The sequence below is a fragment of the Diuraphis noxia genome, unplaced genomic scaffold (assembly GCF_037042655.1).
Source record: "Diuraphis noxia isolate RWA-SAM2 unplaced genomic scaffold, SU_Dnox_SAM2 contig0003, whole genome shotgun sequence".
NCBI lineage: Eukaryota > Metazoa > Arthropoda > Insecta > Hemiptera > Aphididae > Diuraphis > Diuraphis noxia.
The window spans coordinates 44,487,663-44,701,972 of NW_028301713.1; the positions used below are offsets into that span (position 1 = coordinate 44,487,663).

The 214,310-nt window shown below is 28.0% G+C and overlaps 12 protein-coding genes and 3 long non-coding RNA genes across 37 annotated transcripts in view; 8 read left to right on the top strand and 7 right to left on the bottom strand.

Annotated features, from left to right (window-relative positions):
* Window positions 1-4,245, top strand: part of LOC149057425 (uncharacterized) — a 13,073-nt gene extending 8,828 nt beyond the window's left edge. The window contains exons 2-3 of the mRNA XM_089223405.1: window positions 1,647-2,471; window positions 2,555-4,245. Of these exons, the coding sequence (XP_089079531.1) occupies window positions 1,647-2,471; window positions 2,555-4,245 (2,516 nt within the window). The remainder of the gene's footprint in view (window positions 1-1,646; window positions 2,472-2,554) is intronic.
* A 9,143-nt stretch (window positions 4,246-13,388) lies between these two features.
* Window positions 13,389-58,038, top strand: LOC149057426 (uncharacterized). Of its 4 annotated transcripts, XM_089223573.1 has the most exons (13): window positions 13,395-13,593; window positions 13,648-13,851; window positions 15,768-15,804; window positions 15,881-16,047; window positions 20,140-20,273; window positions 20,475-20,511; window positions 20,588-20,757; window positions 21,180-21,291; window positions 21,362-21,400; window positions 21,477-21,643; window positions 22,493-22,561; window positions 22,636-22,792; window positions 22,914-24,395. In XM_089223573.1, exons 5-13 carry the CDS (start codon window positions 20,208-20,210, stop codon window positions 22,994-22,996), a joined length of 900 nt encoding a protein of 299 aa, XP_089079699.1. In that variant the 5' UTR covers window positions 13,395-13,593; window positions 13,648-13,851; window positions 15,768-15,804; window positions 15,881-16,047; window positions 20,140-20,207; the 3' UTR covers window positions 22,997-24,395. The 4 variants fall into 4 exon arrangements, with proteins under 4 accessions (XP_089079700.1, XP_089079698.1, XP_089079697.1 ...); XM_089223572.1 differs by lacking the exon at window positions 13,648-13,851 and having other exon boundaries at window positions 13,391-13,593; window positions 22,636-22,752; XM_089223571.1 differs by lacking the exons at window positions 15,768-15,804; window positions 15,881-16,047; window positions 20,140-20,273; ... (6 more) ...; window positions 22,636-22,792; window positions 22,914-24,395 and adding exons at window positions 54,453-54,697; window positions 54,899-54,938; window positions 55,015-55,184; ... (4 more) ...; window positions 57,054-57,210; window positions 57,332-58,038 and having other exon boundaries at window positions 13,393-13,593.
* LOC149057427 (uncharacterized) lies at window positions 32,658-33,486 on the bottom strand. The gene is made up of 3 exons (XR_016190691.1): window positions 33,435-33,486; window positions 33,150-33,309; window positions 32,658-33,028 (listed from the first exon to the last, which is right to left on the bottom strand). It is a non-coding gene; the product is annotated as an uncharacterized LOC149057427 (long non-coding RNA).
* On the top strand, window positions 47,731-49,370 carry LOC149057428 (uncharacterized). The gene is made up of 2 exons (XR_016190940.1): window positions 47,731-47,905; window positions 49,198-49,370. It is a non-coding gene; the product is annotated as an uncharacterized LOC149057428 (long non-coding RNA).
* Window positions 58,039-75,859: 17,821 nt separating the features above from the next.
* On the bottom strand, window positions 75,860-80,611 carry LOC107166334 (tubulin monoglycylase TTLL3-like). Its single transcript, XM_015514940.2, has 3 exons — window positions 80,230-80,611; window positions 79,234-79,595; window positions 75,860-77,311 (listed from the first exon to the last, which is right to left on the bottom strand). Exons 1-3 carry the CDS (start codon window positions 80,609-80,611, stop codon window positions 75,860-75,862), a joined length of 2,196 nt encoding a protein of 731 aa, XP_015370426.2.
* A 6,718-nt stretch (window positions 80,612-87,329) lies between these two features.
* Window positions 87,330-91,829, bottom strand: hpo (serine/threonine-protein kinase hippo). Its single transcript, XM_015514945.2, has 12 exons — window positions 91,589-91,829; window positions 91,438-91,518; window positions 91,193-91,373; window positions 90,875-91,102; window positions 90,698-90,803; window positions 90,396-90,608; window positions 90,167-90,297; window positions 89,946-90,099; window positions 89,785-89,873; window positions 89,600-89,668; window positions 89,404-89,541; window positions 87,330-89,095 (listed from the first exon to the last, which is right to left on the bottom strand). Exons 1-12 carry the CDS (start codon window positions 91,663-91,665, stop codon window positions 88,937-88,939), a joined length of 1,626 nt encoding a protein of 541 aa, XP_015370431.1. The 5' UTR covers window positions 91,666-91,829; the 3' UTR covers window positions 87,330-88,936.
* A 70-nt stretch (window positions 91,830-91,899) lies between these two features.
* LOC107166347 (mitochondrial intermediate peptidase) lies at window positions 91,900-98,154 on the top strand. Of its 3 annotated transcripts, none has more exons than XM_089224445.1 (13): window positions 91,900-92,251; window positions 92,337-92,517; window positions 92,583-92,692; window positions 93,138-93,290; window positions 93,347-93,625; window positions 93,689-93,874; window positions 93,949-94,075; window positions 94,196-94,406; window positions 94,473-94,600; window positions 94,675-94,896; window positions 94,964-95,197; window positions 95,263-95,543; window positions 96,812-98,154. In XM_089224445.1, exons 2-13 carry the CDS (start codon window positions 92,389-92,391, stop codon window positions 96,981-96,983), a joined length of 2,232 nt encoding a protein of 743 aa, XP_089080571.1. In that variant the 5' UTR covers window positions 91,900-92,251; window positions 92,337-92,388; the 3' UTR covers window positions 96,984-98,154. The 3 variants fall into 3 exon arrangements, with proteins under 3 accessions (XP_089080571.1, XP_089080572.1, XP_015370457.1); XM_089224446.1 differs by lacking the exon at window positions 96,812-98,154 and adding an exon at window positions 95,874-96,200 and having other exon boundaries at window positions 91,901-92,251; window positions 95,263-95,524; XM_015514971.2 differs by lacking the exon at window positions 96,812-98,154 and adding an exon at window positions 95,912-96,200 and having other exon boundaries at window positions 91,901-92,251; window positions 95,263-95,524.
* LOC107166342 (tudor domain-containing protein 7 tapas) lies at window positions 97,841-132,488 on the bottom strand. Of its 10 annotated transcripts, XM_015514953.2 has the most exons (24): window positions 132,029-132,488; window positions 131,842-131,916; window positions 128,210-128,308; window positions 127,198-127,403; window positions 123,806-123,919; window positions 123,647-123,742; window positions 121,275-121,316; window positions 121,133-121,204; window positions 116,929-116,991; window positions 116,677-116,808; window positions 114,532-114,609; window positions 114,379-114,453; window positions 113,488-113,559; window positions 106,128-106,214; window positions 104,010-104,153; window positions 103,262-103,432; window positions 103,031-103,201; window positions 102,781-102,963; window positions 102,455-102,709; window positions 101,218-101,442; window positions 100,923-101,165; window positions 99,939-100,043; window positions 99,668-99,873; window positions 97,841-98,277 (listed from the first exon to the last, which is right to left on the bottom strand). In XM_015514953.2, the coding sequence occupies exons 3-24, from the start codon at window positions 128,292-128,294 to the stop codon at window positions 98,262-98,264; spliced, it is 2,841 nt and encodes a 946-aa protein (XP_015370439.2). In that variant the 5' UTR covers window positions 128,295-128,308; window positions 131,842-131,916; window positions 132,029-132,488; the 3' UTR covers window positions 97,841-98,261. The 10 variants fall into 10 exon arrangements, with proteins under 10 accessions (XP_015370439.2, XP_015370440.2, XP_089080564.1 ...); XM_015514954.2 differs by lacking the exon at window positions 131,842-131,916; XM_089224438.1 differs by having other exon boundaries at window positions 131,842-132,488.
* A 2,938-nt stretch (window positions 132,489-135,426) lies between these two features.
* On the top strand, window positions 135,427-136,851 carry mRpL3 (mitochondrial ribosomal protein L3). The gene has a single exon (XM_015514946.2). It carries the CDS (start codon window positions 135,551-135,553, stop codon window positions 136,751-136,753), a length of 1,203 nt encoding a protein of 400 aa, XP_015370432.1. The 5' UTR covers window positions 135,427-135,550; the 3' UTR covers window positions 136,754-136,851.
* A 135-nt stretch (window positions 136,852-136,986) lies between these two features.
* On the bottom strand, window positions 136,987-146,700 carry LOC107166336 (cellular tumor antigen p53-like). Of its 3 annotated transcripts, XM_015514943.2 has the most exons (8): window positions 146,374-146,700; window positions 142,391-142,461; window positions 141,230-141,365; window positions 140,234-140,389; window positions 139,952-140,150; window positions 137,913-138,132; window positions 137,575-137,833; window positions 136,987-137,512 (listed from the first exon to the last, which is right to left on the bottom strand). In XM_015514943.2, exons 1-8 carry the CDS (start codon window positions 146,374-146,376, stop codon window positions 137,363-137,365), a joined length of 1,194 nt encoding a protein of 397 aa, XP_015370429.1. In that variant the 5' UTR covers window positions 146,377-146,700; the 3' UTR covers window positions 136,987-137,362. The 3 variants fall into 3 exon arrangements, with proteins under 3 accessions (XP_015370429.1, XP_015370430.1, XP_089078036.1); XM_015514944.2 differs by lacking the exon at window positions 142,391-142,461; XM_089221910.1 differs by lacking the exons at window positions 142,391-142,461; window positions 146,374-146,700 and adding an exon at window positions 141,522-141,670.
* Window positions 146,701-146,946: 246 nt separating this feature from the next.
* On the top strand, window positions 146,947-154,215 carry LOC107166343 (116 kDa U5 small nuclear ribonucleoprotein component). The gene is made up of 13 exons (XM_015514962.2): window positions 146,947-147,228; window positions 147,290-147,516; window positions 147,581-147,864; window positions 147,928-148,052; window positions 148,119-148,243; window positions 148,576-149,122; window positions 149,183-149,543; window positions 149,607-149,786; window positions 149,855-150,032; window positions 150,124-150,295; window positions 150,820-150,931; window positions 151,152-151,450; window positions 153,846-154,215. Exons 1-13 carry the CDS (start codon window positions 147,115-147,117, stop codon window positions 154,047-154,049), a joined length of 2,928 nt encoding a protein of 975 aa, XP_015370448.1. The 5' UTR covers window positions 146,947-147,114; the 3' UTR covers window positions 154,050-154,215.
* Window positions 154,216-161,067: 6,852 nt separating this feature from the next.
* On the bottom strand, window positions 161,068-161,902 carry LOC149057429 (uncharacterized). The gene is made up of 2 exons (XR_016191104.1): window positions 161,578-161,902; window positions 161,068-161,479 (listed from the first exon to the last, which is right to left on the bottom strand). It is a non-coding gene; the product is annotated as an uncharacterized LOC149057429 (long non-coding RNA).
* Window positions 161,903-162,659: 757 nt separating this feature from the next.
* LOC107166339 (ecdysteroid-regulated 16 kDa protein-like) lies at window positions 162,660-170,536 on the top strand. Its single transcript, XM_015514947.2, has 4 exons — window positions 162,660-162,860; window positions 167,072-167,182; window positions 169,108-169,304; window positions 169,369-170,536. The coding sequence occupies exons 1-4, from the start codon at window positions 162,773-162,775 to the stop codon at window positions 169,456-169,458; spliced, it is 486 nt and encodes a 161-aa protein (XP_015370433.1). The 5' UTR covers window positions 162,660-162,772; the 3' UTR covers window positions 169,459-170,536.
* On the bottom strand, window positions 169,448-186,087 carry Atpalpha (sodium/potassium-transporting ATPase subunit alpha). Of its 7 annotated transcripts, none has more exons than XM_089224602.1 (18): window positions 185,770-186,081; window positions 180,814-180,894; window positions 180,598-180,741; window positions 179,260-179,463; window positions 179,003-179,116; window positions 178,739-178,852; window positions 176,339-176,591; window positions 176,046-176,267; window positions 175,620-175,977; window positions 175,417-175,549; window positions 174,750-175,339; window positions 174,545-174,687; window positions 174,203-174,459; window positions 171,741-171,829; window positions 171,402-171,576; window positions 171,206-171,336; window positions 171,041-171,142; window positions 169,448-170,977 (listed from the first exon to the last, which is right to left on the bottom strand). In XM_089224602.1, the coding sequence occupies exons 1-18, from the start codon at window positions 185,800-185,802 to the stop codon at window positions 170,857-170,859; spliced, it is 3,264 nt and encodes a 1,087-aa protein (XP_089080728.1). In that variant the 5' UTR covers window positions 185,803-186,081; the 3' UTR covers window positions 169,448-170,856. The 7 variants fall into 7 exon arrangements, 6 of the variants coding, with proteins under 6 accessions (XP_089080728.1, XP_089080727.1, XP_015370436.2 ...); XM_089224601.1 differs by lacking the exon at window positions 171,741-171,829 and adding an exon at window positions 172,084-172,178 and having other exon boundaries at window positions 185,770-186,080; XM_015514950.2 differs by lacking the exons at window positions 171,741-171,829; window positions 179,003-179,116 and adding an exon at window positions 172,084-172,178 and having other exon boundaries at window positions 185,770-186,079.
* A 380-nt stretch (window positions 186,088-186,467) lies between these two features.
* On the top strand, window positions 186,468-190,643 carry Art1 (arginine methyltransferase 1). Its single transcript, XM_015514952.2, has 6 exons — window positions 186,468-186,669; window positions 187,941-188,189; window positions 188,268-188,438; window positions 188,498-188,630; window positions 190,022-190,191; window positions 190,251-190,643. Exons 1-6 carry the CDS (start codon window positions 186,634-186,636, stop codon window positions 190,632-190,634), a joined length of 1,143 nt encoding a protein of 380 aa, XP_015370438.2. The 5' UTR covers window positions 186,468-186,633; the 3' UTR covers window positions 190,635-190,643.
* Window positions 190,644-214,310: the final 23,667 nt, after the last annotated feature.

Consider the following 214,310-nt stretch of genomic DNA (forward strand, 5'->3'; position numbering starts at 1 on the left):
TATGAATATGTATGTATGAACACACCAATTAAACATTCTTCTGTTTTGTTCTACTGTTCAGTATAAAATACAATTGAAAATTTTATGTTGTTAAAGTACCTAATAATATGTTGTTGAGGTATAACTGTATGGAACTATGTTTCTTTTGCATAGTTCACACACACACACACACACACACACACACACACACACACACACACACACACACACACACACACACACACACACACACACACACACACACACACACACACACACACACACACACACACACACACACACACACACACACACACACACACACACACACACACACACACGCACACACACACACACACACACACACACACACACACACACTCACACACACACACACACAATAAGTAGAGTTACAGTTATTTATAAGTTATAGCTCACTTTTATTTTAAATGTACCTTTAACAAATGAACAAAACACTTATACATTTCACAGTATATTAAAATGGACTTTCTTCCATATAAGTACACTGTAGGTGTACTCACATGATACTATAAGTATCTGATATAAATATTCTGCAAAACATAAATCTTACCCACTTAATGCATATAGTATAGACTATATAGTATAAAGTATAGGGATACTTTAGAACTAACTGTACATCGTATATGCTTAAGTTAACTTATTATTATGTATCACCATGAATTGCTATTTGTATTTGTATTGTATTTGTATTTGTTATATAACGTTTATTACTATATACGCCGTGAAAGTTGCTGATTTTATATGTAAGATAAAGCAAGTTATCAGTGGTCAAAAAAGTAGTTCTTCTGTTTTGTTTTACTGCTCAAAACAAAATACAATTGAATAATTTGACCGTATTGATATTGAACTATGTTTCTATTGCATAGTTCACACACGCACTCAATAAAAGGTAGAGTTACAGTTATTGTACTTTTAACAAATGAACACAACACTTATACATTTTCACAATATAGTTTATAATGGACTTTCTTTCATACAATTACATAGTACTCACATGATACAAATATTCACCTCAGATGGCTCAGACTTACCATATAATTTATAGTATCTACACTTACTTTTATAAATATGAATGTACAAACTAATCAACTCATCTTCTTATATCTGTATTTTAACCTAACCGTACCTCAATTGTATTGCACATAGACGCAATTAGAGTAAAAAAATTGGGAGGCCTTCAGCCCCTCACATATATTTTTCAATCACTGCCTTTTAGAAGTTATTTTCCACTCTCTATACCACCATAATATTATGATGTCATGTTACTTTTGAGGTTAAAATAATAGTAATGCAATAATAATAATAATAATGTACCATGTACAAATAATATTTAAAAACAACTGTTTCTGTTTGCTTTTAAAATGTTAAAATGTCACTTTTGGTTCGACTTTGTGTGATCTGTATAAACGTTGACGGTGTCGATGGCGTTTCCATGCGTGGGTATTTATCATGTACCTACACTATACACTCTTGATGATGTAGGTATTGTTTAGGTATGTTTAACGGAAAATGCGAAAAAGGTCATAAACTGGGAACCGGTTTTGCTGTGCACGAATCAATAATATATTCAGTAAAGGAGTTTAGAGATATAAATCCGAGAATTACAACTTTAACAATTAAAACAGACAATTTTGACATGGTATTAATCAACGCGCATGCTCCAACTGAGGATAAGAATGAAGAAGAAAAAGAGCTGTTTTATGCAACACTAGAAGATACGTTTAGCACGTCAAAAGGTGATATAAAATTAGTACTAGGTGATTTCAATGCAAAAATAGGAAGGGAAGAGTGCTACAAATCGACTATTGGAAACTACAGCCTACATTCCAGCACCAACGATAATGGTACTAAATTAATCGACTTCGCTTTAGGAAAGGGTTTGGTGGTCAAAAGTACTATGTTCCAACGAAAAAACATACATAAATATACATGGATCTCGCCGAATGGGAGACATAAAAACCAAATTGACCATGTCCTAATAAATAATAGATTCAAAAATAGTATCCTGAATATAAGAACTTTACGGGGAGCTGATATGGACTCGGACCACCTATTGGTTGGTATATGGATGAAAGTAAAAATTAAGAAGTATAAGAAAGGTAATCTAACAAACAAAGGACGTACCGATATAAATAAACTAAAGGACAAACAAATATGCAAAGAGTATGTAGAGTGCTTTCAGAATATTATTAAAAGTAAACAACTAGATATAGAAAGAAACTTAAATGTTCATAAAACATGGGAAAATGTAAAAGAAAGCATAAATAAAGCATCATCGAAAGTCTTGGGAAAAAAAGTATCGAAAACAAAACCATGGATCAATACGATTTGTGAAGAAGCTGTACAAAGAAGAAAATTAGCAAGACAAGAGTGGTTAATTGACACTAACAACGGAGTAACACTGAGAAGATTTAGAACTCGCCAAAAAGAAGCCAGCAAGATATTGAGATGTGAAAAGAGAAAATACGTTCAAAACATATTAGAAACAGCAGAACTCGATTATAAAACACACAGAACTAGGGATATGTATAAGCGAGTGACCTGAATGATCTCAGAGGTGGATACAAAAAGAAAGAAAGATTTCTAAGGGATGATGATGGCTCCCTGATAACTACAAATGAAGAGTTGGCAAAGAAATGGGCTAGCTACTTTGAAAACTTGCTAAACTGTGAAGAACCGAATGAAACCTTTAATTTTAATTTTAATCAGGAAATCCAAGAATCACAGGATTGTGAAGAACCGATCTTGGAAGAAATAAAATTACAGATAAACATGCTAAAGAATAACAAATCCCCCGGAGAGGATGACATTCAATCAGAGCTCTTAAAGGAAGGCGGAGAGGAAATGGTAATGTGGTTATGGAAGGTAATTCACGAAGTCTGGACAACTGAAAAAATGCCTAAAGAGTGGAAGACAGCGGTGATCTGTCCAATTCATAAAAAGGGAAGTAAACAAGAATTGCCTATTAACAAGAATAAAAACAAAAGCAGAACAAATTATTGGCAATTAGACCGGGGTTTCTATTATTACCTAGGTGGCTTCAGACCGGGAAGATCGACCACAGACCAGATATTTATTTTAAGACAAATATTTCAAAATATCTGGGAGTTCGATAGAGAAATACACGTTCTTTTCATAGATTTTAAGAAGGCGTATGATAGCATCCATAGAGAAAGCTTAATAAACATCTTGAGAGAATTCCATTTCCAGGACAAGCTTATAAAATTGGTTGGGATAAGCATTTTGGATACATTTGTCAAAGTTAAGGTTGGAAATACAAACTCAGGCCCAATTTTAGTTAAATCGGGATTAAGACAGGGAGACGCTATGTCACCAATCTTATTTAATATAGTAGTAGAGAAAGTCGTAAGAGAGATGAATATTACACCGCAAGAAGGAGTTAAATTCCAGGAATCGTCCATAGGACTTCTGGCTTATGCAGATGATCTGGTGATCATGGAGGATTCACAAGACGGACTAAAAGATTTATTAAACCGGCTGGAGAAAGCAGCACTGAAAGTTGGACTCCATATCAATGAGGACAAAACGGAATATATGGTAGTAGGAAGACGAGACACTATAAGATTATATCCAACTCTTAACATCAACAACCGAAATTTCAAAAGAACAAGACAATTTAAGTACCTAGGATCCATACTTTCAGAGAGAAATGAAATCGAAGTAGAAATAGGAACAAGAATTCAGTCAGGAAATAAATGCCTTTATGGTCTTGCGAAATTACTGGGATCAAGATCACTTTCAAGAGAGTTAAAATTACAATTATACATCACATTAATACGACCTGTTATTACTTATGGAGCTGAGGCGTGGCCATTAAGGAAAAGTGATGAAAGAAAACTCTTAGTTCTAGAAAGAAAAATACTGAGGAAGATCTTTGGACCAGTAAAGGACAGGCTTAGTGGGGAATGGAGAATAAGGAAGAATGATGAACTAGAGAAACTCTTTCATAAACCCAGTATACTCGAAACAATAAAGAACAAAAGATTGCTTTGGGCTGGGCATGCCTGGCGTAGTCAAAACCCACTCATACGTATGGTACTGGAGGAGAACCCTAATGGAAAAAGACCGCTGGGAAGACCACGTCGGAGATGGGAGGATGGAGTTAGGGATGATGTGAAAGCATTAGGTGGAGGAGAAGATTGGAGATTACAGGCATCGAATAGAGAAAACTGGAGGCAAGGATGTATGTCGGGATGGTCATAGTGGCCGAGTTTACCGAAGAAGAAGAAGAAGGTATGTGTGTAATTCACTTTATGTCATTGGCACGTCGGACATTTTTACGTTCATTCTTACCAACACAAGTAGTCCGTCGGTTTCATTTCATTGTTATTGGTAATTTTTAACATTTATCCTTTAATTTGTATTGTTTTAGTGCACTCGACAAAAATGACAGTGTGGCTGATTAATCATGATATTAAGATATTGTATATGATATTATATTTTACGTTTCATGTGGGTCGATTTTTGATTACCGACTCTCTAATACGAATTGATAGACGCTCGAACACGGTTTTCAAATAGTGCCGCCTTCGATGGGTTACCACAAAAACCTTTTATTATAAATCCACATATCGCGACGTCAATCGTATTACCTACTCATATCGTCTACCATTATGGTAGTGCAACATTACATGCGCTATGTACAAAATTCTAACCATACAGTCTCCGAAATCGGTATTCACTTGACGTGACTGACTTGCTAGACATTTAAATACGGCATTCGGCTTTACGCTTTTCGTTTCGACATTCATAACAGCACAAGACTGGACCGTATCGACTGATGAACTGGGATTTCAAATTTGCCGCTTTCGAAACGATACCTCCACGCCTCATCATAAATCGTTATCACCTGCTACGACTTTTTATTATTGTCCGGCGAGTACAGCAATGATTTTAATAATTCAAACGACTCTACGTCCACCATCGGTACCCACTTTTCACCGACCAAGGGGGTTTGGGGGTATATCACTATGGCATGTGTACAGGATTTTATAGTGTACTCATTTGGTGAGCAATGACGATAACAATTATTCTTAATTTATTCTCTGCCAAAACGCATCAGACATTGCAATGTATTCGCATTCGTCTGTCGGTTTCATTTCGTTTTTATTGGTACTTTTTAACATTTATCCTTTAATTTGTATTGTGACGGTGTGGCTGATTAATTGACTAATTATGGTATTGAGATATTGTATATGATACAGCATTAAACCTTACAGTTTTGAACGTTTCATGCGGGGCCCACTAAAAGGTCTACTTTTGATTACCAACTTCCTAACGAATGGATAGATGCTCGAACACGGTTTTCAAATACTGTCGCTTTCGATGGATTACCACCTCACCGGTGGGCCTCATCAAAAACCCTTTATCATTAATCTACATATCGCGACGTCAATCGTATTACCTACTCATATCGTCTAGCAGTATGGTAGGACGTAGTGCGACGTTACAGGCGCTACGTACATAATTCTAACGATATACTCTCCGAAATCGGTATTCACTTGACGTGACCGACTTGCTAGACATTTAAATACGGCATTCGGCTTTACGCTTTTCGTTTCGACATTCATAACAGCACAAGACTGGACCGTATCGACTGTTGAACTGGGATTTCAAATTTGCCGCTTTCGAAACGATACCTCCACGCCTCATCATAAATCGTTATCACCTGCTACGACTTTTGATTATTGATTGACCGGCGAGTACAGCAATGATTTTAATAATTCAAACGACTCTGTCTCCGCCATCGGTACCCACTTTTCACCGACCAAGGGGGTCTGGGGGTCTCCCCCAGCTAGCACGGAGGGCTAGTCTCTTATATAATAAAACGTGAATCCCTATATATATCGCTCTAAGCAACCCATGGAAGAATTACGTTTTTCTTCCATGGGTTTCTTAAGACCGGCCAATCGCGTTACTTCCTCGCGGCGGCGGCCGAGCTATCACGATTTTTCGGTTATCGTATCACTCATCAGTCACAGATATCGTGTTTTAGATTTTTCGAAACGTTTTACGCTTATTTTTTCCACTTTTTACTCGATTTTTCTGCTTTTACGCCCTTTTCCGTCGCCTTTTTTTTTACGTTTAATTCAAGCGCGTTTCTTTTAAAATCGAAAACGCGGCCGACTTTCGTTTTTATCGTTTTTTTTTTTCGTCTTTAAGACCGCCGACTGCTCTTTTTTCGCGTAGTATACTCATTTTCGAACCCGTAGACGTGCGGTACCTACCTATTGTACTGATAATAATAAATATTATACTGTTTTTGTTTGATTCAATAAATATTGTTTTAAATACGTTTAATTCTGTCTTTTGCCTGTTCGAAATCCTTATTTTAAGCTCATGTCGACGGTGTTTGAGTGTTCCTACTTTTTATAAATTATTACAAAAACGGCTACTCGGTTAGTAGCCAAATATTTAACACAGCACATAAAAGGTGCGACTACATGTGATATAATAATATGTAATATTTATTTACACTTTTGTTCGTCGACGGCTCAAAGAACGTAATCATATGATGCTACGGATAAGGTGTTTAATATTAATTGCTGTCGATAGGTGTAATGAGTAGTCTACGACGGTGGTTAATCGACAACCGTAGTATCTGTGTATATGTAATCTCTTTAGGGTTTTTATGTTTAAATTGATTAAATAACTACTCGGTTATACTATATTTAGAATATTTTGGTGGTAATGTTAATAATTTAGTAAAAGTGAGTATGTACTGCTACGGATGCATTATTAAATATCATTACTTATAGGCAATGTAGTTTTTATTCATTTGTGGTAATTAAATAGTTACTAAATTACACTTAGTAGTAATAATATGGACAGTTTTATTTATTAACGGCTGTATGAATGTCATTCATGGGACGGATAAAACATTAAATATTTTTGTTGATAAATAATTTAGGTTCTATGAGTAGTCTATACATTTGTGATAATCAAATACCTACCCAAATTTACCAGAAAAAGCATATTTTGGTAATTATATTAACGCTTTGGTTCATCGCCGGCTCTATTATTGTCAGCGTGTTATTCAATATTACTGTTTATAGGTAAGTTAGCTACTGTGAAAAACCTATTGTTTTTAAATATTTGATAGATTTAAATAACACTTTAGTTCATTGACGGTGTTAGTTATGAAAGTCTATATGTACTGAAACGGATACAGTATTAAATTATGCTTTTGATGGGTAAGGTAGATTCTGTAAGTAGGTTATCTATATTGGTTAGGTTAATTATTTAACCAAGCCCACAAATGTACATTAATGTAATATAATAGTATAGTCACAAAACATAGTGTTGACAACATGAAATGGTATTTTTATTAAATAGTATACATACATGCATATGTTAAATTTCCTTATTTTGACAAATTGTGTAAAAATCATTAGAATTAGAATAAATTAATAAGCAAATTTAGTTAAACCAACTTCAATAGTTTTATAATAAAATTATTCAAACATAGACTATCAAAATAAATAAAAAATAATATATTGATATTACACTACATTGAGAAGTAACGACTAATTGTAAATTATTTAACATTTACCTAGAACTTAATTATTTAGCTGTGTATATATATTTTTAAAATATACACAATGATTTTGTATATATTACAATATATGTTTTTATTTTATTTTACACCTAACAAAAAAGAAATTGCTGTGTATTCACATGACTTCTTGAATCTTGATTAATTTTGTTAATTACAATATGCAATAAAATAATGGTAGGTTTACTAAATATTATGACTAAGCAGTGAATAGAAACATAACTTAGTACAATATGAACAGAATCATAGATGGACAAATAGTATGAACACATCAATTAAAAACAAACATACCTACTATATTATAAGGTTAACTGACACATAATTCACACGTTTAAACGTTTTTAGTTTTAATATTTTAATCGCCGCTACATAAAAACGGTTTAAATGCTGAAGTTTTTCCATTAGCCAGTACCTCGGTAGTATGTCCCAGTAGGTTAGGCGTTAGGCATTTATTTTATTTATTGATATCGATAAAAGTGTTTTTAAAAAACTGTGGTCTCTGGATATCGCTTATTACCGTTAATCACTCCGCATCTTATATCTATGTGTACATCATATTATTAATTAATTATTATTAATAATAAAATTGTTAGTTGTAGGACTAGCTAAGTTATTACGGTGGCTCATTTAAATAACATAGCCACCTGAGATCTTTTGCATTTTTTTCGAATTTTATTTTATTATTTTTTGTTATATTATTACTTAGTTCTTTTTTTAGTGAAGGTTGCTCCACCATCACTGAACACCAATTAGAGCTATATGCCTTTAGGTATTTGGATATCCCATAACGACGACAAATGATAATTGATGGGTACCTAACCATTTACGATCTTTTACCGTCTTCCATAATAAACCGTTTTCAAGAAAAAAAAAACCATTTAATTAAGCTATGTGTGTGTATGCTGTATAGTATACAAAATAGTATATTATAATATAAAATAAGCCATTGGTTACACTAAATAAATTCCAATTCCTTAAAACATACAATATGTTGTCTTCAGTATTATTCAATAACCTATAGGCTACACAACTACCAGCAGTAATTTGTTCGAACTTATATGATGACTTATGAATTTTAATATAAGTTAGGTTCGATTATATAGGTATATAAAAAAAATTTACTATATAGGAACACCTTGAATAAAAACACATATATAAAAGGAATATCTTTTATATTACTCATTTCATCAATTCAAATGTAACAGAAACACAATAAAATAAATCATCATTGTATTAATACTTATTACTAATTTGTGACTAAACCATACTCAGTTAATCATAAGAATTTCTACACGGCATGCACACCATTTTATTTGTGATATTCATTAATCTCTTAATTCACTTAATACTTTATTATTATTCATCGTGAATTTCTAACTGATGTCACACACATGCATATACATATATATATAAATTCAAATTGATTAAAAAACTAATTTTTGTTATCTTAAAATATAGTAAGTTTCATACACAAATTATTATAATTTCAAAAGCACATACCTACTATGGTCAATGTAACTGATTTTCAATTTAATTGTATATGTCTAATATTATGATTGATTTCTATGTATTGCTGTCAATGCACAAATTGGTTAATTAATTAGAATCATTATTTATTTTTTTTAATATAACTAATGAGTATAAGAATTGCAACGTTAAGTACAGCGTTTAATTTATGTATTTTAATATTGTTCAAAATGTCTATCAAATCATCAATGATCATATTTATCATTATTATTATTGTTATTCTATTAGGTAGTAGGTACTACTTATTAAAACTAAAATTGTAAAAGATTGTGATTGACATATAATATTATATAATATATAATAGCAATAGGATACATTACATTTAATTGATGTTTTATAGGCTACACATATTATATGCATCTAACAACTATGTACTTAATTATCTATAAACAATAATAATGTTGTGATACACCAAACCAGGTGTCTATATAAATAATGTATAGCATTTATTATCAAGTTTATGGAACATTTTAATTTCACTAACTACGAACACGTCGTTCGCAACCAGACACCTACATACCTACCTGGTTGCCTTAACCTTTTTATTCACTTGAGATTCGGCTTTAACATTTTCTCCTACAATAATACAATATCAGACTATCGACGTTAGGAGGTATGCCCAGCACACGTATACATTTTTACCAGTTGATAACTGAAAGCTAGACACACAATATTGTACTTTACGTTATGCGTGTATTCTTTTTGCACGCACAAAAGAACCGGGCATGCGACGTTACATGCATCCAATCCGCCATACGCGTATGTTCTATCCCGCACAGATTTGCATACAGTGATGATTGATAGCTAGACATTCGATTACAATTATTTGAATTATTCGTATTTCCTTACTGTATATACATTCAAAAAAGAACTGGGCATGCAGCAGGACACGGTATTACACCAGATGCGGAAAGACCGCTAGACACTCAAAGTCACAGTTTTCGGTATGACTTAACTTTTTGAATTTCCGGTGAAACGATTTTCACTTGACCACCACGACTATATTCGTAACGTCGCTCTCTTTTCTCTCTCTTACCGCTATCACTTTTCGTGTTTTCGCGCGGATTTTATCATTATTATTAGGTATATAATATATATTGACCATAAACTTTATTTCCTTCCTTCACTTATACCTACGCACGTAACGGTGTCTGCAATCCATCGCAAGTGGATTGCCTACCGGATATTATAGGATTCGCACATCGTCTGCGATCCGACGCAATCGGATTGCCTACCAAGTGATTTGATTACTGATATAGCTAGACAATCAAATACAGCTATCGACTCTACAATTTTTAACAACCAAATGCAGCAGACAAACGTAACAAATTTTCAGTCGGTATAAATACAGTTTAGGTCCCACGCGATTTCCCCCCCCCCCCCAAATGTGTGTTTTAAAGCACTGAACACAAAAATCTTATTCCAAAATTCTCGATATACAACTAATCGCATTTCCTAATTGCTTATACAGTCAAAACAGAACAGGGCATGCGACAGGACACGGTATTAGTGTGTTACACCAGAAGAGGAAAGACCGCTAGACACTCAAAGTCACAGATTTCGGTTTGGCTTAATTTCTTTTTGAATTTCCGGTCACACGATTTCCGCTTGACCACCACGAAGGCGTCGGAGGCGGCTTCCACAATGCCCAGAATCGAGTTACACAGGCAGCTATTATACCATAAAACTTTACTATCTACACGACTATACACGTATAACATGATTTTTGAATGTCTATGAAATTCGCCTTGCACTGACAACCGAGTGACCGTACACGATCCATATTACTGTTGATGTAATATGGCTATAACATTTATACTAAAATACCTATTCATTAAATATTAATTCCACTTATCGTCGTGTCTGCATACTTGAATTGTATGTAGCACATTGTCCAACTTGAGTAGCTTACTTGAAAATTAATCGATGTTCATCTGTGTTGACTGACTTGCTAGACACTTCAAAATGAATTTCAAAATATTACTTTTTTTTTAACATACGAAAAAGCACCGGACATGTGACATGAGGCCGTATTATTCAATTGCCGACTTCCGTGGGCAATGTGAGAAATCTAGACACTCAAACTCGAAATTCAAACTTCCCGCCTTCGGAACGTGATCACCAACACCGAGTCTTATCAAAACTCCTTATCACATAGACAATTTTTGTTTTTCAACCAACAATTCATTTTTTTTGTTAAAAAATAAACTACGACATTATCGTTTCCAGCCAACACCAACCACTCACAGCGAGTCTCACGGACCCCCGAGTTTTAGGACAGCGATTTTCCGATGGCAGCTATATTATAATAAAAAAATACATAAACGATTTCATAGGCGTCCGCCGCCGATCTGCGCAATCGGTGCAGTGCCATAAAAATAACATTGCCGCCCGAATTGTTTGCATTTTTCCGATTTTTTTTTCGTAATTTTTCAAAGTCCATACGAATTTTCTTAAGGCCTTTTACTTTGTGAATTGTAATTTGTAGTACAGTAAATTAGTTTATCTATTATTATTTTGATACGATTTTGTTTATTAAATGATCCCACAAAATCTATGTGCACATATATTATAATATAAAAATTGCGTGTTATTTATAAAATTGACTGTCTATATGATTAAATGCTATTGGTTTATCAGATTAAATACGTTTATATGCGTTTTGTTATTCATATATTTTTCGTGAACAAAATAGATATATATCTACTACCAAAGTAGCGCAGTTTTATTTATTGCCGTGGAACAGAGGGTCTGCAATCCACCGCAGGTGGATTGCCTACCTGACAAGCTGCTGCACATATGTTAATCGATATTCACTTGAGGAGATTAACTTGCTAGACACTGAAACATTGATTTCAAATTGACGATTTTTTACATACGAAAAAGCATCGGACATGCGACGGGAGGCCGTATTATTCAATGGCCGATTTGCATAGGCCATAGGTGATGTGAGAATATATCTAGACACTCAAACTCGAAATTCAAACATTCCCGCCTTCGTAACGAGTTCGCCAAGTATTATCAGAAATCCTTATCTCCTCCTCAAATTTTTGTTTTTAAACAGGAACAATTTTTATATGTAAAACTACGACGACATTGTCGTCACTAGCCTCCACCGCCCACTTCAGCGAGTCTCACCTATCCCCCGAGTTTCAGGACAGCGAGTTTCCGACAGCAGCTAGTTCGTATATATTTTAGGATATTGGGTATTATTTGATATTAAGCACGGTGCTGCAATCTGTAATGTTACAATGACAGTTCACGGTTTCAAAAAACTCCACTAGATAGCACTGCAAGTCCTTTTGACAATTTTACATAATCATTAAGAGAAGGCAGTTCCCGACCAAGCTGCCTGACCTGTATATAAGACCATGACCGTGCATAATCGTGAAACGATAATCACTAATCAACTATGGAATCAGTGTGACCATCTAGTGATGATTTTTTCAAACAAACTAAAAAAAAAATTAAAATATACAATATTATAATATTTTACATACATAATATTTTTCAATATTTTATTGAAATATTTCAAGAAGGCTGAAAGCTTCAAGTTTTCAATATTTCAAAGTGAAAATTTCATGTGAAATATTTCATGCTCATAACCCTACAAACACTATATAAGACGAAAAATATCCAAAGATTCCAAAGAACTGTATTTACCGTACCTATATTTTATGATCTTCTATAACGGAAACTCTTTTATAGCAAAAAAAATCAGTTGTCACTAAGTAATTCCGTTATGAGGAATTGAGGAGGTTTTACTAACACAACCATCATTATTATTATAAAGTACCTTTTACAATCTATGCCAGGGGTCTCCAACCTACGGACCAGGGGATGGATCCGGCTCATAAACATGCGCAATATCAATATTTAGCTCCACATACTTATGTGAACAGACGTTTTAAAAATGAAATACGTCAAATTCAAGTACAGAACTAACTTAAGTGACGAATATTTACAAGTGACGCTACTAATTGGAACCACAAAGTTTGTTGCAAAATATCAAGATATTTAAAAAAACAAGCAGTTCCAAACGTCTCACTAAGTAACTTACTCGTATCATAATAAAATAAATTTTGAATAAATGATAAAATATAAAATAAAATAATTATATAAATAAACATACATTTTTCGAAATAAATCTTATCTATCTTATCTATTTCTGAATTTCATAACCTAACTGTTTGTCGAAAAATGTTGACCCACGTTGCAAAACGTATTTCAAATTTGGCCCACTGTAAAAAAAGGTTAGATAACCCTTATCTATGCGTTAAGTCAGTTATCTAAAAAAGAGTATTGGATTCTCAATATTACTTACCAAATTTTGTAAAATGAAGCCGCAATGAAAAAACCACAACGATACATATTTATTAAAAATCCTTTCTCAGCTTGATATAATTTATGTAAATATCAATATTACAGTCATTAATTTTTAATTGGATTGTGATAAATTATTGAACGTTGTAAGTATATATTTATATCTAAATAAAAAATACTTTAACTACCTCTACCTGCAGGTACTTGATTTAAAATAAAGATATTTTGAGAAAGGATTCAAAGTATTACGTCCAAGTAATTTTTTATAGTATGGAAAATATGTTATGTATAATTGTGTTGAGTAAGTGTCTGTATAAGTGTATTGTAAACATTAATAAACGATGAAAGCAGAAGAGGTAATTCTTATACGGAGTCTTATCTGCTGTCGGTTTAAACGGAAAAAAGTAAGTAAAAATCATAATATCTGAGTAATGTAAAACTTTAAAGAATATTTTTACGCTATTATGTACTTTACTAGAATGTCCATCGTTATATTGTAACTATATATGATTCTAATAAAAACTACTTTGATCTATCGTATTTTTAAAATACATGTAATACACTGTGGAATAATAAAATACAAATTCTTAAATAAATAGACTTATTTTAAATTAATTGGTTCACAGAAAATCTGTATTTTGTATCAATAATACTTTTAAATTTTATTCTACAGCAAAAATTTTTCTAGAACATTTGCATTAGAGAATACAAAAATAAAATTGAATTAATATTGTTGTAGGAAAATAATACAATAGATCATTTTTACATATTATATTTTGATTTTTTTAAGAGCTAAATAAAAAAATTTGTATTTATTTGTACATTCATTAATTAATTTGCTTCTTTCAAATATGATAATGTATTTAAGAGTATAAACATAAATTGTATATAATGGCTATTATTATGTTATCGAGTTAATTGTGTATTATCGACATAATGGTTGAGCTGTAATAGTCACACTGAATAAAAGCTAATAATAATAATAATAATAATAAATAGATCTCTATATTATAATTGCTATTAAAAATTAGATCAACAGTATTATTCAAGAAAATTAAAATGTATTATCTCGGGATTTTAATAACTTAAATAAGAAATTTAATTTGATTTCAGAATTTGGTAAATATCAATATTATCTGCAATATGTTCAGGGTTCTCAATTTTCAATAATTGCGATTAGGTTAGGTTAGGTTGTTTGGATGTTACAACTAATATTACATAAAAATGATACAAATATTTTTATATTCGAGTGGCAATCAAAACTTATTGTGACCAACTCAATACAATCGAAACTTACAACTGTACTGTAAAATTACTTCCTATATTTTAGATTCTGAACGGAGTGATGAATGTATTGATTTTACAATGATGTGTGTTTTTTTTTGTGTCTGTGTACAGCATAACTACTCGAAATGATGCTTCAATTTCAAACTTTGGATGTGGTTTACGATGGAAAAGATAATATCCTTGCATTATTGAGGTCAAAAGTAAACATTTTCCAACAGTTTTCAAAAAATTCGAGAAAAACAAAAAAGTGACAGAAAAACGGGAATTTTTACATAAAACTAGTTTTCGACCAAATCGATATTTTTATATGGATATAATTCAATAACTAATCACTGTAAATACTTGAAATTTTGACCAAATGTTTATGTTAGTATTATCTACATACAGTTTAATTTCCAAAATTTTTTTTATATAAACCACTGAAATTTTCGATTTTTATGAGAATTTTTTTTGAAGTGTCGGTAAAAAAATTTTTGGAAGACCAAAAAAACTTGAAAATTTAATATACCTACAAGGTTCCAAATAATAATGTTATTGTATAGTATTTATAATCAATGCTCATGCATTTAAACAACAACAAATTTTTGCTCGAGCAACGCTGATTAGGGAGGAAGGAAAATATTATTTTAATAAATACATAACTAGGAATAATCTATTATTTCATTCAATAGAAATCTTACATATTGTTAATTTCAATACATCCATTGGTTGTCAATAAAAGCTTTCTAAAAATGTCAAAAAGGTTTATATTTTCAGGCATTAAATTTGGCGCTATAAGTGCTGTTGAATTATTGTATCATTACATTACCAAGCGGAAGCTATTATCAAATGATAATCACGTTCAAATTGTACAGGTTATAAAAATATTTAGTTATTTGTGTCATATTTATTTTGATTTGTACAGTCTGTATAAATGGACACTTAGAGGGTTTGGTTGGCTAGATTATAGGTAAAAACTATGTGTAATGTAGTTGGTATATGAGATTACTTATTTTGTAGAAATAAATATTGACAGTATCTTTTCTATTAATAGGACGATGGCCCCAGCAATAATGTGGAATCCATAAAAAGTAATATTATAATACACATTATATTGATCTACCTACATTAGTAATTAACAATATTTTTAACTTAACGTTCGTTAAGGAAGCGGATCGGAAAATAAACTTGCAATTCCATTTCACCAGGATTTACCAAACCCGCGTATTCAAATCGAACAACCGACCAAAGCAACCAAAATGAAAATAGTTATGCCAATAGAATTATTGTCCATAGCGAAAGAGATTACAAGACCAGTGTCTCCATCATTCGTGGTAACAATTGATTTTAGATTATAGTAGAAAGTTTATACTTTATAATAGTAATTTTTGAATAATATCTAAAAATTTAAATTCTTGAGTATTTTAATAGCCGACCATTACACGATCTAATGTTGTTAGTTGTATTATTCTTAGTTTCTAATAATTAATTTAATGTAGGTAATTTACAGTAATTAATACGGTAATTAATAAATGACTATTATGGCAGAGAAACAATGATTTATAATAATATCATAATAGTACTCTATATTTATAAAAATGTTAGCTTATTGCTGTGTATAACATTTTAGACGAATTTATATATAAATATAATAATTTTGAATATGTAATAAATACGATAGGCACGTATAATGTTTTGTTTATCCCGTGAAATTACTCATGCAAACATATAAGACTGTTTCGTTCACTGTACAGCTCCCCACCCGTGGACGATGACTTCTAAAGCTATTTTTATAAATCTATATATATAGATATATATAAATGGATTTCTGTCTGATTGTCCTATTTCCATTTCTAAATGGCTTTAAGAGTTTTAATGTTTTTATTATTTTTACTAGAGTATCTTAAACTAAATTCACACATTAACAAAAAATAATAATTCGAATACGCTTCAGTATTTTATACATATATTATTATAATTAGGCTTCTTAAGAAATAATATGATTTTATTGTATTGGTTACAATTTTATAATATAGTAATGGAATGATCTACAATAGTTGGGCATAAACTAACTACAAAAAAAGTCATTCATTTTACCCTACTAAACATACGTGTTAGTTACGATCAAAGTTTTTTATTGAAAAAGTTCTCTAAATTCTTATAAGTTTCGCTGGGCACCACAGAAGTTTCAATTACAAAATCTCGATTTTCTCGTAATACGCATCGTCCTACAGTGATCCTGATTATTTGTTGATATTTCTGTAGAATTAATATTGCAACTATTATGGTAAATTTTGTGATGAAAGAATAACTTAACTATAGAAATTCATACTGTTCTATTAAAATCAGTGTATAAAGCTGAAGCGGTGGTTAGTGAGATTAGAGTTACACGATTTAATGCTGAAATTATATGATGAACCAAAAAGGAATAATTTATTATTTTACTATAAATTAAGTAAATATTTTAAGACGCGAATCGCGTCTCGATCATTCCTGCTATTTTATAAGTTTGGATATTTATATGTATGCGGGAACAATCTACATGACCCTTTGGGTACTGCAATAGTTGCGTATGGAATGAAGGTACAGTTAAAAGAAAATAACAAATTATATTATTAGACGAAATAGTTAAAATAACTTATTACTTTAACAATTTCTAAAATTCTCGTTGTTAATTTTATAATTTGATAAATAATAAAAATAAAATTTTAATTGTTTTATTGTTAATTGATTTATTGTTTAAATAAAATATTAAGTCAAAACAGTTCTTAAGATGTTGTGTAATATCTACTTCTGTGAATGAAATAGGTACATTAAGATATATATTTGTGGTGAAATGAATTGTATGTTGAGCAGGGGGCATAAAACCTTAAAAACGGTTCTGAAAATGGTATACGGGAAGGTGGTAGCAAAATGGGCCGTTGATTTGGTTAGTAAGTTAGTATTGCGGTCCAGGGAGAGTATCTTCTAAAAAAAATATATACCTATAGGGTTAGTTATATAAATATAAAATCTAGTTTACTTGAACGTTTTTAGAAACAATTTTGTTCTTTATATAATCTGAAGAAGTATTATTTTACATTACATCATTTTCTTAGAAAAATTAAATTGTTTACTATTTTTATCATTTTTTTTTTTTAAACGCTAAGTTTAAATTGTTTAAAAAAGTTTTTTATAAATATTCGAAATTATACTTAAAATTTACATAATAGTGGTTTTAGACAGAACATAATATTACAGCGGATACCCTTGTGTTACTCATAAAATCAATCAAATTATCAATTTGCTGGACACGCAATCAAAACAAATTCCAAATCCAATAATAAATAACACATCTACAAACGAAATCAAACTTAATTTCTAAAAAATCTGTTGATTTGGCAGATCTTTGATCTAGATACTTCTAAGAAACAAACCACAATAACATTACAAAATATAACTAAAAAATTTCAAACACTCCTTTTTTCAATTGCCATCAATACATAACGATAACACGATTCAGAATTGGAGACGGCTTCTAAGCACATTCCCCCATAACCAGTAAAAACCACAACCTGTGTATATGATACATACGACATACCACAATGTTCTTATAATTAAACACATGATAAAGGAATACCTATATATTCGACAGTTTGTAAGTATTGAACGAAATTATATTCATCAGTAAAATATAATGGCCATGTAAAAATGTTTTTTTTTAGGTTTTTACCTATTTTCAAATATAAATTGTTATTGTAATAACAATAGTAATAGTAATAATAATATATAAATGTTAAAAATGTAAACAAATATCAATGTAACGATTTAAGGGGAAAGCTAATCATTCAAATTGAAGCCAACATTTAAAAAATAAACAAATACAAATTCCGTCTGCCCTTTTCACCTGAAGCAACCATGCCACTTATAATATATTATTTCAATGCTACATCTTTCTTAAAATTAGTCCTTTAAATGTATATAATATGATTATAAGAAAAAATTTGGTATGGTATATGAATTTTAAGACGGAGGCATTCTTTAAACTAATTAAAGAAAAACTCTTATAATTATAAATACAAACATATTATATTGTATACACATTTTTAAATGTTATTTTGTATAAAGACTTAAAATTAACAGAAAGTAATATTTCTTGGAACATCGAAAATTCAAGAAATTGAGTGTTTTATTTTAAAAGTAACCATTTTGTATAATATGTATAAAGTAATATTATGTAAATATATTATTTTATTAGAAGAAATAAGATTGAAAACTTTTGAGGTTATTTGATGCCGTTCCATTCGAGCTAATTAAATTTTTTAAATACCTATACGCGGCCGCGTTTTCATAAAAATATTTTTCCGGTCGTAACAAAAGAGAGACACACACAAAGCGCGCGCATACGCAAATTATTATTACTATTACCATTATTATTGTTGTTGTCAGTGCATCATAAAACTATAAAAGTATTGAAGAGATTCTGCTATACACGATCGTTAAAGAAAAATGTTTACGCTCCCACGCCATAGAGTAACGCGTTGATTAAAAATATAAAAAATATAACCTAACCTAACCTAACGTTCTAAACAGACTATAAAGTTTACCTTCTAAAGAAAATGGTTTCCCCTCACAATTCTTGACACTCTTTATTCACATCTGACTTTCGATTCACTACAATAACAACGGAATTGTGCACCACACACCGTGCGGTAATAATATAAAATCGACGAAAAAAAAAATATAATAATATATTCAGTACCTAATGAGTTTTTTCGGACTCTCAAGTCCTAATTTTTAATAACTTCTATGTTTAAAGCTAATAAAAAAAAATTATTTTAGACATTAGGGAACATACAATTATAAATACACTGATAATAATAAGTCATAACAATCTTAACCTCGATAGGTGACCTTCAATGTATTTATTGAATGTTTAAGAAATAATATTTTAAGATTTAAGATGAAAATCACTAGATGCTTTTGGTTACGGCATACAGATTATGGAATATAATTGTCATAGCAGGAAGATAAATTATTGTATTTTAATCCCTGATTGCAGAAAGTGATCCACTTTGGATAGGTCCACTTTTCATATTAGTCCCAACAATTCTTGAACTATGAATCAATAAAAAAAAAATAATAATAATGTTCTAGTACATTATTTATAATAAATGCTCATGCATTTAAACAAAAACGAATTTTTGTCCGGGCAACGCTGATTGGAGACAAATATTGTTATAATAAATACATAACAACGAATGACCTATTATTTGATTCAATTGAAACGTTAATATTATTGTTCATTTCAATACATTCGTTTACTTTGAAAATAGCATTAAAAAAAATGTCTAGAAGAATTATCTGTGCAAGTATTGCATTTGGCGCTATTAGTGCGGTAGGATTTTTGTATAATTATATAACCAAGCAGAAGAAATTGTTAAAAGATGGTGATTTCACAAACTCAAGCATTCAAATCGAACAACCGACCAAGCCAACCGACGTGGAAATAGTTATGACATCAGAATCGACCATAGTGGAAGAGATTACAAGACCAGTGTCCCCATCTCCATTATTCGTGGTAACAATTGATTTTAGTTTATAATTGAAAGTTTATACTTTATAGTACTTTTTGAATAGTATCTAAAAATTAAAATTCTTGACTATCTTAATAGCCGGCGATTACATGATTTAATTATTGGTGGTTGCATTATTCTTATTTTCAATATGAGATTACTTATTTTGTAAAACTAACTATTGACAGTAACTTTTCTATTAATAGGACGATGGTGTAACCAACAATGTGGAATATATAAAAAGTAATATTATAATACATATTATATCGACCTACCTATAATATTAATTAACAATATTTTTAACATAACGTTCGTTTAGGAAGCGAATCGGAAAATACACCTGCAATTCCATTTCACCAGGATTTACTAAACTCAAGCATTCAAATAGATCAACCGACCAAGCCAACCGACGTGGAAATAGTTATGACATCAGAATCGACCATAGTGGAAGAGATTACAAGACCAGTGTCTCCATCTCCATTATTCGTGGTAACAATTGATTTTAGTTTATAATTGAAAGTTTATACTTTATAGTACTTTTTGAATAGTATCTAAAAATTAAAATTCTTGACTATCTTAATAGCCGGCCATTACATAATTTGATGTTGGTATTTGTGTTATTCTTATTTTCAATTAATTAATTTACTGTATATAATAGCATGGCGTATGTTATCGACTTATCGTAGACCATGTTTGTGGCGGGAAACGGGTAGAACGTATTAAACAAGGGTGATTAAATCTGATATATAAATATTATATAATATGATTCGTTATTCGCTAATTTTAAGATAGCTTCATACGTAGGTAAATATATTGTTTAAAGTAAAAACTATAATGTGTAATGTAGTAGGTATATATGAGATTACTTATCTTATACAACTAAATATTGATAGAACTTTTTGTATTAATAGGATGATAGGGGAATGGTCGAATCTTATAACACAAAGTCCGGAAGAAGAATTAAAATTATAGATAAAAACTCAAATAATATCATAAGAAAACAAAGTCTGAATTTTGTAGAAGGTTAGTTTTTCATATTCGTAAAATATATTGAGTATTGATTATATTTTAACCAAACATAATTTCATATTAGATAAAAAATTATCCTGGAATAAAGCGGAATTCAAAAAAAGTAATATTATAATACATATTATATCGACCTACCTACAATAGTAATTAACAATATTTTTAACGTAACGTTCGTTTAGGAAGCGGATCAGAAAATAATCTTGAAATTCCCTTTTACGAGGATTTACCGAACTCGCGTATTCAAATCGAACAACCGACCAAAGCAACCAAAATGAAAATAGTTATGCCAATAGAATTATTGTCCATAGCGAAAGAGATTACAAGACCAGTGTCTCCATCATTCGTGGTAACAATTGATTTTAGATTATAATAGAAAGTTTATACTTTATAGTACTTTTTGAATGATATCTAAAAATTTGAATTCTTGAGTATTTTAATAGCCGACCATTACACGATCTAATGTTGTTAGTTGTATTATTCTTAGTTTCTAATAATTAATTTAATGTAGGTAATTTACGGTAATTAATAAATGGCTGTTATGGCAGAGAAACAATGATTTATAATAATATCATAATAGTACTCTATTTTTATAAAAATGTTAGCTTATTTCTGTGTGTAACATTTTAGATGAATTAATATATAAACATACTAATTTTGAATAAGCAATAAATACGATAGGTACGTATAATCTTTTGTTTATCCCGTGAAATTACTCATTCAAACATACAGGACTGTTTCGTTCACTGTACAGCTCCCCATCCGTGGACGATGACTTCTAAAGCTATTTTTATAAACCTATATATATATATATATATATATAAATGGTTTTCTGTCTGCTTGTCCTATTTTCATTTCTAAATGGCTGAATTAATTGCTATGAAAAAAATTTGGTACAGAGATATATTAGATTAAATTAAATATCTTTCAATCGATTATTTGATTTGTCCATACTGTTCTCGATAAAATGAATTAAATTACATAATGTTTAACTAAATTTAATATCGTTGTATGTATGAATATTACTTAGTATATATTAACCGTTATCTTTCAATATATATATATATATATGTATATAAAAGTACACTGCTATCAAAACCACATGAAATGAATAAGAGTTAGGATTTTAAAAAAAATCTTGTGTAAATTATCAAATTTATTGCACATATCATTATAAATGGTATGTAATCTGTTTTAGGACATTCCAGACGAGATGATGTCAATTACGAGTAAATCAAGCAAGCGACCAAGAATGTCGATACCGAAGGTAATAAGAATATACTTTGTTGTTAGGAATATAATATAATAGTAAATATTATAACTTGAGCTCTTTTATTTTAGAATGTGATATACTTTGCTGACAAAAGAAAGAGCTATCCAGTGCTTCTTGTTGAAGAGATATTCCCCGATTTTAACTTTATTGAAACCCTACACGAAAATTCTCCACCAGTGTTCAAGGTGAAATGTGTGATAGATGGATATACTTTTTGTGCATACAGTAATATTTTTGAATTATACCATTACCACCAACAAATATTAGTTGGATGAATTTTAGTATTGATATTTAAAATTATTCAATAATCATCAGTTAACATTGCCTTTAATTTTTAATTTTGTAGACAGATCAAAAAGAGCAGCCAACAGGATGGTTGCCAAGTTTATACTCAATTATTTTTTTGATGAAGAAGATCATTTTTATTAAGAGCCATAGTACAATAATACATGTACAATTCAAATTTAATTAGGTAAAGTAGATACTCTGGTGTATGATATTTAATTCATGTAGCTGCTTTTATTTTATTGTTAATTACAATTAACAATAAAATAAAAGTAGTTACATCAATTTATGTCATACACCACAGTATAATATCTTACCTAACTAAATTTAATTGCACATGTTATACAGGATGATTTGTGAGGCGTAAACACTCACTATTAATAAAAATATTTACTTTTTTCGAATTTTTTTTTTCAAAATTTTAGATCCATGCTGTTCTAAAACTATATACATTTTCAATAGTTTTTGCCCTTATATTTATTAGGTAAACCACTATCAACTTTTGATTTTTAAATGGCAACCTATATTAAAAATATTATAAATTAATAAGGCTATTTTTTTAATGAATTTCACGTTTAAATTTTAATTTTTCGTAAATCCGTTGACGAGATATTAGTCTCCCAAATTTTGGTGGTTTCCGTCTCTCAACCGCGGCCGCAGTTGAGATTTTTTTACTCTAGCGTAAAAAATAATACATTTTTCAAATATATTCAGTAAGTACGATGGTTAAGCCTGAGTTGTGCCCCAAAATAAGTAAACATATTTACACAGGACAAACACCACCCCAAAACCATCCAATTTTTGGAGACTATATCTCGTCAACGGATTAACGAAAAGTGAAAATTTAAACGTGAGTATTCATTAAAATAATAGCCTTATTAATTTATGATATTTTTAACATAAGTTGCCATTTAAAAATAAAAAGTTGATAGTTGATTTACCTGATAAATATAAGGGTGAAAAATATTAAAAATTTATATAGTTTTAGAACAGCATGTTCATAAAATTTTGAAAAAAAAAATTGAAAAAAGTAAATAGTTTTTATAAATAATGAATGTTTTACACCTCATGAATCACCTTGTATATGCAGTTTAATAGTCTATAATTTCATAAAAAAAAGTACCCATTGTTATTCAAGTTTTACACTTTCTAAAATCGAGGATTGTAATGACCACCATGAACTGATGTTTGTGCCAATATATAATTATGCAAGAAAACTATTATTCAAAAAATGACTGTCTCGTTCGCGCATGGGAAATCGAACGGCCTGAAATTGTTTATTTATGGGAATGAGATCGGTATGAGATACGCGATGAAACTATCGAAGAAAATTATGTCTAAGGCGTCACAAATTTCTGATGAAAAAAATTGTTTTTTTGATCCGATAAGATGGAAAACGCCGCTAAACTTCCAAATTATCAGCCAGTTTAAATTACACAGAATGAGATGTTATGTTTAGGAAATCATCATATTATGCTATAAATGTTGTTTTAAAACGATGTGTAAATACTGTTAATATATACTATTACTTAATATTATTGCACTTTTTGTTCTAATGTTTTATTGAACTAATTGTATGTACTTGTTTGATTCACAATAAGATAAAAAGAATTTGTTTATCAAAATTATGTTCAATAAGTAATAATTATTGTTTTATAACAAAATAGTTTATTAGCGGAGTGGTTGCTTTTAATACTTCGCCAAGGTAGAACTATGGATGAAATCTGATAGTACGCAGGTGAGGTTTAGGGAACTGAAAAGTATGATAAATGTAAGGCAGCAAATTTTGGACACGCGGAAAAACTTTATTGTTGGGTGAAAATTTTATTTTTGGATAATGGTGAATTTTTATTTGGCCTTTGGGTAATTTTTTCAAGGTATATGCAAAAGAGCCAACATTTGAAAAAAGACGTGATCTTGTTCGTTTATTCGTTTATATAGAAATAATTTATTGATAATAATAATAATAATATAGTATTTTTATACCATAGTATTTTTTGAGTACACAAGCGGAATGAAAATCAAACAAATCTGAGATGACAATAATATTATGTTATAGATATGATCGGTCGGTCTGATAGCATAACTTCGTCTTCCGACAATCGATGTGGAAAGAATATTATTGGGTGAAAAAAATACGCCACAAATCAAACGCCATTCCCCGAGGACGCGGAAAATTTAATGCTTTATTTATTTATTTTGATAATAATGTCTTTTATGAATCCTAATAAATTTCACAATAAACCGACCAAATGTTATTATATTTCTTAAACAGTTTTTGGATCGGTACAGTGTGTTACCTACTGAAATCATTTTTTTTTTGTCTAATAACTAGAGAACTGTGTTCTACAAGTTTTACACAATCCAACGAATTATTTATATATTGTTGTGTTATAAACGCGTGCGATGGAAACAGCTATATCTAGACCGGGAAAAATGATGGCATGGAAAACAATCGACTTGTTTGCTTTAAATTTCTATGAATACATTGGGACACCACCATGTCTATTGTATAAGCTCAAATTTCGCTACTATGGTTAGCGATACAGTTACATTGTTGATATAAAAAAAATTTTTGTTGGCAATGCTTCTTCGGTAACTGTCACTTAAGTTACATACTGCACCTCTTTAAAGTTATCAACTTACTTCCAACCATTGTGCATTTATTATAACTTTTGTGTCGTATTTTTATATCATCCAAGTTTAAAAAAAAAAATGAAATATTTTTTTCATTATTTCATTAATATTTACCATGGTTCACAGAGCAACAAGTATATTTAGAATATAACGTAGTAAAAAATCGATATTGCAATTTTCAAGGCAATATAATTTATATTACAATATATCTATTATATAGCTTATATAGTACTTATACTTACTATTTTGTTAAAAATTTTTTTTGGTACTTACCTACTGTATATTCATGAAATGGATTTTGTAATATATATAAATTGGTTTTTAAGGATATAATTTGTATAAGGAACATCATTGTACCTACACTATACGTACGATTTTTAGAAAATGTTTGAAATTGTTTATGAGATTTAATATTTAATATATTAAGGATTATATACTAAAGATAGTTTATCAATGATACGTATTCTAGTTTGCTGTTTATAATTTTTTACTTCCGTAGAACAAAACCATAGCCTGTTAAACTGTACAAAATAAGGAGTTTCAAAGCATTCTTTCGTAATGCTCCAATAAAAGGTCATATATTAATGATTGAAAAAATGAAGCGAGACTCACTCCACCCAAATCCACAGTAATATATCACATGCACGTTTGAAAGTGTGGTATCGTTTAGCCCCTAGTGATTTAGTGTTAGTAGATTAAAATCAGTGGTTAGATTTACTGTCTATAAATTATATCAATATATCACACCTATTATGAAAGTATAGTTTTACTCTAAAAAATTCATATATTGCCATTTGTATATAATTTATGAAATATTTATAACACAAAAAAATAACTATAAATATTTTAATGATTATGTATATTAGTATTATATTTTTAACCTTATTCACTTCAATTAGTTCTACTTATGGAATCAATTACATTGTCTAGTTTAATAAATGTAAATGCCAGCTCTATCATTCATTGTACTTATATATTAATATTCATGAAATATAATATATTATGTAGGTACCTATTATTAATAAAACATTTTTTTTTTTTTTTTTTAAATAAGTTTTTCATTGCTTTTTAATTAATTTTCTTCGATAACCGTTATTGAATTTGAGATTTCTTAACAAGCTTAACGAATACATATGTTTTTTTTGTTATTTGTTTGATAGTTTTAAACATTTGTTTGACCTTGCTACAGGACATATTTAATTGTTTTTACCAGGTGGCTCAAAAATGATCCATCAAACTCTAAGGCGTAAACAATAATTGTAATGGTTGTTTTTCTGTTTCCATAATTCAAAATGATTTTTTAAATTTGTATGATAGTATTCAAGATTTTCTGAAGGTGTTATTACATATTATATACATACCACATATACACTTTATCTTTTATATTTTTGTATAGATACTCAAAAATTCAAAAATTAATAATTGGAATTAATTAAATACTAGAGAACAATTAGAGATTTCCATATTTATTTAATCATTTAATTGTGATACATTAAACATAATATTGCTTAGTGTTACCTTTACTTTTATATAAATTTTAGTTCTTGCCTCTTATATAAAAATGTAGCTACTCATTTTTATATGTGGTCATAAAAAAAAAAAAAAATTTTTCGAAACTATTATTACTATTGCTTCAAGCTGGAATCTCTAGAAATTCCTTGATAATTTCTCGCATGGCATATGAATATATGACATTTTATGTCTCGCAGTGCCACCCCTTGAACTTAATTTATTTTTAAATTTAAAAGACCTTTAGCATCGCGAGCCATTGGGTGCATAAATACATTTATTTTAAATATAATTACATATTACATTGTGTAAATTTTACACAGGATTTTCATATTTTAGGTTGAAGTGGGCGACAGTGATGCATTTGATGATGTTGGATGTTGACTGAGAATTATTATATAGTATTTTAGTTATTGTACCGAGAAGATTTCTAGTTACAATACTATATTCTGTAGTATAATAATCAATGGAATATAAAATAAATGCGCTTAGTTCAACACAATAATTATTATGTACCTTTATTGCCTATATATAGCGCCGTGTTACAAATTATGGACGAAAAAACCATAAACGAACAATAATTTGTTATTATAATTATTAGTAAACAGTTGTTGAAACCAAATAAAATCTGTAATTATTATTTTATGCCTAAATAAATAATATTATGCATTTAAGATGTGTTGGCATAATTTTATCTTAAAAATCATCCTCCATAAGATTAAGTTGCTGGTTTTGCTGAGGGTAAAATTTTCATGTCATTATTTGAGAATTAAGCATAACAACAATATTTGATATGGTTCATATTTTTTATAATAATTCAAATATCAAGCAGATATTTGTTTAAATAATTTGCTGAATCTTCATAATAATATCTATGGACATTTTTTCTAATTGTTTCACTTTAATATGTAATTGTTATTACTAAACGTAAATTGAATAATATACTTTTTGTTTTATATAATATAAATTTTTAAAACTAATAAAAATAATTAGAAAATGTACTTATAAATGTTTTCTATGCTTAAATAGATTAATACTAACTAGGTACCATTTTCTATTAATCATCCTAAAAGTTTATCAACTTTATCTACTTAAAAATACTAGTAAGACCGAGTACACCAGTATTGGTAAAACTTTTCTTATTATTATGTAACACCTTTCAAAAAAAAAAAAATAAAAAAAATGTATGTTATACCAATGGCCAAGTTGCCGAGGGTTATTTCTTTTATAAAAAAAAAAGTATTGGCAAATTTGCATTAATATTAAATATAATGATATTAATAGGGATAAATATAATACATAATTATTCATTTGAAATAAAATTATAAATATTAGTTTAATAAGAACATAAGAGAAAAAATAACAACCTGTACTGTTCGTAATTATTGTACCGTTCTATATCATCATAATATTATTAAGTTATTATCATATTATTTTGTATAATTGTATTATTATATTTGTACTATCGTATTTATTGGAACCGGTCCGCGCACATAGGAGACCAGCGACGAATCTCCGTAACAGTTAGTATCCACCGCGTACACCGACCGCAACATTGTCTATGCCGTTACCGAAAACTGTCGTGTTTATTTGTTCTGTGTAAATTATGTTCGTAGTATTATTGCTAAATTATTATTATGTATGTTGTGTTGTTTAAATCTTTTTTCAAATAGTAATCAACCCTTCATACAAAGAAAACTGAGCTATTTATTTTTGTGTTTATGTACAATTCTCAATTACATTCTTACCGACCACAAAACCGAAACCACCTACATTTAAACATAAGGAACATGACGTACAGTTAAAAGTATTTCAATAATATACAAGAAAACGTATAGGTTATAAATATTATGTATAAAACAAGTCAAAGTGTTTTAATTTAATATCTTAATCTCTGCCAATACAATATAAAAGATAATTATATCCATAAAAAGTAGCCATAAAAGGGGCTGAGGGTGAGTTGAGGCCCTATCTTTCGTTTCCGGTGTTGGAGACCCGTGAATTCCGGCCCGATAATATTTTAGGTATAGGTTAGTTGCGGCCCGACAATATTTTAGCGATAGGTGAGTTGCAGCCCAAGTAATTATCATTACATATTTTATACCTTACTTATAAATATGTATTATATACCTATTACCTATGTACCGTATAAACGAATAACGATAAACGAAATGTTCAATACGTATGGGAAGTTATATTTTTGTATACAATATGATAAAGATAATATAGATCGTTTTATCGTATTATCTGCCATAGGTATATGACTTACATTATGAACGCCTTGATTTTTTTTGGACATTATTATCATAATATATTACGCCAATTATACTTTTATTTATTTTTATTATTTATTATTTAATATAATGTCATAATATTAATTTATTATATTATATTCTATAATTTTATGAATACTTTTATTTTATTTACGACCAATATTAATATAAGTAGGTACGACAATTTATACTAGAAAATACCTACATAATATTGACATATTGTGATGTTTATATACTATATATAGACATATAGACATATAGTATATAATATATATATATATATATGTGTAATAATTGTAATATATACATTATTGTATGGTCGCAATTCGTACGTACCTTTCATAAACCCGGGCCGCTTTCATACCGATATGTGAAGGATTTCAAATAATGGAACAGAAATCTAATATCGATATAATTAGTGTGGTATATAATGTTTTAAGACACACCTCATTATTAAATTCTTTCGTATTACCAATAAAGAAACGAAGAATTTTAAGTGTTTTCGAGCCCATAAAATGTTCAATATGAGAAGAAAATAATAAATTCGACTGGAATATCACTCCAAGATCTCGAAATATATTCATTTTAATAAGTTCTATTACCTATCTAATATCTAATTGTTATTATTTAATTTATTAATAGTACGAGACAAACACATTTTAAAATATTCAGTTGTTTTTAACTTTAGTTCATTAGAAAGGCGCCATTAACTAAGTCTATCGTTATCACATTGAACTAATCTAGAGTCATTCATAAAAATACATTTGTATAAATCTTTAGATTATCCTAAAATCATTCATAATCACAACATTTAAATCAACTGCTTACATCAATTAAAAAATATGGCAAACAACAACGGAGATAATTGGCCACACTGATAAAAAGATTTAGACAGAAAAGGTATACTCAACAAAAAATCACTGATTTTTACTTGTCAAGTTCCGTCAACTAAATGGGTCATAATTTAACAATACATGATGAAGATAATGTGTTACATACTGAGGCATTTGGTAAATATATTAAATACAAACACGCCACTCTCACCGACGTGACTTATGCACTACAATTGGTTGCTTATGTCTTTTTCTAGCCGATCTGAACCGGTTGTGTACGATCATCAATAAGTTGATTAAGTATTGGAGAAATAATATTTTAATTCTTTCTGGATGGATGAAAGTATATCTGTATTTAAATATTAAAAATGATAATGGAATAACAGAAATTTGTTATAAGCAATTTGGCAAAGTTTCATCTAAATTCACGCAAAATCGTACATCAAAATCATGTTATTTTTTAGGCACTATGCGCAATCGTATACCCATAAAGATACAGTACATAAAATGGTGCTCCATATCCTTACTGATAACAAAATTGAATAATGAACTAATTTACTAATTACCTACCAACAATAATGATTATTTTTCTAGTCATACCATAGTATGTACACAATATAATAATTTTACGATAGTTACTTTAACGATATAATGTACATTATAGTTCAGCACATACTTCTGTAAAAATAATAAATGCGTAGTGTGTGTGATTTAAACTATAAATGGTTTTTTGGACGGAAAAAAAACGAGAATTATTGATTTTTAATGTTAAGTATAAAATTACATGATTGTCGTAGACACGCAGTCAGAATGATATGATATTATCTACAGAAATATGTTGTTAGGACACGATTCAACTGCCGGTATAATTGTTTTAGTTGATGGATGTTCAAGAACTAAATAAACATTGCACAGCAATCGTCAAGTATGTGTTTCTTGCACAGTTGACATTTTACGTGAATGTTCATTTTCCGTTAGAAATGCAAAAAATCTCGAGAAATTAACACGTGGGTAGAAATAACAATTATTATTATAAATTTTGATAGTAACAGCACCATTGTCCATTGATGAGAATATTAAAAGGCTATCAAATGACCCAATTTTGGGTACCTAGTTAATTAAATCTCGACATTTTTTAGTCAACGTTTAGCCGGTTACAGTCAGCGTTTCTGCTTATGATGATATGACGCGTAATAAGATAAAATATAAGCACCAAAGTATTAAGTACAATAATCTTAATGCTCCCATTATATGCAAAATATAATCTCTGAGTAAGCTTAGACAGAGCTTATAAACTGGACGGTATACAATATTGTTATTATTAAATGCCTTGACCCGTGCTGGACCGTGGTATAATCAACGTTAAGTTTGTGTATGTTAGGTCACAATAGAACAATATGTGGTATATTTTAAGTCTATTCTGACTGCCATGCATAAAACACGAGGTATATGATGAACTTCAATTGTGTTTCGAAGAATCGTGAATGAAAACATTATTAATATAATATTCAATAGCTAAGAAATAAATTAATATATAACTTCGCTTTTGACTGGTATAAAATATCTGTACGAGTACGATGATAATAATTATGTGATGAAAGACAGCTTGCACATCGTATTACAATGTTTAACTCTTTCTGCAAGATAATAAGCCACATAATATAACGTTTTCCCTTGGCTTTCCACATTAAAAAAACACAAGTTACGATAGTTTTTTAGATTAATATATGTCATGTTGTGTTTGATCATAAAATCATGCTTAGTTTAAAAAGAATGTATCAATCATAGAAATCTAATACACATAATATTCAAAATAATTAGTAAGTTTCTTTCGTTTTTTTCGCAGATTTATTTTTGAATGAAAACAAAACACATAATATAAACTGCGTCGATTTGTCGCCCGAGGGACTGGTGAATTGAGTGTAAGTGAAATCAAAATCAATGTCGCCGAGCCGGTGCCTGCAGTTGGTACAGGTGTATATCCAATAAAACTTAAGCCGAGACACGCGAACTTCGTGCGGGTTTAAATACCAATAACTGTTCGGAATATTATTTTCTTTTTCAATTATGTTTTATATTATTATAGTCGTATTGGTTTTATATCCTATCACTAAACGCTTACTCGTTCTTACAACAACCATTAACATAGCTATTGGAAAATGCTTTCAATCGTTTTTTTCCTACTCAAAGAAATAATAATAACAATAGTAGTGCATGATAATAATAGGCGTAATATTAATGGGTTAGTTTAAGCGTGTATGCAATATTATCCACCTTTGTATATTGCAGCAATTTAATATAATTTCATCGTTTCGAAAGTGTAATTTTTCAAAAAAGTGAACAAATATAAGATGTTTACTAATATACGAGTATTGTAACTAATAATACTCAATAATCTATATGGGTTTTCAGTTGATTCTTCCATCTGAAATTAGAAACATCAATGCAATGGAATATAATAGTTATTTAATCGATACTGGAAAAATATTTTAAAATAATAACACAACGACTTGATACAAAACATTTATTTTTTAATAATATCACAACCTCGATTTTTATACACTGAAAAACTGGATTACCAACGGGTACTTTTTTTTAATGAATTTATAGACTATTAAACTGTATAAATAACATGTACAATTAAATTTAATTAGGTAAGATATTATACTGCAGTGTATGACATTAATTGACATAACTACTTTTATTTTATTGTTAGTTGTAATTAACAATAAAATAAAAGCAGCTACATGGATTCAATATCATACACTAGAGTAGATACCTTACCTAATTAAATTTGAATTGTACACGTATAAATATACAGCTTAATAGTCTATAATATTTTCATTACAAATCATCTTCTTCATCAAAATAATAATTAAGTATTAAAATGGCAACCTTCTTTTTGGCCGCTTTTTTTGATGGTTCTACAAAATTAAAAATTAAAGGCAATGTTAACTAATTATTATAGAACAATTTTAAATATCAATACTAAAATTCAACCAACCAATATTTGTTGGTGGTAATGATACAATACAAAAATATTACCGTATGCACAAAAAGAATGTCCATCTATCACACATTCAACCTTGTATTGTGGAGGATGATCTTTGTCCTCTAGAGTTGTAATAATATTTAAACAAGGAGATAACTCATTTAAAAGACGCACCGGATGATTCTTTCTTTTCTCATCAATGTTCTTCATTTTCTAAAATAAAGGAGCTCAAGTTATAATATTTACTATAATATTATATTTCTAACAACAAACAGGCAATTGATATTATGAATTAACATTTATATTCTTAATCTTATATAAAGTCTATTCTTATTTACCTTATTCGATATCGACATTCTTGGTCTCTTGCTCGGTATACTCGTAATTGATTTCATATCGTCTGGAATGTCCTAAAACAGATTAGGTACATACAATTTTGTATAGTATATTACATACAATATTGCAATAAATTTGATCATTTACACAAGAAGTTTTTTTTTTTTTTTTTAAATCCTAACTCCTATTATATATAGTTAGATAACGGCTAAAATATACTAAGTAAAAATCACACATACAATGATATTCAATTTAGTTAAGCATAATGTAATTTAATTAGTTTTATCGAGAACAGTATGGACGATTCAAATATTTGATTGAAAGATATTTAGGTCTATCGATATTTAATTTAATCTATATTCTGACCATAGTTCTAATATGTCTCTGTACCAAATTTCATAGCAATCAATTCAGCCATTTAGAAATGCATATAGAACAAGCAGACAGAAATCCATTTCTATAAAGATAGGTTTATAAATATAGCTTTAGAAGTCATCGTCCACGGATGGGGAGCTGGACAGTGAACGAAACAGTCCTGTATGTTTGCATGAGTAATTTCACGGGATAAACAAAACATTATACGTACCTATGGTAATTATTGCATATTCAAAATTATTATGTTTATATATTATTTCGTCTAAAATGTTACACACAGTAATAAGCTAGGTAACATTTTTATAAAAATAGTATACTATTATTATATTATTATAAAACATTGTTTCTCTGCCACAACAGCCATTTAAAAATTACCGTATCTACATTAAATTAATTATTAGAAAATAAGAATAATACAACTACCAACATTAAATCATGTAATGTACTATTCAAAAAGTACTATAGAGTATAAACTTTCTATTATAATCTAAAATCAATTGTTACCACGAATGTTGGAGATGGAGACACTGGTCTAGTAATCTCTTCCACTATGGTCGATTCTGATGGCATAACAATTTTCACGTCGGTTGGCTTGGTCGGTTGTTCGATTTGAATGCTTGATTTTAGTAAATCCTGGTGAAATGGAATTGCAGGTGTATTTTCCGATTCGCTTCCTAAACGAACGTTATGTTAAAAATATTGTTATATAATTAATATTATAGGTAGGTCGATATAATATGTATTATAATATTACTTTTTATATATTCCGCATCAGTATTGGTGACACCATCGTCCTATTAATAGAAAAGATACTGTCAATATTTAGTTCTACAAAATAAGTAATATCATATACCAACTGCTTTATACAGTTAACGATTAAATCATGTGATGTCCAGCTCTTAAGATAGTTATTAAGAATTTAAATTTTTAGATACTATTCAAAAATTACAATATAGAGTATAAACTTTCTATTATAATCTAAAATCAATTGTTACCACGAATGTTGGAGATGGAGACACCGGTCTTGTAATCTCTTCCACTATGGTCGATTCTGATGTCATAACTATTTCCACGTCGGTTGGCTTGGTCGGTTGACCGATTTGAATGATTGAGTTTGTTAAATCACCATCTTTTAACAATTTCTTCTGCTTGGTTATATAATTATACAAAAATCCTACTGCACTAATAGTTCCAAATGCAAGACTTGCACAGATAATTCTTCTTGACATTTTTTTTAAACGCTATTTTCAAAGTAAACGGAAGTATTGAAATGAACAATTTATCGTTTTAATTGAATCAAATAATCGGTCATTCGTTGTTATGTATTTATTATAATAATATATTTTGTCTCCAATCAGCGTTGCCCATCAGACAAACATTTTTTTTTGTTTAAATGCATAAGCATTTATTATAAATACTACACAGTATATTTTATAATCTATGATATAAGTATGAAATAATAACATTGCTATTATTAAAATTAATATTATTGACATTTATTAAAATATTTTGAAAATTTTATCAAGTATAGAAAGAGCCTATATTAATTTCAAGTATATTCGGTTATTTGTTTTAGAGTTACACCAAAACAATAAAATTGCTAAAAGAGAAATCTATTGAAAATCCAATTTTTTGAATATTTAAATTTAAAACGCTCATAAGAACTTAATTTTATTTTCGGTTGGATATTTTTTTTATGAGAAAGGTTTAAAAACTTGTAAGAAATCTTGTATTACTTTTTCAAATCTTAAGTTTTAAAAGAAAATTTTTTATGAATTTCTAGCTTAAAATAATTTGCGAATTTTTGTGATCTTTACGTATTTATATAAAAAATTGTGACCAAGTATTTATTTTTATTTTTCAACTAATATTTCAAAACTAAGTTAGGAGTCTTGTATTACAATTTCAAGCTTTTCTACCAAACAAATGAATTTTTATCGATTTTAATTCAAAAAAAACTAATAATAATCAAAAATTGCATATGCCAATAAATAGTTCAACTTAAGAAGAAAATCGCATTGTGGATCGAATACACTTATTTTATAACTTATAATTTAACTTATATTCGGTGAAAATTGCATGGATCTTTGGTCTTCAAATACACCCAAACGATTTTGTGGAAAACTGATTGTGCGTAAAAGTTCCCGTTTTTTCCTTAATTTCCTTAATTTTTAGTTTGTTTATCCCGATTATTTAGAAAAATATTGATAATTAATACTGTTGGACCTCCGAATACTAACTTGATTCGCTTTCTGATCTAACAAGATACTAAAGTCGAAAATTGAAGTATTTATACTGCTTTAATACGTGATGACAGACACAAAAAAAAACACACATCATTGTTTAATCAATACATTCCTCGCTCCACTCAGAATCCAAAGTTGCTTTGATAATAAAGCATACAAACGATATTACACCACAATAATTTATTTATGTTATCTAAACTGCTAGAGATAAATCTCGTAACAATCAATTGGTTAAGTCTGAACGAAATATTAAATTTCCTAAATTCAATACGAGCAACTAGTTATTCAAAAATGTCACTAAGGTGGTTTATCTTTTCAAATGTCAAATAATTTTCATTTCGCCAAGCTGTTATCAAACCATACATACCTACAAAATTTCTTCATTATCATTTCAATACTTTTAAATGTTATGAAGTTCTATCAATTAATTGATGCCACTTCACACAAGCTTCATTTTTGAAATGATGTAAATTGTATTAAATCAAATTTATTATGTTTTTTCTAATATATTTTTTTTTTATATAAATATTCACAATATCACTTGTAAATGTTGTAAAAAAAATAAGTTTACAGATTATACAATTAGATACAATTGGATATAGCGTAAAAATATAAAAAGTAGTTTCCCTCGAACACTTTAGAGTGGGTTTATATTAAGCATCATTTTCACATTTTATTTATACTAGTCTTACTTTTTTACAAGAATATTTTTTAATTTAACCTAACCTATCCGGAGTACCTGCCAACTCCCGATATTATTTATTTTTCTTGATTTATGTACGGGTATATATCCATTCATCTACCCTTTTGTCGACTGCTGTATTTTTTCACTCACTATTTTTTTGTCACGCGTTTATATTATTATAAATTTATAAAATATAGTTTACCACATAAGATTCTCTGTTCCAGTTCAGTACTACACGTATCATTGGAGCCTTTCATCACAAAATAATATTCTTATATTTTAATATTCTTATATATGACATTTCTGTTACCACGTGGTTAAAGTGTCGTTTTGAAACGCTATAAGATCGTCTATCGCACACGTTTTTGTCCTAAAACTTGAATAAAGTTAAATTTTGTTCCGTGTAATTGCACTATAGTATATACTATTATTATTATACTTAAGTTCATTCCGGACAATGTAATGCTCCAGCAGATAATAATAAAATAATATCCATTAACCAAACGATCCAGTATAATATACGTTGTCAGACGTCTTCGTGGGCAGTAAAATGGTTCTTTTTTCACGGCAGGGTATTGGCATTTTACATAATACGATATAATTATATTCTCCACGAGTGTTATTCTGTATACTTTTTTACACCAGATATATGTTTCTTGGAAAACCAAATGTTTCTACGACTAGCTATTATACACAATTGAAATTAAAATGTGTGTGGACTGTTACCATAAGTTGCGCATGACAAAATACTTTTTTTCACAAAGTTAAGAAATTTAGATTACGTATTTTCATCCCATCACTTCCAAAGTTGTGCATTTCAGGAAAAGAAACAGCACAAATCAACGGAGACGAAGCACTAACGAATGGAGTTAACTCTGTTTCAAATTCCAAAGTAGTGAGACATGGAGCTTTTCGTTCCGACAAGATGTGTGCTCTGTCACCTCCAGCACAAGACAATATTCTAATGCAAGACGCAATTGTCTGCCACGCAGTGGTTAAAGTGTCGTTTTGAAACGCTGTAAGATCGTCGGTTGCACACGCCGTCGTGCTTAAAGTCAATTAAAGTTGAACGTGTTCCATGCGATTTTATTAAAATAATTTTTTTTATACTATAATTAACTTCATTCTGGAGATAACGTCATGGTTTTGCAGGTAACAATAATAATATCCATTAACCAAACGGCTCTGCAGACGTAATCAGACTAGACTGTTTGTCGGACGGTAAAACGGTTTTATTTCACGGTCAATTTTTGGCATTTTATATAATACGATATAATTATATAGCCAGCGAGTGTGTTATTTCGTGTACGTGTTTTATCCCGCAGGCGAGTATCGTTAGCCAAAACGAACAAGAAAAGAATTTCACCGTCGGTGTAGTTTATTTTTCCGTTGAGGTTTTTTTTTGTTTTGGATCTATTTGTTAAGTGTTTCCTGCCATCGTACTCGTATAACTGGCGGCCAACTGCACGTATTAAGATGTATATATATATATTATATAATATATTATATACGGTGTAAAATCGTAGAGTATAAATTTTAAACAGAGGCAATCTCGGTAAAAATAGGCTAAGCTCATTTTGGAATGTGAGATCCAGACAACACATTACCTACCTATTATAATTTAATGTGTCTTACATGGTAATATCATAGATTATATAAAACCAGATGGTGCACTTCTTCGATTTACTGATAACACGAACCTACCTCAAATCAGTAGGGTCACAAAAGAGAAATAAATTAATGTACAACAACTTTTACCATAATTTTTAACTATCGTATCAAATAATATTTAATACATAATAATATAATATTATATGTACTTTGAGTGTCAATGGCTCAATGCTAATGGAATTCCAAAAATCATCTAAAATTTTGCGTAGCTTTAATTCAATATATGGATTAGTCTGTTATAATCTTCGGGCTTATGTTTATCAAACCTTTAACCTACTTGTATTTTTTAAAACTTTAAAACAGATAATCATGTTAAGCACACAAATACTTCCCCAACATTTTTTGAGAAGTGATTTTTAAATATTTAAAATACTTTTTAGTGCATATTATTCCAGAATACTAAATTTGTTTTATCTTTTTCGATATTTTTATTTACACTTCAAGAAATAGTGACTCTGTTAAATAATTTAAAAATATTTTACTCTGTACATCACAAAGACAAGGAGGAAATACATTATTTTTAAAATAAAAACAAATTTTGGTCTGTGGCAGGAGTGTTGATTTATTATAATGTTCTCCATAAGTTCATTACACAAAAGATAAATAAATAAAAAAAAAATATAGGTAGAGAAGATTAAAATCAGATTCCGTAAGAAGCCCGATTTTTAATTTTTTAATTTTTTAATTTTACGTCCGAAAAATAATTCGAAAAGCTAACTAAACGGGCATGGTTTAACATGAAATATTATACTAAATTTTACAGATATCAAAAATCGGGCATCTTACAGAATCAGATATGAAAAATATTTTCTTTATTATTAAATAAATATAAAATAATTGGTGCAAAAATAAATGATGAAGATTAAATAAAAAAGTTTAATAAATAAAAAAATTCACACTCAGCATACCGCGTATGTTGAGCAATGAGCAACAAAACAATAACGGTAATTCGGTACTATATATTTAAATGTATATTATATTACTATATTATATTACTATATATTTAAATATATATTATATTACTATATATTTAAATATATATTTATATAATCTGTGGTAAAACGGCTGAACAGTGTCAAAAAAGTCAGTCATGCGTAGTTAATAAACAATAATTTCTAATAAAGCCTTATTTTCCATATCCGTGGTGACACTGGTTTGAGGTAAGTTTTGATTTTTCGCATTTTTGAGAATTACATGGGCCGAATAGGGAGTGCACAATCTGGTTTTATATAATCTGTGGTAATATATTAATGTAGGATGCAGTTTTCTTTAATTATAAATTTGTTTTAAGAAATAAGTAGGTATAATATTTTATTGAATTAATAATAAAATAAACAAACAAAAAAAAAATTTCACATCAGTTTATAAAATTTGTATTACTATTTGAAAATGCCATCGGTATATTATATTTTATATAAAACTTAAAATTAAAAATAGTCTTTCAACAGATAAAATTTTCGGATTTCTTTTGATCATCGGAAAACCAAAATTATATTTCATAAAGTTAACTTGAATTGTCTGCATAGTTTAAAACTGTCGTCTCAAAAAAATAACGTAGAATAGATTATTACCTTAAAAAAAAAAGTTTTAAACATTAAACAAAATATATCATTGTTATTAGGTCACACCTTAAGTCTTATTTTTAATATAATTTGTAGTAAGATTGTACTACTTACTACATATTTTTTAAGAACTAGAAACCTTGAGCATGATTCCATTTTCACAATAATATCATATTAATAAAAATAAAAATAAATATAATTTAAGACATTCAAGTAACAAACTAACCAAAATTAACTAACAAAAAAGATAATTATTTTTCTTTGTCAATAATCGTATTCAAATTTATATTGTATATGTATATTATATACATAATTTTTTTTAACAGTAATTTTAAATTTATTTTGATACAAAATAATCCATGTGAATGTTGTTTATAAAACAGGCTCCTATACTGTCTAATATTCATAAAATATTATCATATTTAGGTTCGAAGAACTATAAGAGTAATGAATTACTAAAATAGATTTTTTATTTTAATTTCGTGCAACAACTAGAACTAGTTAATACATAATTAATGATTGAATATGTATCAAGGTACCGATTTATACTCTTCCACACAAATGGGATAGATGCTAGATACAGCGTATGTGAGATATTTTCATCAAAATATATTTATTTGTAATTTTTAATATTTAATATTACATTTATATTATATTATACTATTATATATTTATATTACAGTTACAGTGTGGCATGAAGATCTACTATACAAATTTTAAAAAATCCTACACCCAACATGCTAAATTATACTTAAATCATATCTCACAGATCGACACTTCCAGGTGTCATGGATGTAATGGTTCTTTAGAATCTAATGTAGCAGGAATTGTGGCAAGTGTTTCACAAGGTAAGTCCTCTTCCCAATTCTGTAAAATATTTATACATCCTACCAGCCAACCACGCCCAACATATGAGTAGCAGACTATACGGACGACAAAATCATAATATCATCCAGTAAAGATCCTATTATAGCCTCCAAAAACCTAGAAAACCATCTTTCATTAATGGGAGATTGGTATAAAAAGTGTCGTTTTAAAACAAACCAATCCAAATCAGTACATTTACGTCCACACTTAAATTAGCACCATGCCCAGAAGTAACGCTTTTTGGTACTCAGATCCCCTATCCCAAAATATTAAGTATCTCAGGCTAACTCTCGACCACCGTCTTACCTGGACGCTCCACATCATAGCCAAAACATCACATAAACTCTTGTTTACAAATGCTCAAATCCCTAACCGTCAACAGCAAACACTCAAAACTAAATATTAAATTACTCCTCTACATATATCTCCTAAAACCAATTTGGACAAACGCTACAGGGGCAATGCAAAAGCTTTCAATTTAAATAAAAAATAATGGTTTAAAAATAAAACACTAAGAAAAATTACCAATTCTCCACTATACGTATTAAATTACACCCTACATAAAAACCTACACTTGAAAACAATTCAGGAAGGGAAAAAAATTATTATAAACGATTCTATCTACGCCTTAACTATTATCCAAATGAACTTATAAAAAATTTAGCTGCATTAACCATCCCTGGTAACCTTCCTCGACACCTTAAGTAAAAATGGCGCAGGGACCTACTAAACCCTTAATCCAAATAATAATGATGATAATAATAAAAATAATAAGAATAATTGTGTGAAATAATATAATTAAAAAACGAAAATTAGTGTGTGGTTTCTTCATTAAATATTCCCAGATTTTCAACTCATACTCTTATTGTGCCGATTGTGTACAGATTGTGTAAATTACTAATAAAGAAAAAATAATATTACCGTTACGAATAAATCAATAAATATAGCGCACGCTCGCGCTCGCGTGTGTGTAACGTGTGTTTGTAACTTTGGATAACGCTTCAATTTTGTTTACCATATAATTAAAAGAAAAGTTTACGACATACTTTTATGATATGTATACATCGATAGTTTTTTTCAATATAACAACTTTGTGGCCCCCAGATTCTTCATAGTGTTTATAGTAATAAATATTAAAGTCGCAAATTAATATTAAATGTTCAATAAGTAAATGTTATTTTAGGCGTACCTATATTAGAGTGCATAAATTGAAAACCATGCATATGTGTACTTAATATTATAAGTAAGATGACACTTGTTATATTAGATTGTTTTGTTAGGTGGCTACTAGTTGCGTCCCGTGGTAAAAATTTCTTCCGAATTGCAGCCCAATTTTTTTTGGGATGCATAGGAATTGCGGCCCGAGTTTTTTTGAGTTACATATGAATTGCGTCCCGGAATTTAAAATTAAATTAATTGTATGTATGTAATTATATTTTATTATAATATAATATGCATGCATTTATGCATTGATTTTCATTCAAATATGCAAAAATATGCAAACAAAAATGAATGTTAAATACATTTATTTAGTTTAAAAATGACAAATATATATTATTCATTAAATGAGTAATATGGACAAAAAAATGTATTAAATATCTAATTGAAATAATTGATGTATAACGTATAATATAAATGAATATACGATGCACAAGTTTTTTTAGTACAACAATATCAATTATTTTTTTAAATTTTTATGAAAACGAAATTTATATCCATCGATTACAAATAAAACGCGATTTTTTCACTCAAAATTTCATTCGACGTTATAAATAAATTAAAACAGAAAAAGCGACGGAACGTTCTTAGCGGTAGTAAAGCGACGACTAAGGTGTACTAATTGGTATCTAGTATCTACATTATAGGTACTGTAATTATATTTTATCAGTCAAGATTAAATTATCTAGAATTAAAAAAACCCAGGCCGCAACTCGTCTGTACCCAAAATAAACTCGGGCCGAAATTCGGATTAGACCTTTTTTTCGTAGATATTTTCAGAACGCAACTAGTATGCAGCTGTCTTGTTTTCATACTTCTCAACACCCGGTTTCGTCGGACCATTAAATAGATAAATATTTTGGGTACTTGTGCGTTATCGTGCCTACCGCACGCCACATATGCGTTATCGGGGCTACCTCATATTATGGGCTATAGCGATTCTATTTCTAATTTTATTTAGGCTGGGTAACTTTTAGGACACTTATTTGTTAAATATTACATAATAACATTTCAACAAATCTTTTTAGTTTGTCTAAAAAATATGAAATAGAAAAAAATCATGTGTATTGTGAGTTTTCCTTTTTGAATTTATGTAAAGAGATATATTAATTACCTAAAAGTAGATAAACAATGTCACAATGATGCGTTTTATTTAATTTTGTCATTTTTCACGTTACTCGGTTAATTGTGATATGTATTTTATTTAGTGATGGAAGGCGAATCCCAGTTTTAATTTAATGAATTACTAAGGCATTATTTATATTTGTATAACTCGTATATTTAAGATAAAATGGGTAATTCTTTTATATCATATTACCTATATATATGCATTTAATTATGAGTATCTACATTTTGTAAAACATGATTAAATTTAATATCTATATCATAAAATTAAAAATATTTCTCCGTCAATAGCTACTATATTATATGTCATATAATTAATATCAGTTAAGTACCCAAAACATTTTATTCGGTTAGTAGGTAAAACCAAGTCAAATTGAAATAATCCTCCCGAACATCTGGTGTATTTATTTTCGAATATGATATACGTTGGATCAATTCTTATGAAATTATCTCTTTAATAAAGTTTATTAAAATATCGTTGCGTGTTTATTAGAATTGCGGTCATAAGAATCTGAAAAAAATATCGATCCTGAAGATTACCTGAAACAAAACACAAAAAATAAGTAATATTTGCGCTTGCATATGTGGTATACAAAAATATTGTAGCACTTCTTTTGTACAATATAGTATAGACGACTAATTTTTGATTTTATTTATGGTGGTAAAAGAAAAAAACAATGGATATCCGATTTCAACGTAATCGGTGATGTCCCAGAAAAAGTTTTGGTCTAAAATTACTTCAGGTAAACTTTCCGGACGTATTAAAATTAAACGTACCGTAACCATAGCTATATTTCTAACAGCTGGTTTATTCACTGTTTTTTGTTTTTGTGAATCTGATACAAAATAAAAAATTCTTGCGTATTGCTATAGTACGTGCGAATGATGTCAAAATTTTTTTTTAAATGATAGGAAAAATAAGGTTTATCAAGGTAACTTGTTAAGTTTGTAATGATAAAATAAAAAAATGAAATTTTCATCTGTTTTATTGATAATGATTTATTATTATTTTACATAGATAAGAACAATTGGTTATTATTATTATCAAAGAAACCTTAGGGTCCAAGCAAACGACCGGACATTTCCAGACCGGCGTCTGCAGTCTGGGTTTTAAAAATATATTTTAGATTATTGTAAACAGACAATGACGTTTTTCACCGGCTAGCCGTGGCTGGTCGGTTCACCCAGTTCCTGGCTTTGGAATATATTTTACTGCTCTAGGAGTAATATGGCGACTGAAAGGAAAAATCTGATCGATTGATTGGACTTTTAGTTTCGAGTAAACTTCAGCCGTGACGTTTTTTTGGTCGCAACAGCTGAGCCCATGGGTCCGACTTACGCTAACGAATCTAAAAAAATGTTACTTCAAAAATAATTTATACACTTTCCAAAAATATTTTATAAAAAAAATTATGATATGATAAATTATACTTAACAAAGTATACTAACATATTTGTATAACATGTATCAACTCCATTTTCAAAATAACTTATTGAAATCATTTTTCTGTAATCTAATTGATATAATATGTATATTTCAACATAATATACTCGTAAACTAAAAATCTTGTTGAGCATTTTGAAATACTTATCATGAACGATCGTTCAATTTAAGGCGCTTTACAGTGACAGCACAATTTTTAGAATTAATCGGTGATCTTACTTGTGATTCGTAGACTAAAAAGCCCCATTCAAGAAATAAATCGAATGATCATAATCTTATGATATGACTTAAGTGTAAGTCTTTCAAAGTATAGTGATGCCAGACTTTTTTTAGGTCACTATTATGCGGTGAATACTTATAGCTAGAATATAATATATAATGATTATTATTACAGCTACAGTAATATTATATAACGTATAAGTATAGTCATAATATGATTATGAAGGCACCAGTGAACAATTCTAAAGTCTGGTTTGAAATCGCAACTCTAACAATAGCGGTATACATAATATATTATACATTACCACGAGATTGCTATAAATACGTTTATGATGCAAGTATGTTTAGCATAAATGGTTGTGTATTATTTAATGTTTCAATTGTTAGGTACCAAGAAGTTCAATAAATAATAATAGATTGATGTCAAGTTGATATTTATAAGTTAAATTCGAAAAAAATTATATAAATCATACCTTATAGTTTACAACGACCGTGTTCATAGATTTGCTTTAAACATGGTGTACAGCAGTAATACTTACGCACTATATAATTTGTAAATAATTGTATTTTTGTAGTTCATGTTTAAATTTAAAAATAAATACAACTCTACTATCCATGTTAGATTTAAGTTATTTATGTTAATGTCAAATAGTTCAAATAATTCAAGTGTTCATGTTATCAAATCTATCATTTCATGGCACAGTGTAGTTTTTAGAGAAAATATTAGGTTAATCATTTAAAGAGCACGATTACTAAATAATAACAGCACATTTTATAAACATTGTAAATTTGTAAATGTCGTGTGTTGGATGCAACGTTGTGTAAAATAAACACATTTACTACGTACACAGCTTTATGGAAAATGAATAACATTTTTTTTTTATATATATAGTGGCTGTTAGATAAATTTAAAAGTTCAAAAGCGTTTGTTATTATTACCATAATTTGGTAATCAAAAATTGAAGATTCTTTAAAACTTCAATAAAACGTTAGAATAATAAAAAACCTAAAAAACAAGACTGAACTGCATGAATAAAATCGATTTATACCAAAAAACATTAAATAATACTTTCTGCGTAATTTCTATTAAGATAAAATTCTATATATATTTAAAAATAGAAACAAAAAAATATTAAATGTCTTTGTTTGATTTAAAAGTATAATAATATATTCAATGTTTATATATAATTTCTTTATAAAAATTGGCTATTTATTATAAACGCAACATTTTACGGTGGCATTATTGAGGATAGGAAAATATATTTTACGATAATTATGCAGATTTTGAAATGGTAGAATCAATTAGTTTGTTTTATTACATTTAACTGTTATGTTTCAACAAGTAAAAACAATTAAAGTATAATAATTGAAGAAAATATAAGTTTGACCCTTCAAGTTTTTATAATATTCATTGTTGAGATTAATTGCATAAAGAAAAAGTTAAGTATTTTCAACCTTTTATTAAATTTTTAGGTCTTAAAATCAGAGATTAACTGTCTGTTTTAAAACTTGAAATACTACTAGTTTTGGTAGTATGATCAGTATTTTCAATTATGTATAAATTGCTAGAATTTAAAAAAATCGTTAATTTTAGAACATTACAAAGAAATATGAACAAAACTATAAAATCATGGATTTGACATTTTTAGTTATCAAGAAATTATGAATACAAATACTTTTGTCAGAAAACTATACGGATAATGAGAAAATATCTATGACAACAACCCTTTTTTTAGGGGGTGTAGTGGTCGGGTGGACGTCGCCAGTTTGGCCGTATCCATTTTCCTCCAAAAATGAGATACCGTTTTCCTCCACTGACCATTTTCCTCCAATAAATAATGTAAATTAAAATAAATGTACTATGAAACACAAGAAGTATAAAGACATTCAACATAATAATATATGTATAGACACTAGTGACAAGTCGACGTACAGTTCGCTACTAAAAATATAGTCTTATTTATGCGAGTATATCGTATACATTCACGGTGTGTCTGTCTCAATCAATGTGTGTAATCATAATAAGAAGTGACAACTGATACACAATATAACAATATATAAGTATATTCGTATATGCCCATATGGAGTATGTTCGTATCTTTATTAGGCTTAATCGATAGCTGATATAGATAGCCGATACCAGAATGTAATCATTAACTGGTAAGCGCAAAATGTGATCCTAGCTTTACTCTATCTTTATAAAACGGAACATAATACTACAACAAAAATATTTGCTAAAATATGGGAGGAAAATAGACATAAATTTAGTCGAAAATAATGTGGAGGAAAATGGAAACTAACCTTTTTTTTGTGGAGGAAATGGTATCTCGTTTTTGGAAGAAAATGGAACCGCCCGCCGGTTTGAATCCCGGTCATGGGTGGCATCGCCTTCCAAGTAGCTCATGCTGTCTGAAAAGAGAGGTCACCACCCCCACCCGGGCATGACAGAAATCTGCGTTAATCTATTCGAAATTCTGCCAAAAACATCCACGAGTACCAAAACCAACAGCTCCTTCCTCGACAGTTCCACAGGCTAATAGCCCTTGTTGTCGAAGCCTCAACCCCCAATAAAAAAAATAAAAACAACTCTTTTATATTAATAATTGATAATCAGATGATTTTCCGGAATGTTTTGTGTCTAAATCTGAACTCAAATAGGTATACGAGTATTTTAGTCATCTAATTCTATGTACTAAGGAAAAGTCTAAAATAAAAAGATTAAAGGTGGTTTCACACTATGCGTTTTGGACGCAAGCGAACGCGCGTTTTTAAATCGCATGAACGCAGCACAAAAATAGATTGCCGCGAATGAATTAATGCTTTCACACTACGGGGAAAAACGTGAGGTCGATCGCATACGATCGGACTGGTTTAATTTTGTGCGTTCGAACGCACCCGCAATCTAAAATTGAATAATACTTTAAACCGACATCATTCACACTATGCGATTAAATGCATGCGTTTCTCTAGTCATATATATTTAAATATTTAAATTTTGACCATGTTTGACATGGAGAAATTCATTTTTGAAGTTCAAGCAGAAGAGGCGATCTGGAATAAAGGTAAGTAATGTTATTTTTAATATAATTACTTGTATACGTATCTGGTTAAGTACTATATCATGACAAATATAATAATATGAAACTCGATAAATCCTATATTACCTACTTAGAAGTTAGTTAAAATGGGCTCTTTTTATATGGTACTCCCTGCGTTCAAACTCTGCCCATGATATTGCTATGATTACACAAGTATGGTAAGTATCAAGCGTATTTTGTATTGTAATACATTCTTAGAATAACATATTATAACGTTTATATCAAAAAAATGTTTCATTGAAAGTAGGTAGGGAAGAGTGGGGCAGATTTGAATGAAATTTACATTAAATTTTTTAAATTTTTTGACAAATTTTATATTCGATAATTACAATCTGTAGTCTAGAATCTAGATGGTTGTGAATATTATTTGACTCATAACAACCTTATATATTAAATAACCAATTTAATTTATAACTATAAGGTTAAGTATATTTTTACTCAAAAGTACCCCATGGCCCATACTTGGGGTTAGGTTAGGTTGACTTTGAACGCGCAGGGGGTAGATTTGAATATGTGTCTTATACAGTTAAAGGGCCACATTTGAATGCTGAACATAAATAAATATTAAATTAAATTCAACTTTTTCTTTATTTTAGTAATAAATAATTAACTCAATATAATATAATAACGATTTTTTACAATTAAGTTTTGATGTTTCTTGTCAACTTTTTTTTTTTGTGAAAGCTAGATTTTTTGTGTTTTTTTATAGATAAATTTACATAATGTTGTGACATAAATCCAGTAAACAATCTATTTCAGCCATATGATAAACATTTCAAGAAGCAGGAACCTATATTACACCCTATATACTTACCCCATTAATGAAGATTAAAATCTACCCCATGCCAAAATAGCCAATAATAATTGTAATATAAATTTTAATAATTATAAATAAATATATGTACATTAAATATGTTACTAGGCAACAATATTTTGAAGGTATACTTAATTCTAAACTTATGATTTTGGAAATTATATTAGTGAATAGGAATTGAACTTGGTACTCATTAATAAATAATTAGGTATATTTAAGTACTTATCTATACCTAAATACTTCTTAGTAAATACATTTTTTTTAACATGTGGCCAAAAATTGTAATCGGATGTTCATGATTGAACAATTAAATAAATATTTATCTATATAATGTAATATAATTTAGGATTAGGTACCTTTCTGATTGGTATTAGGTTCATAGTAGGTAACATGTATGTACCTATCACCTATATTTTATAAGTTGTATTATATATTTTTATAGAAATACCACAACACCACAACAAAGACAGCTTACACGTCAGCTGGTGTAAAGTTGCTATAGCCTGCGTTGATCAATTCAATGAACTGGATGACAAAACCAAAAGCATTAAAAGTATGGAAATAATATTTCATAATTTATATTTGTTCACTTATTACTTTACAAGCTACTCTTAAATTAAAAATGTTATATTTATTTCAACTATAGGTACTACATAATAAGTAGGTAATAGTAATAAATAGTTTGAATTAAGGAATCACTTTATTTTGCCAGCTTAGTGCATTTTGTGGGCTATTCACATATTTAACAAAATATTCCCTAACATCCTTAGCATTTGAAGGAGCATTTCCAACGCCTCTTCTCTCTTCTATTTCTCCAATGTTGCAGTTTTCTAAATCTTGTTTGTCGTATCCATCTCTGCGCCGAACAAAGTTATGTAATATACATGCTGCTTTAGTAATTTGAACTGCAAAATCTGGAGAAGTCAAAATTGGTGTATGGAATACTCTCCATTTGTTTGAAAGAATCCCAAATGTACATTCAATGTAACGTCTAGCCCTGGACAGTCGGTAATTAAAAATCCTCCTCTCATTGGTCAAGCTTTTCCCTGAAAATGGTCTCAACAAATGTTTATTTAAAGCAAAAGCCTCGTCACCGACCACAATAAATGGTTGAGGCACACCATCTTCACATCTTTATCACCAGGCAAAGGAGCATCGGGGGGAAGTTAACTTTGTCAGCATAAAGATTTTTCCCGAACCGTGACTGTTTGAATATATTACAGTCACTCTCTTTGCCATACGATCCCACATCAATAATTCTGAAGCAATAGTTTGCATCACACAATCCAAGCAGAATTAATGAAAAGAAGTGTTTGTAGTTATAATAAAGACTTCCAGTTTTTTTAGGACATTGCAACCGTATGTGTTTACCATCGACTGCAGCAACTGTGTTTGGAAATTGAGTTTTTTCAAAAAGGGGTCACCCCCACCATTGTAAGCCTATGAGTGTATTAGTGTAATCAACATTTATATGTATTTATTTTAATATAATGATAAAATATGACATATATAATAATTAAAGTGACTTGTTTTTGTTATTTTTATAAAATTAATATTTGTAACTAATATAATTATAACTAATTCAATATTTTTCGAGTAAGATGTTATATGTTGACCTGTCTGGCTTCTGTTTTTTAGGTTAAAAAAAAGTAAGTACATATTATTAAAAAAATGATAGATAATCATTGTTCAAGTTGCGTGTAAGCATGCAAATATCATGTTAATTTTAACCACAGTAAATGGTTGAGGCACACCATCTTCACATCTTTATCACCAGGCAAAGGAGCATCGGGGGGGAAGTTAACTTTGTCAGCATAAAGATTTTTCCCGAACCGTGACTGTTTGAATATATTATAAATTAAAATTCGTGTTAGGTTCAAGTACCGCGATAAAATAAAAATAAAAAATGTATACATTAAAAAACTAAACACACTTATTGAGTAAGTACTCATATTATACTATATTTATAATATACAGATATGCGGCATATATATATTATAAAACTTTGTGGTGCCTGTGTTTTCATAATAACATAAGATACACGATATTTCAAAAGTACACTTCCACAACTATTATGATCTTAATCTTTTGACACGTGGATTTCATATTTGGGAACTAAAGATGGTCTCGTTGGTAAGCAATAAATAATACAAAACTTTTTCACTTACATCTGAAAAGTATCAACAAATCCTGGTGCATTCCAAATGCAAGAAAATTTAAATTATTTTGGTCATCCTAAGCAAATTATTTCTTACCCATCCCAATAGTATTGACCCAGACTCCCAAAGCTCTTAAACTCATCGAATGAAATTGCATATTTTATAACTTTTAAACTTATCAAAATTAAATATAAAATTCTAAAAAAAATAATGCATCCATATAACACACCATATTTTAAACCATTTTTATATTAGACTAAGGTATCAATCAAATCTCATAAAAATTTGTACATTTTACCATTCTGACCTTTACATTAAATTTATTTCAAAATATAATGATCTTTAAAATCTAACAAAGAAAACTCTATAATCTCCCATTTGAACTCCACTTATTAAAATATCTTGACTCAGACATTATTCCTCGAATTCCTGCCTAACCATCTTAAACCGCGTGTTGTTACAGAATTTAACAAATATAAATTAAGCTAATAAAATATACATCCCACACAAAAAGTGTTACTATTGTGTAACTAATTACGTCTGATTACCATACATGGTTATGTATTCACTATTCAAATATGTTGAATGTTTAATGTTTATAGTAAATTGTTTTCTTCTTTTTTTTTTCATATAGCATAATACAATAAAATTTTTAATAAACTTGAAAAAAATATGTATTTGATATAAGTACATGCTATATGCCATAACATTTTTAATAATAATTATTATTATTATAGCTTAGCAATTATTGTAAGAGGTCACGACACTATTTTCTTTTTATACTACGCCTTGAATTTCCTTGAAGAGGTTTTTAATAAAAGAATTTTGGTGGGATAGAAATCGCATGCGGAAGCGCAACTAAAAGAATTTAGCTTCTCCATTGATGGTTTTCATGGGAAAATCTTTATGTAAAATTAGGGTTGAGACATACGATGGGGCATTGGAGAGTCGTCGAAGAGCTAGGTTTTGAAATACTTGGATTTTATTGGTGTTGGATTTTTTTGCTGAGCCCCAGAGCTGTATGCCATAAGTCCAAATAGGTTTCAGGAGAGTTTTGTAAATTAGAAGTTTGACTATTAGATTGGTGTTAGTCTTAAAAACATAAACATAAACCTAAAAGTTTAAACAAAAAAAAATGTTAAAAAAGTTAACACTTTTCGAGATAATTAATGTACCCACTTAAATTGATCACTTAGTATAGCAAATAACATCATTATGCAAATGTATATAATAAATATTCGGCACTTTTGAGATGTAAAAACTTTTTCAATAATTTCCATATAATAGCCATCTGATGTCATTTTAATTAATTATTTCATGGTACCATAATAACGTTCTGTTGATATGATTTTCATGTATATGTCATGTGAGGAACGTGAACCGTCTGACGACCTTATCTGGCCCGTTGATTGTGCGTCGACTCGAGAATCGAGATTATTAGAGATTAATCTTAGCAGATTTGAGAAGAACCGAATTTTCGACAATAGAGGGCATGCCCATTATTGTTCGTATACCTATGTTTTGGACGGATTCGATACGCCTCCATAGTGAGGGACCAATGAAAGAGGCCCACGAGGGGCCAGCGTAAGTAAGAACGGGAGATACGAATAGTTTAAGAATTTTGAGTCTGATAGTAAGTGGGATGGGGCATGTACGGTTAAGTATGGGGTAGAGTATTCCGCGAGTGCGGGTAGCTTTTTTAATAATGTTTTGGACGTGTTGTCCGAAGTTGAGTTTGCGCCCTATTGTAACGCCGAGGTATTTGGCTTGTTTGGACCAGTTAATGGTGTGGTAATCAAGTAGTAGTGGTGGTATGTGAGAAGTATTAGATTGACCGAAAATAATGCCTACGGTTTTGGTTGGGTTAATTTTTATGCGCCAGCGGTAGAACCATCTGGAAGCTAGGTTTAGTTGATGTTGAAGTTGTATGGCCACACGTTTGGGATTTTTGTCGAAGGTGAAGAACATAGTATCAAGGTGACTGTGGTCGGAAAACGACCGGTATATAACCCTTGCACCGTACCGACTAGTAAACTATCGTGTGTGCCTCCGTGATGTTTGTGTTTCCCGTCGGTACGGATCTGTGTGCTGTTAACTGGGTTTTTCGGTTATAGTTATGGGGAGGGTCTCATAATATTAGTCCCGATCTTCCCTATCCATGACAGTATTTGTAGAGTTGTTAGCGTAGTTGAAGAAATTATATTTTGTAAAACAGCTCTGACTACTGTGATTTCTTGTATAGCGTGTTCTGATTGGTTGATATTGTGTAGTCCAGATAAGGACTGTTTTAGTGTATGATGTACTGTTACAACTTCATAATTTAAAGTTAAATACATTTAAAATAATTAAGGTGTAAAGTAAGTTTCGAGTACTCTTTGTTATTTAAAAGCCTACATTAATAGATGACGCATTATTGAATGTCAATTAAGTAATTCATTTATTATGATGTAAACAATATTTGTATTTAATAATAACTATGCATACAAATATTGATTCTAAACAGAATCAAAGCCCCTATTTCAAAACAATATTTATACACAATATTACTATTATTAGTTTATTAGATTCTGAGTGGTCCAAGGAAAGTATTAATTTTACAATGGCAATTATGTTTTTTTATTTTGTGACTATTATTACGTTTTGGGACAGTAAAAGTGCTTAAATTTTCGACTTCAGTATCTTGTTATATAAGAAAATTGTTTTAAACTGTTTACTGAACTATTTATTGGCATATGCTATTTTTGATTATTATTAGTTTTTTTTGAATTAAAATCGATAAAAATTCAATTGTTTGGTAGAAAAGCTTGAAATTGTAATACAAGACTCCTAACTTAGTTTTTACAATATCAGTTGAAAAATAAAAATAAATACATGGTCACAATTTTTTATATAAATACGTAAAGATCACAAAAATTCGCAAATTATTTTAAGCTAGAAATTCATAAAAAATTTTCTTTTGAAAGTTAAGATTTGAAAATGTAATACAAGATTTCTACAAGTTTTTAAACCTTTATCATAAAAAAAATATCCAACAGAAAATAAAATAAAGTTCTTATGAGCGTTTTAAATTTAAATATTCAAAAAATTGGATTTTCAATAGATTTCTCTTTTAGAAATTGTATTGTTTTGGTGTAACTCTAAAACAAATAACCGCATATACTTGAAATTAATATAGACTCTTTCCTCTTTCTATACTTGATAAAATTTTCAAGATATTTTAATAAGTATTGTGAGCTGTTTACTGAAATTTTAATTTTTCAATTTTTTTAGTTTTTTTTTTCTATTAATGTCAATAATATTAATTCTAATAATAGCAATGTTATTATTTCATACTTATATCATAGATTATAAAATAAACTGTATAGTATTTATAATAGATGCTTATGCATTTAAACAAAAACGAATATTTGTCCGGGCAACGCTGATTGGAGACAAAATATATTATTATAATAAATACATAACAACGAATGACCGATTATTTGATTCAATTGAAACGATAAATTGTTCATTTCAATACATCCGTTTACTTTGAAAATAGCATTAAAAAAAATGTCAAGAAGAATTATCTGTGCAAGTATTGCATTTGGCGCTATTAGTGCAGTAGGATTTTTGTATAATTATATAACCAAGCAGAAGAAATTGTTAAAAGATGGTGATTTAACAAACTCAAGCATTCAAATCGGTCAACCGACCAAGCCAACCGACGTGGAAATAGTTATGACATCAGAATCGACCATAGTGGAAGAGATTACAAGACCAGTGTCTCCATCTCCAACATTCGTGGTAACAATTGATTTTAGATTATAATAGAAAGATTATACTCTATATTGTAGTTTTTGAATAGTATCTAAAAATTTAAATTCTTAATAACTATCTTAAGAGCCGGAAATTACATGATTTAATCGTTAGCTGTATAAAGCAGTTGGTATATGAGATTACTTATTTTAAAAAACTAAATATTGACAGTATCTTTTCTATTAATAGGACGATGGTGTCACCAATACTGATGCGGAATATATAAAAAGTAATATTATAATACATATTATATCGACCTACCTATAATATTAATTAACAATATTTTTAACATAACGTTCGTTTAGGAAGCGAATCGGAAAATACACCTGCAATTTCATTTCACCAGGATTTACTAAACTCAAGCATTCAAATAGATCAACCGACCAAGCCAACCGACGTGGAAATAGTTATGACATCAGAATCGACCATAGTGGAAGAGATTACAAGACCAGTGTCTCCATCTCCATTATTCGTGGTAACAATTGATTTTAGTTTATAATTGAAAGTTTATACTTTATAGTACTTTTTGAATAGTATCTAAAAATTAAAATTCTTGACTATCTTAATAGCCGGCCATTACATAATTTGATGTTGGTATTTGTATTATTCTTATTTTCAATTAATTAATTTACTGTATATAATAGCATGGCGTATGTTATCGACTTATCGTAGACCATGTTTGTGGCGGGAAACGGGTAGAACGTATTAAACAAGGGTGATTAAATCTGATATATAAATATTATATAATATGATTCGTTATTCGCTAATTTTAAGATAGCTTCATACGTAGGTAAATATATTGTTTAAAGTAAAAACTATAATGTGTATTGTAGTAGGTATATATGAGATTACTTATCTTATACAACTAAATATTGATAGAACTTTTTGTATTAATAGGATGATAGGGGAATGGTCGAATCTTATAACACAAAGTCCGGAAGAAGAATTAAAATTATAGATAAAAACTCAAATAATATCATAAGAAAACAAAGTCTGAATTTTGTAGAAGGTTAGTTTTTCATATTCGTAAAATATATTGAGTATTGATTATATTTTAACCAAACATAATTTCATATTAGATAAAAAATTATCCTGGAATAAAGCGGAATTCAAAAAAAGTAATATTATAATACATATTATATCGACCTACCTACAATAGTAATTAACAATATTTTTAACGTAACGTTCGTTTAGGAAGCGGATCAGAAAATAATCTTGAAATTCCCTTTTACGAGGATTTACCGAACTCGCGTATTCAAATCGAACAACCGACCAAAGCAACCAAAATGAAAATAGTTATGCCAATAGAATTATTGTCCATAGCGAAAGAGATTACAAGACCAGTGTCTCCATCATTCGTGGTAACAATTGATTTTAGATTATAATAGAAAGTTTATACTTTATAGTACTTTTTGAATAATATCTAAAAATTTGAATTCTTGAGTATTTTAATAGCCGACCATTACACGATCTAATGTTGTTAGTTGTATTATTCTTAGTTTCTAATAATTAATTTAATGTAGGTAATTTACGGTAATTAATAAATGGCTGTTATGGCAGAGAAACAATGATTTATAATAATATCATAATAGTAGTCTATTTTTATAAAAATGTTAGCTTATTTCTGTGTGTAACATTTTAGATGAATTAATATATAAACATTCTAATTTTGAATAAGCAATAAATACGATAGGTACGTATAATCTTTTGTTTATCCCGTGAAATTACTCATGCAAACATACAGGACTGTTTCGTTCACTGTACAGCTCCCCATCCGTGGACGATGACTTCTAAAGCTATTTTTATAAACCTATATATATATAAATGGTTTTCTGTCTGCTTGTCCTATTTTCATTTCTAAATGGCTGAATTAATTGCTATGAAAAAAATTTGGTACAGAGATATATTAGATTAAATTAAATATCGATAGACCTAAATATCTTTCAATCGATTATTTGATTTGTCCATACTGTTCTCGATAAAATGAATTAAATTACATAATGTTTAACTAAATTTAATATCGTTGTATGTATGAATATTACTTAGTATATATTAACCGTTATCTTTCAATATATATATATGTATATAAAAGTACACTGCTATCAAAACCACATGAAATGAATAAGAGTTAGGATTTTAAAAAAAATCTTGTGTAAATTATCAAATTTATTGCACATATAATGGTATGTAATCTGTTTTAGGACATTCCAGACGAGATGATGTCAATTACGAGTAAATCAAGCAAGCGACCAAGAATGTCGATACCGAAGGTAATAAGAATATACTTTGTTGTTAGGAATATAATATAATAGTAAATATTATAACTTGAGCTCTTTTATTTTAGAATGTGATATACTTTGCTGACAAAAGAAAGAGCTATCCAGTGCTTCTTGTTGAAGAGATATTCCCCGATTTTAACTTTATTGAAACCCTACACGAAAATTCTCCACCAGTGTTCAAGGTGAAATGTGTGATAGATGGATATACTTTTTGTGCATACAGTAATATTTTTGAATTATACCATTACCACCAACAAATATTAGTTGGATGAATTTTAGTATTGATATTTAAAATTATTCAATAATCATCAGTTAACATTGCCTTTAATTTTTAATTTTGTAGACAGATCAAAAAGAGCAGCCAACAGGATGGTTGCCAAGTTTATACTCAATTATTTTTTTGATGAAGAAGATCATTTTTATTAAGAGCCATAGTACAATAATACATGTACAATTCAAATTTAATTAGGTAAAGTAGATACTCTGGTGTATGATATTTAATTCATGTAGCTGCTTTTATTTTATTGTTAATTACAATTAACAATAAAATAAAAGTAGTTACATCAATTTATGTCATACACCACAGTATAATATCTTACCTAACTAAATTTAATTGCACATGTTATACAGGATGATTTGTGAGGCGTAAACACTCACTATTAATAAAAATATTTACTTTTTTCGAATTTTTTTTTTCAAAATTTTAGATCCATGCTGTTCTAAAACTATATACATTTTCAATAGTTTTTGCCCTTATATTTATTAGGTAAACCACTATCAACTTTTGATTTTTAAATGGCAACCTATATTAAAAATATTATAAATTAATAAGGCTATTTTTTTAATGAATTTCACGTTTAAATTTTAATTTTTCGTAAATCCGTTGACGAGATATTAGTCTCCCAAATTTTGGTGGTTTCCGTCTCTCAACCGCGGCCGCAGTTGAGATTTTTTTACTCTAGCGTAAAAAATAATACATTTTTCAAATATATTCAGTAAGTACGATGGTTAAGCCTGAGTTGTGCCCCAAAATAAGTAAACATATTTACACAGGACAAAATGTTATTAAAAAATAATTGTACGAGTATCATTTACTATGTAATTATTTATGAGTCTCTTACTAAATTCTATTGCTATTAAGTATATTATATATATATTTATATATGGTTCGAACCAAAAGATAAACATAAAAATTATTGTGTTCAAATTTTATTATAGACAATTTTATAAGACCTCAAACACAAAAATTTATTTTTATGAGATTTGGAGTTTATTATATCTAGTATATTTTTTTTAGTGTATATATGTATGTATATTGTGCAAATGTGCGATAGGTACCAGGTACCTATAGATTTTTATTATATTTTTTTGTTATTCATTGTTTTTATTATGTATAGGTACATATGTGTGAATATGTAGGTATCACAATAATAGTAGGTTAAACAATCCTTGTTCATTAATGGTCTTGGACTCTTTTGATTTCGATTTATTGTTAATCAAATAATATAAGTATTACTACATTAATTTGATATTAGTTTTTGTACAATAAAAAAAAAGTTACAAGATTTTCAAATCGTGTAACTGTATTACACGGTTTAAGATAGGTAATTAATTAATTAAATTCTTAAATCGTGATGTAAAATTATAACACCTATTATTCTATTCCATTTTCTACTATTATCATACAACATTCATATCATTCACAATAATTATCACAGAACAATATTATCTAAGATAATTGATAGGACTATCATATATAGACTGTCACCTAAATTATCATTCTGTGCCTAAATATAGGTATTTATTATTTACTATATGCATGATATTATAATCATATTACCAGTCATGAATTTTCAAGGTATACCTTGGTGGCTTGGTCATTAGTCGTAATAAGAATATAAGATATAATTATGTGGTGATACGATTTAAATTTTTTAATATTATCTGTGAAATTGTGATTAAAATACATTTGTCACAATATATTTCCAGTTTATCATTTATTATTCTTAGGTAATTCGGTATGTCCAATTAGTCGATAAGTTAATAAATGATTAAGGTTCAAAGTACAATGGTAATCTTTAATTAATTGTTATTTATTTTGTTACCTTGGGTTTAACGATACAAAATTTATGACTAGCTTCTGGTCTTTACAATTATTGAAAACATTTTGAAAACCACCAATACTTTGAGAAGATGTATGTTACAAACAAATCAATGAAAAATAAAAATGTTAACGCGTAAATTCACAATAAAATTGGGATTATTAATTCATGGTATTTATATTATATGTTACCATTTTAGAATCATAATTTCATAGTGGTTTCATCAATAAATATAAGGGCAACAAAAATTAAAATATTATACGGTTTTAGAAAAACATAAACATGGAAGTTAAAAAAAAATATGCAAAACAGTTAATACTTTTCGAGATAATTAGTGTACTCACTTAAATGAATCACTCTATTTATAACTTATAGTAGGCAACTAAGTTTTGTATGGTAATCATTTCTAACAATAACTTTTGTTGACGATATTGTGATCATGCTATTTTTACATATTGTTAATTGAGTAAGTACTATAATATTTGAATATTGAAAATTACATATTTTTATACAAAAAAATTGAGTGAAACAATTGTTATTTGTTCCAAATAAATTTTTGACAAATTCTAATTTAATTATTCAAATTGAAAAATCAATATCACATAACAATATACAGCTGGGTATGTAAGTACTCAATATATATATATATGTATTATAAATTATAATATGCAGTTGAGCCTCGAAAACTTGAATTTGAAAAAAGATGAAAATTCGATTTGAGATATGTATTACTCGAGATAACTAATTCATTGAGTGTTGTAAGAATTTCTAGAAGAATATAAAAAAAAATCCGAGTTGTCAAATTGTTTGAGTTCTTTAGGTTCGAGTATTACGATTTACGATTCGACTGTATAATATAATAAATTTACACGCTTGCGTAAAAAGCTGTAATATCGAAACGTCCCGAAAAAACTAGATTTACTTAAATTTCAGCTTAATGGTTCAGTAAAAAAAACAAAAAGAAAAATATAAAATATCAGATAGATGGATGGATGATGTTCAATAAGTTCCCGGTCAATGATCGCGGTCAACATTTTCTTGAAACCTGCAAAAACACCAAACCATCAACTGAAATATATCACCACCGGACATTCGTTGGCGCCAAATTTTAAACGCAGGTATATTTTATGAAATCTCAACATTAGGAGTTGCTCATCACGGTGAATCCATCTTTCGAATGCTCTGATATTTGTATACGTCACCAAATACGGTAGTCTGATTTAGTTTTCGTCGTCTTTTAATATTCGGTAGCAATATTTTCGACGTTTTAAAACCCTCGATATTGATGGGGAGCACTTAGTTTCGTTTTAACTCGCCGTCTTCGTCATCGGTGTACGATGATAAAAAAAAAAAAAAAACACTACACAACACAACACGGTCGTACAAAAAGCGCATCAGAGAGTGTTAACCCTGGCCGCCGAAAGGCTTCTTATCTCGTCCAAAAATGCGCACTGCGAAAAAAAAAATAAAACATCAAAACCCAAACGGATTTTTAATAAGCCACCAACTATTTCTTCACAATATGTATAAATAATAATACGCAGCAGTGGAGTACTTTAAGATCACTAGTTTTCAATCACTGTCAGATCGATATATATATAATATATATATATATATTAATATGGTAGGTAGGTATATTATTATATCTCATTAATATAACCGCTGCACTAATATGTTGAGCGACCGCCGTGTAAACCACAAAGGGCGCAACCATTGCCATATTTACGGAGGATGAGAAACAAGTGGAGGGTTTTTAATACCTCTTACATATATTTATTTGATTTTGTATGATGAAACATTTAAAAAATATTTTAATTAAAATTATTCAAAATAATTTATATTAGATAGGTACCAATATTTGCAACGGTATTTTTTCATATAAGCCACGATTTTGGTAAGTAATATACTTCTGTAGTTGCTATCACGAACCTTGATCTATGTTGTTTCCAAAACATATTGGTGTTTATTTTTTTATTGATCATAAAGCTTCAACAACAAGGTTATTAACCTGCGGTAGGTTAACATTGTTATATAAAATTTAGTTATAGTTAGGAATTACATGATTATGTGTTAGTAGTTTTTAGTTTTAAATAATATTTACAATACAGTTGTAAGTAGTGAGATTTTGTTCAGTATTAGATTTTAGTGTCGATGCCAATGTATTTGAAAAAGCTATGTATTAAGTGAATATTATGGTCTCCTAGTGTTTCCTCCATCGATGAAAGTTGGTTGAGGATGTTTATTGCGTTGGCATTTCAGCGAGCAATCTAGGACTATGTGCGTTTAGTCGAGAGCGGTTCGTTGCATTGGCTACAGAGAGGATGCTCTTCATGTTTTATGATATGTATGTGGGTGAGGTTGGTATGGTCGATTCTTGTTGATGGTTTCGGAACATCTAGTGATATTAGGCTGAGAATTCCATTTGGTAATTTTCTTTTTAATATTGATGTTACATATATAGCTGTTAAACTGTCATATGTATTGGATTTTTGTTTGTTCATAACTGGTCGTAAGTTAAATAAAAAACAAAATGTTTAATGCAAATAACTAAAATCATATTTATCGTTCTTAACAATATTGTTAAAATGTTCTTAACTAAAGTAATATTCGAGATTGTCATAAATCGACATGATAGGAGTTGAAAAAATACACCTATAACGCTAACTTTTCCTTTAAATAATATAAAATATCTCAGGTAAACACAATTGCTTAGAATATATATTTATAATAGAATCACCAAGATTCATAAACACGTAGCTAAGAACTTTATCGATGTCATGCCTTCGTTATTTTTTGGACAGCATTAACCAATTATTTTGAACAGTAGAGTATGAAAAAAGTTAAGTTCTTAGACTAATTACTTTAATTGTATTTTTACTCATCACAAAAATAGTGACACTTATCGAATATTAAGTTCTTTCATATACGTCGTGAGTGAAATTTTTATAATTCTACTAAAAATATAGAGGGAAAAAAGACGCAAACAGTCTTTGCCATGTTATACGTTTATAAGACTCGGACAAAGCATGCGGTTGTGGCGTCTACTTAATGATAGTATCTAACTACAAACTTGAAATTTGTATTTTCGCAGGTGGATTGTCTATCTAATATAGAAATTGTATATTGTCCAACCGGATAAAACAACTGGATTTGGGATAGCACAAAAAGCATTCAATCCGTCGTAGGAGTAACATGTAAAAAAACCCCCTCACCAGGTACCACCCTGGGTGACGACGGTTAGGATATCTGGTAATATGTGTATGAGAGACAATATAAAACAAATATTTTACCTGTAATTTTAAAGTATGTTTATTAGTAAGTAATATATGGTGTGGCAGTTATAATGATATTAAATTATATTAATTTGTTTATGACTTATAAATAAATTACAAAAATAACGCCAACCCTAAGTAACGAAAAACCATACATTACACACAACTGTGTATAATAATTTTCTGGTAAATGAAGTTTCTCTATATTATTATAATATATTACAGGTCATCACATTACAATCTCATACACGCTTATGTTGATTAAAAGCGTTTGTAGCTATAAACTTTATATTATATTATTACATTATTAATAAATGCTTACATTGAATCTTTATACAGGGTGTGGCACATGATGGTGTCTCATTCCGTAATTTTAATATAAAATTTTGCCATAGCAATACGATGAAACCCTGTGTTTCACCTTGTATCATTATACATAGGTAATTTAGTATTATGGTGGCATAATAATGTCTCACACTTCACAGCCATAGGTCGCTGCAACACTACCGGAAGTAATAAGTTATATCCTAATCTTGTGTTTCGTACGCACACTGATTACATCTATTCGATTTTCTACTATATTATGTTCTAACCCGTCCTAGGTTGCAGTACCCTCACCTTTTCCCACATACAAATAGTTAGGTTGGTATATAGTTTTATTGTAGCAGTGTACGGTACAAACAATATATTATATATATATAAAGTGTAGCAGATGGACCTGGACAATTAAATAATTATTGTTCCAGTTAATATTTCATTTTATTTTTATTTTATTAGTATAATTATATAATTTATCGACTCGTGTGCTATTATAACATTTTTATTTTATCATTTAATAATGAAATTCAAAAATTCAAATCTAGTTTAATTTCAAAATATTCATATTATAAATTTGGTTTTTAGAAACCAATTGATTATAAAAACAGCTATCTAAGTTAAGTGGTTTATTTTTTATAACTTATTAAATTGTCAATTTTTTTGAGTAAGATTTATTAATTTGAAAGGTAATAGCTTAAAAAAAGTATTTAGATTGTAACTAATACTATTACCTATTTAATAATTCTCATGATATACTTAAGAATAAGTTTTAATTATTTTAAATAGTGAATACGTTTCAAATTCAAAATGTTATTAACGAATGGATGAATTTTACTTACGTAAAAAAATAAAGATATTAAAAAAATTTAAAAACTTTTTAAAAATTAAAAAATACAGTTTTACGATTTGTCTATTTTGAACTTATGTGTTAGCTAAGCGTTAAAGAATATTTCAAAAAGTGTTATTTCATGAAATTTACTTTTTACTCTAATAAAATTAACATAATGAGTTGTAGGATTTATAATTTAACTTAATATTTTATAAATTCTCGGTAGTTGTGTACAACTGTACTTTATTTTGTTACAACTACAATTTTACTCGTAGGTATCATTTTATCACGTGTTATTTACATTTTTCATAATGTTTTATTAATAATAACTAAAAATCAATTCCATGTTTTTAAAAAATACATGAAGTTAATATATTAATTTAATTATTATGATATTGTAAAAGAAAGTTAAATTCCATATAATTTAGATTTGGTATTTTTTATAATATACATATTTCTATGTATTTATTCTGAAATTACTTAATATTAATCATTTATTCAAATTTCCTTTTTTCCAAAATGCACCTACCAATATTGGAAAATAGTTTCAAACACAAAAAATATAATACATTATTCAATCAATATTTTTAATACTGAAATAATAATTGTGTATAATTAACCTATATAGTAGTGTTAAACTATACAATTTCATGCTATAGTGTTAATTTAATTTTACTTCAACTACTGTAGTTTGTATTGGATTATAAAATAAGAGATTTTGTACTTAAATGGTAGAGTACCTATTCCATTTTATTCATATTTATAATTTAGGTATTTATACGTGTGATAAAGCGTAGAATTTATCGAGTCGGTAATAAAATTGAAACAGTAAAATTTTAAATCTGTGAAACAAATTAAATAAAAATTGCATAAATAAATAAATTGGTATGATATGCCAAAATAATTTAAATTTATTCTGACAGCGGAGGTGAGTGGTATAAACCTAATTTATTTTATTCGAAGCAGCGAGCCAAAAAAACTATTAGGTTTATTAAATTTGTTCTTCGTAGATTTTATGTACGACACACGTTCGTGTACCAGTAGAGAATTCAGTATTTTTGTGATATTATGAAAATATATTGTTGCAATTTGCTCCGAAATATATTTTAATAATAATAATAAAAAAAAAAACAACTGCAAAATATTTTGGACACAAATGCGACAATTAAAATGTTTCGTTGTATTTGTACATTTACATTGCACATAATATTATTATTATTGTCTTAATCGAATTCGGGTTAAATTTTGAGTGAAAATTATTTTCGTGTTTATGAAATATAAGTATTGGACACAAAAAACAAAGAGTAAATTGTGCCCTAATAATCTCGAAATCACAGACGTTCACATAAGGTAAGCAGGGTATGCATATCTGTGTGATGGGGATAGACAATTTTTTTTGAGCACATAAAATCTCAAAACAACATATTTAGAAAGAAAAATAATAAAATTTGTGACTGTGATCAGGTTCATGTCTTATCTATCAGAAATGCGAAGATAATTTTTAAATTAAAATATCCTTTCTAATGAACAGACTTTTATCATAATATCTTTTTATGATTGAAAGTAAAATTGAAAAGCTTACCATTTTGTAGGTAATAAGAAACAGTTATATCAATTAAAATGGTTATTGTGAATATTTTTTAAGACGATAGTATTAGCGTTTATATTCTTGAATTGCACATCTGTTTAAAATTCAGCTAAGTAGCCAATGCATAACATGATACTACCTACCAAAATACTTACGCAAGCCTTTGTTCAAGAATATGCATTGCAACATAATATAAACTGTTTATCATTGTACTGTTTATTATAGTATTAGAGTTTTAAAATTCCGTGGAATTTATTTTAAAAATTAAAATTGTGTAATATACCTACCTTAAAGTGTATGGTCGTGAACTTACAGCGAAATAACATTCTTAAAGTTGGTTTATTGTATTAAATATTAATAAATAATAGCTACAATAGATCCCCGATATTTGTTAAGTGATGAATTAATCAAAAACATAATACCACTTGTATAAATAATTTGAAAGCTTATAACTATTTACTATTGTAAATTATAGTAATTCATAAATCTTGGTTGAATAGGTAGTCAAAATCTGTCTACAATATCGATAACTCGAATTTCAATTTAAAAAACGAATAGTGAATTAAACTTACGTATTTTTTGAGTTACAATTCTCAAATAGGTACCTACAATTTAAAAAATATTTTTAAGGGCAAGCCACAAATTCAAGTTGATGAGAATCGAGTTATTGAGACTCGACTGAAATATAGCATTGATATGGTAGACTTAAATATTTAAATATAATTGTACTATACTGCATATCATGGATTCTCAGACTTTTATGAACATTGTACTTTTTTTACGAATATATTATTTAGGATACTCCTTCTTAGTTACTAAGCTAATATATATATATAGCTAATTTTGTTAGCCAGACTCATATTACTTAAAAAATTTTAAGTGCTCTCGAGGGTACGCGTACCACAGTTTGAGAATCCCTGTTAGGTTAGGTTGCAATTGTTCAATTTTCCTTCATTTTCCTTAACGTGTTTAAACAAAGCTTGGATGAAAAACTTGGAAGTTACAAATTCCTATCTTGATACGAAACTGGGCATTATAATAAATTATATGTTATTCAACCAGTGTGCCCGACGATGTTATAATCTCTTCGATAGAGACTTTGCGTGCAAGGATTCGGGTCAAATAACGTCGAAAACCTACGGAACATCTGCTGTGGTTTTTTGAATACCGAATTGGGTTTGTTGACATTTGTTGTGTCCACTTCGGACCACCCTCTTAGGGGTTAGTTGTGGGAGAGGTGTGAAATCTATTTGGAGAAATCGTTTACTGTAAACACAGTTTATACGTTTACTTGTACACCTACGTAATTTATTTGCATATATATTTGAAAACAAAATAGATAGCCAGATAGGTACATACAATTTCCATTTCGTTTTTTCCATGACCGACACAATAATGCGGCTTTCTTAATGATTTAAGTTTGATTCGTAGACAAATATTACCTATTTATTAATTGAGTAATATTTTCTATGTAGTGGAAAAATAATATATATAAAAAAAAACTACATTCTGAATAATATTTTATTTTATAACGGTATAATAACGATACTCATTATATACCGATTTATTTATTCAAATGGTAATCAATTCCACGAAATTTCATAAAAACATACTCTTTAAAATAGATTTTATATTTTTTTCTCCAGAAAAAATTTTAAAATATTTCTATAGGAATATTTCATACTTACCCATCAGCTGACAGATGATTTTGATTTTATCAGAACATTCATCAATATTGTGAATTTATATAATGAATGAGTATTCATTAATCATTGTCTCGTCTTTGAATAATAATTAATGAACAACCTACATAGACTTATAACAGTATTAAAAGTAACTCGCATATAGTATTTATAAGATATCAGATATGACAAGATAATATATAATATTTATCTAAAATAGTGATTCTCAACCTGTTTTGTTTCATGTCACCTTTAGCATTTTGTAAGTAGTAAGTACCTATATTAAAAGTGTTTTAACAACCATTATTTATCGTAGGTAAATTTTCAGTCGACGGAATGTTGAAAAGGGCCTTTCATTAGTCGTTGTAATAGTCTCACTGTCACAGGCAAAACTGACACAACACGTACCTAACATTTTGTATGAACATTTGTAAATGCATTTGCATTACAAATATCGAGGGTATATCAATGGCGTTTCGAATATTTTTACCAACTACTCGTCGTCGTCAAATTTCTACTTAACTTATCCAAATAAAATGAGAAATACGATTTTTTTGGTCATGGGAGGAACTCCCAAATCCCTCCCCCCTTGCGCACAGGCCTGGGATACAGTGTTGGTTAAGTTATCTATTACTTTTTCTACTAGTTAAATTTTTAACTGAAATATTAAAACATAGAATAATATGAACAAAATTCTAATTTAATAAAAAAAAATATGCATAAATACTATTTTAAGACAATAACAATATTAAGATTAAAGTGAATTGTAATTAGATCCCATTTTTTAACCGATAGCTCTTTCAGAATTGACGGGATTGGTGTATTTATTTTTTAATGTAAACTGTTCTCACAAAAATAAAAAACACACATCATTGTAAAATCAATAAATTCTATGCTGGGTATCAACAAAGTACAAAATAAATGATTATATATTGAGTGAAATTAATAAAATTAAAATATATTGTGATATATTTTATAAAAAATGTTACGTATTCAGCTAAGTGTTGCAGAATTATAATTTCGACAATACCGACATACGCTATATGTTTATATCGTTCCACGATATAGCATTTGACTCCTTATTCTGAATTCTCCAAAACTCTTTTATTTGAAGTGCAAACTTTAACAGAAATTTCTTCTCGCACTAAAGGAATAATTTGTCAACCTTACTCGGTTTTTATGAATTGAAGCTGATTTTTTTTTCAATAATATAAATATATGTATACAGTATACCTACTATACTCGTATTATGTATATATTTCATTAAAATAATTAAAAAATATTGATTAACTAATTAACAGTAATTTTGATCAATCACGAGGGTGACTTCTTATACCAAAGTTTATCCACTATCAATTCCCAAGCTTCTAGATAATTATTTAGGAGATAACTATCCGAAGGATTATTACCAATAAACGGAAAGCAGCAGAACCAAAACTTTATCTGTCAAATTAATTTATCCAACAGTTACATATTTAGTAGTTAGACATACTACTGAAAACCTTAGTACTGCAGGGCCTTAGTATACAAAGATGATTGAGCTGTCCTTTAGACTTGCAAGGCCCAAGGCAACTACACGGTTTTAAGGCTAAAAAATGTAAATTAATACCAACAAAATAGAAAAATAATTACATGTTGACGTTGTTGTGCAATAACTAGAAGTTAAAATGTTGGTGATTTTGTGTATAAAAATACTCCATACACAATTATGATTTTACGGCATGTAAATCGGCATGTAATCGGTGCATATATGTTAACACAATCAGTTGTGGGCCACTGGACCAGTGGTTATATCTTATAACTACAAAATATTATCACCGACCGTTCCGATACACGAATGTATCAGAAGACCTGAAGAGGTGAAGTCGCACAGTCTTGAGAATGTCGATACTTATAGCCAGTGGCGTATTTTAGGGGGGTCTACTCCATGTCTTGACACCCCCCAACATTTAAAAAAAGTCCTAATATATTGGACATTAGTGTTGTCACTTATTTTATAGTATACTATTTTTATCAAATGTAAAACTTCTTGTCAATTCCTAACATATTAATTTGTTAAAAAATTAATTCAACGTCTTTTTACATTAGTAAATAATACTAAAAATTTTGTTTGTGAAGTTCAATAAATGTTGCCCCCCCCCCCCTGAGAAATCACCCAAAATACGCCACTGCTTGTAGCGAGCGCTATATGTGGCGACTGCAGAACACATAAGTGCTAATGACGAAAAAAAAAAAGTGGATCGAAGAAGTGGTACTGCGGAGTCGTCGGCAACCGAATTACTATCCCACCGATATACTATATAGTATATAAGGTTTTCACCTTTGCTACTGTCAGGGTGGACCTTATATTGGAGAACGCGAGTAGGCGACTTACCACATGTAATTACCAATACTACCGAATATCGTACGTAGTCTGTATGACGTATGTGATGAATGTATTGATTTATTACCATGATGTGTGTTTTTTTTTTGTGTCTATCATTACGTTTTGCCCGTTTTGGGGCAGTAAAAGTGCTTCGATTTTTGACTTCAGCCTACCTTATTCGATCAGAAAGTGAATCTATAGTTGGTACTTTGGGAGGTCAAAAGTAAAAAATTCTTAATACTTTTCTAAATAATCGAAGAAGAAAAAAACAAACTAAAAATTAAGGGAAAAACGTTAAATATTACGCACAATCAGTTTTCGACAAAATCGATTTTGGTTTTTGATGTAACTGTAAAACAAATGACCATAGATACATGAAATTTTCACCGAATGTTTATATAAGTATATTCTATCGACCATGCAATTTTCAAAAATTTTCGACTTAAGTTGAACTATACATAGGTATTTGAAATTTTCGATCATTATTAGTTTTTTTTAAATTAATATCGATAAAAATTTATTTGTTCGGTAGAAAAGCTTGAAAATGTAATACAATACTTCTAACACATTGTAACAATAGCAGTTAAAAAATATTAAAAATTCGTAGGCACGATTTTTTTTTATAAGCATTTAAAGTTCAAATTTTGACTATATACGTAAAAATTACGGCAATGTTCAAATTATCTTAGATAGAAATTCATAAAAGATTTTCTTTTTAATTCTAAGATTTGAAAATTTAATACAAGATTCCTTACAAGTTTGTCAATCTTTATCACAAATAAAAAGTCCACCGGAAATTCAAATTAAATTTTTATGAGCATTTGAAATTTAAATTTTTACAACATTGGATTTTCACCGGATTTCACATTTAGCGATTTTCTTATTTTGGTGTAACTCTAAAAGTCTAAAACAAATGACCGCAGATACTTGAAATTTTCACTGAATGTTTATATAGGTATTTTCTATAGTTGATACAATTTTCAAAATATTTAGATTTGTTTTGAGCTGTTTACTGACATTTTAATTTTTCAACTTTTTTAGTTTTTTTTTCTATAAATATCGATAAAAATTTATTTGTCCGGTAGAAAAGATTTAAAATTTTATATAAGGCTCCTAACATATTTTTATTATAGCAGGTGAAAAATAAATGAAAAATATAGTCACAATTTTTATATACAAGCATTCAAATTTTGAATTTTGACAATATACGTAAAAATCATGAAAATTTGTAAATTATTTTATGCTAGAAGTTCATAAAAAATTTTCTTTTTAAATCTGAAGCATTATTTCCACTAGTTATACTGTACAGACACACAAAAAAAAACACACACACATCATTGTCAAATCAATACATTCATCACTTCGTTCAGAATCTAAAAATTGTGACTGTATTTTTAATATTTTTTAACTACCATTCTATCCATCATAATACATTGGAAGCTTTGTATTACATTTTAAAGCTTTTTCGCCAAACGAATTAAATGTTATTAACATTTATAGAATAAAAAACGAAAAATATTCGAAATTTAATATGTCCATAAATAACTAAAAAATATGAGAGATATTTTCAAAATTTTATCAAGTATATAAAATGCCAATTTAAACATTCAGTAAAAAATTGCATTTGTATACGGTTATTTCAATTTTAGTGTTATAGGTACCTGCAATATCTAAAACCAATTTTCTCAAAAACTGATTTTACGTAAAAATTCTCGTTTTTCCTTAATTTAATTTTTTTGTTTTTCACGGTGCTCTTGAAAACTACTGAGAAAGTACTTTCTACATTTTAATGCTCTTAAAGGAACCAATATTTATAAAAGCGATTATGTAGGTATTAACATTTTGAAGTCAATGTGCAAAAATTGTGCAATGGCGCAATGCAATAAGTACCTATGTGGCTATGTATAAATATTATATATTGTATTATATTATATGTATAATTGTCTAATATGTATTAATTAATTAGTTATATTATGATATAGAATAATATATAGCGATGCTAATTGTTAATAATATGGCTTATTCAAAGTTAATAGAAAATAATTTTGCTAATAGGTATCCATGTAATTATTAATTTATGTCATATTATATGTATAACAATATAATAACAATTATATATACAGTAACAATTTTTTTTAAATATTCCACTAAGTTATGTGACTGGGCTACCACCGTATTATCTTAAATCGTGATTATTATTATTCATTATTTCATTAACTTTCATGATATTTTAATACCATACACTATGATTTAAGATATAGTATGGTAATATGATGATAGACGATGGTATGGTTGCCCGACGATCTAAGATGAGATACAATTTAAATCTTAATCCTTGTGCTACCACTATTCTTATGGACTATTTTAAAATTGTTGTCATAACATAATATCATAGAACAATAATATATGTAATTAACTATAAGTATCTTAGTTCGTGCTAATAAGTAATATTGATATCAATTATCGTAGTGGCGTAGCCATGGGAAGGGCTGAGGGGCCTGCAGCCCCCCTAAATGTTGAGAAAATGTAAAAGTGATTTTAATGGTCGTATCGTATACATCCGTAACTTTCATCCGAGTGTGGTTATTGAAAAAATGAATAAATTATGCATAAGTTGTAGAGCATTCAAGAATGCAGCATTTAAGAATGAGGCACTAGGTATGTTTTGTGCTGCAAGAAAAGTAAAATTGCCAGAATTACATCCACCACCCGAACCATTATCGACGTTGGTATCAGCTAGGCTACACGAGCATAGCGAAACATATTTTAGCGAAGACCCGCAAAGGCGCAAACACAGTTCATGTTTCCAAATGATATAGGCAACAAATATTGTGCGTAACAGCGTAACAATTACATGCCAACATTCAAAGTGCAAGTTCAAATCTATTATCGTGCTGGACCATTACTACCAATGCCAGATACGGAAAATAAATTTTTCCAAATTTATTACACGTGATTACACCGATGTACAAATCGAGCAACGTTGTCGATACAATACGGGCACTAAACGAGAAACTGTCCCTGCATTACAAACTTTATTCGATTTTGTCGAATATTTAAACGAAGTTGTCAAATTAATATCCAACTGAATTCTTAAAGTCACTTGATTTGCCAGGCATGCCACCACACGTTTTATCATTGAAATTTGGCGGGCCCATCATTCTTCTACGAAACATTAATCTATCACAACATTGCAATGATACTAGGCTTTCACTGAAAAAGTTGATGAACAACATCATCGAAGCTATAATTTTAAACGGAAAGTTTAAAGGTGAAGATGCAATGACGCCACGACCTGTGGCGTGCGCAGGAATTTGGTATGGGGGGAGATGTCTTAAAATTTATATTTTTTAATATTTATTCTTTAATATTATACAAAAAAAATTCAATTTAGGCGGAAATTCATCCTTCTAGCTTTTACACTAAATTCATCAATTATTTGATCTATAGATATAAGATAGTGGAATGTCTCGATGTTCATTAACGCCAATTCATTTCACCACGCGTGACTGCCCCGTCGTTTGACAGTGTCTCTGCTGGTATCACTTATCAGTTATCAATTATTTTATCACAACAAATATTTCCGATGATAAATTTTAAACAGGAACTTCCAAACTACACATTATTTTGATGAAATCTCTAATTCAAAACCCAGTTATCATGTTGAAGACTAAAAAAAAAAGGCCATGGGGGGATATATTCCCCATCATCCCCCCCTTCTGCGCACGCCGCTGGCCACGACTCCCAATGATTGTAACAGATATACCTTTCGAATTCAAACGTTTGCGGATTTCGGTGCTTCTCACCTATGCAATGACCATCACCATCAGTGGCGTATCTTTGTATTTAAGCATAGGGGTGTACCTAATTTTTCGGGCTCCTTATTTTTCAGTTGCTACTTGTTGATTAGGGTGATTAGGGGCTCAAAAGCCCCATTTATAGAACACATCTAAAGGGCCCTGGTGCAATGCACCTACTGCACCCCCTCTAAGTACGCTACTGATCACCATAGCACAAGAATAATGTGACGTGTGTGGACTAAATTTGGAAAATCCATATGTTCGAGCACGATGTATATTTGAAATTGACGCCTGACTGTACTTAGTCGCTTATTTATGTTGCTCACTTTGGTTTTCATTGGTTATTCTACTGGGCCGTCCTCACGACTGTAGTTGTTGTTTGGCCACCTATGCTCCGTCACCAGTGGAATTATTAACGTTTTCTTGGCTGGCCAGCTCTCTCCGTAAAAGACCCGTTCTTTTTTCGTAGTTTATATACAAACGCACTATCCACGTGTTTACCGTTATTAGTGTGCACAATACACACGTTTTTATATCCGATCGCATCAATCAATGCAATCACGATATTAGTTGATCAGGGGTTTTTCACCATCTCAGTTTGGTAGAACACGGCATATCAGCCACGAGCAACCTCACGGTAGCTCCGCTACCCCATCAGATCCGACAACCATAGCAGATCATCAAGGATCCGATAGCGGTGACGTCAAGCATCGGAGTGGTCAAAATTTGTATCCAAATTAGTCATAGATATTTCTTTCTATTATAAATATATAGTCTCCTTGTACTTGTATATATATTGTATTATTATTTTAGTGTTTATTCACTGGTGACTCAGTCCGGAGGAGTTAGGCTGCCGGCGTTAGCCCTAGCAGGAGGTTCGCGTAGCCAATACCATGCTTCTGTATATGAGATGCTCGCGTGTTGAAAAACCTTCTGATTCATTTATGTATGCACCAGAAAAAAGTACAGAAAATATTGTGTATCCAAATGCACTTCAATAAATACCATGCAAATAAATATAGCTGACCCGTACACTTCGTATCCCGTCAAAAATACTACCTCTCATATGGCTAAAACTGTGTGTAAAATTCGATTTCTGTGGGCTGTGATTATGCAGCAGTATATTTTTATACGTATAGAAACGGTTAAAATATATTGAGTGATAATTTTACAACGATATTCAGTTTAGTTTATCATTATGTAATTTTATTCGTTTTATTTAGATAAGTTTGACAATTCAAAAATTCAATTGAATGATATTTAGGCCTATCACTTTCTTTATCTTTTCACTATCTTCTAACCATAGGTCTAATATATCTTTGTATCAAATTTCGTCGCAATCAATCTAGCTGTTTAGGAATCTGTGACAAACAGATCAAGGTGATTTTTTATCGTGAACCAGGTAATATTTCAGGGAGTATTAGGAATTTTAAAATAATTTTTTTTTTAACTTTCTAGGTTTTACTATTTTACATTGTGTTACAATTTTGATAATTTTAACTTCCTCCCTTATTTGATAAAACACTATCAAAATTTGATTTTCAAATGGCAATACCTATTTTTGATACCGAAAATCTATAAATATACTGAAAAAAAGAATTTTAACGTTTACAGAATTTGAGTAATTCGCTTGCGACTTATTAATGCATAATTATTAGTTATATTTACTGGGCAATTTTACAAACCCAACATTAAAAATCAGAAGTCAATACGAAATTTTAGCTCAATTTAACAATACCCATAATGGTCTTAATTGATACAAATAAAATAGATAAACAATACTATTAGAAAAGAAAAGTGTCCCATCATCACACCCACTAACCGAGTGTCAGTGAACGACTAGCCAGCAGCAGCGTGGCTGTATCAGCTATAAAGTATAAAAATAATATTTTACAATTTACCATCATGGTTACACAATATAGCACTGGTTACTGATCCCTGGTTAGGTCTTATCACGTAATAGTAGATAAACGATAATAAATGGGGTCGTTCTAAATCATAGATTAATAATAATAATATCTCTATAAAAATGAATTTCAGTCTGTTTATCTTTTATGTTTCAAATTCCAATTGGTAGAGTGATTACTAATTGCGAAAAAAATTAATATAATTATCATTACAGTATTCATTCAAGCGTGGTAATTAGAAAAATGGATAATTTATGCATTTATTGTTGATCATTTAATTTTTTAGAGTGAAGCACCAGGCATTTGCTGTGCTGGCGGAAAAGTAAAATTTCTAGAATTACATACCATTCTTATTACTGAGCGGATTGCGACAAAATCAATTAATATAGAGATTTATTAGACCTATGGGAAGAATAGAGGTTAAGTTAAAAAGTGATAGGCCCAAATATCATTCAATCGAATGTTTGAATTTTCAGACATTTCTCGATAAAATGGATAAATTTACATAGTGATAAACTAAATTGAATATTATATATAATAGATTATTACTTAAACTGTTGTCTATTTATATGTATAAAAATAAACTGCTGGCATAAAAATCACAGGAAACTATTTAACACATAGTTTGAGCCATAAAAGAGGTAGGATTTTTAACGGGTTCAGCTAGTATAATATAATTTTCTATAAGATAGCAACTTTTAAATAACTATGTATAACGTATATAAAATATTAATTTTGGAGTGAATGATAGATCATTTTTGTACGTTTGGCGCTTATCTCATATAATAGCCCAGCTTAAATCGTGCTATAGACTTCGTGCGGCACTGCAGTATCGTATATATATTATATATATTATATATTATATATATATATTCTTCTGGGGAGTTAACTCAGGAATTTACTTGGCTTTAAAGTATTAGCAAATACTTTGTATAAAATATTTGTTATTAGTCTTGCGTGTAGAACCATTTTACGAAAATTACACAAAATATACGTGTTCCGTAATATTTAGTTCAGTGGGCGTAACGGATTATGTTTCTTATTCTTGCGATTTCGACCGATGATTGTCTTGCAAATATTTTGAATAGATGTGATTTTCGTCTTATGCTTGTCTAACAGCTTTAAACATTGACGGCTTTCGTATGGGTCGTTAAGATCTTGATTTTTGGCATTCAAATCCACATCATCCGCCCAAGAGGACATCTTCAGTTCATCCTGCATCACGTCTTCCGCGGTAATCTTCTCAACACACGTTTGGATATTATCGTCGTCCCACCAGTGATGTTGGGTACAGTCATCCACGAAGTCACCGTGTGACGTACGAATGACCGTGCGTGGACGGTGGGTTTTTTTGGCCGGTGACTTGGAAGTGGTGAAATGTTGCGAAGTGTACGATCCGGGGCCGGACGGCATCGGACAATCGTCCACCATTTTGAACATGCCAATCCTAGTAGCTGAACCACGGTCTTTATCAACCAGCATCATGCCCACGCCCCGTATTACGCTTCGAGCCACGCGATTAGCCGCAGGTGACATCCGGCCGCGATCTTTGGAATCGGCGGCCAGACAAGGGTCGTCTGACATGATGTCTATCATCCACGGCTTTAAGTCGTTGCCCAACACAAACGTACCACGGAACAGTTCCAAACAGTTTGGTCGTAGGTGGATAGAACCGGACGCCACGGCCGCTTTTATCGTTGACACCACGGATCGCTTGATCGCCCAGTATACCCCGTTGCTGTCTTCACCATTGTCGTTCATCAATTGCTGCTTTTGCTGTTGCTGCACCTTGTCCATTTTTATACCACGTCTCATCTTTGCCCCGAGCTGTTGTAGGCTGCAAATTAGCGCCGTCGATCGCACCATCCCGTGCAGCCTCCCCGACTTGAGTCGGTTGAAATGTCCGGACCTGTCGGAGTTCCGGTACAGTGAGAATTTTTGCGGGTATGGTTGCACGACGCACATCCGGTGCAACCACACCGTCAGCCTGCCGTCAAGCGTGGATAAAACGATCCACGTGTGCACGTCAGACTTGACGTTGTCACGGAGCAGTGGCGTCTCAATATACTTCTGCACGATGCAGTTGTTACCCACTCGAGCGCAACGATCCAGCACGTCTCCGATCTTGTTCAACATAACTGGCGGGTGACGTTGGCCAACCGCATCCTTGACTATCCAAATGTTCTCGTAGCCGTCCATCACCGTCTGTGGCCTTGCCGCCATTATCTGGTTTACGATCATTCTACTAGAATCCTCCAGATAGCACAGCGCAGCATCAACCTCATCACCCGTCCCCGACACAATAAACTTCTTCTGGTCGTGCACGATCATATAGTAGTGTTCGAAAAACGTTTCCCAGCCATCTCCCTTGCCCGGAAATATTGTCGCCCCTAGCGATCTACCGTTTGATAAGTATTGGTGGCATTTAATCGCGGCGAAGTGAAGTGCAGAAAGAGGAGCCTGTAATATTATATGAGATAAAAAATATAGCCATTGTCAAAACGTTTCAAACAAATCGGAGGTAAAAATTGATATGGAAAAAATATCATCACACCTCTATATTTATATAACATCTATATAACTATGAGAAAAATTCAGTTTTTGTACAAATGAATTCAATATATTATTACTATAAGTGCTTAATTAAAAACATTATAAACAATTTTTGAAATTACATAAATTATCTATTCATTTTTTTATTATTATATATTTTTTTTTATGCCAATTAAAAAAAAAAATTAAACACTATTCTTTAGCCTTCGTGATCTGCTTATAATGCTTATAACGTCTTTGTTAGTAATTAATTCCTGATGGTCTAGAATGAAATTTAATTTAATATTTTTGCCAAAATCAGTAACTAATTGGCAATTGCTGTAGTTTAAAGGCTGAAGACTGTTTTTCTTTCGGCATGTTGAATAATTATTAGAAATATAAAAATATTGTTGTTGGATTCTAAACAAATACACGCGCACAAACTTCACAATAACAACTGAAACAGTCTATTCACAGTTATTCATTCTCCAAATTCCAGGAAACTATAGATAAATAATCAAAAATATAAGACATTTCCTATTGTTAGCGCCAACACTGGCATTATTGGTTGTCGAGGTTGTCACCCTGCGCTCTAGGCCGGTAGGACTGGACCCGGAGCGACTGCGGAGACACGTGACTCGTGAGTAAAGAGTCAGTTGAGTTTTGTATAAGCGATCGGTAACGCCGTTTCGTTACCGTGACCTCCGACAACCGATACAACCGTTCTTGTTATTATTTGTTAGTAATCCAGTACTTTATGATTTGCATGTTCTTATTAATAATAACGTTTCATTTATTAATACCGTACTTGTGACTTCATTTATTTATCCTGACCCGAACTCTTATATATAAATTACACCGTTCAAATATTGTATAATATAGAGAGTTAACACTATTTTTAATTTTATATCATTTTATGTTGAAACTGAATTCTCAAACATTTTATATAAATATAATTTACGGGTGAATATCCAATTTCCAACTTCAAATGCTCGAAAAAAAATAATTTGACTTTTCAAAGCTTGTGAAGTGTAGGTAAATTTAAGAAGAATCTCGTATTAAATTTTTATGACTATATAAAAAGAAAAATTGTAGTGAATTTTTAGTTCAAAATAGTTTGCAAATTTTCATGATTTATACGAATTTTGTAGAAATTCGAAATTTAAATGCTCATGAAAAATTATAGTTGATATTTTTTTCCCTATCAGGAAAGATGCTGTTGAAATAAATTGAAGCATTTTTACTGTCCCAAAAAAACGATAAAAGACACAAAATAAAACATACATCATTATAAAATCAATACATATTCATCGCACCGTTCAGGATCTGAACCAAACGACTGGTTGATAAATATTTCTTATTACACGTGAAACGAAAATTTAATTTTAAATGCCAGTTGAAGCGATCGAAAAAGATCTATTCTGCCCAGCGGCATTTCAGCAGACAAAAGTGAAAATCCTGGAGTGTAGTGAGTGGAAAAGTGGAAGTACCCACCCACTATGCAGCGATCTTAGTGATCTTACTATCCAAATCAAACTAAAATATACATGTTGGATACTATATAGGTGGTATGTGGGTTACTCCCATATGCTATTTTAAATACTGTAATATGAAACAATCATGTGACAAAAATAATATGTGCGTCTAGTGCAGGGAGGACAGGCTTTGGCGAATTGGAGCTCACGCCAGCGGCTTATGCTGCAAACGTCACCCTTGATTGAAAATTATAATACTTTCTTCCCGTCTCTACTCCCTTCCCTACAATATATTACCTACTATATTTGAACTCGAAAATGAATGATCAAACCAACTTAGTACGGAACAAATAATTGTTTTCCAAGTACACTCACTTGGCCGTTTTTGGCACACATAGTTTGATGACCACCGTCTACGAATGCACGTAGTAACGACACGCAAGCGGTTAACGAGTAGTCTGCGATGAAGCTACTGTCCGTGTGTATCCCGTTGGCGCTTGCTGAGTATGCCCTTGGGTAGTAAACATCGAACTCAGATTTACCAGCCAAAGTTCGGCCACACAATTTCAATGCGGCATTTGCGTTCCTCGGGAATCGGTTGACTATGACGTTTGGGTTAAGCGTCTTCCAGTTGACGCCGCCGCTGTACTCGTCTATCCACACCAGACCGGATTCGTAACGTTGGACGACCGCCTTGATGCGCTCGGCGTTACGGTGTAATGATATTACTGTGGAATCTAAACATAGGGCGCAAATCGATTTATGTAAATATTAAAATGACAAATTGTACTTAAAAAATCAACCGTAACATCTTACATCAACACCGAATGAGGACTTACAATTATTATTGTACCTATCTATAAGCATCATCATATGAGTTATATTGACGTACTGTTTTAGTATAGGTACTTCTGTAATTTAAGAGAATATGGTTTCTATCTACACCGATCAGTAATTAGAAACTAGAGCAAAAATTAAAGACAAAATGAGCACACACATGTAAAATTTAGGAACGTTAAATTAAATTTAGTGGTAAAGCGTTAAAGACATCCATTTATTATTATCATTAAGCTAAAATCTTTTTTTCAAGAGTTGTTCTTTTAAGTTGTATGTATTTGTAATCTAAAAGTTAAAATACATATAGACCTATCTAACTATTATTATTATGCTTTCATTTGTCTTATTAGGAATTAGTATGATCCTGCAAGGCGTGGATTCACCCTTTTTAGTTTTTAATCTTGACTTAATTTAAGTTGCACAGATGTTTAACACACTTATGTGGGTAGGTAGTTATTATTAAAAATAAAATACATATATAAGATTAATCATAATAATTATTCAGTTCAATTGTCGGCAAGTACTTACCGTTACCGCCCCGTTGAAAACTGTCACCGTCGACTCTAATTTTGCCGATCCAGCCATTCTTGATCAACTTCGTTTGAATTTCGGACGGCATTTTGGCTACAGTGGTGAATATCTTTCTCTCGCATATCACTTGGTCTACTGTGCCCACCGAGTTTTTTGCGCTCCCTCGACGAAACTTGCAGCATGATGACTTAACGTTTAGGCATTTGGAATTTTTGGACACCGTGCTAACAAACTTCATGTTTGGGGAACCGTCAGGTCTGAACGAACCTTCCTTTCGTGTCCGTTTAGCAGGCCTGTTGCACGACGGAGACTTGCTACTTATGTTTCTGTTGGATAATATCTTGCTTCCGTTGTTTCTAAGTGCAATGCGATTGTTACGGGCCATCATTACTTGTAAAGGATACAATCTTAGGTTCTTAAGTATGTGTTTGTGATAAAATTTAAAGTGTGAATAAATACGTAGGATTAATTTCATAAATTAGCATGGTTTTAGTTAACCATAAATATAAATAAACACGGTGCTTTGCGTAGTGATGGAAACGATGTTATGTAATATCATACATGTTTTATTAATTACTGGTAACTACGGAATTTAATAACATATAATATTGATGATGTGTAGAATTTTGACTGTTGATAAAATTATTTGATATAGGTATCTGGTATATTATGATTATTTTAACTAACTGAGTAACTGACGTTTCCTTGGAAAAAATTGAAAGGCCAGCCATAGCTATGGTCAGTTAAATTCTTATATACAGTGGGGGTGAAAGAATCTTAGTATCAGGCCGGACGAGGCCAACATTTTTAGAGGGGTGGCCATATGTTTACTTGATGTATTTAAAAATAAAAGTGATGCCATTCTTTGCTCAATATTTTCATATCTAATATATAAAAATGTCGTGTCACAGCGTTAGTTATTGAACTCCTCCGAATCGACTTGACGGATTTTCATCAAATTGTCCGTGTATATTTGGTAGGTCTGAGCTCTGAGAATGCATTTTAGGTTAATTTAAAAATGGAATTAATCACCCCGGGAGGTGCTCAAACAGGAATTTTGATATTTAAGATAGCAGTTTTTGTTCATAAATGATTGCAATGAGTTTTAAAAATAATAATAATTATTATTATTGGTTACCGTTGGTTAAAAATGGTTTCTATTAATTAAAGGAGAAATAATTAGTACAAATTAGTATTTTAAAGTAGGTAGGCTGAGTTGTACTAATAGCCGGTTATTTACGGATTTCCTACCAGGGTGGCTGAATTGCACTTCCTGCGGCGAGTTCATTCAAAAGGATTTGAACAATCACAAATTTATTAAGGGTTGTCATATTTTAAGCGCAAAGTGCACGGGGGTCAGCTAGATTTACGATGGAGATTAAAAATTAATGGTTGCTTTGATTTATTGGATTTGAGAATAATATTTATTTGTTACTTTTTTTTTAATTTGAATATATTATATTTGTTTGTATCATTAAAAATTTAAAAATGCCAGCAAGACGTCAGAAAGTCAATTTTTGTCGTAGAACAAATGCAGCTACAAGCATGAGAAATAGAAGAGGGCAAAGAACAGACGAACAAATCCAATCCGATAATACGAATTTCTGTGATAGTAAGCGCAATTGCGTGAATAGTGATATATTCACACAATACTTAAACCCCGAGTGACTATATGAAGACCAATTTTGGCAGCATAAAATGTGGATGTCAACGATTTGAATTTCAAGATAATATAACAGTTGTTGCCAGGGGACTTGGTGTCATACAAATTTATCGATACAGTTTGCGAAATCAATGAAACTGTAAATTATTCAGCAGAGTTTTTTGAACCCATCAAGGCTGTGGCACGCGATTAGTCATTAGATAAACTAATAAAAGTTCTGTAGTTATGTTGTAATTTAAAAGTATTAAATTTATTTCAACCGTCCAAACACCTACAATGGCGCTATCGGTAGAGGAGTAAGGTAAGTGCTAATTTTAATAAAAGTAATTTACGTAAATTAAAGTAAATTAGCAAATATCAGGATAAAGAACTTATTATAGGTATCCTAAGCATGTAAATTTCTTATAGTTTAATTTTATTTATTTTTTAATTAAAATAGTAAAGATTTACCTAAAATAATGTGTAAAACTTTAGTTATGTTTGCGAAATTTCTGCGTAATTCATACAGAGCTAAACGTGGTTCACGCTTTTCATGGGTTGGAATGTACAAATGTACAGCTTTGTCAGCGATGTCCCGATTTATGTTGATATTGGATCTAACGTAATTAGGTAAATAATAGAATTGAGAAATTTAATAATCATAATAACTGGTAAATGTATTGGGGAGTTAAGTATTGTCAAGATTGACCGAGAGTTATTGAAGCATGGCATTGTGATAGAGAGGGGGGCAAGGTTGACAAAACTCTTAACAATACTTAAGGAGTATATTTAAACCCATCAGGAGCATACGGAATCAGGTTACAGGATCATTACGATTTGAAGTAATTCATAGTTGACAAGTTATCAGTTCATGAGGCAAATGTCCACACTGTGCCACACTTCATTTTGCCACTTGGCTTTCTCTGATCTTGACCGACAGTCGACGGATACGGTTTGGCATGCCAGTTGGCAAAACTTTGACAAATTACACGTGCCAACAAAAAGTCCACATCACCCTTGGCAATACCATTTGGCAAAGCCATATAGCATAGTGTGGACGCGCCTTTAGATGGACTGAAAAAGTGGGCAGCGACGGTAAATAAACAACGGCTGACTATCACTATCCATAACAAGAACGTGGAACGCTTGGAACGAGTTAGCCAATAAAAATCGTAGGTCAACCGAATGAGCATATTGCATATGACTAGTTAATATTATCTCCAACTCACCACCAGTCATATATCCGGTGCAAATTAAAATTTCTCGGACGAAAGTCAAAATCATCCAATAAAAACTAAGGGATAAGTTTCGAGAGCCAATGAGCTAACATACGAAACAGATCATCCGGAGAAAACTCGCGAAATCAGAGTTTATCCAGAGTTTCCGATAACCAGGTTCGGAGTGTCCGGTGAAATATCCAGAGTTTTCAGCGATCTGTGCGAAGTATGTGTGTGTGGTGTGTCCTATAGAAGTCATGGAAAAGCGTTACTACGGAGTAGTTTTTCCAGTGTAAAACGTGTGCATTTCCCTGACAACCTGTTTATTCCTAAAATTGAGTTGAACATGGCCTGTGCGTTGATCATAGACATAATAATATTATTTATTATTATGTCTATGGCGTTGATATACCAGAATTTGTTGGTAAAAGTGAGGAAGACATGGTGCGGTTTTGGTTCCAGGCCGAGGCAAAAATAGAAGAAATTGGTATTTACAAGGCTAGACAGGTAACGTTTTAGGCGTTTTAGCCCCTCAACTAAAGCCGTAGGCAGGAAAAGAGTTCAAATCTGAACTATAGGTCTAACAGAAAAAGCGATGGTGATGACGGTGATTGTAGACTCAAGTGTGATGGATTTAGAATTAATGTACATATCCAGCGACTAAAATCGTTCAACGAATTACAAGCGCTTAGCTACATTTCGATAATGGTGGCAAGGTCTTATAGTATGATATAAGGTGGAAATAAGCGCCAGAAACCAGATCCATCTCAAAGATTCAAACCCTCACAGCCTCACCTGGTATTGTACTGACATCTCTTTGATCAGACTTCAACAAAACACGGACATTTTGGATTACTATTTATTATGGCAAAGCATTTGTTCTCATGTAGACTACAAGTAGACAATTACTATAAAATCGTTTTGACTATAATTTAAATTATATACTCTGTAAAGAGTAGTTGCGGTGATGTAATAACGATAAATATTAAAAAACAACTAAATCCTATCATAGAAGAGATGGTCGTATTATTAGCTGGCAATTTTAGAAAGATTTCCTGTAATAATTTAAGATACATTAAAAGATTAAAAAAATATATGGTTAGCCTTATGGCAGCATATGTTAAACAATTTATCTCAACAACAAATTTGTTTTTACAACTGTATAACAGAATCGGGACAATATGTACCTAGATGTTCTTCTGTAAATCGAAGATGATTGTATTGCTACAAATGCTAATGGTATTATAATATTAAATCATGAATTCTGTATTGTTTTTAGTTCAGAAGAAATGGTGAGTAAAGTTTATCCTGAAGAGCAAATATCGATGGGAATTAATAAATGGTTGTGCAAGTCCAATTTTAATTTTGTGTATCCACAATTCCACACTATACTTAAATTTATATAGAAACTTGTTTTTTTTTTATATAAACATCCGAAGTTCAGATTCCAACAAAATATTAGATATTTAAACAAAGAATAACCATGTTGGTTATTTTATTACTACTACTCGTAAGCGCTATAGGCCGTAGTGACCCTTGGCTTCCAAAACAATTCCTCCACTCATCCCTATTTCCACATGACCCAACCATCTGATCCTGCCTGACTTTATAAATTTTACATGATTTCGCCTTCTAAAATCCGCTCTTTTTCATTGTTATTGTTGCTCTGTATCGTATCATCTTCCCTTTTCATTCACTGTTCCATATATTTTTCTTTCGAATATCTTTAACCTGTTCGAATCTACTTTTGACAATGTCCAGGTTTCAGCTCTATAGCAGACTACAGGTAGAATAAGTTTTTTATATAACTTCATCTTAGTAGTTTTCAACAGCAGTTTTGATTTGAGGAGTTTGTTATTCGCAAAGTATGCTAGGTTTACAGCCATAATTCTTCTTTTAATCTCTTCCAACATGTTATTACTGTAATTAATAAGGGAGGATCCAAGATACACGAATTCTTTTACACCCTCAAAATGTAATTGACCGATTGTTATGTTCTGGATCCTGCGACGCGTCTCCATTATGGATAGTCTCATGTACTTTGTCTTCTCTTTATTAATTTTTAAACCCGTCGTTTGTCCTTTATAATCAATATCATGGAAAACTTCTCGTATGGCATTTTCATTTCTTGCCATTATTAATAGATCATCTGCATAGGCGCAGATTTGCCATGAATTGTTCATAATACTTCCTGTTTTAATTGTATCTTTTACAGCCTCATGTAAAACAATATTGAACAGTGTTGATGATAAGGCGTCACCTTGTCTAACTCCTGAATCTATGTTAAATGAGTCACTCATTGATTCTCCTATCTTGAATTTTGCCGTTACATTTTCCAGGGTCAAAGTTATAATTTTTACTATTTCATAAGGAACACCATTTTTCGCTAGTGCTATGTACATTGCTGATCTATTTAGGCTATCAAAAGCTTGTTTATAGTCGACAAATAGTAAGTGTACATCAGTATTTAATTCTAAACATTTTTCCACTACCTGTCTTACTATAAAAATTTGATCAGTAGTTCCTTTTCCGCTGCGGAAGCTACACTGATACTCGTTCAATATTTCTTCAGAGTATATTTCTAACCTTTTTAGGAGTATAACTGATAATATTTTGTATGGGACACTCAGCAGCATAATCCCTCTGTAGTTTGCACATTTTGCCATATTTCCTTTCTTGAAGATAGGGCATATAATTCCGTTACTCCAATTTCTTGACATCTCTCCATTTTCCCATATTATACAGCATATAAGTTCAAATATAGCATATTTGAATTTCCTGCTGCTATTTTTAATCAGTTCGATTGTTATTTCGTCCTCGCCTGGAGCTCTGTTAGTTTTTAGTTTGGCAATAGCTGCATCAAATTTATCTCTTGTTAGTTTTTCAATCTGAGGTTGAGGGCCATATGGTATCTCTTTTATTTCATTTGTAAAAACATCTTTATTTAATAATTCATTAAAATGTTCTTTCCACCTTTCTATTATTTCTTGTTCTTTGTCTATTATTGATCCGTCTTTTCTTTTATACATCATACATGTTTATCCTTGGCTGGAATCCTTTTCGAATCCAGTTGATATTTTTATAGAACTGTCTGCTATTTTCCATATTGTTCATTTCCTCTATTTTCTCTACACGTTCTTTCATCGTTTTCCTTTTCTTTGTGCAACGTACGGCTTTTACTTCTTTTCTTAGATTTCTTTATGCTTCATAGTTTATTTTATAATTATTTCAAAATAAAGATTTTAGTCAAAATACTAGGTTCCTCAAAATAAGTTGTGTAAAAAATTGCTTGAGTAAGAGGGTAAAACAGAGACAACACGTGCAGGAATAATGACTTCTTAGTTATAATAATATGAAGAAACAAATGTAGAACTAAGAAATAACAAAATATATACTGTCTGATCAGTTTCGAAAATTTGTTTGAGTTAGTATGATATATTAGATAAACGATTTAAATTCGATAATATTTTTACTTTATTTTTTATCTACAATTGTAATTATTTTGTTAATATTGTTATGCAATAGCATTTATTACAGGTGGTATTTTTCTATACATAAATAATGATAATAGTCATTAGAATAGCATAACTCATAAGACTAAATCAAAACTTAACAGATAGTAAAATTGTTAAGATATTACTTAGTTAATTAAAACTAATAATAAATAATAAAACTGAACAGGTAATTAAAATAAGTATTAAAAATAAAAACACAGCAAATTATTATAATACACAAGTCAGCACATGAAAATTGAATGCATATGTTATTGTTAATATAAAATAATATGATTAATCAAAATCATATTTGATTGATACAATGCTACAGTTAAGAGGTGTACAACTATAACGATACAGTAAACATAATTTTTAACTAAAAAATAAATGTCTCTCTCTCAAAAAAAAAATATATATATAGGTAACATATTGTACATATAATAAAATATTTTTTGGTAAATACTAAATATATATTTAAATGGAAAATTTTGAGCAATATATGCAATAATGACAAGTTTTGAGTTTTATATCAGAAAAATATGTATTTTCAATTCTAACATTAATATTTATTAAACTATTTATAAGTCATAAATGGAGAATAGTACACATTATTAAGTAACCCACATTTTTAAAATTAGTTAAAGTATAATTAATTGATTACACAATTCTAGTGATAAAAATATATGTTTGATGAAATATTGTATTAAATATTATTTGTGTTTGTATATAATAAATAAACGATAGTCATAATTACTAAATGTCAACTGAAAAATTTGTTTTAATTAACTCAAGCTAAAAATCACATTGTTACATATCAAAAATACAAGTGTAATGCATATCACATATACCTAAATAAATAATTATTTTCCCCTAAAGAATATGTATTATTAATCTAAAATTTAACAAAATAGAAAACCAAGATTTTATTTCATTAAACTCAAATATGAAAAAAAAAAAAAATGTTTAGTCAACTTGAAAGCATATTAACATAAAATAACAAAAAAAAAAAAACACATTAAATATTACTTTAAGATTTTAATTCTTTTTTGACCAGAAACTTTTTGTTTTTATTAAAATATAATTGAAACCCACTAATTAATTATTTATTTTTTGGAATTACATAAATATTTTATAGATTAGAAGATTTCGATTTCCAGTCAGTCTTTTTTTTTATTATTATTAGAACATTACAGCAAAAGTTAATTACTTATATCATTCGATAATTAAAATTTAAAGAAACGGACTGAAAATGCAAATTATTTAAAAAACAAAAACAAAATATAAGTAATAACCAGTCTTTAAATCTCGATTATGGTTACAACTTTTGCACCCTGTCCTGTCTACATTTTTAACATTTTAGTATGATTTGTGTATTGCTTTGATTTAATATAAAATTGTAATTAAAATATACTTAATTATATTTGATTGGTGCAGTCATTTTTATTTAGCCTAAAAATTCCAAAATTATATTAACATATATTGTTTAGATGTTATATGATTAAAAAAAAAAAAATCAAAAATGTACAACCTAATTTGAATTGAATGATTTTGAATACAACTATAGCAAATCATAAAATCATATTTTATTCATACTAAGATTTTATTCTTCCAATACTATTATAGATAAAATGTATTGTATTTTTTGATTTATAGAAAATACAACTACTTATTTAAAAGCCTCAAAATATAAGGTATTATAATATATCAGTATTAAATAAATATATATAATTTCACCATTGAGATAGAACATAATTAAATGACAAAGTCTATTATTATTTCTTAAAAAATACATGAAGTTAATTAAAAAACAAGAGAAAAATTAAGGAAGACAAAAAATTATATGAAATATTTAAATTATATAAAAAATATTTATATTAAATCCTATCCTGGCTAATTGCTAAATGATCAATGCATGTAATAATTCTATATTTTTCAAATAATTTTTTTATACTTTGTTTGATTAATATCAATGAAAAAAAAAATATGATTGTGTGAAAATATTCTAAAATATTTAATATAAACATGGGATAGTTGTTTAGAAATTATTGATTTCTATGCTTGTTATAAGTTTTTGATTATTAGGTGATTAAAAAAATTTTCCTATAATAATACTTAAAACAGAATAAATGACTTAGATATTTGTTAAGGCTATAATAACAATAATTTATCAGTTATATCATGTTTGAAAAATGTTTGGGAAGTTAGGCTCATAAATATTACCTGCCTGTTACTGACAGAAATATATATCATATATATATAGCACCTTAATTGGGGAAAATCTTGAATTAGCCATCAATTTGTTTGTAACTATACATAATGTTAAAACTGAAATAATTGTACACATTATGTTGAATTTTTCAAAAGTTTTGTTGTCGTTTACGCTTCTGATCCATAGCATCTAGTATTGGTTGGCGTTTTGTCTGATAGCGGCGTCGTAGCTCATCAATTTCATGTTCCATTTCAGAATCCAAATTGGACATCCGTTGTTGCAAGTCATCAAAGCTTAAAAACTTCAACTATATAATACAAATTAAAAATTTTATATTATATATCTTAGAATGAAAATAAGTTTAATGAGTTAAGAACAGTAATTCAATACCTAAAATTCTAAAATAATTTTAAAAGTTAAATAATATATGACTTTTTAATGACATTTAATATAAATGAGGATAGATACTATTTCATTGTCTCTTATGATGCTTTGTAATTACAGTTAGTTAGCTATGATCTTTAACTAGAAGAATGAAAATTAATTGAATTTATGAGTTAAATAGAATTAATAAAATAAGGTCTACATTATTATTAATATTTCAATAAAACTTACAAAATCAAAGTCTCCATCAACAATTGGTGTGTAGTATCGATTTTGATGAAGAGCTGTTGGTTGATTACCATCAGGTTTACAATTTATTTGAGGCATAGGAAATTGATGTTGAGTTATAGTTTTTTCAGATTCATCAATCTATAAAAAAATTTATATTTAATATATTCTAAAGAAGTTAATTTATAATATACATTACTTGAGAAACATCTTGAGCAGAGCCTGATCTCTCACCAAACAATTTGTTTCCCACATCAAAATTATCATTCTAAATTAATAATAGTAAAAATATACTATAAATAACTGTTAAGATTCTATTGAGTATAAAATAAGAGTTGTATGACTATTTAATATAAGCTAAAAATAGTAGTTATCAATAATTACTTTTGATTTTTCTGCAATTTTTTTATCAAAATGATCTAAGAATAAGGGTCTATACTTTTTACCCGATTCTTCAGGTCCTGTATCATGCCCTAGAATATCAAATATATTACACAAAAAAGAATCAACTCATTTCAATCATATAAACTGTTTGATGCACATACTTTTCATTGTGGAATCATCTTCTCCATCACTATTAATTACCATAGTTCTCAATTCTTCAACTAAAGAATTACTTTTTAAACTTGTCCCTTTTGTTTTATCTGGCACAAGGGTACTGTCATCTACTATCATTGTACGACTATCAATATCATCTTCCTAAACAGAAAATAATTTAAACGATATACCCACTTAATGAAAATATTTAATCATCCAAGTAAATTACTTTAGAGTTTTGATCTTTGGATTCAGCTGATTTTATTAAACATGATGTATTAGAACGAAGAGTTTGATTTTCTCGAATTTCTCTTGCTTCAGCAATCATCTGACTTAAAATTTCTGGTGGCTTTGGGTTACCTAATTTAAGCAAGAAATCATCAAAAATAAAGGACTTTGTTAATTGAAAAATTACAATTTTTTAAAAATTAGTTAGTAAAAACATATTATTTTCATACCAATAAATTCATGATCTAACATTTTTGTGGCTGTTGCTCGTTCTTCCGGGTTTTTAATTAAACATTGACTAACAAAATCAATAAATTCTGGTGACCACTTATCTGGTTCTCGAAACGAAGGGGGTGGCTTAGTCGGTATCATAAATATGGCGCGCATTGGATGTATATCACCGTATGGAGGTTTGCCTTCAGCCATTTCCAATGCAGTTATTCCTAATATATAATATAACTCATTATCAGTGAAATGCAAAATTATTTTTCATTCAAATATCCAATTTAATATGAACTAATGATTATTATACCTAAGCTCCACATATCAGCAACACAATCGTACCCTATTTCTTGTATTACTTCAGGTGCCATCCAAAATGGAGTACCTATTACAGTATTTCTTTTGGCCATTGTATCCTAATAAATAATTATAATAATATATAAACTATTTATAGTTTCATGCCTATACACATTTAAAAAGGACTTACAGTCAGTTGTCCTGCAACCCCAAAATCAGCTAGCTTAGCATGTCCTTCAGAGTTTAACAATATATTTCCAGCTTTAATATCCCTGTGTATTTTTCTTCTTAAATGTAAATACTCTAATCCTTTAAGTGTGTCTGACAATATAGTTGCTATTTCGTCTTCTGACAGTGTCTTTTTCCTTAATCGCATTATGTCAGATACTGAACCAGCACCACAATATTCCATAACAATCTTTAAAAAACAGTAAATATTTCAGAAAATATATTATACTTATATAATATGAAATAAATAATAATAATAATAGAGAAAATAAATGATTACCCATAAATCAGTATTCTTAAAATATGAACCATAGTATTTAACTACATAAGGACTATCGCATTGTTGCATAATGGATATTTCTTTTATAATTTCCTGAAGATCGGTGTCCACTGGCACTTGCTTAATAGCAAGTACTTGACCAGACTCTTTGTGCAGTGCTTTAAATACACTTCCATAGGACCTATGAACAAACAGAAGTAAAGAGGTTGTCTTAAATTATTTTCAAAAATCATCATAAACATTACCCTTCTCCGAGTTTACAAATTATGTCAAAAACTTCTTCTGGTTGTCTAGTTAAGCTTTCTTCAGACAATTTTTTCAACTCACTATAATAAAAATGAAAATCATGTATTGGATAACCAATGAGAAATCAATGGTTGATATTTCAACATTTACCTTTTTGAAGACATCATCTTGTCAGGAGTCTTGTAATTAACATGGCAGAAATTGAATACAGATTTAGAGTTCGACATGTAATAATCTGTTTTGCTATTTACAAACAATAAAATACATAAATATTATTATATATATTTATATATATATTACTACATAAATCAAACAAAAAGAAGACAAAATTAATAAAAAATAAAATGTTGGTACAAAAATGATTAAAAATGATGGTAGTAACGAAAGGCATTTCCGTTATCATTGAAATGTATGATTATAAAATATAATTTCTTGTTATCTCGTATCAATTATATGGAATTAGGCATTTAGGCGGTATTGGAGGCTACGAAGTTGTTGATTCAGGCATCAAGCAATGATGACATGATGTACCTACTTATGGTGAGAAAATATATTATAGTTTAAGTTGTAGATATATACTCCAGGTTGGACACCTATAAGTTAGAGTAACCATGAAGTTAAAAAAAGTAACTCTGACTTGACATGAATGGCCCTAAATGTATTTAAATTAAGATCCATAAGACCATAAGTAATCGAGTACCTGATGGCTGAATTCAATGTTTTTCGTTTTTCGAATACAGTTTACGTTGACGTCAATGATATTTTACACTAGACCATCACTGCTGAAGTACTACCAACACTAAACAACGCCTGGTATAATATTTTGTTTTTGCACCAAATGACAAAATACACATAAAACAGGATGCATTACACATTATGTCTATCATATATTTTTTAGCTATTGAATCTGAATAGTAAATTAACGATTTACATAATATAAGTTACAAGTTATGATTCTACGAAAGACTATTCATGATGTGCGGAATGCGAAGAAGTATAGCGTTGCCTTTGCCAAACCATTATCTGAACTTTTCAATCAACCAAAGCCAAAGTTCAAATATTATGTCAAAAACCAAACTGTAAGACATAATATACATTAACTTTTTATCTTGACTAATTATATGTTTGAAATTTTATTGTTTAGGGGCTTTTTGGTGTACCGGAATTGATTTCATATGAAGGGTTTTATGCATTCAAGGAACGTACAAAAATAGATTGTGATAATTTAATTAATGAAATATGCAATTCTGATCGGTAATACTTATTTTTGCATACTATTGAATAAATTCTGTATTAAGTTTATAGTAATACAATTATGGACAAGTTGATAACTTATAAAAGAATGGTATGTCACTTGTATTTAAAGGTACTTTTTTAATCTTGAAAACAAGCTCAAATAAATTTATGATCTACTTAGTTACAAACTTTTAATACAGTGTTAAGTTAATCCTTAAAATGTAGAAACAAACATTATTTTAAATTAATATATATTCATTTTTATTCTGAGTACTTATTATATTCTACTGACTTTATATGATTTATCAATTAATTATATAAATTGTATATATTTTTTTAAGTATCTTGTATATGTTTATGGTATTTTAATTAGCAACTTAAAATGCTGACTCCAATTTTGTATATAACAAATGAAATATTTTATCACATTATAGAAATGTAATTAAACTGTGTCTTATAATAGCAAGAGAAATCTGGTGACAATTTTTGACCAACTTTCCAATAGTCTTTGTTGTCTTGCTGATATGGCTGAATTCATTCGTACAGCACATCCAGACAAATTGTTTGTTACTGCTGCTGAAGATTGCTGTATTTCCATGAATACTATTGTAGAAAAGTAAATACTATATTTAAGTTGTGAATTAGGTATAATATACAATATTTATCTTTTAGATTAAATACCAACAAAGATTTATATACAAATTTAAAACAAGTAGTCCAACATGGTGATAAACAACCTATGACTGAAGAGGATCAACATGTTGCTGAATTATTTTTGTTCGATTTTGAATTGAATGGCATACACTTAGAAGAAAAAAAACGACAATATGTTGTTGATTTGAATAATTTTATTTTGGTTACTGGACAACAATTCATGATTGCTGCAGAAAAGCCTAGAATTGTAGATCCAACTGGATTGCCTGATGTCGTTTCTAAAGTTTTATCTAAAGAGTATATAACTGTAAACCTATAAGTATGTTAAACTAATTGGCTAATTATTGTATCAACGATTAGATTTAGCTCAGGAGGAAAATTCATAGTCGGACATCCTAATTCTCATTCTGAAGATCCAATTTTGAGAGAAGCTGCCTTCAAGGTTTACAATGGTCCAAATAGTGAATCGGAAAAATTATTGGATAATCTTTTAGAAAGCCGTCATAAATTGGCATTGACTTGTGGTTTTCCATCTTATGCTCATAGGTGAGAATTGATAAGTTATGTATAAGTATCAATGACTGATGTTTATAAACATATGTTTTTATATTTTTTTTAAGAGCTCTAAAAAACAGCATAGCAGAAAACCCTTATTTTGTAATGGAATTTTTGAATATCTTAAATACAGAGCTGAGGATTCGGTCTGTTTTTGATTACAAGACTATGAAAAGAGCCAATAACAATGATGTAATTATCTCCTGCCTCCGAATTTCTTTAATAAATAATTTTTACAATAAAATTTGTCAGTTTCTAAACTAGCGCATTGCTGTATCTATTAACTATAAATAATTCTTTTAATTTTTGTAGATTGTGTCACCATGGGATGTACAATATTTGACCAACAAGATTAAACAGAATCATCTTAAATATGCAATGATTGATTATGCATCATATTTTTCTTTAGGCGATTGTATGGAAGGATTGAATATGATTTTTAATAGTTTGTACGATATAAATTTATTATTTGAAGATATAGTGCCCGGTGAAGGGTGGGCTGAACAAGTGTACAAGTTGGCTGGTAAAAATATAATAACAATTTCTTTACTAAAATTCTTTAACCTAATATTAATATTTTGTTGTTTAGTCATGCACCACACAGAAGGCTTACTTGGATACATTTACTGTGACTTTTTTGAAAGAACAGGAAAACTTCACAATGATTCACATTATGTTGTTAGAGGAGGACGACAATTGCCGGATAATTCTTATCAAGTAAATATTGCCCATAAACTATGAAATGAATATATTATTCCAAAACAAGATGCTTAAAATGGTTATTTTATCAGACCCCAATTGTAGTAGTTATGTTAAATGTGGTATGGCGTGAAAATCATGGTTCAGTACTATTGCACCCGGGTTCTGTTGAAAATCTTTTTCATGAATTTGGACACGCAATACACTCTATGTTAGGCCGAACGCGTTATCAACATGTCAATGGTACACGTTGTGCAACAGATTTGGCAGAATTTCCATCAGTTTTGATGGAATATTATGCTACACAACCACAAGTAAACTAATAATAATATAATCAAACATAATGTATTTTGTGCTCTTAACATAATATATTCTAAACAGGTCATCAAACATTATGCCAAGCATTTTAAAACTAGACAACCTATGCCAGAGGACATGTTGAACAAATTATGTGCATCTAAATATTTATTTGCTGCTTCAGAAATGCAGTTACAACTATTTTACTCAGTACTAGACCAATATTACCATACACAAGCACCAAAACCATTAAATACAACTGACTTACTTGCTAAATTACAAGTAGAATATTATGGACTGCCATATGTTAAAGACACAGTAAGACACGTGAATTAATAAAACTAATTTGACTATTTATTTACAAATGTGCAAATATTATGTAGGCATGGCAATTACGTTTTTCTCATTTTGTTGGTTATGGCGCAAAATATTATTCGTATTTGGTATCCAAGGCATTAGCAGCATACACATGGCATGCATTTTTGAGCAATGATCCACTAAATAGAACTCAAGGTGAAAGGTTACGTAAAGAATGCTTAAAATATGGTGGTGGTAAACCGGCAAGAAAATTAGTCTCCGATTATCTCAGAACACCAGTAACACCAGAACTCTTGGCATCATCTCTAATACAAGATATTGATCAAGGCAATGAACTCTTTAAAATGTACAAATAAATAATAAAACCTTAATTTTCCATTAATAATTTTTTAAATACTTGGATTATCAGATTTTGATATTTTTCTTTATTGTAAAATTAAAAAAAAATCTATTGTTATGAAAAAAAAGAATATTGAATTAAATTTATGAAACAAGCTGACAAGCAAGTTAAATCTAAAAATCTTTGCTAAAAGTTAATAAAATAAATTAGAGAAAAATGATTCAAGTTTTTCTGTCACATACGTCAATATACCAATTATCTGTCATCTATAAATATATATATAGTGTTTTATAAAAAACGCAATTTTTGAAATCCTAACTAATTTGTTATTGTTAGGCATTATAACATGGCGAGTGTGTTATTGTAACTTTTAGGAAACGTTGTACAATCCTAAAAGATCATGTAACGATTACCGCATCAGCAATATTGAGGGTGTTCAGTAAATTCAAAGAGCCATGATCAATTTCGAACATCAATATACTCTTAGACGCAAACGAGCCCAAAGTTCAATTTTTCGATGTTGCGCTGTTATTAACGACTTTAGAGAAGGTCATATGCACGATATCACATTTCACATGTAAACCTCAACTAATAGTGAAACAATATGTATTATTAATAGTATATTTCTGATAAAATAAAATTGATTTATAGCAAAACCAAAAACTGCGTTCTTTATGAAACACCCTATATATAAATTAATTTCTGTCTGTCTGTCCTTTATGCATTCCTAAACAGCTGGATAGATAACGATGATATTTTGGTACACAGACATATTAGACCTATGGGCAGAAGATAGGCTAAGTTAAAAAGTGATAGGCTCAACCCCGGAGGGCCCAAACAGGCATTTTGAGATTTAGGATGGACATTTTGGTTTATTTATAATTAGTTGCTATTAGTGCGAAAAAAATTATTACTGAATTTCTTATTATTTGTTTCCATGGCACATGTGTCTATGGCATTACAAGTTTTTATTGATATTTTGCATTTTTTAATCAAATTGCCAACAAATTTCTGTAAAATCACAGAAATAATGAATAATGAGTTAATTATAACAAAGTAGTTTTGCCAAATCTACCATAAAGTTTAAGAAATCCTAAGTGGCTCAGAGCATGGGCTATACTGACAGCCGAAAACTGATGGAAATACAATCAATATATTACCATTCTAAATGAAATTCCAAACGACATGACAATGTACCAGTCCATCAATATCATAATGAATTAAGACAAATTAGTCAAATATCAAATTGAATTTTTATAAATTTGATTTGACAGGCATGCCACCGCATGTTCTAACATTGAAATTTGGCGTGCTCATCATTTTTCTACAAAACATCAATCCACTATGACCCTGCAACAGTACCAAGCTTTCCATGAAAAAGTTGATGAATATTATGCGTTGGAAAACCTTTCAATTTATTTGTGTACGTACCAGAAGAAAGAATAGAATAAGTTGTGTACCTAAATGCACTTCAATAAAATATCATTCAATTGATTACTTGAACTGTCAGACTTTTCTCAATAAAACAAAAATTTATATAATAATAAACTAAATTAAATATTGTTGTAAGATTATTACCCAGTATATCTTAAGTTATCAATCTATATGTAAAATATACTACTAGCATAATCACAGGTAACAGGTTTGAGACATATTAGAGGTAGTATTTTTAACGGGCTATGAAGTGCACGGGTTCAGCTTGTATTTTATGTGAATTAGGCTTAAGTAACAATACATAAATATAGGGGCGGCATTTCGACTTTCTGAAACTTATGCTAACAAAAAGGAAGGTCAATATAATATAAACTAGTTATAACAAAAAAAATTTGTTCTCGTCACGCTTAACAATTTTATCCTTTATATCAATATTGTACACTTACAGCCATATTCCATTATCTTATTATTTAATATTACGTAATATATTATTCAACAGTTTAATTTTGGACATGTTTTATTGTTGTGGCATAGTGATTAGTAGCAATCACTTATTTGTTCGGCATTTCTATAAATAGGTTAGGAATCCAACGTAACAAAATTAACCTACTATTCCAATGCTTGAGACTAATCATATATGAAAAAAGAATTATCTTTGTACGGTGCAGAAAAATTATTTTTAGGCCAAAATGCATCTTGATAAATTTTAGGTATACATTAGCATATCTTGCAATATCCCAAATTACACCCTTCCTTAAACGTTAAGAAAAACATTGAAATGCGTAAACAAAATATATTAGTTCTATCATACTCTCCCAGGTCAGTGACTTACTGAAATAGAACATAACAGTAATAAATAAATAAATAAATAAATAAATAAGTCAGTTTTAATTATAAAAGTGTCTTATTCCTAAAAATATAAAAAACTGATTCATAAAAATTAAATTCAAAGTTATAATATTGTTTTTCAATTAGTACAAATTATTTTTATAATATGACTTAACAGTTGGATAGTTGAAAGCCACTACATGTAATTGATATAAATAATTTTTAAGTGCACATACAAATGAAACAAATATTACTTTGTTTAAAATTTTTTAACTGTCACTTAACACATATGATTTAAATAATAATAATAATAATAATAATAATAATAATTAAAAAAAAAAAATGATGAGTACTTTCTCAAAATAACGTTTGTATAAAACTAATGTAACAACATCAGATCAAACTAACACATTTAGATTTAAATAATAACAATTAATCAAATGTCCTTTAAGGAGTGCCAATTCATTGTTTCTTCAAGCTGAAAATAAACAAAATTATGGAATTATAAATTATGTAGTAATTAAAATAAAAAAATATTGATGTTTAAGTTGATATGAAATTCCAAAATCGAAAAACTCATTCAGACAATTTACAACATTATAAACATCAATGTTTTTTTTTTGTTTACTTATTTCTAGTTATAATCTATAATCATGACCAAAGCTCGAATTTTTTAGCGGTACAAATAGCTGAAATATGCGCTATAAAATGAGTTATAAATGAAAGTAGAAAAAATGAAAATTTATTCCGTTCACAATTTAAAGAAAAGGAGTCACTAATTTACCATTTGATATAATGTACCAGTTGCCAGATTCTTATAATAGAATATGAAAAAAATGTGGGTATTTACTATTTTTATTATGAATTTAAATAACATACAGTTAAAATAGTTGACAAACTTTTTATTTTTCATATCATATAATATGATATAAACTAGATTCAAGAAAATACAAAATAAAACTTTATATTATGTAAATTAATAAAAAACAACTAAAATCCTTAAAATATTACAAATATGCAAAAAAAAAACAGTATACAATTTTATATTTAAGCCCCTGGACCTGGTGCAAAAAAACAATTTTATAGCTCAATCGCCTACTTTAATCTGAATCCTACAACAATTAATAAATGCTAGAAGATTTGCTTCTGATTATAACTTATAAGTAATTAGTTTGAAATAATTAAACAAATGATTATGTAGAATCTAGATTAAATTAATCAAAGCACCGTTTACTGGGTATTCAGATTAGAGGAATGAAAAAGCTTGTTATGAACTACTGCTAAATTGGAAATGTGTAATAAGGTTTTTGTGTAAGATATTATGATTTGATATGTAGATGGGAGCATCTGTAACTCGCTTGAGGGTATCGGATTAAAATTTTTGGAAATTATTAATATTCTAGTTACTGTGGTGCCTTGAATTTGTATAGTAATGGTCCATAATTGTTTGAGAAGGAGCTAATAAATAAGTAGTTAATTTTTTAGTTGACAATTAGTGTGACTCCAAAATTATAAACTTAGTTTAAGTAAGAAAGTTTTGTGGATGCATTTCATCAAAATTGTCTAACACAATATAGATTTATCTTTTAATAGTAAGATTGTTTTTGAAAAATATGTTAGAACAATTTATTATTATTTTAGAGTATTAATATACACAACATTAATCTGTCTCGTCATCTGGGTAGTAAAATTAATACTAAACATAAATTCTAAGGTAAACAGTCCATATCAAAAAAAAGCTCGGAAAAGGGGTAGGTAAATTAGGTATTTAACTAAAAATGAACTAAAGAAAAATATCTCAATCTGGTAAAAAATGTATTGCCCATGATATGGATACTTTAAAAAAATGAACATATAGTTAATTTTACCTTTGATATAATGGTATGTTAATGCAGTATGGTATATTAGGTGAATCTGGATCGGTTTTGTAAAGTTGAACACATGGCACATCGTCATTGGGTGCATTGACTGTATTCACTAAGACTGTATCATTCCCAATAATTGAAAATAACTTGTTGGCAATATCTGGAGTCATAGTATTTGGAGGTAAAAAGTTCATTGATACTTTAATAGCCTGAAAAATTAAACAAAAATAATTTTAATAAGAAATAAATAATAATTCTAGATATTTTTAAATACCTGAGGTGCAATCTTGGTCAAAAGCGGATCATACAACTCTAAATTAGCCAATTTAGTAATTTCACATTGTGCAATATTGCCATAGTCTATATAAATTATCTTGACCTGAAATAATAATATAACATATTACTTAGTAAAAATAAACAACTTTTGTTCCTAAAAAAAACAAAAATAAGGCATATTTAATCACGTTATTACTTTTTTATTTTGTAAAATGACATATTTAAAGTGGGCACCAATGTCATTAGATCATAAAATATTGTTGAAAATTATTTTAAAAAGTCATATCTCTCATTATTTTACACTGGCATTCAATTTTTACAACATTGATATATTGTTAAAACAAATAACACAAGAGTTATTTAAGGGTCTTTATAATTCTTATTTTTTAAGTGTAATTGTGAAATATTAAGCAATGCTAATAGTCAACAATTTATTAATAATATTTCAATACCAAAATAAAATATGAAATTTTCATAGGGTGTTCATATACATAATTATAGCAAAACTTAGTAACACACAATGTTGTCAAGTCAATAGGGGGTTCTGCCTTTCAAAAATACTACAGTTTTGAAACTTGAAAAAAAGTTGTCATAGGGCCCTGCCTGATTAACCAAAAAAAAAATGCGCCATCCATTTAAGGTCCGCAACCATCCGCAATCTTGGATTTTAGGTGAAATTTTCCAATTTATTACAATATATCTAAGTTAATAACTTGTAAAAAAGTGAAACATTTCACCAAAAATCCAAGATGGCAGATAGTTGAGGCCCTCGGAGGGATGGTGCACTTTTTTGTTGATCAATCAGGGCTCCCCAAGACAAATTTTTCGCCAAGATTCGTAACTTTAGAAGTTTTTGCAAGGCAATGCCTTCTTGGGAGCCATATGACTAGACTAATGAGGAAAATCATCCAGTGAAGAACAAAATGCAAATATTTCATCAGCTTTTTTAAATAAAGTATATTTTTATCATAATAGTACTAACTTCAGAGTCATTAATTATATCAAGAACTTGAACACGGCTCCATATATTATCTGCTTCATACTTTGTTATGTACACTTTGTCTTTTATAATATCTTCCTTACTCTTCAAAAAAAATTCTGGGTCTAAAATTTCATCATTTGGCAAAATTTCTTCAAGTGACGTAACAATGTCAATGTTTAATTGTAAATATAAATGACCAGACTCAACAATAGATGATACATTTCCATCCACAATAGCTTGATCCTGCACAATAATGTCTTAGTATAAAATAATGGACAATAATGATATAATTTACCTCAAATAATGGAAGCTTAGTAGAAGTTTTTTCTAAAAATCTTTGAATAATCATGTCATTTACATTAACTCTTCCTTTTTCATATAAAGTGACTCTAGCACATCCTTCTTCTAAAGAATCTGGTACAACAAAGAATGTTTTATTCAAAATCATTTCATCCAATAATTCTTTTAAACCATCAAATGTCCCAAAATTTTCTAGTCTGGTTAAAATACATTCAATTGCCTAAAATTACAAAACAAAGTATATGTTTATTAAAAGTTGCTAGTTTTGAAGAGGATGTCAGTGCACTATTTGTTTTATCTCTTTGGCACATACCAACATAGACAAAACACATTTACACAGAATCGTTTTTTTTTTTAAGTTATCAATAATATTACTCACTATCTTTTTTTTTAATGGGTGATTTTACTCTAACATTACTTAAAAACATAGAAAAAATTATTCTGCGAGTGGGTTAGAGAGAGAACAAATAGTGCACTACAAATTGATGCTACTAGAATTCAATTTTTAATTTTAAAAAAAGTAGCAACATTGGAATAGTAGGCAATACAACTATTAAAATATCATTATCTAGTGAACAGTGAACAAAAAAAAAAAAAAATGATTGTGATACAATTATAAAGAAATATAATATAACATAATATAAGATATTAGGGTTTTTTTTTTTAATCTTACAGAAACATATTCCATTGGGTGGTTATTTTTAAATAGGTCTTTTAAATATGAAGCAGGGTACAGTTGGTTTGGAACACATGTGTGCATAGCAAGGTTTTTGGCATTAAGAACCTGGATGGTCACTCATCAAGGAACTAGTGGAAGCAGGCAGTGCATACACTTAACCACAATGCGTGAATGTAATAAACACGCCACCACACCAAGCCACATCATATTTTTGATAAATTTAAACTATGATAAAAGTTGATAACAATACATTGTTGTATTTTTTAGATCTCTTTTACTAAAACACAAGGGGTAGCTAGTAAATAGGTAATTAAAGGCTTATATATAACTCCTGTATTTATTATAAATCAGATAGCAACTCTATGTCATTAATAAACATGGAAAATTATACACAACATTTAATTGTTATGAAGAAATGTTTTCATGAAAACAAAGAAGCTTAGTTTAAAATGATAGTAACTTTTTGTCAAAGTTGTGATAGTACTAAAATAAATAAAATTATTGTAAAATTATAATAGTAACCTGTATCAGTTTTTTTAAACATAGATTTTACCTGAGTTTTAGGTTTCATAAAAATTGGTTCTAAGTAACAAATCTGGTCTTTGGCAATATTCAATTGCTCGCCAGTGTCTATCATGAAACATGTAACAGTACCATCTTCATTATTAGCGAAAGATATTTGTACTCTATGCCAAGATGAATTGTAAAGCACAGCATAAAATTCACCTTCAATCACTTGATCAGGGATACTTAAGCCTGCTGTGTTCATAGTGTCATTAAATTTTGCTTGCATTTGAATAAAGTTTTCCTACATACATAAAACGTTTAAATTTAATATAATTATATTTACATTATTAATAAGACGATTAAAATACTTACATCTGCACTCTGACCAACCAAACGAATCCAAACATTAGTTGAACCATAATTAGCAGAAACGAGAACAGATTTTTCAGAGTAGTCCTCAAATAATAATGGAGTACCCGGAACAAAGTTTTGTTCTTCTGCAAAATCTTTATTTGTATATTCATGACCATTTTGTTGATTATTTTCAGTTTCATTCTATATAGTAAACAAACAATGATAGTTGATAATTTTTTTTTCATTTATTGTACAGACAAATAATTACAAGATATATAACGAGTTTATTAGCGGCTGCAAATTTATCAAATGTAAAATAACTAAAAACTCCTAAAAGCTGATCCCAATTATTAGGCAAGTTTTCATGAAATTCCTCTCTATACATACGTTCCAAGAGATCACCCATAACACCAGTAATTTCATATCCTTGTTTTAAAAGCTAAAATACAATACATATAAGGTATTAATGATTTAAGATTAGCAAAATGTATTGTAATACCTTTTTAACGCAAGATGCCATAGTATTAATATCATTAGTAATTGGATAAATGACACTTTCCCCATATTGTTTTTTTAAAGTAGTTAGAGCGTGTTTTGCAGCAACTTTTTGTGCATAATCATCCGTATTACAATCTACTGGGAATGAACTACCAACACTTTTTTCATTTACCTAAAAAATTTATATAAAATATTTTAAAGTAATAATTCACACACACACACACACACACACGCACGCACGCACGCACGCACGCACACACGCACACACGCACACACACACACACACACAAACTGGTTCTGCAAAAAACATCAAAATAAATTGGGAAAACATCTAGTTAAGAGCACATGTGCTTTAATTTTATTTTTTATTAAATTCTTTGACATATTAAAAATGATGGATCAAAAGTAAATTTATAATTATAATATAAATAACATATAAAAAAATGATTTCACAAATTTCATACATGATACATTAAATTTTAAACTTAATTTACTTTTATTTTTATAACAATATTTTAAGGTAAACATTGAAAGTTAATATGGTTATTTCTAATACTATGTTATACAATATGTATACATTTTTTTACTGCCCATACTTATTTTGAACACAGAATAGAATATTTTGAACCATTAAAGTTAACAAATATCTGATGGTAGTCTTTATCAAAATCTATGATTTAAAAATAAAAATTGAAAAGTTGCACATGAGCTTTAGCTAGATTTCCATATACTAACAGCTGAACACTTACCTTAATAGTACAAATGTGTGTTAGTTTAAGTATTTTCCCAGATTTTTCTTTTTTCACCATAAACTCATAATATGGTTCTGATAAGTTTAAATTTTTTAAATATGTTTCTAATTCGTTAATATAGTCCTTGTCTTCTTCAAACACCTAATAATTAATAATTAATTTTAAAATTTACTTTTGTCTCTCTCACTACTTAAAATAAGTAATTACTTAACGTATAAACACGGATAAACAAATAAAATGAATGATATGGTTAAAAATATAGCCAGATAAGAGTTCTATGCTCTGTTTTAAGTATTAAAAAAAAAAACATTTTTATAATTTTCATACCACATAATAAATCATAATCATCATAACCCAGATCTATGAAAATACAAAATAAAACGTTATATTATGTAAATTAGCAAAAAATAGCACCAAAACTTGAAAATAGCACTAAAAACCTAAAATACTTCAAATTTCATAAAATTTCATATTTGGAGTTCCTGGTGCATAAAACAAATTTATAACTCACTCTGCTATTTTTATCTCTATCCTATAATAATTAGCAAATGCTATGAAATCCGAGCCCTGGTTATCAATGTCAGCTTCCACAACGACCTAAAAATTGCTACTATCAAACAAACAGCTGTCAAATTCCATATTTGTCTCCACTTCAAAACGGCCAACCACCCCATCGCTCAACTTCACTTCAACCATCTACCAGAAAACCCGCCAAGACTCCTCAAACACAACTGGCCAAGAGACCTACTCAAAATATGATACATACTTTTTTAGAAAATTATTTAAGCTCAGGTGCTTCTAATATGAAGCCCCTTCATGTCTTTCATTGTCATTTTCATCATTATGCTAAACATTTTACTTATTGTGCCCCTAGCACAAATTGTAAATATTCACTTAAATAAACGATATTTTTTATTTAAAAAAGAAAAGTTTTTGTTGCTTTAACTTTGTGTCTTGAAAATAAGGGCAATGATAATTTAAATAAATTATTAATATTAATCGATCAAAATTTAATAATTTTTAAATGTGTCATGCTATACTAATGATATATTATAGATTCATTATATTGTATTCCTTTCATTTTCTTGTAAAACAGCATTTATTGAGACAGATACCAACAAACTCAATAGAAAACTTATAGTGTAACATATAATTTGACATTTACATTTAAAATTTTTGACTTATCAACTAAAATTAGTTCAATGCTCAAAACCTCAAGCATTTGGATACTTTTTAGCTTAGAAAACTGCATATTAAAAATATTATGTTTCATGATACATACAACCAAAATATAAAAATGTATGTAACATATTTTACTGAATTTGTATGATTTTGTGTATTTCAAGATTTTAAACGTACCTATTTATGCATAATATTATGTTTAATGTTTATAAATCAACAACAAACTAATTTTTAATAATTTTTTTTTTTTCATGTTTAATCTCATATAAATACATATTTTATAAAACTTGCTTGCATATTAGTTTTTTTAATGTATACATAATATACACAAATTTTATTTTTTAGTGTATACAATTCTGAACTCTGATTATTTTATCATTTCATAAAAACAATTACTTATAATATTAATATACTTATTTTAAACTTAATTTTATTATTATGATTTAATATTATTAAAATTTAAATTAAACATGAGAAGTCATTAGTATCTAATACAAGTATATGTTAAAAAATAGTTACACCTATAATCGATGGTACCAATTGTATATTTGTAAATAATGAGTATACTTCCACAAAAATTATCGAATAATTTTTTTTTTGTGTTTGGCGCAATATAGAGTTGGACTCTCTTGTTAAAGAACATAAATATTAAAATTAAAATTATATGGCATATTATTCTAAATATTTAGTGACAATAATGTGTTTATGTTAGATAATATTAATATAACTACCTAGGTACCTAGTTTTAACTAAAATGTTGATATAATGTAACTGTGGTTAAATTAACTATTCATAAAATGTTAATCTTTCACAATTTGTGATCATTCACATACAGATTTAGGTATCACAAATTAGTAATTTTTTTCACAAGTTATCAACTCTCGAACATTTCTATTAATAAAATAAATAATTATGTACAATTAAATAATGTACCTCATTTTTAAAGTCTTCAACTTCATTACTTAAATCTTTAGCTGCAGCACATGGTTTTTCTGTATTCGACTTACTTTCAACATCAACCTATTAAATAACATTATACATTGATTATTAATACTTGAAATTATAAATTTAATATGTCATGAATATTTAGACCATACTAATTTGCGAAAATCATTTAACAAAGATTCAAAAGTTTTACACGACTCTTGAATAGTTTTTAAAACATCAGTAGAACTAACAATAAACATTTCATAATTCATGATAATTGAAATTAATGTTGGTAAATAAAAAAAGTTAGGATTTTTGGAGAACAAACTAAAAATATATACGTCAAAGAATAAGTTTTTATTATGAAGAAAAATTGAAAATCAGATAATCACAATTTTAAAAATATAATGGAAGTGGCTTTTTTGCGTTCTAGGCTGTGATTGGTCTAAATATTGATAAACATAATATATTATCATTACTAAATATCAATATACCTAATTCAAATGTAAATTTAATTACATAAAAATATTTACAAATCATGTAAATCAGTTACTCATTTAGTGATATTATATCATATAATTGGTAATCACTAATCAGTAAGTATAATTCACATGATACATATTATTTTGTATAGAGTTATAATAGTCATAAACTCGTAATTATAGATATCGATCATACAATTCTTTACAGATATTGCAAAACCATATTTTTTTTCCTTGTAAGTTAATTAAAATCCAAATATAACTAGTTAATTTAAATTAACTTTTTAACTTGTTAATGTCCAGCCTTGGATATTATTGATGTTAATTGTAATAATAACAAAACCTTATTGTATCTCTGAAATATATTATATATATATATATATATATATATATATATATATATTTGTGGATCACCAATATTTTAATTACGTCTATTGTCCAAAATTATCCTTATCTGGATTTGCCAGGAGGCGATGGTAAATAATTGTAAATTACTGCATTAGTCATTAGTGTAATTATATCCGAAGTCTGGACTGCGTCTGCATTTTACCGCCAAATACCAATACAAACCGTTGTATTACAGTGTGTATCGTATGCTTTAACATTTAATATTATAATAAATAATAATTGATAATATATTGGATAGTAAAAGTCAATATATTATACTACAGCAGTGGCAGTAAAACCATAGATAATAAAAGAATTATCTATGGGTAAAACAAAGTCAGAAACAATTTACCACTACCACAAACAAAATAATTGTACTGCCATCGCTGCAGTGTATATCCACCTTTATTATCCAATACATTGTTATCAATTATTGTTTATTATAATATTAATTCTACTGACATATTTTATTATTTTATACTTTAATAGTGTAAGGGGCTTTACTTTCAACAATTTATAAATAATTGATAATTTTATATAAATATGTAAATATGTACCTACATTAATTAATATTTAAAAATTAAGATCAATGATTAAATCACATTATCCACATTTCCAAAAATATTAATATCATTTAGTCTACCATATTAAACGTTAATTATTCAGAATGCCAGATTGATGTATTTTAATAATTAAAAATAAAGCAAGCAAATATACAAACTATTATAAAATCTCAAATAACAACAATTAAAAACATATATATTCATATTTCAGACCACATTTGAATATAATATTAAGTTAACTGTGCCGTCTATCACGTGCCCACTGGTTTAAATTTTTAATTATTAACTAACAAGTATTTATTCTAGGTATATTTGAAGTCACGTGGACGTGGTTGATCACATTTCCAATTTTTTCGGTGTTGAGAAAAGGTACTTTAATTTTAACCACGGTTTAGTTGGCAATTATCAGTTACCATCAAATGAAATATACATACAATGAATCACAGTGTTACTTCACTTACTTCTTACTATTTTACTGCCAAACTAGATACATTTCTGATAAAAGTGGTAAATAATAAATTTAAGACAATTCAAAAATCACCAAGACACCAAAACCCTTACGAAATTCACAAAAATGACTGTACTTCCTAATTCCCTATTATAATCTAATTTATTCTACTACGTACTGCTAACTATTTTTAGCAATTATTTGATCAAGAATTGTTAAGATAATTTTTTAGTGAATTTTGGATATTATTGCGGTTAAAATGTATTTAAGAACCTATTTTATAGTTCTTAGGGACTTCAAATCCGTGCCATAATTATTACTTATTACTCGTTTGAAACATTTTTTATTTAGGTATTATAATATAGGTACTAGGTAGATACCAAACCTAAAACTGTCTAATAATTTTAATTATAAGATTAATATAATATAAAACGGTTCCCCCTAAAGATATTCCTTGTACGCCAGCTTTTAAAAATATTCCCGTTATAAATATCCCAATTAAAAATATCCTTTATACAAAATATCCCTAGTAATATTATCCCTTGATTTATATTTGTATAAAGGGTGTCCCTCGAGGATTTACTCATTGCAATATATCACGAAATAATGAAGATATCAAAATTCTAGTTTTATAATAAAATTTACAGGGATAAGAACTACAATTATTTAATTTTTAAATTTATTTTAATGTTTTTGTAAAAATATTAAAAAATTTTTTTTTTATTATTTAATTATTTCCAAAATAATTAAATATAGCCATTTTGCGGAGTTTATCTATCTGAAAATATTAATATTTTTTCTAGTTTTGAAGAAATAAAATATGATTATATAATTTATAACTATTAGGAACACGCCAAGTATTCGGCCGGCCGAATGGGAAAGCACGCGGCGCAGCGAATTACGTGTTTGATAACATTACGGTGTTAAATAATTCACAATTTTTCTCAAAACAAAAAAAAAAATTAAAAATCAGGAAATTAATGAAAATAAAATTTTGAAACGTCAATATTTTCAGAAAAATAAACTCTACAAAATTGCTATGGTCAAAATTTTAGAAATAATTAAATTTAAAAAAGCGGCTAAGTCGTGGATGTCGCTCTGCTGTACACTGTAGGTTACAAGTGAGTTACTGTAATGGATGGAATTAAATTTGAATCCAATGATATTATATCATTGTATACGAAAAACGATTCTGAGCGGAGACGGTTTATCTGTCTAGGATATATTATAGATTATAAAAAATGTTCAAAATATCTTAATTCGATTTTTTGTGATTTTTACGTATTTTGTCAAAATTCAAACTTTGAATGCTTATAAAAAAATCGTGACTATGTATTTCTTTTATTTTTCAACTGCTATTGTAACAATATGTTAGAAGCCTTGCATTAAATGTTCAAGCTTTTCTACCCAACAAATAAATTTTTATCGATATTAATTTAAGAAAAACTAATAATGATCAAAAATTGCATATGCCTTTAAAATTTATAAAATAGTTCAACTTAAGTCCGAAAGTGGATAGAATATTCGGTAAAAATTTCATGTATCTATGGTCATTTGTTTTAAAGTTGTATCAAAAAACCAAAATCGATTTTGTCGAAAACTGATTGTGCGTAAAATTTACCGTTTTCCCTTAATTTTTAGTTTGCTTTTCCGATTATTTAGAAAAATATAGGGAATTTTTTAATTTTGACCCCCCAAAGTACCAACTAGATTCACTTTCTAATCGAACGAGGCACTGAAGTCGAAAATCGAAGTACTTTCACTATCCAAAAACGTGATGACACACACAAAAAAAATCATGGTAAAATCAATACATTCCTCGCTCCACTCAGAATCTATAATATATTTTTAACTTTTTTACTAAAATATTTTTTTATTTTTTTTTTTTATTTAATAAGAAAATATACAACTATACAATTAAGCACAACAAGTAATAGTGATGATGAGGATTACATAACATGAAATGGCACGATGTAGGAGGGCTCCCAATGGAGCTACCTACTTGGGTATTTTATTAATTAATTGTTTGAGTAAGAGTTTGTCATTTAACTAGTAGAGTATCAATGAGTTTAGTGAGTAGTGCGATAAGGGGGCTTATCAGGGATTGGAATTGGACTAGGAAATTTGTTAATTGGGTTGTAACGGAATCGGTATTTGGATTTACACAGGGTTCCGTGAGATTTTGTTTTTTTTTTTTAGGGTGGGAGTGGGCATTGGGGAGGTTTAGTTTTGTGGTAGACTGGGAGGTGCTCCATTGCCCATTGGGGTTGACAAAGTGGGGGAAAGTTATTATCTTGAATGATGTTGGTTTTGATTGAAGTTGCGGAGATGTCTTGGGTTTCGGTTGGCCTGTTGGTTTTGATTGAAGATCGTCCTTTCTGGAGCAGTTTGAATTTGGGACAGCCTTTGTATGATGCTGGGTGATCCCCAGAGCAGAGGGCACATGTTGCTGGAGTATTTAAGTCCTTTTGGCATTCGGAGGAGAGGTGGATATCACCACATTTTACTCATCTGGGTGTGTGATGGCAATAAGTTCTGGTATGTCCATAATTTTGGCATCTTAGACATTGAACTGGGTTTTTTTTTTGGATGGGGTGCTTCGATTTTGATTTTGGTATAGCAAATTGAATCGACTTTGTAGATGTTGTGGTTTGATGGAGAAGGTTCCAGATCCACAAAAAATAATGGGAGGGGGTTTTTGGTTTTGTATTGAAGACAGTTTGTAATTGAACGAGTGATGAAACCGAGAGAATGGAGCTCTTCTTTGATGTAGTCTGTTGGTGTGGTATGACGGAGGTGGCGGATTACTACTCGGAAAGCTTTTTCTTCGCTCGTTTGGTAGGTGTGGAAGTTCATATTATTATTTTCGAGAAATTTGATTATTTGTCTATATGCGTTAATTGAGTACGTCATTAATTTTAAACCGGATGATGAGCTCTTAGTGTTAAACCCGTCGGGGTCAGTGAACGGTTTAATTTTCTTGCAGAAATCGAAGAAATCGATATCGCCTTTTATGTATATAGGTGGTATTTTGGGTTGATCGGTTGAGATTTCTTGGGATAGCATTTCGACTTCATTTGAATTTTCATATGAATCTTCGTTGGTGGCGAGGGCTGAGAACCGATTTTTGCTTGAAAAAGAGTTGGTTTTTTGAATTTTTGGATTGGGGGAAGTTGGAGTGGTAGGTGATCTAATCGGTACCGTTTGCCAATTATTTGAGTTGACATTGCTTTTAACAATTTTAATTGGGTGTATTGGTGAGTTTGTGTTATTTTTGGTATTTTTAATAAGACTGTGAGATAGTGAAGATTTCACTGGTGGATTCATTATAAAACTATTAGATTGGTAATTAAATTAAATTGGTGGGCAGATTGAGTAAATTAAAATATTCATATTACTTGGATAACAACAGTGTAGATTAGTTAGGTTAGCTTAATTACAAAGATAAGGCAGGTCGTTACGGCACTGTACGTCTACTCACGAGGAGTGCACACGTAAAACTGGCCAAAATATTAAAATTAATTAAAATATAATATTATTTTTGTTCCTATCCCAAGGAATCTTATTACAAAACCAGAATTTCGATATCACCATTATTTCGGGAGATATCGCAATATGTAAATCTTCACGCGACACCCTATATTTTTTTAAAATAATTTTATAAATTTGAATTGTTTTTGGCAGTATATTATATTTCAATTTACCGTATTACCTTAAGGTTAGCATTATTTTTTAAATGAAACATACAAAAGAAATGATTCTTAACTATATGAACGTGTTCCTTACTGTACTTAAATATTTAAAAGGTATTTTATGTTGTGTGTCATTTATTTTGTATGTATATTTTATTTAAAAAATAAAGTTGATTTTAAGATAATACGGTAAGTATACATTGTCAAAAACAAAAACAATTTAATTAAAATGTATAAAATTATTTAAAAAAATATATAACAATACAAATATGAATTAAGGGATAATATTACTGGGGATATTTTGTATATAGGATATTTTTAATTGGGATATTTATAACGGGAATATTTTCAACGTAGGATATTTGTAATAGGAGACATTTTGAACGAGGGATATTTAGAGAGTGCACTAACAAAAAACATATTATGAATATTTACCTAATTCGATGAAAATTGTACTCGTAAACACGTACGGATATAAGTATAGAATGATGATTATGTTGAAACCGCAGGTGTTCATCGCCACATCACGAAAAAATTATTCCCGTAATTAGCATTAATAGGCAAAACTTAAAATTAATTCAAATATTTTTATGTTATTGTGTACAGTAAAATGTATAATTAAGTTCAATATTTAAGTTCCTACAAGGCTACAGGCCATAAACAATATTTTGAGATTATAACGAAATAACTATTGAATAAAACTTTTTAAGATATAGGTATTGGGAATTTTCAATTTTAATTTTTTTTTTTTTTGTTAAATTTGGATTTAATGTATTACCATATTATTTACCTACAATGAAAACAAATCAGATGGTCTGTCTATATAATAACTATTGGTATAATAAAATGAATTTAAAACATTGACAATTTGTTTTTTATTCAGGTATTATTAATGACATTGTAATACAAATGTATGAAGTCTAAACAAATTAAATGTTTGTTTGTCTTTGAGTCATACATAGACTGACATAGACATCTCATAAATAAGTGTTGCAGACACAATATTTTTATCATAGGATTATTTTTTCACGGGTTGTTTTTATGGGGATTTTTCAACCAACCCCCACCTAAAAATTTAGTCCCTAAATCAAAAATTAATTTAATATGAATTAAGTAAAATTTATAAATTTGACATCAATTGCCAAGTTGTTATGACTCATAGCAGTGGCGTAGATACGAGGGTGGGGGTGTAAGGGGTTTCCATCCCCCCAACCCCCCCAAAAAAAATTTTTATATTGGTATTTTATCTTCCATGATACTGATTATTTTTTAAGTTTTTTTTGCATTTTTCATTTTTCGGTGATGGAATTAATACCAATTTGAAACAAAATAAAAATGATGTTTAGTTTAACTAATAACTTGTAATTTGTGTCATAAATATATTTTAACCCCCCCCCCCCCCCCCAGAAAAATCGTATCTATGCCGCTGACTCATAGTGTGGACTGTGAATGTGATCTATGATTATACTATGATCCTTAATTATTAATATAAAAGTTCTTTTAAATGTGTTCTGTGGATATTGATAAGTGATAAGGTAAAACCTCGGCAGGTTTCACAAATTTCACAAATTGGTTTCTGGTAAAAAAAAAAAACCACTATAATACCAACATCTATTATTTAAATAAAAGTAATTTAATTTTAAGGAAGATCAAAAACTATGATTTTAGCAAAACATTTGTCTTTAAGATCATAAACAATATACAAGCACTAAAGAAATAAAACTATTATTATAACAATGATATAATTTGATTTAATCACTAACATTTTATAAAGTTGAAAATTAAAATACTAACCTTAATTTGTTCTTCACATTTTTTAGGATATTTTTCAAGTCTACTTTGAGCAGTGGATATTTTCATAGGCGGCTGTAAATTATAATGAAAACTATTAAATTTATATTATAGTTTAATATTTTGTTTGACTATCAATATTTTAATTTTTGATTACAAACTTATGTTATACCAAAAGTTTTAGCATATTTTATAAAGCAAATAAATCTGATAGAACAAAACAAATAAGATGAAGGTTGGAAGAGCATTAAAGTAATTTAAAATATATTGAAACTAGTGGCGTATTTAGGAGAGGTTGAGGTTGACCCTCCCCTCCCTCCAAAATGTATGGTTGGTACTAATAATTGGCATAACTAATTAGAATTTAAGAGAGTGTTGAATATTAATTTTTTTTGTAATATATAATACAGATTAATATCTGTACCCAAATTTTAATAGAAAGAATATATTTAATATATTAAATAGTTATTTGTAATTGAATCCTAAAATGTAACTTAAGTTTTAACTGTCAGTTATGTTATATGAGTATTAAGTTTTGAGCATTATATGATGAGATGGATAGGAATTCTAAAAACCACCCTTCAATTAACAGATACCACGTGTTTGTGAACACCATGCAATTTGGTTTAATAGCTATAAAGATATATATATTTTTATTTAACAGATATAATATGTAAAAATATTTAACAATATTCTCACTGAAACTTAAATAATTGTACAAATTTTTTATTTATTTTTGTTGTGTGACAAATTAATATCAATTAATAAACAAAAAGTATTAAAAAAAAAAAAAAACATTTTGATTGTTATTGTTGTTACTTTAACATTATTGCAATGAATAGAAGAGTGTTAGTAAAATATTATAAATGAATAAAAATAAAAGTATAAATTTACCATGTTTTGTATTGATGAAAATTTCTGAATAGATTTATGTTGCTGTGATAATTTCTTATATTCACTATCATTCTCCTGGATAAAAAAAAAATAATATTAACTCTACATTTTTTTTTACAGAAGCTTGATAACATAGTTAGGTTTTCTAATTACCTGGATATAAAAATGTGTTTTGGGAGTTGTATCTTTGTTATTTATATTGTCTGCATCACCAATTTGGAGTTTGTCCAGCTGAAATACAAATATTATGGTAGTATGTGAAAAAAAGTACTTTGACAGTTGTATAACTATTTTTTTCAGTAATATTTTATTAATTATGTCAACATACTATCTTCATAATGTCATGATGAAAATATTATATGAACTATTATAACCATTATAATGGTAGTGTCAAAATACACTAATGTATTATAAACCAGTATTTATTATTAATAAACTATTAATGGCTATTAAACACTTATATAAATTATCATTATTATACAATAATAACAGACAAATAAATAATATATAGTATATACATAAATAAAATCCAAACAATAATAAGTGTATATTTTGTTATTGTTGCATTAAGAAAAATTAAAACTCCATTATATATGATGTGATGAACATTTCATAAAAATTCTTAGTTTAATAATTACTAAATATTATGAATAAATTATATTATATTATGTATAACTATTATTAAGAGGACGCTACACCCCCATGTGTTGTCTTTGTCTTACAAATGTGTAACATTGCAAAAACTGTTTCGCACGGGAAAGAATCGAGAAGGCTACAGCTATAACTAAGAAACGAAATTTTCACCACATAATAAGGAGAACATTTACTGTGCAACGTTGTTTTCAATTTTTCGATATTACAAATAGAAAAAGTTCTTATTGTTTCAAAATTCATTATTTTTGTGTTTTTCAAAATCAAATAACTTTTTTTTCAGTTCTAATATCAAATAAATAAAAAACAATGTTGCACAGTCGAAATTCCATTTTATCTGTGGTAGGATTTCGTTTTTTTGTTAAGACTGTAGCCTTCTTGGTTCTTTCCCGCGCGAAACAGTTTTTGCAATGTTACATACTTGTAAGACCTCCGTCACAAACACATCCGTGGTGTAGCGTCCTCTTAAGGAATATAATTATAACCATTTCATAATCCATTTAATAACTCAAAAATTACCCATTTAAATTTTGAATTGTATACATGAATATTTTCAGAAAATAACTACTAAATGATTTAAAAATAAAAATAGTGGCTTCCATTGAAATTCTAGAAGTTAGTAAATACCCTACAATGATACTCGTAAAATAGTACAAACATATCCAAAAATACGCTTCCTAAGGAGGTATAACACCAAAAATCAGAATTTAAATAAATACATGAATTAAGGTAAAAACAATGGAAGTATACTTGACAAATTAATCTGCAAAATATATTATCCAATATGATAATTTATGACCCTAATAGTATTTTAGAAATTATTTATTACACTGGCTGTGGTGTAAAATCATATTAATGACTGGAATTGCAGATCCCAAAAATATTATAACTTTATAAGGTCAGAATCTAAAATTAATTTTTTGTACAAAACAATACCTCAAAACTACAATATTATTATTACAGCTTTGTAGAAAAAAAATTGAAATAAATGAAACGATGTCAATATATTTAGATACTGCTTAGATTTCTAATGTTTTTTTATAAGTATTCTTCAATAATACTAATCAAAAATATTTTTTCAACATTAGTGGATATTCAAAACACTAGCTACTAACTCATTCATTCTTATATGTTATAAAGATAAGAGATGAAATACATTGTAAAACAGTACCACATTAATTTGTTTGGTAATCCAAAGATAAAGAAAACCTTAATTTACAATCAAAATTTAATAAATATAACAAAAACTAACAAATTTAAGCTCATTAATCAATTCTCTTATCGCCCTACTCTCAACAGTACTAAATACTCTCATTGCCAAAGGCAATATTTCCCCATAATTACATTTGTCCGAATTCCCGATTAAACCTATACATTAATTCACATATATCATAGTAAGATAAGCAAATAGCTAATATTTATATAAATATATTAAATATCAGAATATTATTGTAATCTTAAAATCACCATTGTTAACATTATCCTTAGTGTACATTAAAAATATTTTAATTTTAATTATCATGTTATAATGTTAAAACTACTATGTAACCTGCAAAATATCCGTAGATTTAGATAGCCTATTCTAGGAATGTCTTATGTTAAAAAAAAAAAAAAAAAACAAAACAAAATTAAAAATGTGAAACTTACTGATGTATTCTTAGGCTTGTAACTAGCAGAGCTTGAGCTATATGTTGATTCTAAGCTACTGCAACTGCTAGTAATTGGAATTTGTTCTAATTTATTATAAGATTTGGCATTTTCATTCAATGAATTTGCTTCCTAATTTAAAAATCAATTAACCATAAATTAATTATTGTAACATGTATATGTAGAAAATGTTAACAATGTTATTCACAAAAATGTTCACTTAGTGCTTTAATATATTTCATGTTTACTTACATTTGAAATTGGAACTGATTTAACCTCATTTTTTCTATTATCATTGGGTAGATTATTCATTGTCTATAAAAATAAAAATATAGCTTTGTATACACTAACAAAAACTGATTGTATTAAATATTTAATTTATTGAATTTGTAATATATATAATTGAAATACCTATTTAGAATTAAAGTTATTAGAAATTTTAAAAATATGATAACAGATACAATTGAAAAGATATCATACACCATTGTTAAATTGTACAAATATAAATGAAAATTATCAATTATTATTATTAAAATCCTTGAAAATCTATAGATTTATTATCTAACCAATATATTTCTAGCCTTAAATCAATTATAGGAAGGGGGATAAATAAATGAGAAATGATTTTTAAATAACATTAAAAAATATTGATACTTGTAAAATTTGATTAAATGGTTCTCAAAACTTGTATTTGCCATTTGAACTAAACAAATATAACATTTGATTAGGGAAGAAAAAGATACAAATTAACCCAAAGTGTTTAATAAAATGATATGAAAAGGTTAATTATTTAGATAAGAGAACACTTATTAATCTGAAATAGAATACTATTTTCATTTTTTAATAAAATTTGTACAATAGAAAGAGGTATCAACTAGATATTTTCAGAGTTAGGCCAAGATATATCAAAAATATCCGCTATTCAAAAAAAAATTTGGTTTTTTTTTGTTCATTTTGTAATAATTGAACTCCAAGAATAACACAATACCACTTACACAAATGGAAGAATGGAAAATTGTACCAATTTATCCTTAGATATTATCTGTACATTTTTAAGGACTGTTGGCTTTGATATGTAGTTTTGCCTATACATATCTATAATAGGCAATAAGGTAATAAGTCATCATAGTCACTCAGTGGCGCAACTAGGATCTATTTTCGGGAGGGGTTATACATATAAAAAAATAAATTAGCAAAAAAAAAAGTCTTCACTTAATGAAGTGAAGACACTTTGAAATATTTGACTTTTAAACACATTTCGGGAGGGGTCACAACCCCCAAACCCCACCCCTGGTTGCGCCACTGTAGTCACTGAATCATCCATACAATATATTTATCAAATAAGATAAAATATAAATAGTTACATTTATTTTGATAATATGTCTTTAACTTGCAACTGGACATATTATAAAGGTGATTCACCAAGCACACTTCACACTCTATTTTTCTTTAAAAATATCTACAGTAATTCAAAATTTGATTTTTAAAATTTTTAACTATACAATATAAAGACCACATTTTAAAGTGCTTCAAGGTTTTTCATATTGTTCAATTCATGTCCTGTGGCAATACAAACTTCTGTTTTTCATACAATATAAAATTTATTGACAAATAATAAAGAAATTATGGCATAACATAATATGAGAATTTATAGAATATAGGTATCTCAAAAATCGCCTAGCACAAGTAACATATCCTTCATATATACTATGAATTAGCTTACACTACTCTCACACTCTAAAAAAAAAGTACATTACACAAAATCAAATCAAATAATAATAATACTCTCTCAATAATTATATAACAATAACAACAATCGCAAATAATAAACACCTAGCTTACACACAATATTTATTATTCTAGATTAAGAGGATGTATTGTCTCCATCTTACAAGTGCAGAACACAGCAATTTTTACATTCAGCAGAGTACATGTAGGTCTGTTAGTTTAATATTTAGAGCAAATTGACCTCTAATACAATTTAAAGGTAAGATTATTATCGAGACAACCTCATAGGCTTTTTATAATATTTTAATTTTAAAGCGAATTATGAATATTTTAAAATAATGAATAGTTTTTACACCTTAAAATGCTCATAACTCACTTTAAATTAAAATATTATAAAAGTCAATGAATTGTCTTAATAATAATCTTACATATAAATTTTATTAGAGGTCAATTAACTTTAAATTTTAAACTAACAGATCTACATGTGTTCTGCTGAGTGTAAAAATTGCTACGTTTTGCACTTGTAAGACAGAGACAACACATGCAGGCATCACATCCTCTTAAAGACAAATTCTTGTAAACACCATTGTTATAAAGTATTGACATTACTTACAATAACAACCAATCAACTAATTAAACTAAGTCTGCAAAACATTACAATATAATTATAGTACTAAAGTGCATTTATATAAACAAAGAAATCATTTCACACACAATACACAAATAAAAAGAGTAAAAAAAAGGCTTGTAGAAAAGTTTTAAAAGATGGCATAATTTCATTTAAAATCTTATTGCAAAAATGTGTGAATAACATAATTCCGAAAAATGTAATAGATCACTAAATTAGATGTGTTAAATTTGAATGCAATGACAGGTATCATTGTATACGAAAAATGATTCAGAACGGAGATGTCTAGGATGTATTATATATATATTTAAATTATAAAATATATTTTTTTTTTGATACAAGTAATTAATTTTTAAGTATGATTTCAGACATGTTTTTTTTTTACAGTTCTTAGAAGAATAAGTTATTGAGAACATTGTGTTGGGTTTTTTAACCTTAGATATAAATCACATCATAATTCCATGAAAATTTTCGAGATTTTGACATATTTCCTAGACATTTGAACTCTAAATACTAATAAACAAAAATTGTGACTAACAATTTTTGTTTTTTTTTTACTATGATAAATAAAACTTATAGTAAACCTTGTAATAAATTTAAACAATTTTTTGAATAGCCAAATTTTTTTTTATAGACATTTCAAAACAAAAAAAACTTAGAAAAATCAAAAATTTCAACTGTCTATAAATAGCTTTAAAAAAGTCAAAATATTTTGAAAATTTAATCGTAAATAGATAACGCTAATATAAACATTTGGTGAAAATTTCAAGTATTGACAATAATTTTTGGGTTATAGTAAAATAAAAATATAGGTTTTGTCGAGATCATGTTTTACACATTTTTGTTTTTTCGTTACTTTTTTTAAAGTTTTTCCTTACGCTTTTGAAAACTACTCGTTTTTTACTTTTGACCACTCAAAGTACCAACTAGATGAATTTTTCCTTTTCAAAAAGAGGCTGCTGAAGTCAAAAAGTTAAAGCATTATTTCTACTTCAAAACGTGCTGACAGACCCAAAAGTATATAAAGATAACTAAAATCAGTTTTTTTTATTTCTTTAAAGTTTCTCTGAAGTTTTACCAGTCTTAAAAATACTATCAAGAAAATCATAAAATTACCAACAAAACTTAATTCCTAAAAAGAGGTATTCTGCAAAATTTCAATTAGATAAACTGTAACTATTTTCACTGACTTATATTATTATATTTCAAATTATATATAGGTGTAAATTATAAGTATGTAAGTTTTAGCTGAACACTTGTACCACTGGCTTTAGACTAGATGTAGTGATAATGTAAATATCAACAACAACAACAAATAACTTTTATTTGTATAACTTATAAATACTTCTGTCGAAGCAAAAACGCTGTAAATCACCATAGAAAGATTTTGAGAAAAACGTGTTTTTGTATAGATTAGATAGTATGACTTACGGTGTTATAGTTTTTTGGTTCAGAGGCGTTCTCAGGATTTTTCAATGGAGGGGGATGAAAGAAATTGTTATATAAGTCGTAAGGGTTACCAAAAATAGACAAAATATATATCACTAATATGTAAGAAAATAAAGAGCCTTGGGGGGGACCTATCCCCCCCTGTGAGAAAGCCCATGATTTTATTATTTCTTATATTATAAATTTTGTTTTTATGTATTTTGTAACTTGCAGCATTTTTGCTTGTGATGTCAGAATACTAACATGATATCATCAATTATTTAGATGCTAATAACATGATAGAATCAAATGTTCAAAATAATAAGGAATAATAACTTTAATGTGGCCTGGTGTCTAAACTCAGTTGTGTACTTATGTACATACCCAGGATTTTTAACAACAAAAATTCTTGCCACACATACAATACTTATTCCGAACCAACTAACCCCCTACAAACCAACAACTAATGTCCATAGTTGATGAGCTTAGGATCAATAAAAAATAAAAAGTAATATTTAATTTTTGTTTTTGTTTTTAGTTGTTATCTATGGTAAAAATTAATATTAATTTAGCCCCAAAAAAAAAAATAAATACATTATATGTATCTTTTTTATTAGTTGGGTGATATATTTTCCCAGATTAGATATTATCATTATGATTAATATGTCTTACTTTTGTGTCTGGCAAATAGTTTTCATTATAGTTCTTAGTATTATTACTATAGTTATTTAAAGGAAACTGAGGCTAAAAATAGATAAATAACATTATAAATGTAAATATTTAATTACTAAGAAAAGTAATTGATTTCATTTACCTTTTTGTAATTATTCTGATCAAATGTTTTTGGCTCTAAGTTCTAAAAAAAATGAAATGTATCACTTTATAGATAAAAAAATAGTATCTAATATTTAATTTTGGGAAAAACATTTGCATAAAATAATATGTAATAATTAAAATAAAATAAATAGACACCTAAAAAATGTAAATTTAATATACATTACTCAATAGTATTGATTGAGCCAATGCATTTACAATAATATTATAAAATCTAATAATAATAAAATCCTAAAATAACACATTGTAATGGAGTATCCAATTAAAATATTACATACTCTATGTGAAATCTAAGCGTCTATAATTAATACTTTAATTTTAATTTTTTCTATTTAATTGAAAAATAAATTATTAAAACCAGATCTATATTACAAAAAAAAAAAACCCATTATTATGTAGGTATTTTATAAATTTGTAAATATTTATATTTTATATATAGGGTATCACAATGATCTGACAGTTGGAATAACTTTTGTTGTATTCAATATTTAAAATATTTTTTCTGTAAAACTCATACACAATTTAGTATAATTTTTTTATTTTTTAATACTGAAAATATCTAAAAATATCTGATTATAGGAACAATTTTAATGGTAAAAGATTTATCTAAGTCAAGTAGTTTATTTTTATTTAATTCAACATTTTTTTTGGTTAAATTAATTTGGAACATAATGAATTTTTAAAAAATACGTTTTTTGAGAATTTGCTAATAATATGAGTATATTTCTTAAATTATTTACTTATCATATAACATTAACAATTTTTGTCATACGTTTAATTACTATATTTTTTTATTTTGTCAGATCTTTCTGAGACACCTGTATATATAGTTATAATAATGCTAATAGTTTATTATTAGAAAGAAATTTAAGTTTATACATCTACACACATTTAACTATAGTATCTACTTATCTACAATTACAATATACTGTAAATGTTTGGTGATAATAAATTTATATTTAATATTTATTGCACAATAATATTTATGACAGTAAAACATATTATTTCACTTTAAAAATAAAGTTAGATATAGATTGCCTGTTAAAAAAATATTTTAGATAATAATGTATGATGTTCATACATTAAAGTTTGAAGGGTTTTTTTTATTTAAAATGTTTTATATGTAAGAAAGACTAACATACTTTAAAATGGAGGTCTTACTACACAGTGACACAACTAAGGGCTAAAATGTTGGAGGGGGAGAGGCTGTAGCTTTGTCTGATATTAGATTGAAAGTAACTAAAGGTGGCAATACCTCCTCCCCGCCAATCTCCTAAATATATTCACTGTTAGTATATTTTAGTACAGTTAATATACTATAAATTTATGTGTAATAATTAGGGCTCGGATTTAAATGCCCTAAAAATATCAAAAAAAATGCCCTTTCAAAAAAATGCATTTATGACCTAAAAACTCTAAAACTATCAAAAATGACGTTTCAAAAAATGCATTATTTATTAAATAAATTCATATTTAATTATTATTAAAAAATGAGGAACAAATAAAATTCTAATAAAAATTATAAATTATAAATTATATTACAATGCAATATAATTACATCGTACCTTCGATGTAATACGCAACACGACTGAAAGTGTCCGACAATCGGTCACGCGCACCACCGATATAATATTATCGCTCGATAAGAAAATAATCCGATAAAAGTTTATATGTGTGCAATAATAACGGCTAATTGGATGGTGTGACATAAAGGTTGTAAAAACCGGAAAACCTGATGTTAAATTAGTTCAAATAGTTCAAAATGAAAATAATTTTTATTACGTAGAACTATATTACTATTTAGTACTTATATTTCAATGAGGTCAATTTTTTTAGTCATAATACGACAAATAGGTCAAAAATGTACTAAAAAATTAAAAAATGCATTAAAACCGTCAAAAAATGCCCAAAAAAATTATTGTGGTTGGATTGCAAAGCACTTGAAACATATTGGTAGCTTGGAAAGCATCGCGTAAGATATCCCAAAAAAAGATGCAAATGCATTGAAATCCGAGCCCTAGTAATAATAGTACCAATGTACTGACATAAATTGTTTCCTTAAAGACCAATATAGGCATACCAGCTAATGATATTTATCATATGCAATATAAATTAATAATTATAAACTTAAGATAAAAATTAAATTATTAAATTTGTATTCAAAAAATAAATAAGAATTACCTACAGTTAAATTTTAAAAGGTTTATAATATTTTATTAGGAAACAATTAAATTATTTATTTAAGGGTGCTAGAACAAGTTTTGAGGGCTAAGTCTCCCATCCAATCTCCTTAATTGTGATTATGCTTGTTACTTTTATTACTATTAAATAATATATTAAATGTATACATACATTGAATCTATGTTTGTTATTACTATATGATGACTGTGTTTTATTATGACCGTTGGTGTTGTTAGGAACAGAAGTACTTTGATAATTGTTTCTTGGCTAAAAATGAAAAAAAAAGCATTTTAAATATGTTTGATTTTATTAAATTAATATCAAACTTACAGGTCTATAACTCAAACCATTATTTACTGGTCTAGAATAATTATTAGGTCTGTTAGAACCATTATAGGTATTTGAAGAAACAAATTTTCTTGGACCATTTTTAAAACCTGTAAACTAAAAAATGTATATATTTATGATTTATTTTTTATGGTTAAGTAAAAATTTCCAAAAATCTTAGTATGTAATTTAAGATATATAAATAAAACAACATGTGCATTGGTTAATTGTGTTGATGAAATTTAAAAATAATATTTTATAGTTTAGTTTTTGATAGAATAATAATTGACATTGAACATATTTATCTATTTTTGTTTAGCCATGTTAAGAAAAATCATACCTAGAGGGGATAATACACCACGTATGGTGTACATTTTTTTCATGAGTTTTTAATACAATAAAGGATGTTGTATAGAGGCTGCCAAAATAATGTGAAAACAATTCAGTCGGTGGTAAGAAAAGGTTGATTTTAATAGATTTGATCATTGCTAGGATATATACTCTATACAAGATAAAAACATAACTTGGCTGCTGACTACTGCTGATAGATGTGGCTTTTGTTCTTAAGCACTGGCCATGCATGCTAACTTGATAAGATAAGTATCAGACATTACATCTGATTACCACCAACAAAAAATGGTCCCCGCTAAAGTCTGTTTTATCTTGAGAAGAGTATAGACAACATATACTCTGTTTAAAATGAGATCGGACCTCGGTGGCCGAGTTGTGCGCATGGGCGTGGCTTATTTCTGCGGCTCGGCCTGACACATGATCTATGGTGGGGGAGGAGCCTGACCGTCCGCGAACGAAAACTGGTCGCCGCCGAGGTCCGATCTCATTTGGAACAGAGTATAGTTAAATGGAATTCAATGTATACAAAAAAGATTCTGAATAGATAGAAATATATGTGTCTTAAATAGTTAATATTGTAATATAATTGCTATTTGTAATCATTGGTAGGTTGATTTTTTTTTTCCAAAAAACATGCATTTGCATACCTATCATAATAAAATTATAAGTGATTATTTAATTACAATATCAACTACCTATAAGAAACCTTATACCTACTAATTTTTTAAGGTATTTAAACTAATAATTCCTTATTTTATTGGCATTTAAAGAAAAGAATAACTAAAATAAATCAAAGATTAACCAATTATATTAATAATAGTATTAAAATTTAAAAAAATGTTCCTATTTTTTAAGTGTAATGTTTTTATGAATGGTAAACGAAAAAAGGAAAGACTATTACGCACACTGACAACAGTTTCAAAATCGATTATGATCGGGGAAACCAGCTTATTTATATTTTTTCTAATATATTTATTATTATTATTTTTTATACACAAAACAAACAATAGGAACATGTGTGTTGTGAAGGTTTTATTTTGTAACCAATTTAAAAAAGTTTCACTTTATCCGTGTGAAATTACAAACATAAACTTTTTTTATTTTTTCCTAAATTTTGTTGAAAATATTTTGAGAATTTTCAATCTTGCTCTTTCAAAGTAGATTAGATCCAATTTGTTACCAGAAATCTTCATTAATGTTGATAATCAAATCATTTTTAAAACTAGAAAAAATGTCTCCAGACACAAAAATAACTTATCAATGTAAAATCAATGCATCTATTATACGTACGCTCAGAATCTAAAATATATCCATTAAACATAAAGGTATATCATTTATAAATAGTATAAAGTAGGTAGCTTTCTGTGTAATATAAACAAAGATCTTAAAAAGAACAAGCAATATTGTTGCAATATGTTTTGTCACTCCCGATGTTACACATTGTCAAGGGTAATAAGGGTATCTAACATAACGTTATTCAGCTAGTAGTTGAAATAGGTGGTGTTAACATAGAATCTATGTCATAGATCTTCAGACTTTAATCGCAAATGCCAATCGGCCCAAAAAGTGTTTCAGGTTCTTCTGTTGCACACATACAGATGCTTATAGATGTTAAGGGAGACTTTTGTTATTATAAAGAGTTTGAGATTATTGAGTGGCAATAAATAGATTGTGACACTATCTGAGGGAATTTTTAGACAAATGTTGTTTTCAATTGATTGGAAGAATTATTTCTAGTTGGTTTTACTTGTATTAGAAATGGGATATTTTGTTTAAAAGACAATTTGATTGTTTGGAGAAAAAAAAATAGGTGTATGATAAAAAAAAGTTTAAATTAATTTACTTTATTTAGTTGATGTGGATAGATAGCATATGAATGAAAAAAATCAAGAATATTCTTCATGAAATGAAAAACCTTAACTTAATCATATACTTACTATTGTTTAATTGTTATAAAAAATACACAGTTAAATTGTGTATACCTACTTATCTGAAGAGTCAAAAAGCAAGAATCTCTTAAGATCAACACATTTTTCCTAGATATTATGTAATAACTTAGATCCCTCCATATATTTAAAATTATTTTTAACAATTTCTTTTATTTAGTACCCTCAGTGGCGGCGCCAGGGGTGGGCCCCGGCCCACCTTAAGAAGTCTCGGGCCCACCTTAAAAATTAAATTTAATTATACTAGAATACTAAAAAATATCTCATGAATAAATCAAAATATGAAAATATAAAGTCATAATAAACAACGTGAAAACATTTTGAATGGGTTGAAAACTATGCACTAGGCTTTCAAGCCTCATAACTAACGTATATTTTCCAGCGGCTGAATACGAAAATAATAAGTTATACTTACTAGTTATTATTAAATATTAATCAATGTTATAAATAATTTTGTTGAAAATTCCATGAACAACGGGATTAGATTATTAACCAACTATGATAAAGAAAATACAAGGAAAAGCATTCTATTTTTATATACTTTTGATGAATATACTTTTACATGAATATATATTTTGTTAGGAAATAAATACTATTAATACATGTTTACAAATCATTGTTTTAGTAAGTTAACACGATGAAGTGTAAAAAAAATTGAAAAATTGGAAGTTGACCCTCCCCCTCCCCCTTCTGCACAATTGCCTGTCATCACTATTGTTTATATATACAGGGTGATTTTTTTATCGAAGAACACTCATTATTTAAAAAAGTATGAGTGTATGAGTATGAGTGTTCTTCGATAAAAAAATCACCCTGTATATATCAAGTCAACAATTTGGCCCCCCCTAAAAAATTTGGGCCCCAGCCTGGCCCACCTGGTATTAAAATTCTGGTGCCGCCACTGAGTACCCTTTTACCATTCAACTTTTAACTGTAAAACTTTATAAATAAAAAAAAATGTGTGAAATATTACATAATATTATATATAACTATTTTTACTTGATGAAGGTAGTATGTATAACTAAATACAATTCATTAGATCTTTAGTATAAATAATAAGTTGATAATACAAATTTATTTATTTAAATAAGTACTTACTGGTTTTTTTTTGGGGGGTTTTGATTTCTGTTTTTTGATAAGCTCAGTCAAATGTTGTGTTTTACTAGTAACTACAGCTTGTACAACAGCATTCCCACCATAATTTTTAATTGTAAACTTTCCAGAAGATTGTAATAAGGTTTCTAATGATGAAAATCCCAACTGCCTGAATGGAATTCTTTCACCAGTTACTTTAAAATATTCATCTGCACAGAAAATTGAAAAGGTCATTTTAGTCTTTTTTAAATTTTAGTTAACCAAAGAAAAATTAATTAAATGCATTAATATTAATTATGTTCTTAATTACACCTAAAAAAATCAATGTATCTTATGTTACATGAAACAATCAAAGATAGATGAATTTTTTTTATTGTTTTAATGGTTATGTGTCATAATTAGAGTTTGATATTGATAATTGATAATACAATTTGCTGAAAAATATAGACAGGTAATAATTTAACTTAATACTTACTTGATACCAGTATTAAAATTTGAAGGATCTTTTAGGGTGATGAATTTAACACATAAACCAAAAATATTTGGCTGTATCCCCACCTTGTTAGCAATTCTCTCACTACCCCTAAATACAATCATATGTCTTTTGACTTACGACCCAAAAACCAACACAGAGTGAGCCCAGAGGTGAGGCTAGGCATAACTGACGAGTGAAACATAGATGAACTTGTACTCGAATTAACTTGTACTGCCTCAGCAAGAGTGTAGGGTTGGAATAAAACTATTAGAGTGAATTTACTTAAGATTGATAATTTTATTTAAGAGGATGTCAGCATACTATTTGTTATCTCCATCTGACCCACACACAACATAAAATTGATTCTGATTGATATAAAATTGCTATGTTGTAAATTTATCCTTGGGTACTTATATTCTAAATTATTATCTAATTGTAATGTGAGAATCTGTCACTCGCCCCACATTCTGACCTTATAACCATAAAAATCAATTCTACAAAAATTTAAATCTAAGAAGGAAAAACATTTCAACAACTTACTTTCTATTTGACTTAATTGTATTCCACCTTTGGTAGATATTAGACAAGCTTTTAGGTTGATTATGATTGAATCCAAGTCATCCATTTTTCTGATTTGTTCTGAGAAAAAAATATATATTATAGTATATAAATTATAAAATGAGGCTATGGATCAAAATAAACTGATTAAAGGGGCGAAATAGTACACAATTACTGAGTCATAACAACCAAGATTTAAAGTTATTTCAAGATAGTATATTACATTCTATTATTATAATTAAATCACAAGTTAAAATTTGTTTGTATAGGTACATATTGTTCATAAGTAATGTATGTATAACACATTAATAAACCATCTATTATTTTTTTTTTTCAATGTAGGGTAGTACATTTGTTTCCACAAAATTTGATTTTGATCTTGTGATATGGAGAGCTTCATCATATTTGACATTAGTTGTTTAAAATTTTTCATGAGATTTTTCCTTATCTTGAAATTTATTACTGTCATAAAACTTAAGTGATATAGGCTATGAATTGTGTGATTATTAAGAATCCCAGAAAAAAATTCGGTACTTGTTTGTTATCGCCCCGCCAGTACACCGTATAAAATTTATTGCCCCGCCACTCTTGTTTGTTATCGCCCCTCCAGTACATCGCATACAATTTATCGCTATTGCTAATCGTTTGTGATATATTTTAGAAAATGAGAAAACTAAATTTTATCATTTTTATGATAATTTTCGATTAGTTCGTTACAATAATTTGCAACAAGTGGGATTCAAACATAATACTGTAAACCACACGTATAATTTTGTCGATCCGGACACAGGGGCTCACACCCAACATATTGAGAGGTTGTGGGGTTTTGCTAAATGGGGCAATAAAAATCGTCGTGGGACTAACAGAAATTTTCTAGAATCATATTTGGCAGAGTTTATGTGGAGAACACGTCTCGGAAAACAATACGCATTTGAAACTATCCTCAAAGATATTTCCGAATTCTGGCCTCCATTATAACTATATATTCATAATATATTTTCTACATTTTTCTACATATTTTATATTTTATACATTTTTGAATTTAAATTTTATACTATACATTTATATATTTAACACTATTAAAATAAAATAACATAATATTATACATTGAAATATTTTTTTTTATTTATGGAGGGGCGATAACAAACAAGAGTGGCGGGGCGATAAATTTTATACGGTGTACTGGCGGGGCGATAACAAACAAGTACCAAAAATTCCCTGACCCTAGGAAAAAATCCCCAAATTACATTATTACTTACATGAATATGATTTATATAAATATGTTTTACAAATAAATATATTTTATAATATTATACTTTTCAATCAAAAAAATAATATATGTAGCAGCCAGCAGGTACTCTGAAATAATAAATTACATTTTCTACAATATTTTGACGATAATGTATAAGATTTAAGAACTTCAAATGTTTAACATAAATATAAATATAAGCTTCAATTCAATAACTAACTGTGTTTATTATTACTATCAAAATATTTTTTATATTATTTTTTTAACAGTTAATCTACTGTGAGTGTACATGTATTATTAATTATTATTATCCACCTATATTTTATATCTTATTGACTCTATCATTCAAAATATTTATTTAAATATAATATATTAAGAATTTATTTTAAATTATATATAATATTATATAATATATTAATTTTTGAAAGATAATTATAATGTATAATATACCTATTTATAATTCAATATTAAAATAATTTTTATGTGGTTATGAGTAATACCTATTGCATAGGCGCACATAGGGTGTAAATTTAGGGGGTGCTGAAATAATTTATAGTACACAGACCCGTGGGGAGCGAAGCCCCCCACTACACCACCCTAATACTATAATAATTGCATTGCAATAATTATAAATTTTATTAAAAATAAAAATAAATATTTTGTAATTATATTACAAGTCATAATAACATGTAATCATTAATTATTAATGTTAGACAAGATTTAATTTTCTGTTTGATATAGCAAATGTTTGCAATATAATTTCCCCCTCTATTTTATTGGTAAGATCACTCTCAATGCTAAGCGTAGATAGCTTGGTAAATCTTTCTATCTTTCTTGGCCCATATTGGTGCGTAACCAGTTTTTCAATCTACGCATAGCTGAGAAGGAGCGTTCACACGTTGACGAAGAAATTGGAATTGTTATTCCCAATAGCTTACAGACATTTGGAAACAAACTTTTATAACATTGATTTTTCATGCCTTCATATATAAATATATAAAGCTGGCTGGTAGACTATTCATTAAAACCATCATTTCTGCTGATAAACTAACTGTTGATATTTTCAAAATATCCTGATATACATAAACAGATTTATATAATAATATTTCAAAAGATATGACTATGTAATAAATATTTTAAATAGTTTATGCGGTGCTAATTTTAAACCTGGGAGTGCTAAGCACCCCCAAGCACCCCCCTATGTGCGCCTATGACCTATTGTAGTCTAGGAATTTTTTTGCCTGGGGGCGGAGATTTTTTTCTGAGGTCATTCTTCGAGGGATGATTTTTTGCAAGGATTTTTATTCTGATTACCAATTAGTATATACTATATAGGTAGGCGATTTGTTTAAATAAATCACATCCATATAGTCATTATAAGAATATTATAATAACCAATAAAAATTAGTATGTACAACATAAAGTTAGATAGAACCAAAGATAAGACCTTTATGATAGTATGTCATTACAACTAGTATCATTATTATTTATTAGTTTATTTTTATTACTACATTTCTACCGCATAAAAAAACAGAACAATAAAAAATCATGATTATAATGAATGATTACAAAATTATAAACGTAAAAAGCAAGAGTTAAATAACATTCATTTTTCAAAATTATAAAACAATATAGGCATGCGTTTTCAATCGCAAACATATTAGTACAACTTTTAACATAGGAATAAATGTCTGTATATGGGTATGATGAGTGTCCAACCTAGGTTCTTAAAAGCTTTTATAATGGATATGATTTAAACGGGTAAAGGTATTACAACAGTGAGCGACAATAATGATTGATGAATTACATTAGAAACATTAGAACAAAATATATACAATAAAAATCGATGTAGATAAACAAGAAAATACCTTACCAACGGATGAAAAACGACTTTAGTATTTATCGTTCATCGTCCTCAAAACTATTTACGAAGTCTCACACAATCACAATAATACACTGTAGTTCAATAAGTTTAGTGTCAGTGGTTGCAAAGTAGGTAAATGCAACACTTCGTCACTCTGTAGTGTCTACCACACAATCACACACGATCACAATGACAAAGTTAAATTGGATTCAACTATTTTTAATTGAATTTCAGCGAATTGCAAGATGTAGGGCTGGCGGAGAGCAAAACGAAGACTGTCAAAGGAAAATCGAGGGAGAAAAAAAAGATTAAAAAGAAATTAATAACTACGCAGGTCGAACGATTTTTAGAATTTTTTGCTATAATAGTATAATGTATTAGTATACAGACATTACAGACACAGAACATGTGTTATTATTTTTAATATTTTTCAAGATAAATTCAATTTATCATGCTATTTTTGTTAGTAGTAGTAGTAGTAGTAGTAGTAGGTGGTCTTACTGGATTACTGCTATAATTGAATCACTCAACGGATAAAACAGTTGTCACTTGTCAGCGGGAATGCAGGGAAACTTGCTGTGGAATTACGTTTCCCGATATTATAATGACAATATAAAATATTACAATTTGTTGTACATTATTATTATTGTTATCACTATAAGACAGTAATATAAATATGGGCACGTACTGAATCCAGGAACTGCACTACCGCACTACTGCCTGCAACACGGCATTCCAAATACTGTATGTCCTAAGCTTAACTCGTAAGTATAAGTCGTAGCGCCCACTGCACAAGTGCATCGAATAGCGAATAATGAAAACTGATATCACAATTATTCTGAATTCACAAATAATTAGGACCGCGTTCGTCACTATTCACTCTTGCACGAACGTGTTACCAAAAAGTAAAATAATATTTCATACTCTACAAACCTACAATTAAGTTTCTCTTAAAGTGTATAAACTGAATATTGTGATGCATAGGTATCTTAAAATATTATGGTGTAAATGTGTAATGCAGTTATTAATGTTATTATAGAAACATGGACGTATTGCATTCGTGTAGGCAGGGCATCTCATACTCTCATACTTAGACAGTCATCAAAATGAAAGTGTAAACGAGTTACGTTTCATCAAATACTATAACAATACTACTAACCTAACCTAACCTAATCTATAGTATTTGGTTTCATGTATCATAATCATATTATATACTTATCTATGATTCTGTTTCCGTTCACAGACGAATATTATCTATAGATTATTAATTGAATACTGTTGCATTCGTTAGATCATGATATAAACCCTTAGGTGAAGTCGTAAAAATTTATTTTGGTATGGATCTGCGCAATATACGTCATGTGTTGATGTGTCTACCCATATTATCAGCTTAAAACATATATAATATATATATATACATAATACGATCAAATACGATAATAGTTCAGTCCTTCAGTCTCTGATAGAATTAATTATTAATTGCAAGGTGGATTAATAAATTAAATCCACCTTGATTAATTGGTATTATATTATTAAAATTATATATTTATATTATTAAAAAAAATCATGATTATCGATGTTGTTTAAAATTATTTCAACTTAAGATTATACTCAGTAATCAGTATATCTAACTGAAAGACGACCATAAAAAATATTACGAATATTCGAAAGAGATGTTATTTATATTATCATGGTCCCGGGTTATCGAGACGTGGGCGCCGTTACTATAGTTTTATATATTATATTATATTAAGGAGTTGCCTACACTTAAAGTATCAGAAAATTGTACAAAAAAAACAACAAATATTTACTCAAGTTTCATATTTAGATTTTTCAAGATATTAATAATATACTATCTGAATATTAGAGTTCAGTGCATATACTTACTATAAAAACATAAAATTAGGTATAAATTGTATAATAATCGTACGTAATTAGTAATTACCCTCGTTCTGAGTCCCGACATAAATTATTTCTTAAAAACAAATACAGACATGCAGTATACAGCTAATGATAATTATATGCGATATAAATATAAACTTTTTAAAAAAAGCGGATAAGTCGTGGATGTCGCTCTGCTGTACAGGTTACTGTAATGAGTGTAATGGATGGGATTAAATTTGAATGCAATGATAGCGATAGGTATCATTGTATACGAAAAACGATTCTGAACGGAGATGATTTGTCAGTCTAGGATATATTATATTTAAATATTGTCATATATTCTATTTTCAAACAAATATTTTATTTTTCATAAGGCCGATGGTTAATCTATGAGTGTAGTTATCATGTAGTTATCATAATTCATAATACCTTATATTATCATAGATATATATATACCTGGTTTGAGGATAAATCGTTATCATTACGAAATTTCATAAAAATTTAAAACTCAAACGCTCAAAACAATTTTCCTATAATGAAGATTCAAATTTTCTCTATAGCTATTTGAAGCAAAACTTATGGAAAACTTAGTGTTGAATTTTATAACTTTAGATAAAAATGCAAACAATATTTTGAACTTCAAAATAATTCGCAAATATTCATGGTTTTGACGAATTTTTGTCAATATTTGAAATTCAAATGCTTATAAAAATTTAATTTGCATTTCCAGTGGACATTTTTTTTGTGATACAGATTGAAAAACTTGTAAGGAATCTTATATTAAATTTTTAAATCTTAGTTTAAAAAAGACAATTTTTTATTAATTTCTCGCTTAAAATAATTTGTGGATTTTTGTGATTTTTACGTATGTTGTCAAAATTCAAATTTTGAATGCTTATAAAATAAAATTGTAGCTATGAATTTCTTTTATTTTTCAACTGCAATCGTAATAATATGTTAAGAGCCTTGTATTAAATTTTCAAGATTTTCTACCTAAAAAAAATATTTTTATCGATTTTAATTTTAAAAAAAACTATTAATGATTGAAAATTGCATATACCTATTCATAGTTCAACTTAAGTCAGATTTTTTTAAAAATTCCATGGTGGATAGAACATAGGTACTTATATCAACATTTGGTGAAAATTTCATATATCAATGGCCATTCGTTTTAAAGTTACATAAAAAATCAAAATCGATTTTGTCGAAAACTGATTGTACGTAAAATTTCCCGTTTTTCCGTTAATTTTTAGTTAGTTTATCCCGATTATTTAGAAAAATATTAAGAATTTTTTTTTTGATTCCCCAAAGTATCAACTAGATTCACTTTCTGATTTAAAAAGGTACTGAAGTTAAAAGTCAAAGCATTTTTACTGCCCCAAAACGTAATGACAAACAAAAAAAAAAAATATTCATGGTTTTGACGAATTTTTGTCATTATTTGAACTTCAAATGCTAATAAAAAAAAATTGTGCCTATTTATTCTTATGATTTTTTATTCACTATAAGAATAACTTATGAGGAACTTTGTATTAAATTTTCAAGTATTTTGATTTGGCCAAAAAAATTTTATCGACACTTCAAAAACATGTTTTCAGAAAAATTGAAAATTTCAGTTATCTATAAATATCTCAAAAAAAGTCAAAATATTTTGAAAATTAAATCATGTAAATAAAATGCCAATATAAATAACTGATAAAATTTTCAAGTATCTACGACTTATACTTTTTGAATAATAACAAATATTTAAAATCGTTTCAGGATAAATCGTTATCGTTACGCTATTTCGTAAAAATTTAAAATTCAAACGCACTTAACATTTTTCCTATAATGAAGCTTCGAATTTTAACTATAGCTATTTGAAGGAAAACTTAATTCTTAGTTATGAATTGAACACAAAAAATGTTTACTGCTGGTAACAATGGTATAGATAAGGCACTAGGCACTACAGATTATATAATTTAAATAATCTGTATAATAATAATAATGTATAATAATAATTTATATAATCTGTGGCACTACTACTACTTCTATAGTGACCTAGTATAGATGGGGCACAATATACCGAAACTATTATATAATTATTACAGAATAGATGAAATTGAATAGAAGCCATTATCTTACTGGTTACTAACTTCCAGCTTGATCACTTAATATCAATTCTGTGGTCATATCATTATCAAATCCGATTGCACCGTATAGTCCGTATCAGTAGTATTTAGTAATTTACTTCTGTCTTCTATTATTAACCATACCTTAAAGACTCGACTCGTGGTATAATTAATAACTATGCATAACCAAATACTATAATAATTTAGGTTGAAGTATGGCTTTTGGGTTGAATTGTCGCCATTGTCGGTACTTCGGTAGATTGTTGATAGGTAAATCGCGAAGTATAGATATGTCGAAAATCTTGAGATGTACTGTTTTTGATCTTTCTTCATCGTTGCGTATCACTTTTGGCGGACCGATGGTGTTTCAATCTCGCACTGCACACAATGTCCGAGCACCACGAATCAAATATCCTTTATGGTATTTGCAGCGAGAGCGGGCAAAAGACGACCAACAATTAACCGGAGATAACCGTGCGTTCATTAAAGAAGCCGTGCATGACAAATTCGGTATGCCAGCGGTGATTCATGGAATATCCACTTATGATGTGCGATCTCCATTGAATGAAGACTCAGTTGAGTGCATGAACGTCGAATGGAACCCAAAGCTTCAACGCACAGGGCTCATAGCCCGCAAGCTTGGAAACTATCCAATGTGGTTAAACAACGGCAAAAGCGTGCTTACTACCCTTTTGCAAGTCATTGATAACCATGTAATCAAATATATCCCACCAGATGAGTTCAATCCACCAAGGAAACCATATTCATGCCCTAACCACAAAAAACAACTAGGATGCCTTTTAGTAGGCGCCGAGAGCGCTGATCCCCAATATTTTACAAAACAGTATTGTGGACTATTTTATAGAGAAGGAATGATGCCAAAAAAATACCTTGGCCGATTTATGGTTTCTCCAGAAGCAGCTTTGCAACCAGGTACACCGCTCTTGGCTTCACATTTTCGGCCTGGAGATTTTATTGATGTACGTGGAAAAACTATTGATCGAGGATTTCAAGGTGTAATGAAACGACATGGTTTTCATGGTATGCCAGCAACCCATGGTGTAACCAAATCACATCGCAGAGGAGGTAATGTTGGCCATGGCGGTGAAAAAGGTAGAATATTTCCAGGAACAAAAATGCCAGGACATATGGGTAACAGATACAGGTTACATAAAGGAGCTGAAATATTAAGAATCAACCATAAATACAATGTTATATGGATAAAAGGAATAGCATCACCAGGAGAAACAAATTCAATAGTTTATTTATATGATACTATACTGCCATTAAGAAAGCACAAGTCACCACCACCATTTCCAACATCAAAAGTTCTAGATAATGATCAGTTAATAGATTCATATAAAGAAGATGTATACAAATTCACTGATCAAACTATTACTTACGAAGAAGATAAATAAATTTGTATTAAAATGGCTAATATTTGTTTTATAATTTTTATAAATGCAAATTGTTTTTTACACATCAATAAACCATCTAAAAAGCCATAGTCTAAGAATATGAACTGTTATATTATTCTAGATTATAATATAATATTTAGAATTAACAAAAAAAAAGAGTTCTTATTTAATTTTATATTTATTTTATACCTCTATGATAAATACCGAGTGAGTTGTTATTAAACATAATACAGTTAAAAAACAAATTTTTTTTTTATTTTTTATTAAAATAGGTATATATATTTAATTGCCTTAAATTAATAGAGTATTACAATTATGCCAATACTAATATTATTAACATCATAGTAAGTAATAATAAATGCATGATCAAGTTCGATCATTCAAAAAAAAAAATTAGTAAAATTACAATAAAATAATATAATTAATGCAACTCCTTATAAAAATATATTTATAGGTACTTATGTGTTGTCTTGATTACCCAAATAAGTCTTCCGTCCACTACCTCCGCTTAAGAATCTATTTAAAATGTAAATGAGATAACACATAAGTACCTATTTATATAAATTAAGCCATAAAAAAATTTAAGGCCTAAAATATAATTTTCCAGAGTCAGTTTAGGTTGTTCAACCTAGATTTTAACTCTTTGAGCAATGGTTGAGTGTCTGTAATATTGTGAAGAGATGACACACCAGTAATTACGGAGTATATACTTTCTAACACTATTTTATAGTGTTCCTTTGTTTTGGTTGTATAATTTAACTAGAAAAATAATTACAATTAATAGATAATATGTAAATTAATTATTAATTATTGGTATTTACAGGCAATATATATGTACGATCCGTTAAATTTTCTGTTGAGGTTGAGGACTCTAATTTAATTATCTTAGCCGGTGGATGTTCACTATCACTATGATGATGATGATTATTATTATGGTTAATTTCTTGGGATATGCACTTCTTGTTTCGTCGAAAAACTGTGTTCTTTTGTAAATGAGTGTCCTTTTCTTCACGATCCATGTCTCTTTTAGGACAAGAACAAATTTTTACTGGAAGTACACGACGGCCAAGCACTTGTCCACTGTAGTGAAAGAAATTTTTTTAATCATTTTGAGATTTTCTATTATTTGTTATAATTTATAAAGATATTAAGTACATACTTGTAATCCTCTAATGTGAATATTACAATTATAGGACGACGTTGCATTCCACTAGTACAAGAAGTCTTGCATACAAATCTATAGGATAATCTGGTACTATCTGACCCATGTTCAGGTCTAGATAAAAGTGTAACTACACTTTTACGCCTACTAACTTGATCTATGTGATAGGTCGTACTTTCATTGTCACAACGTATAACATGTTCTAAATGTGTAAAACCTACAAAAATAAAAATCAACTAATTATAAATTGTTTAGTATACAGGTGATTCTTTTATTAAACAACACTCATTATTTAAAAAAGTATTGACTTTCAAATTTTTTTTTTTTTCAAAATTGTAGATTTACACTTTTCTTGAATTATTTTTTTTTTTTATATTTTTCACCCTTATATTTATAAGATAAAACACTATCAACTTTTGATTTTCAAATGGTAACCTATACTTAAAATTTCATAATGTAATAGCTATTTTTTTTATTAATTATAACGTTAAAATTTCGAATTTAGCGCAAGTAGTCTAAGAGTTATAGGTATTTAAAGTTTAGATTGGCAGAGTGGAGTAGTACGGGGTTACCCCGCAAAATGTTTGTCCACTACTCCGCTTGCCTAAACTTTAAATACTTATAACTCATAAACTACTTGTCCTAAATTCGATTTTTATGTATCAAAATTTTTAGAAAAATATTCTGCTTTGAAATATGAAATTAAAAAACTATGTTGCCATTCAAAAAAGTAAAAAACTTAAAAATGATAAGGATAAAAAATATTTAAAAATGTAATTTTTTAATAAAAGCGTTGGTTTTTTAACAACTTGAAACTATGTAAAAAAATATTTTGATAAAAGTTAATATTTTTTAAAATAATGAGTGCTGTTTGATAAAAGAATCACTGTATTATTAAGAATTCAAAAATAAAATAAAATTTACAGTGATTTATAAAGCAAACTCAAAACTATATTTTTCTTTACAAAGTATATTATTTTATTTTATTTTTAATTTTTGAATTATATCAAAACACACACCATATTTTCAAATTTCTGAAAATTTTTTGTATTACTTTAAAGAGTATCCTGTGGCAAATACAAATTTCTATTTTTTTTAAATAATAAGAGAATCTCTTTTTTTATTGAATATTATTCAGTGGAAGATTCTCTTGAAAATAAGGCGTATCTAAATCAAAATTCTAATGAAAAGCTTCTGAATTACCTATTAAAATGTTTATACTATGAATAATAATCCTTAAAAAAGGTCTTTTTTTTTAAATATAAGCTAAATATAAAATTAAATATAGTATTAATATATTTGGACTATTTTTACAAATTTTTTTCCAGCTTTTTGTTTTAAATCTAGCTCAATTTTTACAAATTATTTATATTAATAGAGCAGTAGTTATTACTAATAACATTTTTAAATTGTCTTAGCCTCCATTTGCTAACCCATAAACCAAAGATATATTATCATTTCTTAGAATTTTCTTAGAAAAAATAATTGCTTAAATTTTGATTTATATATGTCAACATTAAAAAAAAAAAATGTTCACTGAACAATTTAAAGTGAAAAGAAAGGTTCCTATTTAAAATATGTAATGTGTATAGTCAATAAATCATCACAAGTGGTATACAAATTTTAAGTATTCAAAATTATGGTCTTCAAGTGTTTAAAAATTCCATAAATAATTTGAATATATGCATAATATAAGCAATAAGTGGATGAGTATGTCGACAAAATCACTCTGTATAATATATATATATATATATATATATATATATATATATATATATATTATATACATATAGTAACTCAAGAGGAATAGAAAAAAAATGTTAGATAATAATAGATATATTTTTACGTATAACAAATGAAATTCACCATAAAGCAGGTTTTGAATATTCCATTATTGGACATTTAATTTGTTTTTGTATCATTTATTAATTTACTATAAAATAATTAAAGAAGAAATTGAGACTTTTCAATCACTTGACTATAAAACAACATAAATCTACTTGAAACTATTAATCATTGTATTTTGTATTATTTACCTTTGTTAAACTGATCTATAGGTGATAAATGTTGTAAACAACGATCAACAGGTTCTTTTAACCAATCTGCTGAACTATACATAGGCATAGCACGTATAAATAATAACATATTATTGGCAATCTTGTCAAAATCACATTTAAAATTTAACAGAAGCACTTTATTTATGTCAATAAAAAGTTTTTGCAGGGTAACTGAATACTAGAGGAGATAAAATTAGAATTGTTAATAATTAACATAAAATATTGATAATTGATAATTTGACTTATTAACATTATACAAACATTCCATTTTTGACGGTATGATTGGGAACTGGAATCCAACAACACTTCAAAATTAGCACTACCACCAAATTCATCCTGGCAGGGTATAATACCAGTTGGAGATGATTTTACAGAGCCAGCTGTACATGTTTCACGATTTTCTTGGTCATCTTCAGGCTAAAATATAAATAACATAGTATAAAACAATTTAAAATATATTTTAGATTTTTAAGAAATTAAATTGTACAAAGTGGTGTAAAAACTAAAAATGCTCTAACCTTCCACTTTGAGTGGTTTCTGCAAAAAATTAGTCCAGTTTGACAAAAGTAAAAAATATTAGAAAAAAAATAATTTTCATGAGAAATCAGACTATAACAAAATGGATTTTGTTTTATTGTTATAATTCAAAAATTAATAACAGTTATTTCATGTATTTAGTCATTCACATATTTTTGTTAAATATCTTATAAATTTCAAATTATTCTATTTTTTTATTTTTTTTTTTTATGGGTATGTTAAGTAAAATATATATAATATAATTTTCAGGCCTGTAGACAGACCAAATTTTAGGGAGGCATTATATATAAAAATAATATTAATTTCTAGTATATCTAATATTTTTAGGGAGGGCAATCTAACCTCATAAGATTATTTTACTAGAATCGATTATAGCATGCATTGATTTTTCATTGAATTCAAATCTAACATATCCAATATTGACCTGGTAAATGAAGAGATTCAACTTGACACAAACAATACAGTAGAGAAACTTTTCCATATTTTTAATTTTACCTACCCATTAAAAGTACACTTTAAAATTATTTTTACCTCGTAACGACGTAACATAATACATAATATACATTTTAGTAAATACTTTTGGATAAAATAGTCGAAGTTATATGTCCTTGATCAACATTACAAAAAGATTATTACAACATTATTAAGTTGTATACACAGATAATATTAATTTAAATAATAACTAATGGTTGTAGACATCTTAACTAAAATAAAAGTTACCGTTTGTGGAAGATTTAAATCCACAACCCTTCCATTTTCCATTGGCATTGAAAAATAGTACTCATTGAGATCATTCGGATTCATTAAAGCTCCATCAAACTGTTGTTGTAACAGTGGTATTAAGCTGTCATTACACCTAATAAAAATGAAATCACGTGTATTAAAATGTATACAAACCTTAATTATAACTTTTATAGGTTATTTATTTAATGGTTTCACATAAAATAAATTATATTTAAGATACAGTAGAAATCACTATAACGAGCATCACTTAGATCGAGATACTGCTTACAACGAGCAAAACGTTAGGTCCAGGCACAAGCTCATATAATTGTATGTTAAAATATACGTCTACAACGAGTATGGTTATTACGAGTTATTGGCTATAACGAGTAAAATAAAATAAACTTGACTAACGATCTTTCGGTTATTACGAACAGTTACCTGCAAGATAAGAACTTTTGGCTATTATTCAGGTAAAATTTATTATTTAGGTCTAACACTAGAAAGATTTTGTTACACAAAATATGAAGGTACAGATGCTGAAAGAAAAGCTTTGTCTTTATCAGAAACATTGATCAACAGTAAATACATGAAGCAAAGTTCGATCAAAGATTATTTTAAGAAATTAAATTCAAGTGTTTTATTATTATGTTTAAGTAATGTTTATAGATAAATAAATAAATAAATCTCCAATTATAATAATTAATAATAAATGTATGTATAAATAATGTATGTGCATACATGTATAAATTCAGTATTAATTTCGATTATAAGTCAAATAAAAAAAGTCGTCGGTTTTATTTTTGTATTTCCCGTTATTAATCGGTTACAATGAATGCTCGTTCTAACCGCATATAACAAGTTATCGGTTATAACGAGAAAAACTACCTGGCCCTTGGAACTCGTTATAACCGATTTCTACTGTATTTTCATGATGAGAAATTAATCATTGAATAATTTGCAAATAATAAATAATATGTAACATAAGTTGATATAAAAATGGAAACATATAAATAGTATTATCTTTTTTAAAATTACTGTTTGAGCTTATAAAATAAAAAAATTATATACGACACAAAATTCACCTTAAATCAGGAAAGCAAATAACAAGCAAAGCGTGCAAAGTGCATAACATTCAAAAACTATGCTTATACTTACGTATTGAAATTAAATATTTCTTCATTAGAATTCGGCATTTCTGACAGGCCAAGAAATTTTGTATCATCCATCTAGTACAAAAAAATATGTCTACAAAAATTGCTAACCAACTTAATTTTTCAATATTCAAAGAATAATAGACAAAATAGGTAATTAAAAATATAATTAATAAAAAATTAATATACCGTGTGTTCACCAATTTAGGGAACATTGAATTTCTTGGCTGGATTATGTTGGAATAAATTGAATTTTTTTCACAAGCTAGTCGTGTATAAATATACACTTTCAGTGAAATTTCCAATTTTTAACCCTCTCGGATGGGGTAACCATGGCTCTAAAATCAAAATTGACTGAATGAGAGCCATTCAAATTTTAATAAATAATACAATTTTACAAATCATTATAAAATGCATAAAACCATTTATAATTAATTATTATTGGTTACTTTTTGAATATTTTTACGTATACAGTTGTAATATATTTTAACTAAATAATTTTATATCCATATTATGTTGATCTTATTTATAGCACGCATAAAAAAAAAAATAGGTAAAAATATTCAAAAATTAACCAATAATAAATAATTATAAATGGTATTATGCATTTTATGAATTGTAAAAATGTATAATTTATTAAAATTTGAATGACTTTCATTCAGTAAATTTTGGTTTTAGAGCCATGGTTAATTGGTAAAAATGACTTAAAAAAATTCAGTCTATCTGAATTTGGTATCAAAAATACAGGTTGCTATTAAAAAAAAATAAGTTGCATTGCGCATGCACGTACTGAGAGGGTTAAAAATTGGAAATTTCACGGCAAAAGTGTATTACACCACTAGCTTGTGAAAAAAATTCAATTTATTCCAACATAATCCGGCCGAGAAATTCAATGTTCCCTAAATTGGTGAACACACGGAATAAGTTAAATAATAAAAATTAGTATATAAATTAATATATAATTAGGGTTTGCTCATGAATACACTTACAAATGAACAGGATAAAAAAATACAAAAATTATATATTAAAACTAACAAAACATATAGGTAGTAAACTAGTGAATAATTTATTACTAAACTAAATCCTAATACATTAAATTAGTATTATCTTTTATTAAAAAATTAATTAATTAATAACTTAAACTTGACCATGTAATAACTAGAGGGAAATAGATTGTTTAATGGATAATTCAAGCAATAATATTAATGACAATAAGTATTGCCCTGATGTTGAAAACTCTATAAAAATGCTTTTGACTTGGTTTATCGTTTATTTCTTTCTATTAAAATTTAAATGTGATTCAAAAAACACTGACAAAACAAAAATCAAAAATACACACAATACACATAGATACTAAATTAGGTAATAAAATAACAAATGCAACTAAAACGGTTGCCATCATAACTGAATATTGCAGTTTATAGCATGATGTAAAAAGATAATAAATTTTAAAAGTATCAAATTTTAAATTTACAACAACCATTATAAGAATATTACCTCTAGTCGGTTGGTCTTTTGTTATGATATCTGTCATTATTGATTTATTACATAAATAAAAAATAATAAAGTAGTTCTTTTTCCAAGCTTCCTAATGAGATATTCTTATTTCAATAGAACTAAATAAGAAGCCATTCAGATAACTTATAAATTATTATTATTGTGAAACCTATAATAATACCTACATTAAAAAACATTAAGCAGAAAACTAGCAACTACTTTTATTATAGTTATTACAGATATATAAGTCAATATCTAATTATTAAATTGTATGTACTTTTTCCAGAGTACTGTCTGAAAATAAATTTTTATGGTGGTAGGAAAGGCCAAATTTTTTTTTGACACACAACATACTTATATTCATAACTTTCAAACGTAAGTCAAAACCATTTCTTAAATAATATCAGAGAAATCTGCACTACTGCATGTATCAGAGTGAAAAAACAAATACTGTAATGATATCTTCAATAAACAATGTTGCTATAATTTTTATCTGCATAGAAATAAATAAATAACTATTTACTAATCAACAATAAAATCATAATATTTTTAAGTTTATTGCATATACATTTTAATTATCTATTTTATAATTTATTTAAAGATTTTAATAATTGGTAGAGGAATTACAATAAAAGTTAACTAGATTAGATTATCTTTAGACTAATCTTTGTTACCTAAAGAAATAAATCAACAATTAACTACTAGAGTAGATACCTAATTACAAATATAAATAGTTAAAGGTGGAATATATTTTCAAAAAAAGATATAGTACCTATATGAACATTATAAACCAGAAGTATTCAAACCATGTGTAGTAACTCTAACTGTTAGAAACTAACACGCATCATGAGTATTTTTTGGATAGGTACTGTGGTACAGAATAGAAAACAAATTAATTTTAACGGTGATTAATATATCAATTTATTCAAAATGTATAAAATTTAATACGATATTTCTATGTATAACATAAATAATACTCGTATGGCACTATTGTCTGGATATACTAACCTAACCTACACCGGGGGCCTGTTTGGCAGAATTTCTAATGGGGCACCTGTAGGTTTCTGCCATGCCCCGGAGTGGAGATGGCGGCACTTGTTCTCTAGACACTGTGACTTGCCAGGAGAAAAATGCCGCCCGATGGTCGAGGATCGAACTCGGTCCGCCTAATCCACAGCCGATGCGTTAGACCGCTCGGCCACCTTGTCCCCCATGTATAACATAATATAGTTACTATTAAATTTGTTGTCTGATATAATATATAAATGATGTAATATTATATACCTTATCTATTATAAATAATTAAATACTAAAACATTATCTTTCTGTTTCCTTAATAATTCAAGAGTAATATGTATTACATGCATGTATTTGCTTCAAATTGGACCTATTATTATGTTGACATTGTGCACTCACGTAACAGTTAAAAAATCATGTAGATATAAGCATGTAAAAAAATTATGTCAGTGAGCAGAGTAGCAGACTTTCCCGGATGGTACTGTATTCAATATTATGTCATTGTCATACATTAGATCCTTAATTTTATAGGATTATTATTTCAACTAATAAATAACAGCGACCCAAACGCTTAACAATAACAATCGTAACAATTATACAAGATTTTTATATCATAACATCTTAGGTGTAAACGTAAAATATGCAATACAAGTATATTATTAGTAATTATTTAATTCAATTACTATTTTATTCCTATATTATTAATCTAACTATCCATCAGACGCAATAAATAAAACTACCTAATAACTAATAAGTAATAGTAGTACATCTTAAAAAAAAAAATAAAAAAAGTATATTAGGTGCTCTAGAATAATAATATAAAGTTAAGAGGACATCTCTCCCACATGTGTTCTTTCAGTATTACTTAGGTATACATAAAATAGCAAAATTATGTTCAACAGTTCTTGTTTAGCTTCTTTGTTTTAATATAATTAGTGTATACTAGCCTGATCAAATTTAAAGATAATAGCACTTTCTGTGGTTAGTAGTGTTTTATTCTTTCAATTTCTTAACTTTGGGCATACCTAATTATAGTCCATCATTAAATGAAACAAATAATTAAACAATTTAAAATAGTATAATTGGACTGACAATTTCAAATAAAGAAAATAATTATTTTAAGATACTATATACACTATAGGTACATTTATATAATTAAAATTATTTTATTCAATGAACTATTATATTTTACATTCATATTCATATTAAAATTATTTGTTTGGTACTATGTACTAAACTTGCCAATTCATCAAACATGAGACACATCTTTATACAAATTACTAATAGTGCTAGGTAGTTGACAAAACTAAAAATGTGCTGTATAGCTAAGAACTAATAGTGTATTTTTTTTAATAGTTAAAAAAGTTTATCAAAAGTGTAATAGAGGAAACACAATTGCGTAAATAAAAATAAAGACATTAGATAATATGTTATACTGCATAGAGAAAATGAAAACAAGCATAATTTCCTTACCATTAAATCTGTGAATGTATGTATTCAGGTTGAAATTTGAACAGAGCACCTTCAGTATAATACTATATGAAATATGAAGTCGAAACGACTTATACAATTAACTCAATGGTTCATTTCACTAAGACAAACTTATCACAGATACCAGCACTCAACCGAAAATCGCACCTGCAACCTGTTGGTTGGATTTGAATATTTGAATGATAGCGTACACAACACAATGCCACAATGTACACTGACTGACCAACTACACCGGCACACCGCAGTCTGCAGTGGCCAGACGCCAGTGCACTGTGACTGTGCAATCTGTGCATAGTGCCATAGTGGCACCTTGAGGATTGAAACATGGATGAACATATTGTGTAGAATAACAATAAATAATAATGATAATATTTATTATTTATTATTTTTTGTAGGTGTATAACCTGATAAAATATACCGCAAAGTAACCAACTGATATTGATTTCTTATACCAACTGATACCAAATTGTTTATACAAATTGAAAACATAATATTAAAATTTGAAGGTTATGTCCAATATATCAGAAATTTAGAATTGTTCGTTTATAAACGTTATTGAGTTATTCGATGTTTGGATGTCTTGATGATAATTTTGTTATTTGATAGTTATCTCTAATAAAGTATTAAATTAGTAATTATTAATTTAATTAATATAATAAAAAAGAATTGAATAAGAAATCCTGTAGACTTTTACTGTATAAATTGCGTTTTTAAATTCATAAAATGGATTCTGATCTTTACGATGAGTTTGGTAATTACATTGGACCGGAATTGGAATCTGACGAAGAAGAAGAAGAACAGCCACCGTCTCCTGAGCCAGAACCTCAGGACATTGATGTATGTAAATATATTTAATACTTACTTATGAGTTATAACTAATGTAATATTGTTTTTGTAGATGATTGAGGAGAGTGAAGACGGACCAGAAGAACCGGGTATGAGCGTTGTTTTACATGAAGATAAACGGTATTATCCAAGTGCTGTTGAAGTATATGGGCCTGATGTAGAGACATTAGTGCAAGAAGAAGATGAACTACCATTAACAGTGCCATTGGTTGCTCCTGTTAAACAACATAATTTCCAAATCAAAGAACAGCATTTACCAAACACAACATATAATATGGAGTAATTTTTGTTTGTATTTGTATCATATATAAATCAATTTAATTACATGCTATTTTGTAATTAGGTACTTGGCTGATTTAATGGACGTTGCAGGATTAGTGCGTAATGTTGCATTGGTTGGACATCTTCACCATGGCAAAACTAGTTTAGTAGATTGCTTAGTCCGTCAAACCCACCCAGACTTAGGACAGTTGAACTTAGATTCAGCAGATGCTGATTTAATGCGTTATACAGATACTTTAATGACTGAACGTCAAAGAGGTGTTAGCATTAAAGCCACTCCTGTGACATTAGTTTTACCTGATGTTAATTCTAAATCATATTTAATGAACATTTTTGATACACCTGGTAATATTGCTTTTAAATTTAAACATTAAATTTATTTATAAATCTAATGTTGGTGTTCACTAGGTCATGTTAACTTTTCTGATGAAGTAACTGCTGCCCTTAGAATTTGTGATGGGGCTGTAATATTTGTTGATGCTGCTGAAGGTGTAATGCTAAATACAGAACGTCTAATTAAACATGCTATACAAGTTTGTACAGAAATATGTGTTAATAACAATGTAAAAAATATGATCTTTTTTTTAAAAATATTTTAGGAAAAATTGGCAATTACTATTTGTGTAAATAAAATTGACAGACTTATGTTAGAGCTTAAACTTCCTCCTCAAGATGCATACTATAAAATCAAGCATATAATCGATGAAGTAAATTCTCTTTTAAGGTATAAACCAATATCAAGCTACTATCTACCTGATCTATAATTTACTCCATTCCACGGGAGAAAGAACTATATTTTGTGTCTATTACTGCATATCTCCTTCTACTTGTGCTTTTTCAGTTATGATCATAAAATATTTGACTGGTAATTTGCAACGTGTACGTTGTAGCTTGCCGCAAATAGAACAAATTTGTTCTCAGTGATATTGCTGACATCAGTTAGAAACATTAAATAAGGATTTTCTTTCGTGGAACAAACTGTAATATTATACAGGCTTTTATTGAATCATATTTTTTTTTAAACTCATGTACTCATACTATTTATTTATTTTACAGTTTACATTCACACAATGATCCATCTCGTATTGTTTCACCAATTATAGGAAATGTTTGTTTTGCATCAGCCCAATATGCTGTTTGTTTCACACTAAAGTCTTTTGCTAAACTTTATGCCAATCATTATCCTAATGTTAATGTTGACAGTTTTTCTAAAGTATTATGGGGCGATGTTTACTTTAATCCCAAAACCAGAAAATTCTCCAAAAAATCTCCACATAACAGCATTCAAAGAAGTTTTGTTGAGTTCATTTTAGAACCATTATATAAACTATTTGCTCAAGTAATTGGTGATGTAGACACTACTCTCCCTGATGTTTTGGATGAACTTGGAATTAAACTAACAAAACGTGAAATGAATATTAATATACGACCACTATTACGCCTTGTTTGTGGACGCTTCTTAAATGATCTCAGTGGTTTTGTGGATATGTGTGTTAATCATATACCTTCACCTGCAGAAAATGCTAAAAACAAAATAGATACAATTTATACAGGGCCTCAAGATACTGAACTAGCTAAGGATATGCTTGATTGTAACCCAGATGTAAGTTTTTGTTAAGGTATACTGTTATATTATGTTGTACATTTCATTATATATTTTTAGGGTCGTTTGATGGTGCACAGTACTAAAATGTATCCTACTGATGATTGTACTTTCTTCCAAGTATTAGCTCGAGTAATGAGCGGGACATTGCATGCTGGACAAGAAGTAAAAGTATTAGGTGAAAACTATTCATTGGTTGATGAAGAAGATTCTAGAGTAATGACAATTGGACGGTTGTGGGTACATGAAGCTAGGTATAAAGTTGAAGTGAATAGAGTACCAGCTGGTAATTGGGTGTTAATTGAAGGTATTGATCAACCAATTGTTAAAACTGCAACGATAACCGACTTAATAACAACTGATGATTTATACATATTCAGGCCATTAAAATTCAACACTCAATCTGTTATAAAAATTGCAGGTAAAACAAAAACTTAAATTAATATTTTGTAAGTATTATAAATAAATAAAAAAAACATTATAGTTGAACCTGTAAATCCTTCTGAATTACCCAAGATGTTGGATGGTTTGAGAAAGGTCAATAAGTCTTATCCTCTTCTTATTACTCGTGTTGAAGAATCTGGTGAACACGTGATACTTGGAACTGGTGAATTATACTTGGATTGTGTAATGCACGATCTAAGAAAAATGTATTCAGAAATTGGTAAGTATAACTGGCATTATTGAATACCTAAGTAGTTAGTACTATTTTTTTTTTTTTTGTCATTGAAGATATAAAAGTGGCAGATCCAGTTGTTGCTTTTTGTGAAACTGTTGTTGATACATCATCATTAAAATGTTTTGCTGAAACTCCAAACAAACGTAATAAGATAACGATGATTGCAGAACCATTAGAAAAAGGTCTTGCTGAAGATATTGAAAACCAAGTGGTGGACATTTCATGGGACAAGTAAATCTTAACAATTTAATAGTAGAATGAAAACTTGTTTTCAAAAATAATTTTATACATTATTTAATATTAAATATTTTACTATTTAAAGGAAAAAAATTGGTGAATTTTTTCAATCTAAATATGATTGGGATTTACTTGCAGCTCGTTCTATATGGGCATTTGGTCCAGATACTACTGGCCCTAATATTCTTGTTGATGATACTCTGCCATCTGAAGTGGACAAAAATATACTTAGGTCTATTAGGGATTCTATCGTTCAAGTAAGTTATTTACCCTTTAAAAAAATAAATAATTTTTTCCTTTTAGTACTTAATTTGTTAATTTGTTAAATATTTAAATATTGTTAGTTCTAGTAAATGGAGAAATCATTGTGACTGTGGTAGCTTTAACTTTTTTTCACTGCTCTCAAAATAGAAATTCATAAGTAGTTGAGTCAAATAATGGTAAAATAACCTTCAAATAATTTCAAATTAACTTTAAACTTATCGTAGAACACCAATCTAATAATATTTTTGTGAATCACATATTTAGATATATTTCTTACCCATTGTTTTCAGATTTTTTAGCCAAGTTTTTTTATGAAACAATTAAACATAACTTGTATTCCTTAAAATTGCCATACAGTTGTCACTTTTGTTCCAATGAGGTTCTCATAAAATTCAAGACATAAGGATTTGATATAAAAGATTAAAAAAATTAACTGATGATTTCTATTTCTGGATTAAAGATATTCATATTTTACTAGAACTGTTTAAAAATTAATATAATTTGGTTGGCTTTTTAGGGTTTTCAATGGGGTACTAGAGAGGGACCATTATGTGAAGAACCAATTCGTAATGTTAAATTTAAAATACTAGATGCAGTCATTGCTCCTGAACCATTACATAGAGGAGGAGGTTAGTACTATTATTTGAACTATATTATGTAGCCATTGATTTTATAATGTACTGATAAGCCACCATCACATAGAAGTATTTGGCGACTGAAATTATGCGGTCAGTTGCTTGGTTTGCTGTATCCATTACAAAACTCCTATGCTAAGACTTATCTGCATATAATTAATTCAATTTTTCAATCTAATATCTTATAGTATTCTTAAAAAATGTTAAATTATAGGTCAAATTATTCCTACTGCTCGTAGAGTAGCTTATTCAGCATTTCTTATGGCAACACCTCGTTTGATGGAACCATATTTGTATGTTGAAGTCCAAGCTCCGGCAGATTGTGTTTCTGCCGTTTATACTGTATTGGCTAAAAGAAGAGGGCATGTAACTCAAGATGCTCCTGTTCCAGGATCACCACTTTATACCATCAAAGCTTTTATTCCTGCTATTGATTCATTTGGTTTTGAAACTGATTTACGTACTCATACTCAAGGACAAGCATTTTGTTTGTCTGTATTCCATCATTGGCAGGTTAGTGAATTGTATTTTAAATTATTAACTTCAATAATATGTAAAAATACTCAACTCCTAACTTCCTTCATAATAAGTTATAGTCATGAACTATGTACTATTATTTCATATAATTTAAGTTTTAATGAGAAAGTAATTATGAAATAAAAATGTTTCTATGTGCAGATATTATAACTTTTAAGACATATTATCAATTTAATGGTTAATTAAAAATGTCACAAAATCTAAAATTAGAAGATATAAAAGGTTGATCCCGTGCTCTTTGTAACTGTTAAAAATCCTAACTCATATGTCACAAACTGTGTGTTAAATTGGTTACCTGTGATTACCCTAGCTGTATATTTTTATACCTACATATAGATAGATAACAGTTAAAATATACTAAGTAAAGTAATAATCTTACAACAATATTTAATTAGTATATATATATAAATCCTTTCTTAGGGATTTTTTGCATCATTAATTGAACTTACTGACCAAATTTCATACTCATAGCTTCAATGGTTCCAGCTTGGTGATTTTTTTCATTTTTACCCCTTTTAACCACTGTGAATAAGATAATTTCCCTATTAATAAAAGAATTTTCAAAATCGGTTATTAGATCCAGAGATTACCACCTACGACTTCACAGTAACTCTCTGTTCTAGTCTGTACAATAATATAGTATAGGTTTAGAATATTTGTTAGTGAAAAGATTGCGCAACTAATACAAATACAATCCCTTCTCTCCCTCATTTTATATAAATAAGTTTAAGGATTTTTATACTAATGAAGTAAATATGCTAATAATTATATGTTATCATCATTGGCGCACATACGGGGGTGCCAGGGGGTGCTTAGCACCCCTAAGTCTTAAATTAGCACCCCCAAACACTTGTTCATTTAATAATATTATAATAGTTGTTATAATAATCGGTTATAGGATATATTGAAAATCAGATTCATTAATTTAAGAATTTTAATGTAGTAATTTTTTGAAATAGTAAGTGTAACCGTATAGGTGGTGTGTGGAGAGCAAAGTCTCCCACTAGTCACTTTGAGGTAAAAGATTTTAGCACTCTCGAGTTTAAGACTGAATGTGCGCCTATGGTTATCATTATTATATTCTATTCTAAACTTACAATTATAAAAATGACACATTGATTTTAAATAAAGTCTATTTCGTTCTTAAAATAAAGCATTTATATATATACAGTGTGATCACGATAAGTGGAAACACTCAATAACTATGTGTAGGCTTCATATATTTCAATTTTGCTTTTTCGGCTAACTAATAAACATTATTATATACATTTTAAAATAATTAGACAATTTTTTTGATAGTTAATTTTGCGTATGCGCACAACAAACTTTTCTTTTAAATAGCATGATCCATTTTTGACCACAAATTATTTTTTTTGGTATTTTTTAATGAATTTAAGTGGTTGAATTTCTTTTCTAAGTCAAAAAATGACCGAGTTATAGCAATTTCATTTTATGCTATTTGCATGGGTAAACAGATTATAAAATACGTAGTTGGTAATAAAATAAAAAAAACTTGTATGGCACTATTGTCCTGGTGTACTATAACCTAACCTACACCGGAGGCCTGTTTGGCAGAATTTCTAATGGGGCACCCGTAGGTTTCTGCCATGCCCTGGAGTGAGGGATGACGTCACTTGTTCTCCAGACACCGTGACTTGCCTGTAGAAAAATGCCGCCCGATGGTCGAGGATCGAACCTGGTCTGGCTGAGCCACAGCCGATGCGTTAGGCCGCTCGGCCACCTCGTCTCCCAGTTGGTAATAATAATCTGTTATACCCGTGCGAATAACATAAAATCAAATTGCTATAACTCGGTCATTTTTTGACTTATAAAAGAAATTCAACCACTAAAATTCATTAAAAAATATCAAAAAAATAATTTGTGGTAAAAAATGGATCATGTTATTTAAAAAAAATTTGTTGTGCGCATGCGCAAAATTAACTGTCAAAAAAATAGTCTAATTATTTGACAATGGGTATAATAATGTTTATTAGTTACCCAAAAAAGCAGAATTGAAATGTATGAAGCCTACACATAGTTATTGAGTGTTTCCACTTATTGTGATCACACTGTGTATATACATATGCATAATTTCTATTTTCATTAGAATAATGAAAAATTACTGACAAAAACTAAAAACAATGCATTTTAGTTTATAAAATAATTCTGCATTTTTAGTTTAAAAGGTTACTGAAGTAAATTAACAGCCCAACAATTGATCTATATATTTTATCTGGCATTGTTAATATCTATTTAACTGCAAAATTATTTATAATCTGCAATTTACATTTTATAATAATCATTCAAAACTACTAACAAGTCAAATAATAACTTATTAGTTATAAATACTCATTATTTAATTCAATTTTAGATTGTTCCCGGTGATCCACTTGATAAAAGTATAGTTATTAAACCTTTGGAACCTCAACCTGCAACACATCTTGCTCGAGAATTTATGGTAAAAACACGGAGAAGAAAAGGCCTAAGTGAAGATGTTTCCATAAATAAATTCTTTGACGATCCTATGTTATTAGAATTGGCCAGACAAGATGTATCTCTTAATTACCCTATGTAATAAGTTCTAATTAAGATAATATTATACTTTTAACTGTTTATATTAATAAATGTAAAATAAAAATAAATAAAGCATTATTTTTATTGAATTTATGCTAAGAACAAGAAGTTGTTTAACTTTTTAGATGTAATAATTTAGAAATAAATAAAAAAATTTATCAAATTTATATTTTTAGTAATTATTATTATTATTATACCAAACATACACACACAATTTCTATTAGCCACAACCATAAAGTGGTACAATTATGAGACAAGAGTAAGTACATGATAATTAGAGAATAACAAAGAGAAAAAACACATGAACGCAGGAATCACACACTGGTGACACTGTCTGATATTGATTCATTTAACATTTTGATATATAATGAGTAATATTACATTAGAAAATGAGTTGTTTTTGCAAATAGGTAGTAAGGAGAAGTATGGAAATAATTAATAATATCTGAAAGAAATTATTTGGATAATAATAGTTTGAAATTAGAATTGACATTTAATTGTATTGGAGTTTGTTACAATAGATGTATAAGATAAGATCGAAAGCATGGGCGATGAGACCAGGTTTAGAAGAGGCATGGTGAGTTTTACCTTATAGTTTTAGAGGGATTTCTTTTACGACATTTGGTAGAATATTTGAAGGTTGAACAGTCTTAGAAATTAATTGGCTGATTGAGCACCTTGTGTAATTTAAATACACATGCATTTAAAAAATAAATTTATTTTCGTTATAAATTTCAGTTTGAGATAACCTATTTAGTATTTTCTAAATTATACTTGTGATTGAGTTGGTATAATTTGGATACATGGAATATTAAAAATAAAACTAAAATTTACAAAAGGGTATTATCATTTTTAAAAGGAGCACGCGTTGAATCGTTTGCAAACTGTGGTACTATAAACTTCATAATAATATAATAATAATTGGAATCATTTCCATATGTTAGAAACAGTACTTATAACATAGTTATTAAACATAATGTAGATAAGCTGATTTATTAGGTTTAGTATGATATAGGTAACCTGGATGAAATTAAACATTTAAACAAAAACTAAATAGACCATTTAAAACAAAACTTAACTTAAATATTAAACAAAGTATCATACATTTCAATTGCATTACAATGAAAGTTAGTTTAAATTAAACGTAAATATAATGTATCCTACGTATTCTGTTGGAATTCAGCAGTTTAAATTATGCTACCTATTGAACTAATAGCAAGAGATATTCTTAAGCTTTGAATATTCAAAACACAAACAGTCAGATAGGTCCAACAATGTCCGACAAATCATGCTTGACATTTTTTATAGGGGTGAAACTTTGATGACATAAAGTTGTGCTGCTGTAGTATATTTGGCAGCACAAAAGTGTCGAAAGCTCTACCTGCGAAAATAATGTCCAACAAATTCTGAGATTGATCCAACAATGTCCAACAAGTTGCCAACAAATTTTTTGGATGTGTTTCATGAGTGTCTGTCATAGTTGTGCTGCTAACTTTATAAGGGTGCACAATTTACCAGATATTTAATGACAACTGAGGAGAATTTGAATTTGAATCTTTTTTATTATCTACTCGTTTAAAACCTATCTTATAAAACAATATTACTTAATAAAATGACTTAATCCATTTCATAAAATAATTTGTTAATATATTTTTTTTTTAATTTTTTTGGTACTAAAAATTTTTTTATTGCAATTTTGGGTTTTATCACAGCTATAATGCAATCAATTTTATAACATTTTTAGTGCAACAACATCCGAGCCCTTGTAATTACTAATTACTTGTGTGCTTGTGCTCTTGCAGCTGTGGCACTGGAGAGATCTGCTCGTGGTTTAGTCTGGTTTTTCAACTTTCATAACTGTGTTCAGTAATAATGAAAAATTAAGGATTTCTTTTTGTTTTTATTTGGTACCCGGTTCATTATCTATTAACACGTACGTAACACAAAATTCACGCTCAGTGGATTAGATCTATTTTCATTGGTATTAACGTTATAGTGAATCGACCTATTCAGAAAGTTGATGTTAAGAATATTATCTGTGCTTGTATGTGGGTTTGCTTTACGTAACTTCAATTGTTTAATAATTTTAGCGTATATAACTCCACTATATAAAATTCACATCATATTATGTTGATTTTATCATTTTATAAACTTGATGAAATTTTCAAAATATTTCTACACATTTTGAGCTATTTACAGACATTTTCCATTTTTTTTCTCCCATAAATGTCAATAAAATGTATTCGCTGGGCTAAAAAACTTTTAAAAAAGAATCCTGATATATTCATACAAATGAAAATACATTAGAAATACATAGACACGATTTTTTTAAAAGCTTTAAAAGTTCAAATTTCGGCAACATTTATCAAATTAAAATTTATAAATTGCTTTGTAGTTAAAAATATAACAAATCTAAAGATTGCAAATTTTTAAGCAAGGTAAGTAAGTAGCTATACCATTGTAATAAAAAAAATACATAAACCATTATTTTTTGTATTGTTTATTTAATTCAAATTTGCATGAAATTACATATTACAATATTAAATAACCAAGAATATCGATTTTAGTTATTTTGTTTTAATTTAAATACACTATTCGTGGGTACTCAAAACTTTTAAAGTATATTAATATATTAACATATAAAAATATATAAATGCAATAATAAGAAAATAATATTCAACCTTATCGTATTATCAATTTAGTTAAAATTTGAACTTTTAATGCTTATAAAAAAAATCGTGTTTATGTATTTTTAATATTTTTCAACTGCTATTGCTTCAATGTGTTAGAAGCCTTGTATTAAAATTTTAAGCTTTTCTACCCAACAAATACATTTTTATCGATATTAATTTAACAAAAACTAATAATGATCGAAATTTGCATATGCCTATTATGAATAGTTCAATTTAAGTCGAACATTTTTGATCGAAAAATGGCATGTTGGATAGAATATATTCATATAAACATTTGATGAAAATTTCATGTATCTATGGTCATTTGTTTTAAAGTTACATCAAAAACCAAAATTTATTTTGTCAAAAATTGATTGTGCGTAAAATATCCCGTAAGGATATTAGGAATATAAGTTTGTCAATCTTTATCACAAAAAAAATGTCCACTGGAAATTCAAATTAAATTTTTATGAACATTTGAAACTTAAATTTTTACAACATTGGATTTCGGTGTAACTCTACAACAAATGACCGCAGATACTTGAAATTTTCACTAAATGTTTGTATAAGCTTTTTCTATATTTGATAAAATTTTCAATACTAGAAATATTTCAAATATTTAGATCTGTTTTGAGCTGTTTACTGACATTTTAATTTTTCAACTTTTTTTTGTTTTTTTTTCTGTAAATATCGATAAAAATTTATTTGTTGGGTAGAAAGCCTTGAAAATTTAATACAAGGCTTCTAACACATTTTAACAATAGCAGTTGAAAAATATTAAAAATACATAGTCACGATTTTTTTTAAAGCATTAAAAGTTAAAATTTTGACTTAATACTTAAAAATTACGGCAATGTTCAAAGTGTCTTAGATAGAAATTCATAAAAGTTTTTCTTTTTAGATCTAAGATTTGAAAATTAAATACAAGGTTCCTAACATATTTTTACAATAGCAGGTGAAAAATAAAAGAAATATATAGTCACAATGTTTCTTTATAAGCATTCAAAGTTTGAATTTTGACGTAAAAATCAGGAAAATTCATAAATTGTTTTATGCTAGAAATTCATAAAAAAATTTTCTTTTTAAATCTAAAATTTGAAAAATTTTAATCATCTATAATACATCCAAGACAGATAAACAGTTTCCGCTCAGAATCGTTTTACGTATACAATGATATAATATCATTGAATTCAAATTTAATTCCATCCATTACAGTAACCCACTTGTAACCTACTGTACAGCAGAGCGATATCCACTTTCCCGCTCTTTTTTTAATAGTTAAAATAAATTATTTAAAATCTAGTTAACATTTTTTTAGAAACTAAAAAGTAGCCAATTTGTAAATCAGATTTTTAGGAAACTATCTATTGTAAGTAAATTTATCTAAATTAGGAGTCTTATTTTTTATGATTTTTTAAAATTGGTTCCAAATTTTTAAATAACTCATCATTCATTTGAAAATTAATAATATTTAAAAAAAATTATTAGATTTTAACAAATAACAAGTAAGTAGGTTAGAAAAATTACATAACATTTAGAAATATTCTCATAAAAAAATTGAATTGTAAAAAAAACTACGATTACAAAAAATGTGTTTACAATCAAAATTTTTCTAAAAACCAAATTTCAAATTTATTAATTTTGGTATTAAAAATAAATAAAATAAGTATAAAGAGTTGTACTATACATGATGTGTATAGCAAATGTGTCAATAATATGTACAATAAAAATTTAAAAAATATTGGTTAGAATAAAAGTTATTTCATTTTTTTGTTACACCCTGCAGTATGATTGTTATAAGAACTAAATTGAAAATAGATAATGGTTAATTATGGTTGAAAATATGAGGCACCTGCAGACACTAATAATTCATAATTTATATTGTTATAGACTAGTTAGGGGTATAGTGAACCCACGTCACGCGTGACATACGTTTATCAAATTTCAATGACACATAAAAATTAAAACTGAGAAAAATTATGCTATTCTTAAAATTGTATTTATAAAAATTTCAAATAAATAAATTATTAATATTTTAAAATTTTATAATATTCCTATAAGATTGATTATGTTACTTTGTTCTATTCAGTATTTACAAACTTTGAGCACACGAAAAATTGTCAAATCCCTGATTGCTAAAATTTGGCACTACACCCAAAAAAGGTTCGGCAGTTCGCTACTCCTGTCATAGCTTATTGACGTGTATTTTGTTTATATAACCATCCATGGGTCACGACTCAATAATAATAATAATCACTAGGTATATAATCTTTATTTGACAAAAATTAATTCCCATCTAGGTAGATGTAATATAACTTTTAACCAGTAGGTAATAGATGTAGTGATAGACGACAGTAAATCAGGGGCGTATTCAGTTCTTCTTCCAGGGGAGGGTGAAATTTGAACTCAAATCATAGGTTCTTATAAAAAAATTTGTACATAAACGACAGTGTACAGATTATAAATAAATTGGCGGATCAAAATTTTTCGATTGTTTCGCTTGCTTAAACGTCAATAATTGATTTCTACCCACTTTCATAACCCATAACATTAATTATTGTAAACAACATCAACAATAAACCAAATAAAATAACTTGACATAGGTACATATAAATATAAAAGCATATTATAATAACCACATAATATAATAATAGTTATATTAAATATATAATAATAAAATAATATTTAAATAACAAAATCCAATTTTCTTTTAGTCTTTGAAAATTTTTCTACAACTTTTGATGTGTCAATAGTTGTTTCTATGAATGTTCATCAAAGCCAAACCTGTCAGTTTTTACTGAGACATTTGGCTTCTCAGTCATGTTTTTAACCTGATGTAACATTAAGCATATTTCAGAAGGATATATGCAAAGGAAAAAAGGTGGACAAATTTATAAAAATAATCACATAATTAAATTAATTAATCAATTAAATATCTAAATCAGACTATCTGAGTAAAGTAATACTGAATAGCGGAAATTAAATAAATATGATAGCATTTTTAACTATTTAAGTTATGTCATAAATAATAACTAGTTGTAAAAAAAATCTAAACTGATTTTGCTCAACATGGGTAAGTAAAGACTAAAATATACATTAATGCAAATTATTTCATAAGGCAGTTTTTTTTAGTTAATTAGATTTATTGCCTAGTAAGCTAAAAATTAATGTCACAAAAATTATACTTTATACTAATGTCTAATAAGGTTGCAGAGTGCGGACCATTAAAAAAAAAATAAATGATAAAATCTTGTAAGTTGAAGACGATCACAATTAATAATTATTATAGACACACTGCCACAGATACAACAACAATAGTAATTATTGTATATATCTGTGATTATAGCCACGATATCTCTAATTTTTTTATTTTAATCAGTCTTATTTTCATTCTTAATTGATAACAGGTTTTTGATAACCATTATCCATTTATTCCATTTCCATTAAGAAAAAATAATATGCACGGTATTTTTAATTTTTTAATATAACATTATAATAAAATATGTAAGCACCTATACATGAAACACATTCAACAATGTCCAGGGGGGGGGGGCGATCGCCCCTATCGCCCCCCCCCCCTTGTATACGCCCCTGCAGTAAATTGTACAAGTTTAGAATGTATCTTATTATATTATATACCATATACGGTATACCTACAAATTACAATACAAATTATTTCAAAGCCTTTCAAAAATTATAATTTTTTTTAAAAAAACCACCCTCCCGCTGAAAACTTTCATCTGATAAAATACCTCTTTTTCCATCTCTTCGCTAGCCTTTTTCAGTACAGTAAATGGAATCATTATTATTTCTGTACATTATAGTTTTAAAATAAAAATTCAAATGATGGGTATCTACTCAGCAGTATTCATTAGTCATTATGATATAATCTAAACAGAAAGTTTAGAAAAAACCAGTATATCTAATAATAGGTATGTCAAGGATTCGCTAATACAGTTAGTATAGGGTACGCATATGGATTAAGTACCTATATATATTTTAATAAATCTATAGCTATTAGTTACTATAGGTAATATATTGTTATTTGATGTAACATATAATATAACTCATTAGGACTTAAATTTATTATTCAGGTTGAAGTGTTGCATCATATTTTATATTATATAAATTACTGTATAGTGAAGTAGGTTTTACCACAGATATATACAATAACAATAATTAATGTAAACATTGACTACCACGCATATGGCGGTTGACTTCCAACTGCTATCTTAGTTAGCTATCTAGTTATTGTATATATCTGTGGGTTTTACGTAAAAACATTAGGTATTTGATATTTTTGGGCTACCAAATTAACGGTAAAATTTTTAATTTTTTTATTACAAATTACAATTCAATTATTAGTTTACTTTATTAGATTTTTCACAATATTATGTACAAAGAAGGCAAGATAAATATAAAAAAAAGCATAAGTATTTAAACCCTTTAATAAAAATAAAAATAATAATTATTAGCTGTGGTAAAATATAAAATTAAAATAATTTTCACTGTAATGACGCAATGGTTGTCGAATTGTGCTATTACAATAATTCGTAACACGCGTATCGGTCATTATCATTTCATAAAAATCATAATTTATATTATAATCCTAATATTTTGATAAAAAATACAAAATCATACAAATAAAGTGAAAAAATGTAAATCGTAAAATTTTTTTTGTAAATTTACCTTACCGGTAAAATTGTATATGGTAAATTATGAGACTCACTTCTCTATAGATTAGGCAGATACCCGTCTACTGTACTTTCATAGTTTCATGCACATATAGATATAATACACATAAATCATTAAATGTTTATACAATTGATTAACATATTATTATCTATTTATGCTTACATGATTTTTCTTTTATATTGATCAAAGCTTTGGTTACCATGATTTCTTTGCGATTTGGTAAATGATTATGACCGTGTTGCAGAATATTTTGATTTGTCATTAGTTTAACGGTATAAGTACCTACTTAAAACTGCTAGACACTTTAACAAAGACTTTTTTGAACATCGCCATTTAATTAAATCTCTTGTCTTAAAGTTTAAAATGTACATCATATAACTATCAAGACAAATGTTGTCAATTTTTTGTTCGATTTTATTATTTCCATTGTTGCTGGATACAGAACAGTCGAGAACACAGCGTACTACTAAGGAACTAACATACTCGTACTATAATATTACTACTATTACTACTCCAGATATTTCATAAAATCTCATTATATGAACTTGAATCATTATAAGATAAGTATGGATTTTACATTTTTATTATAGTTCCACATGACCCGTGGTACTCATACCGATACCAGATATAGGTATTTAACGCATTATCGCAAATAATAAAGATTATTTTCACTCACTTAGTGACTTGTGGTTTCCATTGGGTTGTCATCAATAAATTATAAAATCTCTCAATGTGAGAGAGAGAGAAGAATGGAGACCCAGAGGGCTAATGCACAAAATAACCACGTATATTTAACGTCTATTTTCGTTAAATATTATTTATTATAATAATTATTTTTGTAAAATATTTTCGTACCTAATCTAATTTTCATTGATTTTTTTTCATTTGCCTTTTTTCCCTTCTACCGCCTAATGTATATTATACTAAATAAAATATTTTAGATTATTTTATGTATAGGTATGTAAGTAATTTAGTAACTTTAGAGTGGAGCTGTGTAACTATGAGCTTTATTGTATAATTTTTAATTGAACTACCTAATATACTCAGTTTAAAAGATATAATATAATATTATTGTAATTTGTAATATACCTATACTAATATATTGTCTGTATAAAACGGATTTATTTGTAAATGAATAGGTTCTATTTTTTCCTCGTTATAATATTTTTAATTAAAACAAACCGGGTTTGTAATTTAATAATGTTGTAAGAGGAGTGTTCACAGATACATTATTATAAAACATACCTACATAACAGAAGACAGAAGGTCGTCTAGTTGTGTAGATGGCAGACGTAAGTTACTTGCTGTAGTTTTTATTGGTCGTGTTTATGTTATTTCATTAGTTTTGATTATCAAAATGTTACGTCGATTTTTATGTTTGAGTTCTTTATTAATATTATTTCCTCAAATAATTAAAACTACTACAGTTTATAAATGCGGTACAAGTAAGTGTTAAGTAAATTTTAAATAAGCGTTGAACACATTATTTGATAATTAATAAGGTATGTCTATTGAATGGAATTGTAATATTAAATAATACGTCTACCAGTCAAATTTCAACGCAATTTAACGATGCCTCTCATAATATTAATGATTATCAGTATATTATTTGTATATATTGTATTTTCTTCAAATTTCTTAAATAACCATTATTTATTTTTAAAATAGGTTTTTTTCAGTAGTACAAAGTACCTACCACGGACTAAGATAAGGTAGGAGTAGTTTATATAACGGGGACAGACCCAAAATTTCATTCTAAGTATTTTAACTTATTTTCGAGGCTCGAATAATTGAGGTTTGGGGTAGATGGTAACTCGGCTTAATAGAAATTTCAGGTACCTATTAAAAATGTCGGATGTAAATTCGGTAGGATAATTAAATTATTATTATTATTATTAATTATTTAATTTTAATCTGAACATAATAAATATAAAGTGTTTTAATTCAACTTAATAAAATAAATATTTTGTCATAACCGAATAAAAAGAAATACAAAACGAATTTAAATTTAAAATGCTAACGCTAAAAAAAAAAGTTGTAAAGAATTACGTTTCAAAAATATAAAAATAAAGAAATATTAGAAAATGACTACGTTAAGGCATCAAATACATTTACTACTTTCACAAATTCATTTTATATATTTAAATTTAAATAAGTGTAATAACTGCATGCTGTTATAACAATTTATCATAGGTACTCATTAATTATATTATGATAATATTGATAATGAAAACAAAACAAAACGATTGTTGGAGAATAATGAGAATTGCTTTCTTGTAGTGACCTTTGGATAATGCTTATTAAAAGGACGCTACACCCGCATATGTTGTCTCCGTCTTACAAGTGCAGCGTAACATAGCAAATTTTATGCTCAGCAGATCACGTTTAGCTCCGTTAGTTTAAAATTTAGAGTAAATTGACCTCTTACAAAAATTAAAGGTAACATTATTATCGAGGGCATGACGTAAACTTTTTATTATATTTTAATTTTAAAGTGAGTTATGTGTATTTTAAGATATACAAACAATTTTAAATTTTAAAATACACATAACTCACTTTAAAATTAAAATATAATTAAAAGTCTACGTCATGCTCTCGATAATAATGTTACCTTTAATTTTTGTAAGAGGTCAATTTACTCTAAATTTTAAACTAACGGAGCTAAACGTGATCTGCTGAGCATACAATTTGCTATGTTACGCACTTGTAAGACGGAGACAACATATGCGGGTGTTGCGTCCTCTTAATGGTTCTCAAAATTATTATACGGTAATTACTAATTAGATATTTAAGAAGATCAGAGCATATTATTTTACTTATTTGATTCGAATTTACCAACATATCAATAATTATTCATTTTTATTTGAAAAAATCTGGGAAGAGTTTACAACTGGCCATAATTTACTAATGGTTCCAATAGTGGAAGATGTTTTTTTTAGGATCCCCTTACTAATTATTTCTTTAGAAAGTGTGAGACGTCCATTTTGTAAATTATTTTTGAAAAATATATTCAGGGTTCATATAATATATAGTTAAATAATACACAATATTCACATGAATAATTTCTTTAAATTCCTATATCTTACGCGTAGATTAGTGTCTGATCTATTTAAAACAGGCATAAATATTTTAGATTATTGTTAACAATTAAATTTAATGAGTTAGGTTTAGGTATATCCTGCAATAATTAATACTAATTCAATATACCTACTTGATTTATTTGTCAATCTGAGTAATCTGACTATTTCCAAATTGAAACAAAATATTCTATGTAACAGTTTTTATTTTTAGATTTATTCTTATTTACTACAGTAGATTTAAAAAGGCACAATATATGTCTAACTTATTTTTTAAATAAATTATGTAGATATTACCTATAGCAGGAATGGTGAACCTTTTTTGGGTCAGTTGGCAAATTTTTTTCAATCAAGGTTTTGAAAAATTCCCATGCGTCCAAAGTCGTAAATACCAAATAGTAGGTACATAATATAATAATAATATAGTAACGTAATACATTTTACATAGGAAAATTAAAATTTTATAAATAGTATAGTTTTTACAATGCCATTGAAATTTGACCAACGTGCCATAGCCCATAGATTCACTAACTCAGACCTATAGGTATATAATATACAATAGAAGCCATTGATTAAAAACACTTTGGGACCGAAGTGAAATGTTTCAATTAACCGATTGGTTTGATTTATATTTTGAAAAAAAAATGAAAAATATGCGAAAAATGTATGTACCTATATGTATGTATATTGTATAATTTATAAAAAAGTATGTACAAATATATTATATATTTACTATAATATTTAAAATATTTATTGATCGAAGTTTGTTTTTTTGCGTCAAGTGCCTCTATGACCATATTTTCATATGAATAAGAATAATGCTGCTCAAAATTGGTTATCGCACATGTCAACTGACCTTCGCCCAATTGTTTCAAATAACCGATGTGATGTTTCAATAATCCTATTTATTTTCAATTTTCTAATATACAGCCGGTCTTTCCCGTTACATTTTGTTTCAATAACGCGATTGTATCAATTGGTAATCGGTCAAAAAGTCCGAGGACAAAAAGTCCGGTATGGAAATAGTCGGACAAAAAGTCCGGATTCATTTTTTGATTGCCGGACAAAAAGTCCGAAAATACAAAATTGTCTAATTTGTCATAATTGTGTAATTATAATATTTTATATATTATAATATATTATATATATATATATATATGTGTGTTTTTTTATATTTTCTTATTCTTATTATTTCTTATACCTAACATAAATACAACAGAAATTATCAAGATTTATATTATAATCGTGGTAATAAGTAATAACGCTATTGTAGCATGTAGATTGTAGGTAATGATATTATCAATTATGGTAGATAAACTGTAGACGTGCAGCTGCGATAAACAATAGATCCACGTAGACGATAGACCTACCTACCAAACTATAGCGGACTTCCGTAATATTTTTTTTAGATATAAGAAATAATAAAATATAAAAAAAAGTAGGTACAATGATATAATAGTGTAATAAAAGTATTACAATTATATTTTTTAAATAAATAATAATTATATATGAACTGACTATATATATATATCATATTACATGTGTATATTATATATATACCTACATAATAATATTATATAATATAAGGTACATTATTATAATTATAAATGAAAATTGAATAGACAATTTTGTATTTTCGGACTTTTTGTCCGACACTAAAAATGTGTTCGGACTTTTTGTCTGGCAATCAAAAAATGAATCCGGACTTTTTGTCCAACTATTTCCATACCGGACTTTTCGTCCGGGAATCGTATCAATTACCCGTTTCTAATAAGCGGATTCTACTGTACATTTATACATAATATATCGTTAGATCTTAGATCAATAGTCTGCATACTTATCTATTTCAAGCAGGTCAGTTTAAGATTCAAGTTTAATTGTTATTTATTTACTATACCTACTATATTATTATCTTTATAAAGATTTTTTTTCCGGCTTTACAACCCACTATGGATTTTTACCGCCAAAACTACCTACTCCCATTTCTCTCTATCATATGCTATAACTTGCCAATCCACCCCACCATGGGCTGTCGCATTCCATATCTCTTTTTATGCTGTCAATCCATCTTCTTCATAGTCTTCCCCTTAGTCTCCTCCCTGCAAACGTCCAAGTTATTACTTCTTTTATTAGGCATCCGTCTGCTCGCCACGCATGTCCGGCCCGTTGCATTCTTATACTTATAATAAATTGCACAATATTTTCCTTTCTGTTTTCTGTATAAGTTTTCTAACTGGGCATTCGATCTCAGTTACCATTGTTGTGTTCCAATATTAAATACTGGACCATGTATTCTTCTTCTTTATAAAATTAAGCAACCATAATTATTGTTAATATAATGTATATTGCTGTATTAGTGTATAGTAAACGTTAATAAAAAAATGACAGTAGAGGAGTAGTAGGTATTGTTCACACAGGATACAGAGCCTTCTCTGCTGTCGATTTTAACAGGAAAATCAGTTTATGATAATAACTTTTTAAACTACGATTCCTTAAATAATAAATAATAACTCTTAGAACATATAAATATATTTTCGATTAGTTAAGTATATTTTGTTATTACATATTTTTTTCTTCAGGAAATCAAGAAATTTTAAATAATGTAACAGTGACTATTGAAAATTGTACTACATCAAGATGCTCATTAAAACGAAACAGTACTATGCATATACAAATTAAATTTAAACCAGGTTTGTATGTGAAGAACATCTATAATATTAATAATTTAAACAATTTGATAACCAATACAAAAATCATGTTTTTATTTATAAGTTTTCAAAATAAAGCTATAAAGGATGTACTTTTACTTTCTGTGAATTGTTCATTAAGTAAATTTCGGTTTACACTGTGGCTGTACTTAATATTGCAGGGATAATCTGAATTAAATCTGATTAAAATATGAAGACATAAATGTGGTCTTCAAAATGTCAGACAATGGCATTCTCCAGTTTGAGTGATTAAAAAATGTAGGTAATTACAATATCAAAATGACGCAGTGGCGGCGCCAGGGTGGGCCCGGGCCCACCATAAAAAGTCTCGGGCCCTCCCTGTGGCCCACCCCAAAAATTAAATTTTATCATACTAGAATACTAATAATAGATGGCGTGAACATTTTGAATGGGTTAAAAACTATCCACTATGCTTTCAAGCCTCATAAATAACGTGTATTTTCCAGCGGCTGAATACGAAAATAATAAGTTATACTTACTAGTTATTATTAAATATTAATCAAGGTTATTAATAATTTTGTTGAAAATTCCATGAACAACGGGATTAGATTATTAACCAACTACCTATGATAAAGAAAATACAAGGGAAAGCATTCTATTTTTATATACTTTTACATGAATATATATTTTGTTAGGAAATAAATACTATTAATACATATTTACAAATCATTGTTTTAGTAAGTTAACACGATGAAGTGTAAAAAAAAATTGAAAAATTGGAAGTTGACCCTCCCCCTCCCCCCTCTGCGCAATTGCCTGTCGTCACTATTGTTTATATTACCTATTTATATATATATATAATATATATATGTAAATATCAAGTCAACAATTTGGCCCTCCCTAAAATATTTGGGCCCCAGCCTGTCCCACCTGGTATTAAAATTCTGGCGCCGCCACTGCAATGACGAATACTACATACAAACTATAGGGCCTATTGCCTATTGGGGAACTTGGTAAAATTTTTGATCCTAAATTTAAATTTGACTTATCAACATCGTTAACAAGTCAAACAGTTTCAAGTTTCGTTCATCATAATATTGTACCAACTGTAATGATAAACATGCTTTAAGATCCATGTATTGCACTTTGATAAGTAAATTATATTTTTAAAATAGCTCAATAATATACTCGCATTGGTCTCCATAATAATCAGATCTTAGATATAAATTAGAGAAATTCTTAAGACTTCTCTAATTTAAATTTTTCGGAATGTTCCATACCCAGAGGCTAGAGATCCACATTTATCTACTCTAAGCTACAAAACATTGGAATAACATTGTTTACAATTGTTTTCTATATAAATTTTTGGTCAGAAATATTGGCTGTCTTGAATTCTAAAATTATTTTTTATAGTTTTCTTTTCATGTTTCAACTTATTGTACTAGTGTACTAAATATAAAAATTTGTGTTATCTAATCAAAGAAGTAACTAACTATGCGGGTAACACCCCATTCAATAGAATTATGAATTCTATAAACTAATTAAAAATTTATTTATTTATCTAGCCAAATGCTGACTCATTTAAAATGAATTGTTATTACCTAATTTATGTACTTGGTCCTAGTCAGTCAATTTAAAACTTAAATAAATAATTAAGTTCATGATTACCATGATAGAACTCTATGAATTTACTTTATGTTGGATCATCATCCATTAGTTTATCTTATTTAAGACAATTTTAACAAATTTATGCTAGCAGTACTTGAATTGAATTGGAAATGTATTTTTGGTATTATAATATATGGTCATAACATTGTGGCTTATGTTCCAGAATATTTTAACTGAATTATTAAATATTTTCACAACTAAGTACTCATAGAAATGCCTATCAGTATTCTATTACATTATATCTGATAGGTTTACCTATACATTTTTTATTTTTTTAGAATTTGATGTAAAGGATTTAATCACAGAAGTTTATGGTATAGCATTAAATATACCAATACCCTTATTAGGAGTAGATAATAAAAGTGTATGCAATAATCTCTTTGAAGAAAATGGAACAAAAAGAAAATGTCCGGTACTAAAAGGTAGTGCATATGTATATAAAGACGAGATATACATTACCGAAGCATATCCTAAGGTAAAATATACATTTGTAAGTTTGAATAACTATTTTTACATTTAATTGTTATTATTAAATTCAGTTTAAGGTAGATATACATTGGAGTTTAAAGGATCCCATTTCAAGAAATATTGTTACTTGTTTTGAAGCACCAGCAAAAATTATTGATTAATGTTTAATTGTATATTTTTAAAATTTTAATTCAAAATAAATAAACAAATATAGTTTGATCTTCTACTGAACACTTGCATGTATACAATAATATAATATATAAATAATAATAATTAAAAATATTTAAAAAAAACTCACTTAAATAATTTTAGAAAAAAAATATTGCAGTTGTTACAAATTATGTTTAAAATATGTTTAAATAACAGTTATACATTTCAAAAGCTCTTATATTTAAGGTTATATATTAATTAACTTTTATTAACCAACAGAAATACAAAAATACTTATGTATTTTAAAATAAAAATGATTAAGTTGTAAATTCTCTCATATCCTTATATAATTTATTTATAGTTATAACTTTTTATGTGTTAAATAAACAATAGTTATACATATTTTTAAATACATTTAAGTATTAAGCTTGTAAAATGTTTCTTTTTTTTTCACATGGTAAAACATTACTGGTTTATCTTATAATAATATTCAGGGTTACTATCTTAAATAAATAGTGTAAGTTTATTAATATAGAACTAATAATTGTCTATTAATACTATTGATTATAAAAAAATATATAAGATAGTCCATAAGTTATACATATAAATAAATTATTTAAAAATATCAGAATTGGATTTTAAGATCTAAAAGAAAGATGAATAATTAATAATACATTCAAAATATACTTTAGTATTTGATGAGATTTTCAAAGCATAATAAATGTATAATGCTCTATAAGTTTATTAAAATATAATACAAACTTAAGAAAGATAGTTCATTATTAAAGCTGATAAAATAAGTTCTAAAAAGCTTTAAATTTTAATTGCATGTAATCAAAAAATGAACATAGAGCTCAATAAAAAAATAATAATTAATAATTTTTATTATATTTTGATGTTTAATTAAATATCATAATTTTGTTACTACTAGTTAATCTAAATTATAAGTTTAATTATCCATGTAATAGGTAAATATTATGTATAGTGTAAAGTGATGTTTCTCCAACTATATAAGTTGTATTTTATAATATTGAGTACATCACGGCCCAAAATGTATAAAAGAAACAATAAAAAAGTAAGCCAATGTCATTTAAATGTTGTCATTAAAATTTCAACAACCCTGTATATACTGATAAAATAACTTGTTGGGATTATAGCTTTATGTGTTGGTTTAACATAGTAAAAATATTTATAATAATTTAATAATTAACTAACTGTTATTATTAATTTGAACAAATATTACCTATTATAGTGCATGCCATACTTAAGAATTGAAATATAAATAAGATCAATAGATAATAATGAGTTTAAGACAATGTTTACATTAAAAAAATATGTTTCTAACAAATGATTATGATATTAAATTAAATACCTATTAATATTAATTAACTTCAATCATCGGGAACAACTTAATAATATGTTTCCTTTTCTAACCATCCACCAGGATTTCGTCTTATGTAAAATTTTCTAACTTCGTCATAAATAAATAGAGCTAGCATGAATGGTATTGGAGGAATCCACCAAGTCCATCTAAAAAAGTAATAGTATACATTTATAAATTGTAATACTTAAGACAAATAATAAATGTCTTACTTCAATGGATACATGCGTAAAGCTTCATCCATCCCAGGTAAATAACACAAGAACAATGCTAAGACTGTCTCAAAGATTAAACTGAAGTTCAGAGCCATATTTCTAAAAATATAACGGAGTATTAATTAACTTTTGAAACTTAATTTTCAATAACTATTTCCTAACCTCATTCCTTGATGTGTGATTGAATTTCTTCTTGTCTTACATATAATAATATTTGCCCATTGCACTACTACAATGGCTATGAAAAAGCCTGTATGGCATGTATACTCTAAGGATTTGCGGTCTTGATAGGTCTAAAAGTGAAATTTAAATAATGATTTGTTGAACTTGTTAACACATATATTTTAGTTTAATTTACCCATTCTTGATTATAAGAATCTGGTAAATCATTAACTGCCCTCGAATCCCATTCACGACGTATTCCAATTAATTTGTATGGCATAAATCCATTCTCAGCCATGATTACAAAATAAGTGAAAAAACCAGCAAATGCCTCGATAACACCCAATTGACCAAACGCCAAAGATATTAATCTTAAAATAAATAAATAAATAAATAAAAACAGTGATTAATTTAAATAAGTTTACAATTATAATTCATTAACATTATTTTGCTATTATTATAATATGCTAAATACTACTTGCCAAGCAATTCACTAATGAAGAGATTCAAAGGAAACAAATAGTATATAGTTTACCTGGCATTAAATAGAGGGTTTTTAATAGTTGGTTTCTTTTTCATCAGGTTTGATTCGCCCGGTTCATATGCCAATGATATGCCAGGCATCTAGCAGTCCCAAAATAACAAACAAATCATCCACAAACATTTTTTTTTTAAAGTTATTTTGTTACGTTTTGTTATGTTGTTGAAAGCTTAAATATTTAATAGCTGTCAAGATTACAGATTCGTATGGTCAAGATTTTTTCAAAAACAAAATTTATGCAGAAATACGTGTGTTAATTATTATTCAAAATATCAAAGCAACTAAGACAAAAAGCATAAGCAATACAACAATAAATACTGCATAATTATATAGTCACCTGTTATTCACAAGTTTATCTCTAATTAGATTTCTAGGAGGGCGCTTCATTATATCTGATTCTGGATGCTCATAACCCAATGAAATGGCTGGAACCTAAATACAATAAGCCCATTCTAATGGAGTTCAAAACCTACTTCTAATTTCTATATTTTTTATAAATATCCACTAAATTCACTGACAAATATTTATTTTAAGCTCTAGCTAATAGTATATCAAGCATTTTAGCCAAATTAAAAACACGATTATTTATTAATTAATCAACTACTGAAATCTAGTTTCTAAAAATATAACAAATCAATAATATAAGGGGTGGGCCGATACTTTCTATTACTGTTATCAGGTGGTTAAATAGTATCAATTTTTTTTTTCTATTTGAACTGATACCAAAAAACAAAAAACAATTAATAATGCTAACCACAATAAAAAAATTGTGTCTACCATGGAAGGACAGACTAATAAGTTTAAATAGTATAATGTTTAATGTTCTTTATTATCTAATAATTTTCTTTTAATTTACTTTAAATGACAGAATAAATAAACAAGTAACTTAAAATTTATATATCTTTATTTATTGATAAACAATAATGAATGTTAATATGTGAAATTTGTGTTATTGGGTATCGATTGACGATTATAGCTGATATCAGTTTATTGTTTAAGTCTTTTTTTAATATTGGTACACGTTTATGCCAAAAATGTTGTTCTAAAACTATATCGGTAAAAGTAGTATCTGCCCAACCCTAATTAATATTAGTAGTAGATATAAGCACTCATAATATTTCAACTGAGCTCAGCCAAAACAGGTTTATATTTTTTTTTTCAATCTTTTTATAATTAAATGTATAAATAATACTTTTAATCAAGAATAATCAGGTCTCCAAAATTATTTTTGAAAATGAAATTCTTTCCTTTAAATAAAGTTTATCTAACATGACAAATTAATTTAACTGGTACCATATAAATGTTTAAAAGTTGATTCTCAATTGTCTTTATCAAAATTTAAACTTTTTTTTTTAATTAAGTTCTTTACATACCACCCTGCTTAAATAAGATATGTTAATGGAAATTCTCAAAATAGCTATAGATCCTAACATTATCTTAATAAATCATTAACTAATTTTTTTATTAATATTTGTAATAATTGTGTGAATATAAACTCGAAATTTACAAATTTAATAAAAAAATTGTTGTTTTTTTAGTATTGTTGTTATATATTGCAAATTTATGAATATTTGTTTACATAATATATTATATTTTGTTTTTAACATATGGATGGAGGAACAATCAAAATTAAAGTAATTAAGTCACATTAATTACTAAAATAAAAAAAATTTTTGAGTACTTGAAATACAATTTTACACTTGCATAATAAATTGTTCATAGGCCACTAAATATAATACATTATATTATACTTATACTGATTACCTATACTAAAAAAGTATTATTGAAATAAAAAAAATTGCCATGCCATCATACTCAATACAGGAAAAAAAAATTTCAATGCAAGTAGTAGTTGATACATCTTTTATGTATAAGTTCAACTCGTGGTAATACCAAATTTTTAAAAACACTTATAATACCAACATGATTTTATAAGGAATGATTTTGGGAAGACTACATGATACACAACTTTCAAACATATGATCCAGATTTCATTACAACCAAGACATTTTTTTTTATAATCTTAGATCCACCACTGATTAATATTGTTAAAAAAGTTAAATTCTCTATATTTGCACATTACCATTAACACATATTTATATATCACATCATTTCTTACAACTAATAATTATAAGACAATTAATGACACATTACAAAATCAAAGTTAAGTTAATTAATATTTTTAACTTTTGAATATTTCTTTAGAGAAAATATTATATTTATTTGTTAACCTAATGGAGATAGCATTTTAAATAGGAAATTATAAAACTGATTAGATATAAATTATGTCAGTTTCTAGAATAATAAAAAAAAGTCAATGGTTTACCTCATGTGTTTAGCCTAATTATAAACAAAACTGTAGTGAGCAAACGTCAAACCAAATAATTATCAACATTCTGCCAAAGAAAATATCTGTCAACGTAACAATATTAAAAACAATATACATTTATGCTTACCATATCTGTACCAAGATCAATGCATAAAATAGCAATAGCACCAATAGGCAATGGTATGCTTAGCATGATAAATGCAATGAACGGCAGTAATTGAGGAACATTAGATGAAAGAGTATAAGTAATAGACTTTTTTAAATTATCAAATACTAAACGTCCTTCTTCTATACCAGTAACAATACTAGCAAAATTATCATCTAAAAGAATCATGTCAGCTGCTTCTTTTGAAACATCTGATCCAGAAATGCCCATTGCAACACCTGAATAATATATACAATATGATGAATTTTAAATGTTCTTATGGTAATAATAAATATCTTATTATTTTATAATTTGTATAGTAACCAATATCTGCTTTTTTAAGTGCAGGTGAATCATTAACACCATCTCCTGTTACAGCAACAACACCTCCAATTCTTTGACAGCCTTCAACAATAATTAATTTTTGTTGAGGCGAAGTTCTTGCAAATACTATTTCTTTATGGTATCTAAAGTATTATAATAGTGTTTTAATTAAAAAATGTCTATGGTTCTAATAACTGTTGATTACCTTAATATTTCATCCAAAACCTCTGGAGGCAAATCCAATAATTCAGAACCATGTACTACAGCTGCATTAGCATCTCTTGGATTTACTTCAGATATAGGAATATTTAGTCTCTGAGAGATGTCTTCAACTGTTTCATTTCCTTCAGATATAATTCCAACGGATTTTGCAATTGCCTTAGCAGTAATAGGATGATCTCCAGTAATCATAATAACTTTTATACCGGCTGAACGACATTTAGCTACAGCATCTGGAACTGCTGCTCTTGGTGGATCTATCATAGACATCAAACCAACAAATCGCATACCGCTTAATGGAAAGTTAGGTTCATCGACATCAAACAGAAAATTTTTAGGGAAACGGTCTGGTGATAATAACATATCGCAAAAACCTAGAACACGTTCGCCAAGACCACCTAACTCTAAGTATGCATTATTGAATGCTTCACGCATTTCTTCGTCAAGAACTTTTTCTTTTCCTCCAATGAATATAGTAGAACAACGATCAAGGATACGTTCAGGCGCTCCTTTCATAACTAATAAATATCGAGAATATCTAGAATCTGAAGGATCTTCAGTCTCATGAATCGAAACCTAGTAATACAAAATTATATTTAATAATTTGTTATACTTTTCAAGTGTATTTTAAATGAATAACGATTATAAATTACTTGATATTTATTTGTTGAATTAAAAGGTATCTCGCAAACCTTACGGTTGCGCCTTCTGATAGACATTACATCACCAAGGGCAAGTGTCATACACTTCAACAAAGCGGACTCTGAAGCATCCCCATTCACTTCTCTAAAAAAAAACATTTTAATAAATTCTTTTTTTTCATTTTATTATTTAATTTTATGTAATATCAACAAACTTTTTTAGTGTCGGTACACCATCTTGTCCTGCTTTAAATTCAGCTCGGTTACAAAGTGTTGCAATTCTAGCCAAAGCTCTAAATCCAGGACTGGATCTATCATATTGTACCCCAGACTGATCTTCAGTAGTGTCAGCTTCAATAATTTGATTATCAAACCACATGTGAGCAACAGTCATACGATTTTGAGTTAAAGTTCCAGTCTTATCCGAACAAATTGTTGAAGTTGAGCCTAGTGTTTCTACTGCTTCCAAATTCTTTACAAGACAGTTTTTAGACGCCATTCGCTTGGCAGTTAATGTTAAACAGACAGTTACAGTGGCTAACAAACCTTCTGGGACAGCTGCAACCAAAAAACCTAAGACAAAAAATATTAATAGTTATAACTTATAAATATATAAAAACATCAATGAACTAACGACCAACCTATCATGAAAATAATGGCATCCAACCAATAACAACCCATCATCAATGCAATAATGAATAATAATATCCCAATGATTATAGCAGTAATATTAACAAAATTCACAAAACGAATAATTTCCCTTGCAATTGGTGTTGGTCGACTATCTAAACTTGAAGCTAATCCGGCAATTCTTCCCATAACTGTATTATCTCCACATGCAATAACTACACCCTTAGCAGTTCCTAAATTAAAATAATTTATTTTTCAATTTAATAATAATTTTTTTTAATGTCATTAAAATATTTAATTAAACCTTCAACGGCATGAGTCGAAGAAAATGCAAAATTTTTAGTTTCCAAAGGATCATCATGAGTATATTCCGGAGTGCGACTTTGTGGTTCAGATTCACCAGTTAATGATGAATTATCTACTTTGAATGAATGGCTTTCGATAATTCTTAAATCCGCTGGAATACGGTCTCCAAATTTAAGCTCAACTATATCACCAAGAGTAAGATCTTCAGCTCGTAATGTTAATGATTCTCCTTGGCGTATAACTACGGCAAACTATTTAAATAACTAGGCATTAAAATATAATAACAATAGTAAAATTAATGTTACAACACCTTAAGGATAACATATGATTAGAAATCATAAAATTAATAAAATAATTCAAGTATTTATTCAAAAAAAAATGGTATAAATACTTATAATTTTAAGTTAAGTAAATGTTTAATAATTAAAATATATTAAGTGAATGCTGACTTATTTTTTCAAAATAATCAGAAAAATAATTATACTATTTTAAACTCCAATACCTACAAAGCTTTATATATGAGCAAAATATTTTGAGTTGAATCCCTTTTTAATATTAAAAGTAGTGAAGCAGCATAACAAAGAATTAACAACAAAGTGTAATCATTAGGGTTCGGAAGTTATAGGAGTTGCATATTGTTTTGTATGCTGTTGAATTATAGCAGACCAAGCTAGAAATCCAAGCTATACATACAACGTTGAGTTTAAAAATAGAAAATTAAAATGCATATTTCGTCGATTTTCGCATATTTGTATGCATATTTAATATTTTCTACAAAAATTAATTTTTTTTTTCATTCTTAACCAATTTATTTTAAATAATGTTACATTTTTTCAGATCAATAAAATCTCAAACGCCAACCGGTAACACATCATATTTTTATGTATAAGAGTTTTAAATTATACAATTTTTTTTTGTGTATATTAATAAATAATTGATACACTTTTAATAAATAAATATATTTTTTTTGCATTTTTCACATTTTATAATGCATATTTTATAATTTTTTCCTTTTTTTGCTCCTATAACTTCCGAACTCTAGTAATCATACTTCAAAAGAATAAAATATAAGACACTTAAAATACCACAATAAAAATAAGCTAACATGTATAAAATAAACTATACAAATAATTATAAAATTTAAATATAGAACTAAACAAGCAGTATTGCAATAATACAATTAGCTAACTAAATATATCACTTTGATAAATATTATTTTAAAGTTGAGTTAATTAGACATATATAATGTATTATGATTTACGACTGGAAAATTATTTTAGTATAAGACTAACTATATATTTTAACAATGACAAAAAAGTTTAGATTGTTTATATATATTTATCAGTTACCATAAAACATAAAAAATATTATCTATTAAAACTATCATTTATGTATGTGTAGTAGGTACATTACACAGAAAATATTTAGAACCAGATAAATGTTATTATTTATAGATGCCTTAATACCAATATTTATTGTTTTCATCTTACTAACGCATAAAATTAAAAACTTGAGTACATCAAAACTAAATTAGTTAGTTATAATATAAGAAAAAATACTCATTTCTCTATTGTAAAATTTGAAAAATAATTATAAATGTTTTTAAACTATATTATTTTACATATATTTTTATGATATATAACTATGTTGTGTTCAACTTATAAACTACGAACAGAGAATGGTGGTTCACACCATCATATCTTTTATTGAAATATTGAAATAAGTATATAACTATAAATTCTATCACTTTATTCAATTTATTATTGCCAATTAATTTTAGTTTTAAATTTAAAGCACATGTCACATAGTCTTAAGTTTTTAATTGTAACACAAATTCAACTATACTCCGGCCCACGAGAGATCAGTACCGCTATTCGAATAAAAATCGTCTGATTCTGTGCATTCCCTGTGTAATGCGCCACAATTACGGGACATGGTGGGGGAAATTCCGTCGCTAACGGTTGTTCTCAGTGTGCCTGTGACGGTACTGATCTCTCGTGATCCGGAATATAGTACCAAATGAATCCTATGCAAATACCAAGCGTGTTTATCAATAACAACTAACTTTCAATTATTTGCAATTAATTTTTAAAATATCATCAAATTTTTTAAATTTATAAGATTGGTTGATTGAGACGGACACTAAATAGATATAATATCTAGTTCATACATATTTTACTTATTTTAAGAGTTGGAATAAATTAACATAAGATAAAATTTTAATTTTTAAATGTATAATACAACATTATAATTAAAAATACATCTCATATAAAAATATTCAAAAAAAGCAAGAAATATACTATGTTTATTATGTTTTGTGTATGTAAGATAAAGATAACAAATCTTGGTATTAAGATCTTTATCCTTAGTAAAACAACTTAAATAAAAGATGACAGACCTGTGAAGTTGTTTCATAGAATGATCGGATGATTTCACCTTGATTATACTGCCGACAGTAAGATAAAAAGCCAGTGACTACAATAACAGCTATTAAACTTGAACCTAAGTAAATCTGCGGTAAAATAAAAGTTAAAAGCAAGCATAAGTAACTACCTCTCACCTGAACACAAACCCACAATCATGCTGCTACAAAAAACAGTACATTATAACAAAAAAAGCTAAACCACACCAAATAATAATTTCAGCTAAATCTCTGCCTTACCTGAGGAACTAAATTCCTAAATGAATCCACAATTGCAGAAGATTTAGCTTGTTGATAATAGGAGAAGATTCCTGTGATGATGACAACAGCAACTAATACTAATCCCAAGTAAAACTGGATTGTAGAATATACGGTAAACATATTAGTTTAAAAAACGTTGAATAAATATTTAAAATCAACATGGTTAAGGAATTTTCATGGTTGCAGGTATTTATAAACAGGTTTGTAAAAAGTATAATATCAATAAAAACACTTACATAATCGTCATTTGGGTCTTCTGTAGTACTTGTTTCTGCAGTATGAGCTAGGAAGCACAGAAGTGCTCCACACCATAATAATACTGAAAACCCACCAAAAATCTGTTTTGCAAATTTTATCCATTCAGGTGTTGTAATTGGTGGTGTTAAAGTGTTAGGTCCATCTCTTTCTAAATTTTCTCGAGCTTTTGCATGAGTTAACCCCTAGTATAAAATTATAAGTTAAAAATAGAGACCAAGTGATTATTTTATCATTTAACTTTCCCATACAAGTATTGTAATTTAAAATTGTATGTTAAACTGGAGTTTTCTAACTTTATTAATTTATTAATTATTATTAAAGTTGAGGACTTCTAGATTTTTTAAATTATTTTAGAAATTTAAGATTGTAGACAAATTCTAGTAATCAAGAAATGTATTCCATAATACCAAGAAATCAAATTTAAAATTTTATTTTGCATATTTTATCATTTATTTATTTATTCGTATGACTTAATTTAAGAACGCACTAACAAAATTTTTTCCTATTAAGGTTAAATTAAACCTATAAAAATTAAAAATTACTATTACTATTATAAATGTTATCATTATTATATATAAATGCACAATTTTCAAAATAAATTCTTAAATTATCTTAGACAAAAAAAGAACAAAATAGTAAATTTTCGATTTAAAAATGATATTTTAATTATCGATTAGGTAATTTACTATCTGACTGATAAACGGAAAAAACTAAAACAGGTACTTCAATGTTGTCCTTCATATTTTGCTACATACCCGTTTTATATTTATGCACACTGCATGAAATATTTTTGTTGCGTAATAATTTAGTATTTTTCAAATTTTTTTAGAAATAATTTTTTAAGAAGTTATGAGTCAAAATGTTGTGGTCCAGTAATTACAATTAACGGAAAGATATTGTATTGTAAATAGTGTGATTTAAAAGTTGGTAGTGATAGAAAATTCAACATTCAACAAAAGTATTTAAGCGATCCAGATGTTATTCCAAATCTAGTAGGTATAACATCAAGCTGGATTTTCGCCTGATACGATCACTTGCCTTGAAGCAAAAAACCCACTAATCTACTTATTTATTTTTAAGTCGAATGTAAAATAAAATAATAATAAAATAGAAAACCAATATTATGTCAGACCTTCAAAAATATTCTCTCAAATGTTTGTAATAAGTTATTTTATTTTAGGAGTACTGATTAATCATGCAAAATGTTTATATGTGTATTTGTTTTACCTATGTTGCACATAGGCCATAGAGAAAAAAACAAATACTGTTATGGTATCATCTTAACACTTAAGGTTGTAAATAATATTTATATTTACAGTTCCAGGATGTGTTCCAAATCGTTGGTACAGTTCATCTAATGGTATTTTATGATAATCTAAATACGGATCTTGTTTCAGTTCATCTAAGTTTTCAGCATGACTATACTTGGTACTAATCGATGATGGCGCTTTTCTTCTTGTCTAAAAAATAATAATTTTTTTTTAAATATAACTAAATTTAAATAAAAATTTTAAAAGAAATGTCTTGTATACTTTAGGTTTTCCATCTACTGTTTTATTATCATCAAACTGAGACGGAACTGTAGCAACACGATATGAGTCTGTTCTTCCATGCTAAAGTAAAAACTGAATATGTTAATAAACATTGAAATTTATCTTTATTATACCTAAATGAATTTCAAAAGCAAATGTATAATAGATATATGATTGCAATAGAAAAATAATATATCTAATACATTTTTTTTTTTTTAAATTAATATAAACATATAAAAGTATCTAAATTCTAGAGACCTTAGATAATTTTTAAAATTTGACTCGACATAATACATTTTAGCATGTATTAAATTATCTATTTGACATAAGAAGTGACCATGGCCGAAACCATTTTTTGTTAGATAGCAATGCTCATTTCTTATCCCTAGACTATTTGTAAGCTTGCTGTGTATTAAAGCCATACATAGGCACTAGTCGACCGCTTTTTGTGATAATATATACCCAATAATTATATAATAAAAATTATAGTTATTTATAGTAAATCAATTAAAAATATTTTTTTTATCATTTTACAGTTAAAGGTACCTGCATAATCAAATTAAGAAAAATATTATGTTAATATTCCAATACATTGATTTTATAAAAATGTTAAACTGTCAACATTAGTTAACAAGGAGAAAAATTGTCTCAAGTCTACGCCATAAGGTAGCTCAATGGGGGACCAATCACCATCGGAAAGTGAGAAATCTGGGTTTGATTCCCGGTTCAGCGGCCTAATTTTTGTCATTATTTTCCAATTGAAATTAACGATACTTATAAATAAATGTGAAAGTATCAAAAGGTATTTTATAAATCATACCTAATTCCAAATTATTTAAGAAAAATATATACTTGTAAATTATAATTCCTTATATATCTTTGATATGGGTTGGACTAAAAACCAGTTTTATTTTTTCATTTAAAGAATATTATGTTATATATAACATCAAAGTATAATTTTAATATTCATAAATACTCCCAAACAATACATTAAGTAATTTCATCTTTACTTTTAAGTTTTAAATGTGAACAAGGGATATATTTTTATTTGAAAAGTTGCCAGAGAACATATAATAGTCAGTTAAGCATCTATTTTGAATACATAGGTGACACAATTAACATAGTGTATACTGAATACACACTTATCCATTAAGTTAAATGGGTGGTGTTTAAAATGTTTAAAATATAATTAAAACTACATGTTGTTATTCAAAAAAGTAAAAAACTTAAAAAACTATAGGAATAAAAAAACGTTAAAAATATAATTTTTTAATAAAAACATGGTTTTATAAACGACTTGAAGATATGTAAAATTATATTTTCAAAAACATTTACACTTTTGGAAATAATGAGTGTTGTATGCTTCATGAATCACTCTGTATACTAAGGGTGATTCACCAAGCATACTCACCCCCTTTTTCTTTCTTTAATAATGAAGTTATTCAAAATCTGATTACTGGAATCTTTAAATATACTCAAAGGCAAACTTTTGTTTTTCAAATGAGATCCCCAATTTCTTACTGTAAATTATTTAGTGGATAATTTTTTTGAGAATTTTGATGTATCAAAATTCAAACGAATAGTTTCCTAGTTATTTAAATGTTTGTACTAAAGATAATAGTCCTTAAAAATTGTTTTACTCAAGTATAAAATACACGAAATATTAGAATTAGTATTTCCAAGTAAAATAATTTTACCCTTGTTTTCTGCAATATAACTGTATCCTTAAAAGAATAATAACAACGAATAAAAGAAAGTAGCGATGGGAATGATCAATATGAAATCCTTGATTATTTTATTTAAGAAATTACTTCGAAAAATTATCAAGTGATTCTATTGATATCAAATCAAGTGAAATAATGGAGTGAAAAAATAGGTGGGTAACTAAGTATTATATGTCTATACATATTGAAAAGGAATATATAATACCAAGATAATGTTATAATATTTTTAAATTAAATTAAAACCAGTAGTAGTATGTTCAATTACTTTTACAAAATGTTATATTTCATTATTTATTGAAAGAAAATAAAAGAATTATAAAAAGTGTAAATGAAATATATTTAGTTTAATAAGCATATTATGTCAATAGTTTTATCAGTGTTTTTTTAAGAATATAATTTTAATTTTTGCTGTTTTTTCGTCAATCTTTTTATTATTTAAAAGTGCTTGTCTTGATTCACTACAAATATAAATATTTGTTAGCATACAGTAAGCTCCTTATAAACTAAGTAATTACAAATTTTATATAAAATATTTTAGTTTCTTATAAATTTAGAAATATTTTTGTTAACAGGCATATTATAGATGAGGTACAGATCTATTACAATGTATAAATATTATAAATTTGAGAAAATCTATTTGAAAAATGCTTGCTACTGAGTAAAAAGTAATTTTGTACATGATAAATAAGTAATTATTTGGACAATTTAAAAGTCTTCTACTCTAGATTCTGAAATCTGAACTCAAGTATGATTAAGAGTTTAGTTGATGGTTGGGTAGTATACTAAACAAGACTAGGCAATAAAATATTATGAGTCTTATATCTGATATGAACTAGGGTCCTTTATTAGTTTAGTATTTTGATGCTGTGAACATACAATATTTTAGACTTTTGTACCAACTTACATACAAATTACAATTTTAATAAATGAATGCATCCAAGGATACGAATTATGTAATACAGTATTACATATACAGAACACTAGAGTATTATGAAATTTGTCTGAAATGTCTAGTAGGGCTGTAAGCCTGCAGCCCATAGCCCACAGAAATTCACTAATGCACGTATAATAATATGATGTTTACTAATTAGTTTTGAATATACTCAAACCATTATGCCAAATTCTTATGGATCATAGCCAAAAGTTCATTATTAATCAAATTAATATAGAACACAATATAAATAATCAAATATAAATAAAATGTTTTCAAAAAAAAAAAAAAAGACATTTTACATAATTAAATCAAGCGTTACATATTTAAAATATTCATGAAGACTAGGTCGAAGTTTGAGTATTAGTTGATAGGAAATGTCACCAGATAACATCTATATGAAGTAGTTAATAGAGAAAGACTACTTTGGATGTAAACGTTGAAAATGTTAGTAATTTATTTTATAGTGAGGCAATCACCCCAGTACTCAACAATTAAACATAATTAACTTGTGTACACCATTGCATATTTTTACCTTTTTATAGAAAACACTGTAACTAGTAACTAGTAATAATAAAGATATATTATTAACAAAGTTAATCAAATGCAATAACAACTATTAAATGCAGTAACATATTTATCATCAATTGAACACCATTTATTCAATTGAAACTAATTCTTTAATTTGTATGACCATACCCAACTCTCTTGCTACAATCTATTATGATGATATTTAAGAGGACGCTACACCCGCATGTGTTGTCTCCCTCTTACAAGTGCCTAACATTGCAAAAACTGTTTCGCGCGGGAAAGAACCGAGAAGGCTACAGTTATAACTAAGAAACGAAATTTTCACCACATAATAAGGAGAACATTTACTGTGCAACGTTGTTTTCAATTTTTCGATATCACAAATAGAAAAAAAGTTTTTATTGTTTCAAAATTCATTATATTTGCATTTTTCAAAATCGAATAACTTTTTTGTCAGTTCTAATATCAAAAAAATAAAAACAATGTTGCACAGTTGAAATTCCCTTTTATCTGTTGTGGGAATTTCGTTTCTTAGTTATGACTGTAGCCTTCTCGGTTCTTTCCTGCGCGAAACAGTTTTTGCAATGTTACTTACTTGTAAGACGGAGACAACACATGCGGGTGTAGCGTCCTCTTATCTGTAAATCACTCAACAACAACTAACTTTAAGAACTAGCTTTTACTTTTTCAAGATAAGATTACCAATTGTTTTAGTTTTTACTGTGGGCTATGATGATTATCTACTATTATACCTAAATAAATATATTTAATTTAAATTTGAAAAAAAAATCAGTACTTACATTTTTTCTTAATAATAAGAAAATTAAATACAATGAAACTTCTATATTAAGAAGTCTCAAGTGCAAAACAAATTGTATTTTAAAAAATGTTGTGAAGTAGAATTAAATAAATACAGTTATTATTTGATCTAGAACTCAAAAAATTGCTGTTAAACAGAAAATGGGAATTTATAACATGGTAACTTGACTTTATTTTTAATTAAAATTTAAAAAAAAATACACAACTTAGCATTTGTAGGTACAATACCAACACATCGAAACAAATTTATTTTAGTTTTTTAGGTACTTCACAATCCATAAAAATTTGTACAATTAGAATATATTATGATAAGTTACTAAACCTTAAAATTTTAACATAATATTTTCATTACTGATTTTTTTTATAGTACCTAAAAATAATTTAAATAAAACTTGTATATAAAAAAAATAAATGGATACACCTCAATATGTTAAATATTACTATTGAAGTATAATGTATTTTATTTATGAAAAATAAAATCTTACAAAATAATTGATTGAAAATATTAAAAACAAAAAATAAAAATAAAATTTAATTTCCTATATATAATATAAAAATGCTGTATCTGTACCTAAAAGGATCTTAAGCATCATAAAAGATGCTTTAACTTAAAAGGAACCCAGACCAATTTAATATTCTTTCTACCATAAAAACATAAATTAAGTGTTCATAAAATGAAACCATTGAAGGCTTGGCTTAAATAATTTGAAGCCAAACCTAATCATAAAAAATAATCAATAATATAACATGTCTATGCTGTACCTACATTGGGAACTTGGCAGTAGGTAATTTAAGTACAAATTCAATATACTTTAGGCAATACATAATTTGTGCCTTGTAGTAAGACAATAAACATGTAATTTTGATTATAACAGTCAACCTACCCACTTGTCCCACCCAAAAATTCCTTCATGCATCGATTTACATAGATGTAAGTGTATTACTACTCACCAGATCATAATCCTTTGATGCTAATGATGACATTTTAAAAAAAAAATATTAATTACAAAAACTCATTCATAACTTTTGTATTGCAAATGTTTAAGGAAACAATGATTTAAGTAAAAATTCAAAACATTAGTTATATCAATAAACGAACGAAAACGCAACCCAAAATTACTCAATACAAACCGCGAATAAGAGTATGTTACCAACCATTACCTATTGAAGTATTGAGTAATTGAGTAGTGAGTTGACTGAGTTAGTGAGTTGTGAGTACTATAATAAGTAAACTTTAAAATGAAACAAAAACAATGTAAACAACCGTGAATTACACCCTTTTTAATAACCACTACTGCCACTGGCGGATTTATAATGATAATATTATTATGTTGGCGTATAGATAGCAGTGTGCAAGAAAAAAATCAATATTTTGGAGATGGCGGTCGTAACGTCATCCGGACCACAAATCAACTGTTTTTGATATATTGATTTTTAATGAAAAAATAGTTTGAATAGTTTAAATTTTAAATTTAAATATGTTTTTATTACAAGAGTTAATTAATTAAATACGACAACCGACAATAATTTGCAAAACATACTCTATTTTTGAGGTTAAACATTACCCATAATAATAATGCGGTTGTGTAGACGTTACTAACTTCAATTTTGTTATATGTTTTCCATTTCCACTATTCTTCAATCCACAATCTCCATTACTAAATACTTTGTAGTGTTTGTAATCCAACCGAATGCGGTTTTTTTTTGTTTTAACTTTTAATATATTATATTAATTTTTATTGTAATTTAGTTGGTTCTCTGTAATTTATATTTGATTTGTTTTGTAGCTAGTCACTTATTTTTACTATAGAAATAATGTCTCAAATTGAAACGACTGTCGTGAGTAATACCGTAAGTTCTTCACACATTCATAATTTTAAATCAAAATATCTTAAACTGTGTTAATGTTTGTATCAATTCTATGTATTAATTTCAATAAATATAAATAAAGCTTTAAAATCTAATTATAATATACATTTTTTTATTCTGTTTAAAATGTTTAGGTAAAACAAATCATGTTAAATGTAATTCTAAACTGCAATTATATTAATTCGATCTATAATGCCCTGATAAATCACATGTGCATTTTATCTTATAATTTAAAACTGCTATTATCACAATTATAATTATTATAATCAATTATAATTTAGAAATAATGTTCACAATACAGTATATGAAATAAAACTGACCGTTAAGAAAAAAATTAGAATTTATGATTTGGTTTTTCACCTACCTTTATGTTGGTGTTGTTAATTGTAATATATTTTTTAAGATAATTGTTCCGCTATAAAATCAACATCAATTTTGAGCAAATCTTAGATAAAAATTAGTTGTAATGCTTATTATATTCTTAGTAAAAAATATTAGTTTATCCTAGTTTTAAATAGTTAATTCGTTTCAATTATGTATAATGTACCCATCTTTTTTTTTTATACATTTATTTACCTCGATTTCTTTTTATTAGATTTATTTAAATATTAGATTTGTTAAATCAGTAAGTAGAAGTTACTTGTTCTTTTATTACACTACAAAAAACATCTTCTATTTAAAGTTACACATTTTATAAATATTTATTTAACTAGTGACTTGCTATGGTGACATTAAAAATGATTTAAATCAACTTGAAAAAATATAAAACATTTTTTTAGCAATGTTTATTCAGATATGCAATAATTAAACTAAGTGTCTTTAAATAAAATCATACTTTTAAGAAAATTTACTATTTAGGTTACCAATCAAAGCTTTCAAATTATTAATAAAATAGTTATTTATAGGAGCATATTTTTCACCAATCTCCAAATATTTGAAGGTTTGTTTATGTCCACTGTTTGTGGAATGCGGATCTACAACATTTTATTTGTGATTTACATGCATGTGCTTAAATTCCAAATCAATTCTAATAATCTTAAAAGTTATTTGGGCAATCACTTATAATAATTGTGGATTTACTTACAATATATATTTTTTTTTAATCAGAGGGAATAATGCTACAGCTGTTCTATTTTTATTGACAACCTTAATTACATTTCCTGTTTTTTTTGTATCATATGCTCATCTATATGTATGCGCCTGTTAATTAATTTATTGGCAACTTAGAATCTTTTCTTCAATTTTTTTAATAGAATACTAAAATCGATCCCATGGAAGTAATAATGGATAATAATGTTGTTGATGATGTTGCTGAAACATCCTCTGCATTAGCTGTATCTAATGGATTAAAAAATAGATCTGTAAATGTAAGTGAAATGACTTCAATGGACTACTATTTTGATTCATATGCTCATTTTGGTATACACGAAGAGATGCTTAAGGACGAAGTACGAACTCTCACATATAGAAATTCTATGTATTACAATAAACATTTACTTAAGGTAATTTATATTTTATACCAAACATTACTTTTTAAATTATTTATATACTTAAAAAAATATCCTTATGCATTTTTTTAGGGTAAAATTGTGTTAGATATTGGTTGTGGCACTGGAATTTTATCTATGTTTGCTGCTAAAGCTGGTGCAGCCAAAGTAATAGGTGTAGAGTGTTCCAACATTGTAGAATATGCTAAACAAATTGTAGCAGATAACCATTTAGACCATATTGTAACAATAATCAAAGGAAAAGTAAGAAATATAAATAGAATTTATTTAGACATTTATTAATATTAAATATATTTGTTTAGGTTGAAGAAATAGAGTTACCTGATGGTATTACCAAGGTAGATATTATTATATCAGAATGGATGGGCTATTGTTTATTTTATGAGTCTATGTTGGATACTGTACTTTATGCAAGAGACAAGTGGTTAAAAGAAGGTAAGATAATTTAAATTATATTTAAAAATGGGAAATGTTCAATTATTTAAGATTATAAATAATCAATGTATATAGGGTGTCCCTTAAGGTTTTACCCATTTTGATATCTTACGAAAGATATCAAATTTCTGGTTTTGTAATGAGATTCATAGGGATAAAAACTACAATTATTTCATTTTTTAATTTATTTTAATGTTTTGGTAAAAAATTTTAAAAAAATATTTTTTTATTTACTTATTTCCAAAAAAAATTAAAGATAGCCATTTTGTAGTTTATTTTTCTGAAAATATATGAATCTTATTACAAAATCAGAATTTTGATGATATCTCCATTATTTCGGGGTAAATCCTCGGAAGACATTATGTATAATATATATATAGGTACTTTTCTGTTATCCCTACTACCGCTCGATGTCGAGACTACCGGACCTGTCCGGACTCCGGACTACAGTTCGCTTTCAACTGCGATAAAACAATATATAAAGGTAGGTACAACCATATATTCTGACTGTTGGCGTGGATATGATACAGACGAATTAACCAGAGCTGGATACACGCATGGTACAGTCAATCATACTAATAACTTTGTTGACCCAGTTACTGGGATTCATACTCAGCATATTGAACGTCTTTGGGGCTCCGCTAAATGGAGAAATAAAAAACATAGGGGAACCAGACGCCATCATTTGGAGTCTTATCTGGCGGAGTTTATCTGGAGACAAAACATTGGAGAACAAGGAGAACCATTCGAATACATATTAAAAAATATTACCGAAAATTGGTCACCAAAAATAGAATTTTAGACTTATGCAACTGTAACTGTGATAATTTATTTATATTTATTTAATATTGTATTTTGACGTTTTTTTGATAATTTTGACGACTTTTTGTTTTATATTATAATACATTTTAGACTTTTGCAACTGTAACTGTGATAATTTTATTTTGTATTTTGACGCTGTGATAATTTTAGAATTTGTAATTTGATGTTTTGTGATAATTTTATGGTATATACATGATTTAAGATAATTTATATGATTACTGATAATAAACGATGGCAATTCATGTGTTTGTTCTTTGGTATTATGTATTAAAATACGGAACTATTTGGATAGTACAATAGTAGTCGAGATAACAGAATTGAGTAGTCGCGGTAGTCTCGGTACCGGCGTGATAGTCGAGATAACAGAATTGAGACTCGCGGTAGTAGGGATAACAGAAAAGTACCTATATATATATATAAATTATTATTAATTTTATGATTTCTAACTTTCTAAAAAAAATGAAATGAAATTTGTTTCCTTTTTTAGTATTTTGATAAATTTAATGTAGCCATCATACTTATCTAGAAATGTATCTATCGTTAACCTAAATTTTTTATTATTTTTTTAGATGGAATGCTGTTTCCTGATCGTGCAAATTTATTCATAACTGGTATTGAAGATAGACAATATAAAGATGACAAAATTAACTGGTGGGAAAATGTGTATGGATTTAACATGAGTGCCATACGTAATGTTGCTATAAGTGAACCATTAGTAGACTGTGTAGAACCTAAGCAGGTAAAATTAATTATTTTTTTCAATTTATGTAAGGTATTAATTAAATATTAAATCATTAGGTTGTAACAAATTCAAGTTTGTTGAAAGAAGTAGATTTGTATACAGTAAAAAAAGAAGATTTAACGTTTACTGCTCCATTTAATCTTCAAGTCCGTCGCCAAGATTATGTGCATGCATTAGTTACTTATTTTACTGTTGAGTTTACCAAATGTCATAAACGTATAGGCTTTTCAACAGCTCCAGAATCACCTTATACTCATTGGAAACAAACAGTGTTCTACCTGGATAACTATTTAACTGTGAAAAGAAATGATGAGGTGTATGGCACTTTTTCAATGTGTCCTAATGAACGCAACACTCGAGATATGGACTTTGTTATTGACATCGAATTTAAAAATGATGTTAACGATGTGACCGAATCTAATAAATACCGTATGCGTTGATAGCATTAAGATATCTTATTTTTTATTACAATAATTTTTTTTTTATATATATTACTTTTAACTTTTAAGATTAAAATTCTTTAAAATGCCGAATATGGTTAATTGAAGAACAAAAATAGCATTCATTGAGAAGTAATTTTAATTATGATACTCTCTTTCTATTATATTTTTTTATTCATTCTTCATCCATATTCCAAAATTAATTATGTTTATAATTGATATTTTAATACTTAACATTGATATTAGATACTCACTTAATAATTAAGTGATATCTTTAGATTTGTATGTTATTAAAATATTTACTTTAAAAAAGAATTTAATACTCAATGTATATAGGTAACTTACGAACTTAATAATAGTGATTATATTTGGATTCACCTATGTTTGTTGTTCCTAATTTAAATTTTTTAGTTTTGCTTTTATAAAAAAAACCTGGTAATAAATTTAATGTATTTTTTTTCTATGATTATTTATATTCTCTCTTTATAATTAACTAAAAAATATAAAATATAACTAAAGTTAGATAACTAAATTTTATTTTTGAATTAAAAAATAACTCCTAAAATTAAATTTGCCATTTTACCATACTTATTGATTTACTATAATTTACCTCATTAACTAGGGCAATACCAGAATTGGTACAACATATGCACAGACTTTATTGACAAGGTATACAATAAAAAAAATTAAGTCTACCCCTAAAAACAAATGTTATAAAACAACATTTTACTGTCAAAGTATTAGAAAATTTGTTTGTAAGTTTTCCTAAAGTTTGAAAAAACAATCAAAAGTTTTCTAATCTATTGATATAAGTTTTATTCACCCTTTTAGCAATACATGGGGTCATAACATGGAATTGTCTTAACTAAATCATAGAGTTTTAATGGCGATTTAAAAAAATAATTTATGTTTAGTTAAATGTACCTTGTCATTTAGTATGTTATCATGGGTGTTCCTAGACATTTTTTTTTGAGGGGGGATTAATTTAAATAATTAAAGGTTTTTTTAAATACATTTAATACTTAAATTTTAAAAGTAACCTATGTTACTAAATTGGGATATTACAAATAATTATTTGGAAAACAAGTTTAACATTTTAGGAAGAGGCAAGTGTCTCCCTGGCAAAGCCTATGTATGTAATAAATATGATATATTATTGTATACTACCTATGAACCAAAATTCTGAGTAGAGGGGGGCAGTGTGTAGGACTATTTTATTATAAACATTTCATGGCGGGTCCTCACGATGATAGTTACTCTCGCGATAGTTGCTATTGTGATAGTACTATCGAATACTATCACCGTATGAACATGGCAATAGTAACTGTCGAACCATCGTGAGAGCAGCTCTCACACTATCATACATGCATGATAGTTGAGAGCTACTATCACGATAGCGACTCTTGCGAGAGTAACTATCATCGTGTGGACCCGGCTTTACTGTAAGTTAAAATGTGTTAGATTGAACTAACTTTTTTCAAAAACAATATTAGTATATTAATATATTACCTTGTTAATATTACTACAGCTATTATTAATGATAGATATATATTAGAAATGGTTTTGAATTAATCTAAATATTTTGAAAATTTCATTCTGTTAAGTAAATAAAAATATTCCCAAATAAAGAAAAACATTTTTGATTCTTTACAATTTTTTTTTTTTTTTGAACTACAATAAAATAATTTATATTATCTTTTGTTTAATCATAAGAATTTGAATTTCTAAGGTTATTGACTTACCTATTCACCATTTTCAAGTTCTAAATAATTTTAACATGCACATTTACGCGCAAGTTCGATTACTGTGATATATATATACTGCCTAATTTCATGCATTGTTAGAAAGTATTAGAGCCATGACTGTCGTCTTGTATTAATAATAAAAATTAAAGAAAAAAGTTATTGATAAAGAAAATTACAATAATTTTATTTAAAAAAAAAAAACTTGTAAGGAGAATACAACGTCAAGACAATTTATAGTTATTGTTATATTAACATAGAAAAATATTTTTTTAATGATACCAGGTTAAATTGATAGGTCTACTACTTAATTTTATAAATAATAATAAATGTATTTTTTGCATTATAACTTATGAAAATGCATGTATTCACTATTTTATTTCTATCATATTGTATTATTGTGCCTTTTGATATTTCTAATGTGTTTAACCAACCTTAAGATAGTAAGATCTGCCTTGTAATTTAGACTACATGTAGTTAGTCGATTTTAAATTAATTTGATGGTATTTTAACATTTTTATTAACTATAGGTTATATGTAACTAATTGTCAACTGTCACGTTTCCCCATATTGAAATTTTGAAAGTTTCATAAAATTGATAAATTGTCGATAAGGATTGTGGGCTGATAAATAAAACAAACTTCCTAATTTTAAATAGGTTAAGCTAAACTTGTGGTGGCTGGTACTGCCAGGTAGGTGTATTTATTTGTTGTGTGTTGGATATTCGTTGAAAAAAAATTAATTTTTCAAATGTTAGAGCACAATAGAAAATGAGTCCCCTTGACATTCAAGATTATAAAATTAATAGTGAAGAGGAGACACTTAATGACTTTAAATTTTATAGACTTTTTAATGTACTTATCACAGAATATAACAATGTACTTATTAATAGATAGATACTAGTTAAAAATTAATTTCTATTGATTTGAAAACAAGTTTTAAGTCTTTAATGATAACACATAAATATGTAATGCAAGTTAAATATAAGTTGTATCTAGAAAATATATCATGATCAGTAATAGTAAATAATTCCATTCTCAGAATTTCATGTCATAATATTATGGTCATGAAGAATATCTGGAAAATCATTTAATTTCATTTTAGGTATCTTTATGTGGTAAAGTAATTGATAATGTTTTTATTTTGATACTTTGATAACGGCTATTATTATGTTTAGCTAAATATATTTTTTTAGTTTTACATGTCATTCAAATAGATTTTGCATTTAATTTAATATCATACAGTATACACCACAATCATTAATTTGGCAAATGTAACCTTAATAATTATATCATAAAAAATAATCATCTAATATTCTAATTTAAGTTTTCATAGCTATGCGGTACCCCAATAAAATACTTAGATTGGTATATTTGAAAGTTATGTACTTAACATAAAAAAATTAAATTTAAAATAATCAATATGACCCAAGTCTTCTCTGTTGTTAATTTATTATAAAATACCTAAAGGTATTTGATGTTGCATCAGCATTGTAAAAGATTATTTTACGCTTTTTCATATATTAATAACGTGGTCTCATCAAATGTCTTACATTAATGGCTTGAGATTTCTCAATATAGAACATATGTACCATTATTTTATGTATAATGTAGATACAACTAAATAATTAACCTAAATAATTTCGATGTGTTTAACCAGAGGATTAATTAAGTGTTGTAAATTTGAATTAGTATATTAATTAAAAATAAAGAAAATAGGTACATTCATTATGGAAATAATTTTAATAAAATGGTAATAAAATAATAATGCATACGCTATACACCAATATTATACTATTCTACATGCATACATGTAATGTATAAAATGAATAAATTAAAATTGTATAAAATAAAAAATAAAAATAAAAATAATTTAAAATTTGAAAGCACTATTACCTATTACAAATAGGTTATAGTGCTTTCACTGCAGGATGGCTTCTTCCCTTACGTTTTCATGTTAAAAAAAAAAATATATATTACCTATATCCTATATTCTTATTGTGCCTAAAGGTACATGTTGTATATTTCTTGTTAAAAATAAAAAATACAAATATAGTAATAAACAAGAAAACTAGTTAATTATTTGTAAAATAACAATATACATACAAATACCTATTTAGAAATTATGTCTAGTAAATTTTATAATGGTTAATGGATGTTAAACCTTTAGATTTTTTAAATTTCTAAGAATACAACAAAATAGTACCATAGACCATCATGGTATAACTGTATGTCATCGGCGAATGCAGTAAATTTCTAAAATCTCTAAAACTCTATGTGTTTACAATTTTTAATAATTTATTATATAATGATACCTATAAATGTGTAAAACTATGTAAAAAGGCAATTTAATATAGGTACTCAGTTCTGATAAATGAATAATTTCATAAAAATCACTTATCACTCGACACTCAGTAATCAGTATAGACTATTATATTATAGGTACCTACTTCCGAAGTATTTCCTAGCGCCGAAAATTATGTGTACACATGGGCTTATTATAGCCTTCGTAACCGCACAAACATACGTATTTTGTGGCGAATGCTCATTATAATATCCATCTATCGAAACAGACATTATCGTCGTATAGACTCGAATTTTACATAATAATATTCAAGTGCGCAATGCATAAAATAAGAGAAGTAAATATACAGCAGCTTATTGGCAGATGTCCTGTTAATTTTTAGGCGTTATAGCTGGTACTCCGCCGTAGTCCTCTTATAGAAATTTGTATAAATAATATTAACAGTAAACCCTTATGCGTTATACTCAGTAAAATTCAACAATTATTATTTTTATTTTACTAAGACATTTTGCTCTATTCAGACAGTTTTCAGATTACCCCCCCCCCCCCCCCCCACACACACACAAACACCTATAAATAATAATTACAGTTGATACGTGTTAAGAATATACATATTATAGTTGAAAGCTATACGAAAAGAATTAAGCCCATAATATTTTGTATAGAACTATTGTCTATGAGTGAATAATATAATGTATATAATAAGTAGGTATAAACATGTCGTCAGGCGTATATAGCCACATTTAAAATATTTATTTAGGTATCTAAATCTATTATTATTATTTAGATTTTAGGATACCTAATAAATTATCATAGGTATTATATTTTATCAATTATATGATAAATAATTTGTATAGGTACCTACTCTTTAAATATTGAAGATTTTACTATTTATAAACTTGTGGACTATAGTTTGTACGGTTCAGTTTGGCATGCGACAGTCATTTATTGTTAATCGCACTTATAACTCAATATTGACGACTGAAGTAGGTATACCTACCACATACAGTATATCGCAATTATTTATAGCCTGTCTATAAAAAAATCGAGGTACATATTATATCTACGTACACTTTTACAATAGTGACTTCAGGCATTATAAATAATTGATGATCATCATTGAACATTCTTATTTTACATTTTAAATTTATACATATTTTTAAATTTTCCTCTATCTAAAATTAATCATAAGGTACAGCAAAACCGCTATTCAATAAAAGTAAAAAATTAGATGAAATGTTTTGAAATTTGCGTTGTGTATTGAAACTAACGATGGACAAATATACATATTACAAGAAACCTTGTATTTCATTTACAAGGTTTTTTATAGAAAACATATTTTCACTAATGTTTATCGGACAAATTTAAAATAAAAATTATTCTTGAATAGCTGAAAATTAAATAATATGAAATAAAGTATAAACCAACCAACCCAATACAATTAAATAATTGTGTTAAATAATAATTATTAATTTCGTATTCGGAGAAAATTTTTGACTTAGAATTTTACAAACTATCTGGCACTTGATAGGTATATTCGATACGGCAAATTAAAATATGTCTATGCTTCTAATATTTAAACACCACCTTAATCAATAATAAAATAGATAAATTAAAAAAAAATAATTAAAATAATACCTAGTAGGTAGTTGATAAGTATTATGCTATAATTATAATTATTATCTTTGTTAATGTTAAATTTATTAGCTTATTGTAAATCTATCTACTCTAGTCCTCGTTACTTTGCTAATTTAATGTTTATTTAGTTTTATTTTAAGTTTATTTAATTTTGTTTTTCACCAATAAACCTACGCCATATACAAGAAAAAAAAAGCAGGTAAGTGGATGTCGCTCTGCTGTACATTAGGTGGTGGGGTGGACCTCTGACTAGGGTAGGTTAGATTTGAATGCAATGATAGGTATCATTGTATACGAAAAACGATTCTGAACGGAGATAATTTGTCAGTCTAGGATATATTATTATAGTTTATTAAAAATTTTCTAATCTTTGATTTAAAAAGAAAATTTTGTATAAATTTCTAGCTTAAAATAATTTGCGAATTTTCGTGATTTTTACGTATGTTGTCAAAATTAAAATTTAAATGCTTGTAAAAAAAAATGTGACCACGCATTTCTTTTATTTTTCAACTGCTATTGTAAAAATATTTTAGAAACCTTGTATTAAATTTTCAAATCTTAGATAAAAAAGGAAAATTTTTTATGAATTTCTAGGATAAAATAATTTACGAATTTTCGTGATTTTTACGAATGTTGTCAAAATTCAAAATTTGAATGCTTATAAAAAAAAATGGTAACCATGTATTTCTTTTATTTTTCAACTGCTATTGTAAAAATATGTTAGGAGTCTTGTATTAAATTTTAAAATCTTAGATTTAAAAAGAAAAACTTTTATGAATTTCTATCTAAGATAATTTGAACATTGCCATAATTTTTACGTATTTATTCAAAATTTGAATTATATATGCTTATAAAAAAAATTTGTGACTATATATTTATTTTATTTTTCAACTGCTAATGTAAAAATATGTTAGGCGCCTTGTATTAAATTTTTAAATCTTAGATCTAAAAAGAAAAAGTTTTGTGAATTTCTATCTAAGATAATTTGATCATTGCCGTAATTTTTACGTAATATTGACTATATTTGAACTTCAAATGCTAATAAAAAAAAATTGTGCCTATGTATTTTTATAATTTTTTAATTACAATAAGAATAACTTATGAGGAACTTTGTATTCAATTTTCAAGTATTTTGATAGGGCCAAAAAATTGTATCAACCCTTCAAAAAAATTTTTCAGAAAAATTGAAAATTTCAGTTGTCTATAAATATCTCAAAAAAAAGTCAAAATATTTTGAAAATTAAATCATGTAAAGAAAATGCCAATCTAAATAACTGATAAAATTTTCACGTATCTACGACTTATACTTTTTGAATAATAACAAATATTTAAAATCGTTTCAGGATAAATCGTTATCGTTACGCTATTTCGTAAAAATTTAAAATTCAAACGCACTTAAAATTTTTTCTATAACGATGCTTCGAATTTTCTCTATAGCTACTTGAAGGAAAACTTATGGAAAACTTAGTGTTGTATTTTTAATCCTTAGTTATAAACGCAAAAATAATTTATGATTTTTCAATCTCAAAATTACTTGCAAATTTTCGCGTTTTCGACAGATTTCGTAAAATTTTGAACTATAAACGCTTATTAAAAAAATTGTGACTTACGATTTTTAATTTTTTTTAGGTACAATAAGAACAACTCATTAGGAACCGTGTATTAAATTTTTAAATTTTTTTGGTCGTCCAACATTTTTTTACTGACACTTCAAAAAAAAATTTTCAAAAAAGTCGAAAATTTTTGAAAATTAAACTGTATATAGATTTAACTAACATTAACATTTGGTGAAAATTTAAAGTATTTACAGTGATTAGTTTTTGAATTACAACCATATAAAAATATCGATTTGGTCGAAAACTGGTTTTGCGTACAAATTCCTGTTTTTCTGTCATTTTTTTTTTTGTTTTTCTTGATTTTTTTGAAAACTGTTGGAAAATGTTTATTTTTGACCTCTATAATGCACCAAGGATCTTCAATTTTACATCGGAAACCACCCCCATAGTTTGAAATCGAAGCATTATTTCGACTAGTTATGCTGTACACACAGTGCCGCAATTAGCGGGGGTGCTGGGGGTGCACGGCACCCCCAAAAGAGCCCTACCATCGTATTTAGGGGGCCCTTTTCAGACATAAAAGATTTTAGATTTTAAACTCATATTAATTTTTATTCCAATTTATAACACATGATGAAAATTGAAATTTTTCGATATCATTGTGTAGTTACATCCAGCATCTAATATTATGTTTTTATAGTATTGATTATACTTATGAAGATAATATTTTATACTATGAATTTTTAACTACCTATGACTTGTACTTAATATTTTAATATTAATATTAAATATTTTTGTATCGTTAGTTTCAATATTGTGTTAAATAATAGTTTTCGACTCCATGCTATTATCATCGATGTTATCTGATAAACAATTGGGGAAAATAATTGGATTAGTGCTATTTTTAAACTAGTTCAGTGTGTGATGACTAATAACTGATAAATGACAATATTTTAGTTTGTGAATACATACATTTTGTGTTTCATTTTTGATTTCACTTAAACAATAAACGTATAAAATGTCTCTAAAATAAGCTCATCCTAGTGGTGCTCCATTTCTAAAATGATAATTTGTATTTGTATAAATATATATTTTAGATTCTGAGCGGAGCGATGAATGTATTAATTTTACCATGTGTTTTTTTTTTGTGTCTGTCATCACGTTTTGGGGCAGTAAAAGTGCTTCAATTTTTGACTTCAGTACCTCGTTAGATCAGAAAGTGAATCTAATCGGTACTTTTGGGGGGGTGGGAGGGGGTCAAAAGTAAAAATTTACGACAAAATCAATTTTGGTTTTGATGTAACTCTAAAAAAAATTACCATAGATACATGAAATTTTCACCGAATGTTTATATAAGTATATTCTATCCACCATGCAATTTTTAAAAATGTTCGACTTAAGTTGAACTATTCATAGGCATATGCAATTTTCGGTCATTATTAGTTTTTTTTTAACATTAATATCGATAAAAATTTATTTTTTGGGTAGAAGATCTTGAAAATTTAATACAAGGTTTTAAATATATATTGTTACAATAGCAGTTGAAAAATAAAATAAATTCATATCACAATTTTTTTTATAAGCATTCAAAGTTTGAATTTTGACAAAATACGTAAAAATTCGCAAATTATTTTAAGATAAAAATTCATATAAAAATTTCTTTTTAAATCTAAGATTTAAAAATTTATAATAATCTATAATACATAATATATCCTAGACAGATAGACCGTCTTCGCTCAGAATCGTTTATTTTCGTATACAATGATATCATTAGATTCAAATTTAATTCCATTCATTACAGTAACCAACTCGTAACCTACTGTACAGCAGAGCGACATCCACGACTTACCAGCTTTTTTTTATATTTAATTTAATTAATTTTATATTATAATTTATTATAATATATTTGTACCTATTTCTATTTCCTATTGCAGTTAGTGAATAATATAATTAACATTTTATTCATTCAAATTTGTAGTATAATACTATAATAGGAATGCTATTTTAATAAACTGTATTAAGGTACATAATATAATGTTTTACTTGTACTTACAAATTAAAAAATATCAATCGAGATGAAAACACATATGGTTTTAGGTTTACATTTCGAATGGAGGCCTCTGCATAAATTATTTGATCTGTTTTTGTAAGCAAAATTATTTAAAATCAAGTGATAAAAATTGTTTTGCTTTTTAAAATTTGTACTTGGTAGTTGGTATGCACTATGTATAGGCATTATCAGGAAAGCCAAAATAAAAATGTTTAGCCCCCTAAGATGGGAAACGAAGTGTCTTTATTATTTTTGGAGTTTTTTTTATTACCAGGGGGTTTAAACCTACCCTTAATTATTGCGCTTTTGGTGCTATTACTACTATTCAATTTTGTAAGACAAAAGGTTGAAATAGGGGGCCCCAAAATTTGATTCGCACCTGGGCCCTTTTATCTCTAGTTGCGGCACTGTGTACACAGACACAAAAAAAACATAAAAAAAAAAAAAAACACACATTGTAAAATCAATACATTCATCACTTCGTTCAGAATCTAAAAATGCTATAATTGTTAAACATAATATTAATTTAAAGTTATAAATTATATTTATTTCGGTATAATTGTTTTCGTTATATAACCATTTCATTATTTCAATGAATAAATTGTAAAAATGGGCCTCTTTGTTATATAAGTTTTATTATAATAATATAATTATTTTATTATTTTTATTTTTTATTATTTTTATATATTATTTATAAGATATAATGTACTTATATTTTTTCTTTCTCTAACAGTCTAACACGCGCACAATAAAGCAACATTTTTGTTCACAGTAATGATAAAAATCTGAATATTTTCTAAAATTAGAGTGAAATGAATGATTATAGTTTATTATCTAGTCTAGTGCATATCATAGGCTTTTTAAATATTTTGAATTTTTATTAGCGAGTACCTACTGAGTGTTTTAAAATATATGTACATAGCTCGCTTCAAAATTGAGTCTATGAGATGCTCTAGAGTCTAGATAATAATATCTATACCTTTAAATTTTAAAAGAGGTCATTTTAGAAATTATTATGATTATAGACTATAGTGAACATAACATTTGCTATGTTGTACGTGAGTTAGTGAGAGAAAAAATAAATGTAGGTACTGACATCATCTTAATGTGTTTTAAAGTTGAAAAAGCTCTTGATTGTTGATTGTTTACATCATTACAGTCTTGTAAAGTTGTGAAAGATACTTTTAAAGTATTCAGGTACTGCAGTGGGTTAAAATATTAGGGAAAGCTGTAGAGGGTAGGTACATGATGTAACACGAAAACTTTTCGAAGATTTATTTTTACTGAAGATATATTAAAATCATTAGCATATTTTTCTCCGAATCGTTTTTATGATGAATATCCTTCAGATTTATTCAAAAAAATTGCATCGTGGTTAACCACAGTCGACGAATATGACTTAAATTCTGAATTTAAAATTTTTAAAAATAACTTTCAACAACTTCATACAAAATATGGCTCATTGTTTCATTAGATATTTCAATTTTATTTGTTAGAGAAGATAAACTAGACTCTGAAGAAGAAAATGATTTTAATAATGAAAAAATTGAATCTTAAGAAAATGTAATACCAAAGTCTACTTTCAAAATTACAGAGGTTTTAAAATTATTAAGTACATTTGGTCTTGAATCCGCCTTTCCAAATGTATATAAAGTATATAAAGCTATATATGTTCATTACCGCCAACTTCAGATATAGCTGAAAGATCTTTTTCGAAATTTAAACTTATAAAAACAAAACAGAGATCAACAATTGATGAGTCAAGGCTCGATCATCATTTAATGATAATATCTGCTCACCTGATATTAACTTGAACATTGAAAAGGCAATTGACAAATTTGCCATGAAATCAAATTTACTACGGGCTGCTTATCATATCAGTAAGTAGATTAAACATGATCTTGTTATAATATTTTTAATGTTCAATAAATAATTTAATAAGTGTTATATGTATATATTTTATATAATATCTTGGTGTGTAATTTCTTTTTTTAATATACATTATTATATCTGTGTAATACAAGTAAATAATATATAATGAATTACCTATAGTACTAATAACTCAGCCAAAGTGATTTTTTATTTGGTAAAATATCAAATTTGTAAAGCAGTTGGTGGGTGGTGGGTGGTATATTTAGGCTTGCCCCAATCAACTAAAATTGTCAAACCGCCACTGACGAAAAGTACTTATAATATCCAATGTGGGTGTTTCCCCATATTCTACATTTCTTCACGTATAATGTCGTCATAAGCCCACAAATCCAAATGTGACCAAGTATATTTTTGTATAGTTTTGAGAGAAGCTATTTGAATATTTAACATTAATCTTAAGTCCAGAACTTAAAGAATGATTACAAACTTGATATCAGTGATATCAATAAAACTGGAATAATATACTCAACATTATTGTACAATAGTTTAGTATTATAATTGCTACTTATTAAAGTCCGCTTCCCGTTAAAACAAAAAAAAAATATATATATATATATATATATTATATAAAACTTACTTAGGGCCAATCCTGCTATACGCTGCCCCATAATATTGGGATTAAAACATCTCAATATTACGAACTTGAAAAAATCAGAAACTCTGCAAAGCAAAACCCTCAGGAAAATTACTAAATGCAATTATTGGTATGTCAATAATTATGCCATTCGCCTTTCTGAAAATGTCCCAACTATAAATTAAGTGATCTCGAAATTAACAATAATCATCAAATATTAAACTCGTCGTTCGAACACATATAAGTGCTATAAGCCATATACAACACACTTCCCAGAGACTTGTTTCTAGACCGATTCAATTCGACTAAGAAAAAAATCTATCTAACATCATTTTTCAAATTCATTTAATCTAGTAGGAACAAAAGCTCGGAACAGAAGACTATAGACAAAGCAATGAAAAAAAACTTAAGTCAGACTTCATCCTAACTTTCAACCCTCAATACGGTAGTATATAATAGTACAACATAAAAAATTGAGGGAACAAGACACCCTATGTTAATAAGGCCGGGCCATGGCCCAACATATTTTGAAAATTTAAGATAAGGTCGATTCATATTGACCATTTTCCTCTCAGCGGTACGCAATTTTTGCCGATATTAAGATATTGGCACCCGACTAGATCTTTAGGACTTCAATGCCACTAAAGTTCACGTTCATTTCAAAACGGAAAAAGTATATTAAATGTTAATTATGTAAGCTATCATGGCTTCATCGATCATCGTTACCCATACCGACCATACCTATATATCAGATATCTTGATGAGTATACCTATTGCAGCAAATCTAAATTTAAAAGATGGACAAGTCAATAAAACAATTAACTCAAGCAGTCAAGCTAAATTAAATTTATACAATAACCTACATAAAATAAATTTATTATATAATCATATTTTTTTTAATAAATTAACAAATATTAATTTTTCATCAACAAGTTTAGATGAGTGTGATGTTATATGTATGAATTTAATTTGTAACTTTGTAACTGCAGAGGTTAAATTGGGGGGGTGCTGAGCTACTCTCCATTTTTCTTCAAATTATAGCGTACCCCTTTATTATATTCATCAAGGTATAGGGTTCCTGTTAAATTAATTTGCTTAATTGTTCAACTTCATTTAGAGTCCACCTTTATTTTTTTCCAATTCAACCACTGTTTGTAAGTAAAGTATATAATGTGTACCTATATGTACCATACTACCATGTGATTATATATGATACTAGCTGAACCCGTGCACTTCGTAGCCCGTTAAAAATCCTACCTCTTGAATGTCTCAAACTGTTAATTAAATTCGTAGCTTGTGATCATGCTAGCAGTATTTTTTATACATATAGATGGATAATGGTTAAAATATACTAAGTAATAAACTTCCACTGAAAATTAATTTAGTTTATCATTATGTAAATTTATTCGTTTTATCGAGAAAAGTCTGACAATTCAAATATTCAATAGAATGATATTTAGGTCTGTCACTTTTTAACTTAGCCTATCTTATGCCCTATGCCCATTGGTCTAATATATATCTGTACCAAATTTCGTCGCAATTGGTTCATCCGTTTAGGAATGCATAAAGGACAAACAGACAGATATCCATTTTGATATATAGAATAGATGATAATACTAATAAGTACGTAATTATAGTTTATAATCATTGCATTTTTTTTTTTAATAAACTATTTTAAATATTGTTATGTATATAGTATACTCTGGACCTTTTAAATTTGGACTTTTTAGGCTTAGGGCTTTTTCATCCCGACTCATTTTACCACGATTCGGGTATGTTACATGGTGATCTAATATTTAACTCGCCGTATGGGCCATGCATGAATCATATTCTTGCATATTATTTCATAATGTATAAGATCTCTTAAATTAAAGACAGAGGCCTTTGTTCGGTATCTCGGCAGAAATAATTTTATCAATTTCATCTGGCTGAATTTTCGTTTGTAACCACAAAAGAATATGGCAGTGTGGCAAACCTCGTTTTTGCTATTCAACACTGTATACATAACAATTTACATCTCCGAAAATACATTTATTTTTCAATACATGCATACAATTTTTTAGTTTGAGATGAAAAACTCTAGAGATTATATCGTGTCTATCAAACGACTTTTAGTCTTGAAATAATTCATTTTTTATTTCCGGCCATTCCGGGTTGCATTTGAAAGTAATAAATAAATCTGGACGGCCAAATTTACGAACATAAGTAATGGTATCCTGATTTTTATCATGCATGTAACGTGGGGAGCCAGTAAAAGAGGAGGGAAGACTTACTTGTTGCCCCACGTTATTAGCATTAATATTTGTATCATTGTTAACATATCATCTCGGAGGTGAACATAATCATCCGCACGTAGTTGTTTTTGATAATTACGAATAAAGTGTAGTCTTTCAGAAATCATTTTTGCAAACATATCTACGGCGAATTGGCTGAATAATGTTTTGTAATTATGTTCGAATAGATATTTGTTCCGACTCTGACATAAAATATATTTGTAAAAATTTAGCATTATTTCCAATTTCGGGTAATAAACTACCTACTAAATGATGCACTTAACCCTGAATTTTAAAAGTGGGCATGAAGTTCCCTTCAGCTATTTCGTTTGCTCCAAACAATGTAATTTGAAACAGAGTATTATTCCATCTAGAATTATCAAGGAAATGTTTTGATAGAGGGTGAGAATTATCAATTACACTTTTAATTAAGTCTGGAAGATCCTCAAATTGGTGTAAAACAACTTTACCGTCAGCGCAGCAAAGTCCATGGGTTTCTTCTTTCCATTTTTTTGCATGGCACTTAGGACATAATATAGTCATTGGTCCTATTTGAAGCGCTTTAATATTTAAATAATCAATCTCGGATTGATAATTAAATGCTGATTTCATACTCAAAGCGTTACGTAGCTCCTGTGCAAGTGTTTGAGAACGTACTGGTGTGATATTTTGTTGAATTCTGTTATACATTCGAGTTGCATTGGCAGTTCTTCTTCCAATGCTTGCTCTTGACGCTCTCGGCATGATAAGTAAAAATAAGTATATTTTATCAAACTAAGCACAAACTATTTAACAAAAAGATTTATGGCACATTTATAATAATAATAATAATATAAAAAAAAAACAAACATAGTATTCGGTTTCTATGAATCAGTAACCAATAGTAACTATATGTGATATGTCATACAATAAGTTTACCATATGTTTCAATCTATAATATAAAAAATTAAAAATGAATCGCAAAATGTGTTGGTAAGCGCATAACTTAACAACTAAAAATATTTAGTATATTTTTGGCCGAAAGAGGGCGCCACTACTGTGATTCTGTTTTTGATTTTTATGAACTTTTTACTTTTTTTTTAAAGAAAAAAGTGGTACTAAAACCTTCAGCAGAGTGTCGGGTTTCAGCCAAATTGGTGCAGGCATTGTTGAGTTATGCGTTTACCAACACATGTTGCGATTCATTTTTACATTATAGATATGTAAACTTTATAATAGATTTAGTAGTTTGTAATAATGATATGTGTATGTATGGATATATATAAGTACCTAAAGTACCTATGTAAACATTGTAATTGTAAACTATATTCGACTAGTCTTAACAACTCATCTGACGGCGTGACTCAATGCAGTTAGATAAGATTATTGAGCCTTGTCCTGTCTAGTTTCCTCGCGATCAGTGATCACCATGAAATTTGTTACATTATTACATCTTACATCCTTTGTTTTTATATACCACAATTGTGTTATTTTTCCATTTCCATTAATATTTTCTTTTGAACCAATGACTACTTTCGTTGAATGAAATAGTAGGATTTTCGTGTTTTCCGTAATGCTTTCCGGCATAGTATAATTTTGAAATTTGTCAAATTTGAAATTATCATATAAATATATAATTTTTTTTCAATTCATTTTAAAACTAGTGAAACCTATAGCTTATCAATTTCTTGTTTTGCTCAATATTAAAGTTATACATAGCATTAGTTAATACTGGCTTTGAGGAAAATCTGTCCATTATAGCTATGATAAAAATCCTGATTGGGGACGCCTATTTTAGTACCTATTAGAGATATGACATAAATATAGAGATTAGAGGTAAAGCTATAGTACCCTACAATTGGTAAGATATCAGCATGCAATTAAGAAGATGAAATTAATTCCAATTTATTTGTGGATAATACAAATGACGCTGATACTTTTGAAGCGCAACATATAGATGACGAAGAATATCATAAATTCATAATGTTCATAATGAGCTTATAGATATCTAAGTAGTATTTCATCATTTTCATCTAATCCAAATTCAAAAATGACTGATACAGATGAGTTGGAGGGCTTGGAGCAATTACAAGCAAAATGTTTTAAGTTAATTTCACTTAGCGTGTAAACACTTTTTGTTAGAACTAACAAAGTAACAACTAAGTAATTACACATGTTTCAATGTTTGGGAATGTTAAGAAAGGAATTGAGTCTATGTTTGTTCACTATAGTATATTAGTATCTTTCAGTAATAAATAATGATCTGCATTTTCAATTAAATTAATTTTTTCAAGATATCTCTGATGGACATTACCTTTAAAGTTCCTTGGTAACATTATTATTAAGGGCATCTCGTAGGCTTTTATTATATTTTAATTTTAAGTTGAGTTATGTGTATTTTAAAATTGTAAATTGTATGTATATCTTAAAATATAAAATACTCATAACTCACTTTAAAATTAAAATATAATAAAAAGCCTACAAGGTGCCCTCAATAAAAATGTTACCTTTAATTTTTATAAGAGATCAATTTACTCTAAATTTTAAACTAACGGAGCTAAACGTGATCTGCTGAGCATAAAATTTGCTACGTTACGCGTTTGTAAGACGAAGACAACATATTATGCGAGTGTAGCGTCCTCTTAAAAGATACTGATTAATATAATAGTATATATATATATATATATTATATTGTGTAGTACACTCATACGTATTTTTTTTTTTTAAATTATGAACAGAATACATTTAAATTTTTGATATTTTTCATGTTTTTAGCGTTTAATAGGTATAACGTTTATGTTAAGATTTTTGAGTCATATTATTGTGCATATTGCAGACTGCAGTTATTTTTGATGCAATAAAATCCAAGCCTATTGTTCATAGTAATAGCTAGAAACATCGTTTCGAAACCCAATAAAAATCAACAAATTATTTAAGTTGCATAAAAATAATCTAATCAATGATAACATAACAAATTAATAAAAATTCTAAATTTAAAATTAACTTTCAGATTAAATTAAGATATTGAACATAATAATTATAGAGAAGAGGAAAAATCAAATATACTAGTCTACCCTTACCCCATAGTTAATAAGATTCCATTTATCAGTATATTTATTTCTATTTTAAGTACGAGGGATATTTATAACGACATATACATTTTTGTTGTAAGTTTGTTTTGAAATCATTAAAACGCACGTTTGTAGTATGTTTAGCATAATGGAAAACCGTTTTATTGATTTTCTTTATCTCGAGTTTAAAATAAAATATTTAAACAACATTCATTATTGAAATATGCATACCTGCAACTACATGAATACATGGTACATCCGTACATATATATTATCTATATGTATAGTTTAGGTACATACATATAATAATAATAATAATATAAATAATATAATATAATAATTATTGTAGCTATTTACTAATATAGTTGTAGCACCTATACTGTATAAAAATATTAATAAACTAAAATTTATGTAGGTATTTATACAGAATTTTTTTCATTAATCGGCAGAATGTTAAGAATGCAAATAGTTTATTTCTACTAAGTAGTTAATTGAGCTCTATATGTTATCTACAATTAGTAATGAGTCAAAATTAAACAACTAAAATAAAAATTTTCTAGGAATGTAAAAATATTTTTTATATTAAAATGTGGTCATAAAAGATAACGGCGGGATTCCGTAAACAAATCTAGAAGTTATATTAATACTATTATAATCAACATTTGTTAAAATTAAATGAATAAATAGTTATATAATTAAATAATTACTGTTTTAAAATACAATTTTTTTATTTATGTACATTACAAATTGTTGTTTTTATCTTAAATTAGGTTTAATATTTTTATTGATGAATAATTCTAATGTGCAGATTTCGTCTTCGGGATTTGGGCCTAGTTTAATTTTATTGTTCTAATAATAAGGTGACTTATGTTGAGTTCCTTTCTTCAAGAGTGTTTATATATTATATTAATATATTTTAATAATCTTATCTACAAAAAAACAATTTATTATAGGAGAGTTTTAATTTTTGGAGCTCAATGTTTTTTGTTTCTTATAACATTTTTTTTTTTTATTGTATAGAGGCTTCAACAACAGAGGTTATTACCCTTATGTACATATTAAATTGTGAGTGTTACATTAATGATTGAATTTAAAACAAAATGATATAACTTTAAACTGCATATGCCATTAATCATTATTCATTAGTTATTTATAATATTAATTTATTTTAAGAAAATTTAAGATATTTGTGCAGTTGTTTTCATCTAGAGCTTCTCCTATGTAGCCTGGTATCGATAATTTATTTCGCATGTTTTGAAATTCTAGTGAGTCTTGGATGATAATATGTTGGATAGTTAAATTTCCTTGGCATTCATTGCTTATGAATGATGGGTCTATGCTAATTATGAATGACTGTTTCAGAAAATTCTCACTTTGGTTAGAACAAAAAAATGAGGTTGCGACAGGTTAACTCAGTGTAAATTTTTTGTCAAATAGGATAAGTAGTCCTTATCATAACTTAAGCGGTTTGTCCCGTCTCAGTTGAGCTCAGGGACGACAGATGAGATGAAAGACGAAGATGAAGATGGATGGAGGAAGCCTGGATATTGAAGTGTGTGATACCAGCTGGAAAGCCAGTGTGGTAGCTATTTCACTATACTCGGTCCGGCGAGAGAACGCACCTCGTTCGCGCATCCAAATGACGGAGCTCCGCCGTCTCGAGGAGAATTTCTCCCACCACGCGGCGACCAGTGGTGAGCACCGCAGCGCCTTTTCACGACCGGCGAAGTCGGAGGTGACGACGACCGCGTACGACGGACGATGCTCGGGCTGGTTAGTGGTGGGAATGCGCGAGATCCGACGAGTTTTGGTCGCCGCCGAGGTGCGTTCTCTCTCCGGACCGAGTATAGCTATGTGTTCAAATTTACCCAACACGGGTAATGCCAACGGTGCAGGGACATCACCATTGCATCACCTTGGTATACTTGTCTATGATTGCACCACAGGGTAAACCTGAATCTAGGTATTAGTGATAAGTATAAAGTGAGAATAGGCTCGTGAAATGTTAGAACGTTGACAGGCATAAGTGTTTAAGAGGATGAAATTATTGAAATTTGATATCTTTTGTGGAGTAAAAATGATTTATTACGGTAAAGTTGGTATGTGAAAGAAAGTATTATACGATATAAGTGCATACGCACCACAGGTAGGATGTGAAGAAAGAGAAGAGGAAGAGTTTTGGCTAGAGATGGATGAGGTAATGCAAGAAATACCAGGAAATGATTATACTATGATTGGTGGTGATATGAATGGACATATAAGTAAAGTATTGAAGAGTGTATGAAGAGTGTATAATAGTTAAGAGTGCGCTAAGCAGACCGAAGCTTAATAAATATGATGAGTTATATGAGTGGCTAGGAACATAGGAAGGAGAAAAAGAAATTTATAGACCGACCTAGGTGAGAAAAAGCTATCTAGGGACTTTCAAAATGTCTGGTGTATAGAAAATAAGGATAAGAGGGTTTTATCCAAAGATAAAGATGTAAAAAAAAGACAAAAAGAATATTTTGAGCGATTACTGAACGAGAAGTTTCCAAAAGTAGCATTGGACAGTATTTCATGGAATGAAGGATTGATTGTTCTAGTAGGTGAAGAAGGAGTGAAGATTGAGGCGAAAAAAAGCGGTATGACCAGATAGAGTAATAAAAGAGTAGAAAATAGTAAAATTTTAGAAGCATTGGATGGCTGAAAGATTTTTTTAATAAGGTAAATGGTAATAATAAAAGGGAAAAGGCCAGACAATTGGAAAAAGAGTTTTATTGTACGAATAGGAAATGGGGACATGCAAGAATGCAGGAGCTAGAGAGGAATAAAGCTTATGATTTATGAGTCATAGTATGAAGATTTGGGAAAAGATTATAAAGAAGAGAATTAAAAGTAAGTCATCAATATCAGAAAATCAGTTTGGTTTAAAAAAATAAAAACCTATGTATGGTGTTTATAGATTTAAAAAAAAACGTATAATAGAATACCAAGAGAAGTTTTAAAGTTGGCATTAATAAGAAAAAGTGTCCCAAAAATGTACATAAATTTGATTCAGGATCTAGTGCTAGTGTCAAGAGTCTGTTTGGAGTGACAGAAGATTTTAACATAGGAGTTAATGTGCATCCGGGGTCAGCTCTAAACCTTTACTTGCACTCCAAGGTAATGGATGAAGTTATTAGATGAAGTCGATAACTTTAAATATTTAGAATCGTTTGTACAACTAAAATAAAACAAGTAAATTAATTATTTATACACTTATATAATTATTATAATGTACGAATTGAAATGAAAAATCTAAAATTCATAGGCGAAATTTCAATAAAAAAATAAGGGTGCTTATGCTATGCATTTCGTCATTTTAGTTTTTTTTTTTTTGAAAGAAGAAGTTTTTGATACATAAGCACGATCATTATTTGAGGGTGCTAATTTTAAAATTGGCGGTGCTATTACCCACTAAGCCTCCCCCTATTTGCACCTATGCTAAAATTATAATTTTAAAAAGCGGGTAAGTGAATGTCGATCTGCTGTAAAGTAGTTTACAAATGGGTTATTGTAATGGATGGTATTAAATTTGAATTCATGAATAAAATATCATTCTATACGAGTACGAAAAACGATTATGAGCGAAGACGGTTTGTCAGTCAAGGATATTTTGTCTTATAGTAATTATTTTGTTATTATTTAAAAAAAAAATTAACTACTTATGTGAAAACTTGTTTTAAATTTTAATTCTTAGCTATAAACGTTATAAGTGTTTTATAAATAAATGTTTAACAACTAAATAATTGGTTAAAATGTTGTCAAAATTTGAACTTTAAACGGTTATTATGCATACCTATTTAATATTTCCCAACTTCTGTTTTAAAATAACTTATGGGAAACCTTTTATTAAATTTTAAGGTTTTTGGCCCAACGAATAAAGTTTCATTGAAATTTATAAAATAAAACCTAAAAAACGGAAAATTTCAAATGTCAAAATAACTTAATAATTGCATGTTGACAATTTTATCAAGTGGGTATAGGAATTGATAAAATAAAACTCATAGTGTAAATTTTAAGTTTCTACAGTTCTTTGTTTTTGCATAATAACAAAATAAGAATATCGTACCGATATGTACCATTCGGTACAATAAGAAAAATCGAGTGAATATCCAATGTTCTAGAAATTTGAAATTCAAAAGCTCATAAAAATTTAACTTACTTTCTGCAGGTAGACAATTTTATTTGATAAAAGTAGACAAACTTCTGAAAAATCTTATATTGAATTTTTAAATCTAAAATTATTTTTATGAATTTTGAACTAAAAATAATTTTCATGATTTTTACCATTGATTTTATAATATATTTTATATTATAAAATCAATGATTTTACGTTTATAATTCAAACTTTACATGCTTATAAAAAAATTGTGACTTTTTATTTTTTATATAATACTACCACCGTAACAATATTTATGAGCTTTGTATTAAATTTTAAGTTTTTTTACCCAACAATTGCAATTTTATTGACAGTTATCGAAAAAAAAACGAAAAACATTGAAAATGTTATTATGTATATATAGAAATTAATAATTATAAACATTCAGTGAAAATATCATGGACTTATCTACGATAATTTGTTTTAGATTCACACAAATATCTAAAATGATTTTGAATAAAAATTTCTGTTTCTCCTTAATTTTTCAAATTTTTGTTTTGATTTTCCAGCGCTATTAAAAACTACTGGACATTTTAAATTCTGATCCCTCCAAATAGATTCACTTTTCAACCGGAAAAGTTATTGAAGTTGAAAATTGAACCATTATTTCGACAACTTATTGTTTACACAGACACAAATAAATAATTAAACATACATCAATACATTCATCGTTCAGCTCACAATGTAAAAGTATTATAATTATTTTATGGGTAGATTTAGGTATATTCTTTGTTTTCAATTTAGTGGAAATATAATTCAGAGATACTTCGAGGTCTTCTTCAGTTATTACAAATTATTAATTACATATTATTATATTTATTGGGAGAAGTTTACTTTTTAATCCAATTTTAACTTTTGCACTAAACATAGTTTCTTAACTTTGTAAGGTGAACATTTTATTTTCGAATGCAATGAACAGTTTTTCATGAACTGGGTTTTATTCCCTTGCTCTATTTTTAGCATGGTATAGTCTTGCAAACAAGTAGCAGTGATAGTTTCAATGCCCTGGATAGATCGTTCTACTGAATCTTGAATCTGTGAGTGACGAAGTTTTCCATGATCTATTTTAAGTACTGGCTACATTGTACATTATTTCAGTTACAACCTGATTAACAATTTCTCGACCGTTATCCGATTATAAGATTGATGGCGTTTTGAAAGTTGTGAAAATGACTAATAAGCATCTTCTTTGGTACATTTGTGTTATTCCTTATCCTTACTGTACTAAGTATTGTCACTGGTATCACACCGAGATATCACATTCTGAACTGCGAAGACGTGAAGACCGTGAAGTTACAAAAAAGTTCTAGTTACATTCCTCAAATTGAACATCGTAATGCTAACGACAGTCTGGGTAATGTTACAAATGCGAGGTTATAATGTAGCTTTTCGATTGGTCATCACATAATACTAACTTTAATATAAGCATGATGTGAGTAAAGAAAAACAAATTATGTTTATTCTAAAATACAATCCTTTTATTGCAATAAAAAATGTATAAAAACTTTTTCAAAATGTAATCTCACATAATATAATAATAAAATCAACTTAATAATGCACAACTATATAAAATATTATTAAAACTAAAAAAAATACTAAATTATTTATAATACCAATATCTTTTTAGTAGATATACTGTTTATAACAGAAAAATAATGCTTTACTGCAATGTCACATAAATATAAAATCAACTCGCATTAGTATATAAAATTAATCAAACAAAATAAACTTAATAATACAAAATTTTATTTTAATATTAATAAGCAAATATTTAACATAATGCAAATGCATATTGATACAAAACCATTTGTTGTCATCGTCTTACAAGTGTATTATAACACTGCAAATTTGCGCTCAGCAGATCATGTTTAGTGAATCGACCTATTATGAAACTTGATGTTAAGAATATTATCTGTGTTTGTATGTGGGTTTTTTACGATACTTCAATTTTGTAGCAAATTATATGTTTATAAAAAAGCGTAAATTAAAAATGCTCACTTAAAAACTAAGTTATCGTAATAAACCCATTTACAAACACAGATAATTTTCTAACCATTAAGTTTCATAAAAGATAAATTTACTTTAATATTTAAACTAACGGAATTAAACGTGATCTGCTAAACGTAAATTTGCTATTTTACGCACTTGTCAGACGGAGACAACAAATATGACGTGTGAAGCGTCTTCCTAATCACAAAAGAAAAGGGTATATTATAGATTGATTTTTATAAACTTGATGTATCCGCATAAAACAAACCTAAATCATTATAAGTTAAAGTTGGTAAAAGGTAATCAATCATTATAAATAGGTGATATAATGTTGTTAAATTTACAAATATTCAATGTAATACTATTATATTTTTATTTTGAATAA

What these genes read in the sequence shown, in the direction of transcription:
- LOC149057426 (XM_089223571.1), top strand. Translation starts at nt 54,464, where the DNA reads ATGTCAAGAAGAATTATCTGTGCAAGTATTGCATTTGGCGCTATTAGT. An exon ending in CTCCATCTCCATTATTCGTG is followed by an intron (nt 55,185 to 55,606) that starts GTAACAATTGAT and finishes TTGTATTAATAG; the next exon opens with GATGATAGGGGAATGGTCGA. An exon ending in ATATACTTTTTGTGCATACA is followed by an intron (nt 57,211 to 57,331) that starts GTAATATTTTTG and finishes TTAATTTTGTAG; the next exon opens with ACAGATCAAAAAGAGCAGCC.
- LOC107166334 (XM_015514940.2), bottom strand. Translation starts at nt 80,611, where the DNA reads ATGGCCCGTAACAATCGCATTGCACTTAGAAACAACGGAAGCAAGATA. An exon ending in TGACAGTTTTCAACGGGGCG is followed by an intron (nt 79,596 to 80,229) that starts GTAACGGTAAGT and finishes CCCTATGTTTAG; the next exon opens with ATTCCACAGTAATATCATTA. An exon ending in TGTGTGCCAAAAACGGCCAA is followed by an intron (nt 77,312 to 79,233) that starts GTGAGTGTACTT and finishes ATAATATTACAG; the next exon opens with GCTCCTCTTTCTGCACTTCA.
- hpo (XM_015514945.2), bottom strand. Translation starts at nt 91,665, where the DNA reads ATGTCGAACTCTAAATCTGTATTCAATTTCTGCCATGTTAATTACAAG. An exon ending in AAGATGATGTCTTCAAAAAG is followed by an intron (nt 91,519 to 91,588) that starts GTAAATGTTGAA and finishes TTTTTATTATAG; the next exon opens with TGAGTTGAAAAAATTGTCTG. An exon ending in AAATTGCAGAAAAATCAAAA is followed by an intron (nt 89,669 to 89,784) that starts GTAATTATTGAT and finishes TTATTAATTTAG; the next exon opens with AATGATAATTTTGATGTGGG.
- LOC107166347 (XM_089224445.1), top strand. Translation starts at nt 92,389, where the DNA reads ATGATTCTACGAAAGACTATTCATGATGTGCGGAATGCGAAGAAGTAT. An exon ending in AAAGAGCCAATAACAATGAT is followed by an intron (nt 94,076 to 94,195) that starts GTAATTATCTCC and finishes TAATTTTTGTAG; the next exon opens with ATTGTGTCACCATGGGATGT. An exon ending in TGCCATATGTTAAAGACACA is followed by an intron (nt 95,198 to 95,262) that starts GTAAGACACGTG and finishes AATATTATGTAG; the next exon opens with GCATGGCAATTACGTTTTTC.
- LOC107166342 (XM_015514954.2), bottom strand. Translation starts at nt 128,294, where the DNA reads ATGGATGACTTGGATTCAATCATAATCAACCTAAAAGCTTGTCTAATA. An exon ending in ACAATTAAGTCAAATAGAAA is followed by an intron (nt 127,404 to 128,209) that starts GTAAGTTGTTGA and finishes TTTTCTGTGCAG; the next exon opens with ATGAATATTTTAAAGTAACT. An exon ending in CTAAGCTTCCATTATTTGAG is followed by an intron (nt 101,166 to 101,217) that starts GTAAATTATATC and finishes ATTATTGTGCAG; the next exon opens with GATCAAGCTATTGTGGATGG.
- mRpL3 (XM_015514946.2), top strand. Translation starts at nt 135,551, where the DNA reads ATGGCTTTTGGGTTGAATTGTCGCCATTGTCGGTACTTCGGTAGATTG.
- LOC107166336 (XM_015514943.2), bottom strand. An exon ending in CATACCGTCAAAAATGGAAT is followed by an intron (nt 140,151 to 140,233) that starts GTTTGTATAATG and finishes TATCTCCTCTAG; the next exon opens with TATTCAGTTACCCTGCAAAA. An exon ending in ATCGTACATATATATTGCCT is followed by an intron (nt 137,513 to 137,574) that starts GTAAATACCAAT and finishes TTATTTTTCTAG; the next exon opens with TTAAATTATACAACCAAAAC.
- LOC107166343 (XM_015514962.2), top strand. Translation starts at nt 147,115, where the DNA reads ATGGATTCTGATCTTTACGATGAGTTTGGTAATTACATTGGACCGGAA. An exon ending in TTAGGGATTCTATCGTTCAA is followed by an intron (nt 150,296 to 150,819) that starts GTAAGTTATTTA and finishes TTGGCTTTTTAG; the next exon opens with GGTTTTCAATGGGGTACTAG. An exon ending in ACCATTACATAGAGGAGGAG is followed by an intron (nt 150,932 to 151,151) that starts GTTAGTACTATT and finishes GTTAAATTATAG; the next exon opens with GTCAAATTATTCCTACTGCT.
- LOC107166339 (XM_015514947.2), top strand. Translation starts at nt 162,773, where the DNA reads ATGTTACGTCGATTTTTATGTTTGAGTTCTTTATTAATATTATTTCCT. An exon ending in AGTTTATAAATGCGGTACAA is followed by an intron (nt 162,861 to 167,071) that starts GTAAGTGTTAAG and finishes TTTTTTCTTCAG; the next exon opens with GAAATCAAGAAATTTTAAAT. An exon ending in TTACCGAAGCATATCCTAAG is followed by an intron (nt 169,305 to 169,368) that starts GTAAAATATACA and finishes TATTAAATTCAG; the next exon opens with TTTAAGGTAGATATACATTG.
- Atpalpha (XM_089224601.1), bottom strand. Translation starts at nt 185,802, where the DNA reads ATGTCATCATTAGCATCAAAGGATTATGATCTG. An exon ending in CAGTAGATGGAAAACCTAAA is followed by an intron (nt 180,742 to 180,813) that starts GTATACAAGACA and finishes ATTATTTTTTAG; the next exon opens with ACAAGAAGAAAAGCGCCATC. An exon ending in ACTTAAAAAAGCAGATATTG is followed by an intron (nt 174,460 to 174,544) that starts GTTACTATACAA and finishes TATATTATTCAG; the next exon opens with GTGTTGCAATGGGCATTTCT.
- Art1 (XM_015514952.2), top strand. Translation starts at nt 186,634, where the DNA reads ATGTCTCAAATTGAAACGACTGTCGTGAGTAATACC. An exon ending in ACAATAAACATTTACTTAAG is followed by an intron (nt 188,190 to 188,267) that starts GTAATTTATATT and finishes GCATTTTTTTAG; the next exon opens with GGTAAAATTGTGTTAGATAT. An exon ending in TAACAATAATCAAAGGAAAA is followed by an intron (nt 188,439 to 188,497) that starts GTAAGAAATATA and finishes ATATTTGTTTAG; the next exon opens with GTTGAAGAAATAGAGTTACC.